At 48.3% G+C, this 259,278-nt stretch overlaps 94 protein-coding genes across 94 annotated transcripts in view; 44 read left to right on the top strand and 50 right to left on the bottom strand.

Moving 5' to 3' along the window:
- BX661DRAFT_186083 (uricase) overlaps nucleotides 1-39 on the bottom strand; it is a 1,302-nt gene extending 1,263 nt beyond the window's left edge. Inside the window, exon 1 of the mRNA XM_051536946.1 lies at nucleotides 1-39. This exon is cut by the window's left edge and continues 1,263 nt beyond it. The gene's annotated coding sequence lies outside the window, so the exon portion shown is untranslated.
- Nucleotides 40-752: 713 nt separating this feature from the next.
- BX661DRAFT_53669 (uncharacterized protein) lies at nucleotides 753-1,975 on the bottom strand. Its single transcript, XM_051539244.1, has 2 exons — nucleotides 1,501-1,975; nucleotides 753-1,436 (listed from the first exon to the last, which is right to left on the bottom strand). Exons 1-2 carry the CDS (start codon nucleotides 1,810-1,812, stop codon nucleotides 888-890), a joined length of 861 nt encoding a protein of 286 aa, XP_051389932.1. The 5' UTR covers nucleotides 1,813-1,975; the 3' UTR covers nucleotides 753-887.
- A 1,664-nt stretch (nucleotides 1,976-3,639) lies between these two features.
- Nucleotides 3,640-4,761, bottom strand: BX661DRAFT_186079 (uncharacterized protein). The gene is given in 2 exon segments (XM_051536945.1): nucleotides 3,640-3,770; nucleotides 3,782-4,761. The coding sequence occupies 2 exon segments, from the start codon at nucleotides 4,625-4,627 to the stop codon at nucleotides 3,654-3,656; spliced, it is 963 nt and encodes a 320-aa protein (XP_051389931.1). The 5' UTR covers nucleotides 4,628-4,761; the 3' UTR covers nucleotides 3,640-3,653.
- Nucleotides 4,762-4,857: 96 nt separating this feature from the next.
- BX661DRAFT_186078 (tetrapyrrole biosynthesis, uroporphyrinogen III synthase) lies at nucleotides 4,858-6,231 on the bottom strand. The gene has a single exon (XM_051536944.1). The coding sequence runs from the start codon at nucleotides 5,924-5,926 to the stop codon at nucleotides 4,934-4,936; it is 993 nt and encodes a 330-aa protein (XP_051389930.1). The 5' UTR covers nucleotides 5,927-6,231; the 3' UTR covers nucleotides 4,858-4,933.
- A 641-nt stretch (nucleotides 6,232-6,872) lies between these two features.
- Nucleotides 6,873-9,535, bottom strand: BX661DRAFT_199956 (GMP reductase domain-containing protein; the record flags this gene model as incomplete). The annotated part of the gene is made up of 2 exons (XM_051538365.1): nucleotides 6,873-7,491; nucleotides 7,980-9,535. The coding sequence occupies 2 exons, from the start codon at nucleotides 9,533-9,535 to the stop codon at nucleotides 6,873-6,875; spliced, it is 2,175 nt and encodes a 724-aa protein (XP_051389929.1).
- Nucleotides 9,536-11,603: 2,068 nt separating this feature from the next.
- BX661DRAFT_132156 (uncharacterized protein) lies at nucleotides 11,604-14,407 on the bottom strand (the record flags this gene model as incomplete). Its single annotated transcript, XM_051532587.1, has 3 exons — nucleotides 11,604-11,895; nucleotides 12,760-13,040; nucleotides 14,270-14,407. Coding segments are annotated over 3 exons (711 nt in total), but the record flags the coding sequence as incomplete, so codon positions are not given.
- Nucleotides 14,408-16,704: 2,297 nt separating this feature from the next.
- Nucleotides 16,705-18,936, bottom strand: BX661DRAFT_199954 (uncharacterized protein; the record flags this gene model as incomplete). The annotated part of the gene is made up of 4 exons (XM_051538364.1): nucleotides 16,705-17,151; nucleotides 17,208-18,099; nucleotides 18,135-18,624; nucleotides 18,654-18,936. 4 exons carry the CDS (start codon nucleotides 18,934-18,936, stop codon nucleotides 16,705-16,707), a joined length of 2,112 nt encoding a protein of 703 aa, XP_051389927.1.
- A 1,813-nt stretch (nucleotides 18,937-20,749) lies between these two features.
- BX661DRAFT_186068 (uncharacterized protein) lies at nucleotides 20,750-21,457 on the top strand (the record flags this gene model as incomplete). The annotated part of the gene is made up of 1 exon (XM_051536943.1): nucleotides 20,750-21,457. A coding segment is annotated over exon 1 (220 nt), but the record flags the coding sequence as incomplete, so codon positions are not given.
- Nucleotides 21,458-22,036: 579 nt separating this feature from the next.
- On the top strand, nucleotides 22,037-23,007 carry BX661DRAFT_186066 (mitochondrial F1-F0 ATP synthase subunit F of fungi-domain-containing protein). Its single transcript, XM_051536942.1, has one exon. It carries the CDS (start codon nucleotides 22,380-22,382, stop codon nucleotides 22,761-22,763), a length of 384 nt encoding a protein of 127 aa, XP_051389925.1. The 5' UTR covers nucleotides 22,037-22,379; the 3' UTR covers nucleotides 22,764-23,007.
- A 58-nt stretch (nucleotides 23,008-23,065) lies between these two features.
- BX661DRAFT_186065 (Pre-mRNA-splicing factor Cwf15/Cwc15) lies at nucleotides 23,066-23,965 on the top strand. The gene is given in 2 exon segments (XM_051536941.1): nucleotides 23,066-23,254; nucleotides 23,266-23,965. The coding sequence occupies 2 exon segments, from the start codon at nucleotides 23,128-23,130 to the stop codon at nucleotides 23,826-23,828; spliced, it is 690 nt and encodes a 229-aa protein (XP_051389924.1). The 5' UTR covers nucleotides 23,066-23,127; the 3' UTR covers nucleotides 23,829-23,965.
- BX661DRAFT_53601 (uncharacterized protein) lies at nucleotides 23,928-26,687 on the top strand. The gene has a single exon (XM_051539243.1). The coding sequence runs from the start codon at nucleotides 24,026-24,028 to the stop codon at nucleotides 26,636-26,638; it is 2,613 nt and encodes an 870-aa protein (XP_051389923.1). The 5' UTR covers nucleotides 23,928-24,025; the 3' UTR covers nucleotides 26,639-26,687.
- A 3,776-nt stretch (nucleotides 26,688-30,463) lies between these two features.
- BX661DRAFT_186061 (uncharacterized protein) lies at nucleotides 30,464-31,085 on the bottom strand. Its single transcript, XM_051536940.1, has one exon. It carries the CDS (start codon nucleotides 30,948-30,950, stop codon nucleotides 30,609-30,611), a length of 342 nt encoding a protein of 113 aa, XP_051389922.1. The 5' UTR covers nucleotides 30,951-31,085; the 3' UTR covers nucleotides 30,464-30,608.
- A 1,478-nt stretch (nucleotides 31,086-32,563) lies between these two features.
- Nucleotides 32,564-34,186, top strand: BX661DRAFT_172601 (uncharacterized protein; the record flags this gene model as incomplete). The annotated part of the gene is made up of 1 exon (XM_051533788.1): nucleotides 32,564-34,186. One exon carries the CDS (start codon nucleotides 32,564-32,566, stop codon nucleotides 34,184-34,186), a length of 1,623 nt encoding a protein of 540 aa, XP_051389921.1.
- Nucleotides 34,187-34,309: 123 nt separating this feature from the next.
- Nucleotides 34,310-35,696, bottom strand: BX661DRAFT_186059 (tRNA intron endonuclease). Its single transcript, XM_051536939.1, has 3 exons — nucleotides 35,444-35,696; nucleotides 35,019-35,235; nucleotides 34,310-34,980 (listed from the first exon to the last, which is right to left on the bottom strand). Exons 1-3 carry the CDS (start codon nucleotides 35,639-35,641, stop codon nucleotides 34,322-34,324), a joined length of 1,074 nt encoding a protein of 357 aa, XP_051389920.1. The 5' UTR covers nucleotides 35,642-35,696; the 3' UTR covers nucleotides 34,310-34,321.
- A 42-nt stretch (nucleotides 35,697-35,738) lies between these two features.
- Nucleotides 35,739-37,134, bottom strand: BX661DRAFT_186058 (geranylgeranyl pyrophosphate synthase). Its single transcript, XM_051536938.1, has 2 exons — nucleotides 37,006-37,134; nucleotides 35,739-36,782 (listed from the first exon to the last, which is right to left on the bottom strand). Exons 1-2 carry the CDS (start codon nucleotides 37,020-37,022, stop codon nucleotides 35,912-35,914), a joined length of 888 nt encoding a protein of 295 aa, XP_051389919.1. The 5' UTR covers nucleotides 37,023-37,134; the 3' UTR covers nucleotides 35,739-35,911.
- Nucleotides 37,135-39,258, bottom strand: BX661DRAFT_186056 (pseudouridine synthase). Its single transcript, XM_051536937.1, has one exon. The coding sequence runs from the start codon at nucleotides 39,092-39,094 to the stop codon at nucleotides 37,502-37,504; it is 1,593 nt and encodes a 530-aa protein (XP_051389918.1). The 5' UTR covers nucleotides 39,095-39,258; the 3' UTR covers nucleotides 37,135-37,501.
- Nucleotides 39,259-39,518: 260 nt separating this feature from the next.
- On the top strand, nucleotides 39,519-40,232 carry BX661DRAFT_199945 (deoxyribose-phosphate aldolase; the record flags this gene model as incomplete). The annotated part of the gene is made up of 1 exon (XM_051538363.1): nucleotides 39,519-40,232. One exon carries the CDS (start codon nucleotides 39,519-39,521, stop codon nucleotides 40,230-40,232), a length of 714 nt encoding a protein of 237 aa, XP_051389917.1.
- An 88-nt stretch (nucleotides 40,233-40,320) lies between these two features.
- BX661DRAFT_53515 (uncharacterized protein) lies at nucleotides 40,321-41,487 on the top strand. Its single transcript, XM_051539242.1, has one exon. The coding sequence runs from the start codon at nucleotides 40,408-40,410 to the stop codon at nucleotides 41,410-41,412; it is 1,005 nt and encodes a 334-aa protein (XP_051389916.1). The 5' UTR covers nucleotides 40,321-40,407; the 3' UTR covers nucleotides 41,413-41,487.
- Nucleotides 41,488-43,511: 2,024 nt separating this feature from the next.
- On the bottom strand, nucleotides 43,512-43,682 carry BX661DRAFT_126748 (uncharacterized protein; the record flags this gene model as incomplete). Its single annotated transcript, XM_051532475.1, has 1 exon — nucleotides 43,512-43,682. A coding segment is annotated over one exon (171 nt), but the record flags the coding sequence as incomplete, so codon positions are not given.
- A 2,486-nt stretch (nucleotides 43,683-46,168) lies between these two features.
- BX661DRAFT_125943 (transcription factor, STE-like protein) lies at nucleotides 46,169-46,525 on the bottom strand (the record flags this gene model as incomplete). The annotated part of the gene is made up of 1 exon (XM_051532457.1): nucleotides 46,169-46,525. A coding segment is annotated over one exon (357 nt), but the record flags the coding sequence as incomplete, so codon positions are not given.
- Nucleotides 46,526-47,393: 868 nt separating this feature from the next.
- Nucleotides 47,394-48,266, top strand: BX661DRAFT_53494 (uncharacterized protein). Its single transcript, XM_051539241.1, has one exon. It carries the CDS (start codon nucleotides 47,494-47,496, stop codon nucleotides 47,947-47,949), a length of 456 nt encoding a protein of 151 aa, XP_051389913.1. The 5' UTR covers nucleotides 47,394-47,493; the 3' UTR covers nucleotides 47,950-48,266.
- Nucleotides 48,267-49,873: 1,607 nt separating this feature from the next.
- BX661DRAFT_53359 (uncharacterized protein) lies at nucleotides 49,874-51,386 on the top strand. Its single transcript, XM_051539239.1, has one exon. The coding sequence runs from the start codon at nucleotides 50,181-50,183 to the stop codon at nucleotides 51,255-51,257; it is 1,077 nt and encodes a 358-aa protein (XP_051389912.1). The 5' UTR covers nucleotides 49,874-50,180; the 3' UTR covers nucleotides 51,258-51,386.
- Nucleotides 51,387-51,504: 118 nt separating this feature from the next.
- On the bottom strand, nucleotides 51,505-52,536 carry BX661DRAFT_145126 (Pyruvate/Phosphoenolpyruvate kinase-like domain-containing protein; the record flags this gene model as incomplete). The annotated part of the gene is made up of 1 exon (XM_051533093.1): nucleotides 51,505-52,536. The coding sequence occupies one exon, from the start codon at nucleotides 52,534-52,536 to the stop codon at nucleotides 51,505-51,507; it is 1,032 nt and encodes a 343-aa protein (XP_051389911.1).
- Nucleotides 52,537-52,621: 85 nt separating this feature from the next.
- BX661DRAFT_53366 (uncharacterized protein) lies at nucleotides 52,622-54,830 on the bottom strand. Its single transcript, XM_051539240.1, has one exon. The coding sequence runs from the start codon at nucleotides 54,564-54,566 to the stop codon at nucleotides 52,860-52,862; it is 1,707 nt and encodes a 568-aa protein (XP_051389910.1). The 5' UTR covers nucleotides 54,567-54,830; the 3' UTR covers nucleotides 52,622-52,859.
- An 8,143-nt stretch (nucleotides 54,831-62,973) lies between these two features.
- BX661DRAFT_186039 (HAD-like domain-containing protein) lies at nucleotides 62,974-65,477 on the bottom strand. Its single transcript, XM_051536936.1, has 2 exons — nucleotides 65,117-65,477; nucleotides 62,974-63,906 (listed from the first exon to the last, which is right to left on the bottom strand). The coding sequence occupies exons 1-2, from the start codon at nucleotides 65,328-65,330 to the stop codon at nucleotides 63,062-63,064; spliced, it is 1,059 nt and encodes a 352-aa protein (XP_051389909.1). The 5' UTR covers nucleotides 65,331-65,477; the 3' UTR covers nucleotides 62,974-63,061.
- A 5,904-nt stretch (nucleotides 65,478-71,381) lies between these two features.
- On the top strand, nucleotides 71,382-72,977 carry BX661DRAFT_53301 (Pyruvate/Phosphoenolpyruvate kinase-like domain-containing protein). The gene has a single exon (XM_051539238.1). The coding sequence runs from the start codon at nucleotides 71,609-71,611 to the stop codon at nucleotides 72,617-72,619; it is 1,011 nt and encodes a 336-aa protein (XP_051389908.1). The 5' UTR covers nucleotides 71,382-71,608; the 3' UTR covers nucleotides 72,620-72,977.
- A 2,770-nt stretch (nucleotides 72,978-75,747) lies between these two features.
- Nucleotides 75,748-76,740, top strand: BX661DRAFT_145275 (protein-tyrosine phosphatase-like protein; the record flags this gene model as incomplete). Its single annotated transcript, XM_051533104.1, has 2 exons — nucleotides 75,748-76,398; nucleotides 76,639-76,740. Coding segments are annotated over 2 exons (753 nt in total), but the record flags the coding sequence as incomplete, so codon positions are not given.
- A 2,244-nt stretch (nucleotides 76,741-78,984) lies between these two features.
- Nucleotides 78,985-80,457, top strand: BX661DRAFT_186030 (uncharacterized protein). The gene has a single exon (XM_051536935.1). It carries the CDS (start codon nucleotides 79,083-79,085, stop codon nucleotides 80,448-80,450), a length of 1,368 nt encoding a protein of 455 aa, XP_051389906.1. The 5' UTR covers nucleotides 78,985-79,082; the 3' UTR covers nucleotides 80,451-80,457.
- Nucleotides 80,458-80,471: 14 nt separating this feature from the next.
- Nucleotides 80,472-82,293, bottom strand: BX661DRAFT_186029 (WD40-repeat-containing domain protein). Its single transcript, XM_051536934.1, has one exon. It carries the CDS (start codon nucleotides 82,193-82,195, stop codon nucleotides 80,510-80,512), a length of 1,686 nt encoding a protein of 561 aa, XP_051389905.1. The 5' UTR covers nucleotides 82,196-82,293; the 3' UTR covers nucleotides 80,472-80,509.
- Nucleotides 82,294-82,362: 69 nt separating this feature from the next.
- Nucleotides 82,363-83,779, bottom strand: BX661DRAFT_186028 (guanine-1-methyltransferase-domain-containing protein). Its single transcript, XM_051536933.1, has one exon. It carries the CDS (start codon nucleotides 83,705-83,707, stop codon nucleotides 82,709-82,711), a length of 999 nt encoding a protein of 332 aa, XP_051389903.1. The 5' UTR covers nucleotides 83,708-83,779; the 3' UTR covers nucleotides 82,363-82,708.
- BX661DRAFT_199935 (uncharacterized protein) lies at nucleotides 82,406-82,651 on the top strand (the record flags this gene model as incomplete). The annotated part of the gene is made up of 2 exons (XM_051538362.1): nucleotides 82,406-82,453; nucleotides 82,481-82,651. 2 exons carry the CDS (start codon nucleotides 82,406-82,408, stop codon nucleotides 82,649-82,651), a joined length of 219 nt encoding a protein of 72 aa, XP_051389904.1.
- Nucleotides 83,780-91,262: 7,483 nt separating the features above from the next.
- On the bottom strand, nucleotides 91,263-93,586 carry BX661DRAFT_186020 (transcriptional repressor TCF25-domain-containing protein). Its single transcript, XM_051536932.1, has one exon. The coding sequence runs from the start codon at nucleotides 93,534-93,536 to the stop codon at nucleotides 91,332-91,334; it is 2,205 nt and encodes a 734-aa protein (XP_051389902.1). The 5' UTR covers nucleotides 93,537-93,586; the 3' UTR covers nucleotides 91,263-91,331.
- Nucleotides 93,587-96,024: 2,438 nt separating this feature from the next.
- BX661DRAFT_53197 (uncharacterized protein) lies at nucleotides 96,025-98,432 on the bottom strand. The gene has a single exon (XM_051539237.1). The coding sequence runs from the start codon at nucleotides 98,114-98,116 to the stop codon at nucleotides 96,068-96,070; it is 2,049 nt and encodes a 682-aa protein (XP_051389901.1). The 5' UTR covers nucleotides 98,117-98,432; the 3' UTR covers nucleotides 96,025-96,067.
- Nucleotides 98,433-99,172: 740 nt separating this feature from the next.
- On the top strand, nucleotides 99,173-102,366 carry BX661DRAFT_186016 (uncharacterized protein). Its single transcript, XM_051536931.1, has one exon. It carries the CDS (start codon nucleotides 99,259-99,261, stop codon nucleotides 102,343-102,345), a length of 3,087 nt encoding a protein of 1,028 aa, XP_051389900.1. The 5' UTR covers nucleotides 99,173-99,258; the 3' UTR covers nucleotides 102,346-102,366.
- On the bottom strand, nucleotides 102,351-104,390 carry BX661DRAFT_186015 (uncharacterized protein). Its single transcript, XM_051536930.1, is given in 6 exon segments — nucleotides 102,351-102,688; nucleotides 102,736-103,763; nucleotides 103,776-103,826; nucleotides 103,839-103,920; nucleotides 103,948-104,076; nucleotides 104,092-104,390. 6 exon segments carry the CDS (start codon nucleotides 104,247-104,249, stop codon nucleotides 102,409-102,411), a joined length of 1,728 nt encoding a protein of 575 aa, XP_051389899.1. The 5' UTR covers nucleotides 104,250-104,390; the 3' UTR covers nucleotides 102,351-102,408.
- Nucleotides 104,391-104,459: 69 nt separating this feature from the next.
- On the bottom strand, nucleotides 104,460-106,163 carry BX661DRAFT_186014 (RanGTP-binding protein-domain-containing protein). Its single transcript, XM_051536929.1, has one exon. The coding sequence runs from the start codon at nucleotides 106,064-106,066 to the stop codon at nucleotides 104,603-104,605; it is 1,464 nt and encodes a 487-aa protein (XP_051389898.1). The 5' UTR covers nucleotides 106,067-106,163; the 3' UTR covers nucleotides 104,460-104,602.
- Nucleotides 106,164-106,258: 95 nt separating this feature from the next.
- BX661DRAFT_186013 (uncharacterized protein) lies at nucleotides 106,259-108,077 on the top strand. The gene has a single exon (XM_051536928.1). The coding sequence runs from the start codon at nucleotides 106,325-106,327 to the stop codon at nucleotides 107,999-108,001; it is 1,677 nt and encodes a 558-aa protein (XP_051389897.1). The 5' UTR covers nucleotides 106,259-106,324; the 3' UTR covers nucleotides 108,002-108,077.
- Nucleotides 108,078-116,619: 8,542 nt separating this feature from the next.
- On the top strand, nucleotides 116,620-117,564 carry BX661DRAFT_130661 (rab-GTPase-TBC domain-containing protein; the record flags this gene model as incomplete). Its single annotated transcript, XM_051532549.1, has 1 exon — nucleotides 116,620-117,564. A coding segment is annotated over one exon (945 nt), but the record flags the coding sequence as incomplete, so codon positions are not given.
- Nucleotides 117,565-117,992: 428 nt separating this feature from the next.
- Nucleotides 117,993-119,009, top strand: BX661DRAFT_164727 (TB2/DP1, HVA22 family-domain-containing protein). Its single transcript, XM_051533340.1, has 4 exons — nucleotides 117,993-118,259; nucleotides 118,380-118,446; nucleotides 118,572-118,692; nucleotides 118,819-119,009. Exons 1-4 carry the CDS (start codon nucleotides 118,052-118,054, stop codon nucleotides 118,975-118,977), a joined length of 555 nt encoding a protein of 184 aa, XP_051389895.1. The 5' UTR covers nucleotides 117,993-118,051; the 3' UTR covers nucleotides 118,978-119,009.
- Nucleotides 119,010-131,458: 12,449 nt separating this feature from the next.
- BX661DRAFT_53090 (uncharacterized protein) lies at nucleotides 131,459-132,789 on the top strand. The gene has a single exon (XM_051539236.1). It carries the CDS (start codon nucleotides 131,706-131,708, stop codon nucleotides 132,717-132,719), a length of 1,014 nt encoding a protein of 337 aa, XP_051389894.1. The 5' UTR covers nucleotides 131,459-131,705; the 3' UTR covers nucleotides 132,720-132,789.
- Nucleotides 132,790-132,884: 95 nt separating this feature from the next.
- On the bottom strand, nucleotides 132,885-133,543 carry BX661DRAFT_225988 (uncharacterized protein; the record flags this gene model as incomplete). The annotated part of the gene is made up of 2 exons (XM_051538959.1): nucleotides 132,957-133,543; nucleotides 132,885-132,918 (listed from the first exon to the last, which is right to left on the bottom strand). Exons 1-2 carry the CDS (start codon nucleotides 133,469-133,471, stop codon nucleotides 132,885-132,887), a joined length of 549 nt encoding a protein of 182 aa, XP_051389893.1. The 5' UTR covers nucleotides 133,472-133,543.
- A 1,708-nt stretch (nucleotides 133,544-135,251) lies between these two features.
- BX661DRAFT_185995 (Sodium/hydrogen exchanger family-domain-containing protein) lies at nucleotides 135,252-138,217 on the top strand. The gene has a single exon (XM_051536927.1). The coding sequence runs from the start codon at nucleotides 135,498-135,500 to the stop codon at nucleotides 138,153-138,155; it is 2,658 nt and encodes an 885-aa protein (XP_051389892.1). The 5' UTR covers nucleotides 135,252-135,497; the 3' UTR covers nucleotides 138,156-138,217.
- A 1,938-nt stretch (nucleotides 138,218-140,155) lies between these two features.
- BX661DRAFT_185993 (uncharacterized protein) lies at nucleotides 140,156-140,725 on the top strand. The gene has a single exon (XM_051536926.1). It carries the CDS (start codon nucleotides 140,232-140,234, stop codon nucleotides 140,478-140,480), a length of 249 nt encoding a protein of 82 aa, XP_051389891.1. The 5' UTR covers nucleotides 140,156-140,231; the 3' UTR covers nucleotides 140,481-140,725.
- A 552-nt stretch (nucleotides 140,726-141,277) lies between these two features.
- Nucleotides 141,278-141,983, top strand: BX661DRAFT_185991 (uncharacterized protein). The gene has a single exon (XM_051536925.1). It carries the CDS (start codon nucleotides 141,380-141,382, stop codon nucleotides 141,659-141,661), a length of 282 nt encoding a protein of 93 aa, XP_051389890.1. The 5' UTR covers nucleotides 141,278-141,379; the 3' UTR covers nucleotides 141,662-141,983.
- A 524-nt stretch (nucleotides 141,984-142,507) lies between these two features.
- BX661DRAFT_185990 (uncharacterized protein) lies at nucleotides 142,508-144,054 on the top strand. Its single transcript, XM_051536924.1, has 2 exons — nucleotides 142,508-142,842; nucleotides 143,096-144,054. The coding sequence occupies exons 1-2, from the start codon at nucleotides 142,600-142,602 to the stop codon at nucleotides 143,960-143,962; spliced, it is 1,110 nt and encodes a 369-aa protein (XP_051389889.1). The 5' UTR covers nucleotides 142,508-142,599; the 3' UTR covers nucleotides 143,963-144,054.
- BX661DRAFT_185988 (uncharacterized protein) lies at nucleotides 144,055-144,675 on the bottom strand (the record flags this gene model as incomplete). Its single annotated transcript, XM_051536923.1, has 1 exon — nucleotides 144,055-144,675. A coding segment is annotated over exon 1 (437 nt), but the record flags the coding sequence as incomplete, so codon positions are not given.
- BX661DRAFT_185987 (uncharacterized protein) lies at nucleotides 144,676-148,659 on the bottom strand. Its single transcript, XM_051536922.1, has one exon. The coding sequence runs from the start codon at nucleotides 148,602-148,604 to the stop codon at nucleotides 144,759-144,761; it is 3,846 nt and encodes a 1,281-aa protein (XP_051389887.1). The 5' UTR covers nucleotides 148,605-148,659; the 3' UTR covers nucleotides 144,676-144,758.
- Nucleotides 148,660-151,817: 3,158 nt separating this feature from the next.
- BX661DRAFT_53015 (uncharacterized protein) lies at nucleotides 151,818-152,383 on the top strand. Its single transcript, XM_051539233.1, has one exon. It carries the CDS (start codon nucleotides 152,000-152,002, stop codon nucleotides 152,318-152,320), a length of 321 nt encoding a protein of 106 aa, XP_051389886.1. The 5' UTR covers nucleotides 151,818-151,999; the 3' UTR covers nucleotides 152,321-152,383.
- BX661DRAFT_53024 (uncharacterized protein) lies at nucleotides 152,040-155,869 on the bottom strand. Its single transcript, XM_051539234.1, has one exon. It carries the CDS (start codon nucleotides 155,668-155,670, stop codon nucleotides 152,446-152,448), a length of 3,225 nt encoding a protein of 1,074 aa, XP_051389885.1. The 5' UTR covers nucleotides 155,671-155,869; the 3' UTR covers nucleotides 152,040-152,445.
- Nucleotides 155,870-156,374: 505 nt separating this feature from the next.
- On the bottom strand, nucleotides 156,375-157,800 carry BX661DRAFT_53039 (uncharacterized protein). The gene is made up of 2 exons (XM_051539235.1): nucleotides 157,470-157,800; nucleotides 156,375-157,365 (listed from the first exon to the last, which is right to left on the bottom strand). Exons 1-2 carry the CDS (start codon nucleotides 157,509-157,511, stop codon nucleotides 156,427-156,429), a joined length of 981 nt encoding a protein of 326 aa, XP_051389884.1. The 5' UTR covers nucleotides 157,512-157,800; the 3' UTR covers nucleotides 156,375-156,426.
- Nucleotides 157,801-158,480: 680 nt separating this feature from the next.
- Nucleotides 158,481-160,407, bottom strand: BX661DRAFT_185984 (uncharacterized protein; the record flags this gene model as incomplete). The annotated part of the gene is made up of 1 exon (XM_051536921.1): nucleotides 158,481-160,407. A coding segment is annotated over exon 1 (1,868 nt), but the record flags the coding sequence as incomplete, so codon positions are not given.
- Nucleotides 160,408-167,478: 7,071 nt separating this feature from the next.
- BX661DRAFT_185977 (fungal-specific transcription factor domain-containing protein) lies at nucleotides 167,479-171,624 on the top strand. Its single transcript, XM_051536920.1, has 3 exons — nucleotides 167,479-167,868; nucleotides 167,919-168,783; nucleotides 169,020-171,624. Exons 1-3 carry the CDS (start codon nucleotides 167,770-167,772, stop codon nucleotides 171,548-171,550), a joined length of 3,495 nt encoding a protein of 1,164 aa, XP_051389882.1. The 5' UTR covers nucleotides 167,479-167,769; the 3' UTR covers nucleotides 171,551-171,624.
- A 1,235-nt stretch (nucleotides 171,625-172,859) lies between these two features.
- On the bottom strand, nucleotides 172,860-173,333 carry BX661DRAFT_145142 (uncharacterized protein; the record flags this gene model as incomplete). Its single annotated transcript, XM_051533094.1, has 1 exon — nucleotides 172,860-173,333. A coding segment is annotated over one exon (474 nt), but the record flags the coding sequence as incomplete, so codon positions are not given.
- Nucleotides 173,334-175,797: 2,464 nt separating this feature from the next.
- BX661DRAFT_172567 (uncharacterized protein) lies at nucleotides 175,798-176,692 on the bottom strand (the record flags this gene model as incomplete). The annotated part of the gene is made up of 2 exons (XM_051533787.1): nucleotides 175,798-176,490; nucleotides 176,639-176,692. The coding sequence occupies 2 exons, from the start codon at nucleotides 176,690-176,692 to the stop codon at nucleotides 175,798-175,800; spliced, it is 747 nt and encodes a 248-aa protein (XP_051389880.1).
- Nucleotides 176,693-176,928: 236 nt separating this feature from the next.
- On the bottom strand, nucleotides 176,929-178,310 carry BX661DRAFT_185973 (WD40-repeat-containing domain protein). The gene has a single exon (XM_051536919.1). It carries the CDS (start codon nucleotides 178,268-178,270, stop codon nucleotides 177,089-177,091), a length of 1,182 nt encoding a protein of 393 aa, XP_051389879.1. The 5' UTR covers nucleotides 178,271-178,310; the 3' UTR covers nucleotides 176,929-177,088.
- A 159-nt stretch (nucleotides 178,311-178,469) lies between these two features.
- BX661DRAFT_185972 (uncharacterized protein) lies at nucleotides 178,470-178,958 on the bottom strand. Its single transcript, XM_051536918.1, has one exon. The coding sequence runs from the start codon at nucleotides 178,908-178,910 to the stop codon at nucleotides 178,632-178,634; it is 279 nt and encodes a 92-aa protein (XP_051389878.1). The 5' UTR covers nucleotides 178,911-178,958; the 3' UTR covers nucleotides 178,470-178,631.
- A 4,062-nt stretch (nucleotides 178,959-183,020) lies between these two features.
- BX661DRAFT_172565 (uncharacterized protein) lies at nucleotides 183,021-185,721 on the bottom strand (the record flags this gene model as incomplete). Its single annotated transcript, XM_051533786.1, has 2 exons — nucleotides 183,021-185,543; nucleotides 185,680-185,721. The coding sequence occupies 2 exons, from the start codon at nucleotides 185,719-185,721 to the stop codon at nucleotides 183,021-183,023; spliced, it is 2,565 nt and encodes an 854-aa protein (XP_051389877.1).
- A 1,001-nt stretch (nucleotides 185,722-186,722) lies between these two features.
- BX661DRAFT_185965 (uncharacterized protein) lies at nucleotides 186,723-187,116 on the top strand. The gene has a single exon (XM_051536917.1). The coding sequence runs from the start codon at nucleotides 186,814-186,816 to the stop codon at nucleotides 186,994-186,996; it is 183 nt and encodes a 60-aa protein (XP_051389876.1). The 5' UTR covers nucleotides 186,723-186,813; the 3' UTR covers nucleotides 186,997-187,116.
- BX661DRAFT_185964 (uncharacterized protein) lies at nucleotides 187,117-188,953 on the bottom strand. Its single transcript, XM_051536916.1, has 2 exons — nucleotides 188,791-188,953; nucleotides 187,117-188,590 (listed from the first exon to the last, which is right to left on the bottom strand). The coding sequence occupies exon 2, from the start codon at nucleotides 188,561-188,563 to the stop codon at nucleotides 187,352-187,354; it is 1,212 nt and encodes a 403-aa protein (XP_051389875.1). The 5' UTR covers nucleotides 188,564-188,590; nucleotides 188,791-188,953; the 3' UTR covers nucleotides 187,117-187,351.
- Nucleotides 188,954-189,539: 586 nt separating this feature from the next.
- Nucleotides 189,540-190,261, bottom strand: BX661DRAFT_199907 (CBP4-domain-containing protein; the record flags this gene model as incomplete). Its single annotated transcript, XM_051538361.1, has 2 exons — nucleotides 189,540-189,717; nucleotides 190,008-190,261. The coding sequence occupies 2 exons, from the start codon at nucleotides 190,259-190,261 to the stop codon at nucleotides 189,540-189,542; spliced, it is 432 nt and encodes a 143-aa protein (XP_051389874.1).
- A 243-nt stretch (nucleotides 190,262-190,504) lies between these two features.
- BX661DRAFT_185962 (P-loop containing nucleoside triphosphate hydrolase protein) lies at nucleotides 190,505-192,077 on the bottom strand. The gene has a single exon (XM_051536915.1). The coding sequence runs from the start codon at nucleotides 191,912-191,914 to the stop codon at nucleotides 190,538-190,540; it is 1,377 nt and encodes a 458-aa protein (XP_051389873.1). The 5' UTR covers nucleotides 191,915-192,077; the 3' UTR covers nucleotides 190,505-190,537.
- A 70-nt stretch (nucleotides 192,078-192,147) lies between these two features.
- BX661DRAFT_185961 (uncharacterized protein) lies at nucleotides 192,148-194,225 on the top strand. Its single transcript, XM_051536914.1, has one exon. The coding sequence runs from the start codon at nucleotides 192,246-192,248 to the stop codon at nucleotides 194,124-194,126; it is 1,881 nt and encodes a 626-aa protein (XP_051389872.1). The 5' UTR covers nucleotides 192,148-192,245; the 3' UTR covers nucleotides 194,127-194,225.
- Nucleotides 194,226-195,838, bottom strand: BX661DRAFT_185960 (Alpha/Beta hydrolase protein). The gene has a single exon (XM_051536913.1). The coding sequence runs from the start codon at nucleotides 195,786-195,788 to the stop codon at nucleotides 194,265-194,267; it is 1,524 nt and encodes a 507-aa protein (XP_051389871.1). The 5' UTR covers nucleotides 195,789-195,838; the 3' UTR covers nucleotides 194,226-194,264.
- Nucleotides 195,839-197,996: 2,158 nt separating this feature from the next.
- BX661DRAFT_185958 (uncharacterized protein) lies at nucleotides 197,997-198,540 on the top strand. The gene has a single exon (XM_051536912.1). It carries the CDS (start codon nucleotides 198,050-198,052, stop codon nucleotides 198,335-198,337), a length of 288 nt encoding a protein of 95 aa, XP_051389870.1. The 5' UTR covers nucleotides 197,997-198,049; the 3' UTR covers nucleotides 198,338-198,540.
- A 4,652-nt stretch (nucleotides 198,541-203,192) lies between these two features.
- BX661DRAFT_185955 (uncharacterized protein) lies at nucleotides 203,193-203,832 on the top strand. Its single transcript, XM_051536911.1, has one exon. It carries the CDS (start codon nucleotides 203,336-203,338, stop codon nucleotides 203,744-203,746), a length of 411 nt encoding a protein of 136 aa, XP_051389869.1. The 5' UTR covers nucleotides 203,193-203,335; the 3' UTR covers nucleotides 203,747-203,832.
- A 26-nt stretch (nucleotides 203,833-203,858) lies between these two features.
- Nucleotides 203,859-204,730, bottom strand: BX661DRAFT_185954 (Tim44-like domain-containing protein). The gene has a single exon (XM_051536910.1). It carries the CDS (start codon nucleotides 204,685-204,687, stop codon nucleotides 203,893-203,895), a length of 795 nt encoding a protein of 264 aa, XP_051389868.1. The 5' UTR covers nucleotides 204,688-204,730; the 3' UTR covers nucleotides 203,859-203,892.
- Nucleotides 204,731-205,438: 708 nt separating this feature from the next.
- BX661DRAFT_185953 (uncharacterized protein) lies at nucleotides 205,439-206,954 on the top strand (the record flags this gene model as incomplete). The annotated part of the gene is made up of 1 exon (XM_051536909.1): nucleotides 205,439-206,954. A coding segment is annotated over one exon (1,452 nt), but the record flags the coding sequence as incomplete, so codon positions are not given.
- A 28-nt stretch (nucleotides 206,955-206,982) lies between these two features.
- On the bottom strand, nucleotides 206,983-208,257 carry BX661DRAFT_225968 (glycoside hydrolase family 3 C-terminal domain-containing protein; the record flags this gene model as incomplete). Its single annotated transcript, XM_051538958.1, has 1 exon — nucleotides 206,983-208,257. One exon carries the CDS (start codon nucleotides 208,255-208,257, stop codon nucleotides 206,983-206,985), a length of 1,275 nt encoding a protein of 424 aa, XP_051389866.1.
- Nucleotides 208,258-208,395: 138 nt separating this feature from the next.
- Nucleotides 208,396-209,228, bottom strand: BX661DRAFT_199899 (glycoside hydrolase superfamily; the record flags this gene model as incomplete). The annotated part of the gene is made up of 3 exons (XM_051538360.1): nucleotides 208,396-209,000; nucleotides 209,037-209,093; nucleotides 209,144-209,228. 3 exons carry the CDS (start codon nucleotides 209,226-209,228, stop codon nucleotides 208,396-208,398), a joined length of 747 nt encoding a protein of 248 aa, XP_051389865.1.
- Nucleotides 209,229-209,541: 313 nt separating this feature from the next.
- Nucleotides 209,542-210,639, bottom strand: BX661DRAFT_185951 (uncharacterized protein). Its single transcript, XM_051536908.1, has one exon. The coding sequence runs from the start codon at nucleotides 210,506-210,508 to the stop codon at nucleotides 209,651-209,653; it is 858 nt and encodes a 285-aa protein (XP_051389864.1). The 5' UTR covers nucleotides 210,509-210,639; the 3' UTR covers nucleotides 209,542-209,650.
- Nucleotides 210,640-211,166: 527 nt separating this feature from the next.
- Nucleotides 211,167-212,841, top strand: BX661DRAFT_185948 (uncharacterized protein). Its single transcript, XM_051536907.1, has 2 exons — nucleotides 211,167-211,840; nucleotides 212,089-212,841. Exons 1-2 carry the CDS (start codon nucleotides 211,322-211,324, stop codon nucleotides 212,656-212,658), a joined length of 1,089 nt encoding a protein of 362 aa, XP_051389863.1. The 5' UTR covers nucleotides 211,167-211,321; the 3' UTR covers nucleotides 212,659-212,841.
- A 13-nt stretch (nucleotides 212,842-212,854) lies between these two features.
- BX661DRAFT_185946 (uncharacterized protein) lies at nucleotides 212,855-214,509 on the top strand. The gene is made up of 2 exons (XM_051536906.1): nucleotides 212,855-213,663; nucleotides 213,750-214,509. The coding sequence occupies exons 1-2, from the start codon at nucleotides 212,946-212,948 to the stop codon at nucleotides 214,364-214,366; spliced, it is 1,335 nt and encodes a 444-aa protein (XP_051389862.1). The 5' UTR covers nucleotides 212,855-212,945; the 3' UTR covers nucleotides 214,367-214,509.
- Nucleotides 214,510-214,994: 485 nt separating this feature from the next.
- Nucleotides 214,995-218,103, bottom strand: BX661DRAFT_206826 (mediator complex subunit 25 von Willebrand factor type A-domain-containing protein; the record flags this gene model as incomplete). The annotated part of the gene is given in 2 exon segments (XM_051538640.1): nucleotides 214,995-215,940; nucleotides 215,957-218,103. 2 exon segments carry the CDS (start codon nucleotides 217,951-217,953, stop codon nucleotides 214,995-214,997), a joined length of 2,943 nt encoding a protein of 980 aa, XP_051389861.1. The 5' UTR covers nucleotides 217,954-218,103.
- Nucleotides 218,104-218,553: 450 nt separating this feature from the next.
- Nucleotides 218,554-219,259, top strand: BX661DRAFT_185942 (uncharacterized protein; the record flags this gene model as incomplete). Its single annotated transcript, XM_051536905.1, is given in 4 exon segments — nucleotides 218,554-218,751; nucleotides 218,903-218,985; nucleotides 219,108-219,119; nucleotides 219,134-219,259. Coding segments are annotated over 4 exon segments (330 nt in total), but the record flags the coding sequence as incomplete, so codon positions are not given.
- BX661DRAFT_52794 (endoplasmic reticulum vesicle transporter-domain-containing protein) lies at nucleotides 219,208-220,520 on the bottom strand. The gene has a single exon (XM_051539232.1). It carries the CDS (start codon nucleotides 220,278-220,280, stop codon nucleotides 219,600-219,602), a length of 681 nt encoding a protein of 226 aa, XP_051389859.1. The 5' UTR covers nucleotides 220,281-220,520; the 3' UTR covers nucleotides 219,208-219,599.
- Nucleotides 220,521-220,600: 80 nt separating this feature from the next.
- BX661DRAFT_145293 (bola protein) lies at nucleotides 220,601-220,873 on the bottom strand (the record flags this gene model as incomplete). Its single annotated transcript, XM_051533107.1, has 1 exon — nucleotides 220,601-220,873. One exon carries the CDS (start codon nucleotides 220,871-220,873, stop codon nucleotides 220,601-220,603), a length of 273 nt encoding a protein of 90 aa, XP_051389858.1.
- A 339-nt stretch (nucleotides 220,874-221,212) lies between these two features.
- On the bottom strand, nucleotides 221,213-222,646 carry BX661DRAFT_145183 (WD40-repeat-containing domain protein; the record flags this gene model as incomplete). Its single annotated transcript, XM_051533096.1, has 1 exon — nucleotides 221,213-222,646. One exon carries the CDS (start codon nucleotides 222,644-222,646, stop codon nucleotides 221,213-221,215), a length of 1,434 nt encoding a protein of 477 aa, XP_051389857.1.
- A 994-nt stretch (nucleotides 222,647-223,640) lies between these two features.
- Nucleotides 223,641-224,389, bottom strand: BX661DRAFT_172549 (ras family-domain-containing protein; the record flags this gene model as incomplete). Its single annotated transcript, XM_051533785.1, has 2 exons — nucleotides 223,641-224,231; nucleotides 224,345-224,389. 2 exons carry the CDS (start codon nucleotides 224,387-224,389, stop codon nucleotides 223,641-223,643), a joined length of 636 nt encoding a protein of 211 aa, XP_051389856.1.
- Nucleotides 224,390-224,978: 589 nt separating this feature from the next.
- On the top strand, nucleotides 224,979-227,187 carry BX661DRAFT_185935 (uncharacterized protein). The gene is made up of 3 exons (XM_051536904.1): nucleotides 224,979-225,596; nucleotides 225,726-225,874; nucleotides 226,079-227,187. Exons 1-3 carry the CDS (start codon nucleotides 225,395-225,397, stop codon nucleotides 227,024-227,026), a joined length of 1,299 nt encoding a protein of 432 aa, XP_051389855.1. The 5' UTR covers nucleotides 224,979-225,394; the 3' UTR covers nucleotides 227,027-227,187.
- BX661DRAFT_185932 (NADH ubiquinone oxidoreductase subunit NDUFA12-domain-containing protein) lies at nucleotides 227,188-227,762 on the bottom strand. Its single transcript, XM_051536903.1, has one exon. The coding sequence runs from the start codon at nucleotides 227,682-227,684 to the stop codon at nucleotides 227,262-227,264; it is 423 nt and encodes a 140-aa protein (XP_051389854.1). The 5' UTR covers nucleotides 227,685-227,762; the 3' UTR covers nucleotides 227,188-227,261.
- Nucleotides 227,763-228,351: 589 nt separating this feature from the next.
- Nucleotides 228,352-229,377, top strand: BX661DRAFT_185929 (uncharacterized protein; the record flags this gene model as incomplete). Its single annotated transcript, XM_051536902.1, has 1 exon — nucleotides 228,352-229,377. A coding segment is annotated over exon 1 (779 nt), but the record flags the coding sequence as incomplete, so codon positions are not given.
- A 956-nt stretch (nucleotides 229,378-230,333) lies between these two features.
- BX661DRAFT_145179 (histone methylation protein DOT1-domain-containing protein) lies at nucleotides 230,334-231,290 on the top strand (the record flags this gene model as incomplete). The annotated part of the gene is made up of 1 exon (XM_051533095.1): nucleotides 230,334-231,290. The coding sequence occupies one exon, from the start codon at nucleotides 230,334-230,336 to the stop codon at nucleotides 231,288-231,290; it is 957 nt and encodes a 318-aa protein (XP_051389852.1).
- Nucleotides 231,291-231,642: 352 nt separating this feature from the next.
- On the top strand, nucleotides 231,643-232,571 carry BX661DRAFT_194374 (terpenoid cyclases/protein prenyltransferase alpha-alpha toroid; the record flags this gene model as incomplete). The annotated part of the gene is given in 2 exon segments (XM_051537876.1): nucleotides 231,643-232,243; nucleotides 232,255-232,571. 2 exon segments carry the CDS (start codon nucleotides 231,643-231,645, stop codon nucleotides 232,569-232,571), a joined length of 918 nt encoding a protein of 305 aa, XP_051389851.1.
- A 407-nt stretch (nucleotides 232,572-232,978) lies between these two features.
- Nucleotides 232,979-234,073, top strand: BX661DRAFT_130736 (glycoside hydrolase; the record flags this gene model as incomplete). The annotated part of the gene is made up of 1 exon (XM_051532552.1): nucleotides 232,979-234,073. A coding segment is annotated over one exon (1,095 nt), but the record flags the coding sequence as incomplete, so codon positions are not given.
- Nucleotides 234,074-234,343: 270 nt separating this feature from the next.
- On the top strand, nucleotides 234,344-235,167 carry BX661DRAFT_185926 (uncharacterized protein; the record flags this gene model as incomplete). The annotated part of the gene is made up of 2 exons (XM_051536901.1): nucleotides 234,344-234,573; nucleotides 234,717-235,167. Coding segments are annotated over exons 1-2 (176 nt in total), but the record flags the coding sequence as incomplete, so codon positions are not given.
- An 825-nt stretch (nucleotides 235,168-235,992) lies between these two features.
- Nucleotides 235,993-236,961, top strand: BX661DRAFT_145199 (FtsJ-like methyltransferase-domain-containing protein; the record flags this gene model as incomplete). The annotated part of the gene is made up of 2 exons (XM_051533098.1): nucleotides 235,993-236,113; nucleotides 236,207-236,961. 2 exons carry the CDS (start codon nucleotides 235,993-235,995, stop codon nucleotides 236,959-236,961), a joined length of 876 nt encoding a protein of 291 aa, XP_051389848.1.
- Nucleotides 236,962-236,994: 33 nt separating this feature from the next.
- BX661DRAFT_52710 (uncharacterized protein) lies at nucleotides 236,995-238,710 on the bottom strand. The gene has a single exon (XM_051539231.1). It carries the CDS (start codon nucleotides 238,607-238,609, stop codon nucleotides 237,029-237,031), a length of 1,581 nt encoding a protein of 526 aa, XP_051389847.1. The 5' UTR covers nucleotides 238,610-238,710; the 3' UTR covers nucleotides 236,995-237,028.
- On the bottom strand, nucleotides 238,705-240,754 carry BX661DRAFT_185923 (ABC1 family-domain-containing protein). The gene has a single exon (XM_051536900.1). The coding sequence runs from the start codon at nucleotides 240,651-240,653 to the stop codon at nucleotides 238,794-238,796; it is 1,860 nt and encodes a 619-aa protein (XP_051389846.1). The 5' UTR covers nucleotides 240,654-240,754; the 3' UTR covers nucleotides 238,705-238,793.
- Nucleotides 240,755-246,137: 5,383 nt separating this feature from the next.
- Nucleotides 246,138-247,117, top strand: BX661DRAFT_52700 (uncharacterized protein). Its single transcript, XM_051539230.1, has one exon. It carries the CDS (start codon nucleotides 246,392-246,394, stop codon nucleotides 246,959-246,961), a length of 570 nt encoding a protein of 189 aa, XP_051389845.1. The 5' UTR covers nucleotides 246,138-246,391; the 3' UTR covers nucleotides 246,962-247,117.
- A 422-nt stretch (nucleotides 247,118-247,539) lies between these two features.
- BX661DRAFT_52698 (uncharacterized protein) lies at nucleotides 247,540-248,573 on the top strand. The gene is made up of 2 exons (XM_051539229.1): nucleotides 247,540-247,631; nucleotides 247,757-248,573. Exons 1-2 carry the CDS (start codon nucleotides 247,599-247,601, stop codon nucleotides 248,327-248,329), a joined length of 606 nt encoding a protein of 201 aa, XP_051389844.1. The 5' UTR covers nucleotides 247,540-247,598; the 3' UTR covers nucleotides 248,330-248,573.
- Nucleotides 248,574-248,965: 392 nt separating this feature from the next.
- On the bottom strand, nucleotides 248,966-249,457 carry BX661DRAFT_185913 (uncharacterized protein). Its single transcript, XM_051536899.1, has one exon. The coding sequence runs from the start codon at nucleotides 249,288-249,290 to the stop codon at nucleotides 249,081-249,083; it is 210 nt and encodes a 69-aa protein (XP_051389843.1). The 5' UTR covers nucleotides 249,291-249,457; the 3' UTR covers nucleotides 248,966-249,080.
- Nucleotides 249,458-252,057: 2,600 nt separating this feature from the next.
- BX661DRAFT_185900 (uncharacterized protein) lies at nucleotides 252,058-252,389 on the top strand. Its single transcript, XM_051536898.1, has one exon. It carries the CDS (start codon nucleotides 252,063-252,065, stop codon nucleotides 252,297-252,299), a length of 237 nt encoding a protein of 78 aa, XP_051389842.1. The 5' UTR covers nucleotides 252,058-252,062; the 3' UTR covers nucleotides 252,300-252,389.
- A 2,453-nt stretch (nucleotides 252,390-254,842) lies between these two features.
- On the top strand, nucleotides 254,843-255,704 carry BX661DRAFT_145239 (uncharacterized protein; the record flags this gene model as incomplete). Its single annotated transcript, XM_051533100.1, has 2 exons — nucleotides 254,843-255,128; nucleotides 255,259-255,704. The coding sequence occupies 2 exons, from the start codon at nucleotides 254,843-254,845 to the stop codon at nucleotides 255,702-255,704; spliced, it is 732 nt and encodes a 243-aa protein (XP_051389841.1).
- Nucleotides 255,705-256,518: 814 nt separating this feature from the next.
- The window catches only part of BX661DRAFT_52654 (glycosyl transferase), a 4,063-nt gene continuing 1,303 nt past the window's right edge, over nucleotides 256,519-259,278 (top strand). Inside the window, exons 1-2 of the mRNA XM_051539228.1 lie at nucleotides 256,519-256,672; nucleotides 257,663-259,278. The exon at nucleotides 257,663-259,278 is cut by the window's right edge and continues 1,303 nt beyond it. Of these exons, the coding sequence (XP_051389840.1) occupies nucleotides 256,656-256,672; nucleotides 257,663-259,278 (1,633 nt within the window). The 5' untranslated portion in view covers nucleotides 256,519-256,655. The remainder of the gene's footprint in view (nucleotides 256,673-257,662) is intronic.

Below are 259,278 nucleotides of genomic sequence, written 5' to 3'. Positions count from 1 at the left end.
AAAAAGTATTGTCTATATGTAATGCTTAAAGTAAAAAAAGCCTTTTTTGTGTGTTAAACTTTATTCTGGTCTTTTGGTCTTAAGACTTTGGTTTTATATCAAACTATTTATTATTTATTATTTATTTTTGGCTAGACTCAATTCCCTGGAATAAATTTATTTGTTTTTATTGTTTAGCTGTCAGTGCGCGATTTTTCTTATTTCAATAAATAGATTCTTATCGCGCGATCCAATATCTTTGCAATAGAAAAAAAACCCACCACATTGACGGAAATTACAGAGACGGGTCAGACAATTATACTTTATAAATTCTCCGCACTTTTTTTCCCCGTCTTTTTGCCAATCCGCACAATCGCAATACATTCTCATCAATAAGAAAAGTAAAAGAAATCATGTTTAAAGGCGGAAATAAAATGCATGCGCGCATATTTCCAATTATTTAAATAAAATAAACATGTCATCATCACCCGCTTTGCTCGCTGATTACTCAGACTGCTAATTGAGAATGGGCTCGAACTTGTTGAGAATAAGTGAGAAAAAATATGTAGGAAAAAAATGAATTGGCTACCCTGGTTCTGCACATATTTATCCCAATCGTCTTCTGTCACTGATTGCATGAATTAGGAAGGAAATCTCCAACCCCTCGCTGGAGCAGTTCAAGGTGCTGCGTATAGCTTAAGCTTGCCGCAATGTCTCTGTTCCAAAAGCGCCGTCTAATTTCAGGCGCTGTTTATTTAGCTGAGGAAGCTGCATCATCCACAGAAGACATCAGTTGAAACTTGTGCTGTGTCATCAATAATGGGGGGGGAGTAGCAATGCTTGCAACTGGGAGTTGGCCATCCAAAAGAGGGGGGGCAGCGTTAATAGACATTGCTTTGCGTGCATGATCAGGCAGTAAGGAGGGAACAGAAGGGGCAAGGAAAATGGTGCCGCTTCCCTGTAATTGAATCTAGTAGAATGAGAAAACACACGGGCATGTAACTGATGCGTATGGATAGGAAAGGGGAAGGGCAAGACTGATATCTCGCGGCAATATTTCCAATTGGCCAAATAAAAATATAAACTAAACTGCTAATTTCCACCCTGAGAAGGTCCCTTATATAAAGAAGGCTGAGGTCCTCCGTACTGCTGACCATGCTGCTGCTGCTGCTGTTGGGGATAACCCTGCTGCTGCTGAGTATAAGCCTGTTGATGGTAGCCCTGCTGCTGCTGAGGGTATCCTTGATGTTGCTGCTGAGGATATCCTTGGTGCTGCTGAGGATATCCTTGGTGCTGCTGTTGACCATGGCCCTGTGCCTGAGTATATACTTGAGCCTGCTGCTGGATATACCCCTGATGCGGAGGATAACCTGGGACAGTAGGAGCCGGATGGAATGGAAGCTGCTGTTGAGGACTACCCTGGGTATGTTGTTGTTGCTGCTGCTGCTGCTGAGGGTGTCCCTGAAGAGGCTGCTGCTGAGGGTGTCCCTGAAGAGGCTGCTGCTGCTGCTGCTGCTGAATTTCCTGAACATGGGTCTGACCCGGAATGGCATGGCCGACCAATACCTGCTGTGCACTTATGTGCTGGCTAGGCACAACTTCGTATCCTTCCTTGTCCTTCTTATGTTTGTCCTTCTTGTCCTTCTTTTCTTTCTTGTCCTTTTTCTCCTTTTTCTCCTTCTTGTGTTTTCCGCCGCCCGAACGCGATAATGAGCGAGATGATGACGAGTCGGAGCCCGAATCGGAGGAAGATGATCGCGAGTTGGACCGTCCCTTGTGTGTCTCCCTGCGAGGACCGCGCGAGTCGCGGCTAGATGACCTTGAAGAACCCATGTAAGATTAAAACAATAATACTGTGTGTAAAAAAAATCAATGAAAGAGATGAGCGTTGATGTGGATAGAATAAAATAGAGAAATGAGAAATTTAAAGGTTTACAGTTGTGGAAATATGATGCTTTTTTCTTTTCAAGTTATAAATAGAAAGGCTTAATTTCTCTTCTTTTTCAGGTTTGTTCTATGGAAATTACCTGGTATTTTTGTCATGCTTTATACACATGCATATTTTGTTCACCCTCATCCTGAACAAATTCAGTGACCGAGTTGGAATTAGTAAATCTATCGGAATTAATAGTTGGAATTTAAGGAAGAGCAAAAAAAAATAAACAAGTGAGTACTGTCAAGAGTCAAGTGCTTTGCAATTAGCACCTTTGTAAGTATATTTTATAAATACAACTTCAAGTATAGCTTTATTAATACTTACAATATTGAAATATAATAATTCAAATATTTTTAACCCAGTTTGACGAACATATTTTAATATGTTTGCTCCGTCAATTATAATTTCCAGTATTGGGCAGCCTGATGATGTGGAAGTGGGTGTTGATGAAGACTCGTTTCACGATTCTTAACCTCAACATCCACTTCCACATTATCAGGCTGCTCAACAATATAATTTATTACATAATTGTTTTAAGATTCTTAAAAAACGGTCACTAATGAGTTTGCTGGACATATCATAATGGATTGTTTGAACCCAAAAACGTCATGTTTTGTCATAGAAATTGTTGGAAAATATAAATGTAGTTTTTGCTTTGCTAACATTTGTTTTGAGCAATACATAATCCAGAATAAGTTAAACTTTATGTCAGTGTTTATTCACGCATTCTGCAGTTTATGGTTATTTAAATTATTTAAATATATATGACTGCATTTGCAAATATGAACAAATGAAGAAAAATAAATGGTAGGTTTAATTTCTTTAACCAGAGCCACACGTTGAGCTATTTTTTAGAACAAGTAGCTAAACAGAAAATATGTTTTTATAAATTTTCCGTAATGCGTACAAACCTCATCTGCTTTACCAAATTTGACTTGTGTCAAAATACAGCAATATAAATTTAATGATTAAGCAAAGAATAAAATTAATTTTATATTTCTCGTCTATTCACAAATATAAAAAGTGGACACGCAGCGCCCAACAACAAAGTTGGTTTTGTAAGCAACATAGATAAGTACACTTGTTATGAGAAGGGTGGTGAGGAGCACTACTCTAATATTGTTAAAAAGGAGGGGGTGATTTTATAAATGGTTTCTAATACCAATGTTTCCAAAGTGCTACCAGCGCCGGCCTCGTCTTATATATGTGTCTCGCTGCCTTTGCTGTGCACTCCGCCACTTGTGCACTCTGTTGGCGAGGACTAGTTCCTCTGCGAGCAGCCCGGTATCTTGGCATTTTAATGCTGTGGTCTTTTTGTATGCGCGCTCGTGCGTGTGTGTTATAAATCAGGAAGTGTATCTGGATGACATTAATAGTCCCCTTATTTACTCCCACATGGTCCAGTCTGTGTCCTATCAATCTGCATGCGGATGGAAACTTATTTCACGATTCTCAACCTCAACCTCTACAGCCATGTACTTGGGCTGCGCAACAGCTTAATGTTGGAGTATAGAGTAAATAGATGAACCTTATTAAAAAATAAGAGAAAGGAATAATAAAGAGCAATCGTAAGAAATAGTAAAGTATATGTAACTCAATCAACAGATCAAGCCAAATCACTACTTTGATGACAACGTTATGCTTTAAATGGCTTTATTTCATTTACAGACTAATTTAAACAATTGATTGAAGAAAAATAATAAAAGAGAAAATAAAATCAAGCGCTAAAAATTACAAATTAAAAGCTTGACTCGCCGTAGGCATCAGTGCGTCTGGTGTTTCCAATGCTATGCTCATTGTTCAGCGTGGTGTTCCCAAAAGCTGGGTCTTGCTTGCCCAATCCCATCTGCTGCTGCTGCTGAACACCAGCGAGGGCTGCTGCTGAACACCAGTCCGATTTTGGACGGTTCCAAACTCGTATTGGGGCTGCTGCAAATCATGCGACTGGTCGTGGCCCATTGCTTTGTTAACTGCGTGCTTGGCCTCACCGACCTTGGCGGCGACATTGCCGGCCGCGTTGGCTACAGCACCACCGTGGCGGTCATTCGAGCTGTGAGCGGCAATGCCAGTGTCATACAAGTTGTGGCCAGCTGGGCTGTAGTCTCTATTATGGTGGTCGCTGGCACCGACGGGCCCAGTGACGTTTGGGGGAACATTGGCGCGTGTGTAGTCGTTGGTGCCAAAAGCTCCCCCAGCAGTGTCTGCGGCAGGTTGAGCACGGTTGTGGTCATTGGTGCCAAATGCACCAGTGTTGTGTGCGCCGCCAATATGGTGGTCATTGGTGCCAGTAGCCCTGGCGATGTTGGGCATTACACCGTCGTGCTGGCCGGTAATGTCATTGCCACAGACATTGTGTGCCGCCTTGTAATCGCCCTGGTGGGCAGTGTGCGCGCCCGGGTTGCGAGGATCAGCGGCAGCCTTGTACCCACCAGCAGCGGCTCCGGCAACTCCAGCGACACCAGTGCCTGGGCCCTTGTTGTGGTGCGCGACATTGGCGCCAGTGTACGGGACATTGTTACCTGCGGTGTTCCACGCGCCGGGAGTTTGGCGGTTTTCTTCGGTGGCTTCCTCCTTGCCAAAGGCGTGCTTCACCTTGTGAACGATGTTGTCAACTACCTGCTTGGGCTTGGACTGCGTGCTGTTGTTCTTGCGCTCCTTCTTGGCCAGAGACTCGAGAGAAGAGGACGAAGCGGATGAAATAGATGAAACCATTTTGATGTTGCTAATGATAGTGATAATTTGCTGTTGAGTGTTTAGATGATAGTAAGGGTTTGTTGTTGGTGAATGATCAATAATAATATTTGTTTATTGACGCTGCCAAAAGGCCTTTGTTTTATACAAAAAAAGCCCGTGCGTGCGACTTAGTGATGATACAACACACTTTGTAGTGCAAGCGATAATTGCGCAAAAAAAGGCTGCACAATATATTATTTTTGAGTTATGATTTTTGCTAACATACGTCATTACGTCATCGACACAACATACAAATAAAAGACTGATGACGATGATATGATACATTTATTTTTGCTTTGTTCCTAATGCAGCAAAAACCCCACAAATAGCATTGCGTATCCCTTGAGCACTCGGTTCCTTCGCCATCACAATATTTTTCTCGCTTATCCCTTGCATGACGAGCTCTGACATCGTTGTCTCTCCAATCGCGACCAGGCGATAATGCGTCTCGCGCTTCTTTCTGCACCCCATGGCTGGTAGCTGTAACACTGCCTCGCTCATCATGGCATTCAACACAGGGCTGACCACCCGCACGCCTGAGGGACTAAACAGCACCATCCACACCAAATTGGCAGCATTATTCCCGTCGACATATGCTGTTTTGCGCAGCGCACTGATCCTGCCCAAGGCATCACTCAGATCCTGTCTTGTCTGATCGTAAGGCCGGCCAACCGTCGTGTATGACACCACCTCGATCAGCTCGGATGCTTGTCCGCTCTGTCGTATGCCGTCGGGGAGCGTGTCGCGCCTCTGGTCGCCACAAAAAAACACGAGCCGCGGTTTCGTGCCAGTTTGTTCATAATGATGCGCGCAAAAATCGATGATCTCAGGTAGCATCACTGTAGCCCTCCCTGCATCCTGTCCTCTGATGTCAGCAGTGACGGAATGATCATCACCTAATTGAGCCGAGCCATACAGTAGATCCCGACATGTTGAGCCGGTCGCGCGGCCGACGACAAAAACCGGTCTATTTAGGAAGCGCGCCCATGCTTGTTTGCGATTGCATGCTGCGCCGTCGATATCGCACATTGCTAGCCACGTGTTGGCCGCCCGGCTCAGCGCCTTGACTGCGTTCTGGCTGGTGAACAGTATTGCTGCAAACTGCTGGTCGGGGCCTACAAGATCGCTGATTGTTTCGGTCGTTATCAAGTCTTGGTGCTCGAGAACAACGACATTTTCGACGGATGCGTGGTCTTGCTCGAGTAGCTCAGTGTACGCATTACTGCTGTTGCCGTCGCGGAACAATATGACGCTTGATATTGTTGCCTCCGAGTCCATCAATGTCAAAATAAGTATTGCAGAAAGTGTGTGGCAGTTGGAAGATAATTTAATTTTTTTTTGAGCAAATTGCCCTATGGCAAGGCGCAAGAAAAAAGACGAAGAGGAATATCAGACAGACAAATGTCCAAGCGCTGGTTGTGGGGACGTGTGCCATCTGCATTGCTTTGCGATTTTTGAGGAGATAAAGTTAATATCCGCCCATGCCAGTCCCAAACACGACAAATTAAAGACCTATAACCATCACAGCACGTGCCACTAAAATACAACTTTGGATTTCCTCATTTTTTATTGTCCTGCAGTCATAGAAAACAACAAACAAAAAACTAAACAAAACAAAACTCATTCGTCATTAGCAATTTTCAATTATTTGTCGACAAAAAGTCAAAGATAGAAAGGGTTTAGCCATGTATTTCACGCAAGACGAACAGACAGCGTTCAAACAATTCGACGCATACGACTTTAACGGCGATTCGCAGTTCCAAAGCGGTCTGGCGACAATTCCAAACAGCAGCAATTCTTTGGTCATCGAAAAGGCCAAAATATTCTACTACTCCCGCGCAGTCAGCGCGCTGGACCACAAGAGGTATTTCGCGTGGAAGGCCAAATCCACAGACAATGCTGCATCAGTCGATGACAACGATGACAACGACGACAACGACGACGAATCTAACAGCACCAGCAAGCACCCGCCATCAATCCCTTTTGCAGAAGTCGTGGGTATGATTACGCGCGGCGAGGAGATTCCCGGAATCTGCCAGATTGCCGACAAACTGAACCACCAGATACCCAGCCAGTCCACCACCAAAGCCCCACCCAAGCCGTGGGAAATTCAGCATCAATATGATACCTTGCAACAGCAATAATGAAAAAAAAACCCACTGTACTTTTTGTTTCATTTTTATCGTATTGCCATTAATAATCCATAAGGAATATAAATATATATTTATCCAACGGTCATGCCGGTGGTCTCGGCGATGACCTGCTCGGCAGTCACCACACCAGCAGTCTCTCGCCGCAACTTGCTCTCGTTTTCCTCGGCCTCCTTATCCTGCGCACTGGCAGGCTTGCAAGTGATCTGCTTGATAGTGGCCACAGAGTTAAGGTCACCATCCCAGGCACGCAAGATCTTGACCAACTGGTGGTTAGTCAAATCAGGGATCTCCAAGCCTGCAAGCCTAGCATCCCTAGCCTCAACCTGGACATTCTCAATAAAATGCGCCTCCTTGGGGGTCAACAGACGGCCGGCCTTTCTCTTGCACTCAATTTCCTCCACATCCTCCTCGTGTCTCTGCAGGTAGAGGTCAATCAGGAGACCGGCTTCCCTTATGGTCCAGAGCTTCTTATTGCCCTCCTTATCCAGCTGGTTGTCGCTGCCGTAGTCAATGTCCTCTGTGTCCATGTTGTCACGGAACCACACGAGTTTTTGACCCCGGGACATTGCCATGTTGATGCGGTCGCCCTTGGCTTTGGCAATCAAGGTCTCCTTGTTCATTGCGCGGTTGATCTGTCGGGCCTTGCGCGAATACGGATGCGCCTTCTCCTTGCCCTTGATCTTACTGACTCTCTTGCGTTTGTTGTTGGGCTACAAGGTTACATTAGACAGTTTAATAAAGTATATTTTTTGTTGTTGTTTAGCATTCTGCCTTTTGTATTCATCAGTGTGTATTTTGGCAAGCGCTGCGGCCTTTATTAGAAACGTTTCGTTTCCGCCTGTTAAGCGGGATACGCACCATTGTGTATGAGTGTGTGTGTAGAAAAAGTTGAAAAGGAAGAGAGAAAAAAAGAAGAGCTCGTGTATTTTATATAGAAAAAAAACGAAAAAGAGAGCTGAAGAGCACGAAAACGAAATGCGTACCAATGACAATGATTATTTTCAAGCACTTTTGTGGTTTCTGTCCCCTTGGTTTTTTTTCTACGTAAAAAAAAAGCTGGGCCTAATCACAAATACAATTTCTCTAAATCAAAAAATCAATCATAGAAAGTCCCAAAAAAAAGTATATATATATGAAATTGAAACTCTTGTATTTAAAAATGTGTTTTCTACTTGTACAGTCTCTTCTCGAACGAGAAAAGACCATGGACACCACCCTCGATCTGAGCAGCAGCCGAACGGTGCTCAAAGCGAACTTCTCCGGAATCAACCATATTCCAGAGCTCAGACAAGTGGGGCACGCCCATATCCTGCAACGAATGCTGCAATCCAGTGATCAAATACGGGATAAACTGCTTAATCGATCCCTTATCGACAACAGCTCCAGTGACGCCCTGAGCGACCTTGACCTTGTCCGACTCAGAGAAGTACCTAGCCTGGGAGCCCGAATTATCACTGTCGTTCTTCTCCATGGCATCCAAAGATCCCATACCACGGTACTTCTTCAGACGCTTGCCGTCGAGGAAGAAGTACTCTCCGGGAGCCTCCGTAGTGCCCGCAAGCAGACTGCCCATCATGACGCAGGATGCGCCGAGGGAGAGAGCCTTGGCGATATGGCCGACATTGCTGATGCCGCCGTCGGCGACCGTGGGGACACCGAACTTGCGCGCAAACTGGGAGACCTGGAAGACACCGGTCCCCTGGGGCCGGCCAACAGCCATGACTTCCTGGGTGATGCAGATGGAACCCGAGCCCATACCAATGCGCAGACCATCGGCGCCGGCGGCAATAAGGTTGGCAGCCTGATCGCGGGTGACAACGTTTCCAGCGAGAACATCGACCTTATTGCCATAGGACTCCTTGATGTGCTTGATCATCTCAATCTGGAACACAGAGTTACCCTGGGATGAGTCAATAACAACGAGGTCTAGACCGGCCTCGACAAGCTTAGCCAGGCGCACGCGGTCTCCCGGACGGGTGCCAATGGCGGCACCGACAAGGAGCTGCTTAGTCTGGGGGTGCTTGCTCGCCCACGGGTAATCGCGGTTCTTGAGCAGATCCGAGCGAGCCACGAGGGAAACAAGATTGTTGTTCTCGTCGACAATGGGCAGCTTGCCCTTCTTGGACTCACGCAGAATCTGGTTAGCCTCACCGAGGGTGACACCGTACCTGGCAGTGACGACATCGGTGGTCATAACGGAGCCCAGCTCGGTCTCGACATCCTCACGGAAACCAATGTCGCGGTTGGTGACGATGCCAATGAGCTTGCCGCCGAGCTTGCCGTTGTCCGTGATGGGGATACCGGCAAAGCCCAGCTTGTTCTTGATATCCAGCACATCGTGGATCTTGTGCTGGGCGCTCAGAACAATAGGGTCAGTGATGAAGCCGTTCTCGAAGGTCTTGACCTTCTTCACCATAGCCGCCTGCTCTTCGGGCGTGCAGTTGTTGTGCAGGATACCGATGCCGCCGAGCAGCGCCATAGTGATGGCCATCTCGACCTCCGTGACTGTGTCCATGGGGGAGGACATCAGGGGGGTCTTGAGTGAGATGTTGCGGGTGATGTTGGTCTCCAGGCTGACTCCGTCGGCAGGGAAGTTGATGAAGCCAGGGAGAATCAGGAAATCGTTGTAGGTCAGGCCACCTGTGCCCTTGAGATCAATCAGGTCGGCTGCCGCCAGACCGTCCTTGCCCATCTTGGCGAGCTCCTGCACTGCAAGCTTGGCGTCCAGAGTCATCTTTATGTGTGTATGTGAGAAATTGAAGCTCGGGAGAAATGATAATTTCTATTTGGGCAGTGCAAAAAAAGTAAAAGAAAAATGGATATAAACGGGCAAAATTAGTTTTTTTGATGTTCTTTATCCATTCGGCAATATGTTTTTTTCAGGGTCCACGGGTTTGTGGTGAGCTGAAGGTTTTTTTTCTGGACATGATGACGACAACAACAGGCACCCGTTTAAAAAAAACCTCAGTCAGAACTCCGCTTTAAAGATCGTTCAAAGTAAAATGTAAAACTTACTCTGTCCACCAAAAAAACAATGAGTGTAAAAAAGGAGGTAGGGGGCAAACGAAGAAAGAATCGATGCCCCCTCTATCAATTTCCTTGTTGGAAAAAAGTGTTCTTTTTATACCATTCCAGGCCGCAGATTTCTTCAGCCAATATGAGTTTTGTTATCATGACTCTCGTCCCCAACCAAACATAAAACTGAGACAAATTCCCTGGATTGGGGCTAGCAGAAAGAAAAAGAAAGAGAAAAACCAAAGAGGGAGAAAAAAATTGCTGTTACTCTGGTAATTTTTTTTTGATATTTCTGAATACGCTAATTGCTTAGCAGATCAAAAAATGTTATGGCCGCTTTTGGCTGCCTTTTGTTAGTGGGCCTTTTTGGCCATTCCTACCTGTTCTCCCTCCCCAACCAACTTTGACCCGATAAAATTAGCGGACTCAGTGGTGGGGGATTTGCCATTCTGTTGAATACCGCGAGCTGTCTCTCTGCCCCTTTTTCGGGTTCCAAATAAAGATCTACATACATACAAAGAGAAAAAGGCAACTTTGCCTGCAAGCAAAAGCCTATCTCGTTTGGTCCTTTCAGCCTTGAATAGGAAGGAAAATAAAAAATAATAGATGAAAGCAAATCAAGCTTATTTCTGGCTTGTATACTTTTCAAGCCTATCTTGACCAGGACTGGACTGAACTGAAGTGGTATTATAGCCTTACATGGTCTCCAGTCATTGTCCTAGCCCAGGCATCAGATATATAAAAAACAATAATTAATCTTGAAATTTTATCATTACCATCGTTACTTTTATATTTAGGGTGGAACAAGACATTACACGCATGCATTTATAAAAAGGGGGAGAATGGTAACGATTGTGTATATAACTAAAAATATATATGGAAAAGAGAATGTTGAGTTAAAAAATATTAAAAGAAAAAGAATGGTGGAAATCAAGTCGAACAGAGGCAAAAAAGATCCACACTGAGTGAACATTGCGAAGCGTTCAAGCTAAAAAAGTCTAAAAAATAATTGGTGTGGTAAGACAGAAAACAGGAAGGTTTAAAAAAGCGGGCGGTGGGCGGTCATTAAAAAGAAAAATGAACGTAAGATGGGTAAAAAATAAAAAATAAAAAATGTAGAGCTTTTGGCAAAAAGAGAGAAAAATAGATAGAGAAACGTCACTGGAATATGAAGAAAGATGGATAATGCCTGTGCACAAATGTATAGCATGCGGTTTTTTTCGTAAATAAATGTGGGGGATTTGTCGTGGGCCTTCCAACCCCCCTCGGGCCAATAACCAAGCCATTTTCGCCTACTGCTCCAATGCAATATGGTTAACAGAGTTAGCAGAGGTTTGCGGCGGAGTAGGCGAGCCATTAGAGCTAATAGTATGGTCATTGGACGCCTGTTTGTGCAGCTGGTGGATAGGCTGATGGAGGAACGACAATGCGTCCTTGGGCACAGCGGTCTGGTCCCCACTGCTCATGGCAGTTCCAGGGCTGGGCAACGGTGATGCAGCCGACGACGACGACATAGAGTGTCTATGTCCGCCAACCGCCTGGTGCTGCGGAAGCGTCATCGCGCTGGTGTTGCGTGCCATCATGGCTGAGCCCGGCGGTGACGGCGTGGCATTGTGTCGTTGAAGATGCTGCTGTTGATGTTGGAGATGCTGCTGCTGCTGGAGCGCAGCCATCGAGTATCCGTAAGGCGAGCCATTGATATGGTGGTATCCTCCGGACATCGCGGCCACAACGGCGGCTGCCGCAGCGCTATTGAGTACAGGCGTAGCCGGGGGTGCGCCACCGGGCTGGTTCGACCTGACACCTAGAGGGTTCTTCGAGTACGACAAGCGGATACCGCTACCGACCGAGTTGGAGAGCATACGGCCGTCCAATTCGTTCATAGCCAGGGTGGCAAAGTCAATATTATCAAACTCGACAAAGCACATGGGGCCCGAGCAGGGCTTGGCCCTGTAGGACATGCGTTTGAATCCCAGGGCCTGCTGGAAAATCAGCCTCAACTCCTCCTCCATTGCGCCCGCAGGCAGGTTGCCGACATACAGCGTGTTGCAGGGCGGGTTCTGGTCATTAGTGTTGACGCTGCGCGTGGTGGCCATAGGCAGGACCATGCCCATGGGTGTTTTTGCCGATGGCGTGTACGGCATGCCCATGGGCGAGATCAGCGTGGAAGCGGACATTTGGCCCAGGCTCAGTTGGTTAATGCGCGGCTGCAAAGCGGCAATATCGAGAAGGGCTGGGCGCTGGCTGCCGTAGCCCTTGGGAGGCTGCTGCGGCATCTGTTTCTGTGACTGCTGCGGCAACTGCGACTGTTGCTGCTGGGCCGATGTCTGCGCCTGAAGCGGAGGCGACAGCTGCAATTGGTGCGACTGCCCGGTCATCTGGAGCATCTCGCTATCCGAGCTGCCTTGCTCTGACATCGACGGCTGCTGCTGATACATGTTGTTAACGGAGCCACTTCCCGCAGACACGCCCATGGATGAAGAAACAGGCGTAGTGCCATGGACAGATCCACGGCGGTGAAGCATCATGCCGCTAGAAGAATGCGACCCAGCGGCTTGCAGGTTGTTTGAAATCTGATCGTTGAACATAAACCCACCCATGGCACCACCGGCCCCGGATATTTGCGAAACAGACGCGGAGCTGGAAGATTCAATGCTGCTGCTGTTGGAAAAGGCGGAGGAAAATTGGCTGGCGCTGAAGCTGCGGTGCGAGTTGGAGCCCAGAATCGGAGCGGATGCCAGAGGAGCATCGTTGAATGGGTTGAATGCGCGGGAGGCCGAAATACGCAGATGCTCGGGGCGGTTGGCCGACGACATCATGGATCCGCTGATGCCGGCCGTACGAGGACCGCTCTGGGACAGTATACCTTGCTGCTGCTGCTGCTGTGATGACTGCAGCTGCAGCTTGGGCTTCTGTGCCTGTGCCTGTGCCTGCTGCTGGGACGGCTGCAATGACTGCAATGATTGCTGAGGCTGGGTAGTTGCCGTCTGTGGCTGCTGTTGTTTGTGTTGGAAGCCCAGAGCCGTGTTGGGAGTGTCCAGGCCAAAGGTCGCGCCCTTCGAGGTACCAAGGCCAAGCGAAAAAGGTGTGCGCCAAGTGTACAGATCCTTTTTAGCCAGCTCTGCCTTGAGAACCTGCACGCCATCGGCATCCACCCTGCGATTTGTCAGAACATCCCTGGCCTTTATGGCGTCGGCTCGCGTACGGAACTTTGCAAATCCAATCTACCAGATGAAGAAATATACAAAATAGGCATTTTGTTGTCAGTAAAAATATATATAGTGCATAATTTTGCTTAAAGGCAGTAGTCCCCCGTATTGTGATTTAGACAGAAATGCGTATACAGCCTGAGAAAAAAGCTGGGTGCTTTCCATAAATAAAAGACGCCGCCTGAATGGCTGATAGCGAGTCGGAAAAAGGAATTGACTTTCATAGCTTGGCTTGGTTGGCTAGCAAAGGCACTTCTCAATAAAATAAAAGGAACTGCATTGCGTATCTGTTACGGCTACCAATTTTGGTAATTAAGTTGCAGCACAATTCCTTTTTCTTACAAAAGAAACCAAAAAATGATTGACACTCAAAGAAGAAAAGTGCAAAAAAAGCATTTTTGTGCCGCTCTGGCTCCAAGGAGGGGGATGAAATGGGGGGACAAAGAAATGAGCAAGCGTACATAAAGAAACTGATAGGCAAAAAAAGATTCAATGCACTTTCGATGCTCTTTTGGTATCTTTTTGCCTGTGTAGTTTGGCAATGTCCCATTTAGCGCCGGAACGAGAAAAGACAGCGGAAAACTGTTCAGGCAAGCAAAGGCATGTGGGAACTAAAAAACCCAGTTAAGTTTTTTTGGGGGTGGGTTGGAAGGGGGAGGGAGGAGGGGGGGTGTCAGTTGCCCCTGCCACTGGTCCTAGAAGAAGAGATAGAATGTAGCAGAGTGACAGTGGTTGGCTTGGTTGATTGGGCCAATCCCAGACCAACAAATTTTGTGTCCACGCTGTACCCTCCCCCAGGCCATCTGACGCCAACACGGCAAACAGCCGTTTTGTTGCAGCTAAAAATGCGGCAGTAGTTTACCCTTGTGGCTCTGGAAATAACAATAAAGGACGCAAATGAGGAGATAGGAGATGGAACAATGGACCCGCGGCTAATAATTTCAGGGATGACGAGAAGACGAGTATAAAAATTGGGCACGAGAAAGCAGCCCACCTGGAAAAATAACAGCATTGGCAATAGGGGGGAGGAGGCATGGCCGCAAAAAATAAAAAGAAGCACGCGTCATCTCAGACAAATTTCTTACGAGCACAACCCAAAAACAACGCATGGGGCACGCTCAGATAACAAAGGGGCTTGGGGTTGTGTATTGGGCGATAAAGAGTGTGCAAAGAGGATAACCGATAGAAAAATAAGCATGAGCAAAGCTAAGTAATGTTTGTTTTTGTATTTTGATGGTACTTACAGTTTGCTTCTTCTGGTCCTTGTCGGCGGTCTTCTTCTGGTCCTTCTCGGCGATATCGTCGGCGGAGGGAATTGTCAGTCTGGCAGCCACAAAGCCGGAGGAGAATGTAAACATGTTTTGGAACTCCCTCTCCTTCATGTCATCGGGAAACCCAACAACAAAAATGGTGCAGACTTCTTCGCTCATTGTTTCCCTCGTGTCGTGGGTCAAAATGGTTAGGCGGTTAAGATGAAGAGAAAAGTGTTTTTTGTGTGTAGAAAAGTGCAGAGGTTTAATAAAAATGTCGAATTATAAATGCGAGTTATAAGCAGAGAAAAAACTTGTGGTGTGGGAAGAAGTGTTTGCGTTAAGAAAAAAAAGCGTATAAAATCTAGGCTATAAAAGAACCCTTATTGCGCCCTTCAAACTAGATGCTATAAAAAAGAACGTTGTAAAGGACTAACTTTGGCTTTGGAAGGATAAAGGGATGCAATGAGTGCAAGGTGCTAAAATAAAGAGGAAAATATTGAAGAAAAAGAACAACGTAACGTAGTGACAAAAATTATAAAAGAAAGAGTAGAAGAAAAAACACACAAAAGCAATGCTTAGGAAGGAAGAAAGTTAACAAAAACAAGCGGGATATCTTGGGTAATTTATTTGGATGCACAAGTACGCGAAAGAAGAGCGTAAGCAGTTTCTTATTTTTTGTTGGGCTCACTCACTTGCTCTTCCGTTTTTTGGACTTGCTTTTTTCCGGTTGGTCAGACGGAAGAGGGGGTGGGTAGGAGGCAACTAAAAAAGGTTTGGTTTGGAAAACACGACGCAAAACGAAAAAAAAGTATCAGCTGGCCTCGTCTGGAAAGAAACGAAAAAAAGGATGTGCAAAATTAAATACGCTAATTGAATTGGCTAACGGCCAACAGCTATGGCAACTGCTGCTGCCTATGGTTGATGCGGATGCAGATGTGTATTTGTGTGTGTAGTACAAGAGTGCGCTTCTGTGCCAAAACTATCTTTGGTGGTACAATCGCGATCGTATAAATTCGTGCCCTGAAGACAAAAAGATAAAAAAGATGTGGACAATGAAAGACAATGGAGTGCGATCTCGATACGAAGAGGGAAGGGAGGCGTTGTTGTTTTGCTTGGTTTTGCCCCTATGATTCTATGATTGAGTTTCAAGTGAATGGAAATGAAAAAGATGGATGGGTTACACAAGTAAAATATTATTTTGCTTGGAAAGTGCTGAGAAAAAATGCGGTGCGAAAAAAGTGTAAAGGAGAAAACAATGAATTAAAAATTTTATAGAAAAAAGAAGAAAAAGGTTTGAATCCAGAGCCCTTAAAAACACAGTAAAAAGGACACTTTCTCATAAAAACGGAAATAAGTGACTTTTTTCTCTCTTGCTGCTTGCCAAACGGCTATTAGCCTACTTCATATCCCCACACAATTATCGATCCGGCTGGCAGCACGCGGCAGAACAAAATAATTAAAGTAACCTTGCTCATGTTATGGCCACCCCATGGCCTGGCCCAATGTGGCCCCCTCCCTTTTTTCCGCCTCACTAATGAAATCATCCGCCCTCTCCTTCCTCGACGTCAATTGACCGAATGGCCCCGTTTACCATGCGGTAAACAATTTCAAAAACGTGAAAATACGCATTTATCTCTTGGTTCTGGCCATACACAGTGTTTAATCAATACAAAGCATACGAAAACAGAATAAAACCAACAAAACACTTTGCATTGCAACTGTGGTTACAGAATTAATGAGTCCAATAAATCTTTATTAAAACAAAAACTAGGGAAACCCTTCTGTTGAGCATTCACATTCTGCCATTTTATAGGCAGCCATAATGGCTGAATGCTATCTCAGCCACCACTGCATCAATGCGCGCTCGGCATTGACTTAGCTCGCGAGCTCTCAGTTCAGCCAAGCTTATATGGTGAGAATCGCCTCAACAACATTGATTCTGCCACCCGTCGACTAAAATGTATTTTTGGTTACAAAATCAGTAATTTGGAAGTACCACCTTCGATTTTGGGTTCAAAATTGTTCCTGTTCCAACTTTTTTCTTTCTGGACTCGCTACTTTGGCTTTAGGAAGGCGACAATCTGCAAACCAATTCGTTATTTATGTTTTTCTTCTTTGTTTGACAATACAAATATAAAATTTGTTACTCGGACTTGTTTGTCGGGCATATGTCGGTTGTGTGCTATGGCGTCTTTCACTCCTTGTTTTGTTTTGTTTTGTTATGTTTATTTTTGGCTGAAGATGCAGGAAATTAAATTACAGGAATTGCTGCTGTTTTGTGGCTGCCAGAAATTAAATCAACACTAATAACTTGACATACAGCCAAATATCAATTAAAAAATATATATGGAATTGAAATGAATTGATGATCAGCAAAAAAAAGAAAACAATGCCCGTTTATATGGCGCGACTAACGCGCTCGCTCATTACAATGCAGAAATAGCCATTGGCGCCACTTCAGGGCACAAATCACCAAAGTGTGCGCTCGCAGACCGGCGCCCAGCTCTTCTGCGCCTGTGGGGGTAGTAGGTTTGTTGGCCAATGTATAGTTCAGCATTGACCGCAGGCGCCAGCGACACCAAATCGCCAGCACCAAACCCAAGAAGCTCCGAGTCCGAAATGTGCGCACCGCCAAACGCCTGGAAAACCGCCTTGTCGGCAATGCCAGCAGCTCCGTCGGTCAGGTCCGGAGGCGACGACATCGGTGCTGTAACTATGCGGCTCGAGCCAAAACCATCTGCGCCCGCTGGGCCGCCCAACACCTCAACCGAGATAGCCGGACGCAATTTGCGCATCAGGTGCTGGTGCTGCCGCATGCTGGCCATGCTGCGAGCGCGTGCTGGGTACCCAGAGCTGCTGCCATCATTGGTGCTCTGCGCAGCGGCTCTGTCCAAAGAGAGAGGCAACGACCCCGGCTGCTGCAGTGGACATACGTGTCCCGGCTGCTGCTTCCCAGTATGTAGAACTCGGAAAGCATGTCCCGCGTCACCTGGTACGCGTCCAGGCACTGTCCATTTGAGACCATCACGTACTGCTCGTTGGCCTTGGCCATCGTGTTCTTGATGTGCAGCATCCCCCGGATTCCCTGCCGCCTGCCGCCGCTGCCCTGCCACCGCAGCTTGCGCATGCTGGAGACATACACTCGCTTGCACTGCTCGAGGCTGAGCACGCTCTCATCAACAAACGTCGATGTCGACGACAGCCGTGACCCCGGAATGCCACATTCGGTGCCGCTGCGCCTGGCGGTGGCCGCGACCGACAACTTTGATTGGGTCGAGACGGAAGCCGCTGTGATGTGCATTGTGGGGAGCTCAAAGTATGCGCCCGACAGGTCATACTCGTATGCCGAAAACTCATCACCGTCGGCCGCCCATGCATCCATCTTGCGCTGCTCAATCTCCTTCATCTGCGACGGAGCCAATGCAACCCGCCCTAGAGACAAGCTGCCCTTGCAACTGCTGCTCGAACTGTTTCTGTGGTCACCTTTGTTCATGGGGTGCCGGTGCCCAATTCCCAGGCTCAAGAATGACAGCCGGTTGGCTGCAGGATGCATCATCTTCTGCTCTTGCTCAGGACTTCCCTCAGCAATCCGCTTGCGACCCACGTTCAGCAGTCTGCGCTGGGGCTGGCTTGGTGAGCGTGCAGTGGCCCCTGAGTTGGAAACATCAGTATCTGCAGTAAGCGTTGTCACCGAACCGGACCGCAGTAGCACTTGCTCCTCTTCAGCACCAGCAAGGGATGGCGAAGACAACAACAGTGGGCGCGACATAGGCATCCCGCCGCACATAGTCGCCAAAGACATAACGCCCGAAGCAGAGCCGCTCTGGATGGTAGTCAGTTGCGCAGAGGAAGGCACGCATGCAGTCGTCTGGGCGACGGCAGCAGCATCCAGGCCGCATTAGAGGGCGGCACGAGAAGCTGTGCATTTGGCGCCTCTTGTGCTGTACTGCCGATATAAAAGCCCATTTTGTTGCAACTGTGATTGCCTGCGTTCTCACCCTCCGGAATTGCATCTGTGGATGCCGGCTGAGCCACGCTGATATCAGCCGCAATGACGTCTACGTCAGCCGCGTCCTTGGTGACCAGAGTGACGTCAGAGTCACCATCACTGCTCTCGCCGCTGCTGCTGCAAGCGCTGGGCCTGCGCATATACAGGCTTAAGTAGCGCTCTCGCCGAGCGCCCTGTATGGACTTGCCGGAACTTGGCGCCACAGCCGCCAGCTCAGGAACTGCAACCAGCTCGGTTGCACAAGCATCCACATCCTTCCGCAGGTTGCGCTTGCTAATAAGGTACGAGATGCCCAGGATATTGCGCTGGCGCTCTACTTTGGTGTTCCCGGCCCCAACTCGGGCGTAGAGACGTTGTTCCGGAGACTTATGCATCCAATGTTATCCTCAGTGGCCAAGGCTATGATGTGGGCCGCTGCGGGAATGTCTGGTTGGGCAATGGCGGTGGCCGTGTTGCGACGGTGGAAAAACGACGGCGTTGTCGAACCCAGGCCAAAGTAGCTTTTGCGCTTGGATTCATCGCTGGCTGCTGTCACTGACTCGAAGATATTACGCTGTTTGACCAATTCCAGCGAGAAATCATCCGTCTCTGCGATGCTGGAGTGTGCTGTGTTTGGGACATCGGTGGAGACAGGGCCTCTCCTAGTCATTCGACGGAAAAAGTTCATCCTGGCCCGTCGTCAGTCTCTGACAGAGAATCAGAGAAAGAGAGGAATAAATGTGGTTTAATGGGGGGGGCAGATGCTAATATGCTAATAACAAAAGAGGGTGATGAATAACACAAATGGAAAACAAATGTGTAACTGATACGAGGAAATAAAATGATAGAGCAAAATTTTGCAAAAAAGAATGCGCAGTCAGAGTATGTAGAAGCTTAGCGGCAAGTAAAATGGCAGTGCACTGAATGTATGAGCAACAGAAAATGAATAAATGAGTGAGAGGATATGCCGGGCCGAACAAAAACAAAGCAAAGCGTTGTATGCTAGGTTTGTGGAAATGGAATACAAGAACAACGATAAATAATGACGTGCCCCCGCAAAGTAGCTAAAATGCGCCCTATTTTTGGTACGTTCACAAGAATGTGGGGAGCGGCTGAGAAAAAAAGTTTAAAAATGAGATCAAAAAATGCCCAAAATTTTACAGGCTTGGCTTTGAGGCTGCGCAGTAATCCAATAGGATGAGGACAGTCGAAAATAAGGAGAGAAAAAAGAGAAAAGGTAAATTATATGGCACTTGAACCTCGCCCCCTTGTTATTTTTTAAAAGTTTGGGCTTCCAGAGTGATTAATGCAATTGTTGTGCTATAAAAATTATGAAACTAGTGCAGCAAGCTATAAGCAAGAAAATCCGGAGTAAAATTATGGCGGAGAGTTTGTGTAAGCGTGTGTGTGAGCCTGTCTATGTTCAAGTATCCAAAAGTGCAAAAGATAGCAGCGGTGTATGTATATATAAACAAAAAATGGTACAAAAATGCTATGTAAAAAAATGATGTTGCTGAAAGATATTTAATTTCCCTTTTTTGGCTGGAAATAAAAAATAAGTATAAAAAGTAACTCGAAAAATGAGGATTAGACGAGACGCGGCGGGCTACCAGCTCTTTATATTCAGTTTTGCAAGCAAGAGAAAGCATATCGCACACATCTGGCACAGCAACGACTCAATCAGAAACAAATCAGCAAAATAATTGCACAATAACAAAAAAATCCCCCCACTCTAAAATAATTGTTTTCTTGATTGAGCTCTCCTGCATCACTTTGACGCAATTCGCTAGCTGCGAGATTCGCTTTTCTATTTCAAAAAAATTATACTTGCTCATCGTGCCTTTGCCTGCTGCAAATGTTGGTTGGGGGTGGGTGGCGGTGCGTAATGTATTTTTAATTTGTGGTTTTCGGCAGAGGGCTTGCTTTGCAGTGTCTTTCTCTGACACGCGAGGTTTACACTGAGGCTGAAAATGGAAACTTTTATCCTGTTTGGATACACGCACTTGGAAAAATAATAAAGCAAAATAAAGCACAATCGATCCCTCAAAAAAAGTTCGAAAAGTTCAAAACAGCGTATCGGTCGCACCAAATATACTGCCTTTTTGGACCATTTTTTGTTTTTTGGTCTTCTTTGCTCTGTTTGCTCTGTTTGAATTCTGCTGTTTGCATTCTTCTCGTCGATAGCCACTGGTCAATCCAGAAGTCAGCTGCAATCCTGTCTTTTCCCTCTCCATTATCACTTTAATGATTGACTTTTCCGATCAGTCTATTTAGTACCCCACCACCAAAAAGCTACGGGTCCCAAGAGCAGACGAAAAGCCGCATTTGATGCTTAGCCCGCAAAGCGACGCAGCCAAAGCATGAAAGATCGTGATGCAGCCGCAACCAAGCAGCAGCTAGGTACATTTGCTGTCAGTATCCACAAGCCGGATGGTCTGCGATCTGGCTCTGAAAAGCAAATAGTTCAGCCCAATGACTCCAGTCTTCATCGATTCATTTTTGCGCAAGGGTGACTTAGCTCTGCGACTTTTCATTCGCTGCGAAAATGCCGCCCCTGCCCTTTGTTTTGTGTTTCTCTCTTTCTGGCGCAGCATCCATTATGCAGCCAAACATTACATGTTGCCATGCTATTTATCTATTTTGCCTCGAGGGATCGGCCCCCAATCGCATGCTTTTCCATGCAGCTTTTGCTTGTGCGAGGATTCGCCTTTCTCAGTCGCTCGTACATTCGATCCTCCTGCGCTGTCAACATAAACCCGAATTGACCTGAAATTGGATTTGGATTTTCAATTTTTTTCTTAGCCACGCTCGGAGACCCTATATTCTTTATAGACCACAGTGTCTGCGATTATCTGCACGCTTCACACCGCCTTATTATCAGTTTTTGTGTGTAATCGTCATTTGACATATTTTTTAGTGCGCACTATAGGCAGTGCTAAAAAATCATCATAGGCAGTGGTAATGTTATCATTTTTAATTTTTAATTTAATGCGCTAAAGCGGACATGTTATTAGTTGTTTACATTTGTAGGATATTTATTTCGGGAGAGTGGTCCATTGTTATGATGGAACAATGTCTTTAGTGTATCTATTTTTATTAGGCTGTATATTAAATCGGTGCGCTATCTTGTGCTTAAAAAAGCGCACAGTACGTGCCCCTTGCCAATTATGACACTTTTACTATAGAATGAGATTCCCACCAACAAGGCGCCACTTGACACTGCCAGTATTTTTTCCATCCAGGCATATTTTGTAACTGTAATACGGTGCATGGAAAAAAGGACAATGCGCACACTAAATAAAAGAGCACACAAGATTGCATAATGAGATGTCTGGTCATTTTTTGGCTGTTTCTTGGTTGAATATGTAGTTCATAAGTATCTTTAGATGCCGTTTGAATGCAACTGCGTTTGAAAATGGGGGTCTGTGGTTTTTAGTAAGATAATCATTGGCGTTATCATTAAATGCATTTTTATGGCAACAGCTCGTGTTTGCATCACAGAATTCCTAGTAAAATTCAAAAATAAATTTCGTTGCAAAAGACAACGTATCTAAATATAAAATGTTACTGCTCTTACACAAAGATTATTATTTTTACTGGGGCACATGGGGTGATATTTATATATGAATATTATTTGAGCAACTCGACCAGTATTGTGAATAGCTCATTGTCTTAGGTGTCACCGAGTAAAAAGCGGCAGCATTATTGGCGACAAACACTTGTATAATTCATCTCGGAGAACTGCTTTTTTCTCCTAGCTTGCATAGGTCATTGAAAAAAAGCAGTTCTCAAAAAAAATATTCACGTGATTAGAATTAGCGAAATCTAATCAGCTTGATCAGCCACTATCGGCCAATCGTGCCTTTTTAGCTGCCTTCATTTATTCTCTCAAGCGTAAGAAAACCGGGCTCCTTTATCTCAGGCAACAATGAACACCAAGCTTGAGTGAATTTTTTTGGCTTGGACAAAACCCAACTGTAAGAAACCAAAAAAAACACCTGCAATCCGCGCCATATATTTCTCTTTCAATTCGCATTTTATTTGTTTATTCGAATTACAGCTCCTCAATCACAAAAAAGCCCTTTCAAATCAATCGATAAACAACACTTTAAAATGAACGCAGCTCTCGGCCGGACTCTCCTGAAGCGCACCAGCGCACTCCGCAACTACTCGAGCCTTCGTGAGATCATTCCTCCCAACATTGGTTTTGCCGCACGCGCTGGCGAGTCTGTCTCCTCGGAAGCCTCTTCCGCCGTCACTCTGTCGGCCCAGGACGTTAGCAAGGTTGTGTCGCTCTACCGTAACCTGCCCAAGGGTAATGCCCAGGCTAAGGTCGCTCGCGGTGGCCCCCTGAGCCGCTACTACGCGCGCTACATTGGTGGTGACAACGCTTCGGGTGCCCCCATTATCCATGTTATCGGTGCTCTGATCGTTGGCGGTTACTCCATCCACTACTACATGCACCTCCAGCACCACAAGCACGCTGAGAACCACTAAGTGTGTTTATGCTGTCCTTTTTTTGTTCAGTAGACCTTTTTTTATCTTTTACCAATACGCAATAAATCCGCCATATACGCGAGTCACGGCAGCGCAACGTTTTTTTATCGGCTGTGTGGCCATGCAGCTATCATTTGTTTGCAAGAGTGTCTAAAGCAGCCCAAAAGGGTTTAAATGAAAGCAAAATATCTGTACACGTGTATCCCTCGATCCACGCCATAGTACAACATGTGCAGAAATTAGGGTATTTAAATTAAATGCAAGATCCTGTTTCTTTTATTCAGGAAAAATAAAAAATAAGACAACGCTTTACGATATTTGAATTACACTCACTCGCATCTTTTTTATTACACAAATAAAACAAATGACCACAGCAGCACGCCCTACGTTTGACCCGGCTAAGGGAAAAGCCGAAGCTCAGTTCTCACATTTGACCTCGGCAAAGGACCTGCCCAGCCACACACGGCTGAAGACGCGCAAACCTGGCCAGGGTGGCGAAAAGGATACACAGTGGAAGAGCTCAGGCAAGAGCTCAAAGAGGCCGAGCGCAAACACTACGAGGCCAAGCAGCTGACACACGACACAGCTACGACAGAATCCTCGACAGAAGAGTCACAGTCTGCTTTGGCAGTTAACCGAGCCAAATACATCGAAATGGCACAAATGCTGGACGCAGCCTCAGACGAAGAGAGCGAAAATGGAGAAGAGTCAGATGGCGAGGAGAGCGTGGAGAGCGGCTCTGAAGGTAGTGATGAGGAGAGCGACGAGGACGAGACAGCGTTGTTGATGCGCGAGTTGGAGAAAATAAAGAGAGAGCGCGCGGATGAAAAGGCACGTGAGGAGAGGGAGGCAGAGGAGCGCAAGCTGATGAATGCCGGCTCAGTGATGGGGGCCAACCCTTTGCTTAAAGGCGGGCAGGAGTTTTCGGTCAAGCGTCGGTGGGACGACGATGTTGTCTTCCGCAACCAGGCCAAGGGCGACGACGGAAAGTCCCAGAAACGCTTTGTCAACGATATGCTGCGCTCTGACTTTCATCGCAAGTTCATGAGCAAATACATCCAGTAAAAACATTGGCATACGTCGATTAAATTAAGTAACTAGTTTTTCTCTGCGCAATTATTAAACTTTGGCAAGACTGCTTGCAACTTGCTGCGTCAACGCATTCTATTCAGCATGGCTGTTGGAGCAGATTTCTCTTTCTAATTTTTATTTGTTTTATTTATCTTTTTATCTTTATTCTGTTTTAACAATCTAACCGCCAGATGGACGATTTTTCGGGACTCAATTGGCCTAGCAGCAACAACAACAACAGCCAGCAGCAGAAGAGTGCGAGCAATTCGCCAGGCGCTGGCAAGCCATCTGCAATGCGCAGCACCGCAAGTGGTCCCAATTACTCGCCCAGCATGTCTTCACCAGGGCTGAACTTTTCGTCATCCCAACAAAGCCGCTCGGGCAGCTCTGCCGAAAAGCCGCTTCAGAAAGATCCCAAAGACGACCCGTTTGGCGAGCTGGTATCGTTCACTTCGTCGCAGCCCAACCAGGCAAAGATGACTCTTCGCGAGCGACAGCAAATACTGGAGGAGCAGACAAAGTCCCGCTCGGGCTCGCCCTTTGCCACACAATCGCAATCAAGGCCACACCAGCAGCAACAACAGCAGCAGAAGGATGTGTGGGATTTTGATGTTCTAGAGCAGGTGGGCACGTCTCGGCCGAGTGTTGTCATGCCGGTGATGCAGCAAAAGCCAACAGGGTTTGCGACAGGCAGCAGCAATAGCAGCGCGATGGACTTTGACCCGTTTTCAGTGTTCTCGAGTACACAGCAGATAAGGACCAGTAATAACGACAGCATCAGGAATGGCGGCAGTTTCGGTGGAAGCGGCAAAGTTCCTTCGAAAAGCTTTGGCAGCGGACACTTGCTTGACGACGACGAGCCAATCCCCATGGATTTTAACCTGCCGGAAGTGCCCATAGAGCGAGCTGCGGTATACCCAGCTGCAGGTCAATCAGCCGACGCATTTGCTGACAATGACTTTGAGATCGCTCAAATTGTCGACTACGGGTTCACGGCGGATCAGGCCAAGGCCGCGCTGGAAATCACCAGCAGCACGCGGGCGGCAATCCAGCTTTTGCGCGAGCAACAGTCAACTGCGCGCCAGATTTCGGGCCAGCAGATGCAGCAGAAACAGCAGCTGCCAGCAGGCCGCCCTGCTCAAAGCACCGCGTATCACGAAAGGCCCACCAAGTACAGAGACAGCTCATCTGACGATGACCAAGGTACCAACAGGTACGACTATGGCGACCCTCGCGCCAGAACCAACGGCAGAGGTCGGGGTGACCAAGGTGCATCTTCATCCGGCCAAAAGTCCGTCTTTGGCAACAAGGTCAATACCGATGTGCTGCTCGCGCAAGCAAACGAGATTGGCACCAACGTGTGGAAGCAGGCCAACTCGTGGTTTGCTATGGGTAAGAAGAAAATAATCGAGATTCAGGAGACCGTCTTGGAGCAGCGCAAGGTCGGCAGCGGGTCGGGGAGATCGTGGCGGGACGAAGATTATTTGCCATCAGCTCAGCCGTACCGCGACTCATCCTCGGACGATGATGCCGATGTCTACGTGTCTGCGAACCGCCGTGGCCGCCAGCCTGAAAGGCAGCCGGATAACTTTGGCAGAAAAAAGGAGAGCTTTGGTGGACGCAGTGCCTCAAGACCCGCTGCGCAGACAGAGACATTTATCGACATGAATACCGGATTTGGAGCAGCTTCATCGCCTTCACTTGGATCGGGGTCACAGCAGCAGCAGCGCTATATGTCCTCCCCGAGTATGTACGCCAGTAGGCTGGAGGCAAAATCAGCGAGCCAAAGCCCGCGGCCGCCAGCTGCTGCCATACCCGCTGCAGCACAGGTCCCAGCGCTGCCTGGTCATATCTTGCAAGGATCCAATGCGGCCAAAACAAGAGCCAACGACCAATTTAAGCTAGGCCAGTTTGGCGATGCCATTATCGGGTACACCGACGCAGTCAGCAGCGTTGTTTGCCATTCCAGCGCGCACCCCATCCTCATCCTGCTTTACAATAACCGTGCCCTGGCGTACATGCGCAACGGCGAGTCCAAAAATGCACTTGGTGACTGCAGCCTGTCACTGGAGCTCTGTGACCTGTACCAGGGCAACGGCATAGTCGAGCTGGGAGCTGATTCCGGTCGGGTGGACATAGTCGATCAGCGTGCAAAGGCGTTGCAGCGGCGTGGCGAGGCATGCGAGGCTGATGAAAAGTACACCGAGGCACTGGATGACTGGAAGAAGCTGAAGGAGGTTGCCCGTGACTCGGGCTCTCGCCAACAGTCCATGCGCGGCATCCAGCGCTGCGAAAAGGCGCTGGGAATCAACCAGCCTGTTAAGCCAAAGGCGCCCGTGGTTAAGCAGCGGCCCGAAGACATTGCCACGCTGTTTGCCTCGATTTCAATTGACACTGTCAAGAGCAAGGGAACGACGATTTTGAACCAGGATAGGGAGAATTCTGCGGCGGTTGCTGAGATGCGCAGAAATGACGAGGCTAAGCGCGTGGAGGACGACCAGAGAATGGCTATTATTGATCATGTTGATGCCGAAATTAAGCGCTGGCGCGACGGCAAGCAGCAGAACCTCCGTGCGCTGCTGTCCAGCCTGCACACACTTTTGCCCGACTTTAAGCCCATCGGAATGCACGAGATCTTGGAGCCAAATAAGGTTAAGCGCGCCTATATGCGGGCTATTTCCAGGTTGCATCCGGACAAGTTGAGCAAGGACGTGGACGTGCGGACAAAGATGATCTCATCGAGCGTGTTCACAGCTCTCAACGAGGGTTGGGATGCATTCAAAGCACAGGAAGGAGTTAACTAGATTTTTAGCACAAGCAAATAAATAAGTTGGTGTTTACACAATATTAGTTAATTTACACTTACATTTGCACTGCGCCACGCTGCATCTTTCCAAAAAGAAATTTACAAAAGAACACGTATATTTAATATAAAACATATACAAAAACGTATGCCTAAAATTCAAAGCTTAAATGTCAGGCCTGGCGTCTTCCTTAGCGAGCTTTTCGTGGTGCTCGACGTTGCCCTTGGCCTGGGCGCGCTGGCTGCGGCCCTCAGCCTCCATGTGCTCGTTGCCAATGGCCTGGCCAAACTTCTCCTTGGCGGCACCGCCGGTGTTCTTGACAGAGTCGCCAGCGCGGTGCATATTGGGGTTCTCCTCCTCGCTACGAGCCTGGCTCTCCTGCATCTTCTGCTCGCCCTTGCCTTCGGCCCACTGCTCGCGGCCCTTGTCAGCGAGATCCCTGTTGCCGAGAATGTTCCGACGGCCTCCTTGGTAGCGCCGGCAGCCTGGTTGAAAAGGTTGGACATGATGATAAAGTTTATAAAGTAGTTGGTTGGTTGTGGTTGTTAAAAGACGGTGCTGTGAAGATTGCTAGTATTCAAGACTGTTGAATGGGTGATGGGTTTGTCGAGATAAATGTACCGACAAATGTCGCTCTTTTATACCTCAAAGATGCGTCGGTTTTTTCAAGTCTGACCAATGTCTTTTTCCGTAAAAAGTTGATATAACATAGACCAAATCAACCTAAATCATTTTGACTTGCACAAATATTAAAGTCCGATGAATACAGAAACTATTACATCATACACATGTTATCATTTGATGAAAATATGAAGTAATATTAAAATAAAATAGTCGTTGATAAACTACATCATTTTCGGTCATCCTGGTTTGATAAATAATAACGTCATTATTTATGCGTATCGACCAATTATCGTTTAATAATTGTCTGCGATGAAATGGATTGTCATTTATTTATTTTAGTTCTGTTTTTTATGAGAATGTGTTGGATTTTTAATTAGGCGCAACAGTGGGTAATATTATGTACTATTTTATTTGAATTCCACACTGAGAACTATGTATTTAGTCATCGCATGACAAGATATAAAAATAAATAACCGGCTTGTTGCACCACGGGACTAGTGGCCGATGACGACAGGATGGATATCAAAGACTACAAACACGAGGTTTCCATATTTGTGATCAGTGTAATAAATGTCAGAATAGATGTCCAATAAATCTGTATTAAAACTAAAACTAAAGAAACCTATTGAGTTTTCCCTACTGCCATTTTATAGGCAGCTATAATGCTTAAGTGATATCCTGACCGCTGCTACATTAATGTCTGCTCGCCATTGGCTTAGCTCGCGAGTTCTCAGCTCAGCTGAGCTGAGCTTATATGGCGAGAATCACCACGATCGGTGTTCACGATCAATTGTGAAAGTCACTTAGTATAAAGAACATTAACTCGCGACAACATTGGACATTCACAGCGCAGTATTTGCTATTAACAAGGATTGCACTTGCTAAAACTTGGAAACGTTTATTTTTCTGGAGTTTTCTTTGCAGAGCTGTTTAATGATAACATTGCCTATTTATTTTATTTTAAAATTGCTCCTTCGTTTGCAAGAATAAACTGATTTTATTATTTGAATATAATTTTTGAAAACAATGGCATAAATGACAGTCATTACGTGTGTGAGAACATTTTTCTGGCTCGGCGACATTTTTTGTTTATTTGTGCAAACTGAAAAACATAAATGGGCGATAATAAGTGCATGCAACGCCCACAACATTTTCTACCAAGCTATTTGTTAAACTTGGTTGAGTTTCGGTAAACAGTTAATTTCTCTGACAGTGAATCTTTTTTGCTTTAAGCTGGTCATACTTTAAAGCGCCAACTTGAATTTTAATTTTTGAACTTGGTGGCTTTTATTGCTTTTGAGCGGGCAAATATTTGATGTCGAAAATTATTTGATGGTCAAAAAATCATGCCAAATAAATTGCACTATCCAGCATTTATGACACATTCTAATACAGCAATACAAATAACAAGAAATGTCCAACCAGGATTTTTAGAACAAACCACGCGGAAAATAAAATATTTTTTCTGTCCCCAAATGGCAGAGCTGAGAAATAGTTATTCAAAAAGGAAGACATATTCTAGCTCAGCTTTTCTTTTTTCTCTTCTTTTTTCTTCACTCAGGCTGCCCCACTTGCTCTTTTATTTTATGCTGTTTTAGTTCTTACACTTGTGCTCGAGGTAAATCGCAACAACCGCGTGGAAGTTGCACACTTTTTACACAACCTTTGGCGCCCACTTAATTGTCCTGGTATTGAAATCCGCGGCATAGATATTGTGAAGGATGATATATCTGACAATGGATCGTATATCCCCGGTTGATAACAGACGGTTCAGCAATCCTTGTCCCAATCTTATTTATTCTCTTATTTTGTGTTTGTACTTTCTTTGGCTGCTGTCGTGCAGTTTTTGACCTTATGGTTGCATTGCCTGTTGTCCAGCAGGAATGAAAGTCGCTTGGGCAGCTTGTACAGCTTTGCAGCATGGTTTTCATCCGGAACCAAGCCCTTTTGTTAAAAGGGGGTTAAGTGAAGAAAGCACCAGACTATGCTGCAAGTGCTCTGTTGGCTGGTAGGCTGCTGTGGCTCAGTTGATAGTATGCTGGGCATTGAGTAGGAATTAACAAGTGCGTCACAGGTATTGTATGGACTAGTGTGGGGCAACATGGCATATGTTCTGTATGTGGTGTGCTTGTTGGTTTTGTGTAATTGCGAGACCATTCACAATATGCGAAATTTTATATTGTGGTTTGCAAACTGTTGGGCTGAACTGAGAGCTTCCAATTTCTGTCTTAGCAATGGAAAAGAAACAGCAATCCAAGGTTGTGAGGGGTCGATGTGTCAGCTTTATGATTTCGACCTATTTTCTAATCTCTCTTCTGCGACCTCTCGGCAAGTAATAACAAAAACAACAGGAGAATAAGAACAATCCGGTTGGCTGCAAAGGTCGAGATCTTTATAGTCGATGCATGCCATGCTATTTGTTGTTGCGTATTATACCTTGTGACCATTTGTCAGGACCGACACACACACATGAGAGTTTGGGGGCTTTGGTGACAAGCAACATGAATTGTTAATTAATTCTGACAGCAATCGTGGAAATATAAAACTTTGATATTGGTTTTTTATACTTGTTCTCGCTTGCTCGCTGAAATATTTTTATTTTCTACGGGTATTAGATAAAAAACTACATTTACAAAATTCTATTTAAAATTACTATGACTTTAACTTTCAATTACTTTGGTCATCAATTGAAATTGGCCAGTTGCTATATGTGCAATTTGTTTTGGCTTTTGAACAATTTCTAATTTATTTTTTACACTTGGCCATGTTAACAAAATGTCTTTTTTCGTTTCTTATTTTTGTTATTACAGTGTTACAAGAAAAATATAAATAGGGCATTCCTCGCCCCTGACTATACTTGCTGCATTTTTATTTGTTGCTATTGTTTTTGTGACAAAAGCCCCACCGCCCTATTTATTTTATTCTAATGCAAACATGTGGCACATAACAAATGTATAGCTATCAATAACAAATATTGACTCAGGGACATCTATTTGGAGGGTATATGAACGTGACCAAAAGCAAAAAGTAGAGCTAACAAACCACCAATCAACCAAATGGCCCTTCAACTCCATATTTAACATTATCTTCATTTATAAAGATGAGACCATATGCATCTTTTAACAGCGCGAATACATAACAAATTGTCGATATTCAAATACAATTGAATGTATTTACTTTATTAGCACAATAATATAAATCCACGTTGCTAATAATAATATCACAATTGTCGTCACTTTAGTGCAAGTGTGTTTCCTTTAATAAGGATTTATTTATATAAACATTTGAAATACAAACAAAATCCAACAATTGGATCATGTTTTTAAATTACAGTAGCGATTCGTGATCAAAAACCGGACCTGGCGTTGTCCTTGGCAAGGTTCTCGTGGTGCTCGGCGTTGCCCTTGGCCTGGGCGCGCTGGCTGCGGCCCTCAGCCTCCATGCGCTCGTTGCCAATGGCCTGGCCAAACTTCTCCTTGGCGGCACCGCCGGTGTTCTTGACAGAGTCGCCAGCGCGGTGCATATTGGGGTTCTCCTCCTCGCTACGAGCCTGGCTCTCCTGCATCTTCTGCTCGCCCTTGCCTTCGGCCCACTGGCCACGGCCCTTGTCAGCGAGATCCTTGTTGCCGAGAATGTTCCCGACGGCCTCCTTGGTAGCGCCGGCAGCCTGGTTGAAAAGGTTGGACATGATGATAAAGTTTATAAAGTAGTTGGTTGGTTGTGGTTGTTAAAAGACGGTGCTGTGAAGATTGCTAGTATTCAAGAATGTTGAATGGGTGATGGGTTTGTCGAGATGAATGTGCCGGCAAATGTCGCTCTTTTATACCTCAAAAATGCGTCAGTTTTCTTGCAACCTTTTACGCAAAAATACTCTGATTTTTGGCCCTAGACCTATGTTACAACCTTTAGTTTGAGCGGCAGCAATATACCTTTATTGTTTGAACAGCCCCTGTCCCTGCATCAAGCAAGAGCTGTCCAATCACACAGATGGAGGTTTTACGTCACTGTGTATGCGCATGGCCCAAATAAAAAACGAGCCAGTGGCAGCAGCAACATGTTTCATATTATTTATGCAAATAATCAAAGCTAGAAGTGCGTTCATGACCTTATCGAAAGTCGGTTTCAGGGTTGTGATTCTGATATGCGCAGAGGCATTGCCCAACCTGATCCGCTTTTGGCAGATTTAATATGAGTAAAATATAAATAAATCTGATTCCAGAATTGTAATTATGAGCGTGACTGATGCAGTGAAGCCTTGTCAATCAGCCTAATCACAGACATGATTTTTCCGCTTCGCTGCACTTGCATGTGAAAGTGACACTACTTTTGCACTATTGCTCGAGCGCGCTTCTTTTACAATGTAACAAACATGCACCTAGGTGCAGCAGAATGGAGCAGATCATTGCAGAACGTGGAGCCATGTACAACTTACACATGGTCGCTTTTGGGTCTTTTCATGGCTTATCTTGCCACCTTTTTTTCCGCATTTGGGAGGTGCATATGCTTCGAAGATCCTTCAGACTTGTTCCTCTCAAAGGGAAAAAGTCAGTTTTTTTGTTGCAGATAATTAATGGTGATTGGCACACGTGCAATTTCAGCTTTGACAGCCGATCGCCCTTGTTAATGCCGTGGGAGTGATTGATCTGTCTTACTCTGCGCGCCGCAAAGTGGGCACATAGTGGCTCCGCCTGTATTGAAAAAAACACCGGGATAATTGCGCAAAGCAAAACTAATAAATAGTGGAAAAATAGAATACAACCTGGCCATTGTTGCCATTGTCCCTAATTGGCCTTGAAAGCCAAAGGCCAATAATTTACTTGGACGTTGTTGATTGGATTTTGTGTGCGGAGGAAACGAGAACCGTTTTGATATAAATTGCAGACCGCAAGGCCCAGAACGCGGTCATACTTTTCTCTTTTCTCTTTTTTTTCTTACCATTAATCCACAGATATCCTTTTTTCCACACCTTAGGCCTTTAACACTTTTTACAAGCGCGTTATAGTCAACTTTTCTTTTGCAGGATTTCCCCGTCTCATCTGTTTGACTCCGGGAACCTACTAGCTATCGCTTTTTACAACGTTTTCCAACCAGCTTGCTTCAGTGCACAATCCACACAGAGGAAGAAAGAGAACCCAGCCCAAGCCTAAAAAGCACTAACATAGTCTTTCTCTCCGTGTGCTGATTCGTGATTTCAACCTCCAACATCAACATCAACCAAACTAATACTCTTCAAAAAAAAATCCCTTACAAAAAACAACAAACTCTAAAAAAGCCTTTTAAAAACAAACAAACCAATCAACCATGTCTCCCATCAACACCATCGATAACACCACCGCCAACAGCGCCATTGCTGCCGCCACTGCCTCCGCTTCGGGCACTACCGCGTTCAAGGTCGATTCGCCCTACGTGCACTACAGCGAGGGCAAGGTCGAGTCGGACTACATGTACGACACGACCATTGTCAGCCGCGACGCCGAGACCGGGCAGCTTAGGGCCAAGCCCACCAAGGTACACTACCAATTCCAGACCAAGACCAAGGTCGGCCGCGTCGGCCTTATGCTCGTCGGCTGGGCTGGCAACAACGGCACCACGGTGACCGCCTCGATTCTCGCCAACAAGAAGAACATCTCGTGGGAGACGCGTAAAGGCATGCAGGAGCCCAACTACTTTGGATCCATCATGATGGCGTCGACGGTCAAGCTGGGTGTGGATGCCAAGCTGAACGACGTCTACGTGCCCTTCAACGAGGTCGTGCCAATGGCTCACCCCAATGATATTGTCATTGGTGGCTGGGACATTAACTCGCTGAGCATCGGTGACGCCATGCGCCGCGCGCAGGTTCTGCCGGTTGATCTGCAGCGGAGGGTGTACGATGAGCTCAAGGAGCTTAAGCCCCTGCCCTCGGTCTACTACCCGGACTTTATCGCAGCCAACCAGGAGGACCGGGCCGACAACATTATCGGCGGCACCAAGCAGGAGCAGCTGGACCACTTGCGCAAGGACATCCGCGACTTCAAGCAGGCCAACGATCTCGAGCGCGTGATTGTTATGTGGACTGCCAACACGGAGCGCTACGCGGATATTCTCGCCGGTATCAACGACACCGCAGATAACCTGCTCAAGGCTGTCGAGGATGGGCACGCCGAGGTGTCGCCGTCAACCCTGTTTGCCATTGCGTCGATTCTCGAGGGCGCACCCTTTGTCAATGGTTCGCCCCAGAACACCCTGGTTCCCGGTGTCATTGAGCTGGCCGAGCGCAAGAGCTGCTTCATCGGCGGTGATGACTTCAAGTCGGGCCAGACCAAGATCAAGTCCGTGCTGGCCGAGTTCCTGGTCAATGCCGGTATCAAGCCCCTGGCGATCACGTCGTACAACCACCTGGGTAACAACGACGGGCGCAACCTGTCTGCGCCCGCGCAGTTCCGCTCCAAGGAAATCTCGAAGAGCAGCGTCGTCGATGATATGGTCGGTTCCAACCACCTTTTGTACAAGAAGGGTGAGCACCCCGATCACACAATCGTTATCAAGTACGTGCCCTCGGTTGGTGACTCGAAGCGCGCCATGGACGAGTACGTTAGTGAGATCTTCATGGGTGGTCTGAACACTATTTCGATCTACAACACGTGCGAGGACTCGCTGCTTGCCAGCCCGCTGATTATCGATCTGTTCATGATGACGGAGCTGATGACCCGTGTTGCGTACCGCGTCAGGGATGATTCTGATGCGGTTGAGCCCGAGTGGGTGCCCTTCCACTCGGTTTTGTCCATCCTGTCGTACATGCTCAAGGCCCCCGTTGTGCCTCCCAACACCCCTGTGGTCAACGCCCTTGCCAAGCAGCGCATGGCCATGGAGAACATCATGCGTGCCTTCGTTGGTCTGCCTGCCAACAACGAGATGCTTTTGGAACACAAGGCCTTCCACTAAGCCATCTCCCGTTCCATATATGGGTCTTTTTTTGTTTTTTTTAGTCTCGCTTAGAGGGGGACGCTTATAGCAAACAAGGCACCAAATGAACGAAACAATTTAAATATCAATTTTGTGTGGAATCAATTTTATTATTTATTTTCTATTGGGATTGAATCGCGAAATGACCTGCTCCTCGATAGCGTACTGGCAGAGATCCATCCTGTCGGCCAAGCATTGGCTCTCCGGCGAATCAACATAGCACACAACCAAGGTCTTCTGCACTTGGGCTGTGACTCTGGTCAAAGCAAACATGTACTGCCAAGTGTCCACCAACCGCCGGCTCTCACCCCCATATCCATCCTCTTCATTTTCCTGAGTATCAATTTCCTTGTCTGACAAACACTTTCTGTGGCGCACAACCACAGAATACTGCGCGTGTGAGTGTGCTGGTCCATTGTTGTACAGCAAAAAATCCGACCCAAACTTTATTCCACTCCGGACAACCCACCCCTTTGACCGGTAGTAGTAGTAGGCAGCATATTTGATTTCGAAATCAGCTTCGAGCGAGTCAAAGAGTTTCCAGAGATCATTCGCGCAGAGTATAGCGTTGGTGGCGGAGTCCCTGGGGACGAGACATCCGGCGTCGCACAGAAACAGGCACTCGTAGGGTGATAGCTGCGTGGGTTCCATTTCTGAGGCTTCCTCGGGACCAACCAACGTATCTATTTGGTCATCTTCCTCCACTACTTCCTCTAACGATCTGCTCGCCTCCTTCTCTTCAGTCTCGGCCCCCTTCTCTTCACCCTCAACTCCTCTAGCCGTCCAGCCACAGCCTCAGCTGCCGCCGCACCCTTGTTCATCTGCCTTTCCAGACGCCTTTGTTTCGTAATATCCTCAAGGAACACTTGCTTCCCCTTACTGCTCACGCCAGTTTCCCTCAAATAGCGCCTGAGCCAAGTAGGATCGGACCTAGACAAAATGCCCTTCCCAAACGCGCCACCAACCCACAAAAGCAAGCCATCAAACATAACCCACACAAGGCAATCCACTGGATTCTCATCCGGTCTCTAATCACACACACGGAAGCCTGGAGCTTAGTCTTTACCAGGGTGGGCCATAGGAGGTTTGCCGGGGTGAGGAGCCGCAGGAGCCGGGTTAGTGGCCAGGTGGCAAGTGTCCAGATTAGATTAGCGGTGGTTCTGAGAATAAGAGAGGCGGTTGGGAGATGCCGGTGGAGTCGGGTTTGCAGTTGGTGTTGGATGTGGTCAGGAGCACGCCGATGCGTGGGAGAATGGCTGGGTGGAGCGAGAGCGGGAGTGGATTGGGCTGGGGCTTTCCTTTGGCTCGACGCTTGGGTCTTTTGGGCGGCTCGGTCAGAATGGTGCTGGCATTGCCATTGGTTGGCTGCTGATCGGACACCTCTGGTGCAACTACTGCTGCTGCTGCAGTTGTCTCCATTATCGTTGTCGTCATGCGCTATGTATGATAAAAAATGTGTATATAAAAAAGTTGCTTGTCTTTCTAAACTTAACCAATCTTTTTTTTTCCGTGCTCGGAAAAAAAAAGATTGTAAGGAAAGCTTACTCGTGGCTTTATAATATTTTATATGGGAAAAGATCAGCTCTCTCTCTCTCTCTCAAAAAATTATGACAGGATAATAAAAAATTTAGAAAAATGAAATGCAAAAAAATAAAATCGAGAAGAAAATAAATAGAAAAGTAACTATCAGACTTTTTTCTTCTTCTAAATGTTCCTGACACTAAGTTTAGCCATCATTTGTTCAAGGACTTCATTACCGCCATGTTCCTTGATTTTCTCTGCAATATCGTCCTCCAAAACAGCCAAGTACTCCCTTGTATATTCAAATGCCCCAGCCTTATCCATCAGCGAAACTGCATACCTTTTGACATTCTCATCCGCCGTCCTCTGTCTCAAAATACTCATCAACTGGCCGCCATCCTCACCCTTGGTAATAGCGTGGGCGATGACAAAGGAGAATTTGCCCTCGGTAAGATCCTCGCAGAACCCCTTATTATTCGAGTACTCCGCCGACTGCAGATTCATATAATCGTCCCTGATCTGGAAAAACGCCCCCATCATATCGACCAACCCGGTAAAATCCACCTTCTCTTCGCTACACTCCTGCAACATTCTCACAGCCAACCTGAACAACCCTCCGGTTTTATGCGAGACCATCTCCAAGTATTCCTTCTCCATCGGACACGTCAACGTATCTCTCCAATAAAGTTCCATGCCCTGGCCGCGGTGGAGATTCAAAAGCTCCTCGGCAAAAATGTCGACCAACTTGGGCCTCTGCATCTGCAATACATCCTGGAGCGCGATAAAGTAAACGTAGTTGGCCGTGTTGATGGTCATTGGGATGCCGTAAATTTTATGTGTTACTGGGATACCCCGCCGCAGGTCAGAGTTATCCTCGACGTCGTCGATCATCAGGCTGGACGTATGCAGTTTGCGGATTATGCTCGATATGGAGGATAGAAGCGCGGGGTCGAGGTGCAGCCAGTTGTTGAAGGCACTGATCATCACTGTGCGGATTTCTTTGCCTGGGATTTTCGCCAGATACTCGTACGGCGCCAGGAGCGTGTCCTCCATGCTAGAAGTTAAAAAGCCAGACATGGTAATTATATGTTAATAAGATGTGGATATTCGCCAGTGTAAGTGTATATAAATGTATGTGTGTGTATGGAAAGGTAGGTATGGAGAAAAAGAAAGTGTTTGCGTTCTATGGTTGGCAAGTGCGAGAAGACAAGTAGGAAGGGGGTCATAGTCCCTTTATATGTTATACAAAAAGGAGGGGGGAGGGAGATGCAACGTACATAAACCTTGGCTTCATCTTTTTTAAAATGAAGAGTAAGTGTTTGTTGTTATTGTATTTGTATTTTTATAAAGAAAGTGTAAAAGGAATAAAGAAATGCAACAAAAGAGAAATTGTTTTGAATTCAAATAGCACCGAAAATAAAAAAGAAAGGAAAGGAAAGGAAAACACTGGGTTTAGAGTCAGGCAAGGCAAGGCTGGGCTAGGCAAGGCTGATCACAGGTCTGTGGGAGGAGGATGATGTTTTATGCATGAGTGCATTTCGTGATTCGGTCATCAGGCCACCAGGTTAGCAACAGCATTTTTACCTCCAATCCAATGAATGAATAATGCAAAACATGTTTATCATGCAAGTAGAAAAAATATACACGCTGGCTGGAAGGAGAGGAGGGGGCGCTCATTTGTGCTGTGGCTGATCCTGCATGGATTTATTTAATTTTAAAAAAGATACAGCATATAATTACCACCCCCACCACCCAGTCTTTGCTCTTCAGTCTTCAATCGTCCTTCGAGTCTTGCTCGTCCTCCGAAGACTCAATATCCTTGCCGTCCTCCGCAGCAGCCCTCGCAGCAATCTGCTCCTTGCGCTTCATCTGCCAAATGCGCTCCGTCTCCGGCGTCACAATAGCATCCTCAGGGATAACGCCCTCGGGGTTGACATACGTGTACTGCTCCGGGAACACCTCTGCGCTCTTCACCCAGCTATCAAACACGCGGTCGTCCATCTCGGTCTTAATAATCGCATCGTAGATGAATTTTTGCTTGAACGCAACGATCTCTGCCTCGTAGGGCTCAAAGGTGACGGGGTCGCTGGCGCTGTCCTTCTGGGCGGCCGTGCGGCGGTTATACGCGTCGAAGCAGGGGCTCTCGAGAAGAAGGCCGAGGCCGGGGGCCTTGGGCACGTTAACGCGCGGGCCGGCGAACAGGGCATTGATGAGAGACAGGGGGGCGTTCGCGCGGGCCATGAGGATAATGAGGCCGACCATTTTGCGGATCTGGTGCAGCATAAACGACTGGCCCTTGACCTTGAGGCTCAGCCACTCGGCACCCTGGATCACCATCGGATCAGAAACCGTGAACGCATGTATGAACCGCTTAGAGTTGTTGTCCGTGCATCCCTTGGTGACGGTAAAGTTGCGGAATTCGTGCGTGCCGACGTACTTTTCAAAGGCCTCGCGCACAAACCGCAGCCTGTCCTCCGTCACCCTGAACGCCCGCTTGCGCGCCATCTCCTCTTCCGAAGTCTCTGGCACCCTGCGCAAACCAAACTCCACCTTGCGCGCGATTTCGGCAAGCCCCGGGTCCGCGCCCTCAAGGACATACGTCGGGAGCAGGTACTCGTAGGTGCGCGAGTCACACATGGTTTTGCAGTTGAACGATCTAATGGTGCGCACAAAGCCCCAGGCGCGAATCTGCTCAGGCAAATTCGCATTGAGCTTGGCCACAATGCCGGGATCCTCAATGATCATCTTCAAAGAGACCACTTGGCCGGCCGCATGCACACCCTTATCCGTACGCGCGGCGCGCTGGAACTGCACCTTGCCTTGGTCATCGGCGTTGTCCGCAGAGACAGCGCCTGCGGCGCCCAGGGCTTTGAATAATTCGCCCTCGATGGTTTTCGCATTCGGGTTCACCTGCATGCCCTGGTATCCGGTGCCGCAGAATCCGATTAGAAGCGCTACTTTGCGCTTGGGTTGCCGCGGCTCGCTGCCCTCGGCGCGCGGCTGGCGCTGCTCTTGTTTGGGCTCGAGGTTGCGGATCAGGCGCTTTTTCTTGGCAAACTCGCGCCGGTCTTTGCACGTCTGTCCGCGGTTGCTGCGTTTTTTATCGGGCTGCTCTGTCGCGCTGGCAGGCTGCTCCGAAGCAGTGAGGGGCTGGCCTGCTGCGCCAAGGGGCTGCTCTGTTGCACTAATGGGCTGCTGCTCTGTTGCGCTAATGGGCTGCTGCTCGGTCTGCGAGGAAACACTGTCGCTGGCCGGCGTGTCGGGCATGGCTGATGTCTGGGTGGATAGGCTGTGTGCTAGTAAAAAGGAGCGGAGCGCTGGTGTACTTGTGGAAATTCGATTAGCTGCCGCACGAATACCAAACATAAAAAAAAAATTAAAGTCCAAAAATATAAAAAGAAGTCATTATCAGACTAAAAGCTGCGAAAGGAGATGAAAGGAGAGATCATCGGAAAAAAAAAGAAAGAAAATTTTTTCTTTCTTTTTTGCTATGCATGGTTGCGCTCCGATCAACCACCACTCGAGACTTGCCTATGTGTGATAACAATATAATAATACAATAATGCAATGTACACGTGTTTGAATTGCTCCCGGACAAGGGGAGCAGTATTTGCTCTTATATGTAAATGTTGAAAAATAAAGATATAGAAATATAGATATAGAGAAATAGAGAAATAAAGCAAAGCAATAGTTGCTCTGCGCTTGTCAAAATTTGTTTTTGTCTTTTGCAAGATAAACCCCCATTGTTATAAACATACCAAGTGTACTTACCCACAATAAATAAATGCAAATGCTTCCAGCCAACCCGACTATCGAAAACCTGACTCCCGAAGTAGTGGCCAAAACCATCGACCATGCGCTGCTCCGGCCAGACCTCACCACGCAGCAAGTAATCGACGGCTGCAAGCTCAGCGCCGACTACCAAGTAGCCAGCGTCTGCGTGCGCCCCTGCGACGTCTCTCTCGCCGCCAGCCACCTTCAAAACACCGGCGTTGCCATCGGCACCGTGATCGGATTCCCGCACGGCACAACCTCGACCGCAGCCAAGGTAGCCGAGTCCCTGCAGGCACTCGCGGACGGCGCCACGGAGCTTGACATGGTGTTGAACATTGGCTATGCAAAGTCCGGCCAGTGGAGCAAGGTGCAAGAGGACATTCGCGCCGTGGTGGTGGCGGCAAAGGGGAGGTATGCAGGGTGCTGTGTGAAGGTTATTTTTGAATGCTGCTTGCTGGCCGAGGGGGAAATTCGGAAGGCCTGCTGGGTCTGTGAGGAGGCGGGCGCGGATTTTGTCAAGACGTCAACTGGGTTCTCGACTGGGGGCGCGAGAATTGAGGATCTGAAGGCGATGCGCGGCTGTACGAGTGTGGCGAGGACGGGGGTTAAGGCGTCTGGCGGGATACGGTCGCTGGAGGATCTGGCTGCGTGCCTGCAGGCCGGTGCCACTCGAATTGGCACCAGCGCAACTGCCGCTATTATCAACGACTTGCGCGCCAGGCGGAAGTGAACAACAAGGCCTATGGGCCGGACTGCCTTTTAATTTTATTTTTGCTGGGATGAGGTGATCCCAAAAAATAAAATACTCGCTTTTCCTCTTTCTCTTGTTTCTGTAAAACTTCTTTTTTTCCCTTTTATTTCCACAACCTCATCTACATTCTAATCCCCAATAGCCAGCCAGCAAAATGTCTGCAGCAAATGCGCGCACCGACCGCTTCCTGAATAGCCTCCGCGAGAACCTAACCTCGGGCAACTACTACGAGAGCCACCAGGAGCTTCGTGCGCTCAGCATGCGCCTCCTCAAGCAAAAAAACCACCAACGCGCACTCGAATTCCTCTACCTCGGAGCCCTCGAGCTCTGCCAATACAGCCAGTGGAACAGCGTCTCCGACCTCACCACTCTTCTAATAAGCATCTACGCGGAAAACAAACTCCCGGTGACGCAGGAGAACAAGGACAGGGTGTATGATATTTTCGAAAAACTCGCTCACGCAAAGGAAAATTACACTCGTCTTTTTGAATCCGCCATTCAATGGACTGTTAAGGTGGATGGCGGGAGGGGTGACGAGCAGATGCATCACTTTGTTGCCGGTGTTTTGCGCCTCAGGGGCTTGTATAAGGAGGCGGAGGGGCATTATTTGGTTGGCACCGTGGAGAGTCCCGCGGCGCTTGGGAGTATGTTGTTTGGGTGGGCGCAGGAGACGGACGCAAGGGATTATGGGCTTTTTATTGCCCGTGGTGTTCTCAAGTATTTGGCGCTTGGGTGGTACGATGCCGCGTGTTTCTGCTGGCGCGCATTTATTTCACGCATGTCCGCGGCATTCCCAGAAATTCTTGTGGACAAGTCCAAGCCCTCGCTGGTATCCAAGATCGGACCCGTTTACTATGTCAGTGGTGCGCATGAGCAGGTTAATTTTGTCCAATTGGTGCTCTTGACTGTCGAGAGGTCCGATGGGTCGCCGAGGTCAGATTCTGCTAGGATTCTGGGGCTTTTGCGTAGGGAGTATGAGAATTCATTTGGTGTTAATGCCGGTGTTGTGCATGATTTGATGGATGCTGTGGCTGAGAAGTTCTTTGGCGTGGTTGTCCAGCGCCAACAGTCGCTCTTTGATATTGTTAACTCGATGTTTGCCCCACAGACATCGTCCCGCCCTGCAATTGCAGGCAACCAGGAGGATACCATGGACTGATTTCATTTTCGTTATATATATTACTTTTCTCTGAACAAAAATGATTAAATATAAACAAAAATAAAAAAACAGCAATTTATATTAATGTATCTCCCCCCACTTTATCTTTTGTCTCATGCACTTGCTCTCGCAGGAGTCTTTCACACGAAAAGATATGTCACACCTTATCACTCAACCAAACAAATAGAAAAAAGTATTTCAAAAGATCCAAACCAAACTAAATCACAATGCATATTGACATACCCCCCCACTACAACCGCATTTTTAAAATAAAAAATACAATTTCAATAAACATTTATACAATAATACATTATTTATACACAAATAAATACATGCCGTTATCCCCTCCCTCCAAATTCCATTAACACAAGATACATGTATTTATTATTTCCTCTTAATTCAATAATTATTCCCCATGTCAGTCACTCGTACGTTTTGCATTATGCTTCTCTCGTTGCTCACCACTGTCCAGACGCGCTGGAACGACCGTGACGATTACGACTATAACAGAGACAATAACGACGGTTATTACCATCACCGTCAGCCCCCACCATGCGACGACAGAGTCATCTATATAAACGATGCCGCCGGATCTACATATGGACTGATGTCGGCACATATACTGGTAATCGCATTGCTGTGTCTTCTCATTAAAAACAAGTGCATTTAGCGTAACTATCATCCTCCCACCCTTTTTTCTTTCTTCAACACCAATAGTTACACATGTTGAATCATGTCACTATAAATGCCCGAATAAAAAATATCAATAAAGAAAAATCAAAATAATAAAAATGTGAAATGTGAAAATGTGAAGAAATAAAGGAAAGAAAAAAACAATTGTACGAGGTTGAATTATGTTGGTAAGAGTCAGTGGGTTTATTTTTGTTATTATACTGGCGCCAAGTGTGATCTAGAAGCAATACTCGACCGGACAAATTTGCTCGCATGCCCGTCAGCCATTTCATCTCCAGAAGCGCTCATTGAACGACGCGCAGCATTACCAGACATTGAAACATCATCGCCATCATACTCATCACCCAAGTGGCGTTTAAGCGACCGCGAGCAGCTGCCGCCGTGATTACTGCCAATTATGCTTCCGCTGCTGCTGCCAATACTGGCGGCAGGGGCAGGGCAGAGGCAGAGACAGCAATGTGTTTTCTATTGTATCCAAAGCTGTCCGCTGGCATCGTGAAGCCAACAGGCTGCGCCAAGGTGTTAACACTATCACTTGTCGCACTCTCCTCCTGGGCCTGTTGCTGCTGCTGCTGCTGTTGATGAGACAAGAAGGATGCCAGCCAAATGTTGTTAATTCCAGACATGCTGGGCTCCGTGCTATCCGTCTGCTCTGCTCCATGCATTGGCCGCAAATCCGGCGAAAAAACAAAGGCATTGCTACCAACTCCACCAAACCCAATATTGGCAGCAGATGCCAGCGCGCCCGCGCCAAAAGATGATGTTGTATCTGGCCTGAACAGCGATGACTGCACGCCTTTGCCATTGGCACCCGTCGCCTCACCACTGACTCCCGCTGGTATCCATGCCATGTTGCGAAGGCGGTTCTCCTTGGATAGCTTGCGCAGCATTGTCACGCTGTTGTTTCCTATCGACGGCGATAGCAATTGCCGATTCTGCTGCTGCTGCTGCTGGTCAACTCCGTTGTTTCCTGGAAGCTCGTCAGCCATGGACATGCGCGCTATAGGCATGTTGCCCTCAGAATCACCTGCCATGAGTGAATTGCGGCTGGCGAGGATGGTCGCGGTGTTGGTGTTCGTGGCCAAGGCACCAGCAGATGTAGACTGATCTTGCAGGCTGCCCAGCTCTGTTTTTTTCGCAGCGCTTTCAACGGCGCGCGCTACGCCTTGTTGAAACAAAGACAGTCCGTTGTCAGGCCCGGACACCAAATAACCGTGCTCCGCCAACGACGCCGGCGCCATTCCCGAAGACAAAGGCAAAGAAACAGCTGACATCATCTGGGAAATTTCAGAACTGCCGTCCATTATTTCCGACGAAGCCGCGGTACTCTGGTTTTGATTCTGCTGCTGGCCTATACTTTCGACCATACTGGCGCTCGGCCGCCTGTTGCCAGCCTTCCGATTAACATGCGTGCGAATGTGTTGGTTGAGATTGTCCATCCGCGCAAAACCCTTGTCGCACCCAGCCGACGGGCACTTGTATGGCCGCTCGCCAGTGTGGACACGAAAATGACGCTTCAAATGCTCCTGCCGCTTGAACTGCTTGCTGCATCCAACATACTCGCAGACATAGCGCCGTGGCTGGTCAGGGTCATCGTCTGTGTTGTCGCTGTTGCTAGCAAACTGCTTGCTGAGAACCTCCGAGCGACCTGCAGCAGAATCAACGCCGCGCTGAGAGGAGACTGCCGGCGCCAGAGGTTTGCCGCCAAACTTCTTCTGAGCAACGGCCGGGAACGCAACGGGCGCACCAGACGCGCCGTTTGATGCGCCCTTACTATTGGCGAACTGGCTATCATGGCCAAAATTCTGTTTCGCCATAGCATCACCAGCGGGGTCAGATCCAGATCCAGATCCAGAGCCAGAGGCGTTGATGGCAGCTGTGAATGCAGTTGTTTGGTCTCGATTGAGCTTGGCGGCCAGGACATTGACCGCCGCTGCAGCTATGGTAGGGTTGGTCGTGTTGGGGTCACGGTTCATCAGTGTTGGCGAGTTACGATGAGCAATGCGGACCATGGTCTTGAGGTACGGGTGGAAGCGCGACAGGCGTGTGGAGCGGGGTGTTGACGCGTTACTGGGCTGGTTTGTCATCCAGAGTTGCCTGATGGCCTCGCTCGACCTCGTGTCGTCGGCGTTTGCGCGTGTTTCTGCCAACGATATCGCAAAGGGCGACGGTGCTGACGCGTCAGGTATATTGGCGTAGCCCGTGCCTGTGCCAGGGTTGCCAGCGGAAGCGTCCATAGGCGCCGGCGAATTTGAAAAGTTGAACATTGACATGAATATGGGGTTTGTCGACTGCTCATGCTGCCGTTGTTGTTGTTGGTGCTGCTGCTGCTGCTGCTGTTGCTGAAGTTGAAAGAAGCTCTGCGCAAAGAGCCCCGAAACCGCGTTGCCCGAACCATGTATATTGTTGGTGGATTGGGGCCCCAGGCCGTTATCGGATGCAAGAAGGCCATTGAAGCTGTCGATCATCATCTGTTGTCCAGCACCAAAAATGCTGTTCTGGCCTTGGGCCGAGCTGCCACTGCCGCCGCCAAACTGCATAAGAGTGGCTGACCTGGGCGTCTGGTCGGGTGAGATATGCTGTGAGTTCATCAGCGACGCCATTGAGGGCGACGACGCCTGTCCGTTGCTGTTTGCTATGCTGCCCATGTCGACGTCCATGTTCACATTCATACCCATGCCCAAGCCCACGCCCATGCCACTAGCGCTGCGGCCACCATTAACAATGGCGGAGGACAGCGGCTGCTGTTGCTGTTGCTGTTGCTGCTGATACTGCTGCTGCTGTTGTCTCCAAATCATGAGCTGGTTCTGCTGTTGCTGCTGCTCCCAAAGAGTCAGCTGGTTTGGCAGAGACTGTTGCATTTGTTGCTGCTGCTGCTGCTGCTGATGTTGCTGTTGCGCCTGTGCTTGGACCTGAGCCTGAGCCTGAGCCTGAGCCTGAGCCTGAGCATGAGACTGAGTCAATGATGTGAACGGGAAACTATCAAGCCAAAACTTGGCGCCGACAGCGCCACTGCCTGCCACAACATCCACACCAGCCGAGCTTGGCGCCGAGCTGCCCTCTGGAATACATCCAGCATCCGCCAAAATCTGCTCAAGCAAACAGTTAAACCCGCCAATGTTATCAACTGTGACAAGCGCGTTCGGATCAGAGCTCAGCAGCTCCAGAAGCCCCTGCCCATTAGCAGCTCCGACTCTCGGGGAGTGATGCGGCGTTGGCGTCGGTTGGTACTCGTTATAATTGGCCCGCAGCTCTGAAGCCTTCTTGCGCAATGTCTGAAAATCCATCCCTGTCCAGCTGTCGTTCATCGGGGCGGACATGCATGAGTTGATCAAAATCGCCTGGTTATCGCCGGCTGCTGCTGCTGTTGTTGCCATAGGGTCTTGTCCGCACTGGCTCTCGGTGCCGCTGGCAACTGAAGCTGCCTTGCCCGAAATATACTCGCTCAGTGAAGGCTGACTGGCACCGGTGTTGCCGTAAAACTCAAGACCCGAGAATCCCTGACTGGATATCCCGACAGCTGACTGATTCTGGTTGATGTACTGGTGCATCTGCTGGCTGTCAAAGTCGTCTGTGCGCAACATGACTGCTGGGGCCGACACAGGGGCTGCGGCTTGCTGCTGCGACTGTCGGTGGCTTACAAACTGCAATATATCCGAAGAGTCCGTCAATCCAGCGCCACCACTGCTGCTGCTGCTTTCGGGATATCCAACAGCATGCCCATCGACATCATCGCCATGTGCCGATGATACCATCGAGACTAAAGACAGCACTGAAGACGCAATATTATTATCCGCAAGCCCACCAGAGGCAGGAATCGCTGCAGCAGCCACGCCAGCACTATCAAAGGCGGGGAGGAAGCAGAAGAAGCAGAAGCAAGGGCAGGGATAGCATGTCCCGACAAAGACACCTGCGCGTTTGACACTCGCAAGGCAGGCGACGTTGCTACAGATCCATCCGACATCTCCGCAGCCGTATGTGGGTGCACAGCAAGCGTCGGCGGAACAGACAAGGGCAGCTCAACACCACCAATAACCACAATAGCCTTAGGATCCACATCCTCAGCAGTCTTCGTAGTTGGCCTCGCGCCCATCGCCTCACGCTTAAGGTCGCGCTCCAGGGCCTCACGGAACAGCATATCATGGGGCACCAGTTCCCAGTAAAACACCTTCTGCTTCTTCTGCGTGCGCACACAGTGTTGCTTATAAAGGAGCTCGAGGAACTCCGAGCGCGGGGGCTCCAGTCGCGCGGCAACCCCTGGCTTGAGACTGCGCAGGTCGCTGAAGACGCCTTCCTCGAACTTCTTCATGTTGACCACGGGGCGGTGGATATCCTGGAACCGGTGCACCAGCGCCCGGATAATGTCGGTCGATGTGATGTGGAAGCGCGAGTCCCAGCGGATGCATGAGAGCTTGTCGCCGTTTTCAAAGCCAAAGCGCCGGATGGCTCCGCCGTGCGATCCGTGAGTTATGTCGGGTTCAATCTCGTCGTCTGTTGTTGCCTCTTCGCTGAACAGCAACGGAGCATTGGCCAAAAACCCTGCCAAGTCCATAGTAGTGTGCTTCATATTCATCACTCTGCGCGCCGGCAACTAACGCTATGTTGGTTGATAATAAAAATAAAGAAAAGGGGGGGTGGGGGGGAAGTTTTGTCAGTGAACACACAGACTCATAAATGCGCACACGAAATTAGAAATAAACAAAGAACGAAGAAAAGTAACAAAGTGTCAAAATAAAAAACCCTCAGAAAGCAGGAGAAAATAAAGGTTTTTTATTATTTTTATTTAGTCGCCTTTGCTTTTGCTTTGGTCCATTGAAAAACGGCGAGAAAAAACTGCAAATATTCGATTGCACCGATAAAAGGATGCTCCTTCCCCCCCCAAAAAAAATGTGACTTTTTTTATGCTTGTTGGTTGGTTGGTTGGTTGGATTTCAGTGTATCTTTTTTCTGCTATTTCAAGCCACTTGCTTGCCAATGGATTGAGAGTGAGGATGTAGTATTGGCAGCAATGAAAGGGAGTCGGTGGTCCTTATCAAAGGGAGGGGAGAAGGGCCCAGAAATGGATCTAGCTCTGGCTCTAGCTCCAGCAAGCAGACCAGGCAGGCATAGTTTAATTTTCAAAATAAGAAGAAAAACGAGTGCAGGCAGGCGGCCAATTAAAACAAATAAAATACTGGCGCGAAAATAAATAAATGTGAATTTGAGCACAGGCCAGGCGAAAGAAATGGAGAGGGGGCATGCGCAGCCTCATTTGCGGCAACCTTGATGATAGCTTCTTTTCGTCATTCTTTTTGTCATATTCACAATTGAAATGGTAAAAAAAGAGCGGCTTTTTATTTGTCCATGTGCTTGTGACATGTATCTATTTTTCTTTTGTGCACGGATGATATGTGGGAAATTTTTGATAAAATGAAGTTTGGACTTGAGCGCTCTTTTTTAATTTCCCTTAAAAGCAAAAAAACGACAGGGTTAAAGTCCTCAGTCAGAAGATGTGGCAACGATAGATGCAGATACATATACACCAAAGCACAAACATGGGATTTGGTTTATTTAGAGCAAAGGATATTTGCCGTTCGAGCTTGGAAGCACAGCTGGGAATGGATGAGCAGTAAACTTTTTATCGAGGCAGACATGCACATGATCTCATCACCCGATACAGTGAATGCCATTTTGTTTGGTTTTGGATTTGTTTGTGTAAGCATATTAGTGTTTACGTGTGTGTTAGTTACAACTAGACGCAGGGACATGAATAATTTTGGACAAAGATTGTTGTCAAACCACATACCTTTTTTTTGTATCGTGTGTTTAAGTTGGCTCTTTATCAAAAAAAGGAGAGCTACCTAAAAATCAAGCCTGCTCGCTTTTAGAAAGCTAAGCAACTGTACTGAAAAATTACTGTCTTGATACAGATGCGTACCGACTAGCAGAAAAAGAATAAAATGTACAGAATGAATATGCAGAAAATGAATATACGAGAGTAAAAAAGAAATAAACAATGGTATCGCTTCCTGTTTTCTTCCACGACAGACGCGGCACTGAAAAAGGTGAAAATGAGAAATAAATGGCAGGAAAAGTAGAGGTTGCGGTGGCCCGACCAAAGACGACAGAGTAACTTGCGCAGGTATAATCAATTTATACAATAATTTAAAAAAAAAGCTGAAAAAAGCAGAAGAGAAAAAAGGACCGCTGAGGGAGTAGGAAATTGAAAATATAGCAGGATGGGGTTGGGTGCAGTTCAAAAAAAAAATAGAGTATATCAAGAAAGTAGTCGTTAAATTTTCTTGAATTTTCTCTCCTTTATTCCTCCCTCATGACTGGTCTAAAATTGCCGTGTGCTTGCAATCACCTGAAATCGCGAGGTTGAGGTTGAATGGGTTTAGCTGCTTGCTGCTACGCCAATGTATTCTGTATTCTTAATTTTTTTGTATCCGCGGTAGGCAAAGTCATGCTTATTTTTTCCTTCTAATTGCATTACACAATTACAATAACATGAACATGAACATGAACATAAACATAAACATGAGACCTGACATTTTTTTAACAGTTGACTTTGACATACAAAAAAAGGCAAATGATATCGTGCTTGTAACCTCTTTTCACTCGTTGCTTTCCCCCCTTCTTAGGACAAGTAAATCCAAACAACAATTTTCTCGACTAGATTTCCTTTATAGACTAGCCGTTTTCAGAACGAAAATACTGATTTACAAAAAAAACATGATGCTTTGCTTTATTTGTTTTGGCAGCCATCGCATCTTTTATTTTATTTTATTTTCTTATTTTTCTTTTAAAATTGTACATGTATTTTTATTGGGGGGAGAGTATTATTCACAACGTCATTTGTCAGACGGTGGGAAAATTGGCAAAATCCAAGACAATGTCCGATTGATAGGAGTAATTTGCACTTGGAAAATGAAAAAATACGCTGCTCCAGCTGCCCAAGCATATGTCCAGGCGTACTATGACGACATCACTAGTTGCTGGACAGGGCAGGGCAGGGCAACATATGTGTATTTCAAAAATACATTTTTTATTTATATTTTTGGGCTTTGAAATACAAAAACAAAAGCAAAAAAAGAATGCAATATGTGGTCATATAGCTTTTTGTGTGCGTGATATAAACCCATATATTACAGTATGCGCCCAACAATCGCCACAGCTCGATTGCTGGGCTGAGCGTTCTGAATCTGTGTGAGAGACAATCCCCCATGCCTTGTAGACCATTGTTTTCATTAAAAAAACCACGCACAAAAACAGCAGCAGCAGCAACAAGTAAGCATCAACGATGGCGCGCAAAAGCCATTGCTTGCAGGCCTCCAGCCTACTATCACTCTGTCTCCTCATTATCAGCACCAGTGCGCCACTCGCCACCTCGCTATCGCACTCCAACATGTACCACCCATCGCCCGACCAAAGCTCTTCATCCCTAGGAGCATTTCTTTCAGAAACCGAAGACCACGTCATCTACGGGCAAAACATCAAAGTCCGCGCAACCCAATCATCAGAAAACTCCACCTTGGGATGGAATGTCACGACGGTGGGCGGCAGCTGGCACGTGTGGAACTACGAATCCATCGTTGATCAGCTTGACATGCCATTATGGGCAGAGGGCATGGATGAGGTGCGCTTTGTTTTGAGTTCGGAGATGTGTCGGGAGAGAATATATTTGCCGCCGGCGCCGTTTATGCCGCCGCGCAAACTAGAGTACTGTGGGATTCATGTTATGGCGACGGGCGTTCCAGGGATGAATGCTGATGAGAGGGCATTGGTGCGTGAGCGTATGCGCAAATGGATGTCGGTGTTTATGGGATGGATGCCCAAGGCTGGCTATGGCGCAGGCAACGAAGACAAGTGGGCGGAGGCCGGGTCCCAGCCATCTATGCTGGCGGATCTGGAGAACAAGGGTGATTTTGACGAAGGTGATTTGACGAGGGTGATAGCGTGGGCGGCGAAACGCAGTCGGCGGTGGGCTCGGCCCAGAGTCGTTCATTGATGCGGCGCAGTCCAGTATCTACTATTTCCAAGAATTCCCGGACAGCCGTTCCCTCGACGGCCACCAGGGCAGCCGCCTGGACCTGATGCACTTTGTCACCGGCTCCTCCGGCCACATCCTCCGTGCCCTCCCCACTGCCCATGTCTCACACAAGGGCCTGAGCTGGCTCGACAACCACCGCATCGAAGTACGGCTGCGCCGCACTCCCCAGGGCTTCATCAAAGTGGCTATCCAGACCATCTCCCTCCTACACCCGTCGGCCGCCATTTCAATTAGCGCGCTGAGCGGCTCGAGTTCGCAGCTGGCGTGGATCGCACCAACCCCTGAGTCGCCGTCCTTCACCATGGCCCCAGGCCAAAAGAAACCCGCGCCATTGGATATACCCGGCTTGTTCTACGCGCAACACGACACGTCGACGCAGCCGGCCGGCCTCGTAACACAGCGCACACAGGATTTTGCCTCGTTCCATCCAAGCCTGCGGATTTCCGCACACGCAGACCTCACCAGCGCACACTTGAGCTCCGGCACCTGCCGCATTGAGCTTCTGGTATTTCTCCCACCAACGTACTTTTTCGACCCGTACCAGCTTCAAGAGGTGCGTGGGCAGTTGGGTATGGGATATCTTCATTTTGGGCCGGTTGAGCTGGAGAAGCCCGCGGAGTCCATGCCTAATTGGGGCAGCGTACTTGTGGTCTCACAGTACCCGCGGCTCACAGACCTTAATGCTGTTATACCCGTGCATGCGCGATACCGCCTACCTCCTGTTCACCGCGTGCGCACTGTCGGGTACAATGGTGAGCCCTCGGGTAATACCCATGTGGACACTACCCTGCTGCCGGCAATAGCCGCTATTGTGTGTCCGGCTGTGGAGACCGCTGAGGGGAGGAGTGGGAACCGGATGTTGGATAATCTAAGAGTTCGTCTGGTGCTATTTGATGAACTCGGGATGACTCCGGTTGGCGCATTGGAGATTGCGCAGGATACGGATACTCTGTTGAGAATGCCCGTTGGTGACGCTGAGTATGTTGCGCTGATCCACGCAATGACCCTGGTGGCGTTGTTTGCCGGAACGGTGTTCATTGTAGGTGCTGTGCGTAGGAAGAGTTTGCAGCAGATGGATAGTGGCAGTGAAAGCGTCGCCAAGGACGAATCGGAAAACTAGAACAGATGAGGCAGTGGAAGCGTGGGCAAGGACCAAGCAGAGCTCTAGACTGTTGAATGGCTTGTGCTTCTGGGACTTTAAAGATTTAATGTAAGAAATTAATAATAATAATAAAAAACAACTGTTTTTGAAAACATAAAAAAATTAGGAAAAAGCATGAAAAAGATTATATAAAAGTGGGTAAATTAGTATAAAAAGAGCAGCCTGCCTTGCCTCCCAGAGGCTCATCTTTATATATTTTTCTCGCTCAGCGATACGGGCGATTATCACCTCGCGCGCGGTCTAAATTCTCAGCAGCCGATGAAGCAAGGCAGTCAATGTCGCTGGCGGCGACCAGCATCGTATACCCTTCGTTCAGTTTTTTCCACGCAGTCATTCCGGACGAAGCGTAAATACCAATAGGCACGTCGCTATCATGCGCAATCTTCTCAACATGGGCCAGGGCATCCTGATACGGAATATCCTGCTGGGCCGCTCTCATCGATGCACTAAGATCGTAAGGGCCAATAAAGATTGCGTCCATGCCGCCAGCCTTGATAATACCCGACAGGTTGGCGACACCCTCAGCAGACTCAATCTGCGGAATCACCAAAATATCCCTGCTCGCGCGCTCAATATACTCGTTCATCGCGCGCGGTCCGCGCAGGTTGAACATTCCGGGGGCAAGGAATGCGCCCATCGATCGTTTGCCAAGCGGCGGGTACCGGCACATTTGCTCTGCGTTGCGCATTTCCTCGGCTGTGTTGACCATTGGGACGATGATTCCCTGTGCGCCTGCATCGAGCGCCCACTTGAACCACTCAGGGGAGTGCGACGGTACGCGCACAATCGGCGTGCAGGTACCGCTGCTGGCCACCGCCGCGATCATCTCGGACATCAGCGCCGGGTTAGTCGGCGTGTGCTCCATGTCGATACACGCCCAGTCAAAGCCCTGCTGCGCCAACATGCGCGCTGTCACCGGGCTGGGGATCGACAACCACACGCCAAACACTGGGATGCGCTGCTGCAGCTTGACCTTGAGTCGATTGTATGGCACGCCGCCTGGAACTATTCTGGGCGACGATTGCAAGTGCTGAGACGGCTGCTGCTGGGCCTGTCCCTGCTTTGGTTGCAATGGCCCTGTTGACGCCTGCCCGGAATTTCCCTGCCGAGGGATCTGGCTGCTGTGGTGACCCGCAGGATACTGCTGCTGCGACGCTGGCGGTGGCCCCTGCCCGCCCTGCTGCCCAGACGAGTAGAAGCGCGGTTGCTGAGACTGGTGCGCTGGCGGCGGCCCCATGCCGTGGCTGCGCATTTGCTGCTGATGCAGAACCTGCGATGAAGGCCGCGCCGGCTGCGGCTGCGGCAGCGGCTGCTGGGACTGGGACTGGGACTGGGACTGGGACTGGTGCGGTGCCAACCCACCCTGTTGTATCCCCTGATGGGACGGCATCGGAAGCTGCAGGTGCGGCGTGTTAGGTGCCCCTGCGTGGCGGGGCCCATAACTTGCAGCCTGCTCCGGCGACCTCATCCGCATAGGCATAGGGGGGTTGCCCGACTGCGAGCGAGGGTGCTGAGCCTGCTGAGCCGGAACGGGCATGGCCGAGTGCTGGTGACTGTGCATCAGCGGGCTATAGTGCATGGCGCGCTCTGGCCCGGCACCAGGACCGCCCTGACCCATACCAGGGCTGTCCACGTGCGGGCCGCCATTTGCACCGCGCATCGGGCCCCTCGAGTACTTGGCCATCTTGGCTGATCTATGTGGTTCGCTAGGGTACTCGTAAGGCCGGGCGTACGCCGGCATCCTGTTGTGCGGCTGCTGGCTGCTCGACGCCACCTGCATGGTCGATGGAATAGGCGAGATATCAGAGTAAGAAGAGTTGTACGCTGAGATCTCAGGACCAAAGGTACCGTCAGGGCGCATAACAATTGGAGTATTTGAGTTACGCTTGGCACGCTTCTTTGGGTTGTCCAGCTCAGCCTTGACGATCTCAAGATCGGCCGCATGTCGTCCGAGATGTCGCGGCGATTTGGGCACCCAATGACAATGTGTTTTTTCATGTCCGCTGACTTTCCCAGCATGCGCTTTTTGCAGAGCAAACACTCGGCGCGGTCCGTATTTCCAGAGACACGCGCCTCGACAACGCGAAAGAACCGCCAAACGGCGCCGCGCCCCGAGTTATACCCGGCATGATAGAGAACTGCGGACTTTGCAGGCATTGTTACGCCCTCCTTCCGGTTCATCTCAGACTCGGTGCCCTCCGGCGACGTGCTCGACCGCGACCCATGATGAATGTGTTGGTCAATATCGTAGGCATGCGGCGGCATATCCTGCCTGAACACTCTGCCCCGCGAGTAGTCGCCCGGGTACTCGTCGAACGATCCATGGCGGTAGTATTCCGAGTCGCCCTTCAAGCTTTCGTTGTCCCCGGGTGGCGGTGTCTCGGACATACGGATGTCTTCCTCCTCGGCCTGGTGGCTAAACGAGGGGCTATTCGGATACTCGGGCGAGTCGACGAAGGGATTCGACGTACGCTCATCCAGCGGATCCGCCAAATGGTGGATCTGATGGACGCCAGAAAGCTCTGTGCGACGCGTACTGACCGGGAGCATGTCTTCTGCCCGGGCCGGGCTGCTGAAGGCAAATTGCTGCTGATGATTCACAAGGCTCGATGACGAGAGTGACCTCTGGTGATGGTGATGGACAGACCGGACATCTGCACCGACAACCCCAGAGTCCATGCCTGGCGAGTTAGAACCAATCTCGCTGACAGCCTGCAAGTTGTAGCTCTGGTCATGCGATCCTCTTTCGTGCGCTGCAAGCTGATCGTCGAGATATTCCTGTGGCAGTAACTGCCTGAGTGGCCCGGTACGTGTTGATGTCCTGGCGCCGCCCGGTCCGCGCGAGCTGGGCTGCCGGACTATGGTACCAACTGGGTACTGGGCATTGTGATCGACCTGCATGCCATTACCGGCCGAGATCTGGCTCAGGCTGTGGCCCGCTTTGTTTGGCTGCACAGAATCGGCACATGCTTCAACAGATGTCGTCTCTACTGCCGTTGTTATTAGGGACGGGCTGGGGCTCATCGACGTGCCGCTGGCGCTGCTCACCTTTTGAGCAGTAGCTGAATTAGAGTTACCGTTTATGACTGCCGGTGTGGCCGCAATGGCTTCGGCACTCATATTGGCTGATGTGGTTGTCGTACGCATTTGTTCTGTTGGAGAGCTATCTGGCGTTGTATAAATGATGTCTGAGGTGTCTGCAGTACTGATGGTAGTTTTGTCGATTGTTTCTGGAGTCGCTGGGCTTTCAGGCTTGTCGTCGGACATTTACTACACGGATCAACGAAAAAAAGCAAGTTTCAGAAAAATAAAGCGAAAAACAAAAAATTTAGTACGTAGCCTTTTGCTGTTGCAGACTATCACCCGCCAATAAGGTAAAAATGTAAATAGTAAATAAAAGAGCACAAAGATACCGCGCACACACACATGCGTGCGTGCGCAGAGTTATGAATTTATCACAGATAAAAAACAATGACGAGATGATGGACGCATAAACACACAGGAAGTCGTTATTGTTGGGAGAAAAGTGCTTGGTCGCACAAAAAACATTAAAAGTCTGTGTTGGCATGCTCTGACTGATTTAAAAAAGAAGGAATCAAGGAACTGACACTGATGAGAAAAGGCTGGTGGCCAAAAGATGGCTTTTGACCGCATGAGAGGGCTCAAAACAGACAAAAGTATACTTTTCTCTCGCCTAACCACCACTTTTCCTCTGTGGAAAATGATTGTTGTTCGTGTATGCATAACATCTATACGAATAACTTTATCGCTGATTTGGTTATTCGCTCGTTACGTTTAACAACACAGGTAGAAAAAAGAAAATGGGCGGAAAAGGGAGACCCCATTTTTGAAAAGTAAAATACCTGAAAATAACTGGAACATAAAAAAGAAAAATACCCAACAAGAGAAATCAAAAGCAAAAAGTGCTGCTAGACGGAGCAAGACACGATGCAAATTTATTCCAGGATACTCACGTAGCCGATAAGGCGGGATATTCCAGCGGATGCACGAGTAAAAGGAGTGTGCAGGGTCGGGGGGGAAAGGTTTAAAAAGGACAATAGACAAGTTATTGTTGACACCCCTCTGTCTGCCAAAAATGTTACAGAAATGTATCACTTCGCTGCAGTGACTGGATGAATAGTGCGCAAGACCTTTGGGAAATTGCGGAGGTATGGGGGGAAGGCTGTTATAAAAGCAAAACAAGACAGGCCAAATATTAAAAAGAAAAACAATCGTAAATAGTGATTGTGTTGCAGCAAAAATGCTCGCAGTTGCAGCTGAAAGATTGCGCCAGTGAGTGGATATGGTGACTAAAGTGGCTGTAGAATCGGATGTTTTGTGAGTGAGAGAAATAAAAAATAGACTAGCAACCATACAATGCACGAATGGGGGAGAGCAGATAAACGAACTAACATTAGCCTTGCCCAAGCGCAGGTATTTGTTGTACAAGAACAACATCAACAACAGCCATAAGAGGACATGAGTAATATACGGACTTTTCCATTTTGGTGCAGAGGGGGAGACAGAATGGGGGCATTTTGATCATTGCGCTTACGCATTAGCCAGGTATTCGTAGCCGCTGGGTGTGCGGGAGAGCAGCGGGAGATCGGCAATAACAACCAAATCGAGCGAGTCTCTCGAAATGGACTTATTTTGCCATTTTTATGAGCAATTGCCCTTATTTGGCTTGCTTTTTTTCACAAGTCGAAAAAGAAAATTTCACACACTCACGACACAGCCATTGATCATCGGACATGGTGGCTGCACCGAGCGAACAATGGGCGGAAACCCACACCGCATTAAAAAATAAAAAAGAGAAGAGAGAATGGATGTAGCCAGATCGCAAATCGACAGTCGAACGGGGGAATGAGAAAAAAAGTAAATAAACGCATTGCCGAAAGCAGATCTAGGGATCGGTTGGCGCAGTAATTGACAATAGCAGCCAATACAAAAAAATCATTGTCATGTCGTAAGTGGGTATGTTTGCCCAAAACAAATGGAAATCAGAAAGAAAACCCAGAATGCCGCACAAGGCAAAAAACGACCAACAGGACACAGCTCACATGAAGGGAAAGCAGAAAAGGGGAGGAGTGAGTGCGGGTTCCGCAAGAAAATTTGGCTTATTTTTTTAGCTGTTATTACATGACAACAAACATTTCGGAAACAAGTTTCCTCCAAAAAAGGCACCAGAAGCGTGATTCTAGTAACCTGGCCGTGGGGGGAGTAACACGCAAAAGAAAATTCGTGTGTTTGTGTTTGTGCATTTTTCCAAGTGTACACCCTATGCGTGTCGTAACTTTGCAAAATGATATCGATACGTTACCTAGTACGCGTGTATTAAAGTCTATGGTTGGTGAGTGGAGTAAACGGCCGCGATTATAGTCGAGATTACGATCCCAAAGCAAAAGATACAAAAAACAATAGAGCGAGAATCAGTTAGTTATTGATGGCTAAAAAGAAAGAAGAAGAAAAGGAAACGGTATAGCGGTAAGCGCAGCAATTGTGCGGCAAAAAATGCGTGTCAACGAAAAAGAATATGCTCAAAAGAATTACAAATGGGCCCTGAGGGGGAATATACGTGTGCAGACTGTGACACGCGCACGGCCTGCTGCAGCCAAAATATCGGAATTAAGGTGAGGAAAAAGGCTGTTCTGCGCGCCAATGAACAGCACAGAACAACAATAACGCGCACCTGCAAAGTGACAGGGAAATAATAGAAAATGGATTTGGAATATAGTAAAGTGGAGTGCAGTGGAGTGGAGTGCAGTTGAGTGAAACGGAAGCTGAAGGCGAAGAGAAGATAAAAGTAGGCTTTAACGAGGGAATCCTGTGGAACAGACAAAAAAGTCATGCTGATACAGGGACAGATGCAAATCGTACCTGAGCAAACTGCAAATAATAGGAATGTCCAAAGTGGAAATCTAAAGGGATTTACCAGTAAGAAAAAAGCACCAACCAAAAGAAAAACCTTAGCAAAGGCAGAATAGAGACGCTCTTTTCTTGCTTGCTTGGTTCACTCGCAAAAAAAAAGCCCAGCAGAGAGGGCAAAATAGTTTTCAAAATAATAAGGGAATAGAGAAACGGTTTGTATCCGAGGTTACGCACGTATTTTGTTTGTTTGCTTCTTGCTTGTTGATGCGGTAAAAGGAGGGATTTGGAAGCAATTTCTTGATAGAGTACAATTTATCTGGAAATGGCAGACTGCTTCATTAACAGGTGCAAAATAATTAAACAGATAAATATAGAAATAAAAGCAAGTTGAGAGAAAAAAGCAAGAGAAGCCGAAATGCAAAGAAAGAACAAAGATGTATTGACAAAGACCAGGAGGTACGTAGACATCGCCATGATCATCCTTCTTGCTCATTGGCTTTACAGTTCAGAAGGTAGAGTTCGGCATCGTCTTTACCGCCTTCACTCTCACTCTTTCTCTCTGCCTCTTATGACAGCCGCTTTGCACACACTTTTGTTAGAGATGCTGAGCGTAGGCATATGCGAAATGAGGATAAAGGCATGCGTTTGCTTCGCAGTGCGTTTTTTGTGTGCATGTGCGTTTTGCGCATGTAGTTGCAGGCACAAAGCAATATGCACCACGGCAGGAATGTGATTGAGCGAAGCAAAGTTGAGTTGGATGGGATGGCTAGGGAAAAACGGGTGGGGGCTGATGAGAGAAAGAAGGCCTTAAAATATGCAAGTTTCGGGTGGGGAGCGCGGGAGCAGATTTGGCGATCAGGCGGCTTGATGCTTTCTGACACTTAAAAGCCTTGCCCGTAACAATAACCAGAGAAATAATTATCCCTTGCGTATTGTTTGCCAAAACAAGCGAAAAGGGTGTTTGCGCCATTTATAACTAGAAAAGGGGGGACGCAGGAAATCTAATCGGCCCGGTCTGCCCTGCCCTGCCCTGCCCTGCCCTCCCCTGCTTCCCCCGATTGCAATGGTAACTGGGCGCTCAAACGACAAGATCATATCGCAAAAAAGCACTTATTGTCTACGACTGCTAAAACGAGATGAAGCATTTCAAAAATCCATGCGGGAATAGTGGTGGTAATAAAGATATAGAGCCAGGCGGGTTATTGTAGAATAGGCGGCCCAATGTGCGTTTTGTCGCAAGATACTGCCCGCGGCACATGAAGCCCAGCGCGTGTGCATATATGAAAAATTAGACAAGGAAAGGATCACAGTGCGCCAAGCGGCCAATTTACTCGCAAAGTGCAGGGCCGGCCGCAAAGGACAAAAGTGTTTTTGCGTAATGTGCACTAAAAAAGGTGCGGGAAAACTTTTCCGACACATCATCTCGTAACGCTGCAACTACCACTCGTGGACAAACCAGCTGGCCACACGGTAGGCAGGAGTGATGCTTTGAGCGTGTCAATGAGTTGCTCATGTGCGCAGAATTATTTGGGAAATAAAAAAGTTTGGGGGTGTCTCGCTCAGAGCAAAAGGCTGGTGATGGCTGTAACAAAGCAAGCGAGCAAAAATAAAACAATTAAAATGCAACAAATGGCACCGTCGAGCAAAGCAATCCTGTTTTATGAAGGCACAAATACACAAAAATAGCTGTTTCAGCTATTCCAATGCTGCACAAATTTGAGAACAGGAAATACGCGAGAGTACGTAATAAGGCTGCAGTTCTAATTGCTGCTGCACGCCCAACAAAATCAATGTGCAATCAATGGACTGTATGCATAAAGTTGCGCAAAACAAATTGTACGACACGCATGTTCTGCCCATCAAATTATTTTATTTGCAGCACTAAAGATATTAGGCTAATGATGCAAAATAAAGCAAAAGTAGGAAATAAAGGATAGAAAAGAGGTAGGGAGGGAGGTAGTTACAAAGGAGTATGAGTATACGCGCAGTGAGGGCCAGTTTTGCATTTGGAGTAAACGCGCGGAGTGATGGGCTTTGTAATGATGCTTATCGAACCTATGCGCATTCATTCCAAAATCAAATTTGCCAGCTATTTTCCGACACAAACCAAAAAAGGCAAATTGCGCATATCAAAGAGAAGGCTGCACCGGCTAAAAATAGTAATAACGGCACTACCATACAAAATGCTGCCAAATTATGTGGTATTGAAAGACAAAAAAAGACAAACCTGCAAAGTACGCAAATATTTTGTATACCCGTCTAGAAAAGACAGCATTTGCCGTATAATTTGAGTGTCAAATTGAAGCAATGAAAAAAGTTACCTTCTGTCTGGGGCCTATCGCTGTTGCTGTTGCTGTTGCTGTTGCTGTTGCTGCGGTTGCTTTGTGGATTGTGTCTCTGGGCTGGCTGTTTATGGTCTAAATGCTGAATTGTACAAGTTAGTTTAGTAATTTGGCAATGTTGTCGCTTGGAAAATAGAAATTATTGACACCAATATATCAATAATAGGTTGTGGAATAATTACATAGAAAGGCTTTGAAAAAACAAGTGGGAAGATGGATTTGTGTTTGTTTCTGCCGATATGGCTGAGGTGGCTGAAAACTGTTAATTGGTTTTTTTGTAAAAGTGCACGCGTATAAAAATAAAACAAAAAGGCCTTAGAACCAAATAAGGTCATTTAAAATAAAACAACAATGGTGGCAATGGAAAATAAAGTCAAAAAAGAAAAGCCAATGGATTACTTGTATCAGAAAGTGTGGTCAGGTTTTATTTTTTGGCGCACGACTGGTAATTTATAATTTATATGGATATAGCAAAGTGCAGCAAAATAGACAACGTGATGGGCATATGTGAAGGGAAAGTTGGGGATAGAAGCTGAAAACTAAAGAAATCAGAAAATAAGGGTAAAAATAGGTTGATAACCATTTCAAGTCTACGAATGATAGACGTTTTATTACACTGTCCACATCTATGTCCTACAGGCTGATATTCTGGCTGCATCGCTTTCAAAAAAACCACAAACCTGTCTGTAATAAAAAACAATCGCGCAAATAAAAAAGCAAAGACAATGAAAATTTCTTTATTGGGATTGTTCACAAATTCATCAGCTTTCAAAACAATTGTAATTATCTCCAAAAAATATATAAATATAAATATAATTAGTTATCATCAAAGTTGACTATAAGGGGTGCAATGCTTTTATTTGAAAATGGGCCCACACCTTATTTTGTTATATATTTACAAAAACGAGCTGAAGTAAGCCCGCCTAAAAAAGTAAAAGTAAAGCGTGCGAGGAAAACATACTGAAATGAAGTAAAACTGATAATGCTTACACTCAGTCGTACTAATTGGATGCCAAAACTAGACTGCCTGCCAGTCATCTAGATGGCATAAGGCTTGTTGAACCTCTTCTCATAATTAAAAATATAAAAACTTACGTTGTAGATTTGTATCCAGTTTTTGAAAATAGAAGCAGCCTTCGGTTTTGGCACCCTTGTCTGCTCTTGATGCGAAACTTCTTTACGATTGTGTGAATGGGTTGGAAATGAGTAAAGATAAAAATGAAAAGTAAACAATAGTTTATGGTTTGTAAAAAAAGCGCAAACGCAAAAGAAAAAAGTGATGTGAAAGAGACAACGAGTGACAGGCGCGACCAGCTGAATGGAAGATTGAGGATTGTGAACTGTGGATTGAAAAAGGGGTTGGCTATTTGATACATTAATTTCAAACCCCGATCGACACAACCACCTAGCTCGTTTGTATCTACAATACCAGTGTCGCTGTCTTAATGCCAATAAAAGGTTTTAAAAAGCGACAAGCACACGTGTAAAAAAATAAAAGCAATGGTTGCAAAGCCTGACAAAATCTACTTTTCATAACTACTCGCCTTAAAAACTCCCTCAATCACCACCCCCTTTTCCAACATAGTTTACGTGCCTCGCATCAATTACTGAGGCGCTTATGTTGTTGGCTATTTATCCTGGTTCTGTTACATTTCTGCATGGCTAATAGTGTCCAATGTTAGGTAAAAACAAATTAGGAAATGTCAACTGATTCGATATTATTGTTCTATAATGTTCTCACTCATTTACCTATATTGGCTGCCACTATTGTATTAATAAATCTAGATGCGTCTGGAGCCCCATTTGGTGGAGCTGTTCCAAGTGTAGTACACATGAGCATATCTGACTGGCGGCCAAAGCCACGCTTATCATGCGGTCATTAATTATTGTGAGGGATGTTTTTCCTACACGACCTGGACAATCGCCAGTTATCCCTTTATTTTTCCTGGTCACTGCCTTGTTATTGTTTTCAAATGGCCCGATTGCGTGTAAAAGCAATCTACATGTATTGTTTTTTATAGATTTTCTGCTAAAAAACACTTCCACGTGGTTGTACACTTTTGGAACATTATGCAACAGTGGCAATCAATTGGGCGTTGCAGTGGTGGAGGAATTGAGTGCTTTACTTTGTAAAATGTGTTTCATAGTTGGCTGCAACACAAATAAAATATGATTTTTGTGGCCAATTTAGTTCTGGTAGCACCTGACCTAATGTCGGTTATTAGAAATATCCGGTTAACGCTATGCCAAGGAAAGACATTGTGTTTGTTGGCAAAAACTGTCCAGCCAAAATCCATCGCGACGGGCACATTATTTTGCTACCTCAAATCTATCCCCCAAAGTATTGTCTTTATGAAGCTGGGGGCCTTTGAGTTATTTTGACACTTTTGTCGATCAGTACATGTCCATCGGCGCAATTCAGATGTTAGATTTGCATAAAATGCCTGCAGTACTTGCATTGTTTTTTGAACCATCTTTTGCACTATTTATTTACTTGTATATGTGATTTTTTTGTAACACATGTTTTTTCAATTATTTCAAAAAAGGGTGCCTTTACGCGCGGTCTGCCTGATGCACGCACATACACATTGTCGGCGTATTGGTATGTATATCAGGCTACATTTTGGTTGCATCAATTACTACAGAAACACAAAATTAACAGCGTATCGCACGCATGACATGTACTTTTGTATTTTCCATTTTATGTTACAACTTTTCGTATATGTGGGGTTCGTTCCAGATTTTGCGTGTTTAGTGCTAAAATTGGAATGCAATTTATCTTTGTCTTTATAAAACAAAATGATTTTCAATATATGTTTTATGGTCATTCCAAAAGTGAGAATATCAGACCAATTGTAATGACCGCTCTACAAAGGTTTGGTTGGTTTAAAATAAATTAAGACATTTACCGCCTAGCCATACACATCTGTATTTGTGAGCTATCAATTGATTGACATTATATTTGGCTTATTTCTTATCCGGCTGACAAGTGCAATTCAGTTAAAACAAGTTATAAATGTGGATTTGCGGCAAAAGGAAAAACGTTGCATGCAATAGCTGGAATCATTTCACTACTTCACTATTTGTGGCCCCCCTTCATGGACGCCAAGCCTTTTTCTGACTGAATTTTTAACAGAACATGATGCTACATGCTTCCAACTGTGTATTCGGATACACAAAATCAAAACAACACACATTCATTTGTAATAATTTTGTATTGATGGTTCATGTGAGGGAGAAATGTAAAAGTGTAAAGAAAATAAAGATAAATAATATTAGGCGTGATAATCAAGAATTTTTTTGCAAAAACTGAAAATCAGAAAAACTCATTTCTTGGCATTAGTAGAGCAAAATATAAGTGCTTCAAAAGTGTATATATGCTTTGTGTGTTTGCATTTACGCGTGGCGGACGAATACAGCTCACAATTTGCCAGATCAGCAGCCAATCAATGCGCTTGTAATTTCGAGTGGTGTGTCAATACATTAATTTAATCAACATCAAACAACAGCTGTTTAATAATATCTAAAACAAGAACCTAAAAGACAACATCAGTCGCTAACTTCCATGTTGATCTCGTCAATGTTCAGACGAACCGCATTGTTGCGGAATTCGACCCAAGAGTTGTCCTTGAGATAGCCAAGCAGATCGGGGTACTTTTCCTTTTGGCATAGATAGTTATGCAGGTAAGTTGTCAGCACACTCAGCTCGCTGTCACGCCAGCTGCCAGTATAAGTGGACACAAATATGTGGTTGTCCTTTTGCATTGCGGCCTTGGACTCGGAGTCATCCACTAAAATTATGTTCTCCACCTTCCAGTGGTCCTGCTTCTCGGGGCAGATACCCAGGTGTCCTTCATAGGTTCCATACACATTTCTATTAGACGAGTCGACCAGGGTGAATCCGTCAGTAATGCGGGTCAGGTCCTTGATCGACTGGGCCTTGGAAAAATAGGGGCCAGAGAGATCGCAGAAGCGGCGGTCCCACACACGAACAAGTTTCTTCTCGTGGTCACCAAACGATTCCTTCAGCATACTCATAATGTTTTCGGGCTGCGCTGAGCTCCACACCATGACAGCAAAATGCTTGGTGGCAAACTCCAAAAATTCGTCCAGCTTGGGTCGAGCCATCACCACCCTCGGACGATCACGCTGGTGCGGGCCGCGATAAAGCAGAGTGCCGTTCAGATCAAGCACGATCAGCTGCTTGTGCTCGGTCGACTTCTCGTTAAGCGCGTATTCGGTCGTAGGCCATGTGTCCCTCCACCTGATAGCTTCGACATGCGACTTTTCGCGATTCTTGTTTGCCTCTTCGGTCAACGCCCATTTTGCAGAGTGCTTGCGCAAGGTGTGCGGCACATTCTTGGCACTCTTGGGCTCATCCCGATTGTCTGCTGCTATAGTGTCAAGGAGTGCATGTGGATTTTAGTTATGATTATGTATGTTTGTGAGCGCTTTGTCAAAACGCACAATGTAAAATGTATCTTGGAATGCTGTAGACAAATCTGCAAATCTCAGCGGCCAAAAAAACAATCGTATTGTGGCATGAATAAATTGAGTGGTTATCAGTTATTTTCAAAATAATATGCTAGTTTTTAAAATAAAAAACAGCATACATATTTTAGTTCTAGTTCAAAAATATAATAAAAATAAATAACAACAATGAAAATATAAAATAAAATAAATATGGCAACAACAATGCCAAGCTTAGCAGCGGATATAGTAGTAACAAAGAACTACATAGTGATTATCGTGAGATCACTTATTTACACAAAGCGAAAAGAACAAGAATTTACAATGCGCAGCCACAGCAGATACTTTTTTATGACAAAGTGAACAAAAATAAGAAAATTGAAAATACTTTAAAATTATCACCGGGCTTGTGAATGGAGTGTGGTGTGGCAAAAGGTCCAATAACAAATAAAACACAACTAAGCAACATTGTGAGGTTCAAAGTGCTGCCACATGAAATAAAGGTACACCATACAATGTAGCAACTATTATTGAATACGTAAGAAAATGTAATGAATGATACACTGGGTTGGAAAGGATTGTGTTGCACCTGGCGCCACAAGCAGCTTAAAATAAATCGTCTTGCGATAGTGCAGAACAAGCACTAGTAATCGCAATGCGAGTTGGTTTTATTTAGGATTACAATACGTGCTATCTGCTTTTTAGTTATCCTCATATCAATAAGCTATGAGCATATTATTAAAATAAATAGTCAATTGTGTCGCTAGAATTGTTTATTGTCGAGATCAATCCACACCGTCGTTGTCATTGGTGTTTTATGGATATTTGTAATATCATTTTAGAAAATAAAATATGACAAATTAAGCAAAAAAGCATTATTCAGAACAATCAAACAAGAAATGGTCAAAATATGTCACTGTGCACTAGAAGCAAGAAGAGATAGGGAGATATGACAGTGGTGGCACATTTTACCAAGGTGGCAATTCAGAAAACGTGTTATCGAATCATGAGCGTTCACACAATCAAATGAGTGCGTCGAACGTGGGAAGAGGCGAAAAGGGGTGGTTTGGGTAAAAAAAATGTAAATAATTCAATCAAATGAGTAAAATGTGTGTTAAAACGCAAGTTTCTTACCTTGTCTGCTCATTAAAGACTTGTGTTTCTTTGGCGCACACTGCAGTTGGGAAAATGAAAAGTGTCTCTGGTATATATGGCCTATTTGGTTCCGCAAAAGATAGCGCCCGACTAATGCTGCTGGTTTTATCGACGCACCGAGGTTACGTGCTGCGGCTGCTAATGCTGTTGTTGATGTGTTCAATAATGGTGTTGAGTGTAACACAAATGACATAGACAAAGGGCAATACTGCAAATTAATCACTGGATAAGCAAAATTATGTGTCCACAAAATAAATATACCAAGTTAATAAGAATTTCGACAAAGATAAAAATAATTAGCAAAGCTTGCAAGCGATAATGATCAATAATATAAAAGAGAATGTTAGCTTTTCTGTCACTATTACTACTTTTGCGGATAATTTATTGTAGCACAGTTCATTTTGTAAAAGTAAAACACATGTGGGACTTTGCCATATTAAGTCACATGAAAGTCGTATAATTATCTGATGGACCTGCCCTCCAAGCAGATACAACAAGTGCTAGTGCTTTTTAACCGATTAAGGTATTTTAATCACATTCCCACATCCATTCTGCACTTAAAATCATTTGAATTGGCTTGTTGTGGAATGACGTATGATGTATGGGTCCTTCAAGGCCCACATTTTCCATTTGTTTAGAATATTTGTAATACAAAAATACAATATAACTTTAAAAGCATGTACTCATGCAGCCCGTTGTGATAATCTAAATATAGCAACTATTGCAGATAGGCTGCGGACACAGCAGAGATGGGGTGCCTTGGCATGTGTATATATCATTTTTCAAATTTTTGTGTCCAATTGAACTGCAATCCCACATCCGCAGCCAATAATTTTATGCTGCAGTCGTTTGTGCGCGTGAAAATGCCAAATTGGAGTATTGCATTTACATTATCAAACAATTCCATGCTTGCAACCAAAAATTGGCAACGCTCTTGAACCTGCAAAATGACAATGCCAACATGTTTTTCTTTACTGTGCAAGGCATACAAACAACATTTACTAGGCTTGCTTCCGTTCATTTACCTATCTATTATTAATACACTTAAAATAGCTCGGACTTAATAAAACACATGCATGCAGGCAACCCAGCCAGCCAGTTGTCAAGACCTGAAAACTGGTTTGTTTAATGAATAATAAAAAATTATATTTTTGAAAAATACATTTATTGGAAAGCTAGAAAACATGTAGGCAAGCAGTCGATTGGTCATATTTATGGAATTTTGAAAATAAAAATTAGCAAGAAACCACACCCAGACACACATACCAGTGTGCGCAAAACATAATGTCTATTGGCACAATTGCAAAAACAAATAAAGAATATCACCTATAAAACAAACACCAACAATCTCAAGAGTGCAGCTTAACAGATACACGAATATTTTAGAAAACTTGCAAAATATGACCGTATCTCAAACATTGTAAAAAGTAAATTGTTAATTATATTCTACATAATAATATAAATATAAACCAGCCGCTGATTAAAATATTTTTCAAATGATATATGTAGATGTAGTACTCCAAAAAGTCCAAAATTGCATATAAAATATTTTTTATTTTATCTTGGTTCTCAAAAATTGCTACACATGCATATAAAAATAAGATTTTTTTATGAAGGCCCACACTTAAAAAGATTGACAAAATTCAAATATCCAGGTGTGTGGGGTACATAAATGTCACAACATTAATTGTATTTATTCCCATGGCAGCAAAACAAACCTTCACTCTTGAATCAATTTTATTACAGATTGGGCAATCCTTAATAGGCTGCTCGACAACAAAATAATGACCACCAAAATTGTAAATTAAAAACAGATAAGGTAACAAAGTATAGTTGCATATATAATAAATGTACTGGAAAATAGTTGGGCTTGTTGTGTTGCTCACACACCTACCCCACACTTGCTTGTGCGATTTGCCAATTGAAGTTTGTGTCGGTTTGCAAGTTTTATTTTTAATTTTGCAGATTTGGTTTTTAAATGCAGATCATTTAATTAATTACAAAATATCGAGTAGGGATGGCAATCCTTCCGCTAAACTCAACTGCTACCACCACCACAACAACCACAACAAACCATTGCTGCATTTCTTAATAATTGGTTTTTACAGGAAGCCGAGTGCTACCATTTTTTATTACTTGGGAGTTGACATTCAATTTATTATTCGGGTTTTTTAATTTTAAAATGTTTGATTTCTGCGGTGCGTTTTGTGTCGTTTGCCCAAATGATTTTCCAAAAAGGATAAATATTTTTTTAAAATTTTGCATAAACAGGAAAAATATACAATGTGGATTTACAAATTAATGCTCATTGGGTCTCCGTCTTACAAATACATAAACAAATGACTAACATTGCCTGTGTATGTATGTACAATAAATAAATAAATTTACGTGTAGACATATGTCAGCTAAGCGGGTTCCTTAACAAACAAAAACATAGGTTTGTCCATATGCACGTTGCTGCTCACTTGGCGTTTGTTGGTGTACAAGTTTGTCATTTAAATAGCTAAACAATGAACCTGGCACTGGTGTTTTTTATTTGCTAATAAAATTAATGTGCGCCGAACATTACGTATTGGTGGTATATACGCAAATAAGCAGCCGCAATGAACGTGACGGACAATCGAGTAATGTGATGATGCAATGAAACCAGATGCAATAGCCTACAAAGATACTCAAATGTTTTATATTATATTTACCGTCAAAACGTATAAACCCATTTGGAAGCCAAAAATACCATTGTAAAACCCACAGCATCCGGATATCATCTCGTGACTACAAGTCTGAATGTGAGGATGTGAGGGGAACCAAATCATTGTTTGTTTTGGGGAACGAAGGAAGAATAAAAGAGGGAACCGCGGCTTTGCTCATGCGCCAAGCTGCAGCCTCTTTCCTCATGTTATTTTTATTTTTATTCATTGCCCCTTCGCTCACTCTACGATGCCGACTGTATCAAAATAATAGAAAAGCGCAGACGAGTGACGGGTAAGGATATGCGGGAAAAGACTGGGGATGCAATGTGAGCGTTGGCCAATCCCAAAGAAGCAAATATTGCAGTTGATACTTGCATATGTTGTCCAAGGATGCTGCAGAAGAAAAGGGTGGATGGCAAACATACTATCACCCATAAATAAAAATAAAACAGTGGCAAGCACCTGTCATTATGCTGTTCGTCTTGCCTAAAGTGGTCACATCCTTAAAATGGCAAACTGTAAATACTACATAAAAAATATACTTGGAGTCAGGCTGGCGTACAGATGAAGCTACGCCTGTTCATCTGCTCTGAGATCACATGCATAGTATCTCTGCCCTCCCCTTTTTTGAGTGTTCTGGTCGGTTTTCTTGAGCGAGTATTTTCCGAAAAGGTATTTAACAAAATTTTAATATGTGAAAGAAACGAAATAGTGCCATCTTTTTCCAAATGAGATGGAAGAATGGCGATGGTGGGAATTGACTGCGACCAATCGCCTCTCCCCATTTTTCAAATCCTTTTGTTTGTCGCTGGCGTTTGTAGAAAAACAACATCCGCGTTGTTTGCTTGTTCTCTGCGTTTTCTCTTCTACCATCGCTTGATAATGAAGGGGGAGGGCAATTTTAACCAGGGGGTGGTGGCGAATTTTTATTCCTCCGAATAAGCAATCTAACAAGTAATATCTGAGAGAAGAAGGTGGTGGCAAGCAAGTTTCTTGAGAAAAACCCTTTTCACGATCATCGGCAACTTGTGTGTGATATTCCCGCAGCAGCCCAAAAAGGCCTGCAACCACAAGCACCCCCTTCTCTATTCCGGGTCAAGAACCCACCCCCCTCTGCTTCTTATGCTCTATTTGGCTGTGCCTTATTCAGTATATCGGCCAATCTGTTGTTACCGGAAAGTATATAAAGAGTAGAGTATATCCAGTAGTTTGTTTTCTGGTCTTTCTCCATGATTCCAAGCATTTACTTTACTCATCCGTCGCCTTTATATTTTTGTTTTGCCTTCATTCATTTCATTTCAGTTTTCATCTTCCGCTGCATTCGCCTTTCGTAAACCTGCATTAGCCATACTCTTGCTGCCGCGGTTTTTTCTGCTTGTACTTAATACCTCCAGTTTCCATCCTCGTCACTCGTTTATTTTTCTGTTCACATACATACTTGCCACGACCTGCATATCTGTTTTATTTTGTTTTCTCGCATTTTTTTACCTTTTTGATTTGTTATATTTTGGGTTAGTGAAGTGGCTTATTCCTTCTAGCCGTACTGCATACCAAATACAACTCTTTTTCACCCGTCTTTCCGCCTGACACAAAGTGCTGACTTTATCTTATTTTTATCATCCGCCTCCACTTGACATTGCCGTATTTGCAATTCTACGTTGTTTATCATTGCAATTTATTTTTATTCAAGTCCAACCTGGTAAAAAAAGATAACACTAAGCGAGGCGCCATTATAACTCTGACACGCTCCGTTCCTGCTAATAATACCAGCCGACGCACGATTGCACGGCACATTGTTTTAAAGTGGATATCAAAGTTTTAGTTCAGACCAGGCATCTCTTTGACATGCCATCACACAGCGATAGCGACGACATGCTAGTTTCGACGCCCGAGATTCCCATCAAGGTGACTCTGGAGACCGAGCCACCAGTGCGCAAGCCAGGTCGCCCACGCCTCGATATCTCTGCTCATTTTCAGGATACTGGCGAGATGGCCAACCACAGCCATCGGTTTGTCTGGTGTATTGAGTGCATCAAGAGCGGGAGACCGCTGTTCAAGAGAGACCGACTGCCAGCACGTGGCGATCTCATGCAAAGGCATTTGCAGACTTGCAAGTATATTAGTAAGGAGGTCCGCCTCAAGTTTGGCTCTTCAACAAGGTCGAGCTCTGTGTCTTCGAATGGCGAGAGCAAGGCGCGCAAGGCCAGAATCGCAAAGTAAGTAGAAACTAACTAACAATGTTTTCAGTTTTCAGGTTGTGCTTGTGTTTGTGTGCAGGTCCTGTGGGTGATCATTTATGCCATGCAAGTTTGTTACGGGCTGCGGAGCGTTTTTTAATGGACACTATTTCTTCATCTATTTTTATTTATTTTTACAATTTGCAAGTTTTAATTTGTTGCACTCGCTTCACTTGCCCAGAATTGCGACGCATTGGGGATGTGAGGAATATTGTTTAATGTCTTCGACATTGACGGAAATATTTCATATCTGCCTATGTTGCTTAACTAATTCCAACTGGACATTTGGCCCACTTGTTCTGCAAATGACCGATTGGCCGATCAGCATATGTATACATTTGAGTCACAGTTGTTGTCTTGATCGACGCGTTTTGGTACCACTAAAAATGTACGATTCTGGAGTCTACAGATGCGGCTCATTTCATTTTGTTTCTTTGGTCAAAAGCACTATTGCTTGCGTAGGCTAGTCACAAATACCAAAACTATAACAATTGCTATAGTTTACTTTTTTGTGACAATAAGAAAAAGGAAAAAATGTTGGGCTAGCTGTATGTGTATGTCTTCCCTGAGTTCCATTTTTAATTTTTATTTATTGCCCTTGTCCCCATGCATCGATATGCGCGTGTGTGTGCACCCTCCCTCCCTTTCTTGGCCTGCCTTTCCCAATTTATTTATCCAGCCTTTGTGTTGGTGACAAATCTGCATGTTTATATTTATATATACTCAGTAGCAAGCACGATTGCTCGCATGCCTCCCTTCCATTCCTGGAATGTATACAATCCTTTTGTTAATGGCCGGGGTTCATTTTCCCCAACTTCGCGTATGCAAATCTTACCCGTGTCTAATTTTGTTTTCCAAAAATTTGCTCGTTTTTACTCACATTCCTCTTAATTTTCTCTTGCATTTATGTAGCATTATTTCCGAATCTGGGCCGCTCAACGGCAATCCGCACGCAGCTGGGAGCAATTCTAGCAGCAGCTCCTTAGGAACCACAGGGCTTCGGCTGCCACCAATTATTACCGTGCCTGGGGGCGATGTTGAGCGCAACAAGCTAACGATGGCTGTACCCCGCAAGCCGGCAGCACCCATGGCGTTGCGTCCTCCTTACAGCCTCAGCAGACCGTCTGCTGGCAGCGAGAACCAGTTGCCAAGAATTCGGTCTCCGCAGTTGCCACAGCAACAGTACCGTGCGCAGCAGCAGCACCAGTGCTCTGCAACACCGATTGAGTTACCCCCCATTTCTCGTCGCTCACACCCATATATCAACCGCGATAATCATCCAGCGAGCCTGTGCGGACCTCATACACCCAGCACGCCTGTACTTTCTCCGCCACTACTCCACACATCGCCAGATCAGCAACATCAGCATCAGCAGCAGCGTCACCATCACCATCACCATCACCATCAGCACAGCACAGCAACAGCAACAGCATCATCATTTGCATTCATCATATGAAACGTCACCAGTGTCACATAACCAGTCAAACCCTCGCTCGTCTCCGCTGTCCGCCGGGGGCGGCATCAGCATCTGTGGATCCGAGCCCATGGTGCTGAGCCAGCGCAAGGGCTCGCCGACATCGCTGCCGTCGTCGGCCACAATTGGTGCTAGACAAGGCGAGTCTGCAGGCGAATTCTACTCTCCCATACCCTCATCTGCCATCGTCACGCCAGTCACTGGCTTGCGCGGCAAGCTGGATAGTGGCAGTCCGGCCATTGGCATAGTGCTAAGCATTCCAAGCGCTGTCACTGCTCATATTGCGTCGCGCCTGGGATTTGACTGGGCTTGTATTGATGTGGAAAGCCAGACATACTCGGCGAGCACAATGGCGGAGATGGTCGCTGCTATTGGCAATTCGGAGACATGTACGTCGTTGGTGCGCGTGCCAGCGCATTCGAGCGAGTGGATCCGATGGGCCGTGGAGGCCGGAGCACAGGGCATTATTGTCACCGGAGTGCAGAACAGAGAGCAGATGCGGCATCTCGTGGCATTGTGCAAGAGCACAGCTTCTGCCGGGCGCTCTCAGCAGAATCAGCGAATGTCTGGTCGTCACCATTACCAGCAGCAGCAGAAGAATATGCAGTTCGGAAGAGAATTGTTGATTATTCCTCAGATTGATCGGCCCGAAGCTGTAGATGATATTGACGGGATCCTGTCTGTCCCGGAGTCGATGCCGCCCTTGTCCATCCGCATGCTCTCGGCGGTGGTGCGCAGGGTATTCTTTCTGCCGGGGGCTCCCAGCACCGGGCATTGGGCGTTGTTGGCTGGGAGGGTGCCGTCGAGCGGGTGGTGCGGTCCAGCCATCGGTTCGGCGTGCCTCTTGGTGTCGAGGGCGTCGATAGCAATGGTGAAGCTAGAATGCGCATGCAGCAGGGATTCCAAATGGTTGCTGTTGCCAACGACATTGACATCTTGGCCGCTGGGGCTTCTGACCAGCTTCGTCTGGCGCGCGCCATATGAATACATTTATAATGTGTTGGTGTTTTATATTATTGAGTATCATTTAATTTCTTGGCTCAATCCGCTGATACAATACGGCATAGTAAAAAACAATTGAACCAAGTGACGCATTGCTGGTGTAGGCATGCATTATATGCTGCCAAATGTTAAAAAAGGGGGCGGTTTGTAACGATGATCAGCGTGCAGGCGCGATATGATGTCAGATGTCAGATGCCTTCAGTGTGCAAATTGTTTCTGCCTTCCAATTTGGTAAAAGCTGCACAAAATCATTTTTTCTGATAACAGCGAGGTATTAAAAAAGGACGAAACTAGCTCAGACCAACTACATGTCATGTCTGAGAAGTAGCATTTATCAAATGCGAGCAAAAAGAAGAAAAAAGAAAAGAAAAAGAAGGGATCGGTTGGCTGACATGAGTGGGTGGGTAAGCCAGCAAATTGGGCGGTGACTAAATAGCGGCAAATGACACTCATGCTGCTTGCCTCTTTTTTCAACTTTTCATCTTTTTTGTTCGTTACTTTTCCACTACTTTGCTTTAATTCTCTATACACAAAAATTGCAAAACTTAATAGGCCAAAAATTTTCCTTTAATTTTTTATTTCCTTTACTACAAATATTTTGCTTGCTCTTTTTAAGCTTTCCAGCTAATATTCTTGTATCTGTGTTACAGGTCGAAAAAAGAAAAGAAAAGGGAAAGGTTATATATCAACCAAACGGGGTTTTGTACATTTCTCACTTTTTTTGCCTACTCATACACCTGTTTTTCTACCAATACTTGTTTCCCCCTACTCTTTCTATTTTGCTTTGTCGCCAATATCCACTATTCTAAAAAAATTGCAATTTTCTTTTTGACTTCAACACAGAAAAAGAAGCGCTACTGCGTTCGCAACTAAACAGCACCAAATTGGTAAGCCCCTTAAAAATGCGAGTACAAAAAATGATGCCTAGTGAGCAAGCAGCTAGAAATTGATGCGCTGGACAAAAACGTCCACACTTCGCCCAGAGAAAATATATTCATAGACCCACTTGCTTCTTTGACGAAGTCCTGTCCTGTGTTAAACTATTGACGGTTATAACCAGGATAGTATATGGATAAATCAATCCATGCGCTGCCTGTGGGGATAAGTAACAGCAGTATAAGGTGTGCCTCCTTGGTTTTGCGCTTGGATGCGGCCTTGGACTTGGCCGTGGGCAGTGGTATATTGCAGCGTGGATGGAGGTGGGTGCGTAAAGCGAGCAGAGCGTGTGCCGTGCCCAGTCAAATGCCTAAAAGCGATGCAAACATTGAGCACTGCCTTTGCGCCTGGCTGCTGCTGCTGAGTCTCTGCCAAATGCTTGCACTTTATTTCCTACCTCTGGCGAAAGGTGTTAACGCACATACATTTTATCAAAGTATAAAGGTAAGTGCGTAAACACAGTTTCCAAGGTTACTCTGCAGGCTGGGGATTTATTGGTGTACAATTAGTATTTTTATTTTCGATTCTGTTTCTGGTTTTATCGCCCAGAAAGTGGTACAGTGAGACCAGTAGAGACTATCATCACCTGTGCCCTCCTCCCCCACCTTATTTGCTTTCCGTTTTCCTTCTTCTTTCTGGCGTTTATCCATTATTATTATTATTTTTCCTTTGTATTGTCCTCATATTAACACATTTATCTTATTTCTATTATAATTTCGAGTAATTAGGCAGGCCCAACACCACCCTCTTCACGCACTTTGTTCCAATTTGCAGCGGGCGAAGAGAATCCATTTCGAAGAAGACGGAAGAAAAAAGAGTACACTTTAAAAAAAACCTCACTTCCCCTTTTTCATCGTGTCTTTGACGTCTCGAAACACCACCTCCAAAGCGCTGGCGAGATACGACAGTGTGGAGGAAAACGATAGTCACTCACGAAAAAGACGGAAAGTCGAAAGCAACAGCAACAGCCAGGACGCGTGTCAGACGGGCATAAGCTCGGGACAAGTAACTGCGAACACACGTCACATATTCACACACAACACAGGCAGCATAATGCGGCTGCAACCAAACCAACCGCCACTACCACCACCACCAGCACCACCAGCGGTGGAAACAACAGATGATGACAAGCCGGCTGAGCAGTGGTTTATCAAGGCAAAGCCGGCCGCCGCAGCGCCGACGGCATCGTCTATTGCACAGAGGCGGCTGCAAAGGAAGCCCATGGGGTTGCAGTTGGACACTAGCAGTGGAGCTATGACCATTGGGGGGAGTGACGGGCCGCCACCGCCACCGACGGCTGGCGGGACTTGGACGATGAATGCGCCACAGATGACACCAGCGACGCCGATGATGTCAAGAATGGCCATCACCCTCCCAATGACGCCGATGGCCCAGATGGCTCCGCCCATGACGCCCATGACGCCCAGGCCGCCGATGGAATTGAGGGGCCCAGGCATGGCCTCGTTGCTGGCCAGCGGACCGGGAACACCGTCGGAGGGAGCCGACGGACTCGGATCATTCGCGCACGGCAGCGGGCTGAGCCGGAAGCATGAGGTGCGGGAGACGCCTGTGAGCGTCGTCGAGGGGCTGGACTTTATAAGCGCCGGCGATCTGTCGCGGCTGCTTGCAAGCGGCAGCAGCGGGTTGGTCGTCGACATGCGCAGTGCTGCCGAGTACGCGGCAGGACGCGTGGCGGCGGCAGTCAATGTGGCGGCGCCAACGACGCTTGTGCGGCGCAAGACGTTCAGCGTTGAGCGGCTGCTGCTGATGGCAGGCGCATCGGCGGAGATGGCCGCTGCGTGGAAACAGTCTGCATGGGTGACGCTGTACGGCAGCGGCGCGCCCGAGGACCTGTCTGGCGAGGACGCGCCGCTGGTGCTGCTGGCACGCAAGCTCGAGAATGAGGCGCCACGTGGGTGCCGCATCTGCGTGCTGCGCGGCGGCTACGACGAGTTTGTGCGCGAGGAGAAGCAGCTGTGCAACGTCGAGCAGTACCACAATGAGGTTGCCCAGGCATCGGTCGCGCCGCAGGTTGTCCCCGCCGACCACCCGATGCTGCGCTCCATGCGCGAGGCGCTCGGCGGTCCAACCCTCTATGCGGGTGACGTTATTGCGATGCGGCTGCCGCCCAGCCACGCCAGCGTCGACAAGCTCCCAGGCTACCTGCGCCGTGCATCGGGCGCGCCCGGGGCGCAGCACATGCACCGGCTGTTTGCCAGCATCGATGGCAGCGAGTCGCACCGCATGTCGTCGATGATCGGGAGCAACGGCATGGTGACAGCGCGCAACGCGTTTACGATCGCCGCTGGGCTGGAGCTGGGTGCCAAGAACCGCTACACGAACATCCTTCCGTTCGACAGCAATCGCGTGCGGCTGAGCGGAGCTAGCGACTACATCAATGCCAGCTTTGTATCTTACTTCAGTGGGCCGCTGTACATCGCAACGCAGGGCCCGCTGCCGGCGACTACAGCAGACTTTTGGCAGATGGTGTGGGACCACCGGGTGCGCGTCATTGTTATGCTGACGCGTGAGTTTGACAACGGGCGCGCCAAGTGCCACCGCTACTGGCCGCAGGCGTTGGGCACGACTGTAGTGCACGGTGCGCTGCGTGTTGAGTACCAGGCCGAGGCGCGCCACCCGGACGACACGGCCATTGTTGCGCGGCGCCTGCGCCTGTCGCGCATCGACCTACCTGACGACACCATCATTGTCACGCAGCTCCAGTACGAGACGTGGCCCGACCACGGCGCGCCCGACGCCCCACTGGGTGTGCTCCGGCTGCGCGAGCTGGCATGCATTGCGCAGGGCGACGACGAGCTGGCCAAGAATGTGCCAATGGTCGTCCACTGTAGTGCCGGTTGCGGCCGCACAGGCGCATTCTGCGCGATTGACACTATCATGGCCATGGACCCGAAGGAGTTCGTTGCCACCCCACCCGTGGCATCCGCCCCGCCGGGCATGCAGATGCTCCCGCCCGGTGCCAGCTACGACCCGCACGGCATGTACACTGGCCTGGTGCCGCAGGCGCTGCGCTCAAAGAGCTCCAACGCGTCGCTGGCAGTCGAGGTGGAGATAGCTGCTGAGGCGAGCTCAGGATCAGGCAGCTTCAACCCGCGCGCTAGCCGCTCGCTGAGTCGCTGGAACGAGCTGCCACTGGGTGAGTTCCGCGAAGATGTCGTATTCATAGTAGTGTCGCGCTTCCGCGAGTTGCGCGTGTCGATGGTGCAGACTATCCAGCAGTTTGTTTTCTGCCACGAGGCGCTGGCGTGGGCGGCGCTGGGGGCGGGGCCGCGGCCTCTCTCGCGCGTCATTGACCGGCGGCTGGTCGCCGAGTGGAACCGGGCCAACTGCCCTTTGCTGTCCGAGGCCGACTGCAAGGACCTGACGTACCAGATGCGCGGGCGGCAGGAGATGCTGACTGCCATGCTTAGCGCTGACGCGTCCTCGGCTGGCGGCGGTGGCGGCTCATCTGAGAGCAACAACTCGGCATTGGTCAGCGGCAGCGGATCGGGGCGCGCGAGTATTGATGTGTCCAGTGGGACGATGTCTGCAGGCAGTCGGCCGGCGGGCATTGTTGCTCCACCGCTAGTCAAGCGTTCGAACTCGGTCGGGTTGGCGCGGCGTGGCATTTTTGGCGCGATGTTTTCACCTGCCGATGTTTCCGACGGCGGAGGTACTGTCTCTGCTGGCACGAAGTCGACGCAGCAGTGGAATCTTGCGGCGCCGCCGGTCATGAAACCGGCGTTCTCGTCGGACGCGCGTCTAGGCATCCGGAACACACCCGCTGCCATTGCTGAAGAGGAGGAGGTGTTGTCGGCAGCAGCCGATCCTGTTTCTGCGCCCATGGCCGAGCGTACAGCTAAACCCATGTTTGAGGCTATGGCCGAGCAAGCCATTGAGCCAGCTGCTGAGCCAACAGTTGAGCCAGCAGCTGGTCCAGCAGTTGAGCCAGTCATGAAGCCGCCACAGCTAAAGGAAGTAGCAACAGCAGTAGCATCGTCAACATTGTCATTATCATCCGACCCGGCAGTAACCAAAAGTCCTGCTATGGGCCTTTCGTCACCAGATCCTCTGAAGGCTCAGCAGCAACAGCAATATCAGCAGTACCAGCAGCAGCTTCAAACTCATCAGTTCCATCAGCTACAAGAAGTCCAAAATCAACAACAACAGAAAACCCAACAGCAGGGCCAAAAGCAGCGCCTGGCGCAGCGGCGGCCACCCGGCCTGTCTATATCCATATCAGGAGCCACAGCAGCACCTTTGGTATCCCTGGCGACAAATAGCATGCCACCTCCCCTCCTCACAAATAAGCTCGAGCGACCGTCGCCTTCAGGCACCAATTCTGGGCCAGTACCCGTCGCCACAGACTACTTTGGCTGTGTGCGTGAAGACAGCTTATCCAAAACAAAAAATACACCAGGAAACTACAGCACGGACGTGATGATGGATTTTGACTACTGCTATACCAGCGGACTGGGAACGGCCGGCGGGATCCTCGATATGTTTGTTGGGCCGCCGACATCCAATGCAGCTGACTGGCGGCGCAGTGTGCTTGGGCATCTGGATGCCAGTGTCGAGTTCTCAACAGCTCATGGCAGCGTTAGTGCCTCAAATACGGCACCGGGCTCACCTTCGACAGGTGCGTTTGTGGGCAATTCAGCGCTCGCGTCGCCGAGAGTTAAGTAAATATGAATGCGTTTTTTGATCTAATAAAATTTTCAATTATCCTGTGTACTTGATCAAGTTGTGTTCTACAATGAAGAGAATGAGACTACAAATATCTAAAAAAATTCAAGTATCCTGCAAATCGACATCTTTCCTTCACATCCAGATTGTATAGCAACCCGGAACGTGCTTAGAAACTAGAGGCAATAAATACTCCACTATGGTTGAAGATATTAATTATTGCGCAGCTTCTTGCAAAGCGAAGCTTTGGTTTTGGGTTGGGCAAATTCTCGGACAAATTCTCGGGCGTCACTGTAGTAGACTCGGGTTCAACCGACTCGAGCTCTGTCTTTTTGCGCTAAAAACGAGAAGGCCGCTCGCTTGTAAGCAGGGTGTTGAAGATGATGCGCAAGTTCAGCACCACGGCCATGTCACGATTATTCCACTTCCGTCTGCCTGATGACACTTTATTTGCCATGCCTAATCTGCTGCTAAAAATGCTTATGAATGGTTCACATATGTGCTGCCTTTTTCCTACCACCGGTGAAAGGTTTTAACAATGCGTTAACGCACTACCCTTTAAATAAGTGTAAGGATAAGCGCGTAAACACAATTTCGAAGGTTATCCCACAGGTTGGAGATTTATTACAATGCAGTCTTTTCTCATCCGATCGAACTGAGCTTAGTGAGCGAGCAAGAGAGACCTGATGAGTATCGTGTTTTGTGAGTCACACGGCGTATTCGACGAATGCCGCCAGCCAAGCATTTTGAGACTCGCTCTTTTTTTGGTCGGCAAATCGGTCAGACAACAAAAAAGGGCTGGGAAAAGGTGAATCATTCATTTTAAAGCTGATCGAGACTCATCAATAATTTTCTTTTCGTTCTCTCATTTTTTCATTAATTTCTTTTCTTATCCACACATTTACATTTCCTTCGAAAAAATGCTTTCCTCCGTTCGTCTGGCACGCCGCTCTACACAGTCAATGCGTGGGCTTGGGCTCGTGTCCCGCTTCAGCACTGACGCCAAGCAGTTCCCCGAAGCAAAGCAAAAGTTCATTCCTCGGTCCGGCATGTACCCGAAGGGATTCTCTGCAGGTGGCTCTTGCTGCGGTATTAAAAAGAACGGTAAACCCGATCTCGCCGTTCTCTTCTCCGACCGGCCAACCACGACCACAGCAGTCTTCACGACCAACCAGTTCTGCGCAGCCCCCGTGCAGTTTGACCGCCAAGTAATCCAGGGCGCACGACAGAGCGGCACACAGGCTGTGCGTGCAGTGGTTGTCAACTCTGGCTGCGCCAACGCGGTCACAGGAAAGCAGGGCCTAGTGGACGCCCAGAGCATGGCGGCTGCTGGAGATGCGCTAGTGGCCAGGGTCGATGGCAAATCGACGGTTGGTGGCAACACGCTAGTGATGTCGACGGGTGTCATTGGGCAGGCGCTGCCCGTGGACAAGATTGCAAAGGGCGTTGAGACTATGGAGATCGGCCAGGAGCACGACATGTGGATGCGCGCGGCGATCGCCCATATGACCACCGACACCTTCCCCAAGCTGCTCTCGCGTGAATTCGAGCTGTCTGGCGGGCAACGCGTGAGAATGGCAGGTATCACTAAGGGTGCCGGCATGATTCATCCCAACATGGCCACGCTGCTGGGCACGGTGTGCACGGACACGGCAGTGTCCCAGGAGATGCTCGACCGGGCACTGGCGCACTCCGTCGCGCGGTCCTTCAACGCCATTTCGATCGACGGCGACATGAGCACCAACGACACCATTGCTGTGATTGCCAATGGCGCAGCGGCCAATGCGAGGATCGAGGCTGAGGGACCCGAGTATGTTGTGTTCCGCGAAGCACTGACGGAATTCATGGCTGAGCTGGCCGGGCTTGTTGTGAGAGACGGCGAGGGCGCGACAAAGTTTATCACCGTTGAGGTCGCCGGTGCCAAGTCATTCGCAGATGCCAAGCAGGTGGCCAGCACCATTGCGACCTCGTCTCTGGTCAAAACTGCGTTCTACGGGCAGGATGCCAACTGGGGCCGCATTTTGTGCGCTGTTGGGTATTCCGGCGTGCCTCTGGAGACTACAAAGGTCAACATGGCCATGTACCCAGGCGACGGGTCGGCTCCTTTGGTGCTTGTCCAGCGCGGCGAGCCGCAGCTTCCCCTTGACGAGGAGCGCGCGAGCGAGATCCTCAAGCAGGAGGACGTCCTAGTACGCGTCGAGCTGGGACTGGGCGACGAGTCTGCGCGCATGTACACGTGCGACCTCAGCCACGACTATGTCTCAATCAATGCTGACTACCGGTCCTAAATATTTTTTGATAACTTTGAATGTTCTTTTTTCTTTTCTACAATGAATTTATTTGCTTATTAGCACTCCTTCATTGATGTTGTCGATGGATCGAACCACCAGCTTTTCAGCGTCCAGTCGTCGCTAGCGCTGCAAAGGATGCCGCGCTTGGGGTTCCACTTGGCATCATACACGATGCCCTGGTGCCCGCACAACCTCTGCACAATATTGGTTGATTCGCGGTCCCAAATATAAACCATCCCGTCCTCGCTACCACCGACCACCAGGGAGTCGCCAATAAAGCTCGAGCGAATAAAGTTCTTGCTCGTGTTTTGGTGGCCCTTATACCGACACAGTCTCTTCAGAGACCTCAAGTCCCACAGTCTGTTAGAGTTGTCCTTTGATGACGACAATAGGAGCATCCCCGAGTCACTCGTGGCCACGGATGTGACCTCGCCCAAGTGGCTGCGCAAGCTCTTGACGCATGATCCCGACATCATGTCCCAGAACCGGATGGTCTGATCCTTTGACCCCGAGATAACCAAATTGCCCAGGGGGTTGGTAACGGCATGAGCGACGGAAAGCTCGTGGCCCTGGAAGGTCTGTACCATACGGCCAGTAACCCGGTCATACAGCCTTATTGTGCGGTCATATCCAGCAATCACCAGGTGAGATTCCAGCGGATTGAGGCTCACGCTGTAGATGTCGCCGCCGCCATCGGGCTGGACTATCTGGGTACACTGCGGCTTATGCAGATCACGGATATCCCAGATGCGTACGGTGCCATCACCCGAGGCGCTAAATAGGGTGGTGCCGGACCGGTCGGAGCAAATATCCCAAATCCTAGATGTGTGCCCGCGGAGCACAGCAAGGCAGGCTGCCGTGGATGAATCCCAAATGCGGATACTGTTGTCGCTGGATCCCGATGCCACATACTTGCCGCTGGCACCCACATACGCTGTGCACTTTACATTGCCCAGGTGACCAACAAACGATGCCTGCTCCGAATTGGGCACAACCACAGGCGCATAGTCGTTCAACAGCGAGGTCACCGAGGGGATGGCCTCAGCATGGTACTGACACGACTCAATCTGGTACGCCACGGCCTGGCGCAGCATGGTTATAAGCCTATTCGGCCGAAGGTGTTGGGGCTCGCTCTCGCGTCCAATGATTTCAAACTCGAGAATACTCTGTAAATACTCCGCCAGCTTCTCCCTTGACGACGCAATACCATCCCAGTCGTGAAAAGCCGGTGCGTCCTGGATAGACTTTGCAGTCAAGAGATAGCACAGGTCGCGGAACTCGCCCTGGCACGATTGCTGGGCCTCCAATGGTTTCAAGTGCTTATTCAGCGTCGTGAACGCCTTTTGCACCTCATTATCGTCTATGAGTTCCAAGTACTGCTGCTTATACACTTTGTACAAAATATGCTTCTTGTCCTTGAGTGATCCTGCCTGGCAAATTCTATCCACCTCGGTCCATTCTCCGTCGAGGATGGCTGAGCGCAGGCGGACAACGTCGGAGATGTAATTGTTTTCCTGGTGCTGTTTGACGTTGGCCTCGTCGTATAGAGTCACTTTTGTCGAGGTGTAGCCGAGCGTGTCTAAGTATTGCGCTACTATTCGAACGATGTCGCGCTTAATGCGTGGGTTGTTTTCGTCAAAGAGCTGCGGAAGTAGGGGTGTACAGAGGTGCGTGCGTTCGGTATGGTGGTAGTGCAGCTTGGGTGCAGGAATCTCGGGCTCATTTTTTGAAAACTCGCTCATTTGAAATACAAATAAAAAATAACGGGGGGAAAAGGAAATAAATTTATGAGAATTGAAAAGGTAACGAAAAAAATGATTTTTTTGTGTTTAGAGAAAAATATCGAAAGAAGAAAAGAAGGGGAGGAAATGTCAAATTCTCGATCACACTTTGTTTCTTTTCTCCGATACGAATTTTTTCTTTTGAATTTCTCTCCATTTTTATTTGTCACAATGTCAAAGGCAGCCAAAATGACGTTTCTGGGCTCCTGCGTGTTCGCAGTGGGTACGATCTGGTTCGTTCATAAGTCACAGGGCCTCGAGCGTGCATCCATGTACCAGGGTGTTATAAGGGATCAGGAACGCAAGGTCCAGCGCGAAAAGAACGCCCGCGAGTACGACGAGACCCGGGCGCTGCATGCCGAGCTTATCAAGGATCAGCCCAATGTACGGGACATTGATTCCAAGTCGACAACATAGTCTCTGTTTAATAATATGAATATGTTTTTTTTCGTAAATAAAGGGTTTTGAGTTTATCTATTTGTGGTCGGATCCTGCTCCGTCAATGTCCTGGGTTGGCTCGACGACTTGATCCTTCTCGGCATCATCATCATCACCCTCCTCCTCGTTGTTATTTTCGTCGTCGTCATCGTTCTCGTCATCATTGGCCTCAATGTCGCCCTCCTTGAACTTGCGCAGCGGAATGACATCCTGGAATGCAGTCTTCCAGCTCCCATGGTCAACGAACCGGACAATCATCTCAAAGATCTGATTAACAGTCATGACCTTCCTCGTGCTCAATTTGATATACTTGCCAATAGGCAGCTGCGCATGTCCAATTCCCTGAGCCTCGGCCTTGTCCAGGGTCAACCTGGGATACCTATTCTTGTCCACAATACCGCCGATAATATATATCTTCTCGGGATCCAACACGTCGATAACATTGGGCGAGTCCGCCGTAAAGTACACTAGTTTATCTTTATCGTACATATCTATGTACTCAGCATCGCGCATAACAATGTGGTCTTCAGACCACCCGACGTGCTGATCCATCGCCGTCTCAAATCTCTCACGGATCTTGCCATGCAACTGGGTCACATGCAGATCAACCCGCTTCGACGCCATGCGATTAGCCCCGTAGCAGCGCATAACCTGCGAGCACACAGACTTGATCTCCTTCTCTTCCATCTTATCCTCAAAATCCATATCCAACACAATGCAGTGACCCGAACGCACCTGCGCCTGAAGTCTCTGTTTCTTACGCTGGTGGGCAGTGATTCCCGTTTCGGCGGCTTCTTGGGCTAGACGTTGGTTGCGTCTTTTGCGGCACTCCCTGTTTCTTTGCCGCTGCTTGCTCTTGTACTCCTCAGCTTGGGAGGCCCAAAGCTCGTGACGCATATGCTTTTTCTGTTGGTTGCGCGTGAGTGAGCGGAACTCGGCGAGTGTGATGGTTTGCGGTTGGTATGTGTCGACGCTCGGACCTGTTTTGGTCACAGAAACAGGCGGATCTTGCGGCTTTTCTGCAGGTTCCATCATTTGAAATTATAAAAATAATAAACAGGAGTGATTAGCAGAATTTACGTAAAGAAAATAAAAGAAAAGGCGCCCTTTTATTCTTATTAAATTATTATCAAGCTATGCGCAAATTTCTGCTTCTTTGTAATTTAAAGTACATTTTGGAAAGCAATGTGTATGGGCAAGATCACACTATTAGCAAGAGTTTTTTTGGCTGCATGCCCAGAAAAATTGCTTGGAAGTTGTTTACTTGTTTTATATCTCGCTCAATGGATCAATTTTCTCTCATAACTGGGCCGTTGACACCATCAGAATATAAAAAATATTGGGGGAAAAAGAATTGACTACTGAGTTGCATCCTCAATTCTGTGTCACTTGGAGTCTTGCTCGTCTGATGGCGGGAAATAGCCATAAGCCAATTTATGCGCATATTTGTACTGGTTATCTTTTGTCACCGATATAGTTAACCGAGCAGGAATTCCCAATCCCTCGCTGAAGCAGTTGAAGATGGTACACATGTTTAGGCTTGCCGCAATATCTCTGTTCCAAAAGCACCGTCTGATTTCAGGCACTGTTTTTTGCTTACTAAATGCATGGTTTTATTATTCAGTCACCCTGCTACTCAGGTTGTTGTCGTCCTGCGACCCTTGCAGAAAACGCTTTTTAATTTTAATTTTTTAGTTTCAACATGGAAAGTCGCATAGCATGTTTAAATCAATACATCCACTCGACAACCCAACGCCCAATTTCTTATTGCGCAATACTAAAATGCTGGAATTATTAACCAATAGAAACCAACGAGCAAGGCAGGCCAGCGCTAATCATGATGTAATATTCTAAAAAAAACCTTCCCTGACGTCATGCTGTGTTGACTAGTAAGAGACTCGGCGCTTTCTGTGCTTGCAATCCAAAAATAATAGGAATAGCAGGAGAGCGGAGTCATACTATGTCGTCAGATTTCTCGCTAGACTTTAGCGTACATCATTTTTCTTTTGTATTTAAATTTCCAAAGGGTTCGTTGTGACATTCTAGAATAAATTGTGTTGAGAAGAGAAAACGTCGCGACCATTATAAAAAGGCGTACTACAAGTGAAATCGGAGCAAAATATTTTTAAAATAAATAATAAATCCCGGCAGATAAAACTGCAAATAGGTTACACTACTTATTATATAGCGACGAAGAAATACGAGACAAAATAGAGTACAAAATTAATTAATTCATTGTTTAAACATAATTGTATATAAGCGAGCTACAGGTCTGCCTTTTTCGATTTATTATTTATTATTTAATTTTTTATATCTATATTAATTTTGTATTCATACATTTTTGCATTTTTGCATTTGCTTTATTTATACGTGCAACAGCTATTCCACCTTTTTAACAATGGCCACCACAGTTAGGTTTGTTTTTATTGGCGAGAAAAACTCCGGAGCCGATAGAATCGACATTGCATCACAGGGCCCTGACACTTTGCACAAAATTATTTCCAACAGCAAAATCGGTGGGCGTGTCAACGGAAATAGCACAATTGTATTTTATAACAGTGAAGGAAAACCTGTTGATACTGAAGGGGTTAAAAGTTATACATGCTGGAAAGGAATTACCTTAAACGAAATTCGAAATGCTATTAAAGATTTAACCAAAATTTCCATTATAGAAGATGCTACCTCCGCTGCAATTAAAAGTAAAATTAGCAATGCTAAACAGGATATTCAAGAGATAGAAACCCTGGCAGCAAGGTATACAGCTACATATCCATGCTAGAAATTATGAACCAGTAACCCCAGCTTTAAAAATAGCGATGACAATGTCAGTTTCATACATGCGGCAGCTTAAGGCAAACATTTTGGTAAACTCATTAATTGGTGTGTGTTTATTTACGTTTTTTATTTAGTTTTTTTATTTCTGAATGGCTTTGATTGTTTATAATTTTTCTATTTTAAAAATAAATTCAATTAGGTTTCACATTAAAATATATTAAAAAATAAAACATAATGTCTGAACGTAAGGATGGATGAAATAGCAAAAATGTTCATGAAAATGTTGTTTTTAAAAAATCGCTATTGTTGAGTGCCAAATATTAACGGTAAGCGTTACTTTCGCGGGATGTCAAAGCTGTACTTTTGGTACGCTCCCCCGCCGTTGTTTGCGGTCTTGTATTGAGAAGACACGCGGTCGGACGGCATCAGTTCATTCTTGTCAAAGCACAAGCCTTTGGGAGATGGCATGCTATGCGACATCGATGTGCCCTCCTGTGCATCGCCGTCCATACCCATTGCCACACCATGTTGCTGCTGCTGATAATAGGGGTTGTACCGCTGCTGGGTGGGGGAGCTGGGTGAAGACATTACATCGATGCCAATACCACCCACGTTCATTTTTCTCCTTGTCATAGGCGGAATTGGAAACGGCTCAGTTGTCTGCACATCTGTCGCCGCATCAACGGATGACATGGGAGGAGCAAAAGCAAGGCCAGATACGGATGCATTCCCATCAGCAGCACCATCAGCAGCGACCCCCATTGTATTCTCGCTGTATTTCGCGTAATGCGCATCGCCCCAGATATCGTCTGCGTGCTGGATCAGGAACGAAACTGTCTTGTTGATCCCCGACATGTTGGCCATCTCCTGAAGCACATCGTTCTTCCCCATGTGCAGAATGTTGGGAGCAAAAACGACAGACAGATTGTTGGTCGTCATTTTGTTCTCCGCCTGGTTATCGGCGACAAGCTTGAGATGGGACATCAGGAACCGCAGGGTCTCGCTGTGCGTGCGGGGCATCGAGTCACTGATCGTGCGATACACCTTGATACGCTCCTCGGCAGAGCCAATGTTGGCGGCCTGCACCCACAAATGGTACGTATCCGAGGTCATCAGCGGGTTCGGCAAATCGCGGAAGTACTGCTTGAGCACACTAGTGACGCTAGTAACGTCAACGTCAGAGTCTGCAATGGGAGCATCAAAGAACTTGTTACCTGTCGCCTCGGCCACTCGCGATATATCGACCTGTACGGCACGGATGTCCATGGTCGAGCCAGATCGCCGGTACACGCCTTCCATGGTCAGACCCTCGGTCTCGATGAACTTGATGGCCGCGCGTACAATCCACGGCACATCACTGCCCTCCATCGCCGCCTGCTCGCACAGATCGCGACCAAACATCTTGTCCGCCTGGAAGGGGACATTTGGGTCGTACACCAGCGGGTTCCCAGCAACAACGTTGTTGGTAGAGCTGGCGCTGGGGCGCGACTGCCGCCCGGTCGTGCTGTCAAAGGAGGCACATGTGGCCGTGACATCGACGGCACACTTTTGGTGACAGACAAAGCCGCAGTTGCGGCAGCGCACCACGGTGTTGCTGAATGTCTTGAGTCGATCCTGACAATGGTCGCACTTGCTCGCGCGAAACGTGCTGGCCACGTGGAAGCTGTGCTGCGTGGAATCCTCAGACGTGCCGCGCTCGTGCTGTTGATGATGGCCCATTACCTGCGCCTCGTCACCGTTTGCGCGGTTGCCGCCGAATGGCCACATGAAGCGCTTTGTGGCCTTTTGCGGCACAGTGGTGATGATGGCGTCTTCAGCATCGGATCCTGAGTCATTGGCGTGGTCGGTGTGGGTTCCATCATGCTTGCGTGTCTGGCGCTGGCGCCGGAGACTCGGCTGACGGGCCGCCGGTGGCGCAGGGGCTGTTACTGATGACTCACCTCGCTGCTGCTGCTGCTGCTTGGGAACTTGACCACGAGCCTGCTGCTGCTTTGCACTCGAGGCTTGGCCCAAAGCTAGCGCCGGCAAAACCGTGTTGCTTGCTCCACCGCGGTGCCTTATTGAAGCCTGTCTTGACGGCCCCTTATCAGCGCTGGGCGCGTCTGTTGCCACATAGCCGTAGAAATTGTGCAGTATATTCTCATACTCCAGCCGCTTCGTGCGCTCCTGCTGTAGTGACTCACGCGAAACGAGCAGCTGGTCAATGACCGTCGCATACAAATCGCGCAGCTTCTGGTAGCTAGCCTCCATGCGGCACAGCTGTCCGTAGTTCACCAGCAGTTCATCCTTGAGTTGCTTGACCGTGGCTGTATTCAGCCATTCCTTGCTGTCTGCCTGCAAATTGGAACCATTGGCACTGCCTGCTGCGGAATCTTCTGGATTCTGCTGCTGCTGCTGCTGTTGCTGGAGTACGGTGGTCGTGTTCTCGCGAGAGCGCAGGCCCGGCGGAACCAAGTTTCCAAAAAGCGAAGCGCTGCTGGCAGCGCGTGTGCGACTGAAGCTGGAGGACCTATTAATCACTGTGCGCTTGTCTACATGGTAATGGCTGCCAGGCCTGGGGCTGTTCCCGAATTCTGCTTCGCGCCGGCGCTGCTTGGTAAGTTGCCTTTTGTCGACATCGGCTTTGTTGGAAGTATCCGGTTTGGGAGCAAGCGGTGCGCGCATGGAGAACCGCACAAAGTTGTCCTCCAGGGCACCGATATCCTCAGTCCACTCGAAATTGACATCCAGGATGGGGTCGGTGGCGCTGGGGTTCTGAGGGAACGCTGGGAGCGGCAAAAGGTCATCCGTAGATAATTCACCTTCAGGCTTGGCCGGTGTAGTGGCACGCTAAGCTGGGACTCAGCCTCAGGCTCGACCTTAGGCTCAGGCTTGGGCTTGGGCTCAGACTCAGGTTTATGCTCAGGTTCAGGTTCGGCCACAGTGGTCTGCAGCGTGCTTCCGGCGCTCATGCCGCGTGGTGCAGGTGGCAGATGCCCATTGGTATTGTCAGCGTCCTCGGCCGTGTTGGCAGCCTCGCTGGTGCCCGAAAAGTCACCAGAAGTATGGACACCGCGCCGGCGAGTGCGCGCGTCCTGAGATTTATCCTGCTTATGGCGGTTGGCTCTCTCGTCGGACCCTTTCCCTGCAGCCTTCTGTTTGGATGATATCACGCCGCCCGCGGTTGCCGTCGTTGTCGATGTGATTGATGCAGCCAACGGCTGCTGCTGCTGCATCGATGACCGAGGACTCCCAGTCGTGCTGGTGGACAGTGGTGTCTGCACGGTTGTGTTGCTGGACGCAGACTGTGGCTCGCTGTCGCGCATGCTGCTGTCGGGGCTCTTTATCAATATGCTCTCCTCGTTAGCAATCACAGTGGCCTCGAATGGCAATGAGGGCAACATTTTTTCCTCAGGAACCTGGTGGTCTCGTCTTCGTCTGGCGGCCTTCTTTCGTTCTCGTCGCTCGGCATAGCACAGTACGCAGTAAATTACCCCTTGGCTGGTTTTGGCAAAGGATTTGCCCTGGATACGGTGTTTGCAGTTAGTGCAGCGGAAGCATTCCGAGTGGTACGTGCCCTCGACTGTCACAATGGCTTCGTCGAAGATGGGCTTCTTGCATAGGCTGCAGCAGTATGAGCACTCAGGGCAGATTGGCTTGCCGTCAGCCAGGAAGAGCAGGTTAGAGTCAAACTCGATGACCTTTCCACAGGTGGTGCATTGAAAGCTATATGGATAAAAAAGAATGAGGGGTATGAGCGTGTGTGGTGTTAGCAATATTGTCAACTGACGTTCAAAGAGCCAACACCTTTGTTGGCTTGCGTTTGGTAAGATCTCCGTTCAGCTCCTTGGAACATGCCTCTGTGGGTCTAGAGCTGTGTCGGAATGCAATTTCTACAAAAAAAGTAAAAAATAACAAAGCGCCTTACCAGTCAATGTGCCAGACACCATCTGCAAATTGGATAGCACTGCCGCCGTCAATTGCCTTGTGGCAGCCCCAGCACTTTGGCGGAGCGTTCAAGAGACTCTGGTCGCCCGTGGTGTCACCCTCTGTCGACAATACGGCAGTTGGAGTTGTCTCCGAATTGGCCACGTCTCCTGACATTAGTGACAAAATAATATTAGGTGCCTGTCTGTCTATTTGGGCTTGTTATTGTTTGGGTTTATATAAAAATAGAACTGAAAAATTAATGACGGAAAAATTAATATGCTATAAGTGCGGTAAAAAAAATATACGAAAAAGAAGACGTTTTTTGCCGCTTTCGCTGACTGTGCTTAAAACAAAAGTGTGAAAGAAAAAAAGGCAAAACAGAAGAGGAAGGGGGGAATATGAAGACAAAAAAATAAACAAAAATAAGATGTGTGAGTAATAAAAAATAAAGAGGCGCGCTGCAAGCAGGTCAGACACACATTGTTGATTGACAAGAATACACAAAACCTGACCTCGTTTTCTGCTAAATGATATTATATAAATACAGGTGCTACTTCTGCCTGGCTCAAAAGGCACGCGTGTTTGCTCTCTTTTTTTTGTTTCTCGCGTGTTTTTTGCTAGAAGTCACAGACACATGTGGTCACGGTTATAAATATTTTCATAAAAACAATTGGGTATATCTCTGCCATGCGTGTGTATGTCATTATTTTCGTGTCAAATTGGACCAACTTAAGAGTGGCTTGGAAGCAGTAAAAATATATAAAAAATACTGTCACTGTCGCACTTTATGGATTTCCTAAACCACATTGACATCGGCACCAGTATCAGCATCAGCATCAACATCAACATCACATTGTTTATTTTTGTTGTTAAAAAATCAAATCAAGTGCATGTTGCACGAGGAAGAGGGCAAGGAGTGAACATGAGGGTGCATACTTTACATGCGAGACGCATGGTAGAATTTTTTTTGGACATTTTGTACCCCTGCCGTAATTATATTTTTCTTTTTGAGTGAGCAAGTGAATGAATAGCGGGTGTCCTATAAAAAAATGAAATCGCAAAAAGTGTCATCGCACTTTTGCTCGCTTTAACAGGAATGATTCTGCAGCTCCAGAGTACGCGAGAAATCAGTGATATTTCTAGCTGGATTGAACTTTTAGCAATCAAAAAATAGAAATTGTTATGCCCCCAAAAAATAAATGGTCCAGACTGCACTGTACCAAATCTCCAACCTGCAGGGTAGTTTTTAAGATTGTTAATGAAAATTGAATATTATTTTGGAACGAATTAAATGAAAAATTAGAAAACACTGAACGCGTATTAAACAACATCCCTTGGGTCATTTTTAAGATTGTGTTTACGCGCTTATCCTTACACTTATTTAAAGGGTAGTGCGTTAACGCATTGTTAAAACCTTTCACCGGTGGTAGGAAAAAGGCAGCACATATGTGAACCATTCATAAGCATTTTTAGCAGCAGATTAGGCATGGCAAATAAAGTGTCATCAGGCAGACGGAAGTGGAATAATCGTGACATGGCCGTGGTGCTGAACTTGCGCATCATCTTCAACACCCTGCTTACAAGCGAGCGGCCTTCTCGTTTTTAGCGCAAAAAGACAGAGCTTGAGTCGGTTGAACCCGAGTCTACTACAGTGACGCCCGAGAATTTGTCCGAGAATTTGCCCAACCCAAAACCAAAGCTTCGCTTTGCAAGAAGCTGCGCAATAATTAATATCTTCAACCATAGTGGAGTATTTATTGCCTCTAGTTTCTAAGCACGTTCCGGGTTGCTATACAATCTGGATGTGAAGGAAAGATGTCGATTTGCAGGATACTTGAATTTTAAATACTTGTTTCGTTATTTTCTTCAGCATGGCAAAGCTCAAAGCGATAACGACAAACGAGAATTCAACTGGTTTTGCTCAATTATTTTTATTACCCAATTTCAGCTTACAAACCGCTACTATTCTATTTTTTTACTCGGAGATGTCCTCCTCGTCAACATATTCGTTGTTATCATCGTAGTCGTATTCGTCGTCACTGGTGCCAGGATCCTCGGGATCGGCACCCAAGACGCCGCCCAGACGGTTGCGGGCCTGCTGGAGCATGCGCTGGATAAAGTTCATACCCTCATCGCCAAACTCCCTCATATCGACCATCTCGCCGTCAATCTCAACAAAGGCTCCAGGCATGCGGTCCGCACCCTGTACGCCACCCATCCCCAGAACATCGTCGTAAACATTGGTGTTGTCCTTGGGCGGCAGCGGGTCGAAGGCGTAGCTCTCGGCAGTGCGGATGTCCTCGGGCAACCCGGCCTTGATTGACTCGAGGTCAGCAACCAAAACGTGGCGCGAGATGTTTTCCGGAATAACATATGTGCACAGCCGCTTTTGCGCCGCCTGCTTGCGCTGCAGTGTAGAGGCGTCTCCGCGAGCAATTCGCTCCAGCGCCAGAAGGAGGCCCTCCTGCAGCCAGCGGCCGACCTCGGGCGTGCGGTATAGAGAGCCGTGGCGCTCGACAAAGAGTTGCACAACCAGCTGCATATGCGTCAACTCGGTGGAATCCGGTATGTGTTCGTCTTGGAAGTACGGGTGGGTCAAGATGACTGGGTCGACGTCAATGTTGCTCTTGTTGAGAATCGCCGGCACTGCCGTCGGAAACACCAAAATAGCGTCGACCAGCAGGTCGACGCTGTATCCGGCAGCAACCTTACTGCTCGCGCCCTTCTTGGATGACAAAGTCTTGGCAGCACTGCCGGTCTCCAGCATAAACTCGGCCAGAGCGCGCGAGAACGCCCAGTTGGGCAGCTCTGCTGAAGACCATGACCAGTCAGTGACAAACTGGCGCACGTACTCGTACTGCTTGCTCTTGAGTGCGTGGAAATCCAGTGTCATCAGCGCACCGTATGGGTCCTGCACTGGATCCAGCGAAAGCAGCACCTTGTTAACCTCAAATGCCGTGCGCCAGCATCCGCGCCGCGACATGAACTGCATATGGCGGAACAACGCCAAGAACAGCGCCCGCGACTCGACGTACCGGAAATCCAGCCGACCCGAGCCGTTAGTTGCACTAAACCGGGGCGCAAACCCGCTCTCAAAGGCATAAAGCGCTCGCTCCACCAGCTCCCCGGCCTCGCCAAAGTCGCCGCCAGTTTGCTTAAGAATCTCGCTAAGTTGCAGCAGTGCATCGACATGATACGGGTGCTGGTAGGCAATTGCCGCAATAGCATCGGCGTTGCTCGTCACGACGGCGCTTAGGAAATCGACCTGAATTGACCGGAAGCGCGCCGAGTGATCCAGCGCAAACCAGGTGCCACCGGTCGGGTCGCGCTCAATTATCTCGTGCATTTTGCGGTCACTGTGGTCGTCAGAGCTCATCTGGCGCATTTCCACACCTGGAGAAGCGCGCATCGGGGGCCAAGTCGCCTTAGGCTGTGCGAGCGTCAGCCTCTTGAGCCTTGAGCCCTGAATCATTCGCCTGCGTCCGTGTCCTCGCTGCTGGCCGCTATCCTTCACTGCTGCAGAGCCAAACATTCGCTTAATTTCGGCCTGCGAGTCCAGGTGCTTGGCATCAACAACCAGCAGCGCGCGGTTCCGCTGCTGCTCTTCGGTCAGACCCACACCAATCGCCCCGCCCTTGCCCTTCTGCTGCACACTTTCGCTGAAATTAAGCTCGTTACTCTGTACTTCCAACAAGATATGCTGTGCTTGGATTTCTTCCAAGTGTGCATCCAGCTCTGCCATGGACATGCCGTCGTTCCCAGTCGCACTTTGCTTGTTCTTCGCTTTGCCCTTACTCTTGCTTTTGTTCTTGTTCTTCTTTTTGGAATTTCCGCCTTCAGCCTTCTTGTCGCTGTGAGCCTCGTTGTCCGCGGGCTTGACTGCAATGGCAGCAGCAGTAGCGGCAAGGGCTTGGTTTTTCTTTGTGTTCTTGTGAGAAATTTCACTTGCCGATTCGATGTCAGAGTCGGATTTCTCACTGCCCTCATTGTCGTCACCGCTGTTACCACCCATCAACAAGTCAAACATGTTTATCTTTGCGCCCTTCTTTGTTGTCCCGTTAGTATCTGAGCCGCTAGCGTCGTCGTTTTGCCTGGCATTGGCCTCCAAGCGAGCGGCTGACTCAGCCAATTCGTCGACACCACGCTCCCTCAGTAGTTTTCTGATTGCTCTTGACGACATTTTTGATTGGTAAGGTCAAAGATAAAAATAAATAAAAGTATGAAAGAGAGCAAAAAATGTGGACGAATTCAAAGTTGAATTGTAAAAGGCGGGTGAAAATACCACAGCAGGAGCACCAAAATCGCAGATTTGATATTTAGCTCCGGTGATTTAATCTCCATATAATGCGTTTTTCACATTGTTTTAATATTAATGGGCGAGTATTCTTTGCCAGAATAATTAAGGCAAAAAAGAGGGCAAATTCTACACCAAAGGATGACTTTTTGCCTTTATTAAATTGTTTCCATTGCACAAAACCAATTTAAAAGTTTTTTTGCAAGAAAATTTTATTCCTTTTTCCGCATTCATCAACAAACACATTTTCGCGTTGTAGCCGCACCCTGCCTCTTGTTTACACCCTTCTTCTATTACTAAACTACTAATACTAATTATTATTTGTTTATTTGTTTACATGTTGCTCCCTGTACTTTAAATGCTGATGCTAAACCCCTCACCTCTGTAAGTCAACCACAAACAAATATGCACACAGGCACATACACACGCACAGCTTGTACCTATTGTTGTTCTAACCAATACATATCAACCGGTTTATTCATTTATATTATTTTAGACAGAAAAAGCTTTGTTTTGTAAATTGATAGACGTTGTCCTATTAAGCACCTTTAAAGCTTTAACCGAAATGACAATGTGACTAGTAAAGACAAAAGACGGAGTTATATCGCCGCAATTGTTGGACAGTAAAGTAGCGGATGAAGATATATTACTTGTTTATTTCGTATATGCCAAGAAAGAAAATGAGTATTAAATACACTTGCTTAAAAAATTACATACAAACCATGTTTTAGCTATATTTTATAAATGGAGAGACTATGTTCTTATTGACCTCAATTCAAATAAATAATTGCAATATTTTACTTAGCAGTTACAATTGTTGTAAACCTGGCCAATAGGGGCCAATAAAGTGCAAGGCAGGCAGCTACCGGTATATGCTGCAAATTATAAAGATAAAATATAAATATATAGCAAACCTAAACTATGATAATGCGCACGGCATTTCCTGTGCCGTACACATTATCATAGTTTAGGTTTAATATATACTAAGGTGTTTCCACCATGAGGATGAGAACACCTTCATTTTCTAATACATATTTATTTCACTTTTTAGCAGTATTCCTTGTGGCTGCTTAGTTGAATAGTATTGGTTTCCCTTTTAACCACACAGCAATATACTTTCTGTGGAGAAAATATCTATATATTTTTTATTTTTTACCTGTCATCTACAGTGACATTTAGTTTTTTATTTTTATTTTGGCAAAATATTAATAGAAGTAAATATTATAATTGTACGATATATGCAGCGGAAGTTATATACCAGCATGCCCAAGTGCTCCTAATTTTATTTTTATCTTGACATGAAGAACTAAATTGTGTGTCTAATAAGTGTATTTACTCAACCGCCGATGGGTTAAAAATAAAAATAAAATATAAAAAAGAGAAGAGTTCAAAGGGGAGAAAACGGAGGCAATGAACCAAATTGTTGCATCCCACCCGGCAAAGTCAGTCTCAGAGGAGCTGCAGGATCCGCTTGATAAGCAGATGCATTTAGAGCTTCGGACGAGGAAGTCATTCCTTGCCCGCCGCCAATGCCGTTTTTTGAGGGTGCCAAAGAACTATTGCTGACAATATTCTCAGGATAAATTGATGACGCCTCGCTGGAAGAAAACAGTTGCGCTAAGGAGCTAATTCCAGATCCCAGGCCAGCCATCCCAGACAAGCCTTGAAGGCTCATAGCCATTGAAGCTGTTGTGGCAGGTGAGTGGGTACCGCAAAGGCCACCACAAACACCGGGAACTGGACACTGGGCTACATTTTGAGACGAAGGCCGGATGATGGATTTGAGGGAACTGCCGAAAATAGACCAAGGAACATATCCATCGATGAGCTCCCGGCTGGCCCAGAAATAGGAGTGCCGGATGCAGCAGGGAGACCAGAAGAAGCAGCAGGGTTAGCACCCATAGAGGATATCCCAGAGGTCGACGAATACAACCACGGATTGGCCGCACCCATGCCATTTCCGCTGCTTTGCACAACATTGCCGGATGGCCCGAATCCCATCAAGCCGGCACCCAGCCCAATATCTGAAATGTCAATATTTGGCAGAGAATTGGTGGCAGATAGGGGAGGAGCAGTTGAAACAGCAGCAGAAACCATCCCAGGACCAAACTGCGGATGTATACCAAAAGCAGCTGCAAAATCAAACTGCATTCCTGAAACAGCAGCCGCCGCTACAGCCGCCGCCGCCATCTCCGACCCATGCTGCAGTCTAGACCGAGGGTCCAAACCCAATATATCCATAGAGCCCATACCTGCTGCTGGGACAACCGCAGGAGCACCACTCATGGTATTTTGCCTCCGAAGATCCGCAGCCTCGATAACCTGCAGCTGAGCGCGAATGTGCTTGGCCATAATGAAATGGAAGGCAAAGTACTTACCCAGCCGATCCAAGCAACGGACATGCTCCTTGACACAATTTATGCTATACTGGCGCTCATTCGACTGCCTGGGAGTGTAGTTGACAGCGCCAACATGAACGACGCCGGCCATAAATACGGCAAATCCAAAGTAACAATATGGTAGCGCACGTCGAGGTTCCTCGCCAAGGTCAGTAGCTCTGTCATTGTGCACGCAGCAGTCAAACATTGCTGTTGCGCCAGCTGCCTCCACTGTTCGTCGGGACTCTTAGACTGCCGTCCAGAAAACCGATTTCCGCTTTCACCACCGCGAGATGCATCGACGCGGACCAAGTCCACGCGCGGTTGGTGCAAGGCAATGATGGCAGCATGATAATGGCAATGGACAAACATTTTGGCCGCAAACAACTTTGGCTCGCGTTGGATTTCTTCCTTGGCTATGGTCGGCTTGATCTGCATGTTATCGGGTAGGCCGTGGTACCATGCGACCATCTCGGAATGCAAGGCCGCGTACTCGGGACTAAATTGCGCAGACTCCGGATGCCGGTTACCATTCAGGCGCGCCACACGAATCAGCAGCATCGCCAGCTGCGTGATGTAGGCGCACACGCTTGGCCGTCCGTTGCCTCCACTGCCACCGCTCTGGTTGGTGCCACTGCGCGTGCGACAACCTGAAGGCCCGGTCATAGGCGACGATGATTGGTCGTGCATGCTGACATCGTCTGATTCAGGAGCGCCAGCTGCGTTGGCGCTTTCTGCAGACGCGCAGAATCCCCTGGAACTGTCGCCCAGAGACGACGTATCGTCGAAAGGCTCGGCTACATGGATATCCTGGATAGTGATTGGCGGTGGCTCGCCGCTGGCAAAGCTCGCCAAGGCTTCCAACAGCAGCGTGGTCCAAAAGGCTCTCCGCGCTGACTCGATTCCGGGCCCGCTCATCATAGATGCCCCAGGCATCCTCCCGGGTGCATCGACCTTCTGCAGGGACATCTGGGTGGCCATGCGCATGGCCAACCCAGAAAAATACCACCCCCGATTGGCCACGGGCAGCCCGACAGCATAGACAGCGAGGTTGTTCAGAGTGAGCATATTCTCGATGCAGTCGCGCTCCAGAACGTCCATCATGAGATGCCGCGTAACGCGCTCGTAAAAGTCGTAGCCGGCGAGGTAGGCTGGCTCGCGCTGCACACGGGGATCGTCGGAAAAGCGGCTGGCAACAGCCAGGACGGAAAGAAGAAATGGCTCGCTCACTTGGGCCCGCTGCAAGCGATCGCGGTAGAGCTCCTGCGGGTACATGCCGGTTTCGGATGCATGGCAGTATTGGAAGTAGACGGAGGTCAGGTGGTTGATCAGGTCGCGCGACACTGAGATGCCCTTGGCTGCCTCGCCGTGAGACTTCATGTGAACTTCGTCGGGCTGTGGCGATTCCTTGCCGTGCGAGTCCGCCCTGGACTCATCCTGCGACGGCTGCTGCGGTGTTGAGGGCTCTCCGTGGAACTGGTCTGAAGTACGGGGCTCTGAATTGGCGTCAAAGCCTCCAAATACACTCCTAGCGGCCTGCGCACCGCCAGTCATTTGCTCGCCAATCGGTGACCCCGCAGCCGGCGTCAGTCCAGACACGCGGATGGTAATGTTTCGGAGCTGATTGACCAGGCAAGAAATCTGCGTCTGCAGCCTCAGCATTTCCATGACCTGGTCATCCCTCATCGGGCCACTGACTGACATGGGTGGCTCCAGGGTCTCAGTCTCCTTCAGCCGCTCAAGCATAATGTGACTCACGCTCCCCAATCCCTGCGAATCCATTCTAAACCTACTTTCGCCGTCAGACAATTGCAGCGAGGACGCCCGCCGCTTGTTCCTGTGTCGCACCGATTTGTTGGCCAAGTCCATGAGAAGCGCCGGCGGCGGCGACGATTTTCGTGGTTTCCTGCGCGGGCCCACGGGCGAGTAATGACAGGGGGTGCTGGTTCTATTGCAGCTAGCGCAGTTGGGTTTCCCACCATTGCACCGAATCTTCTTTTTGCGGCAATTGTCACAGGAGAGCATTAGTCTCACAGGCTGCGTGTGAGCACTGCCTGTGCCTGTTGCTTCTGGTGTGCCGTTCTCCATCGATATTAAAAATAAAGTATATGTAGGAACAACTTTGGGCGCTCGGTCTATGAATTTAAAGGTATGTGGCTGTGTGCAAAAAATAAATGAATAAATAGGGCAATTAAATAATTGTTTGGGATGTGGGCTGTGTGGACCACTGAGCGAGCCAATAAATAAAAAGGAAACACTGGTTGTGTGTAGGTGGTGATGGCGAGCCGAGTTGGACAAATAAGAGCTGAAAAATAGATTTTATAATAATAGTCGCTGCACTGAACTACACTGCAAATAAAAAATATGTATGGATATGAATCAAATAAAGAAGAGAGTATACAAGATGGTGCTCATCGTAGCAACAGCGTTTTAAGCCAAAAGTATGCGGCTGTAAAAGTGCGAGGAGGCGCAGGACAATGTTGGAGGGCCCACAGAGTGGAAAATAAAGCAAAAGTTTGGGGGATCAGATAAGAAAACAGCCACTTTTTAAATCGAATCAACAAAGAAAACCAGCACCTTTCTGGCAGTTAATTTTTACTATTTTATAAAGCCAGTACAATTCAATTGCATAAGGAACGATAAAGCAGAGCATAAGCCAAAAAATTTATAAAGTAAATCAGATAAAGACGAAGCACAGCTCTTACATTATAAAAGCGGAATCCCTATGTGCTGCAAGGGATCAAGAGAGAGAACGGTCAAGAATAAATGGGAAATAAGAGTGTATAATTTAGTAGAGATAAAAGTAAGAGTGAACATTCAGTGCATAAATGTTGCGTCAACTAACTGGTTTGTGAATAAAAAAGTGCGCGAAAAAAGTTTTGCGTTATCTGTTCAAACTTAGTTGAACAGATAAAGTGTACAAGCATCCAAAAGAGAAATTTATGCTTTGAGTGGATTAAATTAGCAAAGGGGCTGGGCAGCTCGTCAATTAAAAAAATGCATGGCCCTCTCAATTCAACAATTTTATCTAACCAATGAAAAGCATTACAAACGCGAGCCAGGTTTGCAGTAAAAACGCGTCGAAAAGACGCGTTGAAAGCACATGGTTTCATCGTTTGGCACGTAAAAACAACAGAATTCTGTTTTTTTTGTTTTTCCTCAACTCATTAATTTCAATTTCAATTTTTTTGTCCACAAGCTTTCTTGAATTGCGCGTGTACTCCGCTTGGATGATGACCGAGGACAATACGCTCCAACCACCTGCTGCAAGTCCAGACACTGGCATCAAGGCGCAACCCGCAACGGCAGACGACCTGCACAATGACTTTGACACAACTGGAGGGTTCAACTTGGGCTCATCCTCGTTACTCTCGGCATTTGCGCGCACTGAAGATGATTCTGCTGCAGTCAAAAAGACACCAGCGCCATACGACCCAGTGGCCCAGCTTCTCGGCTTGGACTCGGACTCGGACTCAGATAATGAAGCCGACAAACTGCAGAAAACTACAACCAGACCGTCAGTTGCCTCACTATTTATCGATAGGCCTGTAGCAGCCATCAAGCTCACTGCCAATCGCAAAGATGGAGAGGAGGAGAAAGAATTAAAGGCAAAGATTAAGAAGAAGCGCAAGTTCCTCAATGTCTCGCGGTTTGCCCTGGAAAAAGGTGTCAAAAAGGACAGTGTAGTCGGGCGCCTGTCCTTATCGCGGCGCCCCAAGAAAATTGATGACAGCGATAACGATAACGGCAGCGACCAGCGCGAGGATTCTCCAGAGTTAACTAACCAGAGACGCACCCTGATCAACATGCGCATTGATTCTGACTCGGACGCGGACTCTGACTTGGACCGCAAACCGGTGATCGGTGAGACCGTTGCACCGGAAGAAAAACTGCAGCCACAAAAGGGGCAGCGTAAGGAGAGGGCGGCGTCCAAGGCAGCTCTTGCAAATATGCACCGGGAGACCGAGCGCCTGATACGCGAAACAGCCGTGAGGATTGATCCGCTGGATTTTACAAAGCGACTAACTATGGAGGATTTCTTTATTCGCTTTGACATACACACCAAACCGCGATCGCACTCACCATCACGGACGCCTTCACCGCCGCCTAGGGTTTCACCGCCTCTTGCTACGCGCCAACCCATGCGCTTCTGTTACGATTCAGACTCGGGCGAATATGATGTGGAGATTATTGACGAGCGCCCAAGGGAGCCCGCCATGGTCATGCCGATGCCTTCGCCGCCTCCACAATCACCACCACCACAGATAACCCCGACTGTGGTTGATGTGGACGGTCTGGATGCCATCCTTAGCTACGCATCGCAGCCAATGCATTCTTCTAGATCTTTGTACACTCCCGGGATTAAGCGCACAGACGGTCCACTGGCGCTCAGAGATCTTAACAGTGCGCTGCTCAGTGCTGTCTACAAGAAGGACCTGGATGCCAAAATTGCCAGCGAAAAGAAGGTGCGCAAGAGTGAAATTTGTGAGGAATCGGTCAAGTTTGTGGAAGAGTCAGAGGAGGAGCCAGAATTGCAGGCCAAGAGCGAGCCTCAGGATGAAGCGGGAGAGGACATGGAGGTCGATGGGGACTACAATTCGGGAAGCGCCTCTGGCATTGGTGAAGATACCGACCCAGAACTTGACCTTAACGAAGAAAGCGCAGAGGAGGATTCCGAAGACGAGGCCAATGAGGGAGCAACACAGTCACGACGCACTCCCCGCACAGCTGTTATCTCGGACGACGAAGACGATGCGCCTTTGCCTCCTGCGCCAGCAGTCACAAAGACCAAGTTTATCAATATGTTCAAAATGCCACAAAAGCCTCTGTCCAAGACCCCGCGCTCTCCCACCCCTGAGCCGCAACTCAGCGAACGCGATGTCTCTGCCTCGCAGGATCTGCCATATATGCTCTCCCAGATAGAGGGCGTAGTCAACACACAGGACTCGCTCCTCTTGACGCCCGACGCTGCCTTGAAATACGACCGCTCGTACTCGCTCACCTACGGAGGACAGCAGTATATGGAGCAGACGCACCCCACGCAGTCGCTAATCGAGCAGACGCAATCAACGCAGCCTACACAGCCTTTGACTTTACCGACGCAGGAGTTGATGGGCCAGACACAAGCGACGCAGCCGATGGAGTTCTCGCAGGTGGCCGCGGATTCGTATATGGATAGATCCCCATCGGTCGACATGAAGGGCGAATCTCAACCCGCCGAACTTGCGCGGCATCGTCCAGGTCGCCTGGTCCGCCGCAGCGAGCTGCCCAGCAAGCAACAGCAACTCAGGCGTATCAAGAAGTCCAAGAGGCGCCATCAGCAGTCCGAGTTTATCGAGGCTGAAGCCGAAGAGGGCGAGAGCTCAGGCTCTGACGCCGAGCACAAGACGCCAGCCGGAAAGTTCAACTGGGGCGATGACCAGGTGGCAGAGTCCCCGGAGGAATCCTCGGACGACCTGGACTCGGGCGAGGAAACCGCGGCGCTTCTGGCCGACCCCATGATCAACAACGATGTCGAGCAGGACAGCGAGGACGAGCAGGCCGTCCGCGACCTCCACCGCAAACAGGATTTTGACCAGGATGAGAAGGATATTCAGGACCTCGTAAAGGACATTACTACGGGAAACCTCAAGAACCGCATCTCGGGAAACCGCACTGGGTTTGCGCTCGCTGATGCTGAGGATTATAACGACAGGCAGACGAGGGCAGAGAGAATGGAGGAGAGGCTGCGGATGCGGAGGAAGTTGCAGGCCAGAGAGATCCATGATACCAATTTAGCCGAGATCGCCAAGAATCCAGAGACCGCTGCGTTTGCTCGCGCCGCCCTTATGCGACCGCCCGAGAACAACTCTGGATATGTCTCGGGGAGTGACGCTGATGAGCCCTCGCTGCTTTTACCGATGGGTATTATGGATAACGACGATGATGAGTTTGCGCTGGAGGAAATCGTTGATGAGCGAGATGTGGATATGACCATTCAACGGCAGATGACCCGCGGGCATAGAGGAGATGAGAGCGACGACTCCGAGTCTGAGGACTGGGTTCATGGATTTAGCAATACTCCTAAGATGATTCATAGCTCTGGGCTGCTGGCAAGCGCCCCTGTCATTGCCGCTACTGCTGTTTCTGCCTCTGCCCCTGACTCTGCCTCTGCTGTTTCCTGCGCTGAAGAGAACGATGACGGCGAGCTGTTCAACTCAGTGTCTATCGAAAACCTCATCGTCCGCCGCAAGACCTTGCTCAAACGACCCGGAACGTCACTGCTGTCCTCGCCGAGCATCAAGAAGCAATTCAGTATGAATTCCAACAAAAAATAATCCGTCGATAATTGGCAAACACCCAACATGTATTTCACAAGTAAAAAATATAAACTAGCTTAATCAAATTATAGAGACTTCGAGATCAGGATTCAGTGCCGTCAGAACGCCGGCCAGCTGGTCAATATTGTCGTGATCCTCCCGCCCAACGGACGCGAATGATAGGGAGTCGACGTCGGGGAACAGCTTCAAGAAATCCGTCACCGCAGCCGAATGCAAGTCCACATGATACCCGGACATGATGATGGACTGCAAAGGGTGCGGTTTGCCGGCAAATATTTCAGCAAACCTGGCCCGCTCCTCAGACCACGTGCGGCCCTCGAGGTTATGTGCAATAGCGGCGCTTAAGCGACCGTTATCGGCAGATGATAGTGGCGGGGGGCTTTTGACCCACCATTGGACGGCGGAAGGGCGTGCTGGTCGGGCAGCTGAAACTCAAGCTGCTCAACGCCGGGCAGGTACATTAGCAGCTTGATAACAGAGACAAAATCCATGTGCACGCAGGGGATGGCAAAGACCTTGAGGTCCGGACGGCTCGTTGCGGGGGGCTTCCTCATGGCCAGAGCCACAAATTCGCTCGTATTGTAGGGCCGCTTTCCCTTGGTGCGCAGCATCGAGCGTATCTCCAGGTGCCGCAGAGATGAAAGCTGTGTGGCCAGCTTGACAATGGTTGGGGCACTCAGAGTGTCCGGGTACTCGTCGCCTGCCTCGAAACCGGCTGTAGGAATGACCGAGAGGATCTCCAGGTTGGGCATAAACTTGACTAGAAGCGCCAAATGCTGGTCGCTGAAAAATGGCAACTGCAGGCGCCTCATCGACGTCCAGCGCATCTCCCACAGGTGCCCAAACTTTTCGCCATCAGGGAGCGAGTTTTCCAAGGCTGGCGAATGCTCGATTATGAGGCTGGTCAGATTGGGGAAGCGCGCCGCCGAAATGGGAAGCCCCGTGAGCTCGTCGTACAGGCTGACCATTTTGAGGTGCAAGTGCTGCAGTCCCTGGCCCAACTCTGGCTTGCCTGGGTGGTACTGCAGCTCAGTGGTGGGGAGGCCCAGGGCATTGCGGTCGATGCAGTTGAGAATGGCCCTGATGTGCTTCAGCCGGCAGTTGACAATGGTCAGCGAGCTTGGGGCCAATACGGGGGTGGCTAGCGCTAGAGTCAAGTACTTGTACTTTGTGAATGTTTCGGCCTTGCTCATCGAGTCCATGGACATAACAATGTGCTCCAAGTGTCGGCATCTATGCTCGTAAAACTGCTGCACGGCAGCCGTGGGTGCCAGCAATTCGGGCACCTTTGAAATGATTTCCGCCGCCTGGTTGCGCTCCTGCGCAGAGTTTTCCTTGTGGACAGAGAACACCTCCAGGCGTGCGGGCAGCATTTGCCACACCCTGTAGTCAACCAGCTTGGGGAACATTTCGGACTCGCACAGTACCTTGTGCCACAAAATGCTGTGCTTGTTGGGCTCCGGCTCCCAGGTGCTGTACTCCAGGGACACGTGGGTGACGCTAGGCCAACCGAGGTTCAAGCAGGCGGCAATGTCCGCCCCGTAGGCGGACTCGACGGGGAGGTTCCACACGCTGAGAGTATGTACATGATTCTTGTACCTATCGTGGTGTTCGCGTACGGAGCTGAAGTTGCCGTAGTTCATCCAGTAGCCGACTTCAAACACGGGCGCGCAGTTCTCTACGTAAATCTCGGGCACAGCCTCGGGCGTGTTGCCGATGATTGTTTGTCTGTAGGCGTTGAACGAAATGTTTTTGTCCTGGCGCATTGACGCGTGGCGGAGCAGCCGTGGTATATCGCTGTCGTCGGGTAGGTGTGGTGGCATGGGCGCACGCTGGTGATCCGGGTGTGAGGATCCATTGGATGCAGATGCTACGGCTGCGGCTATGGATGCAGCAGACATAGTAGTGTGAGAATGAAATGAAATGAGGTTAAGTGAAGTGAAGTAAAACTACGAGCAATAAATGACAATTGATAAGTGACAATTGATAAATGGTAAATGTTGGAAAGCACACGAGAGAGAGAGAAGCGGAGAGACAGAAGCAACAGAATAACCAAAGGAATAAAACGAGGCGGCAGCTTTTGCTTGTCGTTCGGGTCATTTGGTGGCATCCTTGAACAATCCAATTATAGCTCAAAAAGAGAAAATGTGCATGAAATGTGCATGCGGCATTGTTGCATTTATACTGAAAAAACAAATAAAAAGCATGATCTACTTGTCGTCAAATTACAAACAGAAATGGTCCAAGCAATAATTCAGGCGTTTGTTGCCAGAGTCTTGTTCGAAGCTGACCGGCTAGTCTGCCGCACACCATGATCCTCATTGGATTTGTCTGGCGGCGGGGAGCTGAGCAAATACAGGCGCAGCTTCTCATCAGGAACCTCTAAATGTGACATATGTTCGCACATTTCCACGGAAGCCAGACGAACCATGTACTCCAAAAGACTAAGTGTACATTGGTTCCACTCGTGCGCCAGGAAATTGGCCGGCTGCAAGGCCTCTTTGATCGCAAGCTGCTCCTCAGTGGCATCGGGCCCCGAGATCAGTGTGACTTTGTCCACTGCGCACGAGACATGAAGCGAGTCGGCCAGAGAATCGACAGCCTTTCTAGTGATGGACTTGGTGTTTCCCTGTGTGGTCGTATCGTCAATAGAGTTTCTGCGAGAGCTGCTCGCAGAGGAAGATGCAGACGAAGAGGAGTAATGATCGACCTGGTCGGACACAACCTCCATGGCGTACCATTTTGTGTCCTGGCCGCTCTTTGCCGCCGAATCGGATCCTCGAAGGCCCACGACCAGCACTGGCGAGCTGGATTCTTCGATATTCAAGAGCGAACCAGCCGATGTGTAGTGCAGGCTGCATATTTTATCCAAGCAGAATTGCAGCACACAGCCGGGTCGGAAGTCCCTGTCCTCGGCCTCCTGGACAAACTTTGCTGTCCACTCGGGCGCAGCCTCCGTGGGCTCCTCATGGTACCGGCCATCGTCGAGATCCTCGACAATGCGCAGCTCGTACTCAAAAGCACTGCCATCGTCCTTAGAAGAAGCAATGCGCCACAGGCCAGCCCGGCACAGAACAAACTCCTCCTTCCAGGTAAAGTCCTGGCGCGACTTTGGCCTTACCGATCCCACAAACAGGGAGTACAGGCGGAGAACAAAGGGCTCGCCCACCAGAACGCCGCTCTTCCCGGCAAAATCATGACGCAAATATGCGCGCGCCAGCAGCCTGGACGCCTGCATCAACCGGCTGGGTGAAATCCCCTCGGGCAGGGTGCCCCCCAGATGGATGCCTGACGTTGTCAGCGCCAGGTTCAGCAGCGGCACGGCATCGTCAATTTTAGCCAAGAGCACGCGCAAATCCGCAGCAATGCTCCCACCGGCACTGTCCGAGGACTTGTTTTCCAGCTTGGCGAGCTTGGCCCCGAAACCTACTACTTCGCTGCGCAGGGCGTGCGTCAGCTGGAGCACGCCGGCCATGGTCGAGTGCCCACGCGCGGAGATGAGTTCGATTAGATCAATGGCTGGCGTGACAACACGCAGCTTGGCCTCAAACCGCGCTTGCAACTGCCCGACCTCGACTTGCTCTGCTGGCGTCGTCTGCGGTGCCCGGTTGATGTACTCATTGACTCGCCGCAGCGCCAGCGTGCTCGCCGCTCCAAACGCCGCCTTGCCTACCAGCTGTACAGTCTGCATCGCCAGACTAGAGAAGAGCTGATCCATGGTGTAGAAAACAAGTGTGAATATGAATATGAATATAAATGATAAAATTGAAAAGTGGGTGATGCAAGCGAAAAGAAGAGGTGAACAGAAAAGAAAGTGATCCATAAATCGAGAGGAAAACCCAAATAAACGTCAATTTGTTTATTTTATTTTGTAGTTGGCCCTTTACTCTTTTTTCTACCAGCATCCTGCTTTTATACGCTCTGCACATTTTTTATTCCTATTCAACCAAAAGGCCATTAAGAATTCCGCTAAAAAATGAACTTTTCACATTCACTTATTCTTGAAATTAAGGAGCTGCTGGACTGCGACCTCAATGACTCTGCGCTGCAGCTGGCCGAGCTCGAGTGCCAGCCACGACTGAAGGACACACAACTCCCAGCCGACGACCGCCTGGCGCTGCTCCGCGCCTACACCCAGTGTCTCGGACAGCTTAAGCACCACCGAGCGTCCCTACGCACAATAACAGAATTTGTATCCGGACCTATCCGCTCACAACTTAACAGCTCACAACTCGAAGGAATAGCCAGGGACATCGCCGGCATCCGATGGCAGTTGGGAGAGTTCGACATGTGTCTGGCACAACTGCGGCAGATCCCCAAGACACACCGTACAGTGCAGGATCTCGCGAGGATGGCCCGCAGCGCCGCACTGATCCAAAGCCCCGACGCCGAAGACCTATATTCTGAGCTGCTGCGTGCGCAGCCGAATGCCACCGAGGCATTTACGTTTTTGCAGACGCGGAATCGGCAGAATACTTGGGCGGCAGACGGAAGCACATACCATGATTCGGCCAGCCTGGCAACGGCGCGCAGCTTAATGCAGAAGCTAGAGTACAGGCGGGCGGTTTCGGAGCTACAGAGACTCGGCAGAAGGCACCGTGGAAACGCCCTGATTGTGGCTCTGCAGGCTACGTGTTACTACATGTTGGAGGAGCCCAGGCGCGCGCAGGCGCTGTACGAGCGAGCACGAGTTTTAGACAGCGGGTTGATCTCGGAAATGGCCATGTACGCGGACTTGCTCGCCAGTGACAGTTTGGCCGTGTACACACTGGGAAGTCAGCTGCTCAAGACCGACCAGGCAAGGGCCGAAGGGTGGGTTGCCATGGCACGGTACTTTCTGGCTACAGGGCAGACCCAGGAAGCCTTGGCTATTGTGTGGAAGGCCCAGGTCCTGGCACCCGGCTGCGCCGAGGCCCACAGCGCTGAAGGCACTATTCAGCTGGCTGCCGGCAGTCCTGAGGAAGCTGCCGAGGCATTTCTCAAGGCCCACGAGTTATCCCGCTCCATGCTGACCTTTCGAGGCTTGGTTGATTCCTACGTCAGATGCGCTAAATACAAGGAGGCATTCATATATGCCAAGGAGGCTGCTGAGCTGATGCCCCGCCACGCAGGCACGCTAGCCATGGTCGGCATGGTACTGTCGCACAGCGTGGAGAGCTCCGACAAGGCTGCCCGCTTGCTACAGGCTGCCCTAGAGATAGACTGTCATTGCGCCGAGGCTGTAACCGCCCTAGCGTCCCTGCACGTTGCTAACCAACAATTTGACGCGGCCGTGGCGCTCATCGAAAAGTACCTGCCTGACAACGAGTCTGATGATATGTACACGCACTACGCAGACGTTCTCACACTGGCCAACGAGCTTCCTAAGGCCGCCGTAAACTATAACACTGCGCTGAGTATTAATCCCGACAACGAGCGCGCTCGCGTGGGGTATGAGCGTATCGATAAGCTGATGCACCCGGGGAGCGCCGAGTTTGAGGGCGAGGACATGCCAGATGAGGTGGATGAGGCGGATGAGGACGATCAAGGTGAGCCAGAGCCTGAGTTGGAGCTGAGACAGCGCGCCTACGACAGTGACGATAACTACCGCGCTCGACCGCTTGGGTTTGAGTATGCTCGCCCCGATACGAGCCAAGACATGATGCAAGAATGAAGCTTTATTCATAATGCGCTTTTAACCTACATTCAAAATTTGTATTGAGAGAGAAGATATATTCATTGAGTGATATGTCAAACAAGTAAATAAAAAGATGAACTTAATGGATGAAGCTGATTGTTCAAAATTCATAATAACTTTATATTTAAAGCATGTGATCGTAGCCATACTCTTTTATACCCCCTTATTTGGTCAGACTATAAAATTTAGAAATAGCGCTTTATACAATTGGCAGAGTGGTCACTACTTGTAATCTCGAAAGGGATGCCTCTGGAGTCAGGGGAGTGTGGAACATGACACGGTTCCTGCGTTCGTATTGACGGGCGGCAGAGCAACATAGCAGAATTTGTCTGCCTGTGTGTCTACTCAATTATTAGTGTTGCCATTGGCGTGCTGTCGAAGGACTGGGCGCGTCAAGGGCATTAAAGAACCGGGCATCACCCCAGGCAGGCAACTGAGCAGGGAAAACCGGTCGCACCAAATAAGTTGATTAGATGGCATGCTGGGCAGCACTGCCTCTGTATGAATTGTGTCACCCATGCGACTCTAACTTTTTGCAATATTTTTTATTGATTTAACTGAAATATGTATTTATTTTCAATAAACTATACTTTATTTTGTGGCTCCACCAACTTTTAAGTTTTTGATATGAGCCAAAATATTCTGCGAATGTCAAATATTCACTGTGGGCTACTGTCAGGGCAGTCAGATAAATTCAAATACATCATGGCCAAGTATCTATCGCAACACTCTGGAGAGCAGCGATCTTGCGCATAGGGCACGATGAATACATGTTTGCATTCAGGACAGATGGATACCTTGGAATTCATATTATTGGGGACAAAAATGCTATTGCTTGATTTGTGATGTTTTATAGATAAATGCGTGTCGATTCGAGTTGTGTCCTGGCCTGAGTGCTGTTTTTAGCGTATCTAAATGTCAAATAATTTTTAAAAAAAGTGTATATTAAGGATGTTAAACGAAAAAGTGGAATAGAAAAAGGGATGTTGACAAGCTGCTGTAATTCAGAGCTGGGTTAGTGAAATATTAAAAGCATAAGCAATTTTAGGGGCTTTCAATACTCGTTGTTTATATTGGTCGAGTCACAGCAAACAATTAGTTTTATTGATTGTGGAGAATATTTGCTGTAAACTGCATATAATTCATAGCGTCGAGCAACTTGTTTACTTGGAAACTGGAGGCTTTTTATTTATAATGACAACCTTTACCAAAAAATTATTGGCTTGTTAAAAAACAATATAGCAATGCAAAGGATGCAAATAATTTTTGTTGCCGAATGGCAGAGACTGAGGAGTAAGTCATCCAAAAAGGGCAATATATTTCCGGCCTTCTCTTCCCTTTTTTCTTCTTCACACAAGCTGTCTCGCTTGCTCTTTTGTTTTATGACTGTTTTTAATTCTCACACTTGTGGCTTGAGGTAAATTGTAACAACCGCGTGGAGGTTGCACGCTTTTTACACAACCTTTGACGCCCACTTAATTATCCTGGTATTGGAACCCACGGCATAGATATTATGAAGGATGATATATCTGACAATGGATCGTATATCCCCGGTTGATAACAGAGGATTCAGCAATCCCTGTCCCAATCTTATTTGTCCCCTTATTTTGTGTTTGTACTTTCTTTGGTTGCTGTCGTGCAGTGTTTGGCCTTATGTTTGCACTGCCTGTTATCCAGCAGGAATAAAAGTCACTTGTGCAGCTTGTAACAGCTTTGCAGCATGGTTTTCATCCAGAACCAAGCCCTTTTGTTAAAAGGGGGTTAAAGTGAAGAAAGCACCAGCCTATGCTGTAAGTGCTCGGTTGGCTGGTGGGGCTGCTGGTGGCTCAGTTGGTAAAGGTTGTGGTCAGGTTGTGAGGGTCTTGTCAGCTTTAAAAATGTTTGTCCTGTTTTTTAGTCTCTCTTCCGCAACCTCTTGGAGAGTGAAAACAAAGCTAATGAGAGAATAAAACAGTCTGCTTGCATGCAAAGGTCGAGATGTTTTCTAGTCGATGCATGCCATGTTATTTGTTGTTGCGTATTATATCTTGCGACTATTTGTCAGAACCGACACACACAAGAGTGTTAGGTCATTTGAAGATCCCCTTTTGCGGCTGTTGAATGATGATATCAAATTGCAACAGATATTTTACAAGATTGACTATAACCAAAAAAATTGCTACAGGCAACACGAATGGACAACCAACTCTGGCAGCAACTGTGCAAATAACAAACCCATTCGTTATTCGTTATTTTGCACTAGTGTGTATTCTCGCTCGCTCGAATGGTCTATTGTTTTGCAGTTGACCTTATTTATTCCTATTATTCAACAGTACTCAAATATTTCATTGTCGCACCCATATCAGTTGCACACAAACTTTAATTCACTTGAATAATTAACACAGCGGAAAACCCAACATGTACTTTGTATGAAGCAGCCTTATAAAAAGAAAATGATGTGCCATTCCATAATTGAATCCTTTTTTGTTGGATATACATGCTAAATTTAAAGTATTTACTTTTTTTGAGCAAAGAATTTGACAATTCTTTTCAGGCTACCAAGACAAACAAAAGCATATGCTTTTAAACATTTATTTATAGAATAATAACAGAGTAAAAAACCTTTTAACAGGTTAATCGATGAGCTTTCAACCTAATTAAAAGCTATTTGTTGTTGGGGGGATTTTATGGATAAAATATAAACTTTTCTTTAAAATAGAATAATTGACCATGCTTTCAAATGGGGTTTCCAAGGCAAATACCTCACCAGTTTTTATTAACCTTTGTTTAAAAGCAAATCAATAAAGTACAAGGTCGCCTTATAATAAAATAACGCAATTTTTAAAACACATTTTGATACTGTTATGTAAAAGGGGAGGTGTGGGGAGCACTATTACAATAGTGTTAAAGGGGTAGGTATTAAATTATAAATATCTTTATTACTAGTGTTTCTAAAGTGCTGTTATCGCCAACCCCATCTTATATATGTACCTCATATGTCTTTGTGGCACATACTGGTAGTTATGTGCTCCGTTCGCGAGAACTGGTCCTTATGAACGTAACCCGGGTCTCTGATATGACATTATTGGGGTATCTGTATTCGTGTGCTCAGCACGTCTATTTCGAAACAGACACTATATCTGGATGTCAACAGTGGCGTCTGATTTAGTCCCCTGTAATTTGGTTAGTATCAGATCTATCAGCAAGCTGGCAGGAATCTGTCTCATAATTTTTTCCCTCAGCGTTTACCTCCATATCCTCGGGCTGCGTAACAATACAAACCAACCTACAACTCCAGCTTATTGCTCATTTGATACTTTTTACATTTACATTTTATTATTTACAATAATTGATTTAAAAAACCATGGATTCTGATAAAAACATATTATTAATTTACACTTGATCGCAAATATCCAATTGATATTAATTCTGACAATTTAAAAATAAAAGTTCTTGCAGAAGAAGATAAAACAATTGGTCAATTCGTTCTATTTATGACAGGTAAATAGCACAACAATTATTAAAATCTATAATTGTATCTTATTATTCTCTAAATTTTACATTCACAGTTGAAGATGGAAATAATGTTGGATTACATACAATTGCTAGATAAGCCATTAATATAGTTTGACCTGAAAATTGTGACTTGTTTTATATATGTGTTATTACATATAAAACAAAAAATAGTTGTATTAAGTGGAAAGATATCCTCGAGAGTGTAACGGGGGACCCACAACCCAGGCCAGTAACCTGGGCTAAAACCCGTCGACACGCACAGATGCATTGGACAGATGTGAGATGTCAGCCAACGTTCTGGTCCAATCACATCAATTGCAAAACCGCGTGTGGTGTTCATGATTGAACCTGTTTTTGCCAGAAAATTACAGCAGCAGATATTGATAGAATTTCGAAGTGTATTAAAATAGTATTTGATTTAGTAGTTGTTTACATGTGAGCGGTGCTGGAGATGCCGTGAACTTGTCATAGTTTGCTTTTTTATATATACTGAGCGTATCCCATTATGAAGACAGGATATTCTCAGTTTTCTAATAAACCTTTATTTCCACATTTTAGCAGTATTCCTCGTGACTGCTCAGTTGCCGACCACCGGCCCCCCCTTTTGGCCGCATTTACATGATGAATTGGGCCAAATTTAATAAAAAAATATCCGTTACAAAATTATTTATAATCCCATGCTTTATTTTTTATTTTTTATTGCAACACGTACAAACAGTACATAAGTTAATAACATTTGCCAAATTATTTATTTTTATTAGTCTATTTTTCATGGGTTTATGTTTTTAATCAATTACCAAATCAATTTATTAATCAGTCAATTTGAGAGCTCTACACATTTAATTACAAGCTGGTTTTATGCTCACAAACGATGAAGGCTTTCTAAATGCCAGAATAAAAGCTCAAAATCATGTTGTATTTAACAAGATCCGGTTAGCTCAGCTGTACAAGTCAAGTTTTATTAAAGTCTACAGGTTTTTATATTCCATGTTTTCGCTATGTTTTGTTTTTAAATTGCGCGAAACAACACATTGCGGCTACGTGTGTCACATCTTTACAAATGTTAATCCATGTTTGCACGCTTTTCAGCAATTGTCTTTATGGCCTCGAGTGGTGCAAGCACCGGGTCCTGTTTTAGGAAAAGTTTACCAGGAGATGCAGACTTGTTATTTGAGCCTATTATTAATTTGGCAAAAAGACATTTGTTATGTTTTTAGCCTAAACTTATTATTTATGGCATATATTTTTATCTGTCGATCACACCAGATACCGCCAAAATAAACAAACAGTAATAAAAATGCAAGTACAAAAAATGACGCCTAATAAGCAAGTAATTATAATTTGATGCGCTGGACAAAAACATCCACACTTTACCCAGAGAAAATAGATATATTGATCCACTTGCTCATTTGACGAAGCCCTGTCCTGTATTAAACAACTGAAGGTTATAGCCGCCATAACATGTGGATATACCAATCCGTGCGCTGCCTGTGGAGATGAGTAGCCACAGCAGAGGATGCCTCGTTGGCTTTGCGCCCAGCTGCTGCTGCTGCTGCTGAATCTCTGCCAAATGATTGCATTTAATTCCCTACCTCTAACAAAAGGTGAACGCACTTACATTTTAACAAAATATAAAGGCAAGTGTGTAAACGCAATCTCAAAGGTTTTCTCAATGGTTGGGAATTTATTACAGTGCATATTTCGTCTGCTTGAAATCGGGTGCTGCTTGTTTGTGTGCATCTTTTTCTTTCCAAATTAAGAACTGTACGCATTTATTTTTGTTTTCCTGTTTATTATTTTGTCAAAGGCGCAAAAGTTGAATGACCAAGAATAGAACCCGAGATCATTGACAACCATTTGAACCTTTTCTTTGCACTCCGCTCCTTATTTATACTTGTAAAAACATACTTTTATTCTTTTTTCACTTGTTCTCTTCAACCTGTATAATTGTTATTCTATTTTAATTGATCCTTGTTTTTTTACACACAGAAAGCACAAATATAGTCTGTACCAAAGCGCACCCAACGTCCGAGTATACAAAACAGCATATCCACCAGGCATTGGACGCTGGCATCTCCTACGTCCAGCATGAAGGCGCAGGCCATAGGTGGAAGCACAATGCCCGTACCGATAATGCTGGTAAATGAAGACGCAGTAATTACAAATAATTGTAATGAAACGCCTGCCGCTGCCGCTGCCGCCGACGCGCATACACACAATTCCAAAATATAAAAAGTCCAGGCAGTGCGTTTGTTGCAGTCTCAACACACGATCACCCCGCTTCTTCTGCTCCTCTCCCCTCAAGAATCATCACTTCGTTTCCGCACCCTCCCCCGCCTTTCGCCAACAAAAGCCCGACCTTCACACGCTCTCCATCACCACAACGCCTAACACCTCTCTTTTTGTCTCCCGAAATTCAGCATTTTGACACATCGAATTTGCCAGCAGCCGCCAGAAATAAGCAGGCAGGTTTTGTCAGTCAGCCACATTATTTTCGAAATCAGTCAGACGCACGCTTGGCCAATTTGCTGCCTCTTGAGAGCTCGCACGGCGTATTCGTAGAGCCAGCTTTGAATTCAGCAAGTGACAAGCAGCCAGACATCAGCGAGGGCATTCTCCTGCAACCGTTTACGCTCTCACAGTACGATATCGCTGACCGTAGCAGCAGCACTTCCCTTACAGCACCGATCGACGGTGGTTCCGAAGTGCACCAGCTTTATAAGCAGCCGATGAACGGCGGCACCTTTGTATCCAACCAGAAACAGTATTTTGGGCAACAGCCTAACCATTACTTATCGGACAGCCCCTGCCACCAGCACGCAGAGTTTCTAGAGCCCAGTATCAGCAAAGAGAGGCAGCAGCCGCAATCTAAGGCGCTCAGTAGTTATTTGGATCAGCAGACTTTGGCCTTGCAGACCATCGCTGCTGTCGCCCTGCAAGAGAGTGACCGCGTATATTCATCCGGCATCGCATCATCCCCGTCGTTCCATTGCTCGTTGCAGGGAGAAGGGATTGAAGCCTTTGCAGCAGGCGACTCCCCTGACAAACAGACCAACAACGCCCCAACGCGCGCGGCCATGTCGAGCAAAATCAGCGCTACTGCCGGCACAAACAACAACAGCGAGCATACCGGGAGGCATGCGGACTCCACAGTAACCTCGACCTTGCGCACAGCGACGCATTCAGACAATACCAGCAACAGTATCAGTGACAACCGCCGATATGAGGCCGGCAATCACTGCGGAGGCAGCGGTTCTGGCGTCAATGGCAATGCTCCTTATGGTGGATTCACACACAATGGGGGCTCTTTGACAACACTGAAGCCTCACGCAAGCCCAGTGGATGATTACAGGCGACTATCAAGTGGCCGGCAGGACAATGGCGGCAATGACCAAAGCAAAAAGCCTTCTTACAGTGCGAACAACAGCGACAGCGGCGCGACTGATGAGGCTGGTACAGACGACAATGGCTATGATGATATAATTGGCTCTTATTACGAAGAGTATTTGCCAATTGTCGATGGGGTCAAGGATGCGGCTGCTGGCGCTGCAAGCCGAGAATCGCCAGAGTCGCAAGCCAAACAAAAAAAGCTGTATGGCGATATGACGCCGACGCCGCCAGCGCATCCTTCTTCTTTTCTTTCTGCCCACCCTTTGTCTTTGTCTTTGTCTTCTCCTCCCTACCTCCACCACCAGGCTACTGCCGCTCTTCGCTCGACGTACAAAAGCGAGCCCATGATACATGCCATAAAACAGCAGAGCGCTGCCGGACAAAGTAGCGAGAGCGTGAGCAGCTCGCCACACAGCACTTACTCGCAGACCCTGGAAAACGCGCTGTTTTATTCGACTACGGTGGACCAGATTCGGGACGGCGATTTTAGCGTTACCGAAAACCCCAGCGCAGCAGTTATCCCGCGCGCGCGGCCGGGGAAGGACGACATCCGCCAGCGCCGGGCGCGCAACGTCATTGCGTCGCAGGAAGTGCTTAGCATTGTTAGCACATCGACATATATTTCGATACCGTCGGAGCGAGTAGTATCAGGATTGGGCTTTGAGTTAGTTCCGCCGATGGCGCCGCCCGGCGAGGATGCCGTGCGTGCAATCCAGTCTGAGCCGTCGTTTAGGACGGGAGCGCACGAGCGGTGTGCTGGCGACAAGAAGATTGTAACGAAACGGCCGAGCGGCCAAATGGGCAACGGCGGTAGTGGATCAGCAGTGCCGCTGGCTAGATTTTTGCCGCGGCAGATGACAGCACCAGCTAGCAATGGGTCGGTGGCAAGTGCGTCGTCAGTGACGAGATCTGTGTTAAATGTCAAGATTGCGCCTAGTGCCGGCGAGAGCAAGCCACAGGATAGTGTGCCTGGTGCCGAGACCGAGACCGAGACCGAGGCTGAGGCTGACCGGCCTGCGTATACTTCCCAGCCGCTGCCGACTCCTAGTAACTACGATATAATTAACGATGACGAGTATTTGGACCAGGAGGGTGTCATTTACATGCGTGCTATTGAGGCCGACGACATTGTAGCGCCGTCGGAGCCCATTTCGAGGAACAGCGTCGCGAGGAGCCGGGCGCACAGCATCTCAGCGTCTGATGTTCTCGGGTCGGGCGATGGTAACAAAGAGAAGAACAAGGTCAGCATGCACAAAGAGGAGCAACGCATTGACAATCCGCAGTCTGTCCAGTCGTCGTCGTCATCTAAACCCAAGAACCGGTTGTCTGTCGCTTCGGAGTTCTCAACAGCCACTGGCTCATCGCATATATCAGGGCACAACACTGTAAGAAGCCTGCAGCGGCACCACCGAAACCACAACGACCATTCCAAACATGTGCTGTCGTCGCAGTCAAAGAAGGTGGCCATGCGGCTGCTGATGCGGGCCGGGTTCAGCCGCATTGCGATCCGCGTCGCGCGCATGGGCGTGTCGCCCAAGGAAGCTGGTGTGTTTGAGAACAACGAAGCCATGTCCAGCAGCATGTTTGAAGTTGACGACAATATCAGCGGGATTGATCTGGATCCCAACGGTCTGCAGGGGCTCAAGTCCGAGCGGCGCAAGCAGATCAAGAATATCGACGAGCACGGGTTCATAAAGTTTGAGGGCGACAATGAGCGCGAGTCCGAGTACGCGCAGCAGTACGAGGCGTGGCGGGCGAAGAACCCGGAAAAGGCCGCACAGTCGGCGCTTCACCTGCACCCGGACAGTGAGGGCAGCTGGAATGAGCTGATGAACACATTTGACAATTCTACGCTGCGCAACTCGCGCAAGGTCAAGCAGCTGGTGCAGGCCGGTATGCCTCCGCGGATGCGCGCGCGCATTTACTACAAGCTGTCGGGTGCGGCCGCATTGGAGAAGACCGGCGAGTACACGCGGCTGGTGGCGCTGGAGAAGATCCCGATCTACGATGTCATTGAGCGCGATGTGTCGCGCTGCTACCCAGACCACTCGATGTTTGTGGATGCCGATGGACAGGGGCAGCGGCAGTTGCGGCGGATCCTGCGAGCGTACTCCCAATACAACGCAGAGGTCGGGTACTGCCAGGGGATGGGCCGGCTGGTCGGCTTGTTCTTGATCATTGGGCTTTCCGAGGAGCGCGCGTTCTGGGTCCTGGCGGCGACCATCAAGGAGTACGTCCCAAACTACTATCTGTCGGACCTGGGCGGCCTGCGACTGCACACGGTGGTGTTCGATTCTCTTCTGCGCGAGCGCAACCCCAAACTCCACGCGCATCTGTCCGAGCAAGGTTGCGATGCACTGATGTATGTGACGCCATGGTTTATGACTATCTTCACGCTTTCGCTTCCGTGGGAAACGGCGCTGCGCGTGTGGGACTGGTTTATTTATCGCGGGACCAAGGTGTTGTTCCGCGTGGCGTTGGCGATTACGGATTTGGCGAGCAATTATTTGCTGGCGGCATGTCCGACTATTGCGGAGCAGCTCGGATTCTTTTTGCATATTCCGCCATCGCTGGTTGCTCCTGATGTGCTGATTGGGGCGGCGGTTCGCGTCAAGCTGACGGAGAGGCATATTGAACGGCTCACGCGTGCTGCCAGTGCGTCCATGGGCTCTGCGTCAAAGAATTAGGTGTTGCAGGAGGGTTTTCTTTCTCGTTGATTAATAATGACAGTGCTTGCCAATGTGATGTGGTGATGGTGTGATGGTGGTGTGATGTGATGCGTGTCGGAGAAACAAATGGAAGAAAAGGTCAGACGATAGATAATATTGCGGGTCATTGCCGATAATGCAAAAAGAAAAAACTTTAAGCGTGGTTGACGTCGACTCAAAACAAGGGATTTTCACACTGGAGCAATCAGTAGACGAAACAAAATAAATAAAAATGACTGCAGGTTTCATTTTTTCTTTCTATATATATCTCATTGTGACGATGTATGGCAGGCAAAAAAGGGATACAGCAAAAAAAAGTCACAAACCATTTTCTCTCTCTCTTTTTCTTTTTTTTCCTTACTTTTTTTTTTTTTCTATTTTGCACTTTATTGTTAAATTTGACAAGAATAGTAAAATTTACATTTAAATAAAGATGGAACAAGCACGTAAATTGCACGACCAGTACTACGGCATTATCGACAGGGCACTGTCGGGTGTAGGAGTAGCAGAGACATTCCAAGCCAAAACCGGAGTTCCCAAGGCTTACGGAGCAGTTGGAGCCGGAGGACTTATTTTCAGCATGGTGTTTTTCAATATCGCGGCACCACTGTTGGTTAACCTGATTGGATTTGGATATGCTGGTAAGTTTTTTTTTTTACTGTTTTGTCTGTATCAGTTTTTTTTTGCCTATGTGGGTGTATTTTTTTTAGTGGTAGTGAGACTAATGTTTCATTTATTTTTTATTCTCTCGTTTTTTGTAGCCTATGCGACTATGCACGCTATTGAAAGTCCGGGCAAGGAGGATGATGCACAGTGGCTGACGTACTGGTAAGTAAAAATAACCCCTCCCCCAAAAAATGGCATAAAAACAAGGGTGTTGTTTATTGTGTAAGAATATATGCAATATTAAAAAACGCCTTAATTTCTTCCATTCTTAATCTTTTTTGTTGTAGGGTTGTTTATGGATTCCTCAATGTTGTCGAGTATTTTACTCGGGTCCTGACATACTGGATTCCGTTTTATTTTGTTATCAAGCTTGGGTTTATCGTTTGGCTTATGCTCCCAGCCACAAGAGTAAGTTACACATGTTTTGTTTATTGTTTATATTATTTTTTTTGGAAAAGAAAAGATTATGCAAATAAAAATGAAAATAAACTAACTTTTTTATCATTCTATTATTTTTTCTTGTTTATTTTGTAGGGTGCCGAGCAGCTTTACCAGAGGGGTCTCCGGGCATTGGTTGTTCACTCTAACAACAAACCCACCGGACTCCAAGTTCATAGCTCACCCTCAACCAGCGTCCCCACACCTTTATCGGATGCCGGAAGCGTCAAAGTTCCCAACTTCAAATCTGACTAATTAGAAAACAAAACCTTATACTAGTTATATATATATTTTTCTTATTCTTTAAAGGTTCTTTTCAATAAGAGATAGTTCTATATCTAAATCACCTAGGGAGCTTTGCAAATAAAACACATCATCTGATCTTTTCTCTCTCTGAGCCTCCAAGATATACCCTTGGACACGTTGTCTTTGATCTCGCAGTATATCTAGGGATGCAAGTTTCTCACTTAACGGCATTGATACTATGCGGGCTTCTCTTTCGGGGTCCAAAGTGTTTGGTGTGGATTGACCTGTGGTAATGATGTTAGAAGGTGAAGATGTTGTGTCTTTTCGGCTAATAGCAGTGGTGGTGGTGAGGGTGGTGCGGGGAGGAATGACATAGGAGAGAAGGGATGTGGCCAGGTTGCTGGCTGTGCCTCCCATTGCGCCCACCAGTGACTTTGCCGCCGGAGTGGCAGTATCCAGCGATGGCGATGGCGATGGTGACGGGTCGAAAACTGCAGCCTCAACAACACCATTAGCCACAGCTGCAGAACCGGCATCAGTCGACCTGACCGAAACCGAAGAAGACACCCGCGCAACACCCGCATCTGTACTCAACAAGCCCAACCCCATAACCCCCTTATGCTGTTGCTGCTTCTGCTGCGGAGTCACAGTAGATTTAGTGCTCGGCTTACTGGGCAGCATAGTTAAAGGGAACATGTGTATTTGCAGATACTGCGCAACCATCCGTCTTACAGCCGAATGCAGCCTAGCATCCGTCACCGATCCACACGGCAATTGCTCAATCCTCTTCGACACCGCGTCCAATTCACCAAAGGCACCAGTCAACTGACGGCGAATCCTCGCCGCTCGCGCCAAGTCCGCCCCCATGCCATCCTCACGGTGTTTCAAAGCCAGCATATTGAACACTGGCAGAGTCTCCTCGACCTTACGCATTTGCTGGCATAGCACCAGGTACATTCTCAGGAGCATTTCCTGCGCCAGCGTGCCTGCGCCCTGCGCCCTCCTCTGCTGCCGATCAACCACATGGGCGCACTCCCGACACGCGCGAATCTGCGCTGTTCTCTCCGCCGTAAACCCGCCGGTATTGGAGCTCAAATCCAGCAGTGGCGTGAGCAAGTGGGTAGAGCACGTGGGGCGGTGGCAGATAATGCGGCCGCAGAGCCGACAATGGTGCCTGCGGGAGGACAGAAGCCCGAATGTCTTGAGGCAGAACGGGCAGGAAGTTACGGCGGAATCGTCTTCCCAGCGCACCACAGATTGCTCTGCCTGTTGTAGCCGCTGCTTCTGCCGCTGCTTTACGGGCCCGGGCCCCCCCTGATATGCATCGGAGCCATGGATCAACGATAGTTTCTCCAGCCGCTTTTCCATCCGATTGCCCTCCAAAAGTGCCCCACTCCGGGCTTTACGCCGCAACAATGCAAACCCAGGCATTAAATCGCGAGTTACACCCACAGCAGCAGCTGCACTCTGCGAAAATGAACGCTCGTAACATTCGCCGCATACTTTGAAAAAACACCGCCGGAGGAAACAGGCTGAGCCGTGGTGGAGAGTCGCAGTTTCTTGTGGCAGTGCTGCAAGCACATGATGCGCCCACAACACTGACAATGCTTCAAGGTCGAGGGGTCCGGGGCGATACCGCAGGCGGGGACACCACAGCGAGTGCCTGGCCTGTACTGCTGCCAATGCTCCTTGGTCACCGGGGTCTCCTGCGCGCAACCATGACCATGTGGCGAGTCCCTTTGCTGCTGCTGCTGCTGCTCTGGCTGTTTGGATTTTCCATTGGCTCCTCCACCGCCGCCAAAGAAAAACCCCAGGATGGTTTCCTTAACCTCTCCCAAATCATCCTGCGCAGCATACCGCGAAGCAACATTGGGTTGTTTATTTTCCGCACTTCTATTCTGCTTCATCACTGCTGCTGCTGTTGTGCCATTGTTGTTGCTGAAATGCGTGTCATCCAAATGATCGTTGAGTGCGAAAAGACTCGGGGCCATTACGCCGCAAATAGGACAGTTCATTGCCTGCTGCTCTTGCTCAGGAGACGTGGTGGATGCTGATACTGTGTTGCTTCTTTGTCGGTGGTCCTTTTGAGATGTCGGGGGCTTCAGATGTTGCTGTGGGTGCGGGGTGCTGGGGTCTGGGTTGAGTGGGACCTTATGTGTCTGGCGTCGGGTGTGGGTCCGAGGGCGCGGGCTGCTCGCCGGACATGCTGTGAGCCGGCATTGCTCTGTGTGGCCGAGGTTGTAGAGCCGGAGGAAGTAGACGGAGGTGGAGGTGGAGGAGTAGAGGAAGTGTCCATTTGCGAAAATAATAATAATGATAAAAGCTGAATTGAATTGAATTGAAAGGAAGGGAAGGGAGGGGAAATGCGCTAAAGGGGTACAACAAATTAATGGCAAAAAGAGGCAAAAACAAAAGCAAAACACGGCAAAATACCCTGAAGAAATAAAGAAAAACACATTCTGCATGGCATCATCACCCTTCTCATATTTCCCCAGATTTATTGATTATATTTTTATTATATTTTTCAACTGCTATTTTGTATGCGTGTCAGCCGCTTCCATGCCGAGCGCATATACGACGGCGCATCCTTGTACCACTCGGGCTCTCTCGCCGCCACATCAGCCGCTGTCGATGATCCCCCTTCCCCGTCTACCGCCGTCTCCACAGCCTCCCTCTCTCTTTCTCTCTCCTGCTGCTGCTGCTGGGGCAAATACCTCAACAGCGGCGAAATAAACAGCTCCACATCACGTCCACGCATAGATAGGCGCACGGCGCGCATAGTCTCGCCAACAAACTCATCGAACGATATTCCCAGTCTGCGCAAAAGCTTCGACACCAAATGGTTACTTGCAAACGGACATGTCAAGTCAACAGCGAGATCCCCTGTCTCTTGTAGAGGATCCGCAGGAAGAAGCAACTGCGGGTCCTGCATGAACAAAAACAGATGCAGCAAGAGCAGGGCTGTGTTGAAACAATGTTTGAGCCTCAGAAGCGTGCGCATCACCGTTGCCAGGTGGTCCAGGGCTAGGGCCACGACCTGCGCGTCCGGCGACCGCACAAGCCCCAGACTGACACTGACCACTTGTACCAGGGGCATATTGATCCTCAAACCAAAGTAGCTTGGATGCACGCCGTGCCGCTCGCCGAGCTTCAACAGCGTAACTATGTTTTGCGCCGACTGCAGGCTCATATACCGGCAGAACTGGAACAGCCACTGGTTGTAGGACTCGGCCTTATCGGGCGACGTCAATATACCCACCATATCCTGCTGCGGACTTGCGGGCGGCTGCGTTGTCGAATCCCCCTCTGTGTAAAAGGCCTTTGTTGCATGGATATTCCGCAGCAGCGCCGGGTCCTCGCCCAAGGAGAGCACCAGGCCCATGCGCATGAGGAGCAGCCGGGCAAAGTTCCAGAATAAATGCGCCGAGATGATCTCCCCAAGATCTGCGCGCGCCCCTGTTGCCGTAAACCGCGCCACCGTCGTATCGTCCAGTTGGACATCCGCTGGCAGCGTGCGATACCACTCGGTGAGCCGCATTTCAAACCCAATAAACACCTTGAATCCCGGCAGTTGGCTCGCGTGCTGAAACAAGTACACAGAATTGTTGATGGCCCCGACAAGCAGCGCCAACTCACCCATAGCCGCCGTTGCCCCGTGCTCGGGATCCTCCAACGCGCCCAGCCCCAAAGCCACCCTGTACCCAGGCGCCTCCTCCGATAAGGAAAACTGCAGCGTGCGGAAAGTAAAGTCATGCGACGGTCTGGGCGGCATGGCAATATCAATTCCGCTGACCTGCTTGTCCACCATCACCGCGGCCCAGATGTCGTGAGCAAACGAGTGCCAGTACGCGCGCACCACCCGCTGATACTCAAAGTCAAACCCATTTTGCAGCTGGACGCCGGCCCAGGGAAAATCCGCATTGCGAATAATAATGCCCTCAGAAAGCCTGCGCGCCAATGTCGTGTGGTTCCACACCCTGTTCCACCGCCCGACCAGCACCTCGTAGTTGGACAGAACCAAGAGCCCCTGTATGCTGTGCAAATCCGCCTCATCCATTGCGTCCTCCACGTATTGCTTGGCCCGCCGATAAAACACCTCATGCAACGACCCGTATGCCGCCGCCGCAATCTCATCCGAGTCCCCCACTAGACTCCACGTGGCCACCGCCAGCATCGCGTAGATGAGCAGGGGTGTAAGCATATTGTGCTGGTACTGAAACCAGAAGAACCCTTCATGGATCAACCCAGAGCTCGGGTACTGGTACCGGAAGTATGCTTTGAGCATGTCATCCACAGTGCCAGGCAATGCCATGGTTGCTTCGATATGGCGTACGTCCACTCCTGTTGCTGATGTCGGGGTGCTAGTCATCACCAGCGGGCTGTAGTTGCCAGTGGTGGACCCAATGCTTGACACGCTGCGTGCCACTGATTCTCTGCGATCTACCGCTCCCTCCACGAAATGCTGTCCAGAATCGTTTGCTGTGCCACTGCCAGAACTGGTGTCCTGCGGTAAATGCTGTGTCAGAGTTGGCGGTAGACCGTATTCTAAGCTGGCAATGTTGCCGCCAAGCATTTCTCCATACGTGGAGCTGGGCGATATCTCGATCTTGGGCTGCACGTCCTCTGCTTTGACTGCGGCCACAGAAGATTCAATATTTGCCAACTTAACGACAAGCTGGATGTCATTGTACTACTCAGCCCCTGCATCTGCCCGCTATCCGCCCACTGCTGAAATTGCTGTTTTTGTTGTTGCTGTTGTTGGTATGCTGTTGATGTTGTTGATGCTGTAGTTGCTGAAGATGCTGCTGCTGAAAATTTTGCTGCTGCTGAAGATGTGCGATGGCCGCTGGCTGTATCAACTGTGACTTTACAAGTCCGCCATCTGAAACCTTCCCCGGAGAAATGCTGATCCTATGTAGCTTATCGTACGGCAAAACTCCCTTCCCCACTGCCACTGTTCCCGTTCCCTGTTTCTGCTGCTGCTGTTGATGCTGATGCTGATGCTGATGCTGATTCTGATGCTGATGCTGCTTAGTGCGCGCGTGTCTGGCTGATGGCAAGTACATGCAGCTGCATCGGTACTTAATACAATTAATGCACTCTGGTTTTTCACCGCCGCATTTGACTTTGCGGTTTCGACACATTACGCAGGTTTTGAGTAGTGGCACACTGCCCTCGTCTGGTGCCCTGTTCTTTGTTTGCTCTGTCATCGCTGATTGTTTGTGAGTAGTAGAAGGTCTAGTTAATGTAGTATTGTATTGTGTATTGTGTATTGTGTGTATTAGTAAATGAATTAAGAGAAAATGAGAATGATGTAAGAATGATTTATAATTAAAAAAGGTTGTAGTAGATTCTATAACATAGCAAAAAAATATGTTGTATAAAACTATAAAATAAAGATATGGAAAATAAATTTGCTGAAAAGGGAAGAGAGTAAAAAAGAAAGAAAAAAGTTCCTGCCGAAAAAAAGAAAGAAAACACCTGGAATTAGAAAATAAAAAATTGCTGTTATTTTGGTAAGAGACGGTCAAAATAAATGCGCAATGATGTGAGTGGCTGCACAAAATTAAAAAAGGAAAAATAGATGAATTCATTTGTCACCAAAGAGCTTAATTTTACCTCAAACATAAACAGGGAAATATGGAAGGACACCATTTGAAATATGTTTTTCTTGCTGCACTATAAATTATACGATTTCCCATCTACAATTTGAGAATAACACAGGTTTTTCAGGCCATTTTGTAAGAAAAACCAAATTTACGTTGATGACGTATTTATTTTTACGAGCATTTCAGAATATTTTTGGGGTATAACAGACAAAAAACTCGAATTTTAAGGAATGCACACTATTTTTCATTTTTCCATCCATACTTTCTTTGTACGGCTAATCCCAAACACATGTCTGCATACTTCTTTTGCCAAAAAAATTATAAAACAATAACAAAATTATCGTACGAGAAAATCTTCATCTCCCACAAAAAAGCAATTAAAAAGTGCTTGTGTAGATCCTTAATTATTCCGTTGTTTGGTTCCAGTGAAAGGCTAAATACCCAGAAACACATGGACGAAGAAATTTTCCTTTTTTGTTTTAGAATCGTTCTATTTAAAAATCCCCTATACACACCCTCTCCCTTTTTACTATATTATGAAATCTGCAGCATAAAAAATGGGGGTATTGAAAAATAGACCGCAATTTTTACCTGGATATCCTGTGTTTCCCAAGTTTGTGAAAGAAATACCCCCAAAAAACTACAATTTTTGGAATATTCTTATTACGCTTGTGCATATATCCTCTACCAAATTCTCGAAATAGTAAAAAAATAAGAAATTAACACATGCTATATGCACATGCAAATTAATTTTCCTTTTTTTGGGGGAAAGAAAAAACCTAGGATAAAATTGCTTGATTTTTTGAATCAAAATGCTTTATATGAAAGGTAAATTTGTAGAACCTAAATTTACTAATCCTAATGAATCAGCTGCTTTTAAGGGATAAAAAATCCGTTGTAGTTGGTGCTCGTTATCTTAGAATCAAGGCGTATTAGAACAAAAGCAAGCTGTGTTAGATAAAGATACATGCACGAACTTGAGGATTATACTTGTAATGTTGATTTATGGCGCATTGGTATTTATCCTCAAGCCTGTTGATATTCAGCCTTGTTATTACAACTAAGCTTAAACATTGGATATCAATTTACATTACAGTGGAACACCAACTGCTGCCATTTTTTAGAGCTTGAGAAGGGTGCCTCATCATAAATGTCGCCATTGAATCCGTCGCCGTCCTCGTTGGCCACTTGGAAGTTATAAAAAATAATTATTTTCAAAGCTAAAATCAATTGGTGTAGTGGGTAAAACAAATGTCAATTGAAAGTAATTAAATGTGTTGTTGATTAAATAAAAAATATGGCTTGTAATTTTTGTCTTCTTTTATAGTATTTTGTCCAAGCTGTTTGCAATTTTTTAAAAACAAAATGTGCAATTTAAAGTATAATGCCTGGTTAAAAAATAGTTAGCTCGGTGTTAATGTATTTTGATTGGGTTTATACTAGTAAAAAAGCGTGTGTTTAAATCCTAAATATACACAGGTCAGTTGGTTAAAATTCAAGCACCATGCGACGCCAAATCTATATTTATATGTTGCTTTGTCTGTTAAATGTCAGTGGCTGCCCAAATGCACAATGCAATATTTAACGAGTTGGTGAGTAGACTGTGTATTTAAATATAGATATGAAGTACTTGCTGAAGCAAAAGTATTTCCAATAGCTATATTTAGCATATAAAATAGTTTATTAAAATTAAATAAGAAATAAGAAATAATTGGTTTATAGAAGTATATTGCACAAAATATATAACATATTATTAAATTTATTTAACATGTTTAATAGTTACAACGAAAAATGCTTGTTTGTTGTTATTAATTATTGTTTTTGGCAATAAGCAAACTTTTAGAAATCCGCAAGCTTTGAGTATCCAAGGCAAAGCCTTCAAGAAGCACTTTCGTTTTTCCCGACTCAAGAGTCTGCCTGGCAATCTCAGCGCCCTCTTTCAACGATGTAGCAATGCCGGCCACAAACAACAAGAACCCAGTATTGACCAGTACAAAGTCACGAACCGGAATATCCTTTCCTCCAGCTTGTTACTCAGCAACCGCCGTAGTGTGGCATTGTTATCTTCAAGCGTAGAGCCAGCGGTTGTCGATAATGGGTGAGCGGCGACACCAAAATCACTCGGGTGAATCGTATAATTTTTGACCTCGCCGTTGCTCTGAATGTGCCATACATGTGTCAAACCAGCAATGCTGATTTCGTCAAGATTCTCGTCGCCGCACACAACAGCATAATTGCGATGGCCGAGGATCTTCAGCGCCTCGGCCATGACTGGGCCCAAATGCTTAGAGTGGGCGCCAATAACCGCACAACCAGGAACCACCGGGTTGGTCAGCGGGCCCAATACGTTGAATGGCGTTGGAAACCCTAGCTCGACAAGAATGCCAAACAAGTACTGCAATGACGGATGAAAGGTGTTGAAAAGCAGAAAGCAAAAGTTGTGCTTATCAAGGAGATTGGCCACATCAGAGGGTGTGACAATGTTCAGATCGCAGCCCATGCTCTCGAGCAAATCTGCAGAGCCACTATTAGAAGAGACTGCCCGGCTGCCATGCTTAACCATTCTTAGCCCTGCAGCGGCGGCCACCAGTGCAGAAGTGGTCGAGACGTTGAAAGTGTTCCATCCATCACCACCAGTTCCAACAATATCGGCCAGGATGCCAAACTCTGGTCTGGTTTTGGTTTCTGTCTCTATTGAGGGGATGAGCGCGTTGTTAAGCATTTCCTGGGCCAGGGCCGCAAGCATGATGGGGTTTTTCTCGAATTCACAAAATCTTGTAGCAGTCAGGAAACCACCAATCTGAGCGTCACTGGCTTCATCGCGCATTATCGAGCGCAAGCCGTCGGCCGCATGCTGAGGAGTGAAGCCATTGGGATCCATGACCAGTTGCTTGAGAACATCCTTTAGGACAGTTGTCTTTTTTGCGGGGGTTGCTTCCATAGTGCCAAAAAAATTCAGTGTATAATTTGAGATATGAGTAGAGAGATGTGGAGTGTTGATGGAAAATAGATACCATGTTCAAAGCATTATAACCGTTTTTCAATTGAGCTTTCAGCATCTTTGTTTACATATAAAGATACACGACAGAATAATCTGGAGATATGTGGCAATGCGCCTCATTGAGCGCCGCATTTTTTTTAAAAAAAAATTGTTTGTGCAAACGCACTTGTATTTAAAAATAATAAGATGTATTTAAATGCAAATTCTAAACAAATGATCTAGCATTGTCTGCTATGTTCTGCAACTCTGTGGGGTCATACATCTGCCCAAAAATTCCCTGTGATTGTTGTTGTTGCTGTTGTAAATGTTGCGGCTGCTGCTGAAATCCATTATACGACATTGATGTTGGCTGCTGGTTATGAATCTGGTTAATCAACTCCCCGTTGCCCATGGTCATGAATTGGGAATTATCCTGCTGCTGCTGGGCAGGCGAGGCGTTAGTTCCCACGGAGGTCACAAGCGTCGACATCTGACCGTTGGCACTGTTGAATATAGGAGGCGAATTCAGGGACAATGTGGATCCACTCCTTACAGACTTGTGCGACTGTGTCTCGCCACCCTGCGACTGGTTGCTGGCCACCATATAAAAGTAGTTCACGAGAGTTTCAGCCATATTGTTATCAATAACAATGTTCGTGTTGATGGGCGCAATTTCACCCGCGGGCACATCCATGCTGGATGAGGTCAATGAGGTTAGCGTAGGGAGCTGTGACAGGCTGTGCTGACTGAATGACGGCGGAAGGAAGTTTCTCGCTGGCGAGATTGATGCGGGAAGCCCGGGCTGGACCATCCCTAGACTTCCCAGAGTGGTGGGCATGGGTGGAAATGAATTGGTTAAAGAAACAGCACTGCCCATGTTTGAACACACAGGGCTGTCGAGAAGCGCACCAAGACTGCAGCCGGTATGTTGCTGCTGCTGCTGCTGGCTTTGCTGCTTTTGCTGGCTCTGGCCGCTAGCCATGGATGCTCGCGCGAGGAGAGGCATGTCGTCGCTGTCGCCATTCTCGGTCTGGTACAGGTTGGGCTTAATCAATGAATCCAGCTGCATGTTGACTAGCTGCGACTTGCCCTTGCGAGTGAGGTTCTTCAGGCGAACCAAGTCGGCTACGGGGATCTGCGCGGGCAGCAGCATGACCATCTGCTCCATATCGTCCAAGCGACTCAGTAGCTTGTAGCAAATGCGCCAAAGTGGACCACCCTCTCGCAAATGGCGGCGATGGATGGCCAGATCCTGCTTCGCGCGGTCAATCGACTCTGTATCGCGCGAAAGCAAGCGGTAAATATGAATGTGCGCGGCGCGGAAAACACACATGTACCAGTTCATATCGCGGAACTCAACGGGGATCTCGAAGGAGGCCCGTAGCAGATCGCTGATGCGCGACGCAGACATGACGCACTTGCGCTGGCCGGGCTCGATAATCGCCGGGTCATCAGTAAATTCGGGAATCGCGTGGTTAAGCTGTATGATGGTGGTGTAGAAGCGCATGTGCAGGAGGCAAATGTCATGGTGGTCAGACGAGTTCTGGTTGCCGTAGAGTAGTGTGTCGACGCTGTTGAGCATCAGCTCCTTGGGCAAGCCCTCGTACCAGCGCGTCAGCACAGAGTTGAGCTTTCCAAACTCGGCCACTGCGTCTTCAGAATCCGAATTAGTACGCGTCACCAGCCACGCCACCTTTGAGAATATAAGCGAGAGCTGCGCGTGGTAGGCTGGGAGCTGATGCAGTGGGTTCTGCGCAATACGGCTGCGTTTGCTGCTTGGCACGTCGCTGTTGGCGCTGCTCGACATGGGTGCGCCCCTCTCCCACTCGAGGGTGGTTGCTGGCAGGTTGACGTTGCAATACTCGGCCTGTATCGAGGGCGCCAAACCCATGCACACAGAGGCGTAGTTCTCGATGGAAAATATCGTCCACCACAGTCGTCTCGCCCCCTCGAGCTCAACCCAGTCCATTGCCATTGCAGTGGCCGCCGAGAACCCTTGTACGCAATTGCTGGTGGGCTGCACCGGCCCGTTGATGCTGTCCAGTCGGTTGTAGCCCATCATGATGCACATGTTCAACGCCATCGCTCTGTAGAACGTGGCCACCGACTCGTTGCCCAGGCTAAAGTTCATCATGCACATGATCATCAGACCCTGCGCATTGCCCAGCGACGGATCCTCGATGGCCTCTACAACCAGCGTCTTGGCCTTGTTGATGAATCCAGTCGATGCGCTGTATGGCGGGTCTGTGCGCACTGCTGGGTGCTTGGAGTACCGGGCCGCTGAAGCCAGCGAGCTGTACATGAGCAGCGGCGACATTGTGCCTGCGGCAAGTTGTCGCCTGTATGTCTTTTCGTGCAGCAGCTCGATGGTGTTGCAGTTGCTGGAAAACAGCGAGTCGACCAGATCATTGATAATCTCTGCCGAAGGCATGGTGAACCCCGCAGGCAACGACCCAGTCGCTGTTGCCAAGGATGGAGGTGTGCCGCGGTGTGGGTCGGCACTTGAGAAGTAGTCGCCATTGCCCGCGGATGCGTTTCCTGGCCCGCTGTCGTTATTGCGCTTTGCAGGCACAACGCTGTTTCCAGATGTGCCTGCGCTCAGAGCAGCAAACAAACCAACACCTGGCGTGGTTTCTGCTGCCTGGTTCCTCGCTCCACTGTCGTCTGCGGATATTCTCGGTGTGCTGGCCCTGCCGCTGTTCCTCTGCATCAGCAGCCGCTCCATTGTCTCGACCCTCGCCATCAGCCGCGCTGTGGTACTGTCCATAATGCCCTCTCCTACTGCTGCAGCACTCACTGGCTGCGGGGAGCCACTCTCTGTATTTCCAGGCATTTCCACATGCGCCGCGACTTTGGCTTGATACTGTAGTGGCATGGCGCCTCCACGCGATTGCAGTGTGCGCATGAGGGCTTGCCTCCGTCACATTTGACCTTGCGCCGCCGGCAGTTGTCGCATGCCCTGAGGTAGCGTACTGAGGAGTTCCTGGCTCTGGTGTTTTCTCCTCGCCTTGCTCCTGGGTTTGCCAGTTGCTCTGTATTTGGCTCCGCTGTACTCTCACGGGACGACGATGGCGACGACGAGCGTGTATGTGCTGACATTGCGTTAAGAAAAGAGAAATTAAATGGTTAGAGGGAAATAGGAATTAAAGGTAAAAAAAATATTTGTCGAAATGTATATTGAACGAATGCAAAAAAAAAAAAAAAAATCCAGTGGAAAAAATAGGGAATATTGTTTTCTCCGCATTGGTTTTCCTTGGCGTCTTAATTTTTTGCCTCTTTCGACTCGAACAAGCATTTTTTGGTGCTCCAAAATTCCCAATGAGTGGAGGGGGGAGGAGCATCAAGATTTGAGTCGCATTGTGCAGGCATGCAGCCATTCCCAAGTCACAGTTTAATTATTTACTTGATCCAAAAATTAGCACAGGCAAAAGAGCGTGGCGCATGCATATAAAAACATTGTAGAAAAGAATGAGTGCAAATATATAAGAAAAAGTGCAGTTTCTCCAGCATAAAATTACAGAATATTCAACCCACCCTTGGAAGCTTTTCATCGCTTTTGTCTTTGTATTTTTGAATACTTTCATTTTTCATATTGCATTGCACTGCACTGCACTCATTTTTCAAAAAAAAACTCGCGGACTAGCATACAGTGAGCCCAAAACAATGACATCCATGGCCGGCACTGCGTCCGAAGACACACTTTCCTCAGACATACAGGACACCGAGGACCTATACACAATCCTTGATATAGAAAAGACAGCCACAGCAGTTGATATCAAACGCGCATACCGAAGACTTGCACTTCAGCACCACCCGGACCGCAACCCAGGGGTGGACGGAACAGAGTTCGTCCGCATGCAATACGCCTATGATATTCTTTCAGATGAGCGCAAACGGCGCATATACGATCGATACGGACAGATGGGTATACAAATGGCAGACCGTATGGGCGGGGAATTTCTTGACCCGCAGGTGAGCAGTCTGCTGAGTTTATTTGCACTTGCCAGCGCGTTGGTCAGTCTCATGCTTATCGTGTTCTTCGCGCTGCTGGCTGCTCGCGTGGATGGCCGCCGCCAGTGGCCCTTTGGAGTGGTGTTTACGCCCCTGTGGATCACAGACACTGTTGTGGTTGGTGGCATGCTGGGGCGATGGTAGAGAGGTTTAGAAAGAGGGGTTCGAGCCGCAGGGAGAATGACAACAATGATGGAGAGAGCATTCGGTCTGATAATTCCTCGACATCTTTTGTCGATGCCAATAATGATGCCGACAGTGATGCTGATGCGCCGACAGACACAACTCCGCTGTTTTCTTCAAATGAGGCGGTCGGCGGCTCCCATCAGCAGCAGCAGCAGACACGTCGTCGCCGCCGGAACAGGAGCAGCGGCGACCAGATGCGTGCATTTGGAAAGTTTGCTGAGTCGCAGTTTGCGAGCTTGTCTGCAGCCGCCCCGCTGATCTACGTGCTCCTCATTGTAGCGTTCCAGATTTCCCTGGTACTTAGGCTAGATGGCAAAGTGCACTGGTCAGTCTGGCGAGTATTCGTGCCCTGGCTGTGCATTGAAGCCATTCACTTTATTCTTCTGACGCTCAGCCTCCTGGTTGCCCTCACGAAGCCCGACAACCAGCAGCAGCCAATGGCGAGGCGCATGGCAGCTGAGGCTGCCGAGAAGTACTGGTGGCTGCTTATCCGCCTACTGCAGATCACTATGGTGATTCTCAAACTCAACCACACGTTGAAGTGCGACTGGTTCTTGGTGTTTGTACCCACGTATGTGCCGCTCGTGCAGGCTGTTGTTATGCTGTACAGAATGTTCCGACAGATGCACAATGTGGATAGCCCAGAGTCTGTGCAGAATCAGCAGCGGGGGGCTTTCATTGCTTGTTGTATTTTGCTTGCTATGGTTTCGTCATTTGTTTATTCGTTTATTGCCTTGCTCGCGTGGAAACTTAATCTGCCGGGTGCGGTTCGGCTGGTATTGGTGCTTATTCCTGTTTTTGTCACACTATCACTTGCCTGCTGCCTTTGCTCTTGTCTCTCCTGCTGCTTTGCCTTGGGTTTCCAGCCGCCATCGGATGAAGAACAAGGTGCAGGGAGCGACAATGCTGGTAGAACTCCATACCGACCGACCGGAGAATCGAATAATCAACTTTGGTTCATGTAGAATAAAGTGATAAACATACAATAGGTTTTCAAATATAAATTATGAAATGGCTAATGCTTCAAACCTCTAATGGCTCTGGTTCTGGTTCTGGTTCTGGCTCTAGTTCTGTTGTTCTTGCTCGTGAATGTGTTCAAAGTAGCTCACCAAAAACTCCATCTCATTTGGCTATCTGCCGCCTCCTTCAACAACATCATGGTATCTGCGCTCGCGCGCGCCTTCCTAAATCCCTTTCTGTACCCGTCGACCAATCCCTTTGTAAACCTCGGACGATCCGTCGTGCGCTTATCAAACAGCCTTGTTCCAGCGCCCAATCCCAGGGCCTTTTGAGCTCCGCTCTGGAACATATCCGGGAACTTTGGCACTGCCACCGCCACCACCCCGCGCTCACCAAGATACCGGACAATGTCAGACAGTGCCCGTTGCATTTGATCGGCTTCTTCTTGTGTGTGCGGTGGGAGTTTGGATATTTCTTGGAGGGTTGCAGGTACCGGTTGGTTTGTTATGCGGATGGCCGCTGGGCGATGCCGCCGGGATGTTTTTCGGCGCGAGTTTGTCAGCGGTATGGTTGAAGCTGGTGGGGACGTGGAGATCCAGATGCCGTAGATATGACCGTGTTTGTGCGCTGCATCAGTGAGTGTTTGGTGGCTGTGGTGAGCAGGAAGGTCGCGGATGAAAATGCTGCCTGTTATCAGTGTGCGTGAGTGTCGAATGATGCTCGTGATTTTATAAGGATGTAGGTGGCTGAATAGCATTGTAACAGCTGAGAGGAGGGGGGAGGTGGAATGCCAATGGATGAATAATAAAAGCAAATAAAAAAGTGAATGTTGAACAGGTGGACAATCGAAAATAACTAACGAAAAAAATAGATAGCCAAAAACCTGATTCGCGTGGCTGCTGCTGGTGGTTACGGGATTTTTTATTTTTGCAAAAATGGTTGGACTGACCATCATTTTCAGCGCACTGTCAGAGCCCCCAGCGGGAATACACATTACTTGGCTAAGCATTACACCTCACACTTCCTCCTTATTAATCAAGTGTTCTTAAGACTTTATTAGCTCGTATATCGTGTAAATGCGCATTCAAATAATATATTTTATTTGACTTTACCTCATTTGCTTTTCAATCAGCCATATTTCATCATTTTATATTACAAGCACATGCCAAAACAATAGGGTTGGATCACGAGGTGAAAGTGGGCGGAGTGTTAGAAAATGAGTACGGTTTTCTTAATTCCTGGTTAAATTATTTTTGTAATTTCAAGGATTGCAACGCGCTGTAAGTGCTGCCACTCGTATTGATGGCGGCACACCATGCTGGCCAGTTCTCAAACTGCTCCAGAGTGGCATGTGCACATTTAAGCATTTTATTTGGCAGTTTGAAGACAATATTTTCAAGTAATCATAATCTCTGAGCAAAAACAAAAATAAACAAAAAATTCATTTACAAAATCCAGCTACTTTGGGGTTGGAATAAACACATCATTCGGGGGTCTCAGGACAATGGTATGCATATTCATAGAAGCATCTGAACATTTGCAGCGCATGTATGTGCTTTTTATTTGCAAAAAAAAATTGCGCCCAGGTGATCTACCCTCACAACGCGCTTTTTCCAGATGGATGCATCTCGAAATCGGATATGTACTGTGAGAAAATATGGAGCAAATAATCTCGGAGAATAAGATATTAGCTGGTGATTGTGATGTGAGATAAAGCATGCGTGTGAAAGAAAAGTGTCGCTAGAATTTGATGATGATGATGAATACATATGCCCGGGCCATATTGTAAAGGCCCAATGTTGAGAAAGCCATGCCTCCGACCGGTATTTGCAAAGTGTTGTGGGCCTTTTTTTCTTCTTCTACCGACTGTATCAGTAAAAGGTCTTTATCCCAAGCCACAATATCCAAATCGCTTGTTTCGCTGTTCAGCACTATACCTAAAGTTTTACTAATGGAAAAAGTGACCTGGTGCCAGCTTCCATCTCTAAGTATGGAAGAACGACGACAAAAACAAAAAAACATTTAAAAAATCGGAACCTTGTCATTTGTCTGCTTAGCACCAGAATCTGTCCGAGATACTCCCTGAAAGAAGATTCTCTTTTTCTCTGCTCCAAATTCAAAATTGAGATTTTCTCCGCATTGCTTTTTTTTTTTTCTTCAAGATTCCCATATGCGAAAGAAAAAAGCGCCAATCTCATCCCAGTTTGTAATTTTTCTATCTGCATAAAAATACTAGTTGGAAAGCAGCAAAATTTTTGATTGAGCCAACTTATTAACATTTTCTTCTACTGAGAAGGGTGTAATGACGCAATTTACACACTCTCAACCTCAACAGAATAAAAAATGGACAAATATTCAGCTGTTTAAAAACGAAAATGGCTTTTTATTGGATCGTGCTTTTTCATGTTTTTTCTACTCAATAAATTCCTGTGGCACTTACAACTGCAAGGTCACAAAAAAATAAGACTTCCATAAAAAAATTGTTTATACGCACGCTTGCATTATATTCTTTTATTCCTTTTATTCTTTTTCGATGATTCCGATATAAAAAAGAATTATTATCTTTTCTCATTTTCCTCTTCTGTTTGTCATCATCATCATCATCATCATCCATCATCACTTATTATTATTATTATTATTCTTCTTTTTTCCCTTCCCCACATACAATACAATATAGGCACTTTTTGCAACAAACCGTTTTTTATCCATACCTTCTTTTAACTTTTCTTCTTTGTACTTGTATTCCTTGTTACTTTTGTTTCAACACCTTTAATCATTTCTGTATGGTTGTCGCCGCATCAAAGGTCGTGCCGGCCTTTCTGGGCGGCTTTATCTGCATATACGGCCTCGTTTCGGGGTTTGTCAAGGAGCGTCTCTTTCTCTCCGAATCGCTCGTGGCCATGCTCTTTGGCATAATCATTGGGCCCCAGGCAATCAACGCTGTGGATCCACGGGAATTTCTCGACACAGACAAGTTCACACTAGAGTTCGCCCGTTACGTCATTGGCATCCAGGTGATGGCAGCCGGCATCATGTTGCCCAGCCGATATATCATCCGCAAATGGCGGACCATGTCTGTGCTCCTTGGCCCAGTGATGGTTGTTATGTGGTTAGTCACTGCTGGTATCATCCATTTGATGTTTAACATTGGGTTCGAGCAGGCATTGCTCATTGCCTCGTGCGCGGCACCGACGGATCCTATTCTGGCCAACTCCGTCGTGAAGGGCAAATACGCCGAGGCCAACGTGCCCAAGAATGTGCGCGATGCACTTTCGGCCGAGTCCGGTATCAACGACGGCCTGGGTCTGCCGTTCCTGTACTTTGCACTATACCTGCTGCACGAAGGGTATTCCACAGGCCACGCCATGGGCCGGTGGTTCTACTGGATCTGGTGCTACAACATCCTGCTCTCCATCGTCATCGGCATTGTCATCGGGTATGTTGCGCGAAAGCTTCTGCGGCTGGCCGAGACCTACGAGCTTATCGACAAGGAGTCGTTTTTGGCGTTTTCGATTGGCCTGTCTATTTTCATCGTCGGCATCCTGCAGCTGATCCGCAGCGACGACGTGCTGTGCTGCTTTATTGCTGGGCACGCCTTCACGTGGGACGACTGGTTCCGCGAGGAGACCAAGGATGCGCATTTCCAGGAGGTGCTGGACGGCCTGATCAACGTCACGTTCTTTATCTACTTCGGCACCATAATCCCATGGCACAAGTTCAACAACGCGGAGCTGGTCATTGCTCCCTGGCGCCTCATCGTTGCTGCCATCATGGTCCTGCTGCTCCGCCGGCTCCCCATCGTGGTTATGCTTACGCGGATTACGCCGGCGTTCAGGAACTACCGGCAGTCCCTGTTTGCCGGCTGGTTCGGCCCCATCGGCGTCGGCGCGCTTTTCTTTGCCGAGATTGTGCTCGAGGAAATTGAGCACGAGCCCGAGCATTTCCATTACCGCTCGCGGGAAATCATCGTGCCCATCGTCAGCTTCCTTGTTTTCTCCTCTGTGCTGGTCCACGGAATCACGCTGCCGCTGCTGTACATTGGCAAGGTTGTGCGCAGCCGTAGCAGGTCTATATCGTCCATGTCTATCCGCAACGGAATCGCCAGCCGCCTGTCCTTTGTCAGCTCACGCGAGCCTGCTGGGATCCACGGCGTGCACATTCCGATGATTGACAGCAGCAGGGGCACGCCGGTCGACTACGCTGATGCGCCGGCGAAACGCGATGGCCGAGCGGTGTTTGACGTAGACACTCCCCAGAGCTACCAGTCGCCAGCCGCACATGGCAGCGAGGACCACTTGGACGGGTCGTTGGAGAGGGACACTGACGAGGACCACAACCAGACGGCGCCCCTCGACCTCATTCGCACAATCACCATCGACGACAAACCCAAGATGTCCCGGGACCAGATGGACATCCATTACCCGAGAGACAACATCAGGCAGCAGTACACCCAGCACGTACAGAATCTGCACACATTGAACCCGTTGAGCGGCTCGAAGTACTCACATCTGCAGATGCACAACAATTCCGTCATTCTGCCGCCGAAATCCCACAGCTCATATGATATTGGAGCCTTGGCGAATTCGCGTGGAGACATATGCGGGTTGGAAACCACAGATACTGACGATGCGGCGGAGGCTTCTATGCGCATTGCTGATGCGCGGCAATCAGAGATTGCACACAGAAATAGCGATGTGAATGCAGGGGGGCATGTGGAGGGCACGAGTGTGCAGTTTGTGACTGAAGCCAATCCCGCCACTGTGGCTGATACTGCTACTGCTACTGCTGCTGCTGCTGCGGTCAAGGAAGATGATTTCCAGCAGAGCGATGAAGACGGCAGCCTCGTGCTGGACGCAGACAGGGTTTTGGCCTCGCCAAAGACCTCGCGCACAGCCTCAAGAGACACTATAATGAGCGCTCCCGAGCTGTCCAAGGTCCACACACGCTCCAGTGACCTGCTTCGGGCGCCTCTATCCATTCACCCGAGCTTGCCCGAGGCCACCGGAATTGAGGGCTCGCCCTCCGACCTTGCTGCCGCCCACCATGTCCGCCGCCTGTCTGGCAGCCACCTGCATCGCCAGAGATCCAACAGCTACAGTGGGGCTGGGCCCATTCGGCATATACTGCGCAGGCGCAAGAGGCAGCAGAACGTGACTGCCAACGGGAGCGAGCAGATGTGCGAGTTCATCGGCAATCACAAGAACCCGCTGGGCCGCTTGGAGGATGGCGAGCTGGTCGACTACGATGATCCAAACGACGATAGCGCTGAGCAAGGATTTATGGACAACAATGTTGATGACCGGTTCATCGATTATTTCAAGGTCGACATTGGCAGCAACATTCGCCGGTGGTCGTCTAAATTGCCACTGTTCGGTGCAAGCAGGCAGACAGGTGACGACGAGGAGCACAATGCCGGAGGAAGCGGCAGGCCTCCAGTTTGAGAATACCTTTTATTCGATTTATTCGAATTTTTTATAGTGGCAATAAATGCACACATATATTTTTTATTGCAATTATTTCTTTCATCCAGATTTTCAGCTTCAATGGCAGAGATAGCGTGTTTGTGTTCTTGATTCCAAGAATTACTTGAATATATGGTCGACTGTTTTGTGTAATAAAAATAGGTGATGTCTGCATTTTTATAAAGAATTGCGGTGGTTGTCTTTTTATTATGAAAAATAGGTTAGCTGCCTTTGTACCGACTCTAAAAGAAAATCTATAAAATGGCGATAGAAAAAAAAAAAACGAAACGAAACGAAACGACTGTGTTGAAAATTTTTGTAGTATTTCGGCCTTGAACATAATTACATATAGGAGATGGGTTCTCTTCTCTTCATTTCAACTAACATTTATATCATTTTTATATTTTTATTAGCAAAAATATTGCCACCTTAGTCTTCTTTTATTACATACTTTATTAGCTATTCATCTTGTTTTTCTAAAAAAATTATTATAACAATGTCTTTTATTTCGAAAATATATTTAATGACAAAACGTCTAGAGACCTATTCATCTTTAAAAAGCGGTTTGAAATTGGAAAGAAAGTTGCAGCTAAAAATGTATACAATATATGGTGAAAATATTCAAGGTAAATGGGCTTATTGTCATTGAGGTGTCTTATACGTATAATAAAAAATCTGCCCCTTGGGTATTTTCGAAAGACCAAGGCACACCTTTCCATTTATTGGCAGTTTTGAGCACAAAAAAACAGAATACATACACATCAGGTTTCAAGGTGGTAAGGACAGTGACGCTTTTAATGTAAAATATGTTAAAGGAAACGATATAAAAATGGTTTTGAATTAAAACACTAGCAAGGTAAACAAGGAATACAAAAAACACTTAGGTAGTCCACTTACCTGTCACAAAAAAGCCCTATATAGCTTTACTTCAAGTTATTATTGCTGTGCTTAACATAATACATTTTTTATAAACCAAAATGGTTTGCACATAACTTCCATGTCTGTAGTCGGACCCACGTACCTGTTTCAAGAACTCCGTCTTTAGTTTTTTATTATATATTTATCATGGTTCTCTTGATATCAAAATAATATTTACCAATTTTTATTAGATTAGTGAATCTATTTTTACGAATACAAAATTTTAAATTTATGTTTGGTCACACTTGAGATGTGGCTGATTGAAGTAAAACATTTTTCAATTAGCTTTTTTTATGTTCTTATGATATTAATTCATTAGTTAATTATTTATCAAGCATGTCATTCACTTAAACTGTGCCACTAGTGTGCAATGCTGACTAATTTATAAAAACATTTTAATGCGTTTTTTTGGTTCATCATAATTATTTTATTGAGCTGCGCAAATCTCAAAATTACTTTCTAATATAATTCAATATTAGCTATTGAAACTTCATGTGCTCAATACCTTTTTTGGATAACATCATTAATACTATTGCATTAAAAATATTTATTATTTGCCACCAGGGATTTTAAATTGTCCTTTTTTCTTTCTACAGGTATAACTCTCAACTCGTGACTGGCGTCAATATTTGCATCATTTTTGTCAATGCAGTAACATAACAATCTTTTATTACGCTTGCTTATTATTATTATTATTATTATGGATTCATTTTAAAAGTTGTTCCAAATAATAAAGTAAAAATTTGGAATAACACGTTTGTGTTTATTGAAAAATTCGAGTGTATTGCCTTTTAGCAATGGGAATCAGGTTTCATGGTCGGCCTAATTTATGACCAAAATTTTGCATTCCATATATTCCTACATCAATGTAATAATACCAATGTGCCCCCTGTTACCCCCCTCCACATGAACGTGACAAATGCGATTATTCCATTAATTGAAATTACAATCACAAACTAGCTATATGGTTGTTAGCGCACAGCATAAACTTTACACATTTCTGGCAACTATATAAGCAATCCATGTTAGCATCAAAAATTCCAAATACTCATCAACTCATCAAACAATTTCAACTCTAGCTTTAACACACTACAACACACTTTAACAACCCCATTTAACCTTACTGCAATTTTAATAATGAAGTTTGCTACCATCGCCTCTATTGTCTGCCTTGCTGCCTCGATGGCCCATGCTGGACCAGTTCAGGGTAACCAGGATCAAGTACAGGCCGCTGCGAGTTTTGACAAAGTTTCAATTGTCAACACCGCTCAGCTTACCAAGGGACTCCTTGATCGCATTATTGTTAACCTTGGTAACCTTGTGAGCAATATTTTGGAGGATTCTGGTGATCTCGTCAGAAGCGTTGCAGGTGCGCCAAGGCGTTAAAGCCGCGACATTATTAACCGACATATTGCAGGCATTGATTTTGTACGCATAATGCAACGATATTATACGTGCTATTTGGTTTTTATTTATGCCTTTTTACGTGGAGTTTTTTTCTAGAGCTCTATTATTAAATTTAATATTAAGCAATCAATCCACACACATTTATGTTTTTTGTAGCTATTGTCGACGAGTTGGACAGAGCGCAAACTTCAATTCGTGAATACGGATCTGAAGTAAGAGGCACCATTTTTTAATTACAATATGGTCAATATGGCACAGTTTCTAGAAAATTTATTTTTTTGTGATAACATATTAGAATTAAATAGATTATTATTAGAACAATAATGAGGTTTATCAAAAAATGAGCCGAGTTTTTGAGCTTTTTTGGGAATGGTGGCACAAGTTAAAGTATTGTTTAAGAAAAATGGGCGTATTTATAGCAAGCGGTCATTTTGCCAATTAATTTTATTTTTTGTCCGGCTCAGTTTTCTTGTTATCACAATCCAAGTTCCGTGTTGGGGAATGTTTTCTTCCATGCAAAAAAGCCACCAGCCCCCAACATTTACGAATTCCAGTTACCCGTACACCTTTGCTGCGCTTCACTAGTGAAAATGTATTTTTTTTGGAATTTCCAGACATTTATAGTGGAGGTCCAGATTTTTAAGGAGGGTATTTTCAAACCCCGTTTTCCCACGCAAAAAGACATCGTCAGAGTCGGCTGAAGTTGAGTCTACAGCGACGCTCAAGCCAAAACTCAAGCCCAAGCCCAAGCCCAAGCGTGTATGAAAAAATCCATCTATTCCCAATTCTTCTCTTCAAAAAAAGCAGCAAACTGCTTAATATATTCAACCATAGTGATCTATTGCCACTAGTTTCTAAACACTTTATCTGGGGGAAGAATGTCGGTTTGCAGGATATTTGTAGCCTCATTTTTCCCTATAGTGTTGGGATTCAATCATAAAATAATAATACCTGTCGATAGAAGGAGCAGGAGGTGTATCTTATTTCCACTTCCATTTTACTCTGCATTTTCCATTTGGCCAGTTTCTTTGGCATTCGCGGGATTGATACAAACGTATTCCAAGTATTTTCATTTGAAGGGGTCAACACATATTCACACTAATACGTTTATCTTGAAAAATAGCTCTTGCAGACACGTCTTCTCGACAGCAGCACATTAGCGGAGTGTCGAATTGGCGGTAAAACACCCGGTTAAAGAATATCGAAAATAAGCCACCGAATATGCCTCACAGAACGTGTTTGGAATGCCATGGTCCGATTCACCCGGACGATGATTATTTTTGCAGCATGGAATGCGCCGGTTCATATTACGACCGCCAAGTACTACTGCAGCAGCAGCCGCATAACTGAGACATCAAAAAGAAAGGTGTGGTTAGTCCCCTTTTTCTTGAATTAAAACATTATGACAATAAAATTAATTAAACTTTTCCAATAAACATTTTGTGAAACAGTGGTGTATTTATAATTCTAAATCGCTGTGAGAGGAGGCGTTTTCATTGCCATATTTCAAAAAAGTCCAAATTCCACGTAAACATGTCTTCGATCGGAGAATGTCCGAATATCGTGCTTTTTCGCTACAGTCCGGCAATACTCAGATTTTCAAAGCTTTTAGTACCGATTGTCACCTGTCCAATTGTTGCTTCTGCAGTTCTCCCTTTAAACTGCAATCCTTATTGGTTTGAAGCTCGCATTTCTTCAGAGAGCATACACGCTGAAGGAAAAAAAGTAAAAATAATGCGGGGGGCCAAAGTGCCTTTCAATATCAAGAACGCAGTAATTGGAAGGCAAGGATGCCCCTCGATTCCGTCATCTGCTAGAAATAGCACGTGTGATATATTTTCAAGGACAATATTTGAGATCACACTACCATCGGCGCATTTTGATTTGTCCTTGCTCATATTGTGCGCCTCGCATGACACAAAATCGACAAAAAAGAACGACATCGGCGAATAAAAAACAATGAAATTTGTCTCTGTATAAATTTTTGCATCACTTGATACTCAACCCACTTTTCTTCTTTGCTCTATATTTTTTCTTTGAGTGACATTCCATTTAATTGTTCAATATTTTCGTACACTTTATACATAAGACATAAACCATGAAGGTCTCGGTTCTCGACAAATACACCGTACGGGATGTGATGGAGTATCGTGGCAACCCACAGCTCAACCACAATATCGAAGACACCGACACAATCGAGGAAGCTTTGAGGTTAATGGACACTTACGACATCGTGTCGTTGCCAGTATTTGGACGCTCCAAGGGCGGGGATCAGGAGAGGTCTTCGTTTGTCGATATCGTGTCCGTCTATGACCTGCGTGACTATATCATCCAATCACAGGTAAAAAATGCATACAAACTGTTTTGTATTGCAAATGTCGTCTGATATGTTACGTGTGCATATGCACCAAGCATAAAAATTTTTGCTAGCTGCCTGGTGCTGATACTCTGGCAGCCTCTTTTGATTACACTTTACATTAAGTAAAAAAATTACGGATAATTTTTTATTATCTCCCACGGCCTGCAGCAAGGCCCAGGCTTTTCCCACATTAAAAAATATACATTTCGAATGAAACATTTTCAACAACAAATAGGATTTGGAGGAAGAAGTTCACTTCCAGTTATTGTCTGGTCGACCATCAGGAAATCCCACCGTTCTACAACACACAGTCAGTCAAGTAGTTCGATCGCGCAAACACGCATCAAAGGAAATAAGCGCTTCAGCGTCCCTAGAGCAGCTTCTCAGGCTGTTCACCAGCATGGGTCAGCACCGCGTTCTAGTCACAGATCTAGAGCTAGGGCCATCTTTCCCTCAATACCACCACGCCCAACAACAAGTGCCCGAGAAGCCGGATAAACCCTTCGGGTACGGCGGACGTCAGCGCGGGTACTCTATTGATAGTGCGTGCTCGACCAACAGCACTGTTGAGTACATTGAGGAAGAGGGCAACGTCGTTGTGTGCGGGCTGACTCAATACGATGTTGTCCGGTTCATACAGCACCACAACCACGAGCTGTGGCACTCTTTAGATGTGTCGGCGATGGACTTGGCCAATGAGAAGTTTTCTTCCGAGGGTGGTAAGTCGGTTGATTTGTCCAAGCTGCCCCACTTGTCTGTGCGCGACTCGGCGCTCAGCGCAATGAAGCAGTTGCGCGATTCCCGTGCCAGCGCCCTTCCAGTTGTCGACCACGATGGCAGACTGATCACGGAGGTGGCCGGTACAGGGATGCGCCGGCTGAACACAAGCTCAATTGGAATGTTGGGAAAGCCGGTGCTGGCATTCATGTTTGGCCTGCGGTTAACGGTTACTCGTCCATATGTGGTTCACCAGGGGTTCACTTTGTCGCAGATCATGTCTGGTTTGCTGCGGATGAACTGCCGTCGTGCTTGGATGGTCGATCAGGCTGGACACCCGATCGCTGTGATATCCCTGACCAATGTGCTTCAACATTTTCTGTAATTTTCAACATTCTATGTACTAATTTGTTTCATTTCATACTTTTTTCCCCGAAAATTATAAAACAATTAAACAAATAAATGAGTTATCACACTATTTCGATACCAGTTATTTTTTGTACACATCTTTATTCTATGTTAATATATTGTAATAGCTCTATTTGCGGTGAATGTAGTCTTCAAACTCGGGAGGGAATTCAAAAAACCGACACCGCGACCTAAACACCTGCAAAGACCGTGATCTCACAATGTCCTCAACCGACCTTTCATTCTCCACCCAATCACGCTGCGACTCCAGCGACATGGTGTTTTTTCGGGGTGTCTGCTGCGCAATCCTTTGCTCCAACACGCTTAGACAATACGAAATATCGTGTTCGCGGCGCGCATATGCAGTCCGCAGGACATTGAAGAATGCCAGGCAGTCCTCTGCTGCGGCCGTGTTGGTATTGTTCATTCGCAGAATAATGTTGTCGTCGACTTTGCGTAGCTCCCGCATTGTTGCTTTGAAATGGCTCATGTTCAGACACGTTTGTACGCTCATTTCGACGTCCTCGGCCTTGGCCTTTTGTGCAAGCTCCTTCAGGGTGGACATGCCGTCATCGTCCGTGCTGCGCATTTATTGTAAAGGCAATTTGAGGCAGCCAAGAAATATAAATAAGTAAATGTATGTGAAATTAAAACTGAAAGAGTAAAGTAAATTTGAGAGAAAAAATAAAGGGAAAAAAAGAGATTAAAAATGGATAAGAAAAAGACAGAGAAAAGGTAAAAACGGAAAAGTTAGGATATTACCGTCATCTGTCTCACACAAAGCCGAACCCAGTGCTGCACTCCGAAATGGCCAGCAAAAGATTGTACTTGAGCGTTTCAAAGTTGTCGTACAGGGGCAGATCCAGCTGGTTGAAGCACGTGTGCGCCGTGGGCAGTCTAGTAGGAGAGCCAAAGTCCTTGTGGATCTGGAACTTTTGCACGCCCTGGTTGCCCTGCAGGTGCGCAAAGCCCTCGAGTGGCACCTTACTGGTACCCGTGACAAACTGCAGCAGCTTGGCACGCTCCTCTTGGTCAAATGACCGCACGGCGCGCCAGAACCACTGCACAGGCGCTGAGCTTGTCGAATACCCGCCGTGGTACTCCGTGTTGTTACGCCAGTCGTCGACATCAATGTCCGGCATGCCGCTGATCAGCAGCTCGACCTCCTGCTCGTTGAATATCTGCACCAGTTCCTTGGGAATCAGCTCGTGGAAGCCTGTCAGGAACGCCTCGATCTGGTCCTTAATCGCGCGGTACAGTCGCTGCTCGGTCACCAGGCGCACGTACTCTGCCTTATTGTCCTCTGTCACGGCAATGTCCTGGCCGCCGGGGATCAGCTCGATAACGCGGTGCTGGCCAAAGTTGTCCACCTCAATGCTGAACGTCTCGTCGAACACGTCCGTGATGTCGTTCTCCAGGATCCACTCGAGCGACTTGTAGTAGCTTGGGTCGATGGCCTCCATGTCGCGGTAGTCTACCTTGCGGCCGAGAATATGCTTGTAGAATGACCGCGTGAAGTACGCGTCCAGCACGCGCTGGTCCACGATAGCCTTGCCGATGATGCGCCCTACAAACTTAAAGTAGTGCAGGTGCTCAGGGTTGACCCAGCTCTGCGGGTTCGGCTGGTAGGTCACACGGCCGGCGGCAGACGGCTTGAACAACGCATAATTGGGGTTCAGCATCTGGCGGGCGAGCGCCTGGAACCACTCGCGACTAACTCCGCCGGCGTCGACACCCTCCTCCTCGTAGAAGCGCACGTTGATGCGGCCGCGCTTGATCTCCTCGCCCGACTTGCCAACAAACTGGTGGTACGTGTCCTCGAAAACACTCTCGCGGTGCACGTTCAACTGCAGCGCTGAGCCCAATGGGCGCGTGCTGTTGCGCCGCGCGGCGTTGGCCGTGCTGGCCGAGTCGTCGTGCAGACGCTGGTTGAAGTATGAGCGCTTGTTGTCAAAGTCCAGCACGTGCGGGTTGAACACGAGCAGCGAGAACGAGCCGCTGAGTAAGCCCGGGTTGTTGCGCACAAGCGTGTTGAGGATCTTCTTGTGCTTCTCGGTGAAGTTCTGGAAGTACGTCTCGCCAGACACCTGCGCGGCCGGCCCGGTGGGCGTGGCCAGCTGCAGCGACTGGAACGAGGCTGACGTCTGCAGCGCCGACGGCGCGTTATCCGCCGCCTTGATAGTCTTCTCGCCGACAACGGGCTTGAAAACAACCATGAAGCTCTCGATCAGCGGTAAGAGCACTGTAGCCACGTGCGCAAGATCGGCAGACTCACTGGTGTACTGCAGGCAGCGGCTAGTGGCCTCCCATAGCGGCAGGAACTGGGCGTCGTGGCCCAGGGACAGCGAGCGCAGGTGCAAGAGCTCTGCAGACGGGGCGTCCTCAGAAAGGATAGGGCTGGTCGGGTCGACATCCATGGCCTCTCCATCCTGCTGCTCAGACTCGGCCTCGGGCTTGGCCGGGCGTGTCTTGTTCTGCTGCTTCTCTTCCAGGCGCTTGGCCACTGTGGTTGAAATGTATTCAATAGCCATCAGCAGGCGCAAAAGCCGCGACTGGTGTGACGGAGCCGGCGAGAACTTGGACAGCGTGATGTCACGCACCTGGTCGAGAATGTCCGACGGCAGCTCTGGCAGAGTGGCAGCGTTCCCGTCCTCGGCGCTGGATTGAGCGTGTTGACTACGGGATTCGCCGCCCAGCTGCTGCGGCTGCTGGTCCTTGGGCGCCGGTAGTTCCTTGAGCACATCCAGAAGCTGGGCAATCTCCTGACAAACGCTGCTAGCAAGTTCGGACGCGCGCTTGACAAGCTCGTCGGTGACGACGGTCAGAACGCCTGTCATAGACGACAGGTTCTGTATCAGGCTGAGCGTATGCTGGAAGGTGCGCGACGTGCACTCGCCGGCAGCCAGCACATTGACAATGGCGCGCAGCGCATGTGGCGGGATTCTTGGAAGCTGGAACGCAGCCGAATTCGTGCTGGCGGGTCCAGAGGGAACCACAGCACTGGCAGGGGCAGATACAAGTACGGATGCGGCTGAGGCGGGCTGCTGCTCTTGTTGCTGCTGCAGCTGGCTATTGCGGCGCACCATCGTGGTCAGGGGCTTTGTGATGGTGGACAGCAGCTGCATCAGCAATTCGGTGATCGCGTTGCCATGGCTGTAGTACAGGGGCTTCTCCAGCAGGCGGAGCAGATGAACTACAGGGAAGTGGTTATCTTCGTCGTTCTCATCGCCGCCGCGCTGGACCTGCTTTCCTGATTGCAAGCTCTTGAGTAAATGGTGCTCGATCAAGAAGTGCATGGACGCGCGTGGATTGTGTGCAGCCAGCGTGTGTAGCATCTCGAGACTGCGCTGGGCCGGTAGGTAGGCAGGGATGTTGGACTGCAGCTCGCTCAGCGGGAATGAGAACTCGGGGCTCTGGTTCTGGACCAGCGACACAGTAAACTGTGCCACAGCCGGCGCACCCAGCAGCATGTTGGCCTGAGCGGCCACGCTGTTAGCCGTGTCCGAAGCGCCCAAAGACGGCGGGTCTGCCAGAGCGCTGCTGCTCCCACTGCCCATATCGATCGCCTGGCGGATTATGGCGTCGACATCCGCGAGCGTAGTGGCGTTACTGTCGAGGATGGACAACATCAATTGGATGAGCTGCGAGCGCGTGCGGCCGTTCTCGCAGACATACTGCATCGTCTTGACAACCGCCGAGTTGGCCATGGAGTAGCTGGGCAAGAACACAAAGCGCGCCAAGGCAGCCATTTCGGCACGGCTGAGCAGCTGCGTGGTGATGTCGCGCGACGCGATCTTCTTGCGGCGCTTCTCGCGCAGACGCTGCTTTTTCTCATCTTCGCTGTCGCTGGCGCCGGCACGAACAGCTCCTCTGTTGGGAGCTGCAGCCGTGCCTTGGTGCAAGAAGTGTGGGCCTGGGGCTCCGCCGGACATGCCAAGGCGCATGCGCTCCTGGATCGCGGTGGCAACAGGTGACAGGGACGGGGCCGCAGACGCAGACGCAGAAGAGCTAGCACCTGCCATGCCAGGAGTAGCGTTAGCGCCGAAGCGCTGCCGGAGCATCTCCTGGTGGGCCAGCATCTGGCGCTGCAAGCGCTCCTCCTCGAGAATCTCCGCACGGATCTCTGGCGGCAGGGCATCGAGGAACTCCTGGCTGATAGCCTGGCTGCCAGCGCTGCCCGCTGACTGCGGGTCGCGGGCGCTGGATCCAGTCTGAACTGCTCCTGCCGCACTTCCAGCGGCAGCCTGGCGCTCCATGCGCAGCTCTTCGCGGCGGCCCTGGATAACCTCCATGCGCAGGTCGTCGGGCAGCGCGCTGAGGAACTCAGGGTCAATGCCAGTGTCAGTGATGTCAAGACGCTGTCCGTTGATTGTGACGAAAACTGGCTCGACCGCGGCTGCAGGCTCAGGAGCGTCCTCAGCATCATCGCCCGAAGCGGCAGAGTCAGATCCAGATTCAGAATCGACGTCGGAATCACTGTCTGATCCAGACCCAGACCCAGAGCCAGAATCAGAGCCAGAGTCAGACTCGCCTTCAGACCCCAAACCATCACTATCCTCACCATCATCGCCATCATCATCACCGCCTGTCTCCTCGTCGTTAGCGGTATCGAGAACCATAGCACTGTCAGCCTCGCGCAAGCGCTGCTCCTGGGCTACCCGCGCTGCTTCCTCTACTTCGTGGCGTTCGGCGTCTTCACGCTCCATGCGCTCGCGGTCGGATTGAGCCACGCGGCGGGTCATCTCGATCTGATACCGCTGCTTGAGCAGGCTCTGGCACAATGTCTCAGGAATCAACCGGTTGAGCAAACCATGCACAATCCATGGCACACACAGGCTGGCCTGCGAGCCCATCAGCAGCCGCGCCTCCTCCTGCCAGCGCTCGATGTTGCTCATTGGCATGTATGCCTCGATCGCTGACATGGCCATACTCAGCCGCAAGAGCTTCTCCAGTTCCGCCGATGCCTGCGACCCGGCGTCGCTCAGCGCGTCCTCGACAGACCCATCAGACTCGACAGGTGCGGTGGACGGCTTATCGGACGCCGCACTGGTTTCGGCGGGAGCAGCACCTACGTTGTGCCCCGTAATCAGAGCGCGCGCTTGCGCAGGTCTGCGGCCACCCGTCAGCGCCGCAGACAGCCGCGTGGCGAGCATGCTGCCGAGGCCGTACAGGTCGTCAGACGCTGGACGCATCGGCCCGCTCATTGCGCTGCGTGAAACACGCTCGACACGTGCCTGCAGCCCGGAGCTAGGCTCAGCGTGGTCCAGCAAAGGGTGAGCCATATTATGGAGGTTCGACCCAATGCCGACGCCGCCGACAGCCAGCCCAGTGGCGCGGCTAATGCTCTGCATGTGGGGCATGCTAAAGTCCAGCGTGCCGCCGCGAGCACCCGCGCCGTTGATCACTGCTATCGGTCGGCCGTTGTTGCGCATGTCGAACATCTGGTTCATGCGCAGCCCGCGCGCGCCAGTAGCCCCGTTGGCTAGCGATTCGAACATGAATGCGGGAATGTCACCCGCACGCACAGTGGTTGGGCGGCCGTGGCCATCGAGAGCCTCCATCGTGATCTCGAGAGAGTCGGGGAACGCACTTCCAAAGTCTATGTCGTCATCGCTTGAGCCGAGATTGCTGTTGTCGTCATCATCAATGTCGTCGTCGTCAATGACATCGTCGGCATCTCCAGCATTGTCTGTTGCGCCGCCCACGTCTGCGTCTTGGCCCGCCGCGCCAGCACCCGCGTCGCCAGTACCGCCCCGGCTGCGGCTACCAATCTGGCGAATGTGGTGCTCAAGCGCGTCAAGGGCGTCCATACCCATGTCAGATATCTCAGAATGCCACCCGGCATCGTCGTCGTCGCCATCGGCGTTGCCGCCGTGCTCGTCACCAGACAGAACAACCTCGCCCTCGAGATCGCTGCCATAAAAATCGGCCGCCTCCTCGTCCTCCTCCATCATGCGGTCTTCCTCAGCCTGCAAAAGGTTCTCGGCCTCGGCAACTGTCAGGTGCATGTGGCCTTCAGAGCCCGAGTCCAAGTCAGAGTCAGAGTCGGAGCCAGAGCCAGAGCCAGATTCAGACGAGTCGTCATCCTCGTCCATCTCGAGATCGCCTGCGACGGCACCGCTTCCCGCATCGCTCATGTCATCGCCATCGACGCCATCGTTTCCTGCAAGCAGCATGTCTTCAACCATCTCCTCCTCCTCGGTGTCGATGTCGCTGGCAGATGAGTTGTCTTCATCATAGATCTCTTCGTCAAAGTCCTCCTCCATCAGCTCGCCGTCGTCAAACTCGCCGGTGCCGCCGTGGCCGGCTGCCGTGCGCTGGTTCTGGTACAGCCCGAGCGCCGAGTTCTCATACAGGTCTGGCGGCACGCCGGCATCTGCAGAATCTTCAAGCGCGTTGTCGTCGTCCCACATGTCAGCCACGCCGGGGCCGCGATGCTGCTGACCCATGGCTACTGACGGCATCTTCTCTTGCCCGGACTCTTCCCACGCCTTGAGCACGGCTTCGCGGCTAATTTTCACTGCGGCCTTCGACAGGAGCTCGATCGGCCGCAGGAATACACCGAGCATCTCGCGGCCCAGCGGGTGGTTGAGGTTGACCCGGCTGCTCGCTGCAGACAGCAAGTCGAGCACGCCGCGTTCAAGGATGACCTGCCGCAGCGCGCTCGAGCTCTCGCGCTCGCTGCTGTCAGTCTCGCTGCCGTGCGAGTCCTGGCTGCGCCCATGCGAGATGGGTCTCGCAATCACCAGCTTGTGCACCAGCTGGGCCAACGATGTCAGGCGCGCGTAGATCACATCAGCACCGCCAATGCCCATTCCTGCCGCCGTTGTGCTCAGGCACTCGCGGAAGGCGCGCACAATGTGGTCCAGGACCATGTGTCGCGCAGCAAATACGCTCATGTCGTAGTTACCAACCAGGCACTCGAGATCCAGGGTGTGGATCTGGTCGGTCGCGGGGGCGCTGGCCTTGGGCCTGGTCGTGGACCACCCCTGCTGATGCCGCACGCACACCGTGCTCAGCAGCGCAGAGGCCCAGAACGTCACCGAGTTCGACAGCTGGCCCTGCTTGAACGCAATCTGGTGCTTAGCAATGGCCATAATCTGGTCCAGCTCCGTGCCCTCGGTTTCCGCGGCCTTGTTCTTCAAACGCCGCGCCTGCGCGTTGGTCACAGCCTCGCGCACAACCAGATCGTGCACCAGGTAGCTGATGAGCGGCGACCGCACGCGCATATCAATCTTCTGCGGAGGAGAAGCTTGGCCCTCGTCCTGTGTCGGACCCGTGGCGGCGACGCCCTTTCCCTTATCCTTGGGCTTCTCCCTGCGAGGAGTGAGCACGCTCGCCTGCGCGGTGCTGCTGCGCGCCACGAAAATTGCGCGTAGTGTGAACGGGAACGATGCGATCATCTCTGACAGACATTGCATCAGGAACACGCGGTACGCGATCGCATCGGGGCTGTCCTCGGCCGATGACGTTGCAGGCGCGATGCTGGGTGGCACGCGCGCCTTGGTCGTGGGCGCAACAGCAGCGGGCCAAACTTTGCAGCATAGTGGTGCTGGCGCTGCTGTTGATGGCTTGTGCGGTCCGCAGCGAAAGGATCTCGTCGCAGAGGAACTCTGCCACCCGGCATGCCAACCGCTCCGACTCGGCATCCATCTCGTATGGCTCGAACGATGGTTGTTCCTTCTTTCCGTTCAGGTACTCCAAGAACTCTTCACCACTCTTCGAAGACGCCTCGTACTTGTCGACCTCCTCCTCGTCGAGCAGCTTGGCCGACCGCCACGCCAGCACCATCCAGCTGACGCGCATCTCTTCGTTGTAGTTGGGCAAGAAGCACCGCTCCGAGGCGACATCTGTAAACAGGTCAACGTTGCGCAATGCGTACGGTAGCGTGGCCCGCGCAAACGAGTTCACGTCTGTTGATGAGTACTGCGAGCTCTCAAACCAGCCCTGAATCAGGTTCTCCATCACCAGCCGCAGTACGGGCCGGCTCTCGACGACATGGCGCAGGATATGCATGATCAGCGAGCGCTCCTGGCGCTGCTCCTGGCGCTGCTCCTTGTTGACGTTCATGAGCGCGTTGACAAATCCGAGCGGCGTGCGCTCCTTGGCTGTGGCCTTAATGCTGGGCAGCTCTCCGGTTGACATTGTCCGCATCGTCCGCACGACGCTGGCCAGCGCGCCGCTGTCGAGGAATTCGACGGCAAACTGTGGATCGCGTGTAAGAATGACAATCAGCCGCATGAGTGCGTTGAGCGCCGACCGGAGAATTCGGGCACTGGGGCAGCAAAAAACAGGGTCGCAATACGTTGCAGCTCAAATCGCTGCTCAATGCTGAACACGGGGTCGGGCGGCGACGCCTGTGGCTTGCTGGCATCGGCGCTGCTGCTGGCTGGCTCGGCCGGCCCAGCTACAGAAGTGGTCTGTTGGCCTGGCTGCGCCTGTGCATCGTCACCAGACAGGTCATCGCCTCTCCTCTTCCTCTTCCTCATCGTGGCCCAACAAAATCTGCTCAAAGGCCGAGCCCTGTGGCTGCAAGCGTTGCAGTAAAGGCTGTGCAAACATGCTCCTAATTGCTTCGGCCTCCCTGCTAACAGAGGACTCGGCGGGCGCGACGCTCGGATCGATGGGCTCCTTGGACGGCGGCAGCTTGGTCAGCCCACGCTTGGCGATGCGCTGGAACTCCTCTTTGCTTTCCAGCTTGACCTTTGCAGGCCGCATGTCACGCTGCAACAGCTGCTCTGCTACAAGCAACAGAGCGGTCAACCAAGGCGGCGAGCGTCCTTCGCGCCGCGCTGCCGCCTCCAGGGCCCGCAAAATATGCGGGCTGAGCGATCCCATATGTGGATAAATGTTCTCAAGTAGCACTGAGCTGCTTAGCACAACTGCCCACAGATACGCGTGCGCAGCGAGCCTCTCGTCAAGGTCACCGCTGGCGGCATCGCCCGCCATGTTACTGGCAAAGTCCAGAAGCGGTTTAAACGCGTTCATTAGCATGTTGATGTCCGCCAGTGAGTCGCCCATTTGGAGCACTAGCTCCAGTGCGCTCTTGACCTGCACGACAGCCTTGCTCTTGAACTCGTCGACCACAGCTATCACCCGCGGCGTGATGTTATCGCGGAGCGCGCCGCGGATCTTCTTTAAACGCTCGCGCTCGGCGGTCTCTTCGGCGTCCTTTGCTTCGCGCCAAGAGGGCAAGTTGTAGGGCTCGATGCCCGTCGGAGCCACAGATGGCTCGCCAGCCTCAGCCTCAGTTATAGCGACGGCAGCTGCCTCGGCATTATCGACAGATGCGGGTGGCACGACTGGCGATTCGACCGAGTCGATAGACATGTGCGTAGCGAAATCGCCCTCGCTGCTGCGGTCATTGCCCTGGCTCTGGTCGTTGCTGGGACCGGCTGGTGCTGCAATGACACTAGGGGTGGCTTCAGGTGTATCGTTGTTGCTTTGCTGTGTCTCCATCTCCAAAGATTCGGCGGAGAGCGGCTGGATGGGAGTTTGCGCCAGCGGGGATGACCGCTCAACCGCTCCCAGGGCGCGCCCCAACATTGGTATGGGCGTCTGTGCTCCAGATCCGCGGCCGGCAGCGCCTGCAGAGGCAGCAGCAGGCTGTCCGACACGCCGGCGCTCGACAAGCCCAGGGAAGTGCGCCCGGAATCCCATCCGCGACGAGTTGGTGCGTGTCTCATGCTGCGCGTTGAGCACCGGTGCCAAGCAGGACATGAACGCCATCATCAGGTTGTTGCTTCCCGTGAACAGCAGCTGCGACTCCCAGATGTGCTGCAAGGCGGGCAGGGCTTGCAGGCGCACTTCGACCATAAAGTCGCTCATGCGGAACCAGCACTGCTGCTCCTCGTGCCCCTTACATAGCGCCGGCAGCTCGGGAGACTCCATGAGCGGCTCGCCATCGACGATGAAGCTCAGGATTGACAGCATGCTCTCCAGCGCATTGTTCATGATCTGCTGCAGGCCGGCGTTCGGATCAGCAGGCTTGGCCGCGTCGGACGCCTTGTCCAACGCGGCAGCCTCAACAGCAGGGATTGTAACGGCCCAGTCCCACATGTACTGAAGCTGCTGGCAGAACTCCTTCAGCCCGTGGAGTTCGATGAACATCATGAAGACGCGCAGCTTGAGGTAGATGCGGTGGCGCGCAAACACCATAGTCTTCATGATGATTATCATGACTTGGTCTACCAGCTGCGCAGCTGTGATCATGTGTTCGGCTGGTTTACAGAGACGCAGCAGTTCAAAGACAAAGTCGGTCAGCGCCTTGGCCATCGGTGAGCCAAGCTTAATCGGCGGTGCGCCTTCCGTTGTCGCCTTGGTGGTCAGGCCCAGGCTGTTCGACAGGCACTCAATGAGGTCTCCCGTCTGGACTGTCAGCGTGACAATGACATCCGAGAGGCTGGACATGTTGAACCGAATGTAAGGCTCGATAGCCGCAGGTGTGGGTGTGCCCGAGTCGACATCCATTGCCTGCGTCTGCGCCTGCGCCTGGCTCGAGGCAGGGTTTGCAGACGAGATCTTGCCGTCGGCCTTCTTGTCGTCACTGATCTCAGGCAGCAGTGTGAGCGCATGCTCGATGGCCACAGCCTTCTTAATGCTACCGCAGTAAAGCGCGCAAATGGACTTGACGAGATCGACAAAGTCGTCGGCCGCAATGACGTCGGAAAGGTCCTTCAGGCTGCGCGTAAGCGACCCTCCGTTCAATCCACCAGCCATGTTGGCTATCAGTGCCACGAGTCCTGCCGCACTGATGGTATTGTGCAGCTTGATGTGCACCGAGGCGTACTCATCCGCAGATAACGATGTCGGGTCGCTGAGCGCCAAAAAGGCAGCCACGTTGTCGAGCGAATCACTTTCGCCGCTGGTTGACGGCTTCTGGTATGCTACGGCTAGTGGCAGCGCCAGGCACTCTCTGAGCTCGCTGAACAGCGCCTTATACACCTTCTCCTGCGACGTGTCAATCAGCGTGCTCGCCAGCCCGTGCAGCGACTTGAATGTGCGCGACTTGACAAAGTCAAATGGCAGCAGCGGCGAGCGCATGGCCTTGACGACAATGTCCCAGCCGTCCTTGTTGAGGAACAGCTGGCTGTGCGAGCGCTGCTCGAGCAGGCCCTCGAGAAACGTGGTCGCTGACTCGAGCATCATGCCGTAGTAGTCGTCGAGGTAGCTTTTAATCTCGCTCTCCTGCGCCGAACGCAGCAAGAACGTATTGCCAGGCCCGAGCTCGGTCAGTGGTGACTCGCTGGTGCCCATTTTGACCACGTTTTGGAGCATCCGGATGACCTCATCCATGACCTCCTCCTTGACTGCTGGGAAGTGACGCATAAACTCGTCCAGTGCCGCGCCGAATGAGCCCGGCACATCACCCTCTTGCAGTACACGCACAAAGTCGGGGTCAGAAAAGGCGCTCAGGACCTTGGGGACGATCGATGACTTGCGGAACTGCTCCATACCCGCCTCGTTCAAACAGAAGGCCCCTAAAACACCCGGGATATTCATGACGACGTCGCCGTTGTAAGGCAGGCGGGTCTCCAGATTTTCCAGCAGCGCCTCGGGCAGACCCGCCTCCTGGATAATCGGCAGGCTGGTGGGTTCGTTGTGAATCAGCATGGAGGTTATCGAGACAACCAGCCCGTAAATGTTTCCGCCGAACGCTGCCGGGTGCGTGACGACAGTGCGCATGGTCTGGGGGAGGTTGGTTTCAATCAAGTTGCGCAGCCTGTCGTGGTACGTCGGCTGCTGCAGCAAGTGTGAGAGCAGCTTGAACAGCTCCTTGAGCAAGTAGATGTGCTCAGGGGCAAGGATCTCGCGTCGCCGGTACACCTGCTTTGTGATATCAGGCAGCCGCGCCGGATTGACAGGGCTGCTGAAATCGTCGCCGCCTCAGGATTGGCATCGCTGATGGTCACAGCATTGGCGACCTCTGTGTGCATGCGCTTGACCAGCACAGCAATGCCGTCGGCGCTACAGAACGCGGGAAGGCCGAGCTGGCTGTTGTGATCAAGAGGTCCAGCAGCTTGGCTACTCGTCCAGTGCTGCGCAGCTGGCCGGTGTAAGTGTGTTTAATAACCGAAACGAATATGGGCACGACGCCGGCCGACACGAGAAGCTGGCTGCCGTTCAAGTTGCTGGCCATTGTCGTGAGGAAGACATACAGCGCGCTCATGAACTCGTACGGGTATAGCGGTTGCTCGCTGCCGGTGCCTGCAAATGCCTTGCGAAGTATAAACATGAGCACGCCGTGGTTGGCCGACGCGTTGAGCGCTGCGTACGCGCCCGACACCTCGTTGCGCTGCTTGAGCACGGCCTCGAGCGCCAGAAGTACTGCGGTCTGAACGCTGAGCGGTGCGTGCACCTCGGGCTGCAGCACGCTGATGATGTCGGCTGTGAAGTTGGGCTCGCGGGATAAGAACGCGTTTTTGAACTCTTGTTCGCTCATCAGCTGCGAGAGAAGGCTGCTGCGCAAATGCGCGAGCGCAGCAGTGTGAACCGCAGAGCGCTGTCGCCAGTCGCAAAGGACATAGCCACCTGGATGCGATGGCGCAGTTCAAATTGGTGGGCGGCGGGAATCCTGTACTGGGCGACCAGTGTGTCAAATGCCTGGCGCACCTGCTCGTAGCGGCTGGCTGCCCGGTCCAAGTTCAAGCTATCGATGGGCGCGTCTATTGCCACCAAGCCTTCGGTGGCCAGGCCTGAGCTGCGCTTTGATTGTGGCTTGCTCTGATCGCTGCCGGCATCCTCTTCAAGCTGGCGTGCCTCGTCGGCAGTGCGGAAGAACGAGTAGCGAACGACTGCCTCGCTTGTTCTTGGCGGTGTACTCTCATCGCCGCTAGCAAGCATCTTGAACTCGTTGGTGTGTGACACGCTGCCCTCTGCCGACTGTCTGCTGTTGCCGCTCCCGGTGGTAATGTCCTTGTTTGTGCGCCAAGTGTCGGCGACAGTCATCAGACGGGTGCTCATGACAGTCAGGCTGGTCTTTACGTCGCGCTGGTAGCTCCACCGATGCGCCGCGCGCAGCAGCATCCGCAGTGTGCTCTCGAGCACCTCAGGATCACTAGTGTTGAGCAGGCAATCGAGACGCTCGACCGAGTTGTACACATTGCGGTTGATGCAGTTCTCCATGAGGAGCCTCGAAAATTCCAAAATGGACACCAGCAGCACCCGCGTTTCTGCATCAAAGTCAACCTTTTGCAAGGAAGTCAGCCCAAACTTTTCGCACACGTCGGCCATTATGTCGTCAAACCGGTTGAGCACGGTAATCCAGTGGTACATGTCGCCACGAACAAAAGGCCATTCCTGGTACGGTTTGAGCACCTCGTGTATGTTGTTAATTGGTGTTGTTTCGAGCTGTTCGCGCAGCGGCTGCATCTCCTGGGGCTACACAAATATGCAGTTAAATAATTAAGACACGCGTGTATTTAGCAAAATTCTCCCTGTGCCAAATTGAATTAATAATGGCAACGAAGCGCTTGAATGCTTACCGGGAAATTAAGCCGCTTGTGCTGGAGCTTCTTAATTCTCATTGTCTACTAATAAGGCCTTCGTAGGTAAACCCTGGAGGTAAAAAAGCTCGTTTGTTGGATTAGATTGTCTTGTAAAAATATAAACTCGATGTGTGTCTTAATGTGAAGATAAATAATAATAAAATAATGACAAAAGAAGTGAGCTGAATGGGCCTTTCACTTGTGTTTGTAATGCGAGAGTATATATATGTGTATATGAAATCAGTATAAGAGTGTTAGCACAGGACAAATTGCTGTTGCGCTTGATAAAAGTATCTGAAATTCAGATTTCGAATTGGGTGAGAATAAGAATAATAGAAAAAAGAGAAAGCTAAAAAAGCAACAAATAATTGTTCTTTTTCAAGGCCTAAGCCACCAAGGCGCATACTTTTTTTCCTCCCCGCACTCGCCCTAATCCATTTTTTGCAGCTGAAAATTTAGAGCTTGATCAACTTTGCACAGATCAATTTATAGGGCATTTCTAACACTATCCTCAATTTATATTACGGCGAGAATTTTGAAATTTTTTTATGGTGAAAAATTTGAGAGAAAAAATATTAGAGATTTTTACTGGCAGGTTCCGCTGTGAGAATGGTTGTTTGGGTCGTTAAGCTGTCCAGATGATGCATTCCCCGGTCTGCCTTGCATCGCGGGCTGGTGCATCTGGTGGTTTGCCGCGTTGTTGAGCAGCCGCACCTCCTGGAAAAACGGCGACATCGGGTTGAACAGCATTGGATCCAGCTCCATTGGAAGGATATGCTCTCCACCAGCCGCTTGGCGCATGAATACAGGTGCCTGGCCGTTGTTTCCCGACAATGAAATAGGCGCTGTTGGTGTCGGAAGCATTGGCGCACCAGGGGCCGTGAACAGATCCCGTTGCTCGAGATTGGAAGCGATCCTCTCCGGGCCTGCAAACGGCCCTGGTTGACCGATCTAAACATCGAACCTCGAAGCTGTTGAATATCCGCATCAGTCATCAAAAATGGCGGTTGTTGCTGCGGTTGTTGTTGCTGCTGCGGTTGCTGTGGTGTTGTCGAGCTCATCAATATGCCAGTAAAAATGTTTGCCGAAGAATTTGCTACATCCATGGCACCAATGTTCTGATTGGCCATACTGGTGTCAAGCATCTTGGAAGAGCCACCTTGCAGTGCGTAGTACGACTGCAGGCCCTCGTTGAATTGGCGGGCCTGCTCCTGCGAGAGCTGCGAGAAAAACGCGTTCAGCGTATTGATTGAGTCCTGAGCCGTGTCTGCAGTGAATGAAAAGCTGGGCTGTACGCTTTGGCCATGGGCCATGTGGCTAATGGCGTTTTCGCCGTCGATAGTGCCAAGCGACCTGGGAGACGGCGCACTGAAGGGCTTCAGCAGAGTAGAGAATGCATCTGCGTGGTTCGCCTGCGACTGCCGGTCCTGCTGGGACCCGGCGATATGGCTCGAGTTGGGGAGCTGCATGTGCATCTGCATCTGCATGGGCATATTGGTCTGAGCGCTGATCATCTGGAACGTGTCGACCGCTGAGTTGCCAAAGTTGCCTGCCGCCGACTGGTTCTGGGACTGGGTCTGCATCTTCATGTTGGTTTGCTGGCTGGGCGTTGACTGGCGCGTGCGCTCCCAGGCCTTGACCATGTTGCTCAGCACCAGGTGGTACTTTGTCGACACGCTCCAGTACCGGGATAGCTCGTTTTTCAGCGCGCTGTCGATAGAAAGGATTGCAGAGCGCGCCTCTTCCTGGGCCTGCGGCATGCTGCCAGCAATCATAAAGTGGATGAGCAGCGTGCCGGCTTGGAAGAGCGCCCATGGCAGGAGCGCGTTGGTCATGGCTGACGGCAGGGTGCAGATATGGTGTGTGATCTCGACAATCTCCATGGCCGCCACGCGACACCTCTCGAGAGAACGGATGGCCAGGTTGGTCGACACATCGAGTTGACCGGGAAGGTCGCGCAGCAGGCCTATGTTCTCACGGTTCAGCATGATTACAGCGCCATAGTAGATAGCGTGCATGCACGAGATAAACACAGCGGTCTCAGGTTCAGTGTCCATCGACTTGGCCTCGGAGTACGACAGCGTTATCGGAAGCTCACCCATCCAGCGCATCAACGCAGTATCCAGCGCGGCGTATCCTGGGCTCAGCCGGCCTGACTTTGCCGATGTGTCATCGCTGCTGCTGGTACCAGCCTTGGACGTGTTAATATATTGCGCTATTTGGCCAACTACCGACATGAGCTTGACAAAATATCCCATGCGGCTTGCCTCCCCGGCGCGGCTATCCCAGCCGCTGGACGAGAGCGGCGGCGTGCTGTGTCGGCTGGGCGTCGTGCTTTGGTCCATCGGACTGGCATTCCCGCTGACATTGCAGCTGCTGCCAGTTATGCTGCTGTTCGAGCTGCTTTGGCAAGCGTGGCCCTCTTGGTTTTTTGCAGAGCGATTTGCCGTGCTGGGTGACTCTGTCGATGTGGCGCTCTTGGCCGCGTGCAGATTCACTGGCTTAAAAAACTCAAGCGCAGAGAGCGGCGGCGCAACGTCGGGTGTCTGCCAGTCCTCGTCGCGCAGGGGCAGAAGTACCGAGATGTCATCATCGTTTATGCCCAGCGCCTTGCCGCCGCCGATGGCTGTGTAGCGATCAAGAAGGAATGCACCCCAGAATGCGCGGCGACATGTCTCGCGGTGAGCTATCTCTGATGAGCTCTGCATCGGGCCGGCGCGTAGCTTTGCATCGTGGTGGTGGTATCCCATGGCAATCGCCAGGCGGAATCCCATTGCTACATGGCAAGAGGCATTGCCAAAAAAGGGATAGAAAACAGCGGCGCATGCAGAATGGGTGGATTTGAGCATATAAAGCACAACGCCACATGTAACCATGCATGTATGCACGCACGATGCCAATAACAGATGTTTTTGTTGTCAAAAATTAGTGATAAGGAAAAGAACAATTGTGTGCCAAAACCCGGACAATCAAGCATTATTTTTACGGATAATATTTTTCATTGCTTTGCTTTATTTTGTTGTTGCAACACAATTTGTGTTCAAAATAAGCAAACCAACCAATGCATATTGGCCGGGGAAGAAAATTTCCGCTTGGGCGATGGTCAAGCGCACACATACGCACAAGGCATGGGGACAGAACAAGGCAGGTGAACGGCGTGGTGTATATAAAAATTAGAATGCAATTACTCGCCAGTTGATAAATGAAAGCCACATATTTCTGTTGGAATATTCTACTTTTGTAATGTGCTGTCCATTTGACAACAAACAACAAAAATCAAGAACAGCAAAGGGAAAGAGTGTTGTGGGGGGACGGAAACGAGGATAATAGGACATGGGTAGAACAATTACCCACACAAATAAAGAATGAATTTGACTGAAATTTGTTATTTTTAAAAAAACTACAAATTTTGGATGACAAGCCTACACATATCCTGGTTTGTTGCCAAACAGGTCACATTATTTAAAGTGCCACAATGCAAACAAATTGCAATATATATAATCCTGACAATACAATAATAAAGGAATTTAAGGCTGACACTCAAAGAAGCCTCATATATTTCGATCCCAGTTTGGAAACAATGCAAGTGGGTGGAGAGAAAAGAACAAAGCCATATGACATTACGGAATATAAATTTTCGCAACTATGCAATCTTATATTTGGCCATATATCAGATTACAAAAAGAAACAAAACGGATGCGGTTGCCCATTGTTGCGAGCCGAAGGAGTAGATATATACAGATGCAGAGCAAGCGCCCCCAATGCGCTAATGCGCTAAGCAGCAACATATGCCACAAATATATATGGCACAAGGCTTGCAGGGCGCACGCACAGCCATGCACAGAATCCAGCAAACAAAACACATGACAGAAAATATTGGGCGCAAACAAAGGGGGAAGAACAACAGCAAATGAGAGTCAACTTACATAGATACACCCAAGCACGATGGAGACTGCCGTGGCGATACTCGCACAGCATCATGATCAGCGCCGTCTGAACAACCTCGAGGCTGGGTTCAAAGCATGCGTCGTGGAACTGCTCGCGCACCTTTTGCGAGTACAAGTTGTATATGGACTTGCGCTCGTCCTCGATGCGATTGAGGAACACTGAAGCCGCCGCGCACATGGCGCAGATGAGCATTGGCGACACGGTGCCCTGCTGGTACGCCATTACAAACTCGGAGCGTGGGATGATGGGCAACTGATGGTGGACGTGGTCAAAGAAGAAGTTTATGAGGTGATCGTCCATCGAGCGGTCGCCAGATGGGCTGACCATTGGCTGTCCGCTTTTAGGCACCCCAACCAACGCCGAGTCTATTCCCAAATGGCTGTTGGGCTGAGCACCGGGTGCCAGCTGCGGATCGTGGGCTTTGTAGCTGCACTCGTTGCTGGGCTCGTCATCAGCCGCGGTGATACCAGCCATGCCTGCGGACTTGCCGCACACCGTGTCCGCCCACACGCTTGAGATAATGTGCGCGATTTTCCTGCGCAGCTCGCGCATCTTGACGGACGTTGCCAGGTCTATTTCGCCACTCTCAGAAATAACGCCCAGCGAGGTGTTGCTAGCGCTGGCCTTCCCTAGAGCATTGGCCGATTTTGTTTGAGGCGTACTCGGTTGACCCGCCATATCGTGGCTGGCCGCATTCGAGGTCGGAATTCCAGAAATGACCGAAACGTAGGCTGACGATAGGTCTTGCGCCAGCACCGCCGGATCAAAGTTTGACGGGATCGCTGCAGGCTGTGCGGCCTTGCCCTGCGCACTGTTTGTTTTTGAACTCGAAGCGCCGCTGTTATAAATTTCAGCCACGCCAGGGTATCCGTTGCTAGATCCCGATGGCGTCCGGTTTGAGTACTGAAGCGCAAATCCGGGCATTCCCATATAACTGCTATTGCCACTTCTGTTGGAGCTGCCGCTGCCATTGTTGTACTCTCCATTGCGGTTGCTGGACTCCGGGTGTATGTTGAACTGCGAGTTGTTATTGCCGTTGCTGCTGTTGGGTGTGTACGTCGAATAGTGCAGGTTATTAAATGGTAGCAAGAAATGCGAGCTCATCTCCTGCGCCTGCTTGGCCTGGTCATACATGGCCTCCTCCAAGAGACTGTTGCCAAAACCGGGGTCGCGTTTTAGGAGTGTCGATATAGGCCCATCATGCATAAAGTTGACACCAAGTGGGTTAATCTGCGGCCGCGATATCTGTGGAGGCGGAGGCGGAGGCGGCATGCCAAACTGATTGTGGCGCGATGGCTGTGCAAGCTGATGCTGGGCGAGCACCGGGGGCGCAATGCTGTTCATGTGGAATACATTCTGGCTCTGCTGCGATGGCACCAGCTGGCCTTGCTGGTGACGAATCACATTGTTGCTGCCGACGCCCGAATTGCTTCCATTGATCATCGGCGCGTGGCCAGCTAGCAATGCCAACGATTCTACCTGGGAATGCATCGGACGATCATAGGGCGTTTTGGCAGATAGAGAATTTGCTAGCGTGTTGCGCTGGCTGTTACGACCGCGCTTTCTGACTGAGGGAATGTATACGCACACAGACTTGCTCTTTGAACAGTTGTTGCACGACGGACGCAGTCCATCGCAGCGAATCTTCTTCTTCCTAGAGTACTGTTCCAAATACAAGTGCAACGTACAAATAAAGAATTGATTTGAAATTGGTCGAATGGAAATTCCTCAGCTGATATAGTATGAATGGTAGAAGCAACTAGTAGGGCGATAGACATTTTCTTAATAAAAATGGCTGGGGAAAAATAAATAAATTGGCATTTCCAAATATATTCACAGCGCGCAGCAGAGAACATCATACGCCAAGTGCCCAATTCTATCAACGAACAATGGTGCATGATATTGTCTGGGCACCTACAATAGGAATGTCCACATGAGTAGTTGATGCTGCTGCTGCACAGCTACTACTGCTGCTGATGATTCTACGCAAGTGAGCGTATCTGCATTTTAGGCGGATTGGTCGTTGAAAGGGAGTCAAAATAAAGCGAGAGAGAGTGGGAAGGCATCCCTTGCTTGGATATGCGCAATGTATGCACCGTGCACAAGCGCCAACTAGTTTAAGAAAGAACAAATCACAATTTGGATTTTTGCTGCTGCTGCAGTTGAGATATGTGCTGAACATGGGATACACACTGAATGGAAAAAAGAGGGGAAATGGCAGCAGGGAGTATGAGTGAAAATATATAAATCCAGCAGCTGATTATAGTATGTGAATTGAATGACAAGTTAATCGACAAACTTTTTTATTGTACAATATTGTATTTGTTGCGAATGGGAATAAAAAATAAGTCTGCATGAATATAAATGCATTAGTTTATTTTACTCGCACAGTAGATGCAAGTTGCATAGAGAGCGAGATAAAAAAAGCACTGCATAGCGTGGAAAATATAAAAAATTCTTTTTTTGTAGAGCAAGATGATATTTGCATTTGAGAGTTACAAGCCTCTCCAATAAAAACATCCAAAATAAAATAATATCGAGTGCATGCACAAACCAGAATGCAAAACAGTGCTGCATATACCGGACGATTAATTATTTTTTTACTTGCTTGGCGCAGCAAGGAAGGTGTTATTAACCACCCACAAGCGACGGCCGGAAAAACTAGTTTGGGTACGAAATATGGCTTTTCAAAAAAAGAGGATCCAGCACCTCCATACTTTCCCCCATCATTTTGTAAACATGCATCATTACAAGTATTGTGAGTAATAATCTAGGCTTTTTTGGAAGCATTGAGCTTTCTTACCTGCAATGCTGGCACGCCTGAGTGAGGCGCTTTTTCTTTTTCTCGGCTGAGCTGGGTGGGGTGGGCTCAGCCTCATTTGGGTTGCGAGGGACATTGTTATGTTGATGATGATGATGTTGCTGCTGCTGCTGCTGATATGCCCTGCTCGACATTGTTGAAGTCTGCGATATGAGTGGTTGCTGTGAAGACGTAGAGGAGGACGGCAAAGACGACGATGGCGCACCTGCGCCACTCTGGTGTTGCATTAGTGTCTGACTTGCTGACAAGACTAGTTTTTGTGTTTGCGTTTTTATACTGAAAATGTGCTGTTTTTTGTCTTCCTGTGTATCTGTGGTGTGCAAGTGAGCGAGAGAGCACACTGGTGAAATAACAGACTGGTTTTTTGCGGTGTGGGTTTTAAAATGAAAAAGATGCAAATCTCTGAGTTAGAAAAAATGATTGATTATTGACAGTAACCAGTACTAAACGGAGTAGAGTCCTTGGGCGAGGAGACTGCACCAGCAAGACAACTGAACTGATAATGAGTATTAAAAACCAAGGACTAGAATGAGTATCCTTGATAATGGAAGTGAGTCAGTGAGTGAGCAAATAAGTAATTATAAATGATAATAAAACGAAGAGAGAGGCTGTGTTTTAAAAAATAAAAAAGCAAGAATGAAAAAGAAAAAAGAGGAATTGACAGGGGGGAAGGGATGGAGTGGAAATAAAAAAGTGAATAACTGTTGAGCGTGGGTATATGTGAATGTCGGGATGCCAATATGCGAGAGGAAAATTAGACGACCTGAAAAGTTTTAATTGTGAACACAAAAGGAAACAAAAAAGATAAAATGCAAGCAATGCCCACGAACTCCCAAGATATAATGCAAGGGTAGTGCTGTACGCACCACCGGTGGGCTTGTTTTTTAAAGTTGCTCGGAGAATTTTCCCTAATTGGGAACGAATTAAAAACTTCGTATGAGTGTGTCTGCTCGCCTAATTTCAAAAGCAGCTGTTTGTATGTGCTGTTGGCTTCAAACTGAGCAATAATTTGCGGTTTCAAACAAAAAAGTACTGGAATAAGTATGTAGAGTGAAGCTCTGTGCCAATAATTGGTGATACCAGGTTATGCGCAGGTCTGTGCAAATCCACGAAGGCTTTTTCTATAAAGAGTAGGTTGAAATACTAGAAACTAAAATAGCAATTTTTTCGAAAAATGATGATGAATATTGGAAATTGCACGAGAGGGAGGGATGGAGAGAAAGGGGATGACTTGCCAATAGGCATTCAAAGAAGGGCAGAAAATAATCACCAAAGTAGTAACCTGCGTTTCAAAAATATAAAACACCTTGACCGCCATTTTTTTGCTCGCTTGAGCACAAGTGACATTTGAACTCAGCATACAAAAACGCAGCCTGCAGCAGCCCCCAGATGCATGCCTTCTTTTTCAGGTAACAGACAGAATACTGTAACGCAGAGCCAAATTAAGCTAAGTTGTGCTAAGGTTGGCTTGGCTTGGTTGAGCCTACATTTTTTACATGCTTGTTTTGCCTTGCTTTGTTGTGTGCAAAATTGCGGCGCCAACTTGCAGATAGCTGCCAGCGCCACCATCCCCCTTTTATATTTTTATATTTTTCTTGCACACGCATTAATCCAGTTATTGATACGCATTTAGCTTTGCAGTGTTTCGAAGTCTTGATTTCATTGTTGTTTTTTCATAGCTGGAATGATTTTGTTATTTTGACTGGACCTTTTTCTTGTTTTTTTCCTGTAGCTTTCATATTTTCGACTTTCTATTCCTTATATCGGCCAACTGCCTGTCTGCTTGTCCGCCCGTCTACCCCCCCCCCAGCTACGCTACCTCCCCCATACCATGTCCTCCCCACCCACCCCCTGGCACATACTATTTTCTTAGTTCCCCCGTGTTACTGCTTTCAATGCGATAAAACAGTGGATGCCATTGTAACTGCCTTGCATTATTTATTTTTTGGATTTCGTGCATTTTGCTGCTGCGCTTGAACATTAATTGCAAATAAAAAGCGGGGGGCGTAATAGTTCTATATTTGAACACGCGAGGACGGGTTTATAACTGCTCTTATTTGGCTTCTGTTATTTGTTTTTTCCTTTCATTCCCGAAACGTTCCCGAGCTGGTGATTTATTTTATCCCGGATGAAACTGCCTTTTCGTCCCTGCTCTCCCCCTCACCACCACGTCTTGTCTCACATATTTCCCTATCTCCCTGTCCCCAGCAATTTGGGCTCGGGCAGAAGAGTCAAATGAAGAGGGGTTGCATGCAAATATGTGCTGTGCACAAAAGAATATCATACATAGCACCCCTTGTTGCATCTTTAACCCATTACGCGGGTTGATACCATTCGACACTCGCAAAATTGGCATCTAAAAACTGCAAACCAATTATTATTTTGTCTTTGGTTGCTCACGTGCGCATTTTGACCCTTGCGTTGCATATATCACGTGTGCAGCGCGCATGATGAATGCCACCCTCCACTCGAGAAATTTTTGTGGAAATACAATATAATAAATTTCGGATCGGCTGAAAAAGTCCACCAGTTAATTTTTTATTTGCTACTGTGCACAAAAGCAAGTGTTTTTCGAGCAGTACAATTACAAAAATAAACAAATGGCGAAATAATGAAATAACATATTGTGTATGTGTGCATGTGATAGCATGTCTGTATTAATCTGTAGGGATTTGGTTATAATCTGACATTAGTACAAATTAATAGAAGCGGGGGCCAATGCAACTCAAATTCTACGATGACGGCAATTGCACGTGGGTGCGTAGCGGCTCTTTAATCTGGTAAATTCAAATTAGAGCGTCGATTAAATCATCGGTGTTTTTTTAGTTACCATGACATTGGCGACTTTCATGTGTTCATGCGTGTGAGCAACGTTGAAACTCGATATGGGTGGTTCTCAACCCAAAATAAAAACTTTAAATGAAAATATACATCATTATTTGAGAACATTCTAGTTGGTCAAAAATAACATTGAACGAGCTTGCTTTTGCTAGCACCTTTCTGGTATACGCCAATGAACAAAGAGCGCGGCCTTTTGTAACTTGTTCCCGTCGGCGGCTCCGACGCAAAACAGAAGAAAAACCGGCTGTCATGGCAGCAATATTAATGCAGAAGGAGCAAAATTGAGTGCCGATCGCTTGAACTCTCCGCTTTGCACACTTTCAATTTAGAAATTCCCGACAGAATACAACAGCGGGATTGCCGCTTGGGATAAGAAATTTGGTCTAAAAAGATGGGAAATCATTAAAAAAGGGAGGTCCATGCTTGTGTGTGTTACAAACTCAATACAATTTTTTGTGATATCTTTTCTCATTTTTTATTCCTCTTCAGCTATTCTAAAATAATTTTTTAAAAAAAAGAATATTGTTCTGTATTAGCATTTGCAACCATATTGGTCTATAATACCAGACTCGCGGACTGTCACCAAGCTACGTTCTTCAAAGAATATATAAAGAACAAGCGCGATCAGAGCGGCTTATCGAGCGGAAGGAGGACATCAATAGATTGCAACTGGTTATTGAACAAAACATGCGCAAAGCCGATGACAAGGAAGTATCGGCAGTGGCTGCAAAAGCCAAATTGAGGCGCGATGCACCCGAAGACGGCAGCGAAATGGATATTGTGCCGGTAACCACGACATGGACGAAGATGACAACGACAACGACCATGATGACGAGGACGACGAGGAGGAGCACGATGACCACGACGAGCAAGAGTGCGAGTATGATGGACCAAGCAAACTGGCCCGACTAATGCGAGCATGCGACAACTGCCGGCGCAAAAAGGTCAAATGCAATGGTACAAAGCCGTCGTGCTTGCACTGCACGCGGATGAAGCTACCCTGTCACTACAGCCCGTTGGTGCGCAAAAAGCGGGTGCGTCGCAGTATTATTGATAAGTTGGAGGAGCGCCTCGAGTCGATGGAGCAGATGCTGCAGCCGCTGGTCGAGCGCCTGTCGCCGAACGACCCGGTGGTTAGCACGGGGATCGGGGGCATTGGCCTGGGTTTTGGATTTGCGCCGGCACCCGCCCCGGCCATAGCGCACCCCCTGGGCATGCAGATTCCCGGAATGCAGCACAGCTACAGCTATGGCTTTAATACGGGCATTCCTCCAGGGTACATCCCACAGCCCACTGTGCACAGCCTGCCGCGGGAGCTCACCTACCAGGCTCTGCACCCCGGCGTCGGCCCGCCTTTACCGGCGCTGGCGGTCATCGAGGAGCTGATGGAGATTGCCATCACGCACATGGCACCAGCAGCTCCGCTCGTGTCATGGACCCGCCTTGTGCGCCGCCTGCACAGCGGCCAGCTTCCCGAGTTCATCGTCTGTGCGATGATTGGACTGGCTGCGCGGTTTAGCAACCGGCCGGAGTTTAGCTGCACGCCGCGGTATAATGCTGGCCGCGAGTACGCTAAGCGCGCGGCTGAGCTCATTTCCACGCTAGTCGATCGTCCGGATCCCGATGTTGTCTTTTGCATGGTGATGCTGTCGCTCTACGAGTGGGGCTGTGGCCGCGGCGAGTCTGCGTGGTCGTATACTGGTAAGTTTTTTATTTTGCACATTTGATGTTGCTGCTGTTCATATCACTGACTCTTTATTTGTGTATATACCGCATGATGTTCTTACTGCAATATGGTAATCCGGGTGTTGGTTTTCCGCTTAATTGCCTGCAGAAATGCAACTATTGTGCATTTATTAATTAGCAATGCACTTACTAATCCGTTATGTATATTTTCTTACATACGTTTCCCCCCTTCTGTGCCAATAATCCAATAGGAATGGCCACGAGACTGGCACAGCGCTGCCGCCTGCACCTGGTCGACGAGGAAGATTTTAACGAGAATGTCGACGAGCAGCCACAGACATGGGCGAACACTGAATGGCGGCGGCGACTCTGGTGGCACGTCTACTGCGGCGACCGCACCTCCGTCATCGTAGCCTCCCGCCCAGCAACCGTCCACGACGACGATTGCGTCGTCGACCTCCCCTCGCACGACCACGAGTGGATCACAGGCAAGGTACCCAGCGAAACGCCCAAGGACCCGAACGCTCGCCATTTTCCTGATGTCTGGTGGCAAGTGGTCGAACTGTACCGGGTGTGCAGCCGGATCTCTGAGTTCGTCAACCGCCGGCGCCGCCCCGTGCGCACCGGTGAGATTGCGCGCCGGACGATGTTCGAGATCCTCGACTGCGAGCTCGAAGAGCTCCGCGCGCGCTTCATCCCCGGAATGGAGTTCCCGCCACGCACTGAATTGCTGATGACCGCGTTCACTAATCTTGGAGACGGTGCAAATGGCGTGAACAACATTTGTGCGACGTACTTTAACATTCATCTGATGTACTACGCGGCCAAAATCATATTGTATCGCTCGGAGCTGCCGAGCTACATGCATGAGAATGTTAGCCCAGAGCACATTGATCGCGCCAAGGCCGTGTGCATTGACGCCGCACACAACCAGGCGGATGTTATTCGCTGGGCCCTGGATAATGTACCCGTTGAGAACTGGGACCCCAGGGTTGGGGTGTGGTCCCTGCAGGGTGCATCCATCCATGTCAATGTTGCTATAAGCGACAACACTGCCATCGCCGAGCAGTCGCGCCGGGACCTCGAGGTCCACCTGAATCTGCATGTAGCCTCTGATCAGTACTACCACTTCAATATGGCCATTATCACGATGCTGCACCATGTTTTCAATCTGCGCAAGAAGCAGAGGATCACGATCACTGACAAGACAGCGCAAGCAACGCAGGCAGCGCAGAAAATAGCCGTGGCAACGAGGGAGCCCGGGATCACCATTAATCATAATAGCGACGCGGACCCGTGGATTGTCCCACGGTGCAGCTCGTTCCTTGGCTTCACGTACAACTCCAGCCAGCTACGCGGTATTCTCAACGAGGCTATCAAGCAGACCACGTACGGTCCGCCCGAAACCCTCGCGTCTAATGATGATTACAATGGGAGCAATTCAAAGCAATCCCAGTCCACTGTGCACATGGATATTCAGCAGCAGCAGCAAATCCAAATGCAAGCCTACCACGCATCGCTTAACAGCCAGATGCTAGCTGGTAATACTCTTCCGGTATCATTGCCATACATCGGCCATCGCCGCATGTCAGTGTCAGCCAAGGCCAATGCATTTGGAAGGCTGGATCTGGGCGGCAATCTGTGGAGCGGGCAGACCGTAACCCCACTTTCCATAGCTAGCAACTCACCGGGTTACGACATAACCGGATCTTTGCCCAAAACCCCCAACAACACAGAACTATCGATGGTTCACGAAAACCCCGGTGCTGCAAAACAGCCGATGAGCGCAATGCCAACCAAATCAGCGGCAGGATCTTTATCTGCAGCAACAGATGAGTCTGGCGCTAAGGCGCCGCCACGGCCCATGAAGCGCGCCTTTAGTAGCGCCGACAAGGTTGCCAAGGGCAGCGGAGGTGGCGGCAGCAGCAGTCGTGGTCGAAAACCCAATACAGCCAACCAAGCGCCAGTTTCCGTCCAAGGCTCCGGGAAACCGTTCGCCGCCAATCCTCCACAACAGCCGACGGGAACCCAGCAACTGCAGCAGTTGCAGCGTCTGGACGAGTTGCGAGCCCGCGTTGTTCTCCTGCAGCAACTGAGCGGCCAGAATAACAATGCGCAGGGCGCATCTACTTCAACAGCAGCACTTGCAACATCGACAGCAGCATCACAGGCTGTGGTAGCGGCGTTGCTCGGCCCTTCAAATGCATACGATTCGTCCGGCGGTGTGGTTTCGGCTGGTGAGGGTGGTAGGGATGTAAATGGGTTTCTGAGCAACTTTGCTGCGAGCATTGGATCGGTAGCCAGCCAGCTTGGCTCTGCAACCGCTGCTTCGGCTGCTGCGATAAACCAGGGTATTCGGAGTTTGCCATCATCGACCTCGCCTCCATCACTGCCATCACAACTGCAACAGCAGCAGCTTCCGCTGAATATCCACGACAACGCGTGGCTGGCAGCAGCGCTGTCGCACCATATGAACGCACCTGCCCCCACTAGTAACAATGTTCCTGCGATTCCCTTTGACAACTCGGCTATCCCGGGCTATGATATTCACAATGGCAGGGTTTTGACTGGAATGAGCAACGAAGAGCTCGAGATGTTCATGTCCCAGCAGATCGACATGGGCAGTGCTGTGGGTGGGTTTGTCGATAACGGTATTGGGTTCTCCCAGGACATGAACTCGCAATCTTACCAGTACTCGGCGGTAGACATTCAGGGGCTCATGCAGCGACTGACGACATTTAACTCCCAGGGCCCCAACAATGACAACGCAGATGCCCGTTGAAATGGTACTTACCTTGGGCAATCATTTAACTTTCTTTGATGAATAAAATAAATTGGAATTAATGTTTAAATACACCAAAGAAAATAATGAGACTACAAATCTCCTTTCAGGTTGCTATGCAATCTGTGGAAGGATGTCGATTTGCAAGTGTTTAAAAACTAGTGGCAATAGACCACTATGGTTGAAGATATTAATCAGTTCGCTGCTTCTTTTGAAGAGAAGAAGGGGCAGATTGATTCTTGCGCACAAGCTTGGTCTTGGGCTTGGGCTTGAGCATCGCTGTAGACTCAGGTTGAGCCGACTCTGACGATGCTTTTTTGTGCAAGAAACAGGGAGCCTGCTCGCCTGTAAGCAGGGCATTGAGAATAATGCGAAAATTAAGAATTGCAGCCATATCGCGATTATTCCACTTCCGTCTGCCTGATGGCACTTTTTCGCCATCCTTGGTCTTGGTTCCGTTGGCCCTGAAGGTTTGCAGGTAGTTTTCCATTGTGCACTAGAGCAAGTCGTGGTATAAAATTTGGCGAGGTTTTTTTACCGCCGGAATTATATTCACGCCTGTTGTGGCTACCTGCTGCTGCTGTGCGGCCAACTCACCGCATATCCTTTGTCTGCTCTTATGCCCAATCTTGATCTGCGACCAGCCGCTCAGCCTGACAATGTGCTTGAGATTATTGGTGGGCTGGAGATTAATGTACTACTCCTGATTCCGCTCAACCAGTTCATCCCACAGCTGCTGCTTAATTTCGCGGGAAATCTTGCCCTTGGACCAGTTCTTTTCCTCCCCTATCCATCGGATGATATCAGCAGAATGTGGGTGAATAGGCATCCACTGGTTGCAACTCTGCTGTGCACTTTCTGTAATAGATGCGGCAGTGGTGGTAGTTTTAATTGCAACAGAAACAGCGGTGGCTGCTGCTGCGATAGACGCAGTGGCTGAAGTGGTTGCAGCTGCGATAAAATTAGATGATGATACTGGTGCTGTCATTGCGACGTGGTACTTGTGCTTGGAATTCTTCAGACGAAGATCATCAATTTTGTGGAATTTCTCCATTCTGCTCTCACATGCTGGGCAAAACGTTGAAGTGCAATCCTCATCGATCAAGTAAACAGTGGATCACTGGCCTATTAGCATCTCCCCCAGCCCCTTGCCACAAATCGGCCCATGGTGACGAGTCATACCTGGGGCCTAATTACCAAGATTTGGGACTAGATATGGTCCACGTTTTGCACGTAAAGATTTTGCGAGTTCGACGTCGGCACGCTTTCTGTTAACAGAGGAAAAATAGCGGAGCTTGCGGTGCAGGGGTCAGCTGAGCTGCTGTGCCGTTATGTTTCCGACTCTTGCTGAGGGTCTGCATGTTATGATAATATTCTCCAAATACAAAATCACCTTTACGGCGCTCAAGGAGGTACTCGATATATAACTTGCAATCAAGTGTACTGGAGCCAGGGTGGTTGAGCGCACGCTCAGCATCCTCAACGGATGTATGTCAACCATTTGTTTCCGCCTTGGCGAGCTTTGCTGGGTCAAGCTGAAATATCTTTTTTGCGTTATCACGGTTCCGACGAAACACACGTTCACGACGCTTATTAGTCTCAGAATTTTTGGTATGGCGGAAAATATTTGCCTCCCCTTTTTTGTAGTTGCTGTCATACCCAGACAATAAAGGATACCCCGTCGACCAGTATCACAGAGAACTGATCTGTCAATAATATCATGAATGCCATTTTTTGGCAAATTATCAATGTACTCTGGAGGAGGAGCCTTATTACTGCAGGGTACACTATTGGCAAGTTTGCCGCCATTGCTGTTACTGTTGTTGTCGTTGTCAGCATCGCCAGAACCCTTCTTAGACCGTGCAATACTCTCTGCCTTGATCCTCTTCCTCTGTGTGTTTGCGGGTGAGTCAAGCAATACGACAACCGCAACTCCATCCGTACGAATGATCCCTCCAAGCTTGTGTAGTTTTTTGTCCTTTTAAGAATCGAGCAAAACCAGCCAACAAATATATCACAAAATAGTGACCAAATTTCTTCTGGTGACTTGCGTTCAAGATCCCTCAGACGCGGAATCTCAGGAATCTTGATATCTAGGCAAAGCTTCTCCTTGTGCAGCGCTTTGAGTTGGCTCTTTGTGATGGATAGAATACACTATGCAAGAATGGGCTTGTCAATTGTAGTAAATCCCGGTACAATAGACGTCCTCATCAGAAAGGGAAATAGAACGCACACCTTTACTGAGATTTAAAAATCGGAAAATCTCAACGAAAGCCCCAATGTAGTTTAATGTCTTAGCAACAGAGTCATACTGGAGCCCTTTGTCGCCGAAACTGTAATCCTTGGGGTATGTGTCAAATATCCTCTCCATCAGGCGCTCTATCCCATTGCGAACCACAGGGTCTAAAATATGCTTGGTGTCGATCTGCTTCCCAGCTCTGCTGGTTGTAGCAGATAGTGGATTTCTCCATTGTGCCTGTTGGAATTCTGATTTCCTTTCTAATCCACTATTGTATCTTTTTGGTATGGCCACCCTCCTTCATAAGTGTCTTGTATCGCCGTTCATTTCTTTTTTACGTCGAGTGTTATGTCGACCATATGTTTCAACTGCTTGTTAAAGCGCTGAGATATATGAGATTTATACGCCGCCAGAATAGTTGGACCATCATAATTAGCAACAGAGGCCGCATCAGTGAGATATGGACACTCAAACTTGGTTTCCTTGGTGAACGTGTGCCTGTGCTTGTCGACGGGTTTCCCATTTGCATTGCTCAGTTTGTTGCTGCATGATTTGTCCCTAGGGGTGAGGCAAAGGGCGATGAAACACTCCTTAAAATATTGATTTAGATGATTGAGAATATTAAAACCCTCATTATCCAGCTCTTGTAAAAAGATGTACTGTGAGAGCTCATATGTGGCTGTTGTAATACAATGGACGGTAAGAACATGCGCGTTTAGAACTGTTAAAAAGTAAGGACAGTGCATTTTGCAGAGGCTGAGGAGCGCCTCTGTGCCAATGGGCATAAAAATATATAAATATAAATATAAAGTTGATCGAGTTGATTTGAAAATAGTGTGAAAAATGGAAAAATGCAAAACCGCTTCTAATACTATGTAATTACATGTAATGCCACTGCATTCTTATATATATATTTGTATTCAATTTTTAATACAAATTCTTATGTAGATACTTTATTTTTAAACACATTTTTTAAAAAAAAGACTACTTGGCTTTTTGCCTTTGCTTCGTTAACAAAAAATAAAAATAGTTACATTTGCTTTTTATAATATAATATAATATTATTTATAAAGGCACCATTAATGTCTTTGCACACCTTTCACATGAAATTAAGCTTTTTGAGGCACAAATGAACATTTCGTGTAAATTCATCTGGGCGTACTTTATATTTTTTTGTAACCCGATTTTTTTAACACTTTTATAAAGCTTATATTTTACAAAGTTATTTTTTGCATAGTTTCCATACCCTTTCCAAATGTATAACGTCACAAAATAAAGCACAAAGCTGCGGATAAAAAGTAGCCCTTTTTTGCTCTAGTGCCAAGATATTATAATAGTGATAAACATAAATATGCTGTGTTTGTTTATTTACATATTAAATAAAAATAAGAAATATCTGCCAATTATTGCTCGCTTGGTAGCATTCGTGCATAATCTTTACAAAGTCAGCCAGGCGGTCTTTATCGAATGTGCAGTCGGCGAGGTGGGAGATGATGGCCTGCAAAAAACTGCTTGCTCATGATAATTCCAGGAGTGACAAGTAGCATTAAATAAAATTGGTATATCCTAGTTCTCCTATAGTGTGTGCACAGACACTGTTGCTGCTGTTTCTGTTTCTAATATTGTTGCTATTGTGATGATAGCCGGAAATGGCAGCTGGTGGCGCTGGCGGGTGCGGTGGTGAAGTCCCCGTGGGCAGGGACTGTGCGCAGCAAGGAATTTTATTTCGTTTATTAAGTCATTTTAAAATATAACATAACAAAAAAATACCAGAAAACAGCAGCAGTACTAAAAATGTATATTAAACTATAAAATTGGGTTTTAAGAAAAGAGGAGGATTCTATTCTGGAAGAACAAGATTTATTAAATCCTGATACAAGATTGTAGTTTAAATCCTCCCTTAAAAATCTGGACATTCGCTATAAATGTCTGGAAATTCCAAAATCCATTTACAACAGTGCATTATATTTTCTCCTTGCACCAAATACATACTAAAATATTCAAATATCTATGCATGTGCATGAGCTGACGCACCCTCGCGGAATACAGAGCTTTGCTGGAACTCGCGTAGCGTATTGATATCGCGGAAATGCAAATGCTGGAGCCTCTTAATATCCGCCAACACAATATCGCTAAAGAAATAATGCCTCAAATAAACCCTGCGCAAGAACTCCAGCATTGCGCCCGTCGACACCACCCTCTCCTCGACAGTGATCTGGTCAAAGTACGCATATTCAATGGCAAACGGGTTCTCCGGCGGCGGCTTCAGCGCAGTGCAAATGACCTCGACCAGAACATCCCACGGTCGAATATCAAACTGACGCCAGCAGTCGATGGACTCGAGCCTCAGGGGGACGTCCTTCTCCAGGTCCTGGTTCTCCGCGACGGCTATTAGCTCCTGGTGGTCTGTGCGCAGCCACACATACGGGCATTTGTACCGCGGGTACCCAGCAATAAGAAAGTTTATGCCCTGCGTGTCGGCCTCCAAGGCTTGGTCTGAGAGGTCGGCCGGCATGTCCATGGTGTCGCGCGCCGCCGCTATAATGTGTTTGGACTCCTCAGTAGCCTGGATTCTGTCAATGCTGTCGTAAATGGTAGAGCTCGATATCGGCGTTTGGTCAGTGGTCGGCGCGGCAGCTCGGAACACGCGCAGCAGAATTTCCTCGCGGCTGCGAATGTGGACTGAGAAATACTGAAACCCCTATATGTTATGTGTAATGTATGAGAAATAAAATATTAATGGGTTTGGTTTTTTTAGTCGAGTGAAGTCGTGTGAGCGTGTATATTTGGTGCTGTCTGTCTGTCTAGGCTGCCTCGTTTCATTTTCTTTGTTTTTTTCTGTGACTTACTCTTAGCGCGCCGACACTCATACAGTCAGCCATGAACTGGCTGAGGCGGGTCATTTCGCTTGGTAAAATGCGACCCTACAAAATGTTCAAAAAAAGTGCGTGTGCATTTGCTTTGCTTTAGTTATGCGGAATGCTTAGTCTGAAAACCAACTCAACTGGAGGACGTATTTTGTTCGCCACGCTGCTCCTTTGCTCTGCTTTTCCCAATGTACCTCCTTCATTGATGGTGTGAATTAGAATAATTTTACAATTGCAACGACAAAAAACATTAAATAGTAACAAGGTTAGAGTTGGAAAGCAAAGAAATAGAGAGTTAAAACGGAAATGCAAATACACCCTTTCCACCTCATTGATTTTTACTTTTCTTCCAGAAACAGGAAACTAGGTGGGGGATGCGACAGAAAAATCAGGGTTTTCGTTTTTTTATTGTGCATGATTGTGCATCATGTCTTATTTTTCAACAGCAGCATCGCCGCCGTTGTCATTATCCTCTTCATAAGGACAATACGACGCGGCAACAGACCACACTTTCAAGCTATTGTCGATTGACAGCAGCGGCAGCGGCGACGACTCGCTGTCATTATCGAAATGGCGCTGGCCCGAGGCAGTGGCCAGCATCGGGTAATACGGGTGCGAACTGACCCCAGAGACTAAATCATCATGAGCCACGACCCGTACCACCGGCGCAGCATCTAAATTCCACGTATCATGAAAAGTAACTTGCCCATTGCACTCGCCAGTTACAAGGAAGCGACCGCCCATGTCAAAGTCAAACTGCATCCGTTGTTGCGCCGCCACTCCACGCATTGCTGGCCCGGCTGGCTTGGGAATAACTGCCAGTGGACCGCGCATATCTCTGATATCCCATGCCACAATGTGTCTTGCTGCGCCGCGCGACTCCGCCCACAAAACGCGCCCATTCGGTGACCACCTCATGTGGCCAACCCCCGCGCGGCCACCGTACTCAGTCGGGAACACCCATGCCCACTGCGAATCTGCCAGATTGCACTGCGACCGCAACCCAAGGTAACCCGAAAACGTTCCGCAGGCGAGCAGCCCTGATGGCCCAGCAGCGTCAAGGCAAGACACTATACCCTTGACCCCATCCTTGCTGCGCCTTGAAGGCGTCATGGCCGCCTGGTCGACGGGAAGCCCTGACCTTTGCAGGTCAAATTTTGCAACATATCCCCGGTATCCGCCAAATATCCCCCTGCCGTCTGCTCCAAACTGCATAGCGCCGGCGGTCATGAGCTTCTCATGAGGGTCGTAAGCTGTGTAGCTTGCACGCACTCTCCCAGTATTCGTGTCGCGCAGATGGATCGGCTGGTCGCGTGTGGCCGTGGCTATACAGCAGGTGGCTGGGTCGCTTTGGCTCATGTACGGGTACCAGGCATGGGCGGTGAGTGTCTCACCGTGTGGTATTTGTGTCTGAAGCGAGAGGTCGGTTTCTGACAGCGAGTATATGCGGAGTGTGTTGTCGTCAGAGCTCGTCGCTATGGAAGTGCCGTCGGGGGACCATTGTGCGCTACGGAAGCAGGTGTGTGGCAAAATGTCTGAAGACTTTGTCTCGGCTATGCAGCTCATCGGGGATACTCCGCTTGGTGAATCAAGCGCGTATTCGTAGATAGACATTTGGGTATATAAGAAAAATGAATGAGTGACTTTGGTTATGAACTAGTCCTACAGACATATGTTTGTATGGGACGGAGAACAAGGTGCTAGTGTGCGTATATTTTTTGCTTAGACTATGGGCTCTTCCTAGTACCATCCATCTCTCATTTTAATTTTTGTTTTTTGTTTTCTATTATTCAAAGAATCAGTTTGTGTATTCATCAAGTTAAGGTGTTCTCTTAACTGTCTATAAATTAAGACCACTTAAAAGACATCTATTAACTGTAATTGAAAATGCTACTACGATAAAACATCAAAACGTGTGTTGTGATATTAGCACAAGTACCGCATATGTATGGAGGTTTTTTCCGTGCAAAAGCCTCTAAGGCTTGCCGCTGAGGCTCAGTCCAATGCCTGTCAGGAGACCATCCACAGTCTTGCCGAGGTTTCCCAAGAGAGTCTCCAAGGTTCCCCCACCTCTTTTGGCAAGCTCTGCAGATGCCACATCGCGCTTGATATTGGTAACTGCGTTGATGTTATCAATGACCGCCTGGATGGCATTTGAAATATCCTGAATTTGGTTTTCGTTTGATTGAGCAGGTGCGGCGTGCGCCAGAGTAACAGCAATAAAAGCAAGGGAGGCAATGGCGTAGAATCTCATCTTTGAAAATGAAGCTATTGAAGTGTTGTTTAGGTTTATTTGTTGGTTGGTTGGTTGATGGTTTGATTGTACTTTTGATGAGACATTAGTCCTGTTTATATACCTGCCAAACGTTTGCCTCCGAGTCAAGATTAATATTGATGGCTATACATTTGTTATGTGCAATAAGTTTTCTTTAAATTAAAATAAGCCACGCAGTCGTGTGAAAACATAAGCGCACAAGCCTTACGTGCTATTTGACAGTGTAATTAATTGAAATTTTTAATTTTTAATTCACATGCCTTCGAGTCGGATAGAGTCATTGGCCGCTTGAATTGCCTAATTTCAGGTATCAATACAAGCCAAACTTTAATAATAAATATAACAATAAATTTGCTGATGCTGGTGTTAATGTTGGTGTTGTTATTCGTGTGAACAGAAATAAATTAAAAGGGGGAGTGTGGCAGCTAATAAAGGTTAATGTGAAGAGTTACCATTAATGTTTTTATTCCATCATTAGACTACTGAAAAAGACGTGGAACCATTGCTCAAACATTGCTCAAACATCATTCAAACAGATATTTTGTGAACGTGATCAAACATAACTAGGATAGTAATTTTTAAAAGTTGCTAAATTTCCCAACAGCTAACTTTAAACAATGAACATTGTAATTGTGATGAAAAAGATAAAGCTGTAACACTTTTAGTGTTTGACCAGTTTGGTTATAATGCTCTGTACAAATGACAAATGGCAAATGATGTTACTAGTAATTTGATTATTTGATCTAATTAATTTGCAATTTTTGTAATCAATGTTAACTTGAATTTTTTAGAAATGTTAGCGCCATTGTCTTCAACAGGTCTGCACGCAATCTACTCTTTAACTATAATGTGCCAGTGTACGTCACTGGCGCCATTATGATCCCTTTTATTTTGGACTCCTTGGACACGCTGTGCACTCTCTACAGATCTGAGACAGATGTGGGTAAATAAAGCAAAGCGCAAAAATAACTGAAAATACAGATAACAGATCCGGTTAGCTCGGTTGTACAACGTGATTTTGGGCTTTTACTCCAGCATTTAGAAAGCCTTTGTTGTTTGTGAGCATAAAACCAACTTGCAATTAAGTGTGTAGAGCTCGCAAATTGATTGAATAATAAATTAATTAATAATTGATCAAAATACATATATTAAATATGAAAATACTAATAAATAAATAATTGGCAAATATTAACTTATGCACTGTTGTACATGTTGCAATGGAAATAGAAAAATAAAGCGTGGCATTATAAATAACTTTGTAACGGATATTTTTTATTAAATTTGGCCCAATAATCAGCAACTGAGCAGTCACAAGAAATACTGCTAAAATGTGGAAATAAAGGTTTATTAGAAAACTGAGAATATCCTGTCTTCATGATGGGATACACTCAGTATATATAAAAAACAAACTATGGCAAGTGCACGGCATCTCCAGCATCGCTCACATGTAAACAACTACTAAAGCAAATACTATTTTAATACACCTCAAAATTGTATCAATATCTGCTGATATTATTTTCTGGAAAAAATAGGTTCAATCATGAACACCACACGCGGTTTTGCAATTGATGTGATTGGATCAGAGCGTCGGCTGACATCTCGCATCTGTCCAATGTATCTGTCCGCGCCAACGGGTTTTAGCCCAGGTTACTGGCCTGGGTTGTGGGTCCCCCGTTACGGTTTCGAGAATATCTTTCCACTTAATACAACTTTTGTTTCGTTTTATATGTAATAACACATTTAAAAGGCAGGGTACCCTTTTTAGGTCGAAAATTATTAATGGTTTTTTTAAGAATTGTATGTGATTCAGCATTATTTCCATCTTTAGCTGTGAATGTAAAATTTAGAGAATAATCAACTTCAAGTTTATGTTTTGGTAATTTTTGTGCTATTTCATCCGTCATAAATATAACGAATTGATCAATTGTTTCATCTCCTCCTTCTGCAAGAACTCTTATTTTTAAATTGTCAGAATTAATATCAATTGGACATTTGGATTAAGCGTAAATGTATGATATATTTTATTAGAATCCATGGTTTTATATCAATTATTGTAAATAATAAAATGTAAATGTAAAAAGTATCAAATGAGCAATAAGCTGGAGTTGTTGGAGTAATTGAAGTTGGTGATGATGGTCGTACAATTTGTTTTCTAGCAAATAGGCTGTCTTTTTATACCCGTTAAAACTGTATTGAAAAGCTTATTACTCCCATTTTTAATAATAACTATTAGCTTGCACAGCTTGCAACGCCGTCGGCTAAATATTTCCCGCCCTTTTGTAGGCTGCTTTGTATCAAGATGTGTTTTAAAATTACGTTATTTTATTATAAGGCGGCCTTGCACTTTATCGATTTGCTTTTAAACAAAAGTTAATAAAAACTGATGAAGTATTTGCCTTGGAAACCCCATTTGCAAGCATGGCCAATTATTCTATTTTAAAGAAAACAGTTCTTATTTTATTCGTAAAATCCTCCCCCCCAACAAATAGTTTTTAATTAGGTTGAAAGCTCATCGATTAACCCGTTAAAAGGCTCCTTACTCTTTATTATTCTATAAATAAATGTTTAAAAGCATATGCTTTTGTTTGTCTTGGTAGCCTGAAAAGAATTGTCAAATTCTTTGCTCAAAAAAAGTAAATACTTTAACTTTAGCATGTATATCCAACAAAAAAGGATTCAATTATAAAATGGCACATCATTTCCTTTTTATAAGGCTGCTTCATACAAAGTACACGTTGCCGGGGTTTTCCGCTGTGTTAATTTTTTGAGTTAAAGTTTGTGTGTAACCGACATGGGTGCGACAATGAAAAATTCGAGTACTGTTGAATAATAGGAATAAATAAGGTTAACTGCAAAACAATAGACCATTCGAGCGAGCAAAAATACACACTAGTGCAAAATAACGAATAATGAACGGGTTTGTTATTTGCAGTTGCTGCCAGAGTTGGCTGCCTATTTGTGTTGCCTGTAGCAATTTTTTGGTTATAGTCAATCTTGTAAAATATCTGTTGCAATTTGATATCATCATTCAACAGCCGCAAAAGGGGATCTTCAAAAGACCTAACACTCTTGTGTGTGTCGGTTCTGACAAATAGTCGCAAGATATAATACGCAACAACAAATAACATGGCATGCATCGACTAGAAAAAATCTCGACCTTTGCATGCAAGCAGACTGTTTTATTCTCTCATTAGCTTTGTTTTCACTCTCCAGGAGGTTGCGGAAGAGAGACTAAAAAATAGGACAAACATTTTTAAAGCTGATCAACGACCCCTCACAACCTTGTACCAACTGAGCCACCAGCAGCCCCACCAGCCAACCGAGCACTTACAGCATAGGCTGGTGCTTTCTTCACTTTAACCCCCTTTTAACAAAAGGGCTTGGTTCCGGATGAAAACCATGCTGCAAAGCTGGTACAAGCTGCCCAAGCGACTTTCATTCCTGCTGAACAACAGGCAATGCAAATATAAGGTCAAACACTGCACGACAGCAACCAAAGAAAGTACAAACACAAAATAAGGGGACAAATAAGATTGGGACAGGGATTGCTGAATCCTCTGTTATCAACCGGGGATATACGATCCATTGTCAGATATATCATCCTTCATAATATCTATGCCGTGGGTTCCAATACCAGGATAATTAAGTGGGCGTCAAAGGTTGTGTAAAAAGCGTGCAACCTCCACGCGGTTGTTACAATTTACCTCAAGCCACAAGTGTGAGAATTAAAAACAGTCATAAAACAAAAGAGCAAGCGAGACAGCCTGTGTGAAGAAAAAAGGAAAAAAGGGAAATATTTTTCCTTAAATATGTCGCCATTTTGAATAACCCCTTTAACCTGTCATACAATTGACAAACATGCTTCTATTTGTTCCGATATCCAAAAATGCGTGGCGTTCAGCACATACAATCGCTTACTAATTTTCTAACAAAAAACATCTCAACCACCAGTTTGAAAAATGTCAATAGAAAAACCACACACACCCTCAAAAATGGCATAAATTGGACATATCATAACCAATTAAATAAACAAATATATACATAAAAAAGGGATTCAAATCAATACATTTTTATTTTCATAATCAAATTCTAAAGGTAAATCTGGCGCACATCCTTGGCCCCAAACGGCTCGCTACACGACGGACATTTGCGCTGCCGAGTTTCGATACGCGAGTCTATACACTGCTTGCAAAAAACATGCATGCAGCGAAGAAGCGCGTGTGATTTAAAGTTCGTCTGGCACGTCGGGCATTTGAGCAAGGCCTTGTAGTCCGCGCACAGCTTTGCCATTCCTGTCTGGTCAGTGACCTTTTCAGCTTCGCTGACCCGGCGGTTAGCCAGTTCCAGGGCCTCCTGCGCGCGGTTTTTCTCGTGCTCAACAGCCGCCAGAGCCTCGGTGCGCTCGCCTAGCGCCGCAGTGGCAATGCGCGCACGCTCCTCCAGGGCCTTAGCCTGCTCCTCGAGTTCCTGCGTCCGATGCTGCGCCTCCTGGAGTTTGGTCTGCGTCGCCTGCCATGCCGATGTCGCCTGCTGAGCCTCATTACCCATGAGTGACATCTGGTGGCTCATCATACGGTCACGCTCTTCAATCGCCTTGATGTGCTCGAGCTGCTTGGTGTTCTGGTGGCGCAATGCTTGGTTGGCCAGCCGCTGGGACTCGCGGTCCTTGTTGAGCCCAATGAACTTCTCCTCGTACTTGCACTTTTCAGCAACGACACGCGCGATGGCCTGCTCCTTGAGGCTGAGATCCCACACTTTGCTTGTATTCTGCTCTTCGAGCTTCGCAAAGGATTCGCAGATCGTCTGCAGCTCGCGCTCCATCATCTCAGATGTCTTGAGAAGGCTGTCACGCTCGAGGGCTAGGTCGTCGATCATCTTTTGCTTGGCTGCGAGTTTTTCGCCTCTAGACAGCGCTGCACTCTCAATGATCGCGCCCTTTTCGTCGACAAAGACGCCGCCCAAAATTTCCTCATACTTGCGCACGCGCGCCTGTAGCGCCGCGGTCTCCTGCTGCAAGCACTGCAGCTTGTCAACAAAGTGCTCGGTGTATTTAGAGCTGGCAGTAGCCTGCGTCGAAAATACGGCGTCTGTCTTATCATCGGTGGCGCTTGCGCTGCTAACTGTGAGCGCTTCGAGTTGAGCGGCAAGCTTGTTCTCGCGGCGCACGATCTGATCCATCTTGGCACTCAACTCGTCGACTACGGCTGTGGTTTTGCTGAGGTCCTCCTCAGTGTACGCCTCGAAGGCTGCGCGATCGCCCTTTAGCACAGAAACGTACGCCAAAAGGCGCTTGTTCTCAGAAATCAGCGCGTTCATACGTCCGCGCCGCACGTCGGACAAGAGCTTGAGCTCAGAGCTCTTCTGGTCCTCCACCGAGTCCTGTGCCCGCCGTTCCTCAAGCTCGCGCTGTATCTGATCGCGGTGGTGCCGCACCCGCACAAGGTCGTTCTGCAACCTCTGCATCTCGGCCTCCAGGGACTGCCGCTGAGACGTGGACTCTGTCAGTATGCTCTCCTCAAACTCAGTCCGCGATGACTTTAGCTCGGCAATCTCTGCGAAAAGGCGCTCAACCTCGGCCTGCAGCCGCTGCCCCTGAGCGCTGTAGTAATCGCGGCTAGACTGGGTTTGCTTGTAAAAGATGGTCTCGGCGACAATGTGGTCAGGCACCGAGGCAATTTGGAGCTTGAGAGCGTCGACCTGCGAAATCAGCACCGTGTTCTCTCGAACCTTGGCCTCGATCTCTGCCAAACGGCGCTCGGCGAGCATCTTGTAGTCGGCCTTATCCTGCTGCACCTGCAAGTTTGACGCAAGCGCGGAGCCGTTAGTGGCCGACGTTGCGTTGGTGGCATCGGACGCAGGCGCGGAGCTGGCAGTCTGTTTATCGTCCTCTGACTGCGCGCTGATCTTGCTCCCCAGAGACGATGTGATTGAAGCCTGTGGCTCTGCGTTAGTGGCGGGCAAAGGGGGGTCGTTGGGGGAGCGCACGGTCAGGCACACGCTGCGATCCAGCCGCTTGAGCGCGCGCCGAAGCTCACTCTCCCGCAGCTCCAATAGGTCGCGCTCCTCCGACAGCTGCCTCGACATCAGGGCAACCTGGGACTTCAAGTCGTCGACCTCGCTCTGGGACGCGCGCATTCGGGCCAAGCGGTCAACGGCCGATGTCCAGTCGATGGAAGATGAGTCGTTGCCCTTGTTTTGCAATTGCTTAAGGACATTGGCCACTGATGCGTTAAAACGCCCGAGGCTCGATACGGCACTGGTGGTTTCCTGAATTGCGTCGCTTGTATTTGCGTTGTCGTTGGATGTGCCGTCGGTCGACTGCTTATAGTCTGATGGGAGTCTAGTTGGCAATAGAATATTAAGCCACGATTCTTGCTGGCTGGCAGCAGAGGGCGTTTGCGAGGCTGAGGCGGCGAGATCAGAGCCGTTGACAATGACATCGAGCTCATGCACCGCCTTGTCCCAGATCTCACATACGCTGCCAATATGCTCGACCCAGTGACGCTGCCGGCGCTCAAGATCGACAGTTCGCCTTTGCGCCCGGGTGGCGTCGCGCTTGTACTCTTGCATCTGCCGCCAGATGGCTTCCTTTTGAAACTCGCGGATTGAATCCTACAGAATGGGCGCGAGGGTATTGTTATTAGTAAACAGCATTCTGTTGATTTTTCTGCAGGAAAAATAGGGCAAAAGAAGATAAAAGAAACGCATAGTGGGTCAATAAGCGTTGTCCTCATTGTTGATACTTTACCAAATCAAGCATGGCGGCGTTCTGGTCAAAGTCAGCAGACATTGACTGGTAGTCCTCCTCCCTGGTTGTGTGCCTCTTTTTGGCTATCGGCGACTGCGGCTGGGTGTCCATCTCTCGGCTGTCTTCTGAACGCCGTTTCCGCTCGGTCATCATCAGACTAGCGAGCTTGAAGTAGGATGGTGTTTTTTAGAATGAAAAATATAGATAGAAACCCCGGGAGGCGCAGAAAAATGCAAGGGCGAGAATGGGCAGGGTTTTGCAGCAAAGCAATAGAAAAATAGCAACTACGGATAGAAAGAGAAAAGGGACAGAATATGTAACAAAAATAAAATCCCGGGCCAATATTGCTGTGCGCGTGCGTCCGCTTTTGTAACTTCTGTTGTTTGGAATTAAGTACAAAAAGCCCTGCCAAACAAAGGAATCTGGTCAGTTAAAAAAAGCTCGCCTTGTGCGCTCCAAAAGCAAAAATATATAGAGAGAGCAAGCGCAAGTACTGCAACTAATATATGTTGGCAGGGACAAGAAAAAAAGGGACTCTCTTAAAGAAAGAAAAATAAAAACGCGTCGAATAAACGAAATGTGTGAAATGCAGCAAGAGCAAAGAGCAAAGAGCAGAAACTAGCAACGGAGATAAAAAGGAAAGCAAAAAATCTCAACGCGTCAAACTCTACACAAGAAAGAAAGATAGAAAATAATAATAAAGTAAAATGTGAACTGAAACGAAAACGAAAAAAATAAACGAGATTGTGAATTTGCTGTTGTGGTAAGAAAAATGAGAAAAGGTGACTCGAAGAAAGGCAAAAAAAAATATATATATGAGCGTGTTTTTTCTTTTTATATTGCTTCGTGATTTTTGTGTTTCGTATCAGTTCGCGAATCGAGCCGCGACCTTCTTTTTTCTGCGTATGATTTGAGACAAGCAGTGCAACTTTACACAAATATTTTATGATAGCCAAGCCAATCAGCAAAAGCTCACTAGAGAAAAAAATAAAAAATGATATTCTCACTGTAATCGTCGAGTTTGTTGCCTTTGCGGTTAGCAGATAATATTGAACTTTTTTTATATCTTTTTGAATTCATACACCTTTTTTCTTCTAAATTCTTCAATTTAATTCTAGCACAGGTTTTATTGAAATGGACAAGGCAATCGGCAGCGGCAGTTACAACAACAACTCATGGGCCATTACACGTTTCCTCCGGGAAGAGGTCTTTAGCGCAGAAAAGTTTGGCGCCAACGTTAGTGTTCTGTATGGCGTGAGCGTATTTGCCAGTGCTGTGTACTTTTTGGAGCACTACGGCGAGGTTCTGATCCAGTAAAAAAAATTACAAACCCGAATCCACAAAGCGAGGTTTCGAAATCAACGTTAGAGAGAAGAGATAGCACAGGCAATTACTTTTTTATTTAATTTTTATTTAATTTTTTTACTGTTGTTGACCGAAAAAAATTGTTTATAAAAAAAATGTAGTCACATTTATCTCTTTTGGAGAGGTTTTCAAAGTCCAAGCGGCAAGATCCTCGAACAAAAGAATATAATAGAAAAAATGAAGGCGCAGAACTCGGAGCTCTGACGTTGGTTTATATTGGAAGAAAAATAGGTTCAGAAAAGATGAGGAAAACCCCCCAAATAAGCGGGCAGCAAGCAGGAAAAGGGACCCCCCTTACAGAGAAAATTTACTGGTTCTTGCACTGAGGAGGCTCGGCGGCCTCCTTGACGGACCGGCTGAGACCATCATCCTCGTCATCGTCCTCATCGCTGTCCTCCTCATCATCATCCTCCTCATAATCATCATAGTCGTCCATGAACTCGTCATCATACTGCTCCATACCCTCGTACTCCAGGGCCTTGCCGGTGAACCAGTCGACGGCATTGGGGATGATCTTGTCCTTGAACTCCTCAGCGAGCTCATAGTCAACCTCGATGCTATCACGGACCTCCTCAGCACCCTCTGACTCATCATCGGACTCGGGCTCCGCCACAGTGGTGAAGAACGAGAAGAAAGTCTTGCTCGGCACAGTCTTCTTGACAACACGGGTGCGGTTGGTGGTCTTGTGGCGCTGCTTCTTAGTCTCGATGGTGACGCTGAGGTCGTTCTCAGGCTTCCAGTTAATCTCAGTGCCCTCGGCGCCCTTGAACTCAAGGATGCCCGAGACCTCCGACTGCTCGTAGTAGTAGGTCTTGACGAGCACAGAGTTGGAGAAGAACGGGTTCTCGGCAAACTCAAAAAGCAGCTTAAATCCGGGCTCCACGGTCAGGTACTCCAGGCTGATGTTGCGCAGGAACTTGACGGCCTCCTGGTCGCGCTCGGTGATGAGCTCGGCGACCTGCGGGTGGTTGTTCAGGGCAGTAAGCCAGAACTCGGGGATGCCCGCGGCAGCCTCCTTCTCCTCGTCATCGTCGTCCTCCTTGATGCCCGACTCGTGGTCCTCGTTCTCGTCATCGGCGATCTTCGCGCCCTCAACCTTCTCCTCCTCAGTGGGCTCGGCCTGGCCGGCGACAATGGCGGTACGGCGCTCATACAGGGGCGCGTACAGCTGGCTGAACTTCTTCTCTAGCTCGTAGATCTCAAGATGCATCTGCTTGTCGATGGCGACGTGCTGCTGCTGCAGGTAGCGCAGGCTGTCGACGCGCTCGCGCACAACCTTGGGCAGCGACTCGACGTAGCCCGAGGATGCGCCGACCAGGGAGCCGAGGCGGCCCTGGAGAATGTTCAGGAGAGCAGGGTTGTTCACGCGGGGGGCGCTGTCCTCGTCCTCGTCCTCGGAGTTACCGGCGGCGGCGGCGGCGGCGAGCGGGGCCGTGAAAATGGGGGTGTTCTGCGGAGTAGGCGCAGTGTCGACGTTCTTGTCGTCGCTCTTGATATCGAGGCCCTTATTGTCTGCCATTTTATGAGATGATTACGTTTTCAACCGCTACAGTTTGAAATGAACAAGCACAAGAGCAAGAAAAAACAAAAAGTTGGTTGGTTAGTTGGTTATTCAGTTGCCAGAACCCAACAAAAGAAATACATTTCATGGCAAGCTTGACGAGACAAGACAAATAAATATGAATTTAGTTTGCTCGTGTAGGCTGTGTTGCTGGTGGTGGTAGTGGTGTTTCTTTTGAAACGTACCTTTGCAAAGATTTCTAAAGATTTAGCTAACAAAAAACTGCGCGAACTAAAGAAAAATGAATAAAGAGACCAAAAGTGGATAGTAAAAAATGAAAGAGAAAGAAAGGGGAAAAAAGGTTGAACGAGTACGAACTGATTTTTTTGGCTCAGCACACAAACAACAACATCGGGAGAAGGGGAGTGAAAAAAAAGTGACAGCAAATCGATTATTGGCGGCAATTTATCCAACCTGTTGATCGCCCAGAGGGTGAAAAGATGGTTTTTTTCTTCTGCCATGCCATATCCCGCCACCCAAATTGCTATACGCACCCGCCCACCTACTCGCACATATGCGCATGCCTATCACACCCCTGCTCCGGGCGGGACGTACTCGCAGTCTTTATATTTTTTCTCGGTAAATGTCGCGACGTTTTTTGAATACTGTTCGGCATCAAAAAAAAAACAACAAACAATTTTTACATTTCTTGTTTTTTTTCTCATGTTTTATGAGCCGAACCGGCAAAATCAATAAAAAATAAAAGGCGGACTAGAAAAAAACAGCCGTGCCACACCTCACAAAACTGCACTGTAACAAATCCACAACCTTCAGGGTAACCTTTGGTATTGTGTTTACGCACTTAATTTCTTGCATTTGGCGAAGGGCGTTAACACACTGTCTTTCAACGAAATTTAAGGGTAAGTGCGATCATTTGGCAGAGACTCAGCAGCAGCAGCAGCAGCAGCAGATTAAGGATGGTGAAAAAGTGCCATCAGGCAGACAGAAGTGGAATGGCGACATGGCTGCGGCGCTTAACTTTTGGACCATCCTCAACGCCCTGCTTACACGCGAGCGGCCTCCCCGTTTCTTGTGCAAAAAGGCACCACTCGAGTTGGCTGAACCCGACCGGGCCTACAGCGATGCCCGAAACTTTGCCCAAGCCCAAGCTTCTCTTTGCAAGAGGCAGCGCAATGATTAATATCATAAACCATCGTGCTGTATTGCCTCTAGTTTCTAAACACCTGCCAGGTTGCTATGCAATCTGGATGTGAAGGAAAGGTGTCGATTCGCAGGATACTTGAATTTTTTTGATATTTATATACTCATTATTTTCTTCAATGTGCCACAAAGACAAAAAACAATATTGTCAAACGTTTGTGCCACAGGCAAAATATCACCCCGCTATTGATGATTATAATCATCACCAAGGATCAGATAAAATCCACACATAAAAATTTACTTGCTGATGAACTCGCGTTTTGGTGGCGGCGTCACGTCCCAGATGGGCTTATCTGACTTTGAGTTTTCAATGATCTGGGCCATGATCGCATCGTGCTGTTCTCTCCGCTTATCCTTGTTGCGCTCGTAGTCGGCGCGCACCTCGGCGCTCATGCTCCGGAGAATCTTTTCCTCGTCCGGAACGATCGTGCAGCGCAGGAGTACGGCGACGCCCATTATTCCGGCAAATGAAATCATACCACGGCGGAACGACATTGTTGCAGAATGGTTGTTTTTGGGCTGTAGAAATAAAGGCGAAAGGGAGAAGCTGTGTATTTGTGCAAAAAAGGAGGGGAAGTAGCTGAATCAATTTACCAGTCAAAATATTAATACTGAATCCCGCCTTGCGCGTGTGCGCGCTTTCATCAAGCGGTTGCAATCATTTCGGTGCATGGCGCAAAAGGTATGGTTTAGGCTATGGCGCTTTAAATTATGAATTTTAAATTAATTTTTTGTAATCCACGCAATATTTATTAAAAAAAAACAAATCATTTACTTGCGGTGCGTGGTGTCCACCTCAACGACCACCTGCAAATGCAAGCGCACGGGGTGGCCCATGGCCGCGACAATGTTGGCGTTGGCCTCGCGGCAAATATCCTTGATGTTCTGGCCGCCGGCGCCAAGCAAGATCTTGGCCTCGCCGCCGGTCGACACAACAAGCTCCTGCTTGATGACCAGCACCCTCTGCGTCCGGGTCACCACGCGCACACTGGGCTCAGCATCCTCGGCAGCGCCCGCATTGCCGCGGCTATACGTGGTCTGCCTGAGCGGCGTGTCGACGTACTCCCAGGCGGCGTTCCTCTGGCGCACGACATAGGGGAGGTGTCCTGAGAGGCGCGCAAACCACTCGGCGCGGATGAGCTCCTCGGCGCGCATCAGATCGGACATATCGCAGCTGACGTGCGCCGGCACCACCCAGTCTCCAGGCCTCGTGCGCTCCAAAAGTATGGCCCTGAGCTCATCGACGTTGACATTGCCCAGCGCAGATATGAACAGTGGGCCGGCAACAATGTGCGGGTACTTATCCACGTACTCGCGCACCTTCTCCGTGAGTTTCTCCTGGTCCTCAACGGTGTCGATCTTGTTGACAACCAGGATCGCCGGCACCGTCGAGTTGCTCTTCAGCTGCGCAAACAGGTACTTCTCGACTTCGTCCGTCTTCTGCGTCAGCTTGTAGGCGTCCAGCAGCAGGATGACAAAGTCAGCCTCGCCCAGAGTCAGCCACGGCGACGTCACCACTGTGCGCGCCACGCGGCGCAGCGCCTGGCGGCTGACAACGCCGGGGGTGTCGAGAAACACCAACTGCTTGCTGCCCACTGTGGAGCTCGCCATTATGCGTGTGCGCGTAGTCTGTGGGCGCGCGGATACGATCGAGACATTGGCGCCTGTCAGCCGGTTGACCAGCGTGGACTTACCTGCGTTGGCGGCACCGAAAATGACAAACTTTGCGATTTGCGCGTCGGCCGGCTGTTCGATCGGCCCAAAGACCTTGGGCATGGCCATCATGGGGTCTGCCGGCCGGTAGGCACCATGCTCGCTTGTGCCTACTGTGTTGGGCTGCTCGCGCCGTCTCCTGTCGCCTGGTCTTTTATGCTGCTGCTTGCGCGTATCTGGGGTGCGTGGCCTGGTATCCTGCAGCTGGTCCATTACATTGTCCATGGCGCCGCCGGTGTTTGCCAAGGGCTTGTATCCGGGCCGCGCTGAGGCTAGCGCTTGTTGGATTTTGCCCAGAATCGCGCTGGTGACTGCGCTTGTCTGAATGGATCGGATTGTTGGCTGCGTTGCTGTCCGCTGGCAAAGCTGCTGCGTCTGCGAACAGAGCAAGTGGCGGGAATTGCATGCTCTGCTAATAACTGTGCGAGAAATCATTGCTATTTTTTTCTCTCCGTTGGTTAGAGAGCTTTGCTGTGCGTATAAATTATTGCTGTGTGTGTGTGTATTTGTTGAGGACAAGTACAAGGACAAGATAAATAAAAATATGCAAATGGTAATCAAGATAGATAGAAAAATTAGGAGCACAACTGAAAAGCATTGGGCCCAATGGAAAAGAAGAATTTTTTTGAGCACTGCTTTTTTTTCTTCATGCACTTAAGCAAAAGCTAAAATTATATATCGCTCGGCTCGCACATTTCCCCCTTTTTCTCTTTCATTTATTTTTTGTTTTCACTTGCACTTTTTCCATTTAATTTTTTGTTTTCCAATGTCTGAAAGAACCAATTCCACACGCAACAGAAGACCCTCACTTGACTGGCTGCAGGAGCTAAGACCCGAACTACGAAATGTAGTGCGCGAGAGCATTGGTGAGATGCTATTAAGGGAAACCCCACTACAAGAGGGCAACGTAGCCTCAATGGGACTATTAGAATCGCTATTGCCTACATCTGATGATGGGCCTATCCACACGCGCTTATCGGAACGCCCCAACACGCAGGACCACTCCACCACCCGGGCACTGTCCACCCACACTTCTAACACATCAGCATACCTATCAGCATTGGATACTAACAGAAGGGGGCTTCGCATGGATATGTACAGGGTGCTGTCAGAGATGGATGGGCGGCGGCAAAGCTTGTTGGAGACATCCAGGGTTGGGCGTAACTCTGTGGTGGCGCAGACTGGGTTTGACAGCGGTGAAGCAGACGCGAATGAGCTGGAGGTCAATAGCGCGACGGATGGCTGGACATTTGTCAATATGCGCAGCCGCGATGTCTACAACACGAATAACGGTGAGGGCCCATCCCCGCCACGCACACGTCGGAGACTCAACACAGAGCATGGGAGGCCCCTGCAGAACAATGTTCTGTCATCTAGGAGAGCGGCATTGGCACCAGCAACGGTGGCGTTGGTGCGCCAAGAGGGAGACAGATACACGAACGATGATGCTGATGTTGAGGCTGATGTTGAGGCTGAGGCTGAGGCTGAGAGTGGGTATTCCGGATACGGCGACTTTTCCCCGCCCATCGCCCGCAACGCCATCGTGATGTTCAACGATGATGACGTTGACGACGTTGATGAGGATATGAATGATAGCTATGGCAGCGAAAACGAGTATGACGTGGATGATGAGGAGCAGGCGCTGTGGGACGGCATGGGCCCGGATGATTTTGCGGACATACCTGAGGGCGGCGAGGAGTTCGACGACTGGTTTGTCACCAACTTTAGGGGAAACCCGTTCCACGCACGCACTGCCAGATTCAACGAGATGACTGCCGCCAACAACAGATCGGCGGCGACGGATGTTTCTACAGCGGCGCGTGCCACTGCAGCCAGTGCGCGGCCAGCCAGGGGTGGGGCACAGGTCAGCGTGACTGTGCGCCAGCAGTGGGCTAAGGACCGCACGTGGAAACCCTACGTTTACCATCCGGCGGCGGTCAACAGCAATAACAGTATCCGGGACACATACGTTGGCATCAAAATGCACACGCTGCGGGGCATGCAGGGCGAGCAGTCGCGACTCTACTCCGTGCACTCGGAGATCCGCCCTCTTTCTATGAAATGCAGCAACGCTGATGACACCGGCCATGGTACGCTGGACAATATATTCTTGTCCAACAGCACGGCATTCGTCACCAGTCGCGCGACAAACGTCAATCTGGAGCTGTCTTTTGTGGAGGAAAACGGGCTCCCTAGGCACACGATTGTTGAGCGCATCATGATCCAGGCGTCATTGTCCAGGTTCCCGCCGTGCACTGAGCTTATGTTTTTTGCGTCCAGTCGCCGATGCACATTCTCGGAGCTCGAACAGTACAACAACTATACGTTTGCGCAGTACGAGCAGCTGGCCGCCCGCATTGAGAGCCAGAACAGCACTGCTTCTACTTCTTCTGCTTCTGCTGGTGATAGTGGAGATGCGATTCAGCAGAAGAATTTGATGTGCGATCCGCTGCCTATTGCCTACTTCTGGCTTGCCCACGAGGAAGGGTACAGGCAGCTCCAGGTATTGCCCCAGGGCGTGGCTTGCAAATACTTGTACATCAAGATGCTGCGTGGTGCCAGGGGCAGCAAGTCGATGACGCTCCAGACTGTGCGCATTTTTGGATGGAACGGACCGCGAGCCTTTTATGAAGCATCCCTGTGCTAAAAACGACCAAGAGATACATCTCACCTTTGTTTTTTTTTAAATTGCACTTGAACATTTATATGGAAGTCGTACTCAAATAAACTTTACGATACTGTTTTTGGGTTATTGGATTTTTACTTATTCATTTACAAAAACCATTTAGAATTCCTCGTTTGCCAGCCAGCGGTTGATCATGTCGAGTGCATTGGCCGGCTGGTCGTAGGGAACCATATGGCCGGCACTGAACACGCGCAAAAACGTAAAATTCCCGTAGCTGCGCACCTCGCCAGCCGAGTCCCTTCCAACAGCCCACTCCTTGTCGCCCGCCTGATTAAACGCATCCTTTCCAGGCCACTCCAGCTCCATCGACCACGCCTTGTTTCCGTACCAGTTGCAGATAAAGTCAGCGTCGCCGGCGTAAACCAAAACACGAATTCCATCAGCCAATAGTGGCGGAATCTCTTGGTGGAACGGTTTCATTAAGTCGCCGTTGAGCGAAAACCCCGTGTAGACCTTATCCGAGCAAGACGCATACTTGCTGACCTCGACTCCCAGCTCCCTCTGCACTTCGGGCAGGTTCAGGTACGTGTCAATATCGTTCAATATCGGATAGCACAGGTCGTTGCCCTCGCAATCCCGCCGCACATCGTATGGGTTACGGCCCGACTTCATATACATGCCCTCGATCTTATTACCGCAATACATCATAGCCGGCACGCAAGCCAGGGCGTTCCTCCACTTGTAGCAAGCCCGGGTCATCCGCGCGCACGTCGGATAAGCGTCATCCATAGACTTACACTGCTCCTTACTGAGAACCGGCGCGTACGTCGAGTTGCACGCCATTTGGGAATAGTACTTGTACTGTACCAGCGGATCAACTATGCCGTTGCCAATGCCGATTGAGACAAGCGGAAGTATGCGGAGATCCTCAGAATCATCTACTCCTTGCAGTTGCGCCACGTGTCTATTCTCTTTCACTCGGTCATTGGACTCGCGAATAGCCTTGGCCACTGCAGGCACATAATGACCGCCGTATGATTCGCCAAACACATGGAGCTCGCTCTTTGCGTACTGCGGGAACCCCTCGTAAAACAGCTGCAGAAGAGCATTGACGTCTTTTCCAGCAGCCAAAGAGGTAAACACATCTGAGCCATAGGAGAATCCGACGTTGGTCGGTTGGTCGAGGAAAATAACATGGGCGCGATCATTCCACGCAAACGGATTATGCTCCGTGTCGTTGCCGCCTGGGCTGACTCTGCAGGGACCCAACTCCATCAAAAGCCCCGTGAATGAGCTGCACCCGGGCCCTCCATTGAGCCAGAGTATCAGGGGTGCGTCTTCACGCTTGCCCTTGCGTGCTTCGAAAAACCAAAAGTAAAAATGCTTGTCCTCGGATGTGTCCAAGTATCCGCTGTACTGCGTGACGTTGGTGTCGCATAGCTGGGGGCTTTTGACTCGCAACTGGTAGTTGGGAATGGCATCCATTGATGTTATCGATGTCCATTGGGATGTTTTTGCCACGCTTGGCTCGGCGTAGCGGCTGTTTCCATTGTTGGATGCAGGCATTTGCTCTGTTGAATAGTGGTGCTGAGCTGAGAACACGTGCTGGTGCGCGGACGAGGCGCACACTGCGCTGGACAATGCCAGAAGCCTTATGCCGAAAGAGGCTGGAAATACCACCATAGTGTTTGTTTATAATAAAAATCAACAGAAAAAAAGGAAATAGAAATAGCAGATAAGAAAGTGCAAATTGCTTTCTTTTTTATTTGTCCATAACGTAATACTTTTTTTGTTGTTGGATGGGCGCACTTTGCAAAAAAAAAACTTTTGCAGATCTGGTGCATTTAAGCAATAACTTTTACATGGTCCAGCCGCTGGACCAATATACTCGTTTGGGGAGGGGTTTTTTTGCATTTGGTCAGTCCAGAGCTACCACTATATTCCCCCAGAAAAATGCATTTTTAATGTTAAATTCAACAAAAAAATTTAATTCACAATGAAAGCATAGATGTTTGCAAGGAGTGGTTTACAAGCGGTAACTTTTTTCGGCAACAAAATTATTCCGTATGCATCTTTTTTATTAATTGATGTCAGGGCATTGATAAATAGCCGGGATGGCAAGAAAAAAAAAATTTACTTCCGGCTTGCAGAAAATAGAACATTATTTCCTGGTGCAAAATTATAAAAAAAAACAGTTTCAAAATGAATAAAGAGAAATAGTGCATGCTTCGAAAAAATGACATTGATGCGCCAAAGTCCAAAAAAACGGGAGTTGGCACCATGCATTGATCTCCACATGCTCACAATGAGCGCAATAATTGAATTTTACTGTTGGTTACATTTCTGATTTTCGCATACGGATAAGCATGCGCTTGCCAGCACGATGGCAGAATAAAGCACCCAATTCAGCGATTGATTTAAGCACTGACTATTATACCAGAAACTGCGAAAGTAAACATAACTTTATTCAACGATTTGTACTGGTAAAAAAGGCCTTAAAATATTTATCAAGTTGGTATTGATGCTTCAAATGCTGTAGCAGCGAATACTTGCTTGGGAAAACCAGAGGACTTGTAAAGCGTTGTTTATATTTGTGAGACAGTCTTGTTTCTACACAAAATGCATGTTTGACCTGTCAGGAAAAATTAGCAATATATGGACACAGAGCCAAAAACGTATGAATGTTTGTTATTGTTGAATACGGGATTTGTAAAAAAAATGCTGCGACACAAAAGCGCCAAGTAAAAAAAGTAGATTGGTTTTTATGTGAAACAATATGCCAAAATAATCAATAATTTTTGTATTCAGCCACGTCCTGACTTCCACCCTATTGTTTTAACAAAAAAGTATTGCTACTGGCGTATGGATCCAAGAGCGGAGGAATAAAAAGGGCAGTGTAGCCTTGTCTGGCTTTGTTTTTTTGTATTTTCGGTTTTTTCCTCACACATTTGCTTCTCGTAACTAAAATATTTTATCACCACATCTTTCTGTCTACTTAGTCACTTGTACAGCAAAAAACGCACATGCACATACATGGCAGAACACACACAGCAAAACACACATGCGCAGACAAACACACGCACATCACTATCACCACCAGCAGCAGCAACAATAACATTATTATCATTAAAATGGTTTTGGTAAATATTGATATTTTTATTTGCAGGTTTCAAATAAGTACTCATTTTAAAGTAAACAAAAAAGCTTCACAAAAATATTTTTTTGTATACTTTATTTTTTGCCATAGAACATGAGTGCAATTCCCAACGGCCACAAGTCGGCCAGGATGGGTGCGGGCAATAGCGGCCTGCCACCACTGGGCAGCAAAAATATCATTGAGGCAACCCAGTGCAAGCGGAAGCTAGAGTCCGACTCTAAGCAGTCAGGTTTCAAGGTAAATATTATATTGTACTGTATTGTATTGCAGTTATGCACTGTTTTTATTTGTCACATTTTCCTGATTTTTTGATGTAATACTAGTGATTTCGTTGTACTATTTTGTATTTTGTAATAGAGAATGCGGCTTTGTAGCAGCAAAAACGAGGAGGATTGTAAATGTGACATATCGGAGCACATTGGAAGGTTTCTTAATACCAGTTTTGACGATAAATATGTCGACGTTCCTTCTGCTGTAGATTCCACACTTGCCCCAACACACTTTTACCCCTGTTTCTACCCCTTTCCCCACTACTTATTCCACATATGCTTTTTTTTCTCTTCCACTGTTGACAATTCATTTTCGTCTACCTACGCATATAAATCATTTATCTGCGTAGATAGGGCTGTTGTAAATCAGTGCATTCACACTGTTGTCAATGGGGCTTGTTATGTTGTTTCTAATTTTGCTGTGCCAGATGGTAAGCCATGGAAAACAAGGATTATGCAAAAGCCTGAGTTAGGATAGATAGCCTAGTCTATCATGTCCACTTTTAAATGTTTGTCTGATGATACTTCTGATTCCATGTCTACCCCTGTACCTGATTCCCTCTCTGCCCCAGTCTCTGCAACCATTATTGATACTGCCATTGCCCCTTATGTCATGCCTTGTCCTAAGTATGGCTCTACCTCTACTATCGATTTTACAGAGCAGTATCTACCATGGATTCTTGACTCTGAGCTTTATCGACTGGAAAGCCAAGAGTCGCTGGTTGGTCTCAAAGAACTTGGGTTTGACAAAATACAAGACGAGTGAAATGTTGTGGATGTGGAGTCATGGGGCTATGGGCAGCTAGTCAACAAATATGATGTGGCAAAAATTACACCCAATGGTGATGTCTTCAGCAATCCACCACAGGATAATGGCGGTGACTGTAGGAGCTTGCTGATGGCATGTGGACAGCTTCAGTATATACCACTATTTGCTGTGTATTATTATTCAGATAGATATAGTTGTATATTTCTCACTAGTTTAAACAAGTGATATTTTGGAGATACGCATGTATGCAGTTACCTTTAAGCCATCCAAACTTGCTTTAGCTTTTTGGATTTGGTTTCTAATAATTTTAATAAATAATAAATAATTATAAAATGAAAAATGAACAAGTAAAAAGTAATAAAATAAAATAAAATGTTACAGTTGAGGTACATGATAGTTGCATGAACAAATATGTTGTCTTACTGAGATTAATAGACTACGTGTGTGACATCAAAAATGAAGGCTGAGTCACGTGACAGCACAGACGCATGAAATATGTTTATAATATTTTACATGTACAGCGAATTCTGAATAGTGAGCTCTTTAGCTCTTCTCGTAGTCTCATATCTATTAATATTTATTATAACCAGCATAATTCCTCATTACACAATGCCCATCAGTTGCCCTTATCTTTATGAGTGAAAAGATACAGTCATAAAAAGGGCAAAACAACAACATTTATTAATTTGCTCTCTTCTCCTTTCCTAGTTTTTATAATATAGTTCTAAGTACGTTTATTGAATTTATTCGTTAACATCACTGCTCTATTGAAGTCATTAAGCCGAGCCAACCGCCAAGTGGCAGTACTACAATGACAACATGGCAGCAGTTACACTCATCAAGAATCCTGCAGATCATCTGAGAACCAAATATATCAGAGTCGCCTATCATTAGGTCGTAGAACAATTCGAGCACAGCTTCTTTGAGATCAACCACATTCCAGAAACATACCATGGTGTTTATTTACCACAAGAATATTGATTAAAGGAGAATATTGGTTGATGGCAATCGACTGATTAACCAGTCTTGGCTGTTTAGCCACACAAACAATAAATCACAGTGACCAGAGCAATATGCTCTCTTCTTTTTACCTTTCACAGTGCATAGCATTTATTTATTAAATATACTTTATATCATTATAGTTTATCTACACGTTCATAGAACATTCCTATATTCCAATAGAAGTACATGGAGCAGGAGCACTACTAGGATCATTTTTGGGGTATGAATTTGAAACTTATTTCGCCAAGTTGGTTCCACAGGACGCCAGAAAGAGGAGATACAGGGTCAATGGTAGCTGCAATCCTCTTGACAATAACACCACTGATCCGCCGCGGGACAACAGCGGCAGCAACTGGCATGATCTAATGCCAACTGGCAGGGAGTTGCCAGTTTACAAGCTGAAATATTAGAAATAAATTATTGAAATGAATGAAAATAGAAAAAAAAGGAAAAATAGTTAAAAATATTTTCATTTACATTTCAACAATTATATTTCCATTAAGTATATTAAATCAGATTTTTTTGAACTTGCAACAAATAAAAGCGCATATTAGCAGTTATAAGTTGTTAATAATAGAAAAAAGGTTTATTTCTTTACGTGAATAAAGGACGGAGCATTCCATCTCGTCCCTTTTATACGTTCTTTTACGTGGTAAACAAATAAGCATTAATTTTTCACAGTCAATATTTAAAACAACATAAGGCTTGAACAAGCCAATGTAACTGTAGCAAACCCTGGCTGTAATATATCTTTACCTTGAAATAATTTGAACCAATTAAAAGAGTAAGTAAATAAACTCGATACAAATCGATAAATTAGCTATAATATGACTGAGAATTTAATGCTCGTTTAGCAAAACATATTTCAATATATTATCAGCGATTATAATAATAATCTACAGCATTTCTATTTGCTCGGCCACAGAAACAGCTGTTTTAAGCTTTCCTTGCGCAAGAGTGCCCTGACCACCACCTTTTCCCGGAAGCTTAAGCAACAGCTCGCGAAGCAGCACGCCGGCCTGTATGCCAGAGACGCGCTGGGCATCCACACTCAGTGCAACCGCATTCCCCGTATAACCACATGTGCTGACTCAGGTTGAGTATCACGCAAATGACATGCCTTTTCCGCGACAATCCGCGCGTCGCCGCCGCTTATTGCAGATCCAGGGCTGTTGGCAGAGCTCGGAAGAATATGGATGATTATTGGGGTGCTGGCTTTTCCCAAAGTCGTCGAGTGCGTAGCAATGGGATGCAAATTGATAGCTGCCGCGCGCAACCACATATCCGACTCGTCCTGCAAGGCCTTTTGCTTTGCGGACAACTGGCGGGATTTCTTTTCCATCTCACTAAGCTTGACCACATCGAGCGTGCGCGCAGTGGCCTGGGCATAACCAAGCTGCTTCTGGAGCCAAAGCGAAGCTGCCGAGCCAGCGACAGCTTCTATGCGTCTTGTCCCAGCGCCTATAGAACCTTCGGATACAATCTGGAATGGAAACGCTGCCCTTGTCGATGCAAATGCGTGCCTCCACACAGCTCCATCGACACACCAGGAACCTCGACAACGCGCACGCTCTCCGCATTGTACTTTTCGGTAAACATGGCCACGGCACCCTGCGCTTTGGCTTCATCCAGTGTCATCTGGAAAACACTCACACTTGTATTGTCTAGGGCAGCCTGGTTGACGAGCTGTTCGATCTCGTTCAACTGTTCGCTCGTCAGGGCGCCGCTGGTAAAGTCAAAGCGCAAACTGTCGGGCTGCACAAGTGAACCAGCTTGCATGACCGACTTGCCCACAACCTTGCGCAGCGCAGCGTTGAGTAGATGTGTTGCCGTATGATGCACGGCACTCCCAAAGCGCCTTTTCATATCGACGATTTCAGTGACTTCTTGCCCAGCATCAAAAAGAGCCTGCTTGTCAGCAGCTGCCGCGAGCTGCAGAACGGTCGCTCGGCCATTCGGCAGGGCCACAGCGTTCTTGACAGAAAACGTATGAGCTGTGTCATGGTCGCTGGCAACTGTGACTGTGCCAGCGTCAGCCTGCTGGCCACCGCCTGTCGCGTAAAATGGACACGGATCAATGACTACGAGAGCGTCGCCGTTGGATAGCTCCCTGAACGCCGCAACTCTGCCCACCATGCCTGCACCCATGGACTCGGGGTCAATTTCATACCCGCAGAACTTGCTGCTAATTGCTGCGTCCTGCCACTCGAGGCAAACAGACTCAATCTCACCGGCAACAGCGTCCTTTTTTGCTGAACCGCCCTTCCATGATGTCTTGTTGCGTTCCCGAGTCTCGCGCTGAATCGCATCAAATGCCTCGATATCTACATCCCATCCGTGGTCATGGGCAATGATTTGTGTCAGGTCAACGGGGAAGCCGTGGGTGTCATAGAGCGCAAACGCATCCACTCCGCTCAAGACTTTGTCTTCTGATTCACCAACAAAAATACCCTCCAAAAGTGCCATGCCCTTGTCCAGAGTCTTCAAAAACGCCTTCTCTTCAGATTTTAACACAGAAATGACTGGCTCGCGACGCTCGATAATCTCGGGGTATGCCGCACCCATGGCTGCCTCCAGGCTCGGGTAGAGGTCAGAAAGCACTGTGTCCTTTATGCCCAGCAGACGACCGGCGCGGACCGCGCGGCGGATGATCCTACGCAAGACATACCCGCGGCCTGTATTGCTTGGATACACTCCTTCAGCGATCAAAAAGACGCTTGCCCGCAAATGGTCCGCGACAATCCTTTTGTAAGTCAGTATGGTGTCTGGGTGACGTCTGCTGTATTTGATTGATAATGCCCAATGTCTTTGATAATGGTCTGGAACTCGTCTGTGTCATAATTGTTCTTCTTCCCTTGCAAGATTGACGCCACCCGCTCCAGCCCATGCCAGTGTCAATGCACGGCGTTTCCAGCGGCTGAAGCTGCCCGTCGGCGCCACGATGAAACTGCATGAAAACCAGGTTCCAGATCTCCAGCCACCGCTCGTCGTCACTCTCGGAGTACCGAGGATCCTGAGTGTCCCAAAATATCTCCGAACTCGGTCCACACGGGCCCTCACCGTTCCCCATGCTCCAAAAATTGTCTTCTGGCCCGCATCGAACGATCCGCCCAGGATCAACCCCGATCTCGTCTTTCCAGATAGCATGCGCCTCGTCATCAGTATTTAGAACCGTGACACGCAGCATGTCTTTGGGCAACCTGAGCTCCTCGGTGACAAACTGCCAGGCCATATGGATGATCTTCCGCTTGTCGTACGCACCGAACGAAAAGTTGCCCAGCATTCGAAAAACGTGTGGTGCCGGGGCGTGTACCCGACCTGATCCAAGTCGTTGTGTTTGCCGCCGGCCCTGACGCACTTTTGCACGGTTGTCACCATCTTGTAGGGCGCGGCGCTCGGGTTGAGAAAAAACTGCTTGAAGGGCACCATGCCGGCGTTTGTAAACAACAGGGTCGAGTCGCTTTTCGGCACTATGTCCGAGCTGTCCAGCAGGGTGTGTCCGTTCTTAGCAAAGTATTCTGTGTAGCGCTGGCGGATCTCGCTGGCTGACATGCTTGATAATGTGCGCCTCAAGCTGAGTAGCAGGTGCGCGGGTCGCTGTGGTGTGTGCCGCCGCTGCACCTGCAGAGTGCATTGTCGCCACTGAGATAGCATTGCCGGTTTTCGAAAAGGAAATTTATAATAATATGTATGCGTGTATATATGATAACAAAATAAATGAAGAAAAAAAGGTGATCGCAGTTCCACTGGCTGTGTGCCGAGATAGCATGCGTCAGCTCAAGCAGGGAGCTCTTGATGTGCATATGCATATCAGGCTGAGCTTTCGAATTGCTGATTTATTTTGGGCAGCTGTTAATTGATCACGGATATTCTTCCATTTCACAGCCACTGGTAATTTTATCTCTCAATTTTTTTGAACACTTTTATTAATGGGAGAAGCAAATTCAAGGTTATCTGTATTTCATTTACTTCCTCCAAATCCTTGCTTGCTCCACACTACGCTGTTTTTAATTCTTAAAGTTCACCATTCAAAATGTCGTTCGCCATTCAATCCACGCGGTCACTCATGCGCACAACCGTGCTGCCGCGCATTTCTCACACAATCAGCGCCGCCGTCGCTGCCACGACCACGACCACCACGGCAGCGGCCGGTCTGGCTGCACGGACACGCATGATGTCGGCACTTGGTGTTGGTCTCGGTATGCTCAGCGATCTCCTCGGCGAGATGATTCTGCGTGCGGTTCCCAAGCAGCGCACGAGTCACTCGAAAAAGCGCAAGCGCATGGCAGGCAAGGGATTGAAGAACCGCTATGATCTGGTTCCGTGCTCTGGATGCGGACGCCCAAAGCTCGCTGCGCACATCTGCCTTAGCTGCTACCATGACATCAAGCAGAAGCTTAAAGGCATGAAGCGCGCCGAGGAGAAGCAGAAGCAAGAGCAGTGAATAGAAGTAAAAGTGTCAAATACTCCTAATTCCACGTATGTTTCTTTATATAAAACTTTTGACAATATATTTCGTTTGCCATCGATTTCAGTTTCATCATTATTGTTAATTGGTGCTGTATAGAAAGGTTTAATTTTATTGTTTTGTTAGTTCTTGGAAGACTGCAGATCCCACTTGGGCACGTTCATCTTGCCGTAGATGCGCCAGGGAGACGCAGCGTCGGAAACGACGCGCTGGAAGACGACGTACTCGGTGACGCGCACGGGCTTGGCCGCGGAAAAATTGGCGGCGCCCGATCCCTTCCTCGCGGTTACAGGCACCACAGCCTGCTCCTGGTCGATGCGAACGACGACCTGACCAACGGCAAATTCGGACGTCAAGCGGCCGCACCGAATCTGCAAAGCCTTTGGCGGGCTCACCGAGCTGATCTTGCGCCACTCAAAGGACACGTTGCCGCGGCGCTTAATGTCGTTCTTCAGGCTCGCATACATGGTGGGCAGGCAGATGGCCTCCAGGGTCTTCAAGTTGCCCTGCGCAAAGGCCTCGTTCATCACGCCGTACAGATCTTCAGCCGCCGGCACGAACTCCTTGGTCTTCCATCCCGACAAATAGTACTTCAAGGTGACCCAAGAGAAGACCTCGCGCGCGTACTCGACCACGTACGTTTTGACGCTGGTCAGACCGGCCTTACTGAAAATGGACGGCTGCTGGCTCAGGGGCGCAGGCACAAAGTCTGAAAGAAGCCCGAATTCGGTGACCACAAAGTGCTGCTCCCGGGGCTGCGAGTGGTGTCTGACAAAGCCCACGCTTGCGGGTGCAAATGCCCGCTGCAGGGCATGCCGACCGGTCTTCTTGGCCGTGTTCGCGTAGAACGTCGACGCAACTGACTGCAGCAGCGGGCCGCGCAGACCATTGCTTGCTCGTAGACCAATGCACGCCATTGGGAATATATAGAAAAAAGTATAACGTGAAATTAAAGTGAAATCGAAACAAAGATAAAAACGAACTTTGCAAGAACTGTATTTTTCAAGCCCACGCTTAAATAAAAATACGATTTTGCGATCTTATTGTAATCGACAAATCTACAAATCTATAAATTACAATTATTTTATTTTATTATACATTCACGTGATATTACCCACAAGTGGCTACATTTTGTCCACACTTATTTTATGCGCAAGATTTTCCCCTTTGCGCAGCGTTTTGATATTTGCTCCAACAAATTTTTTACATATTTTTTTGCATACTTTACAAATCAAACCATCTGAATCACTTTTTATATTATAAAAACCATCTTAAAAGCTCTGAAACATGCTTACTCTTCCGGGTGAAATTATTAAGCACTCTTCAGAGACACTGTGCAACAAAGAAGAGGGCACTTTGTACATTACAAACAAGCGCCTGGCCTGGTGCAAGGCTGGCGCAGAGACACCAGCGGCAGAGGTGCTGCACGAGAACTTTAGCTCTCAGCAGGTGAGCAAGGCTGAGGCAAAGAAGGTGATGCTGCGCATTAGCGCGGTGTCCCCAGGTTCAGCGCCCGACACTGCGCCCAACGTGACGCACACGTTCACTTGGAAGCTTGTAGACAAGAACGTGGCGATCGCCGACCGCGACAAGTATATGGCCGAGCTGGCTGTAATTACCCCAAAGAAGCAGCAGGTTCCGGGTGGAGGAGCTGCTACGGGCACTGGGGCTGGTGCTGCTGCTGCCCCCGGCAACCAGCAGGGCACTGCAGGCTCTTCTTCGGCTGCTTCTGGCGCTGCGTCAGCGTCTGGATCTGCAGCGCCAACAGGTCAGAGCGGTTCCGAATACGGTAAAGTCAAAATTGGCGCTGTACCGGCATCTGTCGAAGAAATCAAGCTGCGGCAGGAGGCGCTGTCGAAAAACTCGGACTTGGCAAAGCTCCACAAGACGCTGGTCATTGCGGGTCTTATATCTGAAGACGAGTTTTGGAGCACGCGCAAGCACATACTGGAGACGCAAGCGATCCAGTCCCAGCTGCGCAAGGGCGAGTCCTCCACATGGCTTGACCTTGCGCCAATGACGCAGGCCTCGGGCGACTTCAAATACACGATCACTCCCAATGTTGCCCGGCGCATATTCAAGGAATACCCACAGGTCAAGAGAGCGTACATTGATAATGTGCCACACAAGGTCAATGAGAAGCTGTTTTGGAAAAAGTTTGTCGCTTCACAGTTCTTCAACCGCGGGCGGTCGGCGGACAGCGCAAAAGGCAATCGGGACGACATTTTTGACAAGTGCATGCGGGAAGAGGACAGCGTGTTCAACAACACCGCGAGGTACGACTTGGACCATCTCACAAAGCTGCTTGACTTGACGCGCACAGAGGAGGATAGCGTGGAGACAGGGAATGCGCCCGACTTTACCATGCGCCCGGCACTCATGGACAACAAGCTGTCACTCCTTCGGAGATTCAACCACCACTCGGAGCTGGTCTTGCAGTCTGTGCTCAACAGCAAGCGCAAGCAGACGGACAACGACCATAAGGCTGTCGACAAAACGCTCGAGGAGGCGACACATCTGGAAGACCTCGAGACGCCCCACCCTGAAAAGAAGATCAAGCTGAGCATTCAGGACAGAACGCGATACTTTACCAGTCTATCCAAGGGGGCAAGCGACTCCAAGCAGAGCCAGGGATCTCATAACTTGGGTCACACCGATCCAGGCTCTGCATGTGCCCCACTACATGTCAGCTTCAATATATCCCGCCCCTTGGATAACTGCGGCGACACGCAAAAGACGATGGACATTATTTCGCACTCGGCGCACATAATGGCATTACAAAAGCGCCCAAATCGCATACAGGAGCTGCGCATACCGGACGATATCAACTTGGCTGTCGCCGAGTGCCACGGTGCGGGCACTGAGATGCTCCGCCACCTATGGTCACTGATCCGCTTGCCGCCAACACCTGAGCGCCAGAAGCGCGCCGAGAAGATTGCCGCGGCATTTGACGGCGTCCATGCGCGAATTCGCGACACCATAGCCAGAGCAAACACAGCTGACAGCAAGAACGCCAAGCTCGGGCCTATTGTGGAGAAGATGCTGCAGCCCATCGCGCACTCGCTCAACGTCGGAAAAAGTACATTTGAGAATCGCCCCAGGGCAAAAGCAACGACTTAGATAAAAATGTTTACTAATATTTTGAATATTAATATTAATACCAATATTGATTTTATTTGGAAAATATTGCCATGGTCATTAAAAGTGCGCATTTAAGCAAATGCTGCGTCGGCGCCAACATCCAAAGTTACTTCAGCCTTGATGTCTTGTTGAGTGTACGGGTTGATGGCTACAAGCACCAGAGCCGGACCGATGGTTTGCTTCGAGTCTGTGGCCCAGAATACCAAGTCCTCAGCGCGCAGCTCGAATACAATGTTTTTAGTCTCGTTAACTCTCAACTTGACCTTGGCAAACATCCGCAGATAATGGGGATAAATATTCTTATTTTCAATGCTCGGCTGGCTGGTGAACAGAAACACCAGCTCCTTCTGTGGATAGGGACCATGGTTGGTGATTCTGACCGAAACAGTAATTGACCTGGCAAGCGTGAGCAGCTTGCTAGACAGCGTGAAATTGGTGTGCTCCACGTGCGAGTAGCCAATTCCGTAGCCAAATTCCCACTGTAGCTTGTAGTCGCCACGAGCTGTATTCCAAATGGTGGCCAATACCTGCGCTTTGGTGGTTGGGTACGTGTAGGGCAGACGGCCCGACGGATTGACCTTTCCGTAGAGAATCTCGGCAATGGGCAGACCGCCGTAGATGCCGGGCAAATATGCTTGCACAATGCCATCTGCAATATCTGCCACTCGCTCTAAAAGGCGCGGACGCCCCCCGACCACAACGACAACAATTGGCTTGTGGGTGGCCCTCGCGATGGTGTACACAATGTCAAGCTGATTTGGTGGCAGCTTCAAATTGTCGATTTTTCCTTCCATTCCAGCGTAAGTTTTTTCGCCGAGCCCGATGAGGATCTTGTCAACCTTCTTGGCAGCTTTGACTATAGCACTGATGTCAATAAGCTCATCTCTGTCAATGTCGACGCCCTTGAAGTACAGTGGCTCGCAACCGGTAATCTCCTGAACGCCCTCGAGGATGGTGTCGCCAAAGCCCTGGTACACTTCGTCGCCCTCATTCTCCGACGGTCCCTGCCAATGAACATTCCATCCGCCACCCATGTAGCGAGTGGAGTTCAATGTTGGTCCGAGGAACAGCACGCGCTCGGTCAGCTTCAGTGGCAGCACATTGTTTCTGTTCTTGAGCAAAGCGACTGACTCACGCACAACATTGCGTGCAGCTTCAATATCTTGCGCAGAGCCAACAATGGAGGCAAGCTGAGGATCGGCATATGGCAATTCAAACAAACCCAAGTCCTTCTTGAGCTGCAAGATGCGGGCGACACAAACGTTTAGTTTTGCAATAAAATCGGGGTTTTCGCGCAGTGTTTCGGTTGCACGAACGATAAAATCAGATTTATGGTCATTAGCCATTATTGTATCGACAGCGCCCTTCCTTATTATCGGCTCAAATTTATGCTTGGAATGCATTGGGACGTATGCAGCCAAAACGCCTTGGAAGCCAAGCTGCTCGCGCAGCAGTTGCTGAAGATAGTAATCCAAGCTGGTCACTCATTCCTCATTGATAGAACCAAAGTCTGCCATCATAGTAACCACGCCGACATTAATCGCTGCCTTGAACAGCAGAATAGAATACTCGAAAAGCTCAGTCTTGCTTATTTTGCAGCTGGATAATTCATTCTTGTCGACATTCAAGCCTCCGACAAAGTGCTTAGCACAAGCGGCCACGCGCAACCGATCGCACTTGTAGTCGCCCTGGTATCTGTTGACTGAGGCAGCAGTCATGTGAGAAAAAAGGAACGGATCCCCGCCAAACGATTCGTAGAGTCTGGGACTGGTTTTATTGAAGATCAGATCACAGACAGGAGCAAATGCCCAGTGAACGCCCGCCGCGCGAGTGTCCTTGGCGGCAATGCGGCTGGCATTGTACGCGTGCTGTGGGTTGAAGGTTGCCGCAGTCGCAATACCTGTCGGGAAAATGACCGCTCCCTTGACAAAGTTGGCGCCTCGCACTGAATCGAGCCCCCAGATGATGAGAACTCGCAAGCCGTGCTCAAGAGCAAATTTCTGCACGGCATCTGTTATCTGGCTAAAGAGCTCAGGTGAGTACCAGCTGTACTTGCTATTCATAATTCCAGGAGAGCCGTAGAACGCACCTACATGTAGGTTGCAGATGAAATGCTTGACCTTACCCATGTCCAACACGCCATTGTTGAGCAGATCTACAGCTCTAGCCATCATTGTCTGGCCTATCTTTCCCCCAGAGTCATATTGTTGGCCATGGCTATAATGTCGGCACCAATAACATTGGGGCACACATCCGAAGTAGGCAGGTTGGTCGGCATATAAGCAAGCATATCGCTGAAGGTATTAGAGTCGCTCATGATGAAGATGAAAATAATGCAAAAATGTAAAATTGTGAAAGAGGAAACATTATTCTGAAAATTGGAAACCAAACCGAATATGACTATTTTCACAACATACAACAAAACAAATGCATTGTTGTCAATATGGTGATTGGTAGCAGAGATTTTGTTGATATGACGAAGCCACCAGTTTCAAGATTATTGAAAACAGATTCCCGAGAGACAGAAATATCACTAATTGTTTTCACAAAAATTTTTATTGAAATTTGTTTTGCTTTGCCACAGCTGACGCATACAATATAAAATAATTAAGCTCATAATTAAGCATACCATTGACACATGCAAGTTCATATAATTTACTAATATTGAAAGTCAAAATATTTGAATGAAAAATGCGCATATCCAGAGACGTGCAAAATAAAATACAAAACGGCTGAATCTCAGTCCCAAATGAGCATGCCATCAACAACCGAGGCCGTGCTATTGGGCATCTTGGACGAAGACCGTGCCGGAAGTTTGCTAGCCTCCACACGTTTCACCTTGCTCCACTGCTCACGCGAGCGCACATCAAGCAGGCTCCGCTGATGCTGCTTAAGCCGCTGCTCCTGAATTTCCGCCATCACCGCACGCTCTTCTCGCATAATCTCAGCCTTCTTTTGGTTCTGGCGCTGCTTCCTAGTTAATGGTGCCGGTGGCACGTATTCTCTACGCGCACGCGGAGGCGGTGGTGGCGGCCGAGCCGCTGCGCCGATTCTCAAGACGCGGGCCGCGGAGGCAGACTGCTCGGGCTCAGCGTTGAGGTCCTCATCGCGGGCTAATTCCTCCCACGCTGACTGGTGAATTGGGATCGGCTTAGCTTCTCTCCGTTTGGCTGGGACGCCTTGCTGTCCGACAGACTCCCAGTCCTCAACTTCGTTCGCCTTGTGGTCAATCGTTTCAATGCTAATGCTATTGTTGTCGTCGTCGCCATCGTTGTCTTCCACTTCAGAGATTACAATAGAGTCTTTGGTGTCCTCAATAAGCGCTGCTGCTGGTAGCAATGGCTCCATCGAATTCTGTTCAGCAGGAGCGATCTTTGCACTCTTCTTTGACTTCTTCTTCTTGCTCTTCTTCTTGCCGCTACTGCATTCATCGATAACAATGGCGCCGGCTTTGTTCTGCGCAGGGAAGGCACCCACAGTTGCTTTGTCTGCAAGGCTGTCATTGACAGGCTGCTCAGCCTTAGGCTGTGCCTTGCGGGTGGCAAAAATATATCCCAGTCCGAATGCCGTCGTCAGTAAAAGTAATTGGTTCCACATTTTGAATTCGAATTGCAAGAACAAGCTCAAAAATAGAAAGTGCACTAGGATAAATAAAAAACGGAAGGAAACGAAAAAAAGAAAAAAGCAAATTCAGTACACTGGTATAAATGTATTTTTTAGAATTTTAAGTCATTTATAGTGAAAGTCCAGATTTTTAAGCGGGGATTTTCAAAACCTATTTTTCACGCAAAAAGGTATCGTCAGAGTCAGCTTCAGCTGACTCTACAGCAATGCTCAAGCCAAAGCCCAAGAGCAAGCGTGTGCGCAAGAATCCATCTGCCCAGCTTCTTCTCTTCAAAAGAAGCAGCGAACTGATTAATATCGTCAACCATAGTGGTCTATTGCCACTAGTTTCTAAACACTTTATCTGGGGAAGGATGTCGTTTTGAGGGATATCTGTAGCCTCATTCTTTTCTTTTAGTATAACACAATAAGCAAGCAGTATTTTTCATTATAACAGAAACGTGGGCTGAGTCAAGCAAGCGGTTTATTTGCGGTTCGCTAAGATCAATCAGTTGCCATCGGTCAGCCGGACACACTCTTTCTTTATTGGAATGTCCGACAAAGAATTAAATTGCCCTGCGTTAGTGAGCCATTTTACGCGCCAATTTTATTTTCGGCGCCTTTTTCATTATTGTGCCTTTGGCATCTTTTTTCTTTTCCAAAGTTTCGCCCCTTTTGCTTCTCTTGTCACTTGCTGGATTTTTTTATACATACTCCGACGACCTGACTTTTCCATTTTCCATTTTTTTTTGCTTTTTTAATTTTTATACTTACTATTTTTTAAATTAATTAATTTTTCTTTAGCAAATGAGCAACACGGGAATCGGCAGCAGAAGTAACAGCATCAGCAACAGCGCGCACGAACAGGCAGTCAGCGAGCCCAATTCGCCCAAGCTCTCGGCATCGCGCTCGGCATCGCCATCGTCCATGGACCCCGGTAGCCCCATGGGTCTGGGCGACGCCGACCCGAACGTCGTAAAGTCGTTCAGACCGTTGGAGGTCAACATGTCGTACGAGATGCCAACCGGCAAAGACTACCCCATTAACCCAGCGCCGCGGGACCGGCCTGTACGGTTGTACTGCGACGGCATCTACGACCTGCTTCACTACGGGCATATGCGTGCGCTGGAGCAGGCGAAGAAGTCGCTGCCCAATGTCTACCTGATGGTCGGTATGTGCAACGACGAGGACACGCATTCACGCAAGGGAAAGACTGTGCAGTCGGATCGTGAGCGCTACGAGTCTATGCGTCATTGCCGCTGGGTTGATGAAGTAATTCCCGATGCCCCGTGGATCGTCACGCAGGATTTCCTTGACCTACACGAGGTACGTTTGTTAATGCTCAATTTACCGCACATATGTGTACATCCCGAATCACATACATTTGCAGCATTGCAACATTGCAGCGTTGCTGGTATGTCGTTGGAGCAAGTGAGCACTGCATGCAATCGTCTGACTAGCACGCATGCCAACATTGGAAAAAAAATTATTACATTGTTTTGCCCATTGCTAACACCACCGTGGACTTTGATAAATTTTTCCTTTTTTCTTTCCATCGCTTTGTTTCCGTATAGATCGACTACGTCTGCCACGATGATCTTCCTTACGCCAGTGCTGAGAGCGACGACGTGTATGCCTTTGTCAAGGCGCAGGGCCGCTTCCTGCCCACACAACGCACTGACGGCGTGTCGACATCCGATCTGATCACCCGCATTGTGCGCGACTATGACAAGTACCTGCGCCGCAACCTCGAGCGCGGAATGAGCCCCAAGGAGCTCAACGTCGGCTTCCTCAAGGAGCAGGAGCTTAACATTCAGAAGCAGGTGTCGGTGATTCGCGACCACATCAAGAAGAACTTTTTAGGCACGCGCGAGGACCTGGTTGGTGAGCTCGAGGATCTCAAAGCTGAGCTGCGCCATACCAAACAGCATTGGGATGACCGCCGCCAGGACTTTGTTCGCGAGTTTACGTCAAGGTTTGGCTCGCAGGTTAACAAGTTCTTTGGCCGGAAACGCCGCGACCAGGACGACAGCCCGCAGGAAGAGGGGTCTCCTGTAAAGCGCACGCGCCCGGGATCAGCCAAGGACAGCGACAATGTTTCTTCTGAGGCAGAGGCGTCTGGATCGGGTGCCTCGGGCCAGTAGAGGTCTGACGTAGGAAGCTGTCCATTCATTTCATTTTTTTAATTTTTTTTTGCATTTTTTTTTCAGTCATCATTTGGGTGTCTTTTTTGTGCTAAATCGATCTCTCGTTAATCCTTTTGCACTTGATTGATTTTTGATCAATAAGATACTCTGGATTTTTTTAAAAAGTAATTTCGACTTTCTCCTTTATTCTCTCCATAAACATTTTTCATTTTTTACACTCTCTTCTCAATTAACTTTTATTTTTTTATCCCTCCCTCCCCCGGTCGTATCGACAATAGTATACTATGAACGTTTTTTCACGGTCGGTGGCAGCCGCACGGCGAGCACAGAGACACGCACCCAGCACAATGCAGCTATCCATGTTGCGTGCACACTGCAGAGCAGCTTCAGTTCGGCTGATAACAGTCAGCGCGGCCAATCTCGCTGAGAAAAGAGATAGCGCTGCCGATGCCAATTACATTGAGTCCAAGGAGCCAGTTAACCCAGAAAAGGATCCACAGGAGCATCAATCCAGCGATTCAATAAGCGGCCTCGATGCAGTGTTCAAAATGCTCAAACTGCCCGACTTTGACCCAGCCAACGCCGAACCCAGGCCAAAAAATAACAGTGCGCAGAAGTCTGGATCCTACAATACAAAGTACAACATGGAAGATGATGCCAATGACCAGGATATTGGTATGGATGATTTGTTTACGGCGATTGACAGAAACAAGCAGATCAAGGCACCCTACAAATCACAGCCATATGGGCCTGGGATTACAGAAACCAGCGACAAGTCGCAGGAGTCTGATCCGATGGATGAGTTTGAGCGCATTCTCTCTGATCTGGCGGCTGAGGACACCCAGGTGTACAGAAGCGATCGCCCGGCGCCGCTCTTTTGGGACGAGAACAGTGGCACTAAAGGTAGTGGTCGCGGACGTGATGGGGATGCTGCTTTTCTCAAAGAGCTGACACCCGAATCGCTATTCAGGGAGGGCCCGCGCACATCGGCATACTCGGCGGGTAAACTGCAAAGCGACCCGAACAAAATATCAAGCCTCGCTGCCCGGATTAAGGAGGATACGAGGATTACCAGGATTTCAAACAAGGGGAGTTGGATTCAAAGAGCAGACAAAGGCTGCCTGGGGAAAAGGACCGCAGTAGGGACAGGGAGATTGAGCAGAACCAGCTTAGCCAGCTCTCACAATGTCGCTCGGTGACTGCGCTGTCGAGCTTTGTATATGGAGAGTTGCTGTTCTCCAATAGATCTACTCCCAAGAACGTACTTGTTCCACGACCCAGCCCGTTGGTTTTTGCCGAGGCCATCCGGGTGTCTCGAGAGCTCCGCGAGCCGCAGATCGCCTTCTTTATCTACAACTACTGCCGCACGCATATGAATCTCGCTGATAAGCTGCAGATCCTGGACCAAGTCGTTTATGAGGAGCTGCTTATGACTGCGTGGAGCAGTCTGCGGGATATATCGGCAGTTACGTTTATTCTGCAAGACGCTATTGCCATGGGCGTTCTTGGAAATGCACGGTTGGACCGACAGATTGACCAGATCATTGTAGAGCTCGATAAGCTCTACAACATGCCTGAGCTTGCCGAGCGGCTTTCGGTTCTTAAGAGCAAGATCTCGCCCAAAAATAACATTCGCGATACCTTGACCTATGACGCCGAATCAAAGTCGGTTCCTGCAGGTCTTGCCCGGTTTTCGTTGCACTAGTCGAATATCACAATTTCGTTCTTTTTAAAATACAATGCTTTGCACTCGATAAAGACAATAAAGTATTGAAAAACAAATTAAAATAGATATAAAAACATTTAAGAAGGACGTTGTTGCTGCTGCTGCTGCTGCTGCTGCTGTTGCTGGGCTTGCTGCTGTGCCTGTGCCTGTTGCTGCTGCTGCATGTACTGGCTAAGTATTAGCTGCTGGTAGTTCTGTGGCTGGGCCGCAAACGCCGCAATACTACTCTGCTGGCCTGCCGAGCTAAGCATCGCATTGTTCAACGCCGCGATATTGTTGAGCGATTGCTGCGAGATCTGATTTTGGTTTTGCTGGTGCTGGTGGTTGGCTACGAGCTGTGCGAGGGGCTGCTGAGAAGTCTGTTGGAATTGCAGCTGTTGCTGCTGGGCTTGAAAATTTTGGATTTGCTGCTGTATAGCCATTTGCTGAAGCTGCTGCTGCTGCTGCTGTGCCTGCTGTTGTTGCTGTGGCTGCTGCTGAGGTTGGGGTTGGGGTTGGGGTTGCTGCTGCGGCTGCGATTGTTGCTGCTGCGGTTTTCCCTGTTGTCCCTGTTGCGCCTGCTGCTGAGACAGCCTTTGCTTGGCCCTGATCTCGTCAAAAAGCCTGGTTACCAAAACATCCCGTTTGAGGGTGGCATGGCTCTGATAGTCTCCATCTGCTCGTGAGACAAATGATTTTGCAAAAAGTTCAGCACCATATGGATCTGGTTCGGGGTTGCGTTGCTGGTCAGCGGGCTTTCAGTCACTGGTTGGGCGGCAAACTGCTGCATGGGGCTCATTATCTGCTGCTGGGCCACCGCAGATGCAGGCACTGGGGTTACGGGTCCGCCACCACCAGCCGAGTTACTCCGAGCCAAAATCGACGCGTTCGCAGCCGCAGACATGGGCAAGCCCAATGAAGACTGCTGGGGGGTTATCTGCACACTTCCTCCGCCAGAACTTGTCGCGCCGACCTGATGCCCATTGAGCGCAGGAGCAGGATTCGAATTGAAAATCATCGCTGGAGCAGGCGCCGCCGCGTTATTCAGCGTGCACCTGGACAGAGCAGCTATCACAGCAGTGGTAATTGGGCGGTTCATAAAGGGTAACGCGACCAGGTTGCCGCGGTAGTACGTAAAGAAAATACCGTTCCATGGCAGGGTGGCTGACGATGGGCCGATGCGAACCAGGGCGTAGACGGATTTTTCCCGCAAGGTTGTGCAAAAATCGTCAAAGTATTTGATTTGCTCTGCGGTTGCGTTTGCGTGGGCGCCGATTTGAACCATTTGAATCTTCGACTGAATGCAGTACTCGGCAAACTGCTCGGTTGCATTGACAATTTGGCTTACACGCATTTTCTCTGGCCAGTCGGGGAGCTTCAGCTCCAGCGCAGAGTAGGATATGCCGGGGTGTCCTGTAGCGACAATCAGGCAAGATGGCTCATGCCTCTGGTTCTCGCCCTGCTTTGACTCCCAGACCAGCGTTCCCTGCCACAGCTGTCCCTGCGTCTGGGCTGCGGGCTGTTGAGCCGCGCCGGCATTGGTCTGAAGAGAGATGGGAGACGTTAGGTTGATACTGGCCGTCTGCATACCATTGGGGGAGCCGAGTTGCTGGTTCTGAGCAACCTGCTGCTTGCTGCTGCTGTTGTTGCTGCTGCTTTAGTAACTGGGCCATCTGGATTGTCTTGATCTGGATAAACGATGCCTTCAGATTATTCATATTAGCGAGAACCTCAGGCTGGTCGCGGCAGACCTCGCGCACCTGCGCCTCAAAGGTCTCCGGTGTCAGGGCATAAAACACTTGTCGAATATCAATATTCAACTTCATGCGGACCAAATTCAGCGTGTGGTGCAAAAGCTGCTGCATGATATTTGTGGGCAAAGCGGCAGTCTGGGAAGCAGGCGACATCATGGCCTGCGGCTGAGACGCAGAAGCAGTGTTGCTCGCCGGTGCTGCCATCGTGATGTCCATTGACTGCGGGCTTTGCATTATTATCCCTGAAGTTGCACTGTTGTCCGGAGCTGTGCTGTTGTTTTTGAGCTTGGTGATTAGGATCTCCAGCTTCCTTTTGATGTCCATACGCTCGGGAATTGGACGTGCCGGGTTCTGCACCTCCATCATGAGCACTAGCAGAAGCCGCAGGTCCTCGTCCGATGCACCCTTGCTCTTGAAGTCCGCCAATATTGCGACATAAGAGGGGTTGGTGGCCTGCTGGACGATGTTGGGCACCGTTGCTACTGTTTGTTCAACAGAGCCGTTGTTGGTCTGCTGTTGTTGTTGCTGCTGCTGCTGAAGTCCTGCGGGCGACTTTACGGACATTGCAGTTTCGGAACTCGGGGTCACTTCCATTTCGTTCGGGTCCGAAGAATGCTGCTGCTGCTGCTGCTGAGCGTTTGCTGGTCCACCAGCAGAAGCGCTCTGCGGAGTCGTAGGTATTTGCTTAGCAGACACAGCCGGGGAATCCAGCGGTTTCGATGCCTTGCGGGAAGTGGCAGCAGCAGCAGCTCCTGGAGAATTGCCAGTTTTGACCCGACCTTTCCCACGCGCCGACTTTGGCTGATCGTCGGTGTTCGGGCTAGTCACTGCTGCGCTAGCAGGGTCAGGGTCGACTTTGGGCTTTTTTGCCGCCATGGGCGACTCTGCCAAATGAGCTTCGGGGTCGGCCTTGTTTTTCTGCGGCACCAGCTGTGGCTGGGACTGTGACTGGTGCATTGCAGGGGGCGCTTGCGACTGGGTTAGGCCCTGTGGCTGAGGCTGGATGTGTACCGGCGCGGACATCTGGGGGGCGGATTGCAACTGGATATTCGGCAGAATGGCAAGCGCGGGCGCAGGCGCAATGGCCGTTAGCTGGGCAACGGGCTCGGCAAATTCTGGCGGAATCTGCAAATCAATTCCCATCAGACGCACGCTAAAGCTCGGCGACATGGCCTTGGGCAGCTCAAGAGGCGGCTTTGTCGAAATATTCGCTGTATCAAGCAACCCCTCCACCTGCTCTATTCTCTTTCCGCGCTCCTGAATGAGCGAAAACGACAATTTGAGCTCACGCATGCGCTTCGCCACGGCATCCAAGCCAAATCCATCGTACCGCATATGGACATTCTCCTGGCACGGCTGCATGTAGGGCGGGGTGGAGGAGACAAGGATAGCATGGCGCTGCTGCACATTGGCCAGGTGCGCTTCGGGATCGAACTCGGCGAAATCATCAAACATTTCCAGGGCGCCCACAAGCCCGTCGGTGACAGCGCACCGCAGTTGGCCACCCTCGCAGAACTTATGCGCCTTTATGGCCTTTGTGAACTCGCGGTAGTTGGACGTAAAGTACTGGGTGCTGCAGGTGCGCGTTGAGTACGGGTAGTAGTCGCCGTAGAACACTACGCCGAGCCGGACGCAGGGCGTGGCTTTGGTTGTTTGGCTCTTTTTGCCGGATGCATCTACGATGACGGGGGTCCGCAGTTGGTTTATCAGGTTGGTTATGACTGAGTCGTAGAGCTCGTGGAATAGGTTATGCATGTGTTGCGTGCTTTCAATTACAAGCACACAGAGTATGTCGCAGCGCTGCGCTGGGCGCATTTGCTTTGGAGTGACCATTATGTATTTTGCTTCTCTCGGATAATGAACGCAAATTTCAAAGAATCGTGATGCACAGAAGGTAATGTAGTTAAAATTAAATGGAGAGGGCTGGTATGTATTTTCAAGTATAAAAAGGGAAATTTTAGAAAAAAAAAAAAAAAGATAAATAAATAAATAAACGAGAGCTAAGTAAAAAAAGTCTGCAGATGCGGAAAGAAAAAGACCCTTGCGCCATGTGTGCTTTTTCTTTTCCGCTTCTTCAAAGTTGAAGTCCCACAAAAGACTCGGCTCGGGAAAAATAGGGCTAAACAAAAACAGAGCCGAGTCGGCTTGAGCCGAGCCTGTTGTTTACCGCTTTGTATAATTGATAAAAAGGAACATGGACCTTTTTCAGCATTTTTTTATGTATTTTTTGTAGGTGGGTTTGATCTTCTTCCTTTCCTTCTTCCTTTGTTTGTCATGTCCTCCATTTGTATATTCCCCTCTCAACATATAAACACGAAAATATAATGTCAGATACTACATCTTCTTTCTCTTCTTTGTCGCCATCGACCGAAATAACCAGCCAGCCAGCAGCAGCAGCACGCAGATCGACTGGGAAGGCACTCGACTCCAGCAACACACAGGAGCAACGACTTGACAGAAGACTTTACATGCAAAGCGTCTTTGGCATTTGACCAGTGGTTTGCGTGCCTGACAGTTGGCAAACAGCTGAGCAACTACTACCGCTATGGCGAGAAACGCAGCTGCGGCAGACATTGGAGCAAACTCAATCTGTGTATGGGAATGAAGATGCGATCCGAAGAGGCTGGAAAGGTAAATTGTTTTTTAAACGAGATAACAGACCCGGAGCAAAAATGGATTCAGAAGAGCTGTGAAAGTGAAAGAGTTTTTGTATATTTGAGATTATCAATATCCAACGTTACTAACATATTGCAAAATAAAATTTTTTTAAGAAAACACTTAGGAGCTTATGAGAGCATTTAATGCCAAGGAGGAGGCCAAGCGTGATGCAATGCCTAATGTATTGGATTTGTGGTCGAAGCGGACGTAAGTTTTATTTGTTATTATTTCTAAAAGTTTATCCTTCAACTCGATCCTAACCTAAGGGAGACCTCTTCACAAGCCCCACAACAGCTAATACAGTGTGCCTTTTTATTTTATTTTTGTAGAGAGCCGCTGAAGTATGCACAGACAGAGGACCGGAGCACAAGTCGACCACAGCTGCGTTCTAATAAAATAAAACTACTGTGGGGAGGGAGGGGGGGGGAGTTTTTTTATTTACTTTTAACCGTCCATACAGAAAATAAAAAATTACATACAACCCAACCAACATGGCAAAGCTACCTTTTTGCAATAGCACCGGGCTGGGCCAGAATCCCATTCGATGGCAAAACGGCCGAACCAGCGGCTCGGCTACCTGTGACCGACTGGGCCATGCCAACGGTTATCCGGTGAATAACACCGGCGGTGACAAACAGCCCACTGATCGCCGCACACAAGCGCACAACAAAGCCCACAAATCCATCCCTCCTCTCCCTAACCGTGACCGAAATAGACTCAATCCCGTACTCAAAAAAAATACCCGGCAATTTAGTGTCCGCCTCCGCCTCCGCATCCGCGCCGCGCCCGCCATCAAGCTCTTCCCGACCGATAATACTCGTTCACTGATACTGGTTGGTCTCCAGCACACGCATCCCCGGGTCAATGTATGTGGTTGGCACGACGGAGATAAAGTAGCTGAACGCCGCATGGTGGTCTGCCGCCTCATGCCTGGTGTTATCCAATGGGTTGACCAGGTTTGGGTATAGGGCGCCGAATGAGAGCTCGTCAATGTGGTGGGTGAAATTAAGCATTTGCTGCGGAACGTATGCGCCGCCGTGGCCGTGGCCGTGCGCCGTTATGTGGAGGAGCCCAGAGACTTTGCCAACCATCATTGAGCCCTCGATATGGCACGCGGCATCCTCGATGCGATCCACCATCGGTGCTGGCCTCGCTGGCAACGGGGTTCTCCCCCGAGAGCCTCTTCTCTGCTGACCGGCCTCCGCTATTATGTCGTGCACGTGCATATCTCTAATGGTATTTACCCTCCGCTGCTGCTGCTGCTGCTGTTTTGGGCCAAATGCTTCTTCCCGATGCACAGTCCTGAGCGCAATACTCGAATGCACGTTTCTCTGCGTACCGCTGACGTCCAGAACATCTACGCGGATCAGCGCACAGGGCATGGCCACGAATACGCCCAAGTTAATTTGCAGAGGGTGGCTCATGTTTGTGTCGATTGAAAATGTCTGCACTTGCTCGTACTTTAAGTAGTTGTGCAGCTCACCGAGGAGCATGAGGAGCATGGTGAGAATGACTACGACGCTGAGGAGGCCCCAGAGGAGCTGCGGGCCTGGTAGGAGCTGTCCATTTTTCGGAAGGCATCGAGCCTCTGTAGTCTGCGTGCCCAGCCAGTATTCATGTCTGTTGTTATCCCTTTGTTTTATTTATTATGATTTTTTTGGAGGTTGGATGCAATGTAAAATGCCAAATGCCAAATGCCAATTCAAAAGAGCGAGTGAGGAATAAAAGAGAGAGAGGGAAAAGGTGTAATTTAACAGATAAAAAAAATATAAATCCAAACAAATAAACAATTAATGAAAGAAAGAAATTGACTTTTTTTACTTTACTCCAAAGGAACACTGCACAGCACGCGCAAGCCATGCATTTCCTTCAGCTCTTCCTTCAACAACCCATTGACCATCTTTGTCTGATTAACCCGATTCTTCCCACGGAAGCACTCAGCCTCGATCTCAACAACATACATTGAGCCACAACCTCCAGACGAGTCCTTCACCGTAAGCTTTGTCGGTTTAAGCTCCCTGTGCAGCTTCTCGTAAATGTGCTGCTCGCCGCTGGTCTCGAACGGCGGCTTGTCTGCAAACAGCCGACGGAACATCGTTGATGATGTGGCTGCGCCTGGTACTGCTGCTGTAGTTGTTTTGAAAACCACAAGGGATGTGGCTGCCCTGGTGAATGCGTAGCGAGAAAACATTTATTTATTATTATTTTTCTGGTCGGTAATTGGCTTTTTGTTTGACGAGTTTATGTTTGCGCGAATACAATGAAAAAAGGCAGAAATAATAGAAAAGAAAAGATAAAAGATAAAAAATAAGAATAAAATTAAAAGTGGTCCCGCAATAAAAAAAATCTAAACTGCTTCCCCAAAAACTTTTTTTTTTTTTTTTTTTTTTTTCTTCTCTTCATATTTTTACATTTTATATATTTTTATCTCCTCTCACTGGAGCATCATGATGTACCGGCCCTTCTCAGCACTGTACACGCGGGCGCCTGTCGGGTCCCATAGCGAGTCGCACACAGCCGATTTGTGGATATCCAGTGAGCGCACAAGGTCGCCGCTATTGACATCCCACACATAGAGCTTTCCGTCGATGGATCCGGCCATCGCATAACGCTCATCAGGGCTGAGCGACGCGCGCGCCCAGTTACGGCTGGGGCGATACCCGGAGGCCGACATAACAGTCAGGACATCCATCGTCGCGGTATCGACGAACTTGAGCGTACCGTCGCACGAGTTGGTCAATACGCGCGTGCCAGTGCGGTTCGCCCACACCGACATGACCTGCTCCTTGTGGATAGCAGCCTCCTGCAGCTTCTTCCCAGACACGGTGTCCCAAATGCGGATGCTATTGTCCATATGCGCGGTGACGAGGCGATGGCCCTCACTGTCCAGGATGGCGATGTCGTGGCAGCTGGACACTGTGAATAGCGTCTTTATGCACAGCCCGCGCTGCGTGTCCCACACCTTGACGGTGCGGTCCTGGCTATACGTGAACACACGGCTGCCATCAATGTTGAATTTGGCCGTGACGACGCTGCCGATGTGCCCGGTCAGCGACTTCCAGTGGCGGCCGGTGTCGAGCTTCCAGATGCGTGCCGTGTGGTCGCTGGACGCCGCCAGCAGCATCGAGTTATCAGAGCTGATCTCCACATGGTTGACGCCCTTGAGGCAGCCGGTCAGCGAGTAGACACTGTCACCAGTAGCCGCCTCAAACACCTTGACTGTCGAGCTCTGGCCGCCGACCGCCAGAAGCTCGCCATTACTGGTTAGCGCAATGGAGTGCAGCTCCTCCATGCGCGCGTCAATCTTGCCAACGGCGCTCCGCGGCGCAACCGACCCGCCGTGGCGCACGCTGATCGGCGACAGGCCAAAGTAATGGTCGTCCTCGAAGACCGCTGCCATGCCCAGGCGCGGGGACAGCGCGGCCGACTTGCGCTTGATCAGCTCCAGCTCATGCGTCACATCGTTGACCTTTTCGGCCTCGTCGTTCATTTTCTTCAACCATCTCCGCACAAGGTCGTCGTTCTCAGCTTGCAGCCGGCCGCACCTCTCCTCGATTTGGACTATCTCCAGCTGCAGCGCGCTCATCTCGTCCTGGAGAATCTGGATTGTGCCGTCTTTCTCCTTGAGCGTGTCCTGCATATCGTTTATCTTGCTGTTTGTCCGCCGGAGCGCCTCATGGGAGTCGCTGATTTCCAGCTCCTGTTGCCGCATCCGGTCGTCATTTTCGCGCATCTGGTCGCTGAGGTCCAGCAGCCTCTGGGCATTCGTTCCCTGCGACCGGTACAACACTGTTCGTTCCTCCTTGAGCGCCTCAACTTCGCGCTCCAAATCCGCAATGCGCTGCTGCGCCAAACTGGACCCGCGCATATTGCCGCCGCTGCCATTGCCGAGTCCGCTGCTGTTATGCTGGAAGCTCTCCAGCATGCGCTCACCTTGCTCTCGTGATCGCGCCTCTAGGGTGCGTGAGTGGCTGGCGAATTCGCCGACCTTGCCTGCTAGACGGTTGTACGAGTGGATTACTTTGGCCACTGTGGCTACGCGAACTTCACGTTGATCGAGTTGGAGGATTATTCGGGCCTCCCAGCCCCCTGGTGCTGGCTTTGTGTGCGCCATGATGTGCTAATGTTCTTTTTGTGTAGTACGCTCGGAAAAGAAAAAGGAAGAAGAAAGAAGGCAAAGTAGAGGGCAGAGAGCAGAGAGCAGATTGCGCTATGTGGAAGGGGCGTGTGTTTGCTAAGGTGAACAGTAAGTAAAATATAGAATATAAAAAAGTTGGAATAGCAGGACTCGAGCCGTGTAATGGTTTGGCTGTTTTTTTTCTGATGTGGTCGTTGTCAAAGGAAATGCAGAATAAAAAATATAGTAGAGAAAAAAAAAGAAAAAAAATAGAAATTGAAGCAAACACAAAGAAAAATAAATAAATAAATAATTGTAACGCAAAAATGGGGGACGAGGGAGAAATAAAAAGCCGCAAATCGGAGTGGCAAAAAAAATAAAAATAAAAGTGTTTTGCGTTTTGCGTTTTGCATTTTGTGGTGGCAATTTTTATTGTTTTATTTTATTCTTCACTGGGCTCCGTCATGTCTCCACATCCCGTGCCATTTCAATTATTATTTGGGAGGGAGGGGGGGGGGCGTGTGCTTTTGACATGTCAGCTAATTTTTTTATACGTTTCGACAAGGCACTAACAACTAGCATGCATTTGTATAGGGGCCGCGGTCTCGCTGAAGGAGGTGAATTAAAACAAAAATCGACTATTTTGAACAAACAAAGGATTACAACCGCACGCTATTACTTGCTGCGAGCAAAAAGAACAAAAAAGAGGGAAAGGCGGTCAAACAAAGGAGGGAACGGATACAAGCTAGCACGCACACGCCTGACTGTCCTGGTCGTCAGCGTCGATTCTGATGGGATCAGGAAAGTCGTTGTAGATATCAGCCTCGGTCTCCTGGTCCATGGCATTCCTAACCACAGTCCTGAAGGCATCCTCAACGTTAATATCCTTCTTAGCGCTGGTCTCAAAGTACGGAATATTGCCCTTTGCCGCACACCACTCCATCGCGCGCTTCTGCGACACCGCGCGCTTCCCCTCCATGTCAATCTTGTTTCCAACAACGACAAACGGGAAGCTTTCCGGGTCCCGGGGCCCGACCTGAATCAGGAACTCATCGCGCCAGCTCTCCAGATTCTCAAAGCTGCGCAGATTTGTCACATCGAAGCACAGGATACAGCAGTCGGCGCCGCGGTAAAAAGCCACGCCGAGGCTTTGGAACCGCTCCTGGCCAGCTGTGTCCCAGCAGGAGACGTCGGCTACGCGCCCGTCACCAAGGTCGACGTCTTTTTTCATAAAGTCTGCGCCGATGGTTGCTTTGTACTGCGTGCTGAATGTGTTCCGGACGTATTGGTGCATCAGGGATGTCTTTCCCACGCCGCTGTCTCCCAGAATGATGGCCTATAAAAGCAGAATGCATGGTGATAAACCTGGGGTTAGTAATGGTACTTTTAAGTGACTGGGTGACTGGCACGCAAGTGGGCATACAAAACAATTTTGAAAGAGCGACGAACCTTGATGTAAGTGTATCTCCGCGAGGAGTAATTTCTGTTGTACATTGTGTGTGGGGAGTAGGAATGAGTGAATGAGTTGTGCGAGTGTGGCTGGGTTTGCTCGTGAGTTTTGAGGCCAAATATGTTAATAAAATAGAAAATAAAAGAAAATACCCGATTACGCTGAAATGAAGACAAGGGCAAATGAAAATAGAAAGGAAAGGAAAAATGTTTAATGTTTAAAAAAATCTCTTTTTGGCTGTGCACTCTACCAAAGTTGAAAGTGGGGGGGGGGGGGTAAAGAAGGAGGGAAGCACACGCCTGACGAGCCATTTCTCACTCTCTTTCTCTATCCTAGCAAGGCAAGTCGAGCTGGCTGGCGAGCCGTAAAATAGTTCCCCCCCCCCTTTCCCTTCCTTTCGCATTGGATTTCACATTGGATTTCCCGATGCCTCCGTCATGCGTGACCCTGACTTTATATTTTTCGGACAAACAATTCCGTCATTCAAACACATCAAGCAGAAAGAAGGTTTAACGATAATTCAACCCTGTCTGCCTGGTTGCCTGGTTGCCTGGTTGGCCTGCCTGCTTGCGTATGCGCTGTGGAGGAAGGCCACGCGCACTTTTCTTTATGCGAAAAACAAATAAAAAAAGTCGAGAACCCAACCCACACTCCATTTTTTTATAAAGTTTTACTTTTTTTTCTCGCTCTTTTCTTTTACTTTTTTGCTGTAGTTTTTTTTTCCTCAACGCTTTGCAAGAGAAAAGTCAGCGACAGCAGATACAAAAATAAACAAGAAAACCACAGCCATTTTGATCGTTCATTCGCACAAGTGCATCGGGCTTCAATAAAGGAAATAATACCGCTGTAGAATTTAAAGCCGCCGCGCATTCATATTTTTCTTTTTACCAACTTGAGCTTACGTCGTCCCTACTCCCCCCCCCCCGCCTTCCTCCTTTTCTTTTTCAAGCCTCCGCTTCCACTTTGCACATTTCCGCTTTCTCTTTTTTTCTTTTTCTTTGTATTTTTTCTTAATTTTTAAACTTATTTTTTATTTTATTGTTTTAACTATGGAGGATACGAGGCAGCTTAAATTCACCGTGGTGGTGCGACAGACCAATGGACAGACGCTTTCACAGGAAGTTGAAAATAATACCTTGGTCGGACAGCTCAAACTGTTGCTATCTGAGCGCACAGAGATTCCAGTGGACAGAATGAGATTAATGCATGGAAGCGACATTTTGAATGACGACCACAGCCTCGAATTGTGCGGTAAGTTTTCTCCCTTTTTCATGTCTTTTTTACGCTCCCCCTCTTTTTTTCCCGCCTGCAGCAATGGTAGCTCTCAAACTCATACTCAAATTTCTCGCACACTGCCTCGTCTTTATTTACTCAGTGTAGGAATCACGGAGAGCGGCACTGCACTCAGGCTGGTTCAGCTGGCGGGAGCCACTCAGAACCACCCACACAATGTCAACGGAATCGCCAGCGCCAACGCTCCACCAGCAATGTCCTCGGCGGCAGCACGGGGGCTCAACCAATCTCGCCAGGTAAGTTGTTTGGCTGCTCATTTAGCACGCCATTTATTTTCTCACTTTTGAATATCCATTTATCCCCATGCATATGCCCGCATCCTTTCTTACTCCTTTTTGATTACCCACCTTGCATTCCTCACATATCCCACCCGCCACTTTCGGATAACATGGCCGCTCATCTCCGAAAACCCTCTCCCTGTTCAATGGTTTATTATATAGTTGATTCTGTCAAACCCCCAGCTAGTTCAGACGCTGATGATGGCGAATCCGCAAATGCGCGAGGCGATAGAGAACAATCCCGAGCTGCAGCACATGATGAGGGACCCGCAGATAATGCGCCAGGGCCTCGAGGCCGCGCAGAACCCGCGGCTGATGGAGGAGATGAAGCGCAACAACGATCGGATGCTCTCAAATCTCGAAACCTCGCCCGGCGGCTATGCGCATATCCGCCGCATGTACCACAATGTGCAGGAGCCGTTGGCGAGGGCCGCCGAGGACAGCACGCGGATGCCACTCGATGAGCTGAACCGGAGGCGTGCGCGGCTGCTGGGCGTGACCAAGCCCGACGCGTCAAAAGTCAACACCACGCCGCTGCCCAACCCGTGGGCCAGGAGCCGGCCGAGGGCCAATTCGCGGCCGGCCGCAGGGGAACTGCGCGGCAACACCGGAGACCCCGGCAATCCGTTCATGCTGGCCGATCAGCTGTCGCGCAATGCCGAGCGGCTGGCCAGGCTGGATATTTCAACCAGCCAGGCTGCTGGCTCGTCGCGCACGGGCAGCCAGCCGTACGCACGCGATCCGTTTGCCATATCTCGGAACCAGGACCACCTTGGAGATTTGACGGCGAGGTTGAGGGCCGCGGCGCAGCAGGAGCAACTACAGCAGCAGCAGCAGGATCAGCAGCAGATCAGAGATTTGATGGCTTCGCGGAGGGTTGCGCAGACAAGCGCCATGTCGGTTGATAGTCCAGCGCCGTCTTTGCCTTTGCCCCTGCCCTTGTCTTCGGCGCTGACGCTGACGGAGGCCGATAGGAGTAGGTTCAGACATGAGCTGGAGCAGCTGGAAGAGATGGGGTTCGATGACGTCGAAAAGAACCTGCGCGCGCTAATAGAGACTGACGGGGACTTGGCCTCGGCTCTCAGCATCATTGCCGATGAGGACGACTAAAGATGCCAGATCTCGTTAGATCTCTTGACCATCTTTTTTTCTCACCCAACTCTACTTTCGACTGATGAACTTGCTTTTATATTTCTTTTTTTAATTTTTCTGCTTTCTGTTCTTTTTTCTTTTCAAAAACCTCATTTCTAAACATATTGAAAATTTTTAAACCACGTTTTACATATCTAATCGAATTGGTATTTAAAAAACAATCGCATATAATGTGCTAAGCTGTGTCGTCTGTCTACTGGCGGTCAATAACGGATGGCTGCCATGCCTCATACTTTGGGCGCACCGTGTTATAAGTAACGTTGGCCTTTTTAGAGCCAGTAAAGTTCTGATAGTGCGGGTACGCCATCCACTTTGGTCTCTGCATATATGCACTATCCTCAGCAGCCGTAGCCTTGGGCACTTCATCCGTGGTCCGATGCAACCACGCATGCCAGCGCGGCGGAATCTGGCTAGCGTCCATTTCCGAAGTTTTGGCGCCCGGAATGCACCAACGCTCGCGACCGTAGCGCTCCTGAGGGTTGAAGAAGTAGCGGTTGCCTAGTTCATCAGTGCCGACAAGTTTGCCCCACTTGGCATCATCCAGTTTGCGGTAGATTTCAAAATTTTGCCGCGGGGATTGTTTCAGACTGTACTTGATAAAGCGAATCAAGGACATTGTGTAATAGAAAAACTAAATAAAGAATGGATTTAATGGGATTTGAATGATTGAGACAAATAAAAAATAAAGGGAAAATAAAGAGCGGAATTGAAATTGTTGAATTTGAAAATTGAAAATATAGCACAAAAATCCATACGATCGCACCATTCGGCTGTGGCTCGAATGATAACAGAAACAAGCGAGCCGATAGGAATCACAAAGTGTGAGAGAATAAAAAATTAAAAAAAGGTATTGTATTTTTTTTTTGTGATAATCCTCGTGTTAACATGCATGTTTATTTTTTTATATGGCAGGTCCATACTATTTCCTTTTTTCTCGTCCACTATGTTTTCTATTATTTTTTATATTTAATATCCACACACACACAAAGAATAAAAACGCATATACTTATATAAATACAATGGCGTTTAGCTTGCTTACTCGGCGAACATTGGGTTTAACGCTGCTACTCTGCGTGGTGTTTATCTGGGTCGGGTCATCTTTCTTAGTCAGCAACCTGTTTGGCGAGCAGCAGTTCAACCGACCATTCTTCATTACATACATAAACACAGGCACATTCTCCTTCTATCTCATTGGCACATATATCTCACACATACGCAAGCAACGCAGACAACCTGGACAGCGCAAACGATCCCGCAGCGATGACAATATTATTGTAGTATCAAACAACAGTGGCGAGAGCTCACCCCTGGTTATTGGTGGGACAGAAAGCGAGGGTATGCCGACAGCAACAGCAGCAACAGCAGCAGAAGCAGAAGCTTACCCGATACACCCTCGAAATGAGAAACTAACTGTTCGTGAGACAGTTCTTCTCGGAGTGAGTTTCTGCATTCTATGGTTTGCAGCCAATATTACGCAGAATGCGTCTCTGGCATACACCAGCGTGGCCAACTCCTCCATACTATGTTCAACATCTGGTCTCTTCACACTCATTATTGGGGCATTGGGCGGCGTCGAGCGGTTCACAGGCACACGGCTAATCGCGGTCTTTATCAGCATCCTGGGTGTCTACAGTATAGTTAAATACGGGGTTTCTACGGCAGATTCTGCAACAATGCCGCTCTCCTGGCTCGGCGACTCCCTGGCACTGCTTAGCGCAGTACTATACGGATGCTACACGACACTGCTTAAGCTGCGCATTGGCAATGAGGAGCGGCTGGATACGCCGTTGTTTTTCGGGGCGGTCGGGCTGGCCAACATTGTTTTGTTGTGGCCCGGGTTTATTGTCTTGCATTATTCGGGCATGGAGAGGTTTCAGCTGCCTGGGTCGGTTGGTGTTTGGGGGATGATTTTAGTGAATGCCTTGGTGGGTACGTTTTTATCAGACTTTTTATGGCTCAAGGCTATGCTGATGACTTCGCCGCTGGTGGTTACCCTGGGGTTGTCGCTGACTATTCCGCTAAGTATGGCTGGGGATATTGTGTTTAAGGGAATGGAGGCGTCTGTGCCGTATTATCTTGGGGCTCTGTTAATTCTTTCAGCTTTCATTGCAGCCAACCTGTGATCTTTTGAGGAGAGAAAAATGATTTTTTTTTTAAAGCTTGAAGAGTATATGATATCATCACGATTGGCTGGGGTGGATGGAGTTTCTTTTTTTTTTTTCTTTGGCCCGCACAATCGGAATCGGCATTCACTGTTAAATTATAATTCTTCTTTGGGTTTCTTTTTTTCCTGGGACAAAAGCCTTCCCTTTTTTCAGTTCAGCTCAGTTCTTTTACTTTTAACTATTATTTCTAATTATTGTTATTATTATTATTGCTTCCAATTTTTATTAAACTTGACAGCATTCTTTTTTCTTCTAAACTTTTTTTTTATCTGGCGCAGCAAAAGCTAATAAAAGGAGGGGGAGACACACACATGGACTTGTTCTTTGGTACATCAAAGAATAACGGAAGCAGCAAGGCGCAGCCAACAGTCAGCATTCGAGTTGAAGAGCGCGTAGTCAGGCGGAAACGGGATAGCAATGGAAACATCCACGAGTCACCAGTGTCTACCAAAGTACAAAGACAGCAGCAGCGGCGGCGGCGACAAGAGGAGGAACACACTTCACCAGCAAAGAAGCCCAGAGACCAACGCCCAACCCCGGCACCCGCACCTGCACTGGCGCGCAGTTTGAGAGAAGAGGACACCAATATTGCGCCCAGCAGCAACAGCAAGGCAGATAGGGACTTGAGCAAATTGGCTGCCAGTGGCGCGCGGGATATTGTCCGGCCAGTTGCGCGGCGGCTGGCGCCGACCAGTGGCATGTCGGCCAGGGACAGCAGCATTGTCAACACCAACCGCGAGCGCGTGGGGTCACTGCCAGGCACGCCGCGGCCGCGCAAGACGGCGGTGGCGGAGAGGCGGCTGGTATCTCCGGTTAAGCGGCGGCGAAGGGACGCAGCAGGCGTGGCTGCGGACGACGCCATTGAGCGCAGCGCCAGCGTGCCCGCTCACTTCAGCCAGCAAATGCAAGGCGATTCCAATGCCTTGATCCAGGACGACGACGAGCCGGCAGCAGCGGCGATTGTCAGCTCGGTCGACGCCGTGCGGCAGAGCAGTACAGTGTACGAGGATTACTTTGAGTGGGCAGCTGGCAGCGGGCCGCAGCAGATCGACCTGCACCTGCCAGCGGCTAATACGGCGCGCGAGACGTTCTCCTTGGCGATGCCGCGTGGCTACGATGGCGAGGCCGAGGCGCGCGACGAGTACTTGCCGGTCAACGACCTGCTGGCCACCGTGCGCGCCATTGGGTTGCACCTGGTCGACTCGGCGGCGTTCCGGCGCGCAGTGGTCGAAGACGGCGACGGCGGTATTGTGCGGCGGCTTGAGCGCGCGCGCAACCGACGCGACGGCGACGCGTTCGCAGAGGCTGTGCGCGACTTTAACGCGCTGCTGGATGGCGCACGCGTGGACGGGCTGGTGCGGAGCGCCGGCATTGCGGCCGAAGTGGCCGTGCACGTGCTCGAGCAAGTGTACAACCGCGTGGTGGCGCCAACAGTCGACCTGCTGCGGCAGTACAAGGCGTTCTCGAACAATGTGTACGGCGAGATCCTGCCGACATTGGTCAGCGAGCTGATTGCACGCACGGGCATCAGCGCTTCATCGACGTTTGTCGATCTGGGGTGCGGCATCGGCAACGTGGTGCTGCAGGTGGCGGCGCAAACCGGGTGCCGCGCATGCGGTGTTGAGATCATGCGAGTGCCTGCGCGCTTTGCGCGGCGCCAGGCGCGCGAGTTCGAGCACCGCATGCAGCTATATGGGCTGCGCCACGGCGCCGTGCGCGTGTGGCAGGGCGACTTTTGCGACAGCGCTGATGTGCAGTGCGTGCTGCCCGTGGCTGATGTGCTTTTGGTCAACAACTACGCATTTGATAGTGCGCTGAACCAGACGCTGCTGCAGATGTTCCTTGATCTGAAGGAGGGCACGCGTATTGTGTCGCTGCGGCCGTTTGTTACGCCGGATTACAAGATCAGCGCCCGCAATGTGCATGCGCCTGAGAGTATCCTGACTGTGCGCCGCTATCCATATTGGAGCCAGTGCGTTAGCTGGACTGATAACGGCGGGGAGTACTTTGTGCAGACTGTGGACCGGTCGGGCGTCAAGGGATTTCTTAGTAAATAGCCCTGTGAGGGGGAGGGACTTTGTTCTTTTTCCAAGCTCTGTTTGTCTGTAAACCAAACCCACAGGGTGAATGTCAAATGGGATATTCCGAAGAAATGAATAAGATCTGATTTGCGCAGGGGGCTGAAGAGTGTTTCTTTCTGCTGTTTCTTTCACTTTCTTTTCACGTTCTTTCTGTTCTTTTTTCACTTTCTTTCACTTTCGCTCGCTCGCTCCCTTACATTATTACACTATACTAAATTCAAATTACAATTCCATGTCTCCTGACCTCGCCGTCGATAAGCACGTGCGGTATTTCAAAACGGCGCTCAACATGCTGCCGAGCCCCATGGTCCAGCTAGACTCGAACCGCATGACCATCGCGCACCTCAGCCTTGTCGGCCTCGCAGCACTTGGGCGGCTGGAATCAGCCTTCACAGAGGCTGAGCGGCATGGAATGATTGAGTGGATCTACGAGCAACAAGTACACCCAGCCACATCCAACTCAACCTCCAACAGCAGCAGCTTGGGAATCTGTGGGTTCCGTGGTGGCAGTCTTTTCGGGCCGCATAATTCCGGCACCTACGAGGCCAGCAATCTGGGCAACGTAGCATCAACGTACTCTGCGCTCTCCTCGCTATTACTGCTCGGCGACGATCTGGGTAGGGTCAACCGACGGGCGATCATTGGGGCACTGCGGTATCTTCAGCTACCCTCGGGGTCGTTTGCGCCGCATTTGGGGACCACCGAGAGTGACCCAAGGTTTATCTACTGCGCCTGCGCAGTGTCGCGTATTCTCGGGGACTGGTCCGGAGTAGACCAAGGGGCAGCCACACGGTATATTGTTGGGTGCACCGGGTACGACGGTGGTTTGTCGCAGGCGCCCCTGCAGGAATCCCACGGAGGGCATCTCTACTGCTGCATTGCCAGTTTGGCGCTCATGGATCAGCTTGACGCACTGCCGGATCGCCGGCGTACTCTGCAGTGGGCGCTTTGAGGCTCAACCAGGGGTACCAGGGAAGGATTGGGAAATTGCCGGATGTTTGCTATTCGTTCTGGGTCGGAGCCTCTGTGGAGATCTTGGGCGGCCATGAGATGGTTGATCCGAGTGGGTTGGAGGTTTTCACTTTGAGCTGTGAGGCAAAGTATGGCGGTGTGGCAAAGTGTCCCGGGAATCATCCGGACCCGTTGCATGCTGCGCTGGGCATTGTTGGCTTTGCCTTTTTCAGAGACGAGCTTCCCCGCATGGAGCCGATGCTATTGCTGCCAGAGGAGCTTGTGAGGGCGAAAGTGCCTGTGTAAAACAACGCAGTGACAACGGGTGTGGACAATTCTTGGCCGCCTTTTTAAAAAAATAAACGAATAGGGAATGGGAGTTTTGTTGGGAAAACTATCAATAAAGCTGTTAACATGTATGAAGCGATCAAGGACGTGGAAAATAGAATATTCATCTGACGCAAAGTTTAAAAAAGAAGAGGGAAATGGAACCCCGTGATGTGCTTTTTCTTATTTGAAAGGCAACTCCACCCCCCCTTTCCTCTTTTTTTGTCGTTCAATATAAACTCCTTTTTATTTCAAACTTAAACCTCTAAAAAGCCATGCTGGCGCCTCGACAACTCCTCGCAGTCTTTCTCACTTCCTTTACCCTAATAACACTTATTATCTATATACCACAGAAAGCACACCACTATCCTTTAACCAAAATGGCACGCAAAGTCGGATACTTCACAGCCTGGTCGATTTATGACCGTAAATACACGCCCCTAGATGTCCCCGTCGAGCGACTGACGCACGTCAACTACGCCTTCGCCAACCTAACAAACAACCGCATTGCATTGGGCGACCCCTGGGCGGACACCGATAAGCCCTACGACGATGGAGTCAAGGGGAGTATTGGTTTGTTCAATAGCGCCAGAATGCGGCGGCGCAATCCGAACCTGCGGCTGATGATATCCGTGGGCGGGTGGACGTGGTCCGGTGGGTTCTCAATGATGGCTGCGGATGCAGATGGGAGGGCGGAGTTTGTGCGGTCAGTGGGGGAGTTTCTGACCGTGCATGGGTTTGACGGTGTTGATGTGGACTGGGAGCATCCCGTGGAGGGCGGCTTGGATGGGAATCCAAGGTCGCCGGATGATGCGCGCAATTACTTGCTATTGCTGAGGGAGCTGCGCCAACACCTGGATGAGCGTGCCAGTGGTAGTGCGCCGCGGTTCGGCCGCTATGAGATCAGCATTGCGACATCAGCGGCCCCTACAGTCTATCGCCACTTGGACCTGGCGGCTATCGCCGAGGTTGTTGACCATATTAATATTATGGCGTATGATTTTGCCGGACCCTGGTCATCGACCACCGCGCATCAGCAGAATTTGTTTGCCGCCATGCCTAATTCCTCTGGGCTTTCTGCCCACGACACCGTGTCTGATTATATTGCCCGGGGCGTGCCGCCACACAGGATTGTGCTGGGCGTTGGGTTTTACGCTCGTGGATTCAGCAATGTGGACCCGGGGCAGTCGCCCGATGGGGGGCCGGCACTACTTCCGGGGCTCGGATGTCCCTTTGTGGGCGTCCCTGATGGCACTTGGGAGCCCGGATCCTTTGATTACAAGGCCCTGAAGGGCGCGCAGTTGTTGCCTGGATCTGGGTACGCTAGTTATTGGGATGATCAGGCGAAGGCTCCGATCCTGTATAGCGAAAGTGAGCGCGTTTTGATTTCGTATGAGGATGCTGTGGCAGTGAGCTGGAAGGCGGATTATGTGTTGAGACGAGCGCTTGGCGGGATCATGATCTGGGAGCTGTCGCAGGACTGCGGTAATGAGCTTTTGGAAAAGATCTGCGAGTACCTTGGATAAGATGAACTAAAAAAATTTGCCCCCTCACCCATCCAATACTGTTTTATATTTGTGATGTTACTGTGCAATACAATGGAAGAGGGAAAGAACATGAGATATAAAAATAGTACCAAAAAGGGGGAGGGAAAGGAGTGTTGTCACCGTGTTTCAATTTTTTTTACAAACTTCTACAAACCTCCACTTTTCACTTTGTTTTTTATCTAATTTTTTTCTTTTTTTCTTTCTACCAATTTTAATTTTAATTTTTCAATTTCTGCTTCAATTCCAACCTTAATTCCCAAAATAAAACATATAAAACCATGACCCGTGGAAATCAGCGTGAGGAAGCTCGTAAGCGCAACATGAAGAGGGGGGAAAAGACAGGATCGAACAAAAAGGTCGAAGGAAACGCTGGAGTTCAGCTTAAGAATAGAATGGAAGGCGATGCCGATATTATGCGCCAGAAGCAAGCAAGGGTAAAAAAAACTGAAAACTGAAAACAAAATAGCACAAGCAATAAACAAAAACAAAAAATATAGTTTTTTATTTGGAATATGTGTACTGACTTTGGCGGGTGTTATTACTGCTTCTTGTTCTTTTTATCTTTATCTTTTTATAGGCTTCCCTGAAGGCTGCTGAAAACGCAAAGTAATACGATATATATTTTGGGATAGGGTTTGACCCGCTCCAGCTGAACAACATCAACAAAAATCAGTGTAATGGTTTTTTTTGGATATGTAGTTTTGGTTATTGTTATTTTCCTACAATATTTAGTTTTATTATTAGGATTTTTCAAAAAGAGCATTGGCTAACTCTGAGCTTGTTTCAATTACACTTCCTCCTCTTTCTCCATTTGCTGCTGCTGATGTTGTTCACTAATGATACCCGCCGCTGCGATGCTCGTTACGCTAGAGTCCGTGTTGCCTCCGTTCCCAACGCCCGACCGAAATGCCTACAAATAAATGACACATACATACAATTTCTTTATTTTAGAATATAATGCAGTATTATTTTCAAGGCTTTTTTATAATATACACTAGCGCATAAAGTAAAACAAAATGAAATAACAATACAAAGCATAAACATAAGCAAAAAACTCTACCTGATAGTAGCCAGCATAGTAACCCGCGTAATACCACGCTGTGTTAAGTTTATACAATGCTTCCTCTTCTGACTGCGGTGCCGGCGGCATCACATCCACTGCGCCGCTATACAATGACGAAGATAAGGATAGTTGTACATTGGGATCCATATGCTCTTGTTGTTTTTCAGAAACACGTCGTTTCTTTTTCGTCTCCGGTTCAATATCCAGTGCTGCCGACCACTGCCCCACTTTGCTTTCGTCTCTGTGTTGAACAGTTCTGTATGCTCGTCTGTCATCAAGTGGGCGTGTTCCCGATGGTATTCTGCAATGGTGTTGTCCCAGGCAAGAACAAGATCGGTGTCGTCCCAGTCTCCCTTTGAATCATCTGTGCTATCATCGTCGCTGTAGTTGTCGTCGTTATTATTAGCAATGTGGCGGTGGGTTTGTTGCTGCTGCTGCTGTGCTGTTGCTGTTGCTGTGATGCAAGTATTTCTTCTTCTGTCTCGCTGTATATGTCGTCGTAGGAGACAAGCTGTCTTTGTGGCATTGACATTTTATGCTTTCATATATAAAAATAAACTAATCAAAACAAAACAAATAAAATACCTTATAAAAAAATATATTCCGAATAATTTCTATACCCGATGATGGCTTGATCCTTTTGCTTGCGAATTATTGTGGGGAGGAAAAGGTTTTTTGTTCACAATTTTTTATTTCATTTTTTATCGTTTCAAGCCCAGAACTTTTCTCATTTTCTCTTTTCTCTTTTCTTCATTTCAAATTATATTATATTTGCCATACACTCAATAAAATGGGCAAGTCTTCAAAGGACAAACGCGATGTATACTACAGACTGGCCAAGGAGCAGGGCTGGCGTGCCCGCAGTGCATTCAAGCTGCTCCAGGTCGACGAGGAATTCAACATTTTCCAAGGTACGACAATAACACAAAAAAATGCGAATAAGCCAAAAGCATTCGATTCAATTCAATTCAATTCAATTCAATTCAACTTAAATTTGGTTTTAGGTGTCACAAGAGCCGTCGATTTGTGCGCCGCACCCGGAAGCTGGTCACAGGTGCTCAGTAAGGAGCTGCAAAAGAACAACACTGACACCAACGAGCCACCACAAATCGTCGCCGTTGATCTCCAGGCCATGGCGCCGCTCCCAGGTGTCACACAGATCCAAGGCGACATAACAAAATTATCGACAGCCGAACAAATAGTCTCGCACTTTGACGGGGCCCAGGCTGATCTCGTTGTCAGCGACGGCGCCCCCGATGTCACAGGCCTGCATGACCTAGACGAGTACATCCAGGCACAGCTGATCCTCGCCGCACTCAACATCACCACCCATGTTTTGCGCAAGGGAGGCACTTTTGTGGCAAAGATCTTTAGAGGAAAAGATGTTACGCTGTTGTATGCGCAGCTCAAGATATTTTTCCGCACTGTTCATGTGGCTAAACCAAGGTCGTCGAGGAACTCGAGTATTGAGGCGTTTATCGTGTGCTTGGAGTATAATCCACCGGAGGATTACGTGCCTAATATGGCTAATCCACTGATGGATGTGCCGTATGGTCCGGATCAGCCTATTGTTGGGAGTAACCGCGTTATCGTGCCCTTTGTCGCCTGTGGCGATTTGCGCGGGTTTGATGCTGATATGACGTATCCGCTGGAAATAGACGATGACGAGCCGTACCACCAGCTGGACCCGATGCAGATGCCCATCAGCCCGCCGTATAAAAAGGCCCTTGAGCTCAAGCGCGCCAATTTCTACAACTAACCCCTCTCCTTTTTATTGTCTATTTCGTATCATTTAAACATTTAAAGTGGAAATTTTGGATGTAAAGTTATATGGATGAATCGAGAATATCCAACATGTCGTCGTCGGCGGCGAATGCATCCAGGGCATCGGTGCCGTCCAACATGTCCAATATGTCGTCGTTCTGGCCGTTCTGGCCATCCCTAGTGTCCCCTGGCAAACCAACCTCAACTGCGCTGCTTCTGCTGCCATTATTTTCATTTATCCTGCGCGGCGCGTTTATCGGAGTGCCTATCTCAGATTGTTGGATCTGGGGCTGCGTCTGGGACAACACAATAGGGTTGCACCTCGACCCGCCAACCTGCACGGTAAACACGCGGCTGACCACAGCAATAGTGATGACCAAAAACGGCAGCGCACCGGGCATGACCATAACAACGACATTATCCAAGATAACCGATGTCCCCGCCGTACATTCCCTGCCCAAATCACGCAAAACCCCGGCATGTATCGATGCCTCCATCTCGCCTGTCGGATCAACCACCACAGCACTCGCATCCATCTCACTGCCAGTGCCAACATCGCGAATCTGCACAAGCATTCTCGAAACCTTCTGCGTCTGCTTCACTTTACCCAGCACCTGGCGAATTGACATGCCAATTTCACCCATGTCCTGGACGCGTTTCGCAGTTCGCGGCGTGTATGCAGGCAGGTTAAGGTGGTCGACCATGGCAGCCCATGTGCCGCCCTCAAAGTCAGCCTCAGAAGCTTGCTCGGCGCGAGTGCGCCGGGAAAGTGGGGTTTTGAAGGCTGGTGTTGGGCGCTGGGTCGGCATGCATATTTCGTTTAGTTCGATTGCCGCCGGGGTGTTGATGGTCCCAGCAGGTCCTGGAATTTCATTGCGGTTGCGCGAGCTCGCAGAACCCCCATGGCGGTTGCCCTCGACGAGGGTGCGCTCTATGGTTTTCACCTGGCCGCCAATTTTGTTGGCAGGGCTCCCGCCGCTGCTGCTGCCGCCACCGCTTGTGTGCGTACTTGTACCGGGAATGGCAGCGGCAGTAGCAATTGCGTTGGTGGTTGCGACGGGTGTGGTTAACGTGTATTGGGAAAGTGTGGTGGCTGCTCCTTGCACATCCCTTGTAATTACAGTGCTCCTCTGGTTTTGCGGCCGGACTGGTGTTTGATATGCGAATTTCGCAAGTGTGGCGGCTGCGGATGATTTGCCAACTGCGGATATGCAGAACTGCGACCCAGACTGGTCTCGAGATTGCTGCTGCGCCTTTTGCTGTGGCTGTGACGGCAGGATGATAGCCGGCATTTTTCCTGGCTGGAAACCAAGGAAACCCTGTGTATGGTCCACCAGCGTGTTGTCCTCCTCTGGATTGAAGCCATCAAGCATGTCGTCGAGATCCCCTAGATCATAGTCCAGCAGGTCATCGTCGTCAACAGTACCACTGCCAGCACCGCCGGTGGGTAATGTTGGTGCGTTTTCGTTTGCCGAATTAGAATTAGAATTAGAAGTTAAATTCGTTATTTCTGTTCTTGAATTGTAAATTGAATTTGTTTCCGCAGCAGACACAGCCACGCGCTTTGGTGCTGGCGGGGGCAGTTGGTTTGCCCTGTTCTCCTCCCTGGCCCTCTTCAGCTCTTTTAACAAGTCAGCGAGCATGGCGGTTTTTGAATGTAAATTGAAATATAAAATAAATTGTACTTGTGTATAACAAACAAAAAATGCGAAAAGGAAGAAAAAGAAGAAGTAAAAAAGCCGCAAAGCGGCATATGATGATCGCACCACAAAACAAGCACGCTTTTTGATGCGATTCTCGTAACAACTGGCGCAGCTTAGTTATGGCTTATGCATGGGTGACCAAATGTGTGAGCATCGCACGCCAGCGAATAAATACATCCTCGATAGTCAAGAAGACGCTATACGCGGATAGCGTGGTGTCGTAAACCCAGAACCTAATCCAGTTCAGCAGCAGCCGGGACAGCCTCGACGATGTCTTTATAAAGCCCAGGCGCGAGTCATTGTGGTTGATATCGGCCGCGCGCGCATTACGAATTGCAATTAAGCAATAATGGCTCACGCGCAGCCACGTCCGCGTCTGTGCGTGCTGCTGCACTGCAGGCGGCTGGTCGGCGAACAGCTTCTTGTCGATCATGCGCAACAAATCGTTAGTCTTCAGCACAAGACGCAAGACCGGTGGCACCGATGACAAAATCTCGGCGATCTGGCGCAGCAAATCGGGCTGCTCCTCTCTCAGCGTGTCTATGTCGAGCCGCAGTGGTGTAGAAGACCCCGTCAGCGACTTGGACTCTATAGTTTCCCAGTTCTGACCGGTGAGAATGATTGAGAACAGACGGTACAGATCGGTTCCCGAAAGCTTATGTGACCAGTATATAATCTGGTCCTTGTTGCCGCGCATGAGCGCGCGCCACATCTCGGAATACTCGTAGCGAAAGCGCGACGATAACTGGCGATACAGCCCGTGGTCCAGCAGAACCAGGTCAAAGTTATACCCATGCGTGGTCTGCTTCCGGTCGCGCGGGCGCACAAACAGATTGCCTGGATGCGGGTCGCAGTGCAGGTAGCCGTGCACAAAGGTCATTTCAGCAAATGCACGGCCAATTTCGCGAGACACTTCGGAAGGGCTAATGCTGTGCTGCCGCAGGAACGCCAGATCGTCGCAGCGCTGGCCGCGGATAAACTCCATTATCAAAACACGCTCCGCCGCCTGCAGCATCTTTGGCACAACCAGCGGAATATCAGCGTGCGCGGCAAAGTTCCACTCCACCTGCTCTGCGTTGGTCTTGTCGTTACGGAAGTCCAGCTCGTGAGGAAGGCTCTCGCGCAGCTCAGCGCCCACCCACATGAACTTGAAATCCGGGAAGATGCTGTGTATAAACTCTAGCATGACCGATGTCGTAGCAATGTCAATGTCACTGTACGTGCGCACCATTGGATGCTGCACCTTGACTGCTACCTCTTGGCCGCTCTCGCGCAGGACAGCGCGGTGCACCTGTGCCAGGGACGCAACACCGATGGGCACCTCATCAAACTCGGAAAACAATTCTTCGATAGTCTTTCCAGTGTCTATGTGGATGGTGTGACCAACATCCTCTACTGAGCTGGCCGTATTTTGATCCTGCAGCGACTGCATCGTTGTGCACCATTCCATCGGCAGTATATACTGCATTGCGCTTAAATGTTGTCCCAACTTGATATAAATACCGCCATTCACCATCAGCACCCTCTTCAGTCTCTCTGCTGAACGCAGGTGCACGGATGAGCGCACACCCAAAATCCGCTGCCGCTCATCCGCGCTAATGCTTGGGTCGTTCTCTAACGGCAGCTCGGGAAAGTTGCGGTAGTAGTCCCATGCCACCTGGCACGTAACCTTGGCCACTATTGCGCTGCGGTATGCGCTGGATGCCACCAAGTATGCAGTGTCGTAGTTATACACGACATACCCGCCAATCCCGAGTGCCGTAGTCACCACAATAGCTGCACGCTTCCAGTGGCGAGGATGCCGTGGAACAGATCCCTTGGGCGCCTGGGATCCCTGATGTCCTTTGCTTGGTGAGAAAGATAAATAGCGGCTTGCTCTGCTTCTAAACAGAGTCTGGCCACGCGCGAAATTTACCCCTGCACTTGCAAAATTCAGACGACCTGCCGCTGTGGAACGCCTAAATTGAATTGCTGCAAACGACATTTGCCTTTAATTTGCTGAATGCGAAAGTTTTGCGCAGATATTACTGTGGAATGAGAAAATAAAAAAGCAATACAAAAAATACAAAAGGCAGAAAGACGTGTTATTGACAAAAATAATCAAATGCGATCAATATCCCTCCCCACTCATAACAGACGGATCCCCTTAGCCGATGCCTCCACAGCTAAATATTTGGGGTTCTTTTCTTTGCCCTTCGGTGTCAGGTGTGAATGGTTAAAAATGATTTACTGTTACAAGATGAAAATGTGAAAATGTGAAAATGTGAAAATGAAAATGCGTGGTTCGTAAGGTTTCCCTGGCTTGACCACAACCAGGAAATATTTTGGTGTAGTTGCCAAGCTATGTATACATACGTACATGCACAAGGCGCAACACATGGGTGTGACCATGCCAGGGTTGGCATCGATAGTCCTGCGCCTATTGGCAAGCTACCACCGGTGCTACGATATATGCTGCTTTTTGACAATTTTCTTGATGTGCCTTCAGCAATAGCACCGTATCATTCGTCTCCTTGCTCAAATTGGTGTTTTCGATACTCGCGTTCTTGTACTTCTGATTCAGCTTGTTAGAGCGCCTACATTTGCGTTCAAGCTTGTTGTTTTTGTCGGCTAGCATATGATTTATTTTAGCCAGTTCCTGCTTGAATAAGGATTCATTTGCAGACTCGAGTCGGTCCTCCAACGCCTTATTGCACGTCTCAGCGTTGGTAATGGCAGCCTCACTCAGATCTGCGTGCTGGCAGAGCTCCTCAATCGTGTGGTGCGCGTCATCGAGCTGACTGGTAAGGGCCTTGTTGGCCTGGGCGTGTACTGCTTCAGCGTTGTTAAGCTCCTCAATGGCGTGGAATGCATTTCCGAGCTCATGGGCAATAGCCGCCATAACCTAAGCATGTGCCATATTGGCTTTAGCGATATCCTCAATACTACGGCGTACGTGCTTGAGCTCGTTGGCAAGTGTCGCCGTAGCCTGGCTATCTGTTGCCTTGGTATTGGCGAGAACCTCGAGTTCGCGGCGTGTATTTTCGTGCTCGAGGGCATATGTTTCCTCAATGCCAGCAAGTGTGGACTCAAATGTTGGTAAGCGCAAACTAGACCCTAGTACGTGTAGAACCGTTGCTGAAGTAACCGTCATCGACATGGACAATGAAAGCATCAGCGTCTGCCACCTTGCTCTTAGTGCCGGTGGTCTTAATAAAAGTAGAAGTGCACGACTTGCGCACCAGCTGGTGCGATGGCTTGCGAATCAGCTTCTGTGACTTGGGGTTGCTGGAAGTCTCGCAACTGATATCTGCGCGCACTGCTTTGTGCATCCGGCGGATTGGGCTGGAAGGCATAATGTTCATTTTTATAATAAAAATAAATCGCTGAAAGGCTAGAGATCAAAAAGAAGAATAAGGATAATAATTTTTACTAGAAAATTGAAGTTTTGAAGTGTTGAAATTTAAAACAAAAGGAAGCTTCCCTTCTAATGTATGCAAAGGGCAAAGAGAACACGTAAAACAGATTTATAGCAGTGACTATCAGCAAACTACACATGCATTGGGAAATAAAGAAAGTGCTCCAAATAAAAGCTCGAAGAAAAAGAGGGGGGAAGAGAAAGAAAAAAGTATTATGATGGTGGGCAGTCAGTTTTATTTTGGAATAATGAGCACGCCAGAGAAAAAATGATTAGCTGCTTTTATAACTATTGGCCTGATTTCTGTATTTAAAAACATCGCTCTGCATTCATAGCTTGGGATCATCCAACAAATGATTTAGACTTTTTTTATTCGCAGTGATTATCAAGACCTGCATGGCCATACTTTCATATTTCAAACACTTACACGCACTCTTTTTGAGCTCAGACCACTTGTCTTTATAAGTAGCCATTTATTGGCGCTGAGATCTGGAAATGCCCTGCATAACTATCAAATAGCATAAGCCTGTACATTGTTGGGCCTATCCGTGAATACTACACAATTGAATTGGACAAGCAGATGCACTCTTATTTCAGCGCCGTATTTTCCGTAGAACCAGTTGCTTCCGCGTATAAGGATTGTCAAAGAAACAATTCAGAGACCGTGACAATAGCCAGGGCACCGTCTCGAATTGATAACCCAGAACTTTTGTTGCATCATGGTATTATACTGTGCCATCCGGTTTAGTTCTGGCTTATAATGTAATACAAAGAGATATCATCTTATTTGAATACTTAAAACCGCAATAGTAGTCAGTGCCAGTCAAATCCTCAATAGCCGATGGGTGCACTGATAATCAAATAAAGAAAATGCGGTCTTTATGCCTGAACAACAACCATGTTTAAATAAGTAATTAGAAAATATCAAAATAGCTAAATAACCTCTCAAATAAATGTTATTAATAAAAGCTCCACTGAAGTGACCAAGAGACAAACAAGCGAGAAAGTACAGTAGAAACGCCCTGCAGCGACACTGTCAGCGACTTATTGTGTACCAGGGTCATTCATATTTCTTCTCCACGAATGGGGGTCAAAACAGGCGTTCCGTAGTGCTACACCATAGATAAACTATAAATTATGAATATAAAAATCATTTACATGTGTTATGATTGTGTCGAGCACCATGCGAATAGTGCTATATGATATGTATGAGTTTTGCAATAATTTTTATTGCCAAGAAAATCAAAAGTAGAATTAAGATCAGCTTTGACATATATATATGCGTGTGTGTGCCATCCCCGACTTTGCCCTGTCCTACACGCTAGCCGTTTTAATCACTGATAATGTGTACTGGCTTTTTTGCAAGCAGCCCAAATATTGGGTGTGTCGATGTTTCAATCTTTGCGTATGCACGCGCGTTATAAAAGGGGGATCATATCTGGATGTTATTATTGATTCCCTGGCCTAATACTCCATGATCATATTTGCCTTCTATCAGTCGGTATGAAAACGGAAAGCAGTCACTTGAATATCAATCTCAACATTTACCTCCATGTTATTCGGTTGTGCAGCACTGTATGTAAAGGCTAAAAATATTGTTTCAATAAAAGACATGTTGGGCAGAACAAAATAGAATAGAATATAGAAAACCGATAAAGTAAAAAATACGTATTAAAAATGAATAAATGGCACAGCTGTAGACATGTCCATTTATTCTCAGCCAAGAGGAGGGTGATAGATACGAGTGCCATAAAAACATTTTATTTGACAAGAGCAGAGAGTGCGCAATGCGCTAATTATATGAATGGTTATTAGGATAATGCTTGCTCCAATAGCTCCTGAATTGCAACAGCCATTTGAAACGAGCGTATATGTCTTTATCCCCAGTGCTCTTGTGGTTTTAATGTTTATCCCGGGTCTCCTTAAGTGCTGGAATGTCGCGAGATGCTGTAATTAGTGACACCCTGATTTATATAAATGTTGTATATGTATCCATTTTTATTTTAGGTACTGTGGGTCAGCAAATTGCACGGGCTGTCGAGGTTTCCTTTATCCGGGCTTTGAGTTAAACTGAGTATATTGTTAGCAACTAGTTTTACAGCGTTGTAGTTGACTTTCCCTGTAATACCCAGTGCCTAGCTGGTCTATTAGCCACTAAGGTCCCTTCATGGATACTTTCAATTTTCCTTGATGCATGTGCATCTCGCTAGCTTTAAAGCTTCATGGTATCAAATACTCTATTGCCGCCTGTTTAGTGGGCCTTTGTAAGTGAGGTAGCTACTCCCAATGGTTTTGTCGCATGCTCCAGAGCATTTCACCTATTTACCCCCCACTCAGGCTTAATAACGGGCATCTGAATTATTATTTGCGCACTTTTAAACAAAACACTATTTAATGTCTTATCCAACGCTTATCTTGCTGTTTGTGCGGTCTTGGATTGTTTTTACCTTGTATTTTTAAACAAAACTTGAATGCACCTGGCGCCCTAGTCTCGGTTCTGCTGCTCAGAAAACCCCCATGTTACTGAGCAAAGTTCATTGCTGCTGAAATGTGCTATATGTTTTATTTACTTTTACTACATATTTGTCTGCCTCCTTGTCCTTTTGGCAATTCTTATCAGCCCCCCTCTTGCTAGGTTTGCACTTGTTTTCCTTTTTGGCTGGTCAGTTTCCAGATTCTATACTTTTGCGGTACATGCGGCCTCATACTTTCTAATTTTGAAGTAGTGTTGTGCTAGCAAAAAAGCGCATCGTTGCTGATCAATTAATAATAATTTTATTACTAGAGTAATAAATAAAACATGCGGAAGAGAAAAGAAAAAGGTTGTTTTGCTCATATGTGCTGATTGATCGCTGCTTTATTCGTGGGTTTTACGCAACGGGTAAGCTGCTCCAGTGTTTAAATAATTAGCTTGTTTATTTTAACTAGCCGCTGTGGGTATTTTGTTTGTATGTAACCGGTGTTTTAGACTTTGGGCGTTTTAGACCGCTAATGCACTTTTAGGCCATTTTACAGCGTATACACGCTGAATAGTGCCACTGAGTGACAATAGAACCCCTGCACCGTTGCAGCTTGTCTTTAGTGGGAAAATAACATACGCAAAAAACATGTTTCCGTCTCTTTGTCCCTACCACATAAAAAATATTTTTCTTGATTGATACTCTCACCAGCTTATTTTTTAGTCACAAAATACTTTAGCCCTAATAAAGTAAACACACAGCCGTTTTCCCTTGTTTTTTACCAACGGTGTCCACATTATGCTTGGACAATAAAAGTAACCTTTAAAAAGGTGTAAAGATATTGAAAAGTTGAAAAAGTGAAAAAGAAAATTCATGATGTTGAGCAGCCTGATGATATGGAAGTGGATGTTGATGAAAACTCGTTTCATGGCCCTTAATCTCGACATGCCGATTAACAGGGCATAGATGGTGGTACCATGTAGGATCAAATCAGGGGACATAATAATGACACCCTGATATGCCTCCCATTTGATAATGTATATACATGGATGTGCATATGCAAAGATCACAACCTTGATACGCCAAGACACTAGTCTGTCTACAGAAAAACCAGTTCTCACCAACGGAGTGCTCAATTGGTAAAATGCACAATAAAAGCAATGAGACTTATATATAAGATGAGGTCGGCCTCAGCTACGCTTTTGATCCCATTGATAATAAAAACCTTTAAAAATTAACACCCCACCTCTAACACTATATCATAGTGCTCTACACACACCCTCTTATTATAAGAGCATTACACTACGGAATTTTCAAAGTGTAACTTCGATGTTTGAGATTCTGAGGCTAACCGGTTATTTTGCTTATTATTTACTGCAATGATAATATTTCTGGTCAGTCCTCGAAACAAAAAAATGCACTTTATGCATGGTCGCCCGTCACTATTATTCACCTTATTTTTAATAACAGATACAGACACACAGACATGCAAACATACAGTCAACTTTCTCTTGTTTATTATTATTTTTATATTTCTACGCTAGGCTTGTATATTAGTTTGTTCATTATTAAAACAAAATGTTTTCCTATTTTAATGACTGATTCCAATTTACTCCAAGATAGGGATGTTCTTATAATAGGCGCGTTTGCCGCCGTTGGCCACTAACTTGCACACCATATATCTGCCCTGGGCGTCCCCCCTGGTGCTCGTTGACTCACTGTCCAATGGTACAGACGAGGAACTCAGCGCTATCTTGCCAACCCATACAATCTACATCAAATTCAACCTACGCTAACAATGGGAGGTCCGGCTAATGATATAGGCCGTGGTATTGACTTTTGGCCAACTGGACATTCTAGTCAATAATGCACACAGCCTGGCTGATAAAACATTGGATGCCAAGGACATGCAGCTTATCTGTAACAGCATTGACGTTAATTTTTGCACATCCATTTTTGGCACCCTGGGTGTTCTCGTGGTATTTTCGCCAGGCGGGCAAGCAGGGCATGGTGGTCAATGTTGCAGTGATGGCTGGGTTAGTTTTCAGCAAGGAAGGGGAGGTGTTTGCCACGATGAATGCTGGTCTGATACATTTTACTGAGGCTAGTCGCATACAGAAGGATAATGCCAGATGGTGTGCCTTGGCACCCTATTATGTTGACGGTTTGGTGGACGGCGGTGGTGGCGGCAGGATGTTGCCCAGGAATAAATTGGGTGCAGAGTTGGCTATAATCTGCGAGCAGGTTGTTCAGGCTGTGGTCAGGTGTATTTTTGATGACCGGTTAAATGGAAAAACGGTTCTGATGGCTGGCGAGTCTACTTATACGCATACTTGGACGTATTTGTTGGCCAGAGTGCACATATTTTTCATCATTATGTGGAGCATACTTGTGCTACTCTCCAATCGGTCAATGTTTTGTGCTAGCACAATGTGAAGAACAAGCGGAAAGAAGCAGAAACTGAAGCTGATAGTAAAAAAAGCATTGCATTTTCATTTGTTTTTCCACTAAAAATGCTTTGGTCGAAATGCTACTTGATTACTGACAATATATTTTTGCTAGATATTTGATCACCTCCATTTTAGTTCAGAGGTCCATGATTCATTCGTATGACCCGGCTTCTAATTTCTGGCTGCTGCAAACACTTTGAATAGACAATTCACTCTGAACTGTCTTTTATCTTTGACTCAATGATGGGTCAGCATGCCCCCAAAAAAGCAACAAAGGCAAAAACAATGTACAAGGGAGAGAACAATGGCAATTGGAAATTAGTCCGTAAATATAAGTATTTCTTGTTTCCATATTTCAGCCAACCAAATGCGAGCACAAAAAGCCCAAAATTTTTTGTTTATATTTTGTTTGTTTATATTATAATATTGTTTGTTTATTGTTATTGTTTCTAGTTTTTAGCACAATCTATCGCTAAAATTTTTCCACATTTCCAATTTTTCATCTTTGCTTCTATTTTTAACACTTGTTTTTTCATTTCGCACAGTTTGTTTTCTTTTTCCTTTTCTTTCTCTACTTTTATTTTATTAACTTTTCAATTTATCTCTCTCTCTCTCTCCCAACAATGTCTGGGTTAACTCCACCTACCGAAACAGGAGTAAGTAGAATCAGTCAATGTTTTATTTTGACCTTTATTCGCTTTGCAGTTGTTCATTTGAAATTTTAAAAAAAATTATGACTGATTACAAATGACAAATTGGCTATTTAATTTTATTTTATTAGGAGAGCAAAACGGACGGCACTTTCCAAACGTCCACTGAAAGTCAAACCAAGGCAAACCTGCCACCAGAGGAATGGGAGACCGACCACGTACGTGATAAGCGCCGTCAGTGGCTTCTGAAATGCCTAGGCGATAACATAAGAGACAGTTATCTGTTCGATGACTTTGTCGAATCGCTGGGTGTGGAGCAGCGGTATAAACGGTTCATCAAGGATTGGCCTGATCTCTTCCTCGACATAGCCAGGGGGTCGCCAGTGGCTGATAGCAAGGGCATTGTAGCCAATGCACGTTACGCGATTAACGAATTCGACGATTTTCCCATTGCTGACATTTTCAAAAAGCACTCGGGGAAATTGATGAGGTTGACTAAGGAAGCTCGTTTGGCCAAGTATTTTATCTCCTCTTCGACGCGATGGACAATGCAGTTTGTGTCGCAAATAGAGTTATTCCGGCAGGCAAAACTCCAATCCCAGAGTGCAGGCTTATTGCGATGGTCCATCAGAGGGATGTCATACAAGGCACTCCGCACAAGCCAGCTATCGCATTTTACCACGGTACATAACACGGGACATTAATTCCGTCCATGTTATACTTGAGGCCAAGGTGGATCCAGCTTTCAGTGGACCCCCAGAGGATACTCGCGGCCAGCTCGCAGATTACGGCCATGTGCTTAATGATAAGCAGGCAACCCGCACGTTTGCGCCCGTCTTCTACCTCCATGGACACCTTTGACGCTTCATGCATATTATCGTGACAAACTGTATGTCGTTGAGTTTGGTGATATATGCTTTGATACTGATTATTGGATGTATAACGGAGCTGAAGATATCCAGAAATGCCTCATGCGGCTTTGGTTTCTGCTGACTCTTGAGTCGGACATCTTTGGGCATTTTTGCGATGTCTCAAAGAGACTTGGCTCTTTCATTTTTTCACAGGAAGTCAATGTGGAGAACAAGGGTGACTTGAAGACAGAAGTTCTATACTCGTTTCCAAGGATGTCAAGGATGGTGAGAATGTTGTTGCTTCATTTTGTGTCGAGAAGACAATAGCACGTCATTCATACATGGTTGGTCGCCATGCCCATTTACTCAAGGGGAAATTCAATAGGAAGCATGATGCTGTGCTGAAGCTTTCCTGGACCCCAGTCAATCGTTTGCCCGAGGGTGCCGCATATGCTATCCTCAACAAGAGACCAGTCGAAGGTATTCCTGAGATATTTTTGAGTGGCCTGCTCATTAGCAACCTCAATGGATACCGGCTGGAGTTTGTGCTCATGGAGGACTGTGGCCAGTCAATGGCCGAGTATCTGAAAGGCAAGACTAATGATCAGAAGGACGAGCTGGTTCCTAGGTTTATCAAGCAGCTGACCCTGTGCCTTGCCCAGGCAAATGACATTGGTCTCCTGCATAGGGACATCTCAGCAGGAAATGTGTGTGTCAAAAAGAATGGCAGGGTGTATGTCATTGATTGGGGCTGTGCCAAGGTCATTGACTGGGGCTGTGCTAAGGCCATTGGCTGGGGTACTGCTGAGGACATTTCCAGGGATGCTGCTGATGACCCTGACACAACTCAACTCAAACACATTGAGGTTGCCGAGCAGTGGGGGTTCAAGGCGACAACAGTGGGACAGGTGGAGGTGGCCAAGGATCCATTTACAGGGACGTCACTTTTCATGGGAATTCCCATTCTTAGTAGAAACCCCATTCGGGGTATCCTTGACGACTTGGAGAGTCTTTTCTATGTCATTATGGATGCAGTGCGCCCAGCTTATACTGAGAGGGATGATGTTCAGGGCTTCAAGTTCCTAGACTCTCCATCCCTTGCCATCGTAAGGTGGGGTTTAATCCAAGAGGATGCTGTCTTGCTGGAGGAGTTTGGTGTTAAAAATATTAACCCTAGGCTCATAATGCTTATTTGTGCAATGCGCCGGTTCCTGTTTGAACCAGAAAACAAGGTTATGAACCACCAGCTCTGGGCAGACAAGAAATTTGTCCGACGGGCCAACTGGGATGCTGCTCCTAAGTTTATGCATCCCAAGGCGATTGAGCTCCTCAAAGAGGATAATGGCCAGCTTAAGCGGCCAGCTGGGGACGAGATCAATGCTGGGTCATTCAAAAAGTCAGCACTTTAGGTTTTTTTTGTTTTAATAAATATTTTTGATCCCAAAAAATTAACTGCAAAAGATAATATTTACATTTTACTCATATTTTCCTGATTATATTAAATAAAGTTTTTAACTCTTGTCTATCTTATTTACAGATTCACAGATCCACCAATCACTTTAACTGTAAACAAGAAATACTTTTAAACTCGCACATTGCCCAATTTTACTTAAGGTTGATTGTATCCATAAATTTCGATTTTTATTTTTTGCCAAATGATTCCATTTTAATGTTTTCTTTCTAATTGCTCCATTTTATCATTTTCCTTTCCTTTCCAATTCCAATTTCACATTTTACAATTTAGTATTTTTCACATACTTTCAATAATCTTTTGCTAGCATAGACGATAGTCGGTACTACCTCGCAATTGGCATTGGGGCAGCGCTTGGCACGTACCAGGAGGTACTTTCGCATCTTTTGGACCAATCACAATATGAGTTAGATTTCTGCTACACAGACAAAAACAGCGACAGCGACACGCCTGGTGCGCCGGGACCAATAATTCTAAAATAGGGTGCGGACAATGAGGTGGCATTCGACATTCAGATGCCCGAAATGGTTAATTCCTTGGCACATTTGATACTGCATTCAGCCAACTTTAAGCTGCAGGATACTGTGTCTGAGCTGGTACTCGATATGGCCATGCGGTGAGAGATGCTGCAGCTGATAGTCGCGCAGGCTCAGGGAAGTTCAACAGCAGAGGAGGAGGGCTGGTTGCGGGCAGCTGTGTTGCTGCAGGTGCTGGTGATGATGCCGCAGCAGGTCGGCAGGTTGGTTTGGGCCGGCGGCATCGAGGCGCTGGTAGACGCTATGGGCGCGCCCAGAGAGAAAGAAGTGGCGATGCGGGCAGCCACCACGCTGCTCGGGCTGCTGGACGTGTCGGACCCGGAAGTATCCAAGCGGCACATGCGGCAGGCAGTTGGCTGGGGGCTTCTTGAGGTTTTCAGCGAGGTACTTCTGCAGTCAGCCAACGGCTCGGCCTGAGGCGGCAGCAAGCGGAGACAGCAATCAGACGCTGCACTTGTTGGTAGGTGTGACCATGGCAAAGAAATTTGCGCTGCGCACTGAGTACCACCGGCGGATGATCGATCTGGCGTTTCTGTCTGCATTGCTCGGTGTCGCACGCCAGTCAGTGGCTAAGCTTAAGCTTTTGCGCATGCTGCTGGAGAGCCTCATGCAGCTGTACACTTTTCTCACAGCGTATCGGCTGCCAGCAGCAGAAGAAAACGCAACGGAGGTAGCGAATCCGCAGATGGTGCAGCTGCTGGAGTTGGGTGCCGTCGATGTCATCACTTTGTGTGTCCGCCAGGATGACCAAGGCATGTCCTCGTGGGGCATTGGGCTTCTTCATGAGTTTGTGTCGTGAGGTGTCGGCAAGATGCAGCTGACAGCATGCCCAGGGTTGGTGCATTAACCGTGTCATAGGCTGGCGACAGGCAAGTATGCATACACCAACCATCTGATTCTGTGCTCACTCTGGTACCTGTGCATGTCGCGGGAGACGGCCGTGGCCCCGGCTGCACTGGCGGAGGTCGTGCAGCCAGAGAATCTGCGACGCATGTTGGCGATGCTTGTCTGACGACGACGCTGAGGTGCACTACTGGAGTGTAGCGCTGATCAGCCGCGTGTCGCTGCTGGCGTCGACGCACCGGTGGATTATTCGCAGCCCGCTGCCCCAGACCATGGCAAGTATTATTTCACGCCTGTATCATTCGATCGATGTGGCGCCAATAATGGCCGAGTGTCCGACGATTGCAACCATGTGTGTCAGGCTGCTTGCAGCTGACGTTGAGTCGGCACACATGTCTCGGCCATCATGGCCATCATCAATGCCACGGCAATGTCGCGCGGCTTTTTGCGGCTACTGATGGCTGACGACGCAATTAAAATGTGGGTGGTCGAACTGGCCTTGGTCAACGGCAGCAGCAGCGGCCCAACGCAGAGTTACGTGGCAAAGGGCCTGGTTGCGCTGATGTATTCCGGGCAGGTGGACGCCAAAGATGTTGTGCGCAATGTGGTGGCCCCGCTCCTGCGGCAAATGGAGAGCATGTATTTGAATACTTTGGAGCTGGCGTTCTATCCCGTCAGAGACAGTGATGAAGCGTTGAGCGAGATCATGCCAAAGGGCATCAGGTTGGGCCAGCAGATGAGCACTCCCTTGGTGGTGTTCTCTGCAATTCAGGCTATGGTCGCACAACAGGGCATGTGGACGGATGCCAGTGTGCTTGTGTTTGATCCTCTCAGGTACTTCCAGATGGGGCTGCTCGGCCAGCTGGCTGCCTACATTTGGTACTTGTGTGGGCTGGATGCAGATCTCATAAAGAGTCTGGGCATCTGGAGCAGTGCTGTGAATATGGATGTTAACGCCATGGTTGCATCATAATACGTGTTTGTTGGTGGGGAGAATGACGTGCACTATCGCGCATGCAGAAAACTACTCAGCTGTCGCAGGAGCACATAATTTGCATGGAGGACATCAGCAGTGAGCACCTGCGGTTCAGCACAGTGAGGAAAGCCCGAAGACTGGGCGCACTGTATGGCAATGACCCAAGGGCGGCCAGCACCGGTGGGGATTTCCCCTTGGGGCTGCGCAACACACGGCTGTGCAGTCTGCTTCCAATGATCCAGATGATGATGGGTGTGCTGGCAGGCTCACTGCTGGTGGCTGGGCTCGAAATGCAGTCACCAGAGACTGTGCAATGCCTGGTCTATCTACTGCGCATCCTTGGCTGTGAGCTGCTGCTGGTGCTGCGTGGCTTGGCGTTGTATGCCTTGGCTGCTATCAACGTGTACATGCTGTGCCGCAGCGACGCGTTTGGCTTGCTGCATATGTGCGCTAAGTACCTATGCTGAGACACAATGTTGGCTGCTGACTTGGCAGGTGAAGTGGAAGAGCACAAGAAGTGCCTTGTGGATGAGCTGGGAGGGAGACAGCAGTGGTTGCTGGAGGGACTGGGCGTGTGCTTTGATGATTGTAGAGTTTTTATAGTCAAGTATTTCGAAAGGTTCCCAAAGGTTGAACTGCTGGCTGTGGCGCAGGTTTGGCGAATTTCACACGCAGTTCACAGTATATCGGTTTGCGGCCAGATGGCAGACGGGTACCAAGATGTTTGCCTCGGCTGGCAATGATATGGGCATCGACGGCTTTGGGAATCTTGAGCTAGTCGTGAACGACTCAGGACTATGTGGTACTGCCATTGACTGCATTTTCACAGAGGTGCTGAATCAGGTGCCTGCTTTGGATTCCTTGTTTTATTGTCTCAGGATCAAGCCAGCATCTGCTGCTGCTGCAATTGTCTATAATGCCGCTGCCTCAGTAGACGATCCCCACTTGTGCTTGCTGTAGTGCCCATCGTTTAGTGTGCTTCTCGGCAGAAAAACAGTATGAAGCTCAAGCTGGAGGTTTGAGTTTGTCATGGCCACTACCTATATCCGGGAGAATGCTAGTGGGAAGCACAGCTTTCATGTGTCTGCTCACTAGCCAGCTGACGTAGGTCGAGTAGTGCTTGGATTGATGTGGGCTTCCCCTCGAGAGTGGTGAGGGCGGCAGATATGATCTCCGGAGCATCTCCTATGATGGCATGCAGATGTGGAAATGGCATGGTATGGCAACAATGCCTGCAACATTACTGGCCCTGGGCAAGCACATCAATCAGTATGGCGAGAAGTGGGAGGCTAGGTATCTTATTGGCATGGATATTGACTCAGACTGTGGCAGTGTTGTGTTTTATCGACATGACCAGTCGATGGGTAGGGAGTTTGGAAGGTGCGCGAGTGAGTTTGACGCTGTGGACAAATACAGGTAATGGGTTCACTGCTGTCTCACTCGCATCGGAACAAGGGCTGGTGTTTTTGGAGTCTGATATTAAAGAGAAAATGCCGATGTTGACCACAGTTTTGCAATTGGCATTCTGAGCGGAAAATGTACATTGATTGAGCCAACACGCTCACTGCAATACTGTATTCATTACTAGAGACACTATTTGAAATGTTGAAACGCACACTAATAATTGTGTATATTGAAAATGAATGTGTACAAAATGTGAGCTAAGCTTGTCCGACTAATTTTTCTGCTGAAGGCCAGCTGGGAAAAAATCTTGGGAAAACAAAACCAGCATAAAAGGAGCGAGTAAATTGGCAGACGTACTTTGGAATGCCAAACTCGAGTTGGAATCTGTCCTTTAAAAATGGCAACTAATACGTGCTTATTTAATTATTTTTTGGCATGTAACACTTAATACATATTTAGACAGCATTAAATAAATATTTTACAGGCATCGGAATGTGGAATGAAGCAACTGACGTTGTGGTCATATTGTCAACCGGGTAGTTCTGGATTTTTGCATTTGTATATTGTATATTTTTTATTAGTTCGATCTCACCACAAAAGAAAAATAGATCCATCCAGCAAAATAATCAACCAAGCCAATAAAACAAAAAGTAAAGTAAATTAATACAATCTGGTAGCTGACCACACCATCCTGTCCATCATGGGCTCTGTTGCAGACCTGGGTCTAATTAATTGCCTGGCGGTGGAAGTGTCTCCCAGGATGCTAGTAAGGCTTTTAAACTCGAGCACTCGATCTTCCAACCACAGCGAGAAATATTACAGTAGATTAATATTTTTATTAACAAACATCTAGATTCCCATTTTATTGCACTTTTCACAATTACAAATAAATCTGATTTGTCATTTTTTTTAATTGGTGAGCATGGGGAGTAAATGTTGTTCGTAGCTTATTTATTGCTATTTTCATTATTTCAATTCAAAAATAAAACAGTCCCCTTCCAGGTTGCATGCTGGTCCGCACAAACGTTAGATACCTAAAGCAAAAACCATTCTGCAGCAAATACACGCGGCTCTTGCACACATCGCGTCCTGACGACAAATCCATAAGCCAAACCAAGAACAAAAAAGCATCAGCCATGGAAGAGAGTCCCAGCGCCGAGCGCAAGGTAGAGATCAGCGAAAACCTGGAGGAAATCCGCGATGCTGTTTTGGCAAGCAGGTCGTTGAACGTTGTTGCACGGCTTGTGGCAGTCAGCAAGTACAAGCCGGCGTCGGATATCATGGCAGCTTACGAAGCAGGACAGCGCCATTTTGGCGAAAACTACGTACAGGAGCTTTCTGAGAAGGCACCCCTGCTGCCATCCGACATAAAGTGGCACTTTATTGGACGTCTGCAGAGCAACAAATGCAAGGCACTTGCAGGTAAACCCCAGTTTTGATAACGTGTCCGATAGCCCTGTTAACAAAAAAAATTGCAAAGAGGTTGTGCTTTTTTTCTTAACCAAACGGTGTTACTTTTGTTTTTTTGTCTGCTGTGCACGCGCCTGGTTAGGCATTCCCAATTTGTGGGCAGTCGAGACGATCGACAGCAGGGCAAAGGCGCTGAAGATGAACGATGCCTGGGGAAGTGCCGGGCACGCCAGCCCACTGAACGTGTTCATCCAGGTGAATACAAGCGAAGAGGAAAACAAGGGCGGCGTTGAGCAGCACGAGGTTCTTCAGGTGGCCCGGTCGGTGCGCGAAGCATGCGCGAGTCTCAACCTGCTAGGCCTGATGACTATCGGATCGGTCGAGGGCTCGCACCAGCACCCCAACCCAGACTTCCTGGCGCTGGTCAGATTGCGCGACGAGATCAAGGCCGACCTGGGCGGGCCTGAGCTTGAGCTCAGCATGGGCATGTCGGACGACTTTGAGCATGCGCTGGAGCTTGGGGCGACCAACGTACGCGTGGGATCAAAGATCTTTGGAGGCCGTCTGCCAAAGACGGCCGCCGCGTAGTTAAGCACTTTGCATTCGATCATCTAAGCCCCCCGCTGTGTGGATGGCGCGCGGAAACTGCTTTTATTTCCCCCCTAGATTTTCTGTGGTTAATCTTACAATTAATATTAGGTGTGAGAACGTTAAGTGTGACTGCTGCTGGTACAGAGATTGCTGCGGCTGGCTGCGTAACACTCTCGCTCCACTCGCGTGCATATCTGTTTATCTGCACTTCCTTCCTCATCCTTGCTCTCACGCACCAAAAGATCGCTGCTGTTTTGCCGACATTTGCTTTTTAAACTTTGACCGCGTCCAACCTTGATTTAAGCAGGATTCAAGCGCAAATAAATCGCGCTCCGCTCTGGCACCCGTCACAAAATAAAAATGAAATGAAATCCAGCCAGCCAGCCAGCCAGAAAAAAAAGTGTGCTCGAGCGCAGCAGGGTTTGTTTTGCCACCGTATACTCAGACGTGTGAGAGCCGCCGACTTCTCTCTTTTTTTCGAGCGGCAGAGAGTCCCGCGCCAATGCTTGCTCTGTGTCGATTTATCGACTCATCGATCGACTTGCAGAAAGCAGGCGCAAATCGCCAAAACCCCGTCCATCTCGCACGTGCAAGCGCGCAACTCGGTGGTACAAAGATCAGTTTTATTTGCAAGCGTGGCCACCGCTCAACCCCCATCGATAAGTATATATTAGGGTGAGGGGGGGGTGGGGTTAATGGGAGGGAGAAGAATGCCTGAACGCGCTTCATGGCTTTCTCAGCCCCGCCACCCCTCGCGCGCCATCAAGCCAGAGAAAGAACCTGGCCGCTTGCTTGTCGCCAGCTGGTTGTCGTGCTTTTTTGCTCATTGTTGGCTATTTTTCTTTCTCATTCATCAAAGCTTTTATTTTCATCAAATTACACGCCAAATTCTCTTCAACGACTAAATAAACACGCCTTAAAGCCCCCATCTTTCCGACACAAAGCCAAATGGACAGAAGCCCGAGGTACGTTGGTGTTGCTGACTATTCTGCTGGACGATGGCTACTGCTAAAGCAAAAAAAGCCATGCGTCAATAGAATAGAGCTTCCTTATTTGTTTTTTTGCTGTGACGCTTCAAAAATGCCCCCCCCCATCTTTGGCTGCGTATATGTGCGCTTTAGCTTCCATTCTGTGTACATGCAGGCGCAATGCACGCCCGCCTGTTCGAGTTTGTCGAAGGGCTGGCGGCATCATAATCAGCGCCAGCGCCGGCACCAGCATCAGCGCCAGCGCCAGCGCCAGCGTCAGCAGAGGAAATCCTCTGTGCATTTGCAGCGGCGTCCCTTAATTTCACCGCCATCCACCAACCCTCACTGTTTTTCGCTTGCCAAAAGCCGGACCTGCATCTGAAGCGGAAATGGCCAAAAAAAGCCTTGCTTTGGAGCGCAGGATAAGGGGCGCGCGATGTAAGCAGATGCGGCATGACGCACATGATCCAGGGCGCGCGTTCATCGCCTGCGAACAATGGTCTTAATTGCCGCTCACTCCCCCTGTTTTCCCACTTCTTTTTCCATATCTACACACAATGCACACACGCAGCCCAATTTTGTTGCGCAGACACAAAATAGACAATGACGTTGACCTGGTTGGTGAATGTGCCTGGGGGAAAAACGAGCTGCGCGCATTAATTTGCACTTGCTACGTGTGCATATTGCTTGGTGCTTGTTGCTTGTTGCGTGCTGCTTAGTGCTTGTTGCGTGCTGCTTAGTGCTTGTTGCGTGTTGCTTGGTGCGTAGTGCTTGGTGCTGACGATATGGCGCTTTGACACGCTCACGGCACATATAAAGCAAAGTCTGGTGCAGGAGCACATCACATTTCTGCTCTTTTCCACAATTGTATCATTTATATTTCATTTTATTTATTTGCTTTGCTCACTTTATATTAACTTCTGTTGCTAAAAGCTCTTTTTTTTTATTCTCAACTACTCAAATGGCGCACAACTCTGGCTACTTTAGCACTACCATTCCCCTGAACACGGCCAAGGCGACCACGCCCGGCATGCACGACGCCAATGTTCCGGTCGCACAGCCCACGTCGCTTAAACGCGTCGTCTCGGGAGCCGCACTGAAGGAGCTCCTTGCCAGCGGCACGAGCACGCAGTCCAAGACGCCGTCCAAGATCGATAATGTGTTCCAGAACTACTCGCACTCGGAGATCTCGCGCGACGCAGCCACCATCAAGAACTCCGTCGTCATGCACCTCACGGCCACCTTCCTGCGCACGCCGGCCAACATGGACTCGGGCGACGCATACCTCGCCAGCGCCTTCTCGGTGCGCGATCGCCTGCTGCAGCGCTGGAACATGACCAACGAGTACCATGACCGCGTGAACGCCAAGCGTGTGTATTACATGTCGCTCGAGTTCCTCATCGGCCGCACGTTCGACAACGCGCTGCTCGCCCTGGAGCTGCGCAACGAGTACTCTAAGGTGCTGGGCGATGTCGGCTTCTGCCTCGAGGACATCATTGATGAGGAGCGCGACGCAGCGCTGGGCAACGGCGGTCTTGGCCGCCTGGCAGCCTGCTACGTCGACTCGATGGCCTGCTCGGACTACCCTGGCTGGGGCTACGGCCTGCGCTACAAGTACGGCATGTTCCAGCAGCAGATCATCAACGGCTACCAGGTCGAGGCGCCCGACTGCTGGTTGGATTCGCCCAACCCCTGGGAGTTCCCGCGCCCCGATGTCACCTACCCTGTCAAGTTCTACGGCCACCTGGTCCGCGTGCCCGACAGCAAGCACCGCTTCACCTGGGAAAGCAACGTCGTCTACGACGCCATGGCCTTTGACGTGCCGGTGCCCGGCTACGGCACGAACAATGTTGGCAACATCCGCCTGTGGAGCTGCAAGACCAACTCGCTGTTCGACCTGAACAAGTTCAACGCAGGCGACTACGCAGGCGCCACCGGCGGTCAAGTCGCCGCGCAGATCCTGACGGACGTGCTGTACCCCAACGACAACACGAACGAGGGCAAGGAGCTGCGCCTGCGGCAGGAGTACCTGTTCTGCAGCGCCACGCTGCAGGACATCGTCGCGCGTTTCAAGAAGACCGGCAAGCCGCTCAGTGAGCTGCCCGACCTGGCGGCCATCCAGCTGAACGACACCCACCCGACGCTGGGCATTCCCGAGCTCATGCGCATTTTGCTCGACGACGAGGCGCTGACCTGGGACGAGGCCTGGTCGATCGTGACACGCACCTTTGCGTTCACCAACCACACCATCCTGCCCGAGGCCATGGAGAAGTGGCCGGTGCCCATGATGGACAAGATTCTGCCTCGCCACATGGGCATCATCTACGACATCAACCTGTACTTTTTGCAGAGCGTCGAGGAGAAGTTCCCCGGCGACCGCGACCTGCTGCGCCGCATTTCAATCATCGAGGAGTCCAACCCGCAGCAGGTGCGCATGGCCTTCTTGGCGTGCGTCGGCTCGCACAAGGTCAACGGCGTCGCCGCCATCCACTCGGACATCATCAAGCAGTCGATCTTCAACGACTTTGTGACCGTCCAGGGCGAGGACAAGTTTATCAACAAGACCAACGGCGTGTCGCCGCGCCGCTGGATGAACGGCTGCA

Source organism: Kickxella alabastrina (assembly GCF_025024165.1).
Source record: "Kickxella alabastrina strain RSA 675 chromosome Unknown BX661scaffold_20, whole genome shotgun sequence".
Taxonomy (NCBI): Eukaryota; Fungi; Kickxellomycota; class Kickxellomycetes; order Kickxellales; family Kickxellaceae; genus Kickxella; species Kickxella alabastrina.
The sequence above is the reverse complement of the archived record's forward strand: the minus strand, read 5'-3'. Positions and strand labels throughout refer to the sequence as shown.

Excerpts from the sequence above, each read along its gene's own strand:
- BX661DRAFT_53669 (XM_051539244.1), bottom strand. The coding sequence starts at position 1,812 with ATGGGTTCTTCAAGGTCATCTAGCCGCGACTCGCGCGGTCCTCGCAGG. Across the intron at positions 1,437-1,500 it reads GTCAGACCCATGTTCAGGAA|ACCCTCAGCAGCAGCAGCAG; the intron begins ATTCAGCAGCAG and ends CTCTTCAGGGAC.
- BX661DRAFT_186079 (XM_051536945.1), bottom strand. The coding sequence starts at position 4,627 with ATGGTTTCATCTATTTCATCCGCTTCGTCCTCTTCTCTCGAGTCTCTG.
- BX661DRAFT_186078 (XM_051536944.1), bottom strand. The coding sequence starts at position 5,926 with ATGGACTCGGAGGCAACAATATCAAGCGTCATATTGTTCCGCGACGGC.
- BX661DRAFT_186066 (XM_051536942.1), top strand. The coding sequence starts at position 22,380 with ATGAACGCAGCTCTCGGCCGGACTCTCCTGAAGCGCACCAGCGCACTC.
- BX661DRAFT_186065 (XM_051536941.1), top strand. The coding sequence starts at position 23,128 with ATGACCACAGCAGCACGCCCTACGTTTGACCCGGCTAAGGGAAAAGCC.
- BX661DRAFT_53601 (XM_051539243.1), top strand. The coding sequence starts at position 24,026 with ATGGACGATTTTTCGGGACTCAATTGGCCTAGCAGCAACAACAACAAC.
- BX661DRAFT_186061 (XM_051536940.1), bottom strand. The coding sequence starts at position 30,950 with ATGTCCAACCTTTTCAACCAGGCTGCCGGCGCTACCAAGGAGGCCGTC.
- BX661DRAFT_186059 (XM_051536939.1), bottom strand. The coding sequence starts at position 35,641 with ATGACGACAACGATAATGGAGACAACTGCAGCAGCAGCAGTAGTTGCA. Across the intron at positions 35,236-35,443 it reads CCATTCTCCCACGCATCGGC|AGACCGGATGAGAATCCAGT; the intron begins GTGCTCCTGACC and ends GTGTGTGATTAG. Across the intron at positions 34,981-35,018 it reads GGAAAGGCAGATGAACAAGG|GAGTTGAGGGTGAAGAGAAG; the intron begins GTGCGGCGGCAG and ends GGACGGCTAGAG.
- BX661DRAFT_186056 (XM_051536937.1), bottom strand. The coding sequence starts at position 39,094 with ATGTTTGGTATTCGTGCGGCAGCTAATCGAATTTCCACAAGTACACCA.
- BX661DRAFT_53515 (XM_051539242.1), top strand. The coding sequence starts at position 40,408 with ATGTCTGCAGCAAATGCGCGCACCGACCGCTTCCTGAATAGCCTCCGC.
- BX661DRAFT_53494 (XM_051539241.1), top strand. The coding sequence starts at position 47,494 with ATGTGGGAAATTTTTGATAAAATGAAGTTTGGACTTGAGCGCTCTTTT.
- BX661DRAFT_53359 (XM_051539239.1), top strand. The coding sequence starts at position 50,181 with ATGCACTTTGTCACCGGCTCCTCCGGCCACATCCTCCGTGCCCTCCCC.
- BX661DRAFT_53366 (XM_051539240.1), bottom strand. The coding sequence starts at position 54,566 with ATGTCCGACGACAAGCCTGAAAGCCCAGCGACTCCAGAAACAATCGAC.
- BX661DRAFT_186039 (XM_051536936.1), bottom strand. The coding sequence starts at position 65,330 with ATGTCATTTGTGTTACACTCAACACCATTATTGAACACATCAACAACA. Across the intron at positions 63,907-65,116 it reads GTCTTTAATGAGCAGACAAG|CAGCAGACAATCGGGATGAG; the intron begins GTAAGAAACTTG and ends TTGACACTATAG.
- BX661DRAFT_53301 (XM_051539238.1), top strand. The coding sequence starts at position 71,609 with ATGGTGCTGAGCCAGCGCAAGGGCTCGCCGACATCGCTGCCGTCGTCG.
- BX661DRAFT_186030 (XM_051536935.1), top strand. The coding sequence starts at position 79,083 with ATGCTTTCCTCCGTTCGTCTGGCACGCCGCTCTACACAGTCAATGCGT.
- BX661DRAFT_186029 (XM_051536934.1), bottom strand. The coding sequence starts at position 82,195 with ATGAGCGAGTTTTCAAAAAATGAGCCCGAGATTCCTGCACCCAAGCTG.
- BX661DRAFT_186028 (XM_051536933.1), bottom strand. The coding sequence starts at position 83,707 with ATGATGGAACCTGCAGAAAAGCCGCAAGATCCGCCTGTTTCTGTGACC.
- BX661DRAFT_186020 (XM_051536932.1), bottom strand. The coding sequence starts at position 93,536 with ATGTCGTCAAGAGCAATCAGAAAACTACTGAGGGAGCGTGGTGTCGAC.
- BX661DRAFT_53197 (XM_051539237.1), bottom strand. The coding sequence starts at position 98,116 with ATGGAGAACGGCACACCAGAAGCAACAGGCACAGGCAGTGCTCACACG.
- BX661DRAFT_186016 (XM_051536931.1), top strand. The coding sequence starts at position 99,259 with ATGATGACCGAGGACAATACGCTCCAACCACCTGCTGCAAGTCCAGAC.
- BX661DRAFT_186015 (XM_051536930.1), bottom strand. The coding sequence starts at position 104,249 with ATGTCTGCTGCATCCATAGCCGCAGCCGTAGCATCTGCATCCAATGGA. Across the intron at positions 103,921-103,947 it reads GTACGCGAACACCACGATAG|CGTGTGGAACCTCCCCGTCG; the intron begins GTACAAGAATCA and ends ACATACTCTCAG. Across the intron at positions 102,689-102,735 it reads CTTCCGCCGTCCAATGGTGG|CGCCGCTATTGCACATAACC; the intron begins GTCAAAAGCCCC and ends CGGTCGCTTAAG.
- BX661DRAFT_186014 (XM_051536929.1), bottom strand. The coding sequence starts at position 106,066 with ATGGATCAGCTCTTCTCTAGTCTGGCGATGCAGACTGTACAGCTGGTA.
- BX661DRAFT_186013 (XM_051536928.1), top strand. The coding sequence starts at position 106,325 with ATGAACTTTTCACATTCACTTATTCTTGAAATTAAGGAGCTGCTGGAC.
- BX661DRAFT_164727 (XM_051533340.1), top strand. The coding sequence starts at position 118,052 with ATGGAACAAGCACGTAAATTGCACGACCAGTACTACGGCATTATCGAC. Across the intron at positions 118,260-118,379 it reads GATTGGATTTGGATATGCTG|CCTATGCGACTATGCACGCT; the intron begins GTAAGTTTTTTT and ends CGTTTTTTGTAG. Across the intron at positions 118,693-118,818 it reads TTATGCTCCCAGCCACAAGA|GGTGCCGAGCAGCTTTACCA; the intron begins GTAAGTTACACA and ends TTTATTTTGTAG.
- BX661DRAFT_53090 (XM_051539236.1), top strand. The coding sequence starts at position 131,706 with ATGGTAGAGAGGTTTAGAAAGAGGGGTTCGAGCCGCAGGGAGAATGAC.
- BX661DRAFT_185995 (XM_051536927.1), top strand. The coding sequence starts at position 135,498 with ATGGTTGTCGCCGCATCAAAGGTCGTGCCGGCCTTTCTGGGCGGCTTT.
- BX661DRAFT_185993 (XM_051536926.1), top strand. The coding sequence starts at position 140,232 with ATGAAGTTTGCTACCATCGCCTCTATTGTCTGCCTTGCTGCCTCGATG.
- BX661DRAFT_185991 (XM_051536925.1), top strand. The coding sequence starts at position 141,380 with ATGTCGGTTTGCAGGATATTTGTAGCCTCATTTTTCCCTATAGTGTTG.
- BX661DRAFT_185990 (XM_051536924.1), top strand. The coding sequence starts at position 142,600 with ATGAAGGTCTCGGTTCTCGACAAATACACCGTACGGGATGTGATGGAG. Across the intron at positions 142,843-143,095 it reads ACTATATCATCCAATCACAG|GATTTGGAGGAAGAAGTTCA; the intron begins GTAAAAAATGCA and ends AACAACAAATAG.
- BX661DRAFT_185987 (XM_051536922.1), bottom strand. The coding sequence starts at position 148,604 with ATGGTTCTCGATACCGCTAACGACGAGGAGACAGGCGGTGATGATGAT.
- BX661DRAFT_53015 (XM_051539233.1), top strand. The coding sequence starts at position 152,000 with ATGATCAGCGAGCGCTCCTGGCGCTGCTCCTGGCGCTGCTCCTTGTTG.
- BX661DRAFT_53024 (XM_051539234.1), bottom strand. The coding sequence starts at position 155,670 with ATGCGCACTGTCGTCACGCACCCGGCAGCGTTCGGCGGAAACATTTAC.
- BX661DRAFT_53039 (XM_051539235.1), bottom strand. The coding sequence starts at position 157,511 with ATGAGAATTAAGAAGCTCCAGCACAAGCGGCTTAATTTCCCG. Across the intron at positions 157,366-157,469 it reads ACAAGCGGCTTAATTTCCCG|CCCCAGGAGATGCAGCCGCT; the intron begins GTAAGCATTCAA and ends ATATTTGTGTAG.
- BX661DRAFT_185977 (XM_051536920.1), top strand. The coding sequence starts at position 167,770 with ATGCGCAAAGCCGATGACAAGGAAGTATCGGCAGTGGCTGCAAAAGCC. Across the intron at positions 167,869-167,918 it reads GCGAAATGGATATTGTGCCG|GACGACGAGGAGGAGCACGA; the intron begins GTAACCACGACA and ends CATGATGACGAG. Across the intron at positions 168,784-169,019 it reads GTCTGCGTGGTCGTATACTG|GAATGGCCACGAGACTGGCA; the intron begins GTAAGTTTTTTA and ends ATAATCCAATAG.
- BX661DRAFT_185973 (XM_051536919.1), bottom strand. The coding sequence starts at position 178,270 with ATGTCTATCTACGAATACGCGCTTGATTCACCAAGCGGAGTATCCCCG.
- BX661DRAFT_185972 (XM_051536918.1), bottom strand. The coding sequence starts at position 178,910 with ATGAGATTCTACGCCATTGCCTCCCTTGCTTTTATTGCTGTTACTCTG.
- BX661DRAFT_185965 (XM_051536917.1), top strand. The coding sequence starts at position 186,814 with ATGGACAAGGCAATCGGCAGCGGCAGTTACAACAACAACTCATGGGCC.
- BX661DRAFT_185964 (XM_051536916.1), bottom strand. The coding sequence starts at position 188,563 with ATGGCAGACAATAAGGGCCTCGATATCAAGAGCGACGACAAGAACGTC.
- BX661DRAFT_185962 (XM_051536915.1), bottom strand. The coding sequence starts at position 191,914 with ATGATTTCTCGCACAGTTATTAGCAGAGCATGCAATTCCCGCCACTTG.
- BX661DRAFT_185961 (XM_051536914.1), top strand. The coding sequence starts at position 192,246 with ATGTCTGAAAGAACCAATTCCACACGCAACAGAAGACCCTCACTTGAC.
- BX661DRAFT_185960 (XM_051536913.1), bottom strand. The coding sequence starts at position 195,788 with ATGGTGGTATTTCCAGCCTCTTTCGGCATAAGGCTTCTGGCATTGTCC.
- BX661DRAFT_185958 (XM_051536912.1), top strand. The coding sequence starts at position 198,050 with ATGATACTTCTGATTCCATGTCTACCCCTGTACCTGATTCCCTCTCTG.
- BX661DRAFT_185955 (XM_051536911.1), top strand. The coding sequence starts at position 203,336 with ATGTCGTTCGCCATTCAATCCACGCGGTCACTCATGCGCACAACCGTG.
- BX661DRAFT_185954 (XM_051536910.1), bottom strand. The coding sequence starts at position 204,687 with ATGGCGTGCATTGGTCTACGAGCAAGCAATGGTCTGCGCGGCCCGCTG.
- BX661DRAFT_185951 (XM_051536908.1), bottom strand. The coding sequence starts at position 210,508 with ATGTGGAACCAATTACTTTTACTGACGACGGCATTCGGACTGGGATAT.
- BX661DRAFT_185948 (XM_051536907.1), top strand. The coding sequence starts at position 211,322 with ATGAGCAACACGGGAATCGGCAGCAGAAGTAACAGCATCAGCAACAGC. Across the intron at positions 211,841-212,088 it reads ATTTCCTTGACCTACACGAG|ATCGACTACGTCTGCCACGA; the intron begins GTACGTTTGTTA and ends GTTTCCGTATAG.
- BX661DRAFT_185946 (XM_051536906.1), top strand. The coding sequence starts at position 212,946 with ATGAACGTTTTTTCACGGTCGGTGGCAGCCGCACGGCGAGCACAGAGA. Across the intron at positions 213,664-213,749 it reads CACATCGGCATACTCGGCGG|GGGAGTTGGATTCAAAGAGC; the intron begins GTAAACTGCAAA and ends ATTTCAAACAAG.
- BX661DRAFT_52794 (XM_051539232.1), bottom strand. The coding sequence starts at position 220,280 with ATGCTCCTCATGCTCCTCGGTGAGCTGCACAACTACTTAAAGTACGAG.
- BX661DRAFT_185935 (XM_051536904.1), top strand. The coding sequence starts at position 225,395 with ATGGAGGATACGAGGCAGCTTAAATTCACCGTGGTGGTGCGACAGACC. Across the intron at positions 225,597-225,725 it reads CCACAGCCTCGAATTGTGCG|GAATCACGGAGAGCGGCACT; the intron begins GTAAGTTTTCTC and ends TACTCAGTGTAG. Across the intron at positions 225,875-226,078 it reads GGCTCAACCAATCTCGCCAG|TTGATTCTGTCAAACCCCCA; the intron begins GTAAGTTGTTTG and ends TTTATTATATAG.
- BX661DRAFT_185932 (XM_051536903.1), bottom strand. The coding sequence starts at position 227,684 with ATGTCCTTGATTCGCTTTATCAAGTACAGTCTGAAACAATCCCCGCGG.
- BX661DRAFT_52710 (XM_051539231.1), bottom strand. The coding sequence starts at position 238,609 with ATGCTCGCTGACTTGTTAAAAGAGCTGAAGAGGGCCAGGGAGGAGAAC.
- BX661DRAFT_185923 (XM_051536900.1), bottom strand. The coding sequence starts at position 240,653 with ATGTCGTTTGCAGCAATTCAATTTAGGCGTTCCACAGCGGCAGGTCGT.
- BX661DRAFT_52700 (XM_051539230.1), top strand. The coding sequence starts at position 246,392 with ATGCACACAGCCTGGCTGATAAAACATTGGATGCCAAGGACATGCAGC.
- BX661DRAFT_52698 (XM_051539229.1), top strand. The coding sequence starts at position 247,599 with ATGTCTGGGTTAACTCCACCTACCGAAACAGGA. Across the intron at positions 247,632-247,756 it reads CTCCACCTACCGAAACAGGA|GAGAGCAAAACGGACGGCAC; the intron begins GTAAGTAGAATC and ends TTATTTTATTAG.
- BX661DRAFT_185913 (XM_051536899.1), bottom strand. The coding sequence starts at position 249,290 with ATGTCCTCAGCAGTACCCCAGCCAATGGCCTTAGCACAGCCCCAGTCA.
- BX661DRAFT_185900 (XM_051536898.1), top strand. The coding sequence starts at position 252,063 with ATGAGCACTCCCTTGGTGGTGTTCTCTGCAATTCAGGCTATGGTCGCA.